Below are 279,162 nucleotides of genomic sequence, written 5' to 3'. Positions count from 1 at the left end.
ATAAATAAGAGAAATGTGTGTTAGAAAGTGAATTATTAGGGTAGCTTTCGGGACCATTTTATAAATTTAGCTCTCTTTCGGTGATGCATCATACAATTTGACAGGAGATGAAACGCTCAACACATTAATACAGCTTAGGAATTGAAATAGGATGTACTCTGCCTAAGACAGCACTTTTTTTACATGTTCTAATTATTAAATACATGGTAGTAAATACTGTTCTGAAATATTTTCCAATTTTCTATCACTGGACAATTCTTTCAGCATTAAATACACTTCAGACCCCTTATTAAGCCAGTAATTTCAAACGCATTCCCCTTTGCACTTCAATTTCGTAGTAAATGAATTGTAGATTAAAGGAATGTCAACATTCTTTTGGGGCTTGTATTTCATATCGCGGGACGGGAAGGGAGTGCCACGGATGGGATGGTCATGTTCAAATTGAGTAACTTCATCAACTTTCTCTTTCCATCAAAAGCAACTAAGGACGAGCTCGCACAGCGGGAACTCTAACCACTCGAAAGGACCCACTCACCCACACACATCCACACTTTTTACATGGCTTATTTAGCATAATTACAGTCCATTACCTGGTCACGCTGTCCCACTCGGCAGTTTCCTGCCCCCCGCCTCGTCCTCGAGGGTTAGGCAAATTGCCGGCAGGCAGGGTTTCGGCCAGAGGTGCCATATGTTGTCAACTGGAAGTGGCATGCTGACCAAAATGGCCAGCCGACTCCACCAACCCCTCCACCAGCGCCCCTGGGCGCACTTTTTTACGTTGGGAAAATGTAAATTTAATGAGAGAGTCGCAGCATTGCAACGGAGAAATATTTAGCAAACATTATTTACATCAAAGTGCGGCAACAGCTGCCACAAACAGCCACTGGAGAGTGAGGAGGCAATGGGATGGTTGCAAGCAAAACGCAGAGAGCGGAATTCAATATAGAGGTGTGCGAAATTAGTCACGAACAGAAGAATTATCACGAACAGAAGAATTAAATTTTTTGCTTATTTATTAATGTGTTTTTCCGTGCCCAAACAGCCCTTCGATTGCGCACAATAGCTCAATTGGCAGCCTGATATTTGCTCAAAGTCAACTGCGGTCAGTTGGTTCAAAGGGTCAAATGCTCACATCACTGGCCATTGTTCCAGTCAGAGTGTTGAAACGGGTAAAATTGGGAAGGCAAAACCAAAAGCAAAAGCTGGTCTAGCGTTTGACATTGGCTATGCTTTTTAGCCAGTTTAATTAAAATGCAAGTAGGCAATTTATATACACTTCGGGTGCCGCGCAGGACCAAAATAGAAAGGAAAACAAAGGGGGAAAATCGGTAGGAAAGCAGCGGAAAAACAGGGCAAACGAGGCATAGGAGGGGGACAACTGTGTGTGGCCATTAGGCCGGGTCTTTTTGATTTATGTTTTTACACGCTTAAATGAACTGTGGCTCCAGAGCTCTCTGCTCTCGGCTCTCGCCACTCGACCAATCCTCCCCATGGAAAATTTTTGCACATGAATGAGTTAAACTTTGCAAAGCGAATGAAAAACATAAAATAAAAATGGAAAGCTTGTTTAAAAGCAGAAAATATTTTTGCGCCAAAGATGGAAGCGATTAAAGATTCGTTTGCCATCCAATTTGCCCAATAATCCCATCGAATTGACCAGAAGAGAGGTTTAAAAGGGTTATGGTCGTTTTTAAAAGAAAATCTTATAACACATATTGCATTAAAATTGCAGTTCAGACTATTGTGTTAACAGAATAAACTCGATAAATTCATACAAATTTCCAGAACGTTTCTATTTTTAAGATCTACGACACCTGAATCGTTCAATCCGAAACGTTTAATCCGAAAAGCATAAACATTTCACTTAAAACATTCAACCTTTTTTTAAATTTGAAATAATGCAGACATTACCCATTTTAAATAGCCAAGCCATCCAAACGAAGTGAAATAGACGATTATTTATTCGACATTTTAGTGTTTTGTTTTTCTTTTCTTTTCACCCTCAGCACGCAACGGCTGCCTGACCTCTGACCTCCACCCACACCCAAATCGAATAGAAATCGATCGATTCAGGGGAGAAACGCAGCGAAACGAGCCAAAATGCATTGTCAAACTATCGAATTCTTAAATTGCAACTGACAATCAAGTCACGTGCAGCACACTGAACTAAGGCACGGAGAACACAAAAGAAGTGGTTGGTGGTGCATTTAGAAATGGGATTTTGGGGGATGTATTGACCTCCGAATAAAATTTTAGGAAGGGAGTCATTCTTGTTAAATAAAGATATTAAAGATCATTAAAAAATAGTTAAACACATTTTAATGAAGAATTCTTTAATTTGCTATCATTTTTAATCATTTTTTACGCAGGCCATTCTGCTATTAATTATAATACGGAATTACAAATTATATTACAGAAATTAAGGGAAAAGTATGCATGTGTTAGCTTTTTCGAGAAAGTAATGAAATTTGTATTTACCTCATCAACTTTGTTGATTTCGGGGCATTCAAAATAGGTTCGCTTGACCAAAAAGCAAACAAACAAACACGACACGAAGCCAACAGAGCGCAAAACACTTCCAAGGGCAGCGAAGCCACTTTCATTTTGCGGCTGAGTAAAGTTTCCAATTTGCACTGAGATATTTAAACTCTAATTAAAATGCAGAAACGCCGGTCCAGGAAGTAGGGGAAGCCAGCAGGCTGCACTCATTCTTATTTAGATAAACAACTTTAACTCAATTTGCAGCAGCTGCCCCGAAAAAATATTTACACAGGTCTAATTGAATTTTCAATTAAGACACGCTGCAAATGCCTGGCGAAAACTTAGGAAAAGGACGAAAAAAATCCAGAGAAAATGAAAACGAATCCCGAAGCTAGCCAAATGAGGCATACAACAAATATTAAGGATACGCCGTGTGCAACCGCAAAAGTGCCGAAAGAGAGAGAAGAAAAGAAGCGAGAAGGTAGAACCAGTAAAGGAAATCCATTAGCCAAAATGTGCAAATATGAAAGCAAGGATCTCCGGTTGCACAGGTACCTATTTGAGCCTAGGCGCAAATGAAACCAACGACATGCAAATAAACAAGTTCCCTACACATACTCCTGCCCAAAAAATATGTAGTATCAAAAAAATAGCCAAACAAAAAAGAATATGGGTGTAGAAAAATGAAAGCCCGACGAAGCAAAATGCGCCATCAACAGTCAGATTTGCATGTTACTGTTGGAGGGGCTTTCGTTGGGGGAGGGGGTCCCAGTAGGGGGCGGTGGTGAGCAGGGTGAAAGGCTTGAAGTGGAGTGGTGCGGCGGTGTTTCAGTGGTGCTGCTTAACATTTTCTAGCTAAAGGGAGAAAATTGCATAGCGTGGTTAAGATAAAAATGGGAAAATGTCAAAATGTTTTTTTGTCTCTTATTTGGCGAGGAAACGGAGGAACGAAAGAGAATAATAAGATATTGTCCTTGATGGCCATAAGACTATAAAAATAAAATGTCGTTTGTATGCATATTTTTATATTTATAATATTTTTCCCATCCTAGCTAATACTTGCACACTCCAATAAAAATTCAAATAATAGAATTTAAATAAATACAATATTTAAAATAAAAATTAGTATATCCTTACTAGCTTAGCTATAAAGTAGCTGGAAATGCAGCATCCTTTCAGCACACACACACGGGCTAGCCATAGAAGTTTACAAGTGCGAAATTGCATTTCATGAAAGTGTCCTTGGCTTTACTATGAGAACACACATTGGTTCTTTTTCTACGTTCGTATTTTGTTTGTTGTTGTTTAACTTTTTGTTGGAGGTGATTCACTCTTTTTTTCTGTGCAGCCTTAGTCGCCGCCAACGCTTTTTAAATTCACTTATTCAAATTTCTTTTAGGCGACCACACACACACAGACAGAGATGCCCACAAGCACGGTCGCAGGAAGAGGCACATGCATTGTTTGGTCGTGTCACGTGCATAACGAATTTGTTACCGAAATCTGTTTTTGATTTAGTGAACAGCTTGCACTTTTTCAGCGCTCCTTCCTTGCCAGCGTTTTTTGGGCTCTTCCATTTTTTGTGTTGATCTGAGAACTTGAAATAAATTGAATTTGTCACAATTCAGCCTGGAGGAGGCCCAAAAAGGTGGGCTATTATTGATGATTCGAGAACTGGAAGTTAGACTTTAGATTGGTTGTAAATACTTTGTAACAATATTTTATTATCTATATTATTTATCTATAACATTCAATCTGGATGTATGTATATAATTTAAATGTCTAAGCTTTGTATAATATTAATTACTATAAATTTGATGTAAATAAAATTAGATAATAAAATTAGATAGATAAAAAAAGGCTAGATAAATATATATTTTTGATCAGGATCACTTCAATTTGGCTAAAATCTTGGTAAGTACCATATCAAATGAAATATATATATTTCCTGTGAATAAAATAAGTTTTAATTAAGCCACTTTTAAGTCTACAGATAAATACATAATTTTAAGCTTTAAATTAACAATTCATTTTATTGAAGTGTAGTGATAATTCCTTTTCAGCCGGATCTGTGAAGAAAAACCTTGAAAAAATCTCTCTTCCTAATGGCTTGTCCAAAACTGCTTAACTCGTAATCAAAAGCTTTTGGACGAAAACTTTTTTCGCTTATATCAAATCAGCATTTCTCGGTGGTCTGATTAATGTGCTTGTGTCCAGAAATCAATCAATTCGTCGAACAAAGTTTGCCCACTCGTTTGCTTGGATTTTTATTGCCTACTCCGACGATCTGCGCCTTTAATTTCTGGCTTCTTCTCCCATTTTGCGCAGAGTGGAGTGTAAATGCGGCACGAGTGGACCTAATTAACACGTTCATACATCAATCATCTGGCCAGCGAAGGAAGAAGAGTTCAGCGATGCGGATTATTGTGCGTAAATTACTCAGCTGGTCCGGCAATTTGGCGATGGGTGGCGGCGATGGGTGGAAAAGAGGGTGGACACGTGACCTTTGCCCCGGGCTTTAAGCTCGCTTTAAGTTTTTTGCCAACGTCATTGTCGTGGTCTGTCATGTTAAGTTTCCTTCTGGCTTGAAAACTTGTTCCCATGCTAAACTGTCAGTTTGCATTTTGTTGCACGCAGAATTGGATGGTTTCAGGGGGTGGGGGGAGGCGCTTTCAAAGGGGGCGTCTAAATGGTAGGGGCGTGGCAGCGTGATGGGGTCAGCCCGAAGCTGCTGCTGCGTCGCTTATAAATGACATGACATCAAAGCGTAACAAGCGGCACTAAATCTAAACGATGCACGCACACATCAGAAGGATACACTTAAATCCTATTTTAAAACCTATTTTACATTTAAACTTAAATATTATATATACTAGAAAGGAAACAGTAAGGGCCTTTTTTGCACAAGAATTTTAAAAAGGTCTTATTTTTATTGTTTGTAGAAACCTATGTTAAAATATGTATCATTATCAGTAGTATCAGTAAACCTTCCAAACATATAATTAGTCTAGGACAACATTTTTTTTTAATTTTAGCAATTTAAAAATTTGGATTTGCGTACTGATATTTTCCAAGTGCAGACTTTCACACGAGCACAGGCGCACACTCGCAGACGGACAGCTGTCGAGCTGTTAAGTCTCCGGCGGACAGAAAGGATGAGTCCGCCGGGCTTATGGGCAAAAGGGGGTGTGGTCGAGCGAAGGTTTTGTGCGGCTGCTTTGGGTTTCGGCTTTAGTGGTTTGTTGTGTTTTTTTTCTTTCTTAAATTGGCGCGAAAAATTAACAAAATTGAAATCAAATTTTTCTCTCTCCCCAGGGAGTTTAATATTTTTTGTCACAGAAAATACAATAATAATTTTCAAATATTAAGTAAAAAATTAATATTTATCACAGCTCACATCAAAAATCTTAATTTTAACTCTCATTTGGCCGTAAAAATAAATAAAGAAACAAAAACAACGACGAGCGCTATTTGTCAGGTAAAAATTGATAATTAAACGCCATAAAATCAATAATAATATTTCTGCCAATAACCTTTTGCAAGCCAAACACAAATAATTCGTGTTTATATTTATTTTAGCATAAATTTAATGGGAAGCACTTGATGGTTTTCTCATATAAAGTGTCAGGCTCCTCTGTATCGTTTTCATCAGAGAGCTGCGCTAACAAACGTGGACCAGCATGACTGGAATTTTGGTTTGAAAAATTCTTTTGCAGCGAACAGAATGTTTGAAAACAAAAAGTGTAATAAAATGTGTTGGGAAAAAAGAGAAAACAAAACCATTCTATGACCTGGTCCAGTCAGACAGCAATGGTTTGTGTTGAAGAGAAAATCAAATATTGTAGAATAATTAAAGTATTTTCGAGTCTGTGCAAGTTGGTTTTTTGTATTCAATTGTTAGTTAAACCCTTTCAGAAGGCTTTTTTCGACATTGTATTGCCTTTCAAAGGGTTACATTTATTATTTTATTATCTGTACATGCATAGTTTGCAAAACAAGAACCATGCCTTTTTCGGAAAAAAAAGGTTACTTTACATTGCCATTTTTGGGAACAAATATAATTTAACTAAATAAAATCAAATCTTGAAAAAGAGTACTTCTTGAAGAAAATTATAAACGATGTTGACTGCAGTAATTTAGCTTCCGCATTCCTTCAAGTGAAAGTTTTAACGGGCAGTTCCGGTTCAAGTTGTGAATTATAACACCATTGTGGGACAGATATATATAAGGATGATGTATGCATTCTTGGGGCTGCAAACTTTTTCAACTGGGCAAAAAGTTGAGGCCGTGTTGAACCAAAGTAGTTTAGCCATGGGATTTTTGAAGTTCATGCAGCCAGGAAATGTTTACATATGCGCATAAAGATGCAGCTACATATTCCCACTTTTCTTTTTTAACATTTCGTGGGCGAAACTTTTTCGACTTCTATGGAAGATACCCAAGTGTCGGAGGCCAGAATAAAACTTTGTTTCATTTGTTATGCTCGTAAATTGTGGACTCTGAGGCCAAGAAAATCTCATTTGCGCTAAGTAGGCAGTTGACATTGCAGGAAAGCATATCTAGTAGGATATGTGTAATACAAAAATAAAGCTGTAGTCAACTCGACTTTCAAATACCTGTTACTTAGCTAGTGGGAGTGCAAGAAAGAAGATTTTAAATAGAGAAAGACAAAAATAATGAAATAAAAATAATCAAAGCTTGTTTTAATAGTGTTTAAGCACAAAGTCATCTTCAAAGTTTACTGCACACCTTAACACCGACCTAAAATCTGAATCTACTAGAGATGTTTCATAAACCACCATAAATATTCCTGATATCTCGACAATCGTACGGAGAGATGGACAGACATGCCCAAGTCGACTCGTTTAAAAAGTAATTTTTGATGAATTGCGTGGCAGTTTCCGCACTCAGAAATGTATTCACTTTATTTAATTTGTTTCTTAGCCTTGGTTAAGTTCATGGCTACATTTTAATAAGCAATTGTTTAATAAGCAATAGTTAATGAAATATGTATTCATAAATTTAATAAATATGCCGTGACTATCTCAAAATTTGTGTCAATTAATCAGTGGAATTAAATGAAAGCGGCGTAATGTGTTCATTTGGTAAATTTACTTTGACAGAAATAATTAGTAAACCTTTTCATGCATGCTGGTCACAAATGTATAAAAATGAGTGTCATTTTGAAACTGAGTTCAAAAAAAGTTTAAGTGGAAAGACAACGTTGAAAATGGCGCAATATTTTAGTATATGCCTACTAATAGCTATAGTGGGTAGTGCTCACGGATTTACGAGTAAGCCTTTAAAAAAAACAAATACTCAGCGCATTGGATTATTCTTTTTTGTAAATATATAAACAGAATACGGTCGCGACTGCCGGGATATTTCCTGTGCTCCTGGTCAGCAGTGCATTATATCCAGAGAGCCCTGTACAGGCTCAACTCAACTTGAAAACGCTAAATGCGGGAAGTATCCGACTTGTGTAAAGAAGGAGCAATACTCCTCTACTTCAGGTTCGTTTATTAATTCTACCAAATACAACAAGTATCTTTATCAAAGCGATGATCAAATAATTAATGTTATTTACATGTAATTATGTTCTATATTTTCTTGAAGGTGAATCCTTGAAGCGTGGGAAACGTCAGGCTAACCAGCAAGGATATGGAATGGGTGGCAGTGGAATGGGCCGGCCCAATGGAATGAATAGCGGCGGAAACGGTGGAAATGGAATGGGTGGTCAGTATGGAAACGGAATGGGTGGACAAAACGGAAATGGAATGGGTGCTCAGTATGGAAGCGGAATGGGTGGACAGAATGGAAATGGAATGGGAGGCAATGGAATGCGCGGGAACGGAATGGGACCAGGTGGAATGGGTGGTCGAGGCGGTAACGGCAATGGAATGGGACAAGGAGGAATGGGTGGTAACGGAATGGGCATGGGTGGTAACGGAATGGGTGGTAACGGAATGGGTGGTAACGGAATGGGCATGGGTGGTATGGGCGGAAATGGAATGGGTGGCAGGGGAGGATATGGAAACGGTATGGGTGGAAATGGCATGGGTCCAGGTGGAATGGGCGGTAACGGAATGGGTGGTAATAGAATGGGTCCAGGAGGAATGGGTGGTAATGGAATGGGGGGCCAGGGTGGCTATAACGGTCGGGGCGGACAAAACGGAATGGGTGGACCAAATGGAATGGGAGGTGGTCCAAACGGAATGGGTGGACCACCTGGTGGTCCAAACGGAATGGGATCAGGCAATAAAAATTGGGGGAATGGAAATAATGGCAATGGTAGCAACCGATATAGAGGCAATAACTCTAATCAAAACTACAGCACTACTTCTGCTACAACAACGGATGGCGGCTGGTAACCATAAAAATGAAACGAAGAAAATGGGAAATACGTTTCCATGATACACTTTTATTCACTTATATTATATTATATTCCTTCTTCTATGTAATAAATTGAATTATACACTTAACGAAATTTTAATTTTGTAATTGTACATATGTGTTAATTGAATTCTCATTACACCATCACATCAAACATTTAAATTGGCATTTTTCAGATTCCGTCGTAATTAGCTTTAAAAACAAAACAATTTTTAAATGAATAATAGGCTTGCTTGGTTCACCCTTAAACGCTTTAAATATTCATTGATTCCAATTTGTAGATAATTTGTGCGAAAATATTAAAATATTCATGCGTGCTTGAAAGATAATTATGTATTATTCGTGAAAAAGGAGTGACGAAGTTGGGGTTAAATTTCCACAGCTGCGGTAATTTAAGCAAACAAGTCACGCCAATCCTATAGGAAGGGGGCGCAGCTGCCTTTCTAATAGATTGCCTTATCCTTTAATTGATTACGAATAAAAACAAACAAAGAAAGACACAAAGTTGTACAGAAAAACAGGACCAAAGGACATTTTTCCGGTTCTTATCCTGACTACGTGCTCGCTCTTTGCCTGCGTGCATTTCCATATTTGTTTAGGCGAAGTAGGAAAAAAGGGTGACCTGCGTGGCCCTGACCTCCAGTTCGTGACAAAACCATTTTGAGTCCTGACCCACTCCAAAGTCCTTTCAGTTTTTTGTTTGACCAGGTGCACAAAAAAATCAACAAATTTAAAACTACATAAATCTTTATTAGCTTTTCCAGCTAGTTTGGTGGAAAAAAGAGAAAAGTTGAGAGGCAATCAATTAAACAATGTCACTTGCTGGCCACATTTGCAACACTATATTTACATGACAGAGACAGGGAGAAAAGAAAACTAAAGGAAAAGGGAAAGAATTGTGAAAAATTCAACTCCTAATGATGATACGCCCTATCTAAAAAAATGTCTGACCACTTTCTTTATGGCTTTTAACCCGTTGAAGTTCTTTAAACCGTTGTTACAAAACCAGTTTTGACAGTATTATATTTTTTTAAGTAAGGCAATTAAGGTATTTTTATGATACTACTTAACAGTATAATTACGTAAATTATAAACTAAATATTATTATTATATATAGCTAAAGAAAGTTGTAGGAATGTTCCTAAAGGTTGATACCTTATAAGCCTAATTCAGTTTAAAGCTTCAGAAGTCAGGCCATCCATTAATTCAATAAACCGCAGCAAAAGTGGTTTTAAACAGCTATGAGCTACGATGATTGATGTATCAATAAAGTGGCTACCAGAACCGCTCCTTACAGTATATACCCCATTTATTAAACCATCTAAGCTGCTTTGTTGTCTCCTCTCGAAAATCCATTGGCATTCAATTTTCAAGGGTACTGCCATGGGTTAACGTTGGCCATCGCCGGGCAATCCATTTATACCCCGGATGTGCTCGGTGTTCAGTGCTTGGTGCTCTGGGTGCCAGCGCTGGGCCATTTTATAATTTATCAAAATGAAAATTGATGCCCCAGCGAAGCAAGTGCAGCTCAATCCCCATTTTCCACGAAAGAACCCCATCCCTCTGGGATTTTCTTGCGTGCTGCACTTGCAACGTGAGATGACGGAATGAGGATTGTGTACGGAATGGAGAAGGGAGCGCAGCGGAGATGCCGCATGCCACACGAAATGCCATCGCAAATAGCGAAAATGCTTTCGCAAATATTTAGCCGAACTTTTTTAGCGACACGCGTTCAGGTCGAGGTCCATGTCTGGAAACTGGGCAGCTGCTTTAAGGCAGTTTTTTTTTTGACCAGTTTCATTTTTTTTTTTAATACCCTGTAGCAGTGTGGGTTTAATAGTTATTTTTAGAAGGGAAATACTGAAAAATGCTGCACAAAATTAAAGCCTTTGCGACGAACTTATAATTATTATATGAGAAATAACAACGACTCATCTTAAGATAACTGCTTTAATTACAACTTAAACGGACCACAACATTTAAACATAAGAATATATTCGGTAAATTATTCTAAAAACTCAAAGATATATATCGTTGTAAATTGGTAAGGGAATCTTGTCGCTTATATAGCTTCATTCGACGTTCGTCTGGCAAAATATATATGTTTGTATATATCTTTTTTCTTGCCCAGTAGCATTTATGCCAGTTAAGTTGTTGGCCAGTTCGTGACTGCTGGCGCTGGCGGCCTTTATTTGCGCTTGCATTTTCATTTGTGAGTGTAAATAGCATTAAAAATAATTTTCCGGCTTAAAAACGCTCCACACGAACGGAACAGCCAGAAGTGGCAAGGAAGGGAAGCGGAGAAAGTGGTATAAAGGAGGAAAGATAGGGAAGAAAGGGAGAGAGGAGAGCTGACAGCCGGACGGGCTTATGCACTTAATGAAATGTACACGGCAATTGTTACGGAGACCAAGCCGGAGACGGAGATGCCAGGAAGAACCGGACTCGAGTCCGGAGAAGATGGAAAAACGGACGGAGACAAAGATGCTGCGACCATCAATTGGAGCCAACTTAAATTTCACTTCGGCCATCACTTCTGGCCAAATGGCAAGTTCGCATTAAATGGCTTCACGGGGTTAAGGATGCTGCCAACGGGTTAAGCCATCCATGTTGTTTGTCCAATTTAAGTGTTTTTCGGTTTAAATGCACTTAAAAGCCTTGAGTTAAGGATCAACAATTAAATGTCTTCCAAATGGAAAGCTTTGCTGAAGGTGGGAAAATAATGGGCGCTTTTCTTAATGGCCAGTGCATTTAATAAAATTGTCAATATTGAAATAAATTCTCAAATGCTACGAAACAATTGTACAACTATAGTTTACATATTGACAAAGGCATGCTTAACCTGTCGTCTTATGACTCCCAGTCTCCTTATGAAATACTTGACCTTAAGGATTAATTTGTATTTACAATTTCAACATTACCTAACTTGTTTTCCTTTACTAATTTTCTTCTCCGAAAGTATTCGCAAATAAATCTAATTGAAATCTATTCAATGATAACATGGCCCCTATAAATATTCATGACACTTCACACAACCACCATCCGGTTTTGTGTTGTCCTTTCATTTGCGAAACGATTAGACCAAAGCTTAATAATAATAAAACTGAACTGCTACGGCATTTAATGGCTAAATTAAGCATTTTGCATAATTATTTCAAGTGCTTTTGCAGTTGTAATATTCGAGGAATTATCTTAAAGACCAGAAATCAGTTTTCTTCACAACTAGAATGACCAGAGGATAAAATCAGAATAAAAGCAATTGGCCGGAAGGAAAACTCTTCGGCTGCCTGGACTGTCAAAAGGAATTTTCAATCACGAAGCAAAATGCCAAAATAAGTTATTGGACAAACTTGTATCTGGATTTGGCCGAATGGTGATTACCGTCAGGGCATTGTGTAATTAAATATTCCTTACACCAGTGAAACTTCGGTGGCAAAGTAATAATAGATGGAGCAACTGAAGGTTATTGGGCTAATCATATCAGCATCCTAGCAATTAGCCTTCCCAATGATATTTGGAATTTTCCTAAAATTTTCTAATCAGCTTAGACAGGGCACAGTTAGGACTGGAATGACCGAAAATTATTAGAGACACTTTTTGTGATGAAGTAATTACAAAACCTTATCCTGTAGTTTGCAAAGGGAAATTCTGAGAAAAGTTCTTATTTTTTAAACTATTAGGCCGCATTTTTAATATGTTTTCTTTTATAATAGAAAGAAAATAAATCATTTACTCGGCTAGTGGAAGTGCGAACAAGAAATTGCAAAATATATGGTATATATCGATAGAAATTGGGAGAAGAAATAAAAAAAACTTTTAAAAATCTCAAATGTCTGGTTTGGAGTGGGCGTGTCAACATCAGGAAATTAACTTGCGCTGCGTCTTTCTCTGAAAACGGCATTCCAATCTAGCTTTTTTAGTTTCTGGTATCGAAGCGTTTATGCGGACAGACGGACATGGACAGATCGACACGGCTATTGATACTGATTAATAATGCATTTCCTTTATAGAATCAGAAACAGTTCCTTCTAATTTTAATAATTTTTAGCTAGCTACTAACTAGAGCTAATAACGGGAATACAAAGACGTTCATACGGACGGACAGACGCACAAACCGACGAACGGTGACATATGATTGGAAACGCTTCCATCTACCAGTTACACACTTCAACCAATCTACTATACCCGTTTACTTTACTTACAAGTGACGGGGTTAGATACATTCTGTTAACTTGAAATTTAAATATTTATAAAGCTCACAATAGTTTTAATCCCAAATCATTTTCTGTGTACAAGATTGTTCAAATAAACTTTAAAATTTTGAAGACCTCTACGTGGTGTAAATGATGGAATGATTTAGCGGGTCTCTTTCTTAGAAGTTCCACCACGCTTATCGGGGTTGGATTTACATATACGAGCAGGAGCCGACTTTTCGGTCGATGTTTTTCGTGAAGTCTCGTTGTCCTGTAGGGTATTTCTTTGAAACGGCATGACAGAAGGGTATGGGACCCGAGGCTCGCGGCTTGGTTCATCGTCGACGACCGATGGCAGGCGATGCAAGTGAGTTAAAGAGGCCAATTCCTCGGGCTCTTGTTTGCTGAAGAGCTCGGCCTTCAGTTTTTGGTAGCAATGATGGCTGGGGGAGAAACCTGGCTCGGGCTCAGAATGATCTGATAACCTTTCATCGGATTGACTGACAGAATATGAGGATTTGGTTTTTGTCAAGTTGCTCCCTTCGCCGTCGATTGTTTGATTACTTTCACTGCACGCCTCACAAGACTCCCCTACTCTTTCGCAGTGAATACTACTCTCCGCACTGGTCAAATCGGCAAACTCCTCGACTATAAGACGTCGAGCCAGTGGCACCGAATAGAACTCCTTGTAGTGCAATTTACGACGCCTCTCAAACTCCATCCTTCGCACTTTTTCCTCCACAGACTCGGGATAGTCTTCGTCCGCCGAGGATTCCTCCGAGTCTCCTTCGATGCCAAATGCCGGCATTTCAGACTTTGAAGTCAGTCGCAGCTTTTCGATCAGGGCAGTTGTATCCAACTCTTTTGGCAAATCGTCCTCAAAGACGAAGGGGGTCTTCGGTTCGTCGATGATCATGTGGCCGTAGTCCTTTCCAACTGGGTGGAACGTGGCCAGTATGTTGACCTCATCGAATTTGGCCGCCTTGAGGCTAAATTGCGCACTATTGTTCCCCGACTTTAGGATGCCCCTCACTTGGTCCCCGTCCATTCTTGTTTTGATCTTCGAAAGGGCTAGAACTAATTGCCGGACTAAAATATATTGGTGTAAGCGTGTGTGTCCTATATGGCTTGTAATATTTAACTGACAAGATACGTTGTTTTGTTAGTAAAGCTTAATGTCGAGGGCTCCTTTTCTAGGAATATTATTGTAGGAATTTATCAAACACAGATTTAAGTTTAAATATTATATAATATGACTATCTGTTGCCTATGTGTTGCCATATATTTAGTTTAAACCAGTTCGAGTTTGTTGCTAGGAAAGCACGCCTGGTTTAAATTGCTCATTACTTTTTTTATATTCTCTTTAAAATGCATTCTCTTGCATTTACATTTACATTTTACATTTGCTGTTTAAGTCCTGCTTGGTAGGGCTTCTTGCTCAATGTTTTCCTAGCATTATTCTATGGTGAAATTAACCACACATGTTTATTAATTAGAAATGGATTCCATGTCTCCGCATCCAGCACTAAGCAACCCCTAATCTCCGCTAATACCAAATCTATGAACAGACTGTGGACGTATTCACTTTCAAAATATCAAGTGGTTTTCCTGCTGCAATCCCAACGTAATCCCTATTGCCATTGCCACTGTTGTTTTTCTGTTGAGGACGTCAAGAACTCTATGTATTTGTGTGTGGATGAATGTACTCGGTACTCCAAACTCGATACTGCATACTCCGCGGGAGCAGTTTCCAATCGCAGCCATCGAAACCACAAAGTAAACTCATTTTGACGTGTTCAAAAGGGGGTTTGCCTGCTCGGTGGATGGAGCGAATGGGGATTTCGTTAAGCGGAGTCAGAGCAAGGCTTCATTATTGATGCGCCATAGTGGAGTTTTTGTTATTGATGTAAACATATTCATCACAAACATGTTACCTCCGATACGGAAGAAAACGTGGGAAATGGGAAAGTGGGGGCGGTAAATCAAGTGATGATAAGAGGCGTGGGGCAACCAATGCAGTTGTGGCAGTTGCAGTTGGCTCTGTGGCAGCTGCCACTTCAAAACACTTCACTGCACACCGTTTTTCCCGCTTTCCCCGGCTTTTCCAAAGGGAAAAGTGAGGGACTGCCGCATATGAAGAGGGGCTAGAGGTCACGGAGCACCGTATTGGGAATTGATTGCAGCACATTATTTCACAATTTTGCCAGCAAATAAACAAGCCTTTGCCATAGTACGTTCAGATACGAGCCCAGGCACTGTGAGAAAAAGTGGGTAAACATATAAGAGGCTTGAAACTATAAGCTACATTATTATATATTTTAGGTAAGCGCTTTTTAATTGGAAAGGAAATATAGTCCGCTTCCGTATATTTGGTGTTATTTGAAATAGGGATTATATAATTAGAAATGTACCGATCATTAACTGCATGATCACCTAGTTTTCTCGCTGTGTAGATCCCCTGATACGCTTGCACGCATATGACGAGCGGATGCTTATAAGCTCAGTGGATGCGACAAAACAGCAGTATAAAAGTGACGATGACGAGGAGATGTCCTCATTGCTCTTCTCCACTTGGTCCTCCATGCGATGATGACGTTCCGATGATGTGCACTGTTGCGAGGTGAAGACGATGATGATCATCAACATCACGGTGATGGAGATATAGGCGATGCCGGCAAACAGTCAACAACTGTTTTCCAGCTGCAGTTTTCCTGCCATGTTTGATTGCCTCTCTGCCGGAGACGAAATGCGATGTTGATGCGGCTAGGAAATTTTTCCTTCGATTTACGAAATTGCAGTTGGCCCGATTGCATTTCTTATGTGCATCAATCGCAACAATGTGCAGTGCCAGCAGGATGTGAGCATTGCGTATCCGCAACTGTGTATCTGTGTTTGAGTGGCTGCGTATCTGGGTATCTGAGTATCTCAGTATCCGCATCCGAAGCTGTGTCTGTGCAAATTCTACGTGCAACGCGCCCCATACATATGCGCATAAGTAACAGCTGTGAGGTGAGAAAATCGAACGGGGCCGAGAAGCCTTCCTTGCTTCCACATATCAACAGGATTTTATGGCAAAATCATAAATTTTCCTCGACTCTCTCGGCTCTTGTCTTCCGCTATGCAATGCAACATCCGTTTCCGCAAGACGTTGCATCGAAACACCCCACACATTTGGCATACAGTGGACTATGAAGAGGCAAGCCGTCTTTCGCCTTTTTTCCTTAACTGTAACTGTACAGTCAATCGTGGAACTACAGGGGACTTAAAACATAAAGATTTTTGCATTAGCAAATGGATTATTTTATTTAAAGTTTTTTATAGCGATTAAATGCGTGAAAAATATTTATCTTTAAGTTCTTACTACTTTTAAACTTTCTCACATATTTTTGAGTTACAAGCCATTAATAATTATCTTTTACTCTCAGTTCTTTTGGAAGATAACACTTAATCCCTTGTCGCATTCTCACATCTCCCCGAAAGATGACACGATCCTTTACCCGTCCATCGATGGGATCTACCACTGTGTTCCAATTGGAAGCGCAAACGGTTATGCATATTTATTAAAAACTGTCTGCTGCGATTAAAAGCCAATCAGACCAATTGCAAATTCCTTTTATTGGCCTACCACACCTCCCTCTTCATTCATTTCGGTCTCCATCTCCCAACACCCCCCCTCAACAGGCAGTACTTTATAAATATTTAAAATTTAATTTTTGCATTTCCACACACAGCCCAGTGCCTATCTCTTTTTCTCCCACTCAGTGTGCGTTTGAATGTTGGTTTTGCAGTTCAGGTCTTTGGACCTGTACAATTGTGGCATGTAAGGTATGCACAACTTGTGAAATTAACAAGTTGCGAAACATTTAATTTCTTAAATGTAGCTTAGCCTACGGACGATAAATTATTTACATTTACACTTGAGAGTAAACTCTTTTAAATAGTGATTCTTCGAAATTCCATATTGAACCTTACTAAATAACCGAAAACTACAAACTAAGACAGCCTAGAAAAGTGCATAGCGGGGAAATATATAGTCGTTATAGTAGTGTACATACCATTTTTTCAGAAAGATTAAAATGAGTATTCCCTCTACCCCTTTTCCGATCCAACTTACTACCTTTGCCTGCGTTGCAATCGAAGCGTGAAACGTTCCAAAAGGCAAACACGTTGAGCGCAAATGTACCGCGATTCCCTTTTGAGCCACCCACTGCTCCGCCCTACTGCACCACCTACTGCACCACCCTCCAAAGGACTCGCATCCAAGACCAAACCAATACCTGGATCACCTGCAATCCGGTTGTGTTTGCCTGCCTGCGAGTGTGTGTGTGTGAGCTGGCAGTTAGCTAGAGCTTGACAGCTTGGCAAACAGTTAAATAAAGTTGGCATCTCTATACCAAAATCCTCCCCTAGCCCACCCCTTTCCCCTTCGAGTGTGTTAGCCTGATTATTATACTCTACACATTGCAGAAAGTGTTTTTCATTTGGCTATCAAGTTTGTTTGGAATTCAATTTGACTTCAACTGAGAGGGGCCAACTCAAGAGAGAGTCTCCCAACTCAAAATATAAAGAAACTTTAAAAAATGTGCTTTAATTAAAAAAAAGATTAACGTTTTTAGTTTTGTTCTGGTTTTACATTATGATATAGGTAATTAAAATACGAGGTATTTATGAGAAAAAAACGAACTTTTTATTTCCTTTCTCGTGTACGTAGTGGACTTAGTATCTCCCATGTGCTAATTTCGACAACATTGATAAGTTTACCTAAATAGCTGTTTTTACATGGTTACCATGTCAAGTTAAGCTGAAATTCAATTAAAATGGTGTAAACAACATCACGGGAACCAACAGCATTTGATGAGCTAATGATCAATGAACTATATTGCAAAAAGTAAATTAATTAGCTTCAGCCAAAAAAGTTTAATTGACGTTATCTTTAAACAGTGTAAAAAGTTGGTATAGGCGGCAGCGAATAAAATAACTCTGAATTCATATTCATTTTATTTTGTAATATTTTTACACACATTCTACACGATCTCCTTTGGAACTGCACAACCAAGCTAATTATCAGCCACTTCTCTGTACTATTACAATTTCATGACAATGACACAATGGGGCAGCTAATGAATATGAATTACACGAGTTTCATTCCTTTGGCCCGTTGGCCCCTTTCCCTGAATTTGTTTGTCCAAGGAGCAAACATGAAGGCAGCGACAAGAGCAGCAACAAACGAAGACACAAACAAACAACAAGCCGAACAAGACAACTGCAAACAAACACTGAGCTGATTGTGCGACAAACAAAGAGGTGGATAGTCGCCCAGAAAGAGACGGTCAGAGACTTACCCACTTATGTGAGGCAGCAAAACTTATGCGACAAAGTTTCACCTACCCACCAAAGTCTGCTGTCCTTTTACATAAACTTCATGGTAGTTTCTGCGAGTTACTCTACTGTCTTTTCACCCGCCTCATACACTTTCGCGTTTTGTCCTCGAACCGAAGCAAACTTCATGGCGCAAAACTCACATAAATTACACGCGCACAAGCAGAAGTCACCAAATGTCAAATGCAGTAAAGGCAAAAAAATTGAACCAAAAATACGCGCAAAAAAAAATAAAACCTAAATTGCAGGCAAGCTGCAGATGCAAGGGAATATGCACACTGCACTTTAAGAAAATTACTTCAGAATAAGTGGAGATACGAAAAGAGCAATAAATTACATATAAACAACAGTTTAAAATACAACTTTGCGGAATTAAAAGTATGTATGTATTTTTAAAGGTATGCAGGTCAAAAAGGGTTAATTTTTTACAGCGATAACACTTAATTATATACCCTAATATAGCTAAGATTACCTAAGAAACCAAAATTGTACTATAATCTTTGAGCTAGTTCCTATTTAATTTAGAAGATTTTAAATGTTTCCGAAAGTAAAATTGGATTCATTTCATATTGTTTTTATTTTCTTACCAATTTCTCAAGGAATTCTTTTAAATAAAATATATATTTATTCCTCAAAATAGAGTCATCGCCATCCGCCAAGGTCCAGGCAAACTTTCTGCGAAAGGAAATGCGGCCAATTTGTTGACGCCGCACTTCTTCCCTTTTAGGAAACCCCCCCTTCCAACCATTTTCTGCTATCGCGGCCTTCAAACCTGACAGTCGCCGTGGGCGCTGCAAAAATGAATAGGAAAATGGCAGCAAGAAAAAAGGAAAACATGACCAAACGAAAAGCGAATCATCGCGCAACAATATAAAACGTTAACTATGATTTATGACGCAGGCAAGGGTTCCATCACGAAATTGCCCTCTTTTTGTTATGGAAAGTTACATTGTCGGCTAATTAAAATATTGGAAATATTTTTTTGCTGGGGTAACGATTATATGACTTACACAAAATATAAGAAAATGCACACAGGTAAACTAATTATATCGTTTATCATTGGAAGAAAGTGTTTTTAATGCATTTAACGTGTGTAATTTTTAGTGAATTTCATCTTATCAAATAAATATGTGTATATACGTATGTGTATATACGTAACTTGTAGAGTAAAAAGGTGAACTGGATTCTTTGAGCAGTATTTAACAGAAAGCGTTTCCAAACCAGTAAAGTATATTTATTCGATCTAGATTACTGGCCAGGTCGATATAACCATGTCCAAATTTTATGAAGTTTCTTTCTGAAGATTTCGATCGATATGCCAACCAAATTTTAAAATTTCTGCCTAGCATTCCCATTAGTTTAGTAACCCTTTGACCCTTGTTTTTTTTATTTATAAAGTGTTATAAATTAATATACACCAATTTTTATGCATAGACTGCAAGAGCAATCGGAAAATTAAAAAAAAACAAGAGAGAACGCTATAGTCGAGTTCCCCGACTATCTGATACCCGTTACTCAGCTAGTGGAAGTGCGAAGGAGAGTCTTCAACACTGACAGTTTTTGGCGGTTTGTGGGCGTTAGAGTGGGCGTGGCAACATGAACTGACAAGCTTGCGCTGTTTCTATGTCTCTGGAGTCTGTATGCCTAATCTCACTTTCTAGCTTTTGTAGTTCCTGAGATCTCAGCGTTCATACGGACGGACGGACAGACGGACATGGCCAGATCGACTCGGCTGTTGATCCTGATTAAGAATATATATACTTTATATGGTCGGAAACGCTTCCTTCTGCCTGTTACATACTTTTCAACGAATCTAGTATTCCCTTTTACTCTACGAGTAACAGGTATAAAAAGTGTTATTATTCGGCATTCCGATAAGGGTATATAAGCTCCGGCATGTCGAAGCTAGCCCTCTTAATGTTAAAGATGTCTTAATTTGTCAGCACGTTTTGATGTTTTCATGGAAATTCTTCTTAACACTATTAGTACTTGCATCCATTATTTCGATAATCGAAAGCTGTTATCCGATGGACTTGACCTCTCCATTTACTGTTATCCATTTGCCATCAAAATTAAAATCGTCAAGTTGATTGGTATTGGCAAAGAGGAAAGCAGCAGTAGATGCCTTCGATGCTCATCTCGAATGCCCATTTGTTGGTCCATGTAATGAAACACTCAGGAAGGAATGTGGTCGGAATGAATGGCCCAAAGTTACGGGTCTGTCTGAAATGAAAAATCATGCAAATGAGTTTAGAAGCAAAATGGCTAGCGGCCGAAAAGCAAACCAAACGAGATGGAGTGTTGGGCTTGGATGTTGAGATGCACTCGCGTATCTCTTTAAAAACCCCATTCACCCCTCAATGTTGGAAATAATAGTCTTGAAAAGGAGATTCAATAACAGTTTGCAAAAGCCTGTGGGTCGACACTTTAGATGCCCTTCATATTAATGAATATTATAATATTTTATTAAAGAATGTATTTGTGTTAAGCTTGCACTAATAATTTTTAAATGGCTTGAATTTCCTAAATTCATAATTCGGCACTGAATTAAGTTGAAACCGAAACACGTTACAAAGACCAAGAGTTAGCATAGATAAAGGTAAGGAGAGTAACATCATGAAGACGAGGAAATTGTGAGCAAAACACTGAAATGCTGGAACTGAAAATGTGGACTCAAATACGCTGCAACTGGGCGTGGAAATGCAATTTACTTACCACGGCACAAAGATTCGACCAATAACGGGGAAATGGTTGGTTAACTGACGAACTATCTCCGGCCAGATTTGCAGTCAGAATCCTTGCAGCAGATGCCTGCACTTCAACGGCTTTTTGGTAGTCAAACAGAAGCCCCGGGCTGATTTTCTTCCGTCTCCTCTATTTTCTCCACTGACTTCGCCTTCTTTCTTTGTCGAGGAAAGTTTAACAAGAGTTGGCCACAGCAATTGTAATTAAAACCAATGCAAAGTCAACGCTGATTAATATCCTTCTTAAAACAACAAATTTATTTAAATTTACTTTTTTGGGGGAATAACCTAGTCAAGTGCCTAAATCCCCGCGATTGAATCGCCTTGAATAAAAATTTTAAATATGTTAACAAACGCATAATATTATCTAGGAGTGACTTCAACTAGCTCAAAACATACATTTTGTGTAATATTAACTTGATAATTCCATGCACATTGTGAACTCGCTGTCTATAATTACAACGTGAAATGAACTGAAAACCGTATTTTTAATAGTGTGGTTGTATAAAGCTTTAACGGTTTCTAGATGTTTTTTTTTCCTGAATTATAACCACTTCACCAATCCCTGTTCCTACTTTTCATCCTGGCACCTCCCGTAACCCCGACTAACCTTATGGAATGACCAACTGGGGAGCTGCCATAATACAATTTATACGACAACACTTTAGTGCAAAGTTTATGCCCAGTGTTTACAACGTGCCATAAAAGCCGGACAATGCGTGGTCCAAAAGGGGGCGGTGAAAGTGTGGTGAAAGTGGGGTGAAAGAGGCGTGGGAGAGTGGTGAAAGGTGCGGATTTTGGAGGGGGTGAAATATAAGGTGGTTGGGCGCGTAACCAGTGCAGTTCGTTTAAGTGGTGCGGTTCGGAATAGGAGTTCATTGCCATGCTGGGTTAATTTTCTCTTCTCACCATCTTGCCATCTCATTCTGCAACACTTTCACCATCTCTTTCCTCCACCCCACTTTTGCCATTGATGCCCTCTTGTTTGTCGCCTGAAATTGGCAGCTACTAAAAAGGAAGTAATAAACTAACTCCAGCACACATTCTCTGTGGATTTTTGCGTCTAAATACGGTTATGGCTTATGGGCTATGGTCCACCCCAAATAATAACAAATATGGGGATTTTACAGCACCATCCCCGATTCCCGATTCCCGATCCCCGCCGACGCGTCGGTTTTAATGCCCCTGACAAGTGTGCGTTGTCATTGTGTGTGAATCGGGATTAAACTTCGTCTGGGGATTATTTAAACACATATAGTCCGTGCTGAAATAAACTGAACTGATTTTCAGTCTAGCCAAAAGTTAGACAGGCTATTAAATGTAAGCAAAAGTTGGCAAAGAGGATCATCAGGCTGCACTTTGGGATCAATTAATCTGTGTGCCAGTTATTAAGCAGAAGTGTTTTTTTTTATTCATATGAAATTTTAAAGTCAACAAACGGATTAAACTTGACAGAAACAACCTTTGCTACAAATTTATAAAATTAATGTAAAATGATTTCTATATTGTGATGAGTGGCCAAAACCATTTGAGGGATATTTGCTCTTAGAAGCTTCATCAGAAGTATGAGTATAAATGGAAATATATTTTGTATAAAACAAGTAAATAAGCTTATGGTTTTATACGCTTAAATATAGAGAAACAAACTTCTTCAAAAATTAAAGGCAAGATTTTTGTAAGGATTAAATTCAGAGTAAAATTTCAAACGGCTTCTAAAACTCACAGATCTGTTTGCTGGATACGAGTATCATTTTATAGTGATAAATGGGTGGTTTCCCCTCATTTCCACCCACATCAACTAAAGCTAATTGAGATGACAAACGCCGAACACATCGCTCCATCAGTGAGTCAGTGCAGCGAGTTAGAAAGTGCTCCTCTGCTTTTCCAATTTCTGGCTTTTCCTGCTTTTTGGCTTTTCGGTGCGCTGTCTTTGCTCGACTTGAGTTCCACATTTCGGGACCTCTTTTCCATTTTCTCGTCCAATGGCGGTTCGTGGTCGTCCTGAAAACTTCTTGAACGGAAACGGACTCCGAGGGAGTGGCAGACTCATCGCGAGTGACTCGATTTCCACTTGAGTAAACATTAACGTGCCGGACGCTCCATTGAAATTCAAGCGAGCAATTCATTTCCACTTAATTTTCAACGCTCTTTTTTCACCAAAGTTCTACTTTTTCTTTTTGTCTGGCAATTCCTTTCGGGCTGCCTGATTTTTGTCATTTCCCTTTTTGACTCGGTTGATTTTTTTGTAGCTTTTTCATGTTTTTTTACGAAATGCGTCGCAAATTAGTCTGAAGTGTCTCTCCAAAGGCAAATTTATGAAAACTTTGAGGGGCAAATCGTGTAATTTGTGGCACTTTGAGTGGTCAAATTGAAATCAATTAAATGTGGACCGGCACGTGTCACTTTTAAGATTTGATTAGCTTCCGTTTCGGTTAGCGTTTCGATTAAAATTAATGGCCTTCAAAGGGAAAACTCGTTTTCCACATTTTCCCGGAGCATAACATAAATTTCCCGCCCTCAATTAAGAACGTCTGGGGGCTAGAACGTATCAATTCTTTTGTTTGAGCAAACGATTACTCGAAGCATCTGTCGAATACATTTTCCCATTGAGCACTGTTTTTCTAGCTGATGTCCCAGAAATTGTTGGGCGACGAATAGCTAATTAAATTTCTTCTTTGAGGCCTGCGGCCAATTTGTTGCTTTGGTCTAATTGTCACCTGGCCGAGCCAATTGATTAATTGGAGTCTGAAAATTAGCAGGCCTAAAGCGACCACAGGCTCTTTCAGGCTCTTGGTTTGATTACATTTTCAATTTTCGGTGAAATTAACAAATCATTTGAGCGGCTCCTGAGGGCTGGTAATGGTTGGATAGTGGTTAAATGTTATTTTACATTTTATAAGACAGGGAAATCATTACTAAGTAAACGAAGGTGATTAGTAGCCCTAATGTTTGTCCACAAACTAGTTGCTTATATTGATATGGATTGTATTTCTGATGCCTTTAAGGGGCCATCCCCCATATTCATTTACAAACTTTGCTTTTCACGGAGTTATTTATATTTCGAATTTAGCAAATGTGTAAATCCTTTGTTGTTCCTTATAGTTAATAACATTTTCATCAACCTAATTATTTTCAAAGCTGGCAAGACTGAGCGAATTTCCACACTATATTTCGAGCTAACTTTTGACCACCAAAAATTTAGAAGGCAAAGGGGACAGGCATTTCCAAAAGCAGCCGGCACTTTGAAATGCTTCTGAAAATGGGCTCGAAAAACTTTTGATTTACTGTAGGTAAATGTTATTGTTGCCTGCCGCAGCTGCCACTGAAGTTCTGACGATGTTGCTGCTTTTGCTGTTGTTATTTAGCAAAACTTTTCACTGCAAGTTGAGTTAATTTGTATTCTCAACTCAATTGCAAAAGTTTAACCGAGCAAAAGATTTATAAAGTTTATATGCAATAACAAGTCAAAAGGCTTTGGCAGTGTGGAAAATCACTAGCAGTTGGAAAAGCGCCACCAGTAACTGCAGAATACGAGTTCCTGGCTAAAAACAATAAACAAAGATGACTAGCGTTGCCGATTCGGGCGCAATAAGTTTTCCCGCAATAGAGAAGCACATCAAAGGATCAAGCAAATTCGTGGAAAACACAACACACGTGGTGACCCACTGAATACTTATCACGTATTCACATTGTTGGTCTGAAAAATACCCGAGGAAAACCAGATTTTGTTGATCAAAAATAGAATGTTTAAAATATACGCTTTTAAAATATTTTATTTTTCAATAACTTGACTAAATATTAAAAATAACGACTCGAAAATAGACCGTGCAGCAAGTGAACAGTTCAGCTAGTACTACCCCAATTATTGTCTGCCAAAAGGCCAAGAAGCAACGAACAGAAAAGCTAGCAAAAGGACGACCAGCTGGAGGCATTTGCAATCAGCTTTTGATAAGCAGCAAATGGCCAGTCAAATGATGACGAGTCCGATTCCCATTTCCAATCGATGCTACTACTCCTCCGATCAGGACGACATAATAACCGAGCTCGATTGGAGGCAGAAAAAGTAGCAGACGATTCGCCGTCGGTTGACTTTTATGCCACCTACTGCACCCGAAGGACGATGCAAAATGAAGGAAAGGGAACGGGACGGCAGTGAAAGGCAGCAAAATTAGTTTGGCCTGCGGCTAAAAAGTCAATTTTCATAACAATTTCCGACTCTCATAATGAAGCTTCGGTTTTTGTTGTCGATTTTACTGCGCCAAAGGGGCAGCGAAATAGAAGGAAATGCGGCGGAAAAACAACCATGGAAAATGAAGTTCCGCTTTAGGTTCGATTATTCTGCATATCTCTTTAAACAGAACAACACGTAACATAATATGAGTCTTTTAAGGTATTATTATTCATTAACAGGATGCCCAAAAGTAATGGCTCCAGCTGAAAATATTTAATGATAATCTACGTAAAGCTCAAAAACAATAATATTGTTATTTGTACTCTAACTTTATATAAAATGATAACCGCGCCATGTGTTACAGTTTAAGCCAAAATCCTAGCTTTTCGCGATTTTGTTCCATGAATTATTTTCGAGTTCCTCATTTGTTTCGCCTATTATTCAAATAGAGGGGCGTGGCACTGAGCTCTCCTTGATTTACCGTGCAGCTGCGACTACTGCCACAAGGTTTTTCACGCTAGTTTTTCACTATTTACACACTTTTTTGTTTGTTACGCTGCCTTTATAAAATATGCATTTGCAGCATTATTAAAAATGGAAGGCGCATTGTTAGGGTTCCCGCTCGTGTAGGTGGCATTGAAACGGTGCAGAAAAGAAAAGTTTGCAGTTACAGTTTTGCTGGCGGCACACGCGGCGTATGGGTAATGTCGGCGCTGCATATGCATAAAAGATTTGGACCCGTTCGAAATTGCTGCAGCATTATTTCGCATACATTCCGTTGACATTTTTTAATCTACGTTGAAAGTTTTTGTATATATCCGCTCGCTCGTTGCCCCGTATACGAGTATATGTATTTATTTCTCCATTTGCATAAATCCCAATTGCATTGCACTTTTGCCTTCTTCGGTGTCTCAATGGCCAAATAAAATATCTTCGCTTTCGCCGCTCGGCTCTTAAGATGCTCAGCTGGCTGCACTTTAGCCCCAGCCAACAACTCCTTCTCTGGCTCTCAGGATTCATAAAATGTGTATGAAGCGTGCAAAATGTTTTAAATTTATTACAATAAGACGAGCTGGAGTCGCGTCTCTGGGTCGTGAAACGCAAATGCGACATAAAACGCTGAAAGATAAAGCAAACTTAGCCAAGAAGCACGGCGGAAATCCGGAATGAAAAGGAAATTCGAAATACCCTAAAATAAATAAGCTAATTCCTAATGTGCATACTGAATTGAATGAGCAAGTTTCCACTGTAAGCTACAAATTATATTTTTTATCTATGAAAGTAATATATTTCAAACTTTGTTTACCTTCTGAGCATTTTAAAATCGATGGACTGAGAGTTTAAATTTAGTTTAATAAATAAATGTAACAAATATGATGTCTACTGTACATTACCTCTCCCTGCCATACTGCACTCATCCCCTTCCATTTTACCTTTAAAAGGGTATTGAGAATTCATGAACGATGATAATATAAAATAAACTGAGGGCAGATAGCTATTCCGATTGGGTCTGGCCACTTTTTATGCGTTCCTTAAAGTGCGTCGCATAAAAATGACGACGCATGGAGGAATGTGTGTGTGCACAGGTGACCCCAACCGTTCCGCCATCCACCTTAACCCAACACGACCTTTTCCTCTCCTCTTCTTCGGTGCTGAATGCAATGCGAGACAACACTCGAGGCAAGTTGGGGAAAGTGGGCGTGGAGAGTGGGTGGTGGGTGGTGGGGTCACGTGAAGGTGGAAGCTGATACATGTCGCTTGTTCTGCGCTTATGGGCCAAAAGCGGAAGTGCGTGAGTGTGTTCACACACAGGTGTGTGTATGTACAGGGGTCACTAAAGACTAAAAAAATGTCATGATCATTTAAACAAGATAGCGAGAATGGACATTATCAGTACATGCTGATACTAAAAGTATTTTAACACTCTTTTGCAAAAAGTGTTTACGTAAGATTGCGCAAGCCTTAAACATATGTTTGCATAAGCTTAACTAATATTCAATTTTGAAGTCAACACATTTAACATTCATTTATTAATAATATGCATTAAGAACACTTCGAATAGTTCTCAATTCGAGAAATGACTGTTGCTCATGTTTCGGTTTCCATCGGGTTCTTTGTTTTATTTCTGCGTCTGTTCATCAGTGTCGAGTCCGCAAAGCCTCAACTTTCCATCTGCACGTTCCTCCCTTCAAACGCATTTATTACAATGCTTTTGGGCCACTTTTTTCCGGCCTTTTAACTGAAAAATTGCCACGGCGCATCGCCTGGCATGCAAAGCAGTCGTTTTCGGTTTTTTCTTCACTTAGCCATCCAGCTTTCTCCGGGTTCTTTGTTGTTGCCGCTGCTCCTGGCATTGTCAGTTGGCCACGCGCTCATCCTGACATGGCTCAAAAGTCGAGGGTTGGGTGTGGAGTGGTGTGGTGTGGGCATGGGTCGTGGTTCGTGGGTCCCGTCGCCGGCAGTGATGTGGTCTGCTTAGCAGCACAGGAATACCCATCGGAATGCCACAAATCAGCCCAACATTTCAATAAGACACCCTAAATGCTACGTAAAAATGACCTGCAATATTATTAAGAAACAAATTTTGGACGTATTATTCATGTATCGTGTCTTAAAACATATTGCCTTATTTTTTTAAATTAATTTGGCTTTAAGGTCAATCACAGAATCAGCTAGGTTTAATCCTAATCCCATTCTAGGGCATTTGTATGGCTCATCATCGAAGCGTGTCCGCTTGACCACTCACTTTCACTCTCGAATGCTCATTGAAGTGTGTTGAAAATCAATTAATGGCTTGTCTTGTTGCTCAAAGTTGGTTTTGGCCAGAGGGAAAGATTCACGCATGGCTTCGGATTGTGTCAAGTGCAAAACAAACAAAACTTCAGCCAGCAACCCAAAAGGGGCAAATCAATTTCCTCATCCTTCGGTGCTGTGATTTCCATTCACTTTGATAATGAGATCAAAACATCCAATATACGAATAGTTGATTCGGTTCAGGTTAGGTCAATATTTGCCTCGTTTTCAGCCACAGCACACAACACAATTTTTCATGCCGCATCGCTCGAATGGGCCTTGGACTCCTTTTCTTTTTAAATTTTTTTCGGAACGGACTTCTCAAACTCCTCTGGCACTGTTCTGTTGTTTGCCTTGGTTCACTGAGTAGCCGCAGAAATTTCATTAAGTTCATCTTGCTGCCAGTGTATGGATGACAAAGGGAATGGGTTAACTGGAAGCCAAAACGACCCCGAAAATATGCAAAACTGCAAAGGAGGGCGGAGTCTCGGGAAATATATTGTATCCCCGGGGAAGCCGAACTGCAGCTCTGTATAGTTGCAAGAAGGAGATGCCACACTGAGGGTAAAAAGTCAGATAAAATTATCTTCAAGAATTTTAGTTTGGAATGTTTTTGAAAAGATTAATAAACAGCGAAACATCAAATAAAACAAGAAAATGCAATGGAGCTTAAAGTACTCATAAGGTTTGGTACTGCAGGCCCAAAAAACTTACTGGGAAACTTTCTTTTTCTGTCCTTCGGGATCTTCCTCAAAATTCCTTGAATATCCCCAAGTCCGCCCAAGTGTCCCTGAAACTCGCGCGGCACTCATTAAACATGCCGAACCCGAAACGGATTCACAGCCGGAATCTGAATCCGGCTCTCAAATGCGGCCAACTGTTGCTGGAACTCAGCTGGGGACTTGCTGCAGTGACAGGTCGCACTTTTGGACCAATTATACGGTTTGTTAACACACAAAACAGGCAAAATGTAATTACACTTTCAGCTGGGAGCTGAGCAAGAAGGGCGTTGCCGCCTTTCGAAATCCGATTTAATATTGTTAACTGTGTGCAAAACTTTGTCGTTTCATTTTGGCAATTTCACTTGGAGCATTGAATGCACGCAACAAGATACGACTATGCAAATGTCGGAGACGTTTGGCAAATGCAAATTGCAATAGCAGCCCCTAGTAATGCAATTCCGCGAACTTCCCCTCAGGCATCCGAATGCCCCGACATAAAGCCGCTTTAATACCCTCCAACTAATGAGCCTACATTAAGGAAATTCGAGAGCGCAGCAATTTCGGAGGTGACACCTGCTGCTGATACACTGTGCAAATGGAAAGAAAAGTAAGTTATGATGCACACATTTTGAAACACAAGTATTGACTTCCCACACAGCTATAATTTTAATACTATCATCAGTTGTTTTTATTCAAAGAAATAAGGGAAATGTATATGTATTTTAATTTGATATTTTGAACCAGCTTTGTCTTAGAAAAGTCCCCAAATAAACCCAAAATATATAATTTATTATCGCTTCTTAAATGAAATTCACATATGTGATTTCGTGTAGCAGTCGAAGACAGCTTGGCGTAGGAGAGCATTGCAGTTTGTCACGTAATTTATTAAAATGCTATACACACATAAACGCAGGGGGCGTGGTCCCCCCTCGCTGGAGGGGGCGGAAGATTGAGCTTAGAGGGACAATTGGCGTAATCATCGTTATGCCATCGTCATAATCAGCGATGCCATTGTATATGCCTCGCCAGCAGCTCATTGATTTGCAATTATGGAACGTGCTACATTTGGTGAGGCGGTGCGGATATCGTCCCAATCCTTCCGATGGAAAGGGTTTCGCACCAATCCCCTCTCTTTGCGGTTTAATTTAAATCCGGATTGCGCATTATTGGGCAATAAAACCATTAAATTGGTCACTTTTGTTTAAGTGATCGAATTAAATTCGTTCAGCGGCTTTACAGGTGGTATAAATATTCTCCTTAATCTTCATAACTAGGATAGTAATTCAGTCTTTGATTTATTGAGCTTTCTTAAAAGTTAAATTCGGTAAACTAAGTTTTTAAGTTCTTACATCAAGCCTTATTGTTGTTAAGACTGATTTTTTACAAAATTTTATTAAAGTTATTACCCCAAAAACCTCAACTTTAATTCCATGAATTCGTTTTGCTTTCGGTGGCTTTTGTCGCCATATTACAATGCTTAATTTTATTGCTCGCTTTTATTGTTGTAATTTTGTGAAATCTTCGCCTGTTCTCAGCTTCTTTCACAGCTCCTGTTTTCTTATGTTAAAAAACTTTCGCAATTGTGTGCGACTTGCTATCTGCGACGCCATTGTTGTGTCTGTGTGTGCGGGTATAAAAATTAGCCTCATTTTGTTTGGCTTTTGTGCTCTTCTAACCATTTCAAGGAACGCGGGGGGCGGCCCTGCAGTAAATCAAAAGTTGAAAATTATAATAAAGTCACTTTTGCTGTTGCTATATCATGTGCCACCGCCCGAAAACCATTGCTGCCCGCCCATTCTATCCCCATCTGTCTCTGTTCAAGTTTTATCAAGTTCAGTTGCAGCAGAAGCCACAAAAAACTTATTTTCTCGTGCTGGTGTGGCTAATAAAAAGGCGAAACAATTTAGATTAACTGTAAATTGTGTTATTTTGTTTAGCCAGTGAGTGGATTTGTCGTCCTTGTTGCTGTAGCCGTTGGTAATGCTCGTTTGAGCTGGTAATTTGTGAATGCCCCGAGAAGTAGGCAACACTTTTGAAAGCCCTGCTAAAAAGGAAGTCTATACAAAAGCCCAGGCGGACTGTAAACGCTAAAAGTGAACTGGCAGATGGGCGTGGTGGCTACCACCAGCTGCCATTGGGATAAATTATGCTTGAATAATTATAAAAAACATGAACAAGCTAATTCTGAATGGGTCCAATACTAAACTTGAAGCTAAATGCACAGAGGCTTGCTACAGAAATGAGTAACAGATAATCACATTTGGCCACTATTTCATAATCAAGTTTACTCAAAATTGGTTCTACTTTTCGTCTATACTCCGAAATAAAATCCTACTAAAATACTTAAGGTACTTTTAAAAAGTACATATTAAGTATTTAAAATGATCAAAATGTCCATAGCCAACTTTATTATTTATCTTTGGCCCTCATTACCAAACTCTTTAACCGACCCTTTGTAGTTTTGCATTGGCAAATGGAGGACTTGACATCCGTAAATTTCTTGGGCTTCCTCCTCCGAGTCTCCGAATCGCTCGACCTGTGACATTTGACTTGCTTTCGGGGCTGGTTCTTTGTCTACGAAATCGGTTGAAATGGCCACTCAATGCGCTCTGTTAATTTTGCTCCACAAATGAAACTGGGACTCTGTGCAAGGGCTTAGGCCGAGCTATCAGTAAATGCGCTTGAATTATTTATAAAAGGCATATTCATGAGCACTGGCGCACTACCAGCAAGGTAAGTGGGTGACTGTGAATCCAAGGGATTCGGAATGAGAATGGAACCTAGGGAAACGGAAATGTTAACTAGTTTGAGCAGAAGCGAAGCTGCTTGACAATGGCATTAGAATGTCGAAAAGTTTTAGCCCGGCAACCGCTTACTCACTCAATTAGCACGGTCAGCTCTCCAGCTTTTTATGCAAATCTCTGTGGGCGGCAAAATTCGCAATGGGGGCGTGGCAATGAGAGCCATTAGATGGTACATCAACTGTACATTAACTTGTCTGTTTTTGTTTCATTAGCAAGGACAGCAAAGGGGAACACTTGGAAAAAAAGGCCTCTTAAATATTAATCTTCATTTCAATTTATTTATCTTTAATTAGCGTAGTTTCACTAAGCCCTTAACTAAAATAATTAACATTGAACATTCCGTTTAAATTACTGTTAAAATTTATAAATCAAAACATCCTAATTCAAAGAAAAAAGTTTTAAAAGTTTGTACATTTTAAAGTACAAAACTTCTTAAATTTAATTAAAAAATCTTATACATTTCCTTTCTTTTCCTCTTTCCTCTTTCCTAGTGTAGGTGACTTTGGAGGAATGGACTATATCCTGCGGCTTCTTAAGTCCCACGTCCTGGCAGCTTGACAGCGGCAGCCTCAGCTGAAGTTGCAACAGCAGGAGGCGACCACAAGCCTTTAACAATGGCCAGCAAGGACCAAAGGCGAAACCGAGGCAGAAATAATAGGGGACAAGGCGGAATTGAGAGAATGTTATTTGGCTTTTGCATATGAAACGAATGATGATGGCACTTTCTGTGGATTTGCCTGAATATCGAGTGCGTATGAAAGATGAAACGCACGAGGCAAAAAGGAGCAATAAAATAACAAGAAATATGGCCAATCGATTAATGGTGGTAGGTGCACCAAAAGTGCAAGGTAAACAAGCAATGAAAAGTATCTAAGGACGAAGAGCGTGGAAAGGTGGATCAACTTGCAATATACACAAGATATCCATAAATTAAATTCTTTAAGAGAAATCAATGATACATGTTATATTGAAGGACTCACGAATTACAGTTTATCATAGGAATGGGCCTAAAATAATGATGTAAGTTCACTAAGATTGCCTGTTTGATATCGATTATCGATTAACAATGAAAATGTAGCCAAATATAATTTGTTAATTAATTAAAACCCATGTGGCAAAATGACATTTCTAGCGCGCATCACTCAGTTTCCCCCGAATATCACCTCAATTTCCACACACCACCCACTCTTTGGCTTTGTGCGTGTGACATATGCAAATATGTGTTTATGCAACGCTACCTTGACTTCGCTTTTCCCACTCCGCAGCACTCCTATTTTCCTTCGAAGAGTTGTGCATCCACAAATCAGGTCACGAATACAAAACATTACATTTCTAAAGGGATTTAAAAACATATAGAGTCGTATAAATACTTATAATTAATAATTTAATTTATGGTCACAGGAAAACTTGTTCTGAACTTGATTTAGAAGGTTTTCTTAATAATTTTATATTTTTTGAACAACTACTATAATTTTGGCCCCTGCTATATATGTTTGTTATAATCAAATACACTTGCACATCGGCAAAGGGAGGACCATAAAAGTTAAGTAAATATATAAACACGATTCGGCTTACGCATGCCTGCCTGTCAGCCTCTTTATTATTGTTGGATGTTAAATGTTGTTGCTGGTGATGTTATTGATATACGTGTAAATATATATGTATGTACTCATTTCAATACATATCTGTGCCGCACACACGTAAATCAAAATGTTTGTAAGTTGAGTAAACAACATTGGAAATCAGTTATGTTTTACTGCATAATAAACTACCCAATAAATGACCCCGGTGACTTTTAACGCCAGTTCACTTTGTCCATAGCTTCGAAAAACGTGAATTTCGCTCCCATTTTTTTTTGCACTGTCCTTTTTTGTAATTTTTACGATAAATTGCGCGTGAATGATGCATAAATCAAACGGAGTTGAGGAATTTTATATACGAGCGTATATATGAGCTCTGTCAAATATATCGACCGAGTGAAAATTTACATAGCATCCGTTTTGGGTCCATCAAGCTATGATAAATATGTAGGTGCATGGTGATAGGAGGCGGCAGAAAAATATGCACATGCATTTTTAACAACGATTTAAGGATAAATTTCATGAAAATTGAGCTTGATAAATAAAAATATCAATTTGGATTGACGGAATTAAGGGATTTCATTTGAGAGACAACTCAGAGCGCTCTACATTTGAAGGCCAGTTCAAGAATAACATATCCCTCCTAAATGAATGTATTACACGGTTGTTTTGGGTCCAACATTAGTGTTTAATGTAATAAAGGGTTTTATTTAACAAAATCCGAACTATTTTTTAACATATTTACTTTTTATTTATGTCACATTAATTTAAATTGGTCCAAATTTGGGGATGTTATTCCGTCGGATCTATTCGCTCCCGATTTATATGAAAGTAGGCCAGAAAAAGCACGAAGACGGCCAGTCCGACGAGTCCGCACCAAAAGCCAAAGGATCCGCAGTTGAAGCCATCCCGGTATACCTCGCAAATGTCCCCGCCAACAATCAGATTCAGCTTATCCTTGACGCCAGGTGATCCAGCCATGGAATATTTTTCCGGTTCCCCAAATTAGAGCCACAAATTTTTAAATGTTCCAAAAGGCCGAGAGTAATTTGTGGGCCACAGGCTCCTGGGATTAGGATTGGGATATTCCGTGCCTCCTCGAAAAAGTACGCTAACCATGATGAATCATCATGGAGGGCAACAGGATATGCCTGCAACGTAATTGAATTTAGTGCTAATGATGGCATTGACGATAGCACATAATATTCGACATTAATTCAAGCAGACATTAATTGATTGATTATTTGATTGCATTATTGTCAATATCACAATTGCAATTTGGTCGCTCCGCTTCAACGGGTCGTCCTGTGTATCTGTATCCTTGATGTCAGTGGAGCCCGACACATTCGCGATATTGAATGTTTGTCGTCGGGCAACAACATTGATAATAATAATTTAGCACAATTTACACGATGACAGCCATAATTAATCGATGCAATTGTGCCTCCAAATAGCAGTCGAATGTATATCCTTCAAATGGGGCTTAAAAATTCGCTGTTAGGTCTAAAAAATCGCTTTAACCAGGCATGAGATCTTTTTTAAAATTATGAAATAACTCCTTAAATAGGTATTTTAGTTATCAATGTATTCGCAAGCCACCACAAATTCATTATAGTACAGATTTCACCTGTTTTCCATTCCTTTTCATGTTAATTCACTGGCTTCCCAGTAGCAGGTGAATATTTGACCTAAGAGCCAGATAAAACTTGCGTTTTGCTAAAGAAAAGACGAGGGAAATATTTAATTTACATTTAACTTTCTGCCGTCCCTTTCCACTTAGCAATTATGTGGCCCGAGGAGATTCTAAGCGAAATTTTGGCGCCCTGCAATTATACAAAAATTCCTCTTGGTCTCGTTTCTTTCTCGTATTGCATTATTCATGGGACGGGGCTAAGCAAATTAAAAGCCAGCTTCCCAGCCCAGCTGGCCAAATAATTGTTTGAAGTTCGCTCTTGGCCTGGCCTGTAATCTGCCGCAGTTTTGGCCACTAATTTCGCCCTGAGACAAAACCGCCTACCGAAAAGAGTACTCCGCAAGCACTAAGCTCAATTGAAATTACTTTTGGGATAGGGAGGCACTAAGGAAGCCTGCTCGAAATGCCGTACAGTAATTGAAATATTGGCAGCGAGCTCAACTCGTAAATTATGCACTCGAATCCAAGCATAAAAAAACGAAAAAATACTCACAACATTTCGCTGTGTAAACTAAAGATAGGGAAAGAGCCAACTTTTCCTGAGATTCCCTTTAATTTATAATTTATCAGTTTTGCCTTTGAAGCTGTTTTGGCTGCCCAACAAGAAAACTTTGATTGCGGTAATTAGCAAATTGTGCAACTCTCTCAAGGTCCACGCCCCCTTTTTCTTTTTCTACCTGGGAGGCAAGCAAATACAAGTGTAAAGTCTGAGTGAAAGTGTACATGTTTAACTGCATTACAACATTTAATTAGATACTTAACTAAAAGAAGCTACAGTTCCTATTGGCTTGGAAGTGTAGTATTTAAAAGTATGCTACAAATTACAAAAATTAGGTTTACAAAACCTTTATAATTGACTTGACTTTTATTTATTCTATCGTATTAATGTTGCCTTACATATTCCATATTATAGCTAAACTATCTTTCGAGTTACATTTTATTTTCGGTCGGGACATGGGAGTTCAACTAGAGTAGTGTGAAAAGGGTAGGCTGGGTAAACCAATTTGCTCAGGGTCTACATATCTGCCTGAATATATGTATATCGCACAATGAAATTGCCTATGTGGCAATATAGTTTCCTGCCATACAGGCAGGGAGCAGGGGGAGCATCAATTTTGTTCCCCTTTACCCGGGTTTTGTTATTCTTACTTCGAGGCTGCCACAATCCGATGCCCAACCCCTGCTGCTTTTTTGCCAGGTAAAAACCTAAGCTAAGCAAACATACAAAAAAGTGTTAGTATGCTCAACGCGACTTTCGCCACCACATAACCACATCTCCCACCCAGACGCATCGTTCTGGCCATCACAAAATGTCCTTTTAGTAAAGGACATATACACACAAGCGTATGTAAAAATTTTCGACGTGATGTAAATTTCTATTGAATGCTGAATGGGCAGAAAAACTAGCTTTAATGGTCTTTTGGGCAGCCAAAGCGAATGGGAGATCCGGAATATAGGATCCGGGACAAAAGACCAGGAACCGAAGGCCCATTCTGATGGTCGACATTTGAATGAATTGTCGTTGAAATCGGTTGACCAGGTGATACCGTGCGGTTGGGCACCCAAAACTCTTCTACATATGCCAACTGTTTGACAGCCTGATTATAAGCTGAATAATAATCAGGAATCAAACTGAAAGCTTGCAGTTTGAGATGAGGTCAAGAATGCGAGGATGGAATTTTAGAAAGAAATGTTTTCTGATTGTCTAGTATAATTTCAAATACCAAAACGCTTTTGTTGGGAGTGCCAATTTACAAGTTGACCACTTGGAAAGCTAATGCATATTTACTATAATTTAGAATAACTTTTTTTTCCATTTTAACTTTTCACTTAATGTACAGATATCCCACTGAAGCAATGGCCCATATAATTCTGTTTATTAATATTAATTGTTAAAATACACATAACAAACACACCAAAAATGGCATTCGTTTCTGAAACACTGTCATAATACCATTTAAAATAAGAGCATTAGGCATTCAACCAACTTAAATGGTGAACAAAAACACATGTCGGCAAATCTATCAATGCCAAAACAGACCAATCAATTTATCCGATTTTGCCGCCGACACTTTTCCCATTTCCATCACTCAAAAAGCACTTTAAACCATTTACGTTTTGTCATAATTGCAAATTCCGTTATCAGATCATCACGAATAAACACAGACACTGGCACACAGGAAACATGACCTTTATCAAATCAAACTTAATTCCCATGAAATACGCATCAGCTGCGTGCAACATCGTTGACCTTGCGCTTCATGCAAAGCAGCATAAAACTGAAAACCAGTGAAAATTCCACACAACAACAGCACGAATAAATCGAGGGATAGGGCAAGAAATAAAACACAGCGTGACATGTCATTATTGGGACTTTGACAGGCAAATTCCAAAATTCAAATATTCCAAATCGGGATCAGTGTCCGTGTGTATTTTGTGGAACTCGGGGAAAATATTTGAATATGTATGGTGAATTGTACTTTTGCATAATTTGGCATGTAAAACATTTACAACAACAATGCAAAGCGAGATGAAAAACGTGCTGTTGGGTCAGAGGGGAAAATTATGGAAATATTGCATCATGTGCCGCATGCCTGGAAAATTGTGCGGCTTTTCTATTTTGATTGCAGTTGATTGTTGTTTCGAACATAATACCCTGGTGATTGTGCCCCATCGCGCATCGAGTGTTTTCCCTCTTTTTCTGTAAAATAGAATTTCGAAGTGCATTAACTGAGGAGCGAATAAGTTGGCGGAAGTCAGGCGCTTTAAATAATATTTAAATTATTTAAATATTATATATTATTAAGGTATCAAGCATTTTGAACACTTCCTTGTATGCGATTGCCCTCGAATATCGGAGTGCAACGGGCTTTGCACGTACTTAGACATCTTGTATTCGGGCTGCATTATAATTATACACATTGTACACATGCATGAAAAGTAAGAAGTAATATCAAATATGGATTGCACTCATGCAGCAGTGGTTCGGTTTTTTACCTGCCCCACGGCGAGCTCGTTGTTTATGTTTTGGTGTCAGGGAGCAAAGTGCAGTCGCTTCTGTATGCAAATGTGCCAAGTTTAGAATGCGATTTCGAGTGTTTTGCCTGCTTGGGTAAAATGGCGTCCATAGCCATAAATCCAAGTAGTTGTCATTAAAGTAAGACTACAAATGTGTCTTACTGACGTGCATTGATTTTAAGAATTTTTAATAATAAAATTGACAAAATTGTATAGTTTTTGTGTTCCGTATATAGCTTTACGCATGTGAAACGCACCTTCAATGCCTTTTTACCTCAGCTTGTTGTCAGCTTGCTTACACATTTATCTTGTGCAAACATTTTGTTGTCATATTTATTTATCAACGAGCACCCGAATGCGGCAAACTTCTTTGGCGTCGTCTCAAAACAGCGTAACAAAATATAATTCCATTCTCCCCAAAATTTATGTCAGCTTAGATACATACATATGTACTGCTCATATAAGCAAATGTGGAAAATCGGTATGAAATCTCCGGAAAAGTATGTGCACTTCTTCACAAAATTGAAGACGAACATCTTGGCTTAAAGTTGTCTTCAGGCTTTTGTTTATTTCAATAAAAAAGCAATTTATAAAACCAGGTTCGCCTGATCTGCGACCCAAGTTCCCCTTCCCCACCACTCGCCCACCTGAGTTATGCAAATATCTTTGGCGCAACCGAAAAGTGCGTCTGTCATATGGGTCATAAAAGACACTTTTTATTGCTCATTCGACAATATGGCTGCACCCAGGGCTCGCCTTTTTTGATGCCAAATCTAAATAATTTGGCAATTTCGTGCTGATTTTATTACAAGCCACAAAAGGGCAGACATTAAAAGGTACCTTCAAGAAATAATAGCCAGCCAAGAACGCAAGTTCCTACGAAGCCTTGACATGCCGATAAGGTTTGATTAAAAATGTCCCATGTCATACATCGCGTATGAGCAATCTGTATCAAGTGCAGGGTAAACAAAAAGAACATTGTGGAAATTTGTTTAACAAAGGTTTTGGGCGCTGTCAAGAATACAGGATACATATAAAAAATAATAACGTTTTCTTATAGTTTTTAAGCAATGTGAATAAGAAAATATAAGCACAAAGGCGCAACTAATTTGTTAAATTAAATTTAAATTATTATGTTCTTCATGCTAATATTATACACACTCTCTTCACTCTTCATTAAAAACTAACCTTGGCTTATCCTCATTTAAGAGACATTAATAAACAAAGCTTTTTAAAATTTCCATTTTATAGAAGATAAAAATACGAGTACATTCTAGGAAGTCCTTCTCAAGTGACTTTTCATCCTACACTTCTTTTTTATTTTGTATCCAAAACTTTTCCCCATCCGACTGATTAAACTTTGCTACTGCACTTCACTGAAGTGCAAGACAAGACGGAAGAAGAACTGCATGCGGTTGACTTAATTGCAGACATAAATTTATGCCGATGGGCTACACGAATACCTGAGGCAAAATACTAAAACTTTTTTGGAAAAAAGAAATTTAAATATTATTTTTAGCAACTGCATCTTTGTAGTGGAAAACTGTTTAATTTGTATGCCGTTTAACTAGCAAGGTTCAAACAAATTGAATGCACAAAAGAACACTTTTCAATGATATTTCTTTTTAATTATAAAATAACTTTTAGACATGTTTTTTTGTTTTGTATAACAGGCTGGGCAGGAATAACAAGTGGCATTGTTACAGCACTCTGTATCTCTGTATCTGGTCGCAATTGATGGCCATGCCGTGTAATTAGCCACAAATTGTTTAGGCCCAGTTGAACAGGACACATTCGCAGAACGGAGAAGGGATACATACATGGAAACGGTGATAAAAGGGAGGAGGGAGGAGGGAGATGGGAGTCGGGAAATGACACGAATGGAGCGGAAACCGAAATTTGTGTGCGCAAAACCAAAAGATGACACAATTTTGGGTTCCACTAAAGTGCTTTGGCCTGGGCAAGTATTTTTCGAATCAGAGATGAGCAAGTGAGCTTAAATGATGTAAAAAATCGGAGAGTTAAAAAAAGGAATTCATTAAAAAGTATGTACTTTCTAAAATGGAAAATATAGAATACATAAATCACGATCACGAGTATTAGTTTATGTACTGAAATTTCGCTCACGTGGTCAACTCCAGAGTGCATGTTAATCCTCTTCCCACTTCTCACTTTGGCCCTCTGCCGTTTCAGCCGCATATCCACCGCCGCAATGAAGTAGGCTTGTCCTGGCAAATTAAAATAAAATTTCTCTCCCATTTTTATTTGGTCGGCTCTTTCTGGCTTAGTCTGACCAACAAAATAATTTTTGCGTGTGTGCTTGGGACTTGCAACTTGTCGCCGCAAAATGAATTGAACTTTTATGGCTAATGACGTTGCACGTTGCAAGCGGCATGCTGCATGGCACACGTGTCGTATAGGCAATTACATAACATTTTCCGGGGACTTGTCCAACTTGTAATGCAGAGCGCCATCCTATGTATGGCGTAGAGTGGAGAAAAAACAGAGAGTGGAAACACATTTTGAGTGGGAAATGTAGTAGGCACCAATGCGAAAATGTGGAATACGAAAACGTAATCCTTTTTTTTTAATACTTAAGTTTTTAAATTACACTATTTATTTAGGTATGAGCTATAGTTCAAATTACAGTTTAAACTGAAAAACAAAATTTACAATAATGAAAACAGCGCACCCTTTTCGAGCATAGAATTTGAACACCAATTTTTGCTATACTGTTCACGAAAGCCTTACGAGATTAAAATTTTGCACATGACTCTGATATAATATTAAATATAAAACAATTTTTGGTATCCAATGAAAATATTTTTGGTCTTCTGCTCTTGCTGGAAAGTGGAGGAAAAATTGCTAATAAATTGCATTGAAATGTTGCGCATACGCAACGTGGCACAAGCGAAAGACAAACAAGTTTGCTCTCCGGCCACATCCTTGCTTCCTTCGTCCTGTCTGTCTCTCTGTGTGCGTAACAGGTGCAGTGTGAACAGCAGAAGATGGAGAGGAGATAGAAACTGAGTTTTGTTGCCGTCTCGACTGCTGCTGCTTTTGCTGTTGATGCTGCCACAACTCAATTTATTTCAACATGTACTTTTGCAACAATGAATTTCACTTTAGTTGCTAATGGATTTCGCATAGAAGGAAGTCGGGCTACAGTAGTAGTAGCTGTACACTGGAAGAAAAAACATAATTTCCGAACAGATAGCATTTTTAAATTTAATTTAATTTTATTACCCCAAAACATAAATTACGATATAGATATTATACAATCCATTTTGAACTTATCTTTGGTATTTAGGTAAATAGAAAAACATGTCTTCAGAACATCTTAAAATTATTTTAAGGGAGCTCATTTTCCCCAGTGTTCTGTGTGGGTGTGTTGGCATCAGTAGTAGTGCCCGATTGCCTCCTCGTAAGGGTTGATTTTTTTCGGGTCAGCTGCTAAGGAACGACGTCGAGTCCTTGTCCTTTCGCTACTGTCTTCGGTGTCCTCGTGTCTGCGGTAATGCATTTTGTTTGCTCGGCTGCAGTAACGCACCCACAATGACAAATGAAAGTTGACGCACTGCCTTATTGAGACAAACGAGGAGGGGCAATAGAAAGGACGACGGGTACACATAGGTGCTGCCTCTTCTGCTCCGGCTATAATCATGCAAATTACCGAAAGGTTGCCACAAAATGAGCACTTTCCCAATCCTGTAGCAGAGTAATTAGAAATGCACCGAAGGAATAAGAATTGGAATGGTCCCAGAGGCAAGACTGCTTTCACCAATTTCTCGTCTATTTTTTCTTTTGCCTGCAGGAGAACACTTAATTAATTTTCTTTTAAATTACATTTGCCTGGACACTTGTATCAACATTGTCCTGCCATTGTCCTATCCACGACTGATGCTCATTTCGAAGCCGCCAGACCGGCATTCAATTCATTGTTGACTCGATAGAGTAAACTCAGCTCCAGCTCCTGTTTCTGGTCTTATTTCGTTGCTGAAACAGCAACAATTGCATTTGCATAGTCTGCCAGCACATTGTTCTTGCAGCTAAGGACACTTGGAGTTGTCTTAGTTTCTGTTTCAGGCTCCCTGCCATTTGCCCCAAAATTCAGTTAACAATTGCGTATTACATGGTTGGCAATTTCGATTGCGTCGGTGTGGGTTAAGCTAAGAAAGGATAATAAATTCAGCTGGAAAAATAAATGTTTTCCGAATTGCTGCAATAGGCTTTGGGGGACTTTAAATACAAGCCCGGTTCAATTCAGTTCAATTGAATCCATTAAGGAGAAAGGAAAGAAAACTAAAATCGAAGATATGCACGTATAGACTTTTATTACTTTAAAGAAATCTGGAGAACGTAAACAATGACTAAGTTTAGGTTCAGATCGATGGCCGCAGGTTTGTCATAGTAGGTTATAATTTCAAAGCTTAGTTCCGTAATTTGCACAATCATTAAACGTTTATAGTCCGCAATTAATTGAATCAATAGCACACTTACTGCAAAGCTCTCCCCTCCGCTGCATTTAATTTTCACCCATTTTGGGAGACAATTTCAGTGCATTTCACTGCGGGATATTCATCAGACCGCAGTTTCCGCTTGTTGCTCTCCAGGTGATTTCCCCTCCATTCCGGTCTCTTACCGTTGTTATTGTTGTTGTTGCTGTTGCTTGTGTGTGGCAGGAACCACTTTTGCTGTTGCTGTTACTGTAGTTGCTATTGCTATTGCTTTTGCTATTGCTGGTTGGTGGCGACTCCTTAGTTACACATGACATGTGTCAGGTGCAATCAAATACGGTTTCAAAGCTTAAACGCTTTTGGCGCAATGCGTGAGAATTTCAAACGGTTTTCCGTTGCCACAGGAGCAGCCATTGCCTCACGTGTCCCAAAATGTAGGCTCGCAGACCCATCTCCACGTGGATACTTCACCCCACCCCACTTCAATATTTACTTTTGTGGCATTGCTTACTAATTGAATTTATGTAGAAAATTTTGAAACAAAAGTTTGTTTGCCTCGACGGAAGCGAAATATACCGAAAAGAGGTTGGGATTTCGAAGAACAGGCACCACATGTGTGCGATTGAAATCAGTTTTGGCAGTCGCTGCCCTGCCATCCCTTGCGTTTCTCGTTTTCTCGCCACATTTTCACTGCTTTTCTTTGGGGTTTCCCTCTTCTACCGAGGACATTTTAAAACAATTTGCTCGCCTAATTTCGAGACATGTAAAGTTTTTTAATTGTGTACAAATTGGCAACAATTTCAAGGAAGCAAAACGAGAATACCACAGAGACAAACCTAGCTCGACCCTTAAATACTGAGTAATGTCTAACACATTAAAACATTTACTTAGATAAAGAAAATGAAAAATTAAAGAAAATCCTACATGGCCCATAGAATAATTGCTAAACGCCTTGGAAAAGAGAAAACCTAGTTATTTCCCTTATCTCATGTGTTTACATTTAGTTTTAAACGTGCATGGAAATCATACACCCCACAAATTTCCCATCGAAAGACGAGTCACCGAGAGACATCGGAAAGTCGTTGCCAAATTAGGCGTCACATGTTGCACTTCTCAGCGTGCCATAATTGCTTCTAATTAAAATGCGAAACCCGGCACGAAACTGAGCAGAAGTGCCAAGCATTCAATTCGAGGGAAAGTTTCCCAATTTGGCTGCACTTATTCGAGGGACTCATGTGACTTAATATAAATTTATGTTCAAGCGTTGCGACTGAGAAAAATACTAATTTGCACTTGGGAAATGTGAGAAATGTGTGGGTGAGAAAACCGCAAAGGGGAGGTATGTCCTTGTGTTAAATGGGATTTTTATGCAACACCAAGCTGACCACAGATGCTGCTCACACACACACACACTCCCCCTCAGATTGTGGCTTCAACACTCGACTCCTGAAGGATTCTATTGCCGTAAAGCTCATTATGGACCCGAGGAAATTGCATCTAACGCTTAATTAATGCTCGGCTTACAGCATGCGTCAACAGACATCAAAAGCATTATTTTCCGGCTGACATTGTTATGGTTCTTAGTTTCCACTGCACTTCATCCCACCACAAACCCTCCACTTTCCATGTTTACCCCACTTGCCAATTGTAAACACAGTCTAGAGTCAACTTCTGTGGCTTGACGTGTTTGCGAGTGCGTTAGATTAAGCTCGACTGAAGCTGGGAAAAGAGCAAAACAAATATGAACAGGGAGTTGGGTAACTGCAAAATAAATTGCAGTTTTGAAAGTGGAATAGTTCCCTAGTTGAAAATGAATTAGCATTACCAAGACCAATTCAATAAGGGAATCCGTACAACTGAATGGCGGAAGACCTACAAGGAAAGTAAATAAGAATAGTTTCGAGTTAATGGGTAATTTTCACATCGGAATATCATTTTAATATTTTAATATTATTATTAAAATGTTTACAACAATTAATTTACACAATTTAATTTGTAAGAAATCAGCAATATCTTTATCTTCAGACATAAAGTCAAATATTAAGCATATTACTAGTTCCTACATTACCGTATGGACTTAAGATTTATCCAAGTTAAAATGTCCTTGCAGTATCCTCATGCTGATGCTGATGATGATGACGATGACTTGGACTTGACTGCAGTGACTTGGCGATGGCTTCTGGGCCTCACTTCCACTTAAACTTAGCGGTGAAGTCGGCCTCGCAAGTGAAAACCCTATGGGCAGGGTGTTTTGGTGTTCTGTGGGGTGGGAAGGAACGCAGGGGTTTCATGTTAAGTGTGTCATTGAGGCAAGGGATTGGTCTGAAATGAGAGGACGAGTTGAACAGAGCATGTCCTTGCCGTCATATGAACTTTTAATTTACAGCTGCGCCTCCTTCTTTTTGCCTCCTTTTTTCTGCGTTGATTTAATTTATTATGCAAATGTTTGCGCATGCAAGACATCGAGTTGCTCTCGCTTGCCTTTTTTCATATCATCATAATTTAAGCTACCGAAAAAATGTAGACGAAGAATTTTTTGGTAATAGTCGACTGGAACGTATACTGCAAAATTTGCTAGCATAATTTTAATTTGAAAAAAATCTATTAAGCTGCCATGGCTGATTGAGACTATTTAAATTTGAATTTTAAATATTACGAAATTAACTTTCCAAAACAAACAAAATACATTTTCCAATTTTATTTTCATCAATTTTGTCAACATTTCTTTTGCTAGCTATATACCTCTTAAAAGGGAAACTCAAGCTGGCGCCTAAGTGAGCGCCACAACAAATGACGGCAATGTCAAAATTTTCTCACCTCTATTTTTCATCTCATTTAGAGAAGCCGTAAGACGAAGGCATGTTTGTGTGCTCACTTGTGTTTGTGTTCGGGTTTATCAGTCACATAATGCCAGCATGCTGACATCATAACTTATAACTTGATAAATAACTATATGTGTTATCCCTCTTATCCCTTTTTCGGCAGCTCCCTTTGCAGACAAATGACTTGACTGAAAGCAGGACCCTGAAAAAAAGGGGGTGGAAATGAGGGGGTGGAAAAATATTTATCCCTCTGTCAGAGTGTGTGTGTTAAGCTTATCCCCATATTTCTTTGTCTGGAGCGTTTTTCAGCTTTTTTGGCTGTTTGATATTCAGTTACGAGGCTTCATCATCTTTTATGCTCATTTGTTGATTCATCGTTCTCATCTTTAGTTACTTTAATTACTCGGATAATATTTTAGTTCAAAAATATATGCAAAATATTGAAAAACGTCTAGAGTAATTGAAAGTGTCGGTTTAATAAATGCAGTATTTCAGTTAAAGATAAATATTTCCTCAACCTATTTAACCAGCTCAGTTAAATTTTCCTGCGCTCGTTGATGCGTGGTGGAGAAGTTCAGAGCCAGACAACGTGACGTATGATCGTTGGCATGATATGTGACCACAATGAACTCAACCTTGCCTTTTCACCACCCACTCCAACCCCATCCCACAGCCTTTTTACTCGCTTTCCACCCTTCAGCGGCACATGCCACGAATGTGAATAAAGTTTGAAAAATATTTTACACATCAGCTTTGGACATGCCGAGCTAAAAACAGGTTGCACATGCAGTTAAAGTCCTCAGGCATCCTTCAACACAAACAAACGGCCAACACGTACACATCCTCTTGCTTGAACGTGTATGAGTGCTTCTACAGAATTCTATGTATTTCAAACTGAGTGCATTATATCAGTTTTATGTGGGCTAGTACCTCCAAATGGATACGATTAGCTTAATTCATGCGAAAGTAAAAAGTAATGTTTGATAGAAATAAGCTTTAAGCTGTACCAGACTAGCCAGCATCAGACAAAAAAGAATGAACAATACTGTATTTCTAATGCGAAAATAGTTCATTTGAGACCGAGTGAAAGTCTTCTGGTTGAGGTCTGGCAGCCAAGTTTAAATGAGTCCTGGGCCGAGATTTGACCTGGCCAACTTTTAATACGCCTGATATGAGGCACTTGGGCGGGAAACAGTGCACTGCACTGCATATTATAAAATATGCAGAAACATTAAAATGTTTTTTCACTACTCTCCGAGGGTAGTGGGAACTAATGAAATGAGTTAGTTATGCTCGGGGATTGTGCATTTTCAGAGCATTTTTCATAATTGCCCGTTTCAAAGGCAAATGAAAATTGCCAAACAACAGGAAAGTTTTCCCTTAACCCCAATGGATATTGCGATACTTTCAATAGAAGCAGTAAAAAGGGGGCGGCAAAATAAACAGTATTAAAAAGTTTCCATTCTAGTTCAGTCACTGGCTCGCTCTCTTTCTCTTAGTGGAATCCACTTAAATGTGTTTTCCAATTAAAAAACTTTTTTTCTACACTTGAAAATTCTGGAGCATGTGCGAAAATCTTTTATGCGAATTGCATTCGGCATAGGGCAACAGTCAGAGAAAGAGAGAAGGGGTGGCAAAAACGAAAAGTCTGCCACTGAAACCTAATGAAAAGTGATTACAAACATGATAGATAAATGCTGACTTGCCACAGCAGACCGAGACTTCTCGGTGCTCGCCTTCATTCAACACTCCATTTCGCCTGGACGTTTTCCACTCCAGTTCAGTTACTTGAGTAAAACATCTTTCGGCTTGGCATTTGCCACTAAATGGTCAAATAAACTTTTTGGCACTGCTATCGCTGTAATGAACTTCTTAAGAGCTTTTCCATTCTACTTCTACCTCTCCCTGTCATTGTCTTTGGCCCCTATCTGGCTTTAAACTTAATGAAAATCCATTAAAAAGTCCCACATTGTTGTGGCATCGCCCGGAATTATCTCACTTTCGTGAGTCTGCCTCTCTATCGCTTCTCCGATTCTCCCAGCATTTCTCCTCTCGGTGTCGCGCACGTGCTCAACGTGACGTATGCGTAATGTGCTTCTGCCTGACTTGAGTTGTGCGCTAGTGGTTTCTTTTGCCTTGCAGCGGGCCATTTGCCAGCCATCCACCGAAAACTGCAGCCAAATAAGCCAAATGGCTGTAAAAACAGATCAAAAAAACGAGAAGAGAGATTTACGAGTTGGTAGCGAATAATTTGAAGGCGTAAACGCTGAAAGTCAAAAGCAATATCCTCTTTTAAGTGAACTGATTAAAAATATGTTTAGATTTACAAACGTATCAAATGTAAGTCCATTTTGATTATAATTAATTATTCTTATTTATTGAGAGATCATTCTTAGAAACCTAATTTTAAGCCAAAGCCTAGAAATCTATGCTGTTTAAAATACCTTTATAGACACAAAGTTCTCTGCTTTGCTCAACGAAATTCCTGACCAAAGAAGTATAAAAAAAGCTTGAAACTCGGAAATGCTTCAAGTGAATTTATGCCCAAGTGCTTGAAAGGCAATACCACCATTTTTTTACGCACCATTTCAATATTTTTGAGCAAGCTTTAGAGGCTTTCAGTTACACACTAAAAACCTTTTGCACAGATTCAAGGATCAAAAACAAAGGGCGAATCATTCACTTTGAAGCTGCTGTAAGCACCCACAAGTGTCCTTTCGTTGGCCATTTCACCGGAATCGTTTTCCCTAGGTATAAGATTTAAATCAATGAAACACACATAAAACCAATATAAACTTTAAAGACCTAAAAATGTCAAATGCATTTGGTATGGTAACGTATGAAATATGAAATTGTTTTTCCCAGGACAAGATGATTGGAAAAAGGCAAACAAGCAGTCGTATGCTGTAATTCATTGAAAAAGGGACACTCAATGTTTTATATCTTGCAGTGAATTTAGTTCAATTTTAACTTTTGGGTCAATACATTGATAAATATTTCGTATTTTTCGAGTAAATATTGTCCAGATTTCCGAACAAGGTAAAAGCTGATATCGCATAAATTTTGTAAAGTTGTTGTTTAACTTTTGCAACAGCACTCTCAAGCGGCTTAAGGACTTTAAGAGAAGTACAAACTTCGAAATAGCAATCTCGTTTAGTTTGTGTCTTCTGGCCCTCGTAACGATGGCAAACATGCCACCTTGCCATCACTCCCCTATACTCAATCTCATTTTGGCATAATCGAAGCGCTTGCCAGATACTCGCATATCCCCTCCATCGCTCTGTCAATATTGATGCTGATGCATTGCCAAATACCGCTGAAGATGTCGCTAAACTGTTGCACTCAAGGTAATCGAGGGGCTGCTGGTTGCGAGGGGCTTGGGAGGTTCAGCGAGACAAGCGGAAATGACAAACAGTGCAGCGGACAAGGACACCAATGAAACTTGCATGCCAAAAGCATTCCCAAGCCAACATGGCGTCAAAGGACACTCCCCAAAATGGACTGAGACGTAGAATGGGCGAGGGCGCACGGTTTTTACCTTTTTAAAATAAAAAGACAATCTGGAAACCCTGAAAACTAACCTTAGCACCTTTATACATACATATATAATGACATGTTAACTCGACTTTACTTGTTTCCATAAATTCCGTAACAAAATACCCGAACATTTCTGTCAGTGCGCCCAGTCACCTGACACTTGGATCCTTTGCTGCTCAGTGTAGTTTCGCTTGGGCTGCGTAATCTGACCCCAAAGACATTGCCAAAGGGTAGCTCCGCCACAGCCTCATGGCGCCAACACCCCTCCCACTGCAAGGACACCCCGTTCGCGGAACCGCAGAATCTGCTCTTCCTTGGCTAACCTGAGACAGGTACAACACTCGCACCTGCAAACACAAAACACCCACGCTCAGTCATACAGGCACACAGGAGGCTCAAGAGTTTCAGGTAAATTTACTTTAATCACTGTTAAGTGCAAAGGGTGGGTGGGGATGGTTTTTGAGGTGGGGTGGCTGGAAGAGGGCAGCGAAGAGAGCAAAACACTTCAAAGAGCGGACTGGCTTTTGTGTTATGGTAATTACTGGTGTCACAGCAACAAGAACAACAACAGCCGCAGAAGCGAAAATTTCAAACAGAGAAAAAAAATGTTAACTGGGGTCTTAGTCCATTCTTAATATTTATATGCAAGAATGGCAACCTGGTCTTAAAATAAATTAAGTTGCACATACATTGTTTATCCCTAAAACCGATAGTATTGATCACTTTTGATAATTCAATTTGAAGTTAAAGGTCGCACTTATAGTAAGCATCAAACTATCTTTAATATATCTTTAATGACGCGAAAACATCCAATTTAGGTACACGTTAACTGAAATCAAGTGCGCAAAACAATCTTTCTGCAACTATAAAAAATTTGCCAACCAATATGGGTGAGTTTTAGCTCTGTGTACAGCAGCAAGAGCTATGGAAAAAGTCACAGCTTTGAGTGCACACTCGTATATCCTTTGAGCGGCTTCCTGCGTACCCATGCGACGCCCATACCTATCCCGGCAGCCCCTAAGCCATCCATCCTCACCTTAGCTCGAAATTAAAAACCAACAGTGGCCAAGGCCCAGTGGAAAGTGGAAAGTCTCAGTGCCCGCTTAACCTACAATAACAAGCAGTCTTGTTGACATTTTCCCCATAATTACCCGTGCGCAAAGTGAAGCCAAATTGTTGATTTTATTTTGCATTATGGCAGTCGTTTTTTTTTTGCATCGTCATCCCCATTTTAAATTATATGCCGGAGAGCTTACTGCAGTTCTTTGATAGCTAAAAGCTGCTGATACTTCATTCATTCTGTTTGTCAGAGAAGAATTTGATATTGGTTCGGGCTTGACAAGAGCTCCAGAATTTAACATAGATTCGGTTTTTTACATGAGTGGTGGATTAACATTTCTGTTGCAGGCTCGTAAAAGTGCCTGGAATATCTTGCCCCAAGAAGAGTTCATTCTGTGGAAGTAACAGGGGCTGTTAGCCTGTAAGCTAACAGTTAACAGCTAACAGAGGCTGTTGCCAAAGCTTCTCCTCTCCATCGGGCTTCTGTTAGGTGTCCTTCTGTTAATTTAGCAGATGCCCTTTAAAATCATGCTGTACCTCTTCATGTAAGGCCATTCTTATGACCTTTTAGCATTCAATTCCAAACTACTGATTATCCTCTTTTGAATAATTATTTTATTTAAGCCATTTAACCACAATTAATTACAAGCTTTTATTCAGCAGACAATGTTATTATACACTTTGTTTTCAATACTCGATATTATTTATGGAACTCAGGTCATTAAATCAATCACACATAATAATAGACACCTAAATTTGCAGTAATGTTAATTAATACTGTGTTGTAAAGTTTGCTTTTTTAGAAATTAAATGCATTGCTCTTTCTCCAAAAACTTGGATAATAATAGAATGTCATATACAATAGACTTAAATGGTTTAAGCCACTTTCTAAAGCAGCCGACGACTCTTGGTGTTAGCGGAAATGCATTTAAAAATTATACGAAAAGTCGGCAGTGAAGGTGGGTACGTGTGTGTTACGCACAAAAGCCCCGAACGGATCAGGAAAAAACAGTTGCGGGAGGTGGAGGAGCGACATGAGGGGTATCCAACCAAGGGTGGACCACCCGCTGCCGTATCCATATTTGCATAATGGCTGTGCTGTTTCAAAAACTTGCTAAACACTCTTGATAGACAAGATAAAACACTGTGCTCGCCATTTTTGCGCATAATTTATGTTGGGCGGAGCATTCTCGGCAGGACGTCGGAAGAAGAAGCTGTGCATTTTTCACCTTCTCCGTGGGCGGTTTTTTATGCGGGCGTTTGGGATTCCATCTCCATGCAATGATTTCACTTATTTTAATTAGTTCAACATTTTCCAGCTGTGAGATTTTTGCGGCTTACATGTTGAACTGCCGCATTGTGCACGGGTCCTCGGCATTAATTAAGTGTAAGCATTGTCGGGATAATCATTACCGTTTGCATATATTTCATACATGGGATTTCACATACTTGGTAGGTGACAATAGGCGTTATGTACTCAAGCATCTGGCATGGATATGAATAAATTAGTAGGTTATACTAAACTGATTAATTGAGCATAATAAATAAGCTTTATGCATACAAATAATATTTACTTTGTAATATTTCTGGGTTCTTAGTATTACATGTTTATTAAATTAGTTGCTCTATTAATCAAATAATTGTATATGCTTAATAAAAAACTGCTACCGTTTGAAATTATAAATAAAATCACATAAAACACCATTCAAAAAGCTGCAGCAATGGATACGCACAGCAATAACTTGCTATAAATTCGGTTATTTGCCTGTTCTATTTTATTCGGTATTATTCTGTGTCAAGTTCATTTCGCAGTCATGTTTCTATGCACGCCGAACAATGAAGGCGAGGGCATATTTATTTTGATTGAAAAATAAATTGAATTGATGAATTTATTATGAAAGCATAGACGGGCGACACAATGGCATTGGCAACGCTTCCTAGTCCTAGTCCTTATCATCCTACGCATTTTGCTGCCACTGCCAGGCATCTCCAATTTGGTGCAGTGAAAATTTACAATATTATTTCACCCCTCCAGCCAGGCCGAAACTCCTCCCTTTGACACTTGCACAAAGCAAACTTAAAATTTGATGATTTCTCCTTTGTCGCTGCTCTTGGCTCTATTCAAGCCGAAGTAAGGCCAATGAATATTTACTTTAAGCGCCTTGTACGGTGCTTTTTATATGCAGATTTGTGTTTACAAACCCTGCCAGCCGAATAAACATGCCTCTTGTACAACACGTGTAATTCCATCGAGTTTATTTGCCTAATCACAAATTCAATATGGCAAAGTGTATTGGAACAAATGCTAAGTGCTAAACATAATTTTTGGCAAAAATGTCTCCTTATGTTTATCGCATTAATGACAGAAGGTGTCGCCTTGGGTAATTGGTTTTCGAATTTGAAAGTAGGCCATTTTAAGAAGTGTTTTATAGGTCTGGTAAGTCTATAATTGACAACCATATTAAACCAATACTCAGAGAATTTTTATTAGCTGCGAATGCACCGACACCAACCTCCGCTATTATTGAATTTTTCGAATTTTATACTCTGGCATTCTGCATATATTGACCAACTCTATGCCCTGCAACTACTGCAAAATGTTGCAGTTCAAAAGGCTGCAACAGCTGCAACAATAATAACAATATCAAGTGCGTACTTTATGACTTCACCCGAACCAGTTGTTGACATTTTGTAGTCTGCACACTAACCAAGCAAGCTATAAATACATATAAAATTGTTTGCAAGGGAGTGATATTAAAAGTATCTGAATGAAATAAAAGAATATGCAAGTTTATAGCCAACGGCAGAAATACATACATATGTACTCTTAATTCTTTTTGGGATCGTTTTTTAATTTTTTTTAGGGGTCTTGTAAAAAGTCCTTTCATCTGCTAAATGTTGATAGTCACTTTTATTTCAGTTGAAGCATTTGTTTTTTAATGAATTTTCTGCTTGTTTCCTAGCCCTGTAAGTCTCTGATTTTGTCTCACTTTTGAGTAAATAATTGCTGCGGTTAAGTGAATTAAAATTGCTCCGGCCATTTTCGTATTTACAGAAGCGAAATAAAGTATTTGAAAATTGTGTTCTTCCGCTTTGTGTTTGCATTTTAAACTGTTAACTTTGATTCCTGAACTATGCTGAAGGAACTACAAAAATCCAGCAACAATGATGCAGCTAAAACGTGTTTGTAGTAATAACATTTGTGCTTCCTTTTTCTCCATTTGGCCAGACGGCTTTTGTTGCCTTTGCTGGTTGCAGCAGCATTGTTGATGTTGAATTTTGCAGGGAAAATGCGCTTAAAATCTTTACTTATGGTTTCCCAAGGCAAACACACAGACTGTGAAGGAGACAGTAAAAATCTCAGCAGGGGGAGTCTGAAAATCGTTATAGAGCGGTCGGGGCGTTGTTCAAAATGTGCAAAGGGTGGTGAACAAACACATATTGCGCATATGCCATGTTAACCGAAAGCTTGGCTCCATTGTCAACAGCTGCTTGCTGTCTTAGTCCTGGTCATGGCTGCCCTGATCCTCACTCTTCTTCCCTCTCTTTCTCCTGGCACTCACCCTCTCTGTCGCTCTGTGCGCTCCTCCATCTTTCCGTCTCTTTCGGTCCAAGTTTTTAATGACAAATGACATGAGCTGTGGACGGTCTCTGCTTCTCTATTAGACTCGAATCCAGATTACACTGTAAGCAATTAAAATTAGTTTTTATTACTTAAAATTATGTGATATATTTACGAAATTTGTAGTAAATAAATGTAAATTGAATTGAAATCTTGAAATCTTTCTTTTCATACATTTTGAAGTTTTTCTCAGTGTATAATCGTTCTGCACAGATTCTCCCATCTTTCTCTCCGTCACTGCTTGCATTGCTCTTTCCTGCTTCCATATGCATAGATGAATAACCTTGCCTCAACCCGCAAAAAATGTAATGAAACATAAGAGACAACAACAACAGCAGCAAGTTTAGAAGATGCCTTGTCCTGCATCCTTCAAGTGTGTGAGTGCGGTCCTGTGACAGTATGCATAAATTGTCTAGAGGAAGACAGCTGAGATTGATTTGCAGGCGACAGTTGCTAGTTGCTGCTGCTGCTAATGTTGATGTTTTCCTGACGTTGTTGTTGCTCCTGTTTTGCAGTTGCTAATGCTGCTACACAAGGAAAAACTACAGACTAATTTTCAATTCCAATTTCTAAAGTGGCGTAAAACAGTTTAACTAGTAATACTTTTATTTCAAATATTGTTTCAAATTGTTTTGTTTTCATTGTTTGCAAAAGTATTTATGTTTAACATAAAATTGACAACTACAAAATACATACTTTGCTTATTAAAATTTCGGCAACTTTATTTTAATGAAAAGAAGAAAAATAAAAAAATATAAAAAAATAAAAATATCGAATCACTATACAATAAATTTATACATTTTAAAAGTTTTTTTTACTGAAATTTCCCTCGAAGACAAGACATTCTTCATTCATTGTTCATTTAATTACTTCTTTTTTGCTGTGGTCCGCTTGTTGTTATTCTAGCACATTTCCCGCATCCCTTGACCAACATTGAAATTAGAAAATTTAAATTCACATGCTTTCCCTTGCCGCCTGAAAATGTTTTCATTTCATTTTATTCATTTTTCACTCAAGTTATTTTAAGCAACAAGAAACAAGCGAAACCGTAAAATAAAGGCGAAATTTGCATTTGCCAAGAAATTTCAATGGAATTTAACTTGGACAAGATATGAGAGAAAAATTGGAATAAAATTGATTAAATTGTTTGCAGTTTAGCCAGTAAATTCAATAGACACCCCAACCCGTTTGCCTTCACACTATCAGCCGGGGAAATTATTAAAAAACGATTTTGCGGCATGAGCTACGGGGCGGGGTTGTAAATAGGGCTCTTGCCACATCGTTGGTTTTTATGGTTTCGCGCACGCACAAAACTTTTGCGAAAACAGGCAGCACCAATAGCAAAAGGCGCAACCAGACCCACACCAAAGCCAGTTACTACCAGCAAACAACATCGGCAACTTTCTCTCTTCGAATGTTGCCAACTTAGGAACTAGGAAATGTTCATTATGTTCGGTAATCATTGGTAAAGCGGGCCATTTGCTGTGTAATAGACCTACGAAGTAGATTTTGATCTATGGAAATAGATTTTCAATAATATATTTTTATATTTAATGTACTATACTAAAAGCACTGCTACACTTCTGCTACACTAAAGTATACAAATTCATATAATATTATCTGCAAATAAGATCCTTGGATCTACAATTTTTCCTTAGGTTAAATCAGACTATCACGTTGCACCTGAACGACAGCAACATTCTGCACACCGGCTGCATTAGGGGCAGCAATTGCATTTGAGGTTTCTCCCATTATTCTGAAACACCAACAGAAAACTTTTAACCAAACTTTTGGAGTTGACCACCAGACAACTGCAAGTGTGGCATCTTTTGCCAATCACACTCAAAAAATACAAACACCCGCTCAAAATATTCGGGTGTCTGCAAGCACCCTGTTGTGCGCGCACCCGAATCAATGCGGCACTCTACGTCGCGGGTGCCGATCACACTCGCCACTCCCAACGAAGGGTAGAGAAGGCAAACATGCAGAAAAAGGCAAGTGCCTTTTTTCTCGGAAACACCCGGGTGTCTGGTAGACATTCGAGTGCCTGTGGTAAGTACTGAAGAACGAAATATATTATCCCCAAAATCTGTAGATTTATGCATTCTTTTTACAGAATTTTAACCAACACGAAATAGACATTTCTTTTTTATATCTTATATTATTTGCTTTGTTAAAATTTTTAATATTTAATTACCTTATTTAACTTTGTATGTATAATTTTTCTTTTTAAAATGATAAAAAAAAAACAAGCAAAAAAACACTAGAAATAGAATTATGTTAATTAAGTATAAATATTATTTAATAATATATATAATATATTATTTAATAATACATAAGTTGGTTTTTTGTTAAGACACTATATTCATCAAAACGCAAAAACATGTGCACGACCTTTTTCTTGGGTATTTCCATTCACTGCTTAATTTTTTGGACCGTGTCTCGCTTCCACCCATACAATTTTGATGCATACAGAAAAGTACATGCGGACGAAACTTGCTTGCGCGTCACTCACCCTAAACTTCTTTGGGTGTTTTTGTGCAAGTATAAAAAAACACCCAGGTGGCAAAACACCCGGGTGTTTGTCATTGCTAAAAATGGGATGTCTCCAAACACACGGGTGCGGAGACTCCCGGTGTTTAGCGGGTGCACTTAGGGTGCCGGTGGCTTGCTGCAGTTCTCTGGTGCCGATCACACTCGAAGAACAGAGAAGGCAAACAAACAGGCAGAAAAAGTGCCCAAAAAGGGATTAGTGGCAAATATACTTATTTATGTATGTCTCGTAAACACCCGGGTGTCTACTAGACACTCAAGTGTCTGTGGTAACGTAATTACTGAAAATTCAAATAGAATATGCCCAAAATCTGTAGATAGATGCCTTTTTTTTTGCTCTAATTTTACAAAAATTTAAACAACACGAAATATGCATTTATTTTTTATATATTATAATATTTGCTTTTTTACAATTTTTTATATTTGCTTCCCATATTTAAATTTATAAATGTATTATTTTTCTTTTTAAAATGATTAAAAGTACAAGCAGCAACAGAAGCCGCAGCCAAAAGTCAGAAAGTTGAGCGTCCCTCGCGTCCATTTCCCCTCAGGTACTTACCCTTTTCCTCAAGCTCTTTCCACGTCAGAGCTGACAGCTGGTTGTAGCTTCTGGAAAATAGCTAGCTCAGGCACTTCCTCCAATATTATTAATATCCTCTGCTGCCACATAAAATCATTGCACCACTCACTCACAATTAGTATTTAAAAAAAACATCGAAAAAGTTGTTTGCTTACGTAGGACTTAAGTAAGCATTATTAAGCATTATTAAGTATTTAGTATTATTTAGTATTAAGTATTTAGTATTATATAGTATTTAGTATTATTTAGTACTTTGTATTATTCATTATTTTCTTTTCATGTAACGTAATATCTTACTTATAATTTTATAATTTCACTTTGAATGCCAGCTAGAACAATAGAAATAGAATAGTCTTAATTAAGTATAAATATTATTTAATAATATACAAGATTGTTTTTTGTTAAGACAATGCACGACCTTTTTCTTGGGTTTTCCCTTTCACCCTTCATTTCTGAGACCGTCTCGATTCTACCCATACACATTTTATTAATACAGAAAAGTACCTGCGGCCGATCGTGGCTTGTGCGTCACACACCCTAAACTTTATTGCACAAGTAACAAAAAACACCCGGGTGGCAAAACACCATCCGGTGTTTAGCGAGTGCACTTAGAGTGCTGGTGGCTTGCTGCTGTTCTCTGTTGGCTACACCTTCCCAATTCATGTGGTGGTTAAAGCCTGAACAGACGAGCGAAAATGCAGGCGAGCCAAATCAGAGAAAGAAAATGTCTTTCATGAGGTGCAGGACTAACGAGAGGAGTGGAAAATAAACCCAGGCCGAGTGCAACATTAAGTGGCACATAATTGCTTAATCTCTGCGGCTCTTACACGACATTGTAATAATTTATTTGACAGCACCCGTCCCTTTTTGGGTAGTCCAGAGACACGAAAATTAAAACGAAAATTTTTCAGAGCCGAGACAACGACGACAACGTCAAGGCAAATTATGCAGTCAGCATGTCCCCGGGCAGGACTGTAAAAAGGGGTTAACAATACAACCATTTCCATTCCATTCCATTTTTTTTTTTGTTTTTTGTTTTCGGTGTGGGTCAGTAGAGAATTTATGGTTAGCCCAGGAGCGGTTACTAGACGGCATGAATCAAAACTGAGCTTTGGGGCCAGGTCTCCAGCCACCAAGGACTAGGGTTTGCAGTTCCCAATTCACATTTTTGTGCAGTTTTTCGGAGATAAAATAAACCGGATGAATTTAAGCATTGAGTTTACCAAGTTTGCCGAGTTCGCCAATGAGTACTAACGAGAAATTATCAATGCTCAAAAACGTATTGACCATATCAAGCACTTTCTGAAAGTTTGCTAAGCCATTGAGTGATGAATAAGTTTCTAATTAAATTATAGCTTGTTAATTAACCAAATGTGCCAGTTTCCAGCGACAGTGTTGAGTGTCAATTTTAGGACTTATCACTAATTACGTCTGCTTTTTTAAAGGGAAACAATAACACAAGTGCATGTGGAAGTGAGTCAATTTACACCTAATCAATGTAATATTGAAATGAAGTTGACACACACGGATGCACTGCACACACATTGACATAGAGGATACAGGATGTCTTTGGTTTGATGTTACTTCTGCTTATGGAAGTGCACTTGTGTGAGTTTGCGTGCTTTATAGTACAAATATGCTGCATAATTGCGGGCGCATTTGTAAGATTAATGGACTTTAATTAGAAAACGACCAAATAGGCAGCCGGAATCTTCGGCATTGGCGACCATAAATTTTGCATCTCATGATTGATTGATTAACCAATGCTTTATCATCATAATATTAAATAATCTGTATTTGGTGCCGAACATTTGGATTCCGGCCGTTTGGATTCCGGCTTGTGGTTTAAAGACAGCAAACCATTTAATTGGGTTGGTTTTGATATCGGTCGACTTGCTTTTGAGTTGTTTCCATTCCCCACGTACATTGCTCTTCCCTATTCCATCATTTAATTACAAAATCAAAAGCTGTCAACACATACACAACAGTGCAGCACTGTAAATATCTTTAAAATATATTTGATTACAATTTATATACAAATAATTTGCCAAGCAATAGAAAAACGTGATAGCTTTAATGACCAGATACCCTATAAGGGGTGGGAGCGCGAAAGTTCAACATTCTTTTTGGCATATCGATAAAAATGGCGGAGATCTCGCGTTAATACGGACGGACAGACGTACATGGCCAGATCGACTCGGCTATTCATTCGGATCAAAAATATATAGAATCAAATACTACAAGTAACCAGTAAAATTAATGTTACATTATTTGTAAATCTCAATTTGGGGTTTCACTTACTCTTTTGGCAGTGTAGACCCAACGACGATATTCTTTTAAACGAATTTTCCGATGCTCTGCGTGTGACAGGCGGCTGCCTTAGGCGTTTATCTGTGCAACATGATGATATCGCTTTTTTGCCTTTTCCCGCTTTTGACGAGGGCGTGGCACAAAAACCCACACACGCAAATTTACACACGCACACTTAGCAAGTGCCGACAGGAGTATAAAATATTCAACCAACGCTGCTGTTGCACTTTTGATATATCGTTTCGAGTATGTGTCGCGTTTATTTACCCAAACCAAACTTCCAACGGAGTCGGAAAAGTTTCGGAAACCCAACACAAAAATAAAAAAAGGCGAAAAAGTGGCTAAAAACCATGTTCATATTTTCAATATGATGTCATGTCAATAACAGTTGCCAGTATATTACCACTCACTGCCGCTTTTATATTTACCACCCACTTTTCCCACACACCAGTGCAGTGACTGCATACCTGAAAATATCAAAGGCACGGAGAAAAGGATGTATTAAGTTCCCAGGAGCTTAAAACGTGGATCCTCCTGCAATGCGCTTTCAATTGAGGGAATGTCTGCTGCAAGTTAGAAGCCAGGACGAGAACGAGGGGTATTTCTTTTAGCCTTGATGAGTTCGGGGAATTTTCCTTTGGGGATGAACGTGTTTGTTGCCTAATTATTGCGTTGATCTAGCTAAAAAAAATTACAGACTAACGCAGTCGTTAAATTTCCTCTTAAAATGGAATGGTACCTTAAAAAAAATATGTTTTCTATCTCTCCTATAGAATGGAAGTGCAAAGAAACACCTTTTTTGAGCCCAAGTCGACAATCAACAGAATTGGAAGAGAAAAATCCACCATCAGGAAGTGGGAAAAAAGTTGATCAAAAGCCGCCGGCTCGCTTACCGTTAGGACCTCCAATAGAGTTTTCCACTTTGCCGACGATTACTTGTTGTATTTTTCACGGACACCTCGTTTGCCAAAGAACCGCCGTTTGTGAGCCACAAAGTGAGAAACGCTACAAGCGCCAAATATTTCATGGGGGAAACTACAAACCCCAACGAGCACCAAAGAAAGGCAAAGTGAGGATTCAGTTGTGGGAACTTACATCGCTACAGTGGAAAAAAGAAGGAAGAACAAAAATGTATATGCAATTATTTCACTTGTGTTTTATTATCCTATCGAGTATATGATTAGTCAAATTCGTGGCACCTCGTTAATCAACATGTTCCTTAGTATAGCATTTGTATACTATTTCATGCTTTGATAGAAGTGTAGGCTTGTTTATTTGCATCGCCCAAACAGTTCGTTTCAAGAAGAGCAAACGGGAAAACTAGAGAAGCGGAGGATGCAAGATTTTCTTTTTTTGGACGGCAGCCAAAAGAAAAGCGCAACACAAATACGCATATCAAATTTCTTACCAGCGCAAACAGCAAACCGAGAAAAGTGTAGAGCCGAACCGAGAGAGAAAGTGTGTAAATGCAGGACATTTTGAAAAAATGGAGAAGCTCACACCAACACATACGAGTTGCATTTAAATGTGTTTGTGTGTCCGCACTCAAAGGACTTTTGACTTTGCGTCCAACTGAGCATATGAGCGTGATTTCTGCATTTGAGCTTTGCTGGGCATAAACGAAAGTGTGGCAAGGGGATTCAAAGGATGCACAGGACAGTCAAGCGTCCAGCTTGGATTCTCCCCACTTTCTCCGCTTTCCTCGGTCCTTGACTATGGCACTCTTTTCCGGGCAGTAGAAAAAAGCCTGCTGAAAATTCAAGCACTTCAGCTTACACAGAGAGAAAATGTCTTTGTTTGGTTCTTAGACTCTTCGTTTTGATGATGTAAGATCAATAATGATTTCAAAACGATTGCAAAAAATTACTTTCATTTAAGCATATTTTCAGATAAAGAGTTTTAGTTGCACCTATTTTAAATGATTTGGATCAGAACTGAATTTAGCAGTAAATACAATAAAAAGAATGATTAAAATGTTTAAATTGAATATCAGACAGTAAAGTAAAACGAAAAAGTAGTTGGAACACCTCTGATTCCAGGACGTGAGCGTTTGGTGTAGTTTTACACAAAGATTTACGTTCAAAATGTTGACACAAAGTGCGTCAAAGTGGAATTGCATTTCGTATGTAACTTGAGTATGCTCTTTTGTTAACACGATGACGATGCTGATGATTTGGGTGATGATGAAAAAGATGATGATGCTGGGGCACGCTCAGGCATTTTCCGCTTGTCAGCCTTTCCCAACGTCCCAAATTACGGGCATTTTTAACAAGGCATAACTCTGTGCCGCACACACAGTCGCCAAGTGGTTTTCCCTGGTTCTCAAAATACTTTTGATTGTTGCATCGGTCGGTGCAAATATCAAACGACATTTTTGCACTCAAAAGTGTTGAGAAAAAATTCAAAGAAATTCCAATTGTCCGAATGCCAAACGCATGCAAATTTCTTGGCAACAAAAATTATGAATACAATTTAACAAGTTTTAGGTGCACTGCGTTTAAACCAAAATGTTTATGAACTATTTATACCCGTTACTCGTAGAGTAAAAGGGTATACTAGATTCGTTGAAAAGTATGTAACAGGCAGAAGTAAGCGTTTCCGACCATATAAAGTATATATATTCTTGATCAGGATCAATAGTCGAGTCGATCTGGCCATGTCCGTCTGTCTGTCCGTATGAACGTCGAGATCTCAGGAACTACAAAAGCTAGAAAGTTGAGATTAAGCATACAGACTCCCAAGACATAGAAGCAGCGCAAGTTTGTCGAATCTCGCTGCCACTCCCACTCTAACGCCCACAAACCGCCCAAAACTGCCACTCCCACACTTTTGAAAAATGTTTTAATATTTTTTATTTTTGTATTGGTGTTGTCAATTTCTATCGATTTGTCACGCCCACTCTAACGCCGACAAACCGGCAAAAACTGTTAGTGTTGAAGACTCTCCTTCGCACTTTCACTAGCTGAGTAACGGGTATCAGATAGTCGGGGAACTCGACTATAGCGTTCTATCTTGTTTGATTTAAATTTCCGAAGTCTAATAATTATTTTAATTTGGTCAAAAATTTAAACAACTGTGGTAAAAAATGTAAAGATCCTTTTTTTAATTTAGTAATTTAAAATTTTGTTTAAATGCCTTAAGCCATTTGCAAATTGAAAGGCTCGAATTTTAGGATTTGGATTAGGTGAGGTTTATATTTTTTCTTACAAGACAATATTTACTCCTATTGCTTATTTAATTATTGGTTCGGTTAACAATGAACGTAATCTATATAAATACCATTCCCAACTCTCATTAAATACTTAAACATTCCGTGATAAATGCAGCCGTACTAATGCGCTGGTCTAGACTATCCTTCAAACTTAAGCCCAGAATTCTCCACTCACTCTCTCTCATCTTTCCACTTTCGTCCTTGTTTGTGCATTAACCCTTGGACTTAGCAGGCTCCTTTGGACACCTTGGAAGTTGTTACCTTTTTTCCTTTTGTGTGTGTATGTTTGTATAGTGGAGGCGACGTAATTACGGCAAACGGACGCCCAGGGGCACCGCCCCCTCCTATTGCACACCCACTCTTACATTTTTCAGCACTTAAGTGGCCTTAAACACCTGCTGATGCTGCAGGTTGTTGCAGGTGCAACATTGTTGCAGTTGTTGTCTGTGTCATGTCCTCTTTAGTTTCTGTCCTGTTTGTAGCAGCCATTAGTGCTGCACCCAAAAACTAAGCGAGGGTATTTTTTATATAAAATGTCTTAAGTCTTAAAAGTATTATTTAATATTCTATGATCTTGGTGAGCACTCTTTTAAATAAATTAGTAATAAGTATTTCATTACTTGTCAAATGAAAAGAGCTTGAAATCTTTGTTTGAAATTTTTAATGTGGATCAAATTTAGCTAGTAAAATGCTTAAGTGCATTCAATTTAGATTCTTAATACTCAGTTTGATGAATATTTGTTTCCAGTGCAGTTAAAATCCAATGCGAACTCTACGTGACCATAAATAAAATTGACAAATGTGGTTTGGGTTTTTTCTGGTTTCAGGTTGGTAATATTTCCTGAATTGCCAACCGCATTTCGTGCGAAATTCGCTAAATTAAGTTTGCTTTCGCTGACAAAAAATTGTTATGCAAATCGTGGAGTAGAATATTCTAGCAAATTATGTATTCTATATCGCGATTAGCTTAAGGCAAACTCAATTAGTTGAAATGCAAATCGCTCGAAAGGAGAACATCGAAATCAGAAAAGAAAAATCGAACAAGGATAATGATTGGATTATCATTTTCATTATCGTTCCTTTTTCGTTTTTAAGGGCGAGTGAGTGGAATTTTTGATTTCGCCGGCAGCCAGTTGTAAGTACATTCGATAATCGCACAGCTTTTGTTTAAAAGCTTACATAACATTTAATTTGATTGCTGCATACGCTCAGACGCTCAAACGACCATGAAAACATATTGAGCAGCAGCAACAAAGGGCAGCAATAGCCTCCATAAAAGCCGGGTTTATTAGCTTCCATACAAACACATTGGTAGTGGGAGTTTTCAGTGAGTGGAGCATCTGGGGAGGAACTGAGGCGGACGGAGGACCTCCGGCAATACAACAAACGGCAGGAAACAAAGTGGCCTAAAAGCACATCAGCCAACAGAAGCAGGCACTCGAACTGGCACTCGTTCAGGTGACAAAAGTTTCATGATTTAAAAACTCCTAAAGATGTTCGTAATAAAAATAATCTAGATGCTAGATTAGCGAAATACCGAAAATACATTTATTCTGCTCTATAAGAAAATAAACTCTAAAAATTCGTATCATATTATAATAGTAATAGTATATTATAAATATTAGTATAATATAGAAAATATTGGGTTTCCCAAATTTTGTGGTCTGTGCAACTATCCAACGCGTGAACGACAATCAAATACTTGCGCATACATACCCATACACATGCGTCACACACATACAGATAGGTATAAGCACATACAATTCAATTTCCTCAAAATGCCGTATTTATTATTTCCTCATTGCATTTGGCGATGACGTCGTCGGTGGAGTTGGTCCGTAAATCGTAACAGTTAAGCAACCGAGACGTTGGATCGGGGGGAATGGGGGTAACAGAGGGGAGCGCACAGGCACAGCTGGGGTCACAATATAAGCTACAAGAAATTGTTTTAGTTATTTATATTAAATACTTTTACTATTCGATAGAGAAAAATACCTGAAAAATCCGAATGTAAATTTGCAGAAGTAAAGCTAAAAAAGCTAAAAAATAAATAATATTTTAAAAAGCCCTTTACTTCGCCACCGAATCACCTCAACTGTATTTATGAAATTCGACAACATTGTTGGCATACAAAAGGCAACATCCGCGCAGGTAAGGAAGACAGACACTGTCTATGGGCGTGGTAAAGGGGGCAGAGGACGGGGTGACTGGCAGAAGGAAGATCCTGTGCGCAAGGCTTTCATGCTTTAAACAATGCGATAAAATGGTATTAGTCACGTTAAATTGAATTTATTTAAGCGCGCTTTTAGGCGCACCAACGGGCAAGGCTCTTTTAAGCTCCCTGTCTCGCTCTAGCTCCCTTCCGCTGCCTCTTTCCCACGCTATCCCTATGGCTTTGTGTGTGTGTGTGCTTGTTGTGTATTTGTATGCGAGAGTTAAGCCTCATTGTCAGCATATCCTTTGAGTGTTTTATGTTGCAGCAGAGCTTGCTGGCTTCAATTGCTACCTGAGCTTATCTCCCCGTGGTGCTATCTCCCTCTTCATGTAAGCCCCGCCCCTCTCACTCTTTCCACCTCTCTATTAAATACGAAAATTATGCAAATTATGCGGCCTTATTAGATTTATTTGTGGCTTTCAGAAATACCTGTGCATGTGTGAGCGCTGGCTTTTTCCACCGCTTTCCACTGTTTTAAGTAACTCCCACAGGCATATCATGTAGTGTTGGGGTAATGTGCGACAGAGAGCCCAAATAATAGGCGTGCTGGCCGACAGAGAGGGGTGACGGGGTGCGAATGAGACGGCGTGTGTTTGCTGGCTATTGGGGAGCCGGGAAATGATTTACGCGCTCCGACTGCGACGAACAACGCTTATGAGGCAGTGAATTATGACTGCCGGTGGCGGTGACATTCTTTTATGGGCGTGGCGGGGAGTGGGCGCAAAAGAGAGTTGGTAAACAAAAGAGTGTGGGCATTAACCAAAGAAGACTTTAACTATTTAATTCTTTCCCTTAAATGTATTTACAAAGAAATTGCCGAGTATGTCATACTTGTTTCTCGATTTATGAAGTAATATAATACATAGTTTAATATATACATTATATCCAATATATTTGTCTTTTTTTTAATAGCTTTGAGGCCTAAATTCTTACCCAGACAGACAAATGGCCGGACGGAATTCGAATTTTAAGCCCTGTAAACTTTTTGGCATTTTTTGACCTAAAAATGGGGTAACTTTAATACTATTCCCAGCTAAGTTTGGAATTTCTTGACTTCCACTCGCATCTATGCAAATAATTCTATCGGAATGTAAACAGCTCCGACAAAGGAACATCCCAGATGTAAATCCCACAAAAAAAATGTGTTGATCAAGTGCAAATGCCCAACACAGCCACTAAACCATTGCAACACATATGCACATGGCACATGTGCGTATTGGAGAGCGGAAAATGCAATTGAATGGGGGCGAAAAACGGAAACAACACTAAAAAAGGATTAAGCCTTGTTGTAATTGTTTTGGTCTGCATCGGCTTTTGTATTTGTCTCTTTCTGGTCAGCTCTTTCCCTCTCTATCTCTTGCAGACTGTTGGGAGGTCTGCTGCTCTTGCATAAATATTTAAAATTTAATTGAAATTGCGTTTGCTGTGAGCCATCGAGGGGGACTGTTGGATTTCGGGTTTTGGGGTTCGCTGAAGATCAAAAGACAAGCGTTTGGCAGTTGTGGAAATCAACGCCCGAGAGCTACTAATACACTGAGGGAAATAGGGCGGTTTTCCCTCCTCTGGAGTACCCGAATATGTAGAGACTGTCGAGGGGTTAATTTATGCCCTTATCGTGGAGCTTCTTTACTGGTGTCCGGACTCTTCCAAAGGCACACAGCACGATGGTTCTACAGTGAAAACTTTTAAGAAGAAACGTAAGAAACAAAAAACTGAATAAGACATCTTGATAATCAAAAAAACTCGATACACAAATTTTACTGACTGTGGTTTTCATTAAAACTTTTTATTTCCTATTGAGCTATGTATTTTCAAATCAGTAATATCTCATTAAATGAAAATACTTTTCGGTGTTTGCTGAAAAATACGTTTTCCGAATGCTTTAATTTACGCACTGCCAAGCTGAACCTTAACCGCCCAATGCGCTTCCTTTTCGGCAAATGGCAAAGGCAAACGAAGTCCTGCTTGCATTGTCCTGCGACACACAGTGCGTATGCGTTATACGGCTTGTTATTTATCTGCAGCCCATTGCTCTCGAGGCCATCGTTGCCATCGCAGGCACTCCGATGCCAATAAACTGGACCCAAAGAGACGGGAGCCATGATATCCAAATGGAGGTGGGGGCGTGGCTGGGCGGCGACCCTCAAGGGCGTTTAATTGAATGTACGTGACACGGCACGAGCCATGAATGGATCGGCATCGAATGGAATGCCGCCGTAGACACATTAACAGTGGCAGTGTGACCCACCTTGACATCGTTCCATTGTTGCTGCAGTGCAGGTTGCCCACTGCATTCTGCTGGTTGCCGCTGTGCATGTTGCATGTTGCATGTTGCTGCTGTGCCTGCTCCATCTGCCGGCCATAAATCAATGGAAATTACACTTGCCAATGCTCAGGCCACCTTTGCATTTTCTTCTCACCAGCTTTGCGTCGTCCCTCGATGCTTAACACATGCTTCTTCGGGAAGCTGGCGGCTTAACGAGATGATACTGGGCTGTAATTATGTTGCAGCTCGAGGAACTCATCAAAATTTTTGAAGTATATTGTAGATTTCTAATAACTATATATATAAATAAATATATATGTGTATATATAATTATATATTGTAAACTAATTTGAAAATTGCAAATGTAAAAATTTTTGGTTTTAATAAAAGGGACCATTTGGGAAGTCGACTGCCCTTCCTATGATAATTTTTAAACACAGCCCGCACAGTTTCGCCACATTCGCATTTTAATCACTCACTCAAAGAATGCTTGCAATGATATAATCTTTTCGGTGGCCCCTGTGCGTCCTTGGACTCCCTTTACATATGTGTGCATACTCGTATGCTGATGCAAATATGCTGTTGCTGCATGAGTTGTGCTCTTGTGTGTGCGAGTGCAATTCCCATGCATGTTCAACATGATTAATTTCTGTAATAACTCGATTGGAATCACGCGCCAGCAGCAACTTTTCCATCACGCATTCCACCAACATACCCACACACATACCCACTCACATACCAATCCAACGTTTACATTTGTATGCAGATATAGAGATATATGTGCATGTCCCTAGTGGCCATATCCACGTCCCGTTTTTCGACGGATACGTGAGGAGGATCGCAGGTCATGGTCATGACCATAGGGGATTCCACACGGATTACTGGGGAACCGATTTCCCTAGCTTTATCATTATAAAATAGGACACATTCCCAATTCAATGAGAACGTATGCTTTTCAAGAGCACTATAAGTAAATAAATAGGAATACCTAACAAAACTAACGGACTTAAAACAAATGAGTTTAAAATTCGAATTTTTATAAGCCCACCTAAGAAAGTTTCACAAACCATTTGACTATTTTGTAAATTACTATAGATCTATCATATATACTAATAAATAATTAACAAATACTTTTAACTTATACATCATCCCCAACTACGCTCCTGAAGAGTTGTGCACTCCTTTGCTCTACACTTTGCGGCATTTAGCATTTGACTGCAGTCCGTCGAGCGAGCAGGGGCGGTGGGGGTTTATTCCCAGGGGGGATTGGTCGCCCATGCTCTAGTTAAGTAATTTGCATCCACATCGAGAAGCCCCTTTTGCCAGGAATCAGCCTCCCACCCACCCATCATGCAGTTCAATAAGTTTTAATGCACTTAATTAATTCCCTGTGCGCTGGAGAGAGACGGAGAAATGGAGTGCGAAGGAGACGGCAACGTTTGCCAGTTCAAATTGGATTTGAAAAATATATTTTTGCTTTTGCTGGAGTTTGTCAACAACATTAGCATTCCTTGCACTCAGATCAACTCCACCACTCAGTCTGTTTACCTAATTTAAGTTATTCTAATTCAATTAGTTCATCGTCTAATTAATCGTATTCGTCAGGGTTGCCATCCTCCAATTTATATTTCTCTTCCTCGCTTTCAAGTCAAATGGAAAATGCAATTTAGCTGGGTAAATATGATGGAAAGGATGCATGTTGTAGATCCAGACGATTGCCGTATGTTTGTTCAGCGCGTAAAGCATTTGAAAAAGCAGTGGAGATGATTGAGGAATATGATAAGACCGTAATTACATTTCAGATACTATTTGTTTGAAATATAGTTGCTAGATAATCGGCGGTCCTGGGTAAGCCCTTTGATAATTGAATATACATACTAGCCAAATGGAAGTCAGTTGAACAAAACACGAAATAGGTTGAGGTATTTGTATTACTTTTTCATTTTTGTTTTCAAAAATGTAATTTTTGGTTTGTAACTCTTAGATTATCTTCTACAGTGTAGGTAGATCACAAGCCATCCGAAGTGATCAAGTTTATTGATGTTAAGGAACATTCATAAAGAACATAGGGACATTCCTATAAAACGTTCTTATTTGTATTGAAATTTGGTTATAATTTGGCCAAATTTGGCCCCGTTCACTAGAAGCTGGAAATGAATGTTGGCCTGTCATTGCCTTGTTTCCACCACAGACAGGAATGACCAGTGGCAAATAAGGGACGCGGATGAGTCTGGCCAAATCTCATCGTGCAATTCAATTCCCCGAGCTTTCGGCCCGGCTTTGCTTAAATTAAAAGCAAAGTCAGACTCGCCTGCGAGTACAAATTGCAGGAGAAGCGTTTATTTGTCATAGGATTTGGCCGACCAGCCAAGCAGCGACCAAAAGCGGGGAGTGGCAGGAAAAGCGGCAAAAGTACAGTAAAGGGGGAGAGACGGAGCGGCAGCAAAGCAACAATACAAACAGCGCATTGACAGGCGCACCGAAAGGAAGAACGCTAAAAAAGGTGACCCGCTGGGTGGCAGGTGGGTGGTGGTGGATGTTGGTGGATGTTGGTGGATGTTGGTGGGTCGGAAAACCCGATATCCCGCCATGGACACAGCGGTTAGCAGTGGCGATGACTTAACGGATTTTCAATCTCAGGCGCTGCACCCCCATTTCCACCGACATTTCTCCTCGTCTTTGCAGGACTCAGCGCAAGCTGAGGTTGGCCAACGGGTTCAGCAGGGTGTATAGGGTTAATCCACACTTGGTAACAGTTTTAGTTATACTTAGATATTATACTCAGATTTATAAATATTATTTTCACATTTCGGATGTAGTTCGACATCTCAGCTTTGGCACTTTTACGTTATAATTCTAAAAAAAAACAATTATTAGTGTTATTAAGGAACAATAAATAAGTTTGCTGTTCTCTGCTCCTCATTTTACAGGGTATTTCATAGCCTCACCATGGAATAAGCCTTGATTGGCCACCGCTACTGTAACGGTTACGGCTGCTGGCCACTTTGCAGCCGATATTTATATTTATTTTATTTTCCTTACTCCCAGGCGCCTCCCCTGGGCCCTGGCCAGTCCACCCTTTATGTTGTATTTACACTGGACAGCGCTTGTTTGTTTGTTTGTTTGTCTGCTCGTCTGTCGCTTTCTCTGTTTACTGGCAACTTTTACTACGGATGGGTGGAGAGATGGACAGAGGGCGCCGTCGGGGTGTTACATCCGCAATGCATTTCCTTGCGGAGTTAAAATAAATTGCGAATAGTAAAAACCACCAATAAATTGTCATTTCCGTAAGAGGGATATTACATTTTTTAAATTTATGAGCTCATGTGGACTTTTAACAGCAACCAAAAAAAAAAATACTAAAATAAAATAAAAACAGGGGAAAAAGAAAAACTCTGCGTAACCAATGCTTGCATGTCCAGAGTTTTCAGTGGCCCCGTAAAGTTAAATCGAAACGGATGTTGCCAAAAAATAATGGCCATAACTTTCAACCGTTTTCCGCTCGAACTTCAATTGGCGAAAACTTCAATCCGCCGAAATTCTAATTAACTGATAAACAAAAAGTTGTCTGCGTTACCAGCCCACCCGCCAGTCCTGCGACAGGCCTTTGGCCTCCAGGGAAAATGGAATTTTGTTCATATCTATTGACATTGTGCAAATAGCCAAAAAAGCTGCAGCAGACAGCGTGGATCAGACGCTGACAAAAGGACCGACAACATGGCGTATGTGTAATATGCAACAAACACACTCAACCACTGCAGAGCAGAAAAACCGACTGCAACCATAACAAATTATAATAAAGTTTATCGATTAATGTGTAAAACAAGAGGCAACCACTGACCATCTCTGCACCATTTTTCGCCCGCCCTCCGCAATTGAAAATGGCATAGTCATGTAATAATTTCCCATATGCTCTCCTCCCACATTTGACTTTCCAGGGCATACTCCCCTCCTCTGACCGAAAAGCGGTTTTCATGGCAAATTTATGTTTGACCAACATAATTTTTTTGCTTGGCAGGCAATCGATAATCGGGAAAAGGTCCCTTTAGATTTTTAATAATTTTGTATACAATGATGCGATGTCATTATTTAGACCGCATAAAATGTCGAATGTTCTTTATTAGTTATTTTATTGAAAGAAAATTTTAGAAAATAAGAAATTGTGCAATTTTAGCTTGCTTAATTAATTTATTTGTTAATTTTGACTTCGGCTTATTTAAACAAATAAAATGTTACCTGTTTCTAACATGGTAAACAATGTTTTTAATTTATATACAACTTTAATTCTGTAAGCAAAAAGCTATAACTATTTTAAATCTCTATATTTAAAATAAATTTAAATTTAAAGGGAAAAGGTATTTCGCTCACCTAGAAACATTTTACCTTTTCTGTTTTGTGTACTCTCTGCGGTTTTTGCAGCAATTTTCGTTTTGACATCTCTTTTATCCCCAAACCCACTTTTCCGCCTTTTTTTTCGATGCAAAACTCGTAGATTATTATTTGTACATTTACCAATGCAAGCCGTTTGTATTTGTGTGTGTGCAGGTTATTTGTGTGCGCTGAAGTTGTTGTTGTTTGTGTTATTGCCGTTGTGGGTTGGCAATTTGCATGTGGTTATGCGCAAATTTCATTGTTAAGCGCCGAAGCCAAAGCCATGCAAAGGGCAATTGCAGCAGCTCAGTTGAGTGCAGGTGTTCGCTCGCAGGACAAACAAACGGCTAAAAGGACTGACGGCAACAAAAAAAACGCCAGCATACGAAATTTGTCCCCGTCGAAGGACACATACCCTAATTTATACTAAAGTATAGTTTTTAACGCAAAGAAAGGGATTTAGAAACATTCAACCACACCTAAATAACATTCACACTTCTCGTAGGAGTCAAGTAAAAATGATCTTATAATCAAGTAATTATTATTATACCCGTTACTCGTAGAGTAAAAGGGTATACTAGATTCGTTGAAAAGTATGTAACAGGCAGAAGGAAGCGTTTCCGACCATATAAAGTATATATATTCTTGATCAGGATCAGTAGCCGAGTCGATCTGGCCATGTCCGTCTGTCCGTCCGTCTGTCTGTCCGTCTGTCCGTCTGTCCGTCTGTCCGTCTGTCCGTATGAACGTCGAGATCTCAGGAAGTACACAAGCTAGAAAGTTGAGATTAAGTATACAGACTCCAGGGACATAGACGCAGCGCAAGTTTGTCGATTCAGGTTGCCACGCCCACTCTTACGCCCACAAACCGCCCAAAACTGCCACGCCCACATTTTTGAAAAATGTTTTAATATTTTTTCATTTTTGTATTGGTCTTGTAAATTTCTATCGATTTGCAAAAAAACTTTTTGCCACGCCCACTCTAACGCCCACAAACCGCCCAAAGCTGCCACGCCCACACTTTTGAAAAATGTTTTGATATTTTTTCATTTTTGTATTGGTGTTGTAAATTTCTATCTATTTGCCAAAAAACTTTTGGCCACGCCCACTCTAACGCCCACAAACCGCCCCAAGCTGCCACGCCCACACTTTTGAAAAATGTTTTGATATTTTTTCAGTTTTGTATTAGTCTTGTAAATTTCTATCTATTTGCCAAAAAACTTTTGGCCACGCCCACTCTAACGCCCACAAACCGCCAAAAACTGTCCTTCGCACTTACACTAGCTGAGTAACGGGTATCATATAGTCGGGGAACTCGACTATAGCGTTCTCTCTTGTTTTTAAAAGTATAAAGTCGAAATATATTTTTGTGCATTTTTGTGTATTGTATCCAAGTAAATAAATTTTGTGTATTAATACATATTACGATACATATTTTATTAAATTAATTAACCTGTTTTTGACATAGCATGTAAATTTAAGCTCTGCAAAGGGGCAAATTCAGACACACAGTTTTGAACCAACTAAGCAGATAATAGCAAAAGGCAGAAGCATCGGAAAGCTAATGAAAATCGACCAGTTTTTTTTGCAATAAGCTGTGGCGACGAATCCGCACTTTCCCCATATTTATGATAAGTTTTCGGAGTTGCAGCTCCAGTTTCAGCTAAATCTCCATCCAAATCTCTCACCACTCGAAATATGAATATTCATTCTGTAATTTGTGCATTAGTGCTTGCTGTAGGTGTTTTTGTAGTACTAGCTGTTGGTATTGCAGCTGTGGTAATTAGGTGCTAATGTTTCCCGGATAGAGGGGGTGAGGGAGTGAGGGAAAGGACAGTATGCAATAGGAGAGGGAGATGGGCATGCAGTGCATGTAATTGGATGCGTCAGATTGCAAGCTAATTACAGGCAATGCAAATACAAATACCGGCAAACCGCCGAAACTCATCCGATTAAACCTCTACTTTCACCACCCCACCAACCACGGCCCCTTTCATAGCTTCAAGGCTGTTTATGGCTGTTCCTTTTTTTTGGAAGGTGTATATATTTATATCCAAACTAATAGCAGCTTATAAATCTGGACGCGCGCACCGCCTTAAGCCGAGGAATAAAAGCATAAAAGTTTTCACGATAAATTTCACAAACAAACACCTGAGATACATCATTAGATTAAACACAAAAGATACCACGCAATGAAGACAACACAAGGGGGAGCGCGGGAGGAGAAGGACACAAAGAGGTTGCCTCGAAAAATCAAAAGGGGGTGGAGATTAGCTTTTCCGTACAGTGGCTCATCGCTAAAAAAAAATTGTCAAAAATATTTATACATATATAATTTTTAAGGTTGAGTATTATAAGTTTCTTCTAATAATATGTAAAATAAATGATACTCGCATATTTTATTTTTATTTGTTCATGCTTTATATGTCTGAAAAACAGTTTACAAAACTAGTTTACTATATTATACATTTAATCACTATTATATGAAAAACTCCCAACCAGAGACTTCCCTGTAAATCCTCTACACCACCGATACAGTTCCTGCTTTGCCTTTTACAATCTTCCACTGCAACCTGGCAAGCTCATTAGTGAAAAACAAGAGAGAACGCTATAGTCGAGTTCCCCGACTATCTGATACCCGTTACTCAGCTAGTAGAAGTGCAGGTTTGTGGGCGTTAGAGTGGGCGTGGCAAAAAGTTTTTTGGCAAATCGATAGAAATTTATAAGACCAATAATAAAATGGAAAAATATCAAAACATTTTTCAAAAGTGTGGCCGTGACAGCTTTGGGCGGTTTGTGGGCGTTAGAGTGGGCGTGGCAAAAAGTGTTTTGGCAAATCGATAGAAATTTACAAGACCAATACAAAAATGAAAAGATATCAAAACATTTTTCAAAAGTGTGGGCGTAGCAGCTTTTGGCGGTTTGTGGGCGTTAGAGTGGGCGTGGCAAAAAGTTTTTTGGCAAATCGATAGAAATTTACAAGACCAATTCAAAAATGAAAAGATATCAAAACATTTTCAAAAGTGTGGGCGTGGCAGTTTTGGGCGGTTTGTGGGCGTTAGAGTGGGCGTGGCAACATGAATCGACAAACTTGCGCTGCGTCTATGTCTCTGGAGTCTGTATGCTTAATCCTAACTTTCTAGCTTTTGTAGTTCCTGAGATCACAGCGTTCATACGGACGGACAGACAGACGGACAGACGGACAGACGGACAGACGGACAGACGGACAGACGGACAGACGGACAGACGGACATGGTCATATCGACTCGGCTATTGGTCCTGATCAAGAATATATATACTTTATATGGTCGGAAACCCTTCCTTCTGCCTGTTACATACTTTTCAACGAATCTAGTATACCCTTTTACTCTACGAGTAACGGGTATAATTACTTTGCGGTGACTTATGTCATTTTGCATGAATTTGTCTTTGTGCTTTTGTTTCTCGCAGCTCCCGTGCTATTTTTGTTGGCTTTTACGCTGTGGCTGCTTTGCATTTGTGGCTTGCGGTTGGTCTTGGCAAAGAAATGGCTGGCCATGAATCATCATCTGCATCATTTGGCCGACAAAGACACCGAGAGACACTGAGACAACTGTGAGGGGCAAATCCTTTGCCGGATTTTAAAGACAGCCAATTTTCCCCTCGGTTACGTGCTGCAATTGCAAGGATGTCAAGCAATGCTTTGTGTGACTTTTGGCATGCAAATCATTGAACGAAATGCCAAACGCTCGGAGATTTTCCACTCACTTTTTTCAACCATAAAAAATGTACATTTAATGAAGCCCGTAAATACGCAGACACACGCGTCATGAAATATTATTAACGCTGATGTTGCTGCTGCGGCTGGTAATTAAAAAATTTCTCATACGTCACGTGAGCCAATCTCTCTTGTTTCAATGTTTTTTCATAAATGTTACGCATACGTTGCACCATGGGTGGCTGAAGTCAGCACTCAAATGTCAACAGTAAATGGTGAAATTTAATAAAACACAAATATGAGCAGCCACCAGAATGAAAAATTAAAAATTATAAAACACCCTGCGGACGCAGGCGAAAAAATTGTATTTATATTTCATCGGGCATTTAAACACTTTTACGGAGTGTCAAATCTTCCTGTTGAAGCTTTAAGCCGAGGGGGTTAAAATCGTGTGCAGATCAGATGAAAATCTCGTTAATTTGTTGCGCTAAACCGTTGTCTCCAGCGGACTTAATCGTCCTAATAACCTTGCAATTATAATGGAAGCGTAAACAAATGTCTTTCTGTTATATTTTTATAGAAATTAAAAATTAATTTGACTTAAATTTAATTACCTATTCTTTTACTGTCTTATTTAGCTAGTTTTTGGGTGTCCATATCAAATCAAATATTATCTTTACAGAACAGTTGATTGTTGCTGTAAACAAGTTAAAATGCAAATGCCATTACTCACTTATGTATAACTGACACAAATACAATAAAAAAACCCTCACGAAAAACGCAAATGTAATTCTGCAATAATTTTGGTTTGCGCAAAGCAAAACTCTGCAGTTGACATTTTTATACCCGTTACTCGTAGAGTAAAAGGGTATACTAGATTCGTTGAAAAGTATGTAACAGGCAGAAGGAAGGGTTTCCGACCATATAAAGTATATATATTCTTGATCAGGACCAATAGCCGAGTCGATATGACCATGTCCGTCTGTCCGTCTGTCCGTCTGTCCGTCTGTCCGTCTGTCCGTCTGTCTGTCCGTCCGTATGAACGCTGTGATCTCAGGAACTACAAAAGCTAGAAAGTTAGGATTAAGCATACAGACTCCAGAGACATAGACGCAGCGCAAGTTTGTCGATTCATGTTGCCACGCCCACTCTAACGCCCACAAACCGCCCAAAACTGCCACGCCCACACTTTTGAAAAATGTTTTGATATCTTTTCATTTTTGAATTGGTCTTGTAAATTTCTATCGATTTGCCAAAAAACTTTTTGCCACGCCCACTCTAACGCCCACAAACCGCCAAAAGCTGCTACGCCCACACTTTTGAAAAATGTTTTGATATCTTTTCATTTTTGTATTGGTCTTGTAAATTTCTATCGATTTGCCAAAACACTTTTTGCCACGCCCCCTCTAACGCCCACAAACCGCCCAAAACTGCCACGCCCACACTTTTGAAAAATGTTTTGATATTTTTTCATTTTTGTATTGGTCTTGTAAATTTCTATCGATTTGCCAAAAAACTTTTTGCCACGCCCCCTCTAACGCCCACAAACCGCCCAAAACTGCCACGCCCACACTTTTGGAAAATGTTTTGATATTTTTTCATTTTTGTATTATTCTTGTAAATTTCTATCGATTTGCCAAAAAACTTTTTGCCACGCCCACTCTAACGCCCACAATTCGCCAAAAGCTGCTACGCCCACACTTTTGAAAAATGTTTTGATATTTTTTCATTTTTGTATTGGTCTTGTAAATTTCTGTCGATTTGCCAAAAAACTTTTTAAATTTAAATGCTGAGTAACGGGTATCTAATAGTCGGGAAACTCGACTATAGCGTTCTTTCTTGTTGTGTTTGGGATCGGGTTAAATAAATTAAATTGTTACATGATAATAGCAGGAAAAAAAAACACAAATAAATTGAGATAGAGATAAAAGCAAGAATTGCCGGACCAAACGTTCCATCAATGAGGAATTTCAGTGTGTGCAAATTAAATTAAAATGCCAGTGCGCAAAAAGCTGGCAAAAGAAATGTATTTTCTTGTTAGTTTTTTTGCTGTTTTTTGATATGTGAGTGTGCGAGTGTGGTTACTGGTTTGGCCAGCAGATGGGTATGAAAAAATAGAGGAGCAGTACTGAAATGGGCAGAAGGAGTGGCAATAGTAGCCTCGGCACGCTTTATATTACTCACGCGCTTCGCTCCGCTTCTATTGAAGCAAAGGACGAAGGACGAGCTTTCCTTTTGCCACCGAAGCCCTTCCAGTGCAGTATTTTCATCAGCGCAGCGCGCACACCGCGTTGTCATTTATCAAAAAAGCTAAAGGAATATATTTGCATTCTGAAATATGGCATTTTTATTCATTGGTGTGTTGCATTTCGCAAAACGGCAACAACATCCAGCATCATCCTCCCTTCGTCCTTCCAGAATGAAAAAATTTCATATGAAATACGAATTCATAAGGCGAGAAATACGTGTGTGCCTGTGTTAGTTTGCGGTGAGCGTTGTGTACACGCCACGTTGCTCGCAATTTATTCAGACATTCACTCGCATATAACCACATAAGCACACACTCACACCCGCACACTCGTTACAACAACACACACCTAAACATACTTATACATTTACCTAATTCTCGCCGGAACGAAAGTTTTGCCCTAAGTGCATTGGCCAGTCCTTCGCAGAACTAATGACTGTCTGAGATGCGAACTCTGAACTCTTCTATGGCAACTAATTTGATGGCGTGATCTACAGCATAATTATAAAACATATTTACATGTATAAAAGATCTCCTACTTGGCATTTTCAACTGCCTTCCGTTTTCTTCGACCTTTCAATATACTACTTATTAAATATATTAAATAAAATGTATCTTTCTTACCCGTCCACGTTCTTTATTAGACATGAATGTTGTTTGTCATTTAGATAGTATTTTAACATAACTAAGATTTTTACTAACCATTTACTATATTAACGTAACATTTTGATTATTAATATAGATCTTCCCTGTCCTTTGACTTCCCAGCAAAGAAAACATTTGCCTTAACAAGTTGCTGAGCACAAGTTAACATTGGACAGCCAACTAGTTCAATGCTATTGTAAATGAAGCTGTTCCGCAAAATACTCCCCCAGCCACGCATAAAGACAGAAATGGCTGGCATAAAATACAAAGCTTAATGCTTTAATAAAATGCCTCATGGGCTTACATATTCGCACACATGTTATTCAATTGCCAGCAGGCAGAAGGAGATCCTCTGGCTACGCCAACAAATTAAGCATTGACTACAGCTACGACTACACTATCCTGCGACAGAGATGGATGCTGGACCGAAGAAAGGGACAGCGAACTGGAGCACATGGAGCACGGCCAGCGGCACTTGCAGCAGCACTTTAAGCACAGCTCGGGCTTAACACTCCAACCACTCGTCTGAGTTCTTCTTGCCCAGCTCCGACCCGTAACCACCTGCCAAAGTTACATTTTACTTGGCCAACAGTATATTCAGTGGCCATGCAATACCCAGTAGGCTAAAAGTATGCCACATAGTTATTTAAATACAGTTCAATGTAAATTCTTACTCAAATAAATAATTACAATAAAACGCTTTTTAATAAGCTTAATATTTAATTTTTAATATCCATAATAAATTGAGTAAATTTTAATATCCATATATATACGTATATATAACAAGAATAATAATTTTGTTAAAAATATCGAAGCGTTAAAGCAACCAGTATTTTTCCCCGTTTGGTACCCCCATTTTACTACTTTGTGCTTGTTCGTTTTCCCTTCTACTCTACTCTTTGCATCTGCCGGGCAATACTTTTTTCCGATGTTTGCTAATTAACCGAAACATGCGCTTCTTGTTGTTACGCCTTACTTTGCCACTTCCCTTTGCTCCGCCCACATGAGCAAGTGTTAGTGCGTGTCCTGAAATGTGCACATGTATGTGTGCGTGGCATTGATGAAATGCCTGGCCGAAATTCCAGCATCGGCCCTGTGTCTGTATTATTTTGCAATTAAGAATCTTCGCCTCAAAGCAACGCCCATATACTTTTAGCTTAACGAAGAACACAAAAAAAAAAAGCAGGGAAATCCAAAAGGAAGCAGCCATTTATTGGCTTAAAGGCTTTATAGCCGACTGGCATAACTCATTTCGCAGTCGTTCCTTTTTGTATATACTTTTGTCGGGCCAACACTTTAATTGCAAATTGCTCGTTGCGCATACGCCCCGTGTGTCCGCTGTTAATGAGCTGATAATGAATTTATTAAATTTACTACTCGTTTGCATTTTATAGTCCAGTCGATAGATAAATTAACTGTTCGTTTGCTTTTTTTGTGGCGTTTGCTACTATTGTAATGAGCCAGCGAAATTATTTATTTATTATTTATGCAGAGACGAGTCATGTAAATTAATCCGTGTGTTGGCTCATATTTCGCCATATATAGGATGTTAATTTATGCACTTTGTTTAATAACTTTAATGCTGCTATGAAGAAGGGAGCAACAAAACTGTGCGATCCATAAATCATTGCCATTTACACGAATGGACAACCCCCTGAACACAGATAAAAAAAAACGATACGTAAAGAGCTAAAACACTTACATAAAGCGGAATTTTCTATGCACTCTCCGCTGTTTTAAGTTAAATTTGTGTACCTACTATAAAGAGCGGGCATATACGTATATACATACGTATATACAATGGCAATAGCAATGAAACATAATTCTATGTAGGACTGTATATTATATTTTATTGCCCATCAATATACGCTAATCTACATCCTGGTTGTGGTTTTTCGGCTAGGCCATTCAAAATATAACATAAAATATGAACAGAGCATTTAATGAAATACAAATTATGAATTTTATATTGATTTATTTATACGCATATATATGTATAATATCTGCACACTTTTAACTTTTAATCCCCTGTATTTTACCCAACCCAAGCCCCTGCGTTTTGCCACAAAATTTGTAAGCATTTAATGCTAATTAATTTTAAATGCAATTAACTGCAGTGCTTGATTTGTTACTAACTCAATTTTTTATACAAATAACAACACTTACATATTTCAAATTATATTATAAATATATGCATTTTAATTGCCGTTTTATTTGGCTTAGCTTAAAGAGCAGTAATTAACGGCGTGATGTGCATTGATACTCTTTTTTCTGGCATCAAATTGCAGTTAAATTGTTGATTTTATTGGTTCGGTGAACTATGATGCGATGTTTGTGGCCAAATAGTTGTGGCATTTTATTTCGAATTGATACATTTGTCTATGCAAAGGTGAATCGAATTGTGAATTTATAACGCAATGGAGATATAGCTGCGTGTTATTTATTAATTCACCAGGAACATTAACCTCACTTCATTTTGTTTGTCACATTAAAATAAATTTATTTATTTATTTTTAACATCACATTATACATAATGCCTGTTTTGTATATTACATACAATAAATCAACCGTCAACAAATAAATTTTCAATGACGACTAGTGTTGTGGACAGCAATTTCCAAACCCCGCACAACCTGGATTACATCCTGCAAAAGCCTGTACAATGTTTGTAATTGTTGCTAGCATCCAAATAGAAATTAGGTGCCTTGTCATATTTCTGAAACTTAAAATGGAAGTGTTTTTTTGATAAGATACTCAATTTTTTAAAAAAATTCTGGTGGAATAATACAATTGGTACGGGAAAGTACGAAATGTGTCGTTAAACTGGATGTGTCGTTAATGGATTAGAAAACTTATCAGGCGTGGCATAGAACATTTCAATAATCTTAAGTACTCGATAGTAGCAAAGTAAAAAAAAACCCCAGAAGAAAACATTTAACTCATTTATTGTTTATTATTACAAAGGCATGATATGCTTGTCAATTTTACAACCTATAGGAAAATTACACCGGCTTGCTATGATTAAAACTATTGCAACAGTGCAAAGAAAACAAGAAGACCTTTTAATAGACCACATTTTTATATGTTAATGGTTGCAAAACTTCAAGTAAAAATGAAAAACATGTAGCAGGGTTAAAGTAGTTATGCATGGCACGATGAACAAATTGAGGACTTTTATAATGTAATCATGGCACGAAAAGCGTTTCAAATTGAATTCTCATATGGTTGAACTTTTTAAAAATCAATTTAAAATTAGCTATCGATAGGAAGATATTTTGATTGTTTAATGAAGTATTAGCGACTAGTTTGTTGACGTTGTAACCGAATTCAAAACGTGCACATTAGCAAATTGGCATAGTTATAGTTACACTTGATTTGCGACTGAATTTAAACCTTATGCCGTGGCTTTTTCAATCAGATTCTGCTGTTTTAGCGCAACTCACTTACAAAAGAGGCCGTTATGTCCATTGTTGGCCAAATATAGACAATGGGAAAATCCTCTTGTTCAAGGTATCAACCTTATCTGCAGCATAATAAGCAGCAGCCCATTCCAATTCGTTCTGCGTTTATTATTTATTTATTTAAAAATTTCCGCCTAGTCTCCGGTATGCTAGCCGCTCTATTCTGAGCCCTCTTTGTGGTCCAACCTTTTTAGCCACTTTCGTTTTAATGTAATCAAATGAACGTGCCTCGCATTATTCTGTTGCCAATAAATTTCACCAGGCAAATAGATGAGGATTGGATACCAGTCCCAAATGGTTGTTGGATACTACTTTTCGGGGGGGCGGGGCTTTCCACCCACGGGATTTTATCGTCCTGCATTGCGAATTGGTAGTGAGAATAATAGTAATACATACTAGTTCGGACCGGTAAAATAACTATCTTTGTTTTGATTAATAAAATTAAGTTCCGTTCAAAATATCCAAAGAAAATGTTAAAAGTCATATATTCCATTATCAACAATAATGCGAATACAATTGCAATTTTTAATAAACAACGGGTTCCTAATTGAAAACATATGAAATTAGTTAATATTTAATTTGATGTATTGGTAATTTTTCTTAACGACTTCGGCAAACTGTTCAATGCTTCATGTGCTTTTATAAATTTTAAACCCTTGTCATATAAAAACTAAAGTTCTCTTAAGCTCATATTTTCAGAATTATTTTTCTCAGTGAATATTCCCCCGACTCGTGGCCAACTCCCACGAACAATAACAATGAGCTGGCTTCGATTCTCAGTTGCTGTTGTGGAAACGCCTTTCCTTTTCGGCAACGTGTAAAATTGAAAAATTCTCTCAAGTAGCTGGCAACAGGGGAAGGAAAAGAAAACCGCAGGGTCCTCGAAAAGGTCAGGAGGTGGGGTGTAGTGGGCGGTAGGGTGCCCTGGGAGGAGGTGGTCGCCTCTTATATAATTGAAAGGGACAACACGTCGAGTCGAGGCTATTAGGTTCGCTTTCCTCGCCGCTGCTGCGCCCTTTATCATTGCTCTTGAGACTCGGCGGCTAATGGATTTCAGTTCCACTCCCTCCAGATACAGAGAGATATTGTATTTATGTATGTACTTTTTTAGTCTTATATTTATGTATTTATTTTCACTTACAGTCCAAGTACTCGAAACGGCAAAGTAAACAATACCAAACAACATTTCAATTCACATATCCGTAGAGCGGTTCAACGGCTTCCCCTAAAAGCACACCTCACTGCCCTCTAAACAGTTGTGAACTGGTCATGGGAAATATGCAAAATAGCTGAGAGGAAATATTTCTATTATTTATTAACTCACACTCCCTATTTGCATTCGTCTGTCCCTAACACCGATAAGGGAACTAAGAGAGGTGAAGGCACAATGAAGCGTGCAAAATGTGTTTAGAGGGAGTTTCCATTTTTATTTTTTGATTTTTCCTCTTATGTATATTTTTTATATTTTACACTTAGCCAGAGTCTGGAGACAGGATCAAGATGTATCCCTTTTGTGCCACCCGATACGCTATAGGCAATTTTGTGGGGCAACCAAAAACTTTTAGAGTTAAATTTAACGCTTACACATTCCGATTTTGCATTACTACAAATTATTAAGGATGAAAATTTGGGCCGGCAACAAAATATAGGAAACCATTATCAGGCCTTTCATCCAGCCAAGCAGTCGTATACGCAATATGAATTTTTTCCAAATCTTATATATTTAAATAATAAAATATTTAAAATTATCAAAACTTGGCTTAAAATGTAATATATATTTTAATTCCTTATTAAATGATAGCTTTTAGAAGTGGGTAACTTAATTAAATTAAATTATAATAAAATTATTTTTTAAATTCTTTCCCAACAATACAATTAAAATACATAATGTAAACTATATAATGTAAACTACATAATGTAAATCTAAAGTTTAAAATCTCTCCTTTTGGACGCTACAAAGTGTGCTAGAAAACGGAAATGCCGCGCACACGTACACACTCAAAGAAAAAGACTGAGAAGAAAGTAAGAGTGTGAGTGTGCAGCGACATTGTAGAGCAGCTTCCATTTTTGTGTTTAGAACTCTCAATTGAATCTTGATGCACGTGCCCTGGCACAGAGCCCAAATATAATTCCGGGGCGGACATTGCGATGGCATCGCATTCAGGGCATCCCCGGTCCCAAAGGATACAGGGTATTTTCTCCATGTCTTTGCCTCACGCATCCCAATTTATTGGGTGGAACAAGGGGACGGTGAAATGCCGAGGGGGCTGGCAGTAGCCCAATGGGTTTTTCTTGTTCTTGTTTCATTCATAATAATTTTTATTATGGGTCATTGGCCATTTGTTTAACGCTATCCACATGCGAAGAAAGGGTAGAAAGGGTGTTTTGGTGGTTAAGTGGGTACAGCCCAAAGGCTCAGGCCCATTTCATGCAGTCCATCTATTAGAGAAAATGTATCCTATCTTTGCTGTTCCTCAATGTTTTTTATTTTCTTTATTTTGCATATTTTCATATTATTTGTTTTATTTATGGGTCCATGACTCTGATAAATGGCCGCAACTTCATCCTTCGTCCTGCCCACCTATCAACGTGTTGATGTGATTTCTTTTCTTCACTGGATACCCCTGAAGTTTCTTCATGATGGTTTGCCAAATTCGCTACATGTCATAAAAGTGCCAAGAATATGAAACTCATAGAAATATGTTTTAATACCTTAAAACCAATAATCATTGACAATTAAGCAAATACCATAATACTACAAATTATTAATATATTCCACTTGGGTTGTTCTAGGAAACTTAATTATTAATGACATGTTTCTTGTTTTATTATTTTTGAAAAACAAGCATTAAGTAAAACTAAAACATAGAGTATCGCCAGTTGGAACCTGCTTATTCATACCGTTTTCCCACATTTTATCTACGTTTTTTTCCTCCGAAAATTATTTAAATTTCTTATGCGGGCCCTCGTACAAAAAGTGATTGACGGAATGGCACAGTATACGGGGAAGGGTGAGAAATTCATGTGGGTCGGCAGTAGCAAATTGATAGATGTGTCCGTCCGTCCGTCTGTCCGTCTGTCGAGGACCCCAAAGTGGCAGCTGCTCGTTGTCTACACAAGAATTATGACGGCTAATAACAGGACTAAGTGGTTGCTCTACGGTGTTCCATCAAAAATCGCATACAGCTGCTAACCGATAAATGCAATTGATTCGACAGTTGGTGATGGTTTTCGGCCATGGGATAATTCAAATATGAAAGTGCAGTACACAAATGAGTGAGCCATATGATTTATCGAGCTTGAAGCGATAGATGACTGTTTATATTTTGCTGTGTATTACTTTTGGTCAGACGCAATTAAATTGAGCTTGATGAAGCATCAGAGTGAGGGCCCCTTTTTATTAAATTTTTTTTTTTTGGTTGATTGTTTTGGGTGCAGATGTCAGGACATCCCGGTGTCGCTCCTCTCGCAGCCGAGATTCCACCCCTTTTGCATCCTGCCATGGTTCATCACGCTCGGCTACGTTTTCATTTTGGTTCAGTGTGCAGCGAAAAACTTTTCCCTATGACAAAGTTTGTATCTGCGGATGCTCCCATCCTAACGTCCTTTCGTTGCGAGTGTTTTATTTAATTTCCAGCACGCGGCCATTCGCAATTGCAATTCAAATTCACATTGCAACGGAATTTTCGAGGGGCGACGTGGGCGTTGTAATTGGGCGGCGTGGCGGAGTGTGGGCGTGGTTGGGGTTTTCGCTTACTAACTTCCTCCTCAATTTTCGGTCCATCAAAGCCACTGGCGGAGCTGAAATTAAATAGCTGTCCTGGTTTTTAGGAAAGCAGTTCGGTTTTTCGTTAAGCGTAGCGTCTAATAAATTACTTTATTGATTGATTGAGTTGAAGTGGTAAGGATAGTTAAGAAATACGAATGTTTCGGAAATGCCGAAAGAATTCCATTAAATAAAAAGTAATATCAAGCCATCTTAACTTAACTTTCATACAATTTTTTAAATACCCATTAATTTAAAGCCAATTTCGAAAAATGAAAAAAAAATAACGGCCAGATCGCCTCGGCATGCGGTGCTGATCAAGAACATGTATTTGCGTCATAGGATTGACAACGCTTTGTTTTATTACTTGTTTTAAGCCGGAAACGCTCCACGTTGGGCGCCACTTTTTTTGTACGTCAAGCACTCCAGTGCGTGCAGTGCTGATGTTAAACCATTCGGATTACCATTTATTTAGTAACAGATCAAACTAGTTGATTTTATCCCAAATAGTTAACCAACTTAATTTGGATATGTAATTATGGTAATATATTATCTGGCTCGCAAACGTTTTGCTTAACCAATTTGCAATTGTCTAGCTGAGCGACAGCCGGCAATTAAACATGGCAGTGCCACAGGCGTAAAAGCAAAATGAAAATTTTCCAAGGAAACTGGAGAGGATTGCTTAGCGGGAAGTTGTCAGCGCTTTGAAGCATTATCATCGTGTCTTGTCTTCTCCTGTGACAATTTCATTGAATGTCCGCAGTCAGCCCACAATCTGTTTGTCTATATATATACCTGATGATACTCCGCTTTTCGTATCCATTCCGGAAACTCCATGAGCATTTTCTCCGCTCCTTGCCCTGCAGTATGTGTCTGTGTGTGTGCGTTGGCAAATATGTCCTGCGTCTGTTTGCTCTTGTTGCGCTTTAATTTATGCCATCCAGCAGCAGTAGAAACAGCTCCTGTGGATGCACTCTACTGTTTTCCACCAGTTTTTTTCGTTTTCCCCTTAAAACCTTCCTCAGTTTGTCTGTTTGGTGAAGCGAAACCTATTTTCTTTGCAGCTGATTGCATTTTATAGCATTGCAACCTGTCAGGCTAACAGCTTCAAACTCTCGACTCCTTTGGCCCAGGAATTTTCAGCTACACAACACAACACCCGATCCCCCTTCTTTTTGGCCAGTATTGCCACCCGTGCTCTATGAATTTTTTAGCACCCCTCGCGTGCTGCGCTCAAGCTGAAAGAGCAAAAAAGATGCTAAAGACCAGGCGGGTCAGGCGGTAAAATAAATAAAAGTTTATTTAGCGTAAAACCTATAGTTTCGGTACACTTAACTAAAAATAAGATCAATCACATGCATATTCCTCATATATTTTCCAAATAAAATTCTTTAAGATTTATATATTTAACTAAAGAAATCCTAGAAATGGTAAAGCATTTTATGTATGACCCCGCTTTGTCTTTGAAACTCCTATGGCAGATAAAGGTAAACTAAAATGGCATCTATATAAAACATATTATTGCTATTTAACTGATTGGAAAATAAGCGCTAAATTAAATATGTTTACTTAATTATTCAGGTGAGACACAATCTTATTTTAATCCAATAACCAAATTTCCACATGCTTATTGTGTGCATCTAAGCGTTTATTTGAAATGTATACATGCTCACCTGGCTTCGGCAGACTTCGAATTTATTGGCCCAAATCGCGGTACAATTCGCGTGGCAGCTTTTCCGCTTTTAGCCATAATTTGGCTGCAATTGTTTTAGACCCGCGGCCACTTTTTCTGACACGAATTTCTATTCCTTTTTTACCCGTCACCCTCTGAATTCGCCCTCTTTGTGTGCCAAGTGCCGTTATGCGATTCAAGTTGCGTTTAATAGTTAATGCAAAGCTTTTAAGCATCCAACAGCAGTCAACAACAAGAGCAACATGGAAAAAAATACAAAAATAAATAAATGAAAAACGAGGAAAACCAGTGCAAGAAATGCAAAAGTCATGCGGGGAAACTCAAAGCTTCCCATACCCTTGAATTGGCATACAACGTGATTAAGTACGTGCGAAGAACCTTTTAATCCTTTCAATAAAATATGTTCATTTAGTTAAGCAGACCTAATAATAAAGTAGAAAATTCGAAAATTGTCTATATTAACAATGAGAAGCTTACACGTATTTAGGTGCATTGTAGTTTAAGCGTCTTTGTTTTGAGTTCAGTTCACTTCATTAAGTACAATAGTAAGTTGGCGCTCTTAATTTTTATTTCCGCGCCATACACTGCTAATACTTCTACGACTCTTTATAATGCCCATATACCCGCTTCTTTTCACCTTTTAACGCTCAACTGGCTCTAACTGTTGGAATTAAATTTTTAGGATTTTCAGTTTGCAGACTGGGAGTGGGAAATTCTCGTCCTTTTCACTGCAACAAGGCGAAACAAGTGCGGCATGTAATTACATTAGCTTTTATTTCTATTATGCGCTCATAACGTATTTTTTATTAATGCAGCATTCCATTAAAGAAAATAATGGCGAACAAAAAATAAAGGTGCTGCAAGCAGAATCTGGAGAGAAAATCGGAAAGAGGGCTTGGGTGGGTAATTAAAAATGATCGGAAAGTTGAGCCAACATAATGATGTGCTTAGTACAAGTAAAGAGCAGCTGCCCGGTTGCCAGTTCCGTGTCCATTGCCCAGTGAAAATGATTTGCTCATTGGGCAGAAGAGATGACGATGACCCAACAAGTTGTTGAGTGCTCAAGGACCTGTGCCAATATTTGGGTCAACAAGTCAGAGCTCACATCTGGAGTACACAAATGCAATAAAAAAGGGGGCAGCAACTAAAGGTGAGCATGGATAGATGACGTGCATTTCAACAACACATATTTACTATTGCAATCCCATACTTATTCAATGTAATTCATATTTGTACAACTTTAAAAGAAAAAATAAACACGTAGCGTTATTAAATAAATTTAAATGGCGCATATTTTCAGTCCAAATGAAGGCTTAACTAAGTTTACCCATCCCACACAAGGCTAAAAATAAATTTTAATGCTTAGCTTCTGTCCAATATCTCTATTATTGTAATGCACTGCGTCATACAGTTCAAATTAGTGCAACAACTTGACAATTGAATATGAAATGACGCCACGAAAACAATAACTTTAGCATTTAATTCATTTTTCATAACCCACAATATGCAGTCGCCCAACTGCCCAACTGCATCGAAACAAGAAAAAATCAAGGCTGAAAAACCACTAAAGAATATTTTAGCGGAATCTGCAATGGACCTACCATTATTATACACACAAAAAAATCAATTTCTTTTAATAGACAATATTCTCCCCTCACATTGATATTCAAAAAATTTTTTATAAACTGGGTGAAGTTTATTAAAAAAAAAGGAGGATGGCAATCCATCCTTTCTGAGTGTCGCCGGGTGGCCAGCCAATATTTTATTCATTTCATTTTGACATAAACTGTGAAGTGCGGTGATAGAAAGAATTGTGCAATTTTTAGTTATTGTAAACGATCGGCCAAGTGTGAAAATGGTTTTCAGTTCGACTTTGAGTTTATTAAAATTTCTTGTCCCTCGCATTTTACTATTGTTATGAAACGAAGTTTTGCAAACGAACGAGCGCGATAACAGAAATTTCAGATATTTCCCATGGATAATTAAAGAAAATGGTTGAAGCTGAAAATTGACTGCGAAATCGAAAAGTGGAAATGTTTAAAGCCCTCAGACTTTTGATCATCGATAAATTGGAAATTTAAAAAGTCTTAAGTCTAAAGAATCAAATATTGTATTTATTGGGAACAATTTGAAAGGTTGATATAGAACTATAAAGAAGTAAAAACTAACAAGTTACCTATATTAAAAGTTAATTATTGTTACTCATTGTTGTCATAGTTTGGCTATATGATATTTATATAATAGCTTTATATATGAAATATGAATAAAAGCATAAAAGTTGATGCTAATAAAAAAGTCAGATCAATTAAGAAACTTAACTCCCTTTAAGTTAATTTTGTACTAAAGACTCTTCCTAATCAGCCTTACTAACTAAATAAGCTGCTTTTTGAAAGACAGAGAAATCTAGGAAATTGGTATAAGAGGCGATGCTGTAGTTGGCAGCTTGAAACTTGGCCCAAAGCAACTTGGCCCGTCAAAAGTTTATGGCGAAGCGTCAATGCTATCGTCATTTTGCTTTGACTGCGCACATGATTATTACACGCGCTCACACACACTCTTTCACCCACACACATACATACGAACCGTTTATACCCACACACTGACAGATAAACACATGCAAACTTTGGGCCAAAAACTTGCCGCAAAAAGTTTTTAAGTAAGCGGAGGGAGGAAAGCCGTAAAGGGTACGAAAAAATTAAACTAAAAACCAAACTTTAACTTAATGAAAATGCAATATTTGCGAGGGTTGTGGGTGGCCAAACTTTTCCTGCCTGCTGGCAATTTATGCACCAACGTAGGCCAAGTCAAGAAAATCAAAAAGAAATCAAGTTTCACTGTTCGGTGTCCCTGATTTATACCATACACAATCAAAATCAGTAGTGTAGTAAGATTTTCAAAAGGCAAAAAATGTCAAATACTCTTGATTATGGCAGAAAAAAATAGATCGAACGAAGGACAGTACTTCCTTCAATTGAAAAACTTTATCGATTTAAGCCAAAATGAAGCCGATCGTGTGCATTCAGCTGTGGATGCAGCTGCCAAGCTCGGTAAGCCAAACAAAAAAAAGATACATTTTCAGGAGGGACAAAGATCTAAGATAACATTATCGGAAAATAAACGCAAAATGTCGAAAGCTTGTGAAGATTTTAAAAGAACTCTTAAAATTGCCAAAAAACCACAGAAGCAAAAGTTGCCAAGTAATTTAGAAACAAAGCATATTTCAGGAAAAAAATTTGATAAGGTCTCGCAGGCAGGAACTTCCGAAAAGCAGGATGAATCCCGAACCATAACTATCAATAAAGGAACACAACGTCGTCTGCGAACTGCCTTGAAATTGCTAGACCTCTTCGAGGGCAAATATAGCAGTGATAGCGAATGTTTGATGGATTCCGAGTCTTTACATGGTTCAGTCAAAAGAAGTACTCGACGATTGCAAGCTATGCAGGATCTCTCACCCAGGGATTTTCTCGGTCTTTGTAGGGATTGTCGAACACGGTGCAGAGGTTGTGGAAGACGTCCATCGGCAGTTCTTATGGCAAAACGTAGAAGATTTTAATAAGGAATATGGAGAATTGGATATGTCATATAAACAAAGATAAAACCGTACATGTCATGTCCTTGAGTTTGTTTTAAGTTTTTAACAAATAGATACATTTTCCTTACCAAGTAAGTATCTGGTTTTCACAATTATATCCTTTAGCCACCCAAAAGATCTGCGACACATTCGAAAAATAATTTTGCATCTTGTTCGTCCTCCGCAAACACACATATACTTTTTATGCGTCTCACAGCAATCAGTTTCTTTTTGCACAAGTCTAGGGGAGTTGGAAAAAAGGGCGCAGGGATAATCCAAATCTCATTACGCGCAAGTCGTACTTAAGATTAAAAATAATTATTTCAATTTCTGTGCCAGGCCATCGTCACGTAGTCGCACAGGTGAGCTGGAGGGCGGTAGGGGCGGTCTGAAAAAAGTGAAAATTCAATTAGAATGCGCCAACTTCATGTGAACAGGCAGCCAGGCGAGTCTAACTGTCTGGCTATGGAGACGGCGTCCCTCTGTCTGGCAGCCTTCCCAAAATGCAGTGGCGGCATGTTTTATTACAGGTGGGAGCTGAAGAGGGTGGATGATGGGGTGGAAAAGGAAAATGGGGCGAAAAGTGGGGCGGAGGGTAGGGGTGGTAGTGGAGCGGGAAGGCGGAGATCCACCATCGCGTAATCCTTTTGCCAGCCTGCGAGCAACCACAATAATTTGATTTTACTTTGCTTTAACTTCATGAAAAAGTTTCAAGTTTTTTTGCCACACACACACCTCTGCTTGCTGCTTCTGATAAACTTTTTAATTTTGCCGCTGAAACTCATTTAGCGCAACGAAAGTGCGAAACTGCGGTGGCATCAGAGGATGATACGTGTTTTAGGATCGTCTGCTGCATATTTAATGGTGTCTGTAGCCCCCACAAAAAGGCATTTTAAAGACCCTTTCCTACGCCTAGAAATATATATATATGTATATATATATTCTTTTTTGTATTATTTAAATTTCGCCTACACTGTGGCCCAAGGCGTAATGAAAGCCGGAAAATCAACTCAGTTGGAACTTTGGCCAAACAAATAGCATGAAATTGCTTCACGAACCGGATAAATACACAATCTACAAAAATTCATCTTCATTATGATGCCTGTTGGGGATAAATGGAGTGGGCTGAAATGCATTAACATAGGGCATAGCCAAGTGGATAATTCGGAGGCTTTGAAGCCACAAACAAATTAAAATTGTTATATACTTTCGGTATAAATAAAATTAAAGGATTTATGTTTTTCGCAAATATTTCAAATGATTTATTTATAGCTGAGACATTTATAAGTTTCTTTAGTGTAATTCAATGTAGGAGCTACATATATTCACTTAACTTTCTAATAGGGATTGGATTTTTAAATACTCATTGTAATATTTACTCGCTAACAAAACCAATAATTTATCACTTCGATTGGGCTTCTGCAGCATTTTTTTCTAAATTCATTTTGAATTAAAAAGAACGAATCTACATCAAACACTCTGAAATGTCATTTGGCAAAAGCTGTCGCCCTGATTGCATTTTCTAGTTTACTTTTGATTGCGTCTAACTTCAGTTCGTGGTAGTACTGAATTCCTGAATTCGGAACACAATAGCTGAAAAGCTATCCCTTGCCAAGGTAAAATATTTTCCGATTGCTGAAAACAATGAAATGCAATTTTTTCGCCCACAAAAAGAACAGCCAAACATTTCTACCCCTCGTCTTGCTCTTTCAAAAAGCAATTCTGTTTGATGCGGTGGTAAAAGTGTTTGAATTTGAATTAATAGGATTAGAACGAAATGACTTTCAATGGGGGTAAATAAATTAAAGTGCTTTTTGCCATTGAATTGAATGCAAATGTTGATTCTGTTTTGTTTCTCAAAAGGGCTATGAGCAAACGCACAAGAACACACAGAGCTGACACAGTTGATGTAGGAGCAATCAGATTAGTTGGCTAAAAAATATTTCCGCATGTAGCAGCAGCACTGGAAGTCATTTTAATTATCTCAATTCCCCAGGGCGCAGTTCAACTAATTGCCCTCTCCTGAGGCGTTATTCCAGCGGAGGGGTTGTGGAGTTGTTCGGATGTCACAATTAAACTATGGCCCCAGCCGAGGGACACCAAAAATTGCGCCCATAACACTGAAAGACATTTGAGACATTTATATTTTGAGTGACCAAATACATGAACGTTTATTACATATTCACATATGTGTACATATGTATGTACCTATTAAAAGCCACATGTATTATATATGTATAATCATATTTTCATAAACTGATGATTAAATTCTACTAATAAACATAACAGGAAAACTTATAAATTAATTGATTTAGTTAAGACTAAAATCGGAAAGATTTTTCTAAGTGCACCCTCTCACTTTTGGGACGCTTTGTTCCTTTGCCTTATCAGTGGCTGGAAATGGCAAAAACTGCCGGAGTACCCCTAATAGGAAACCACAAAAAAAGTCCTAACAAACTGAAGTTCAGAAGAAGGCGCGTGTTGTTTTGTCCTGGAAAAAATTAGGCATTCCGTGCGAAATGTAGATACGAGATAATCATTTTAATAAATTTCACAGTGATAAATGACTCAGAGCCACTCGATTCCCCAACTGTCTCTTGCCCAGGTCTCTTTATTTGTCCTGTGTCCTTGTTTCATGCCGTAGGCGTAAATTAGTAATAGGTGCTGCTTAGGTTACGTCCTGACTAGTTGATGAGACACAAATAGCTGAAAGTTTCAGATGTTTTTTCTACTAGCACAAAAGTGATAAACTATTCACTAACCATTACTAAATAATTCCAAAATTAAATTCTTTCATACAAAAGATTTACTATTATTAAAAAACTACTTTAGAAAGATAGATTTTTTTTAATATTGTTCTGCAGTTAACTTTCCAAACATTTCAATTACCGAAATGACTGCCATTGGAGCAGCTGCTAAACAGAACTGGCGGATGTGTCGAGTGTTTTTAATTTTCGCTTGAGCAGTTTTGATTCCGCTTACACCTCCCACCCTCCAAAAAGTCAATGGTTTGTTTGGCGCATTATGCAAATTATGAAACTACAAAAGAAAACTTTCAGGATTTTTACGCCATTTTTTGTTGCGCCACAGCTGTTGGCATTTTCTGCCAATTTTCGTCGAGCAGGAAAGCAAAATATTTCCCCCGATTAAAAGAAAATAGTTCTTACGTATGACAGTTTTCCTCTGCTTTTATTTGATATATATATAGTATTTGTATAATCCAAGACTTAGGTGTCTAGTACAATTCGATTCGTAGAAATGATGCAGCGCCGGTAGAAAATGTGTACCACAGTTAATCGTAGATCTACATCTAAGCTACATAATAAATATGCCATAATAATAATTCGATAAATATCTAAATATTTGGATGTTCATACATATATGATTCATACTTAAAACAGTATTCAATATGCAACTAATCGCTAGTCGTAATTTTGGCCCGATATTTCGCTCGTATGGGTGTGATAGGGAAATTGTAACAAAAAAACATGACGACAATTGTAGCACATGTATTATTAAATCTAAACAATTGCACAAAACAAAAACTCGCATAAATAATTTGTGACTTGTGTGATCTGATTCGATATATGTTGGATTGCTTTGTGCTCTTTGTATTTTGGTTTCTTTAAGTGTTCCTCGTAAGTGTTGTTGTGTATCTACATAAATGAACTACGAACCTAGAAAAATGAGTGAGATATATATATGTGTCAACAAATTATACATTTGGCATGTATTTTATGTAAGTTCGTATATGGCGGCCATTAGGAAACCCATTTCGCTAACTCATCCAGATATGAGCGGAATATCCTAGAGTACCGATTCAACATCCATGTCCTGCTTCCACCGATCCTAAGCCAATGGCGTTGGCGACAGTGTGGTACGTGTCGTTCTGGTGGGCGACTTCGTGGGCGTGGCGGCTCCACTGCTGTTGCCACTGCCGCAGCCACCATTTCCATGAAGCCGGAAAAGCTCACCCACCGTAATGGCCACTTGGACGGCACCTTTTCCCTCCAGCACGTCAGCAGCGCAGCAAATTAGATTCTACAAAAATAAGATTTACACAAATACATTAAGTTTTCATTGGGAGGTTAAGAAAAAATTTGGGAATCCTGCTTTGTTGTACACCTCCAGGCGTTTAATAAAGAAAAGTGTTATTATTTTATTCCTATTACGGAAGTCAGATATGTATATCAATGCAATCTATGAAATTATTTAAGTATCTCTGATTTAACGCTTTTACTATACTTAAATATATAAATATTGATTCCTGATTTACTGATTCTTGTTAAAGAATATGTTTGTGGTAAACTCAACAGTATTTTAAAATGTTTAAATTTAATTCGGTAAATTTAAAAATGTTTGCAAAAATTGCTTTTATTTATTAAATTTCTGGTACTCCACAGTTTTAGGCAACTGGATCAGGTATCAGTGAAATAATAATCTGCACCGATGGGTTGAGTCTTAGCTAAGACACAATGATTGTAAAACTGTAAACGTTTTGTTTTTGGTATATTTTTCGTATATTTTGCTCTTTCACTTGTATATATAGCGCTTATTTGACATTTTGTGCTTAAATTTAAAATGCAACGGGATTCATTTTCATTGGTTTGGAAGTATGTATATGCGTATGGAATATTCCACTGACAAATGTTGAAAAAAAGTTTTGGCTTTAATTCTTATTTTGGAGATTTCTTATATATTCTTTAGTATATGCATGTTAAATACGTGTTGTTCTTCTTAAAAATGTATGACTGATTACAGCTGCCTCAATGCTTTGTCTCCCTTTAATAATTTTGTTAGACTTCTGCAAATATAATATAGATATTTATTTTTTTTTTCTGATGTTGAATGTTTTTTAGAATTTGATTAGATTTCATTTTTCATCGTTTAAGTACATTAGTTTGCCTAAATTAATAAACTATTAATAATGTTAGGAATGTTGTAAGCACATTTTGAAGTTAGGTTGTGTGAACTGGGTTGCAAATAAAATAGATACAGAAATGCGTCGTTTGAAAAATTATTGCTTTTAGAAGGATAGATTATAATAGATCATTTGGGCAGACTAGACTGTCGCCGCTCTTCATTCAAAGGCACTGTTTTGGATTATTATTTATATTTACGTGGTCGTTCCAACATAAAAGTGTGCGCTTTTGAATTGATTCACAATAGAAAGTTACGTTTGGGTATGCACTTTTTAAATATTCACATATTTTGTTATTTTGACACAATTAATTTGTACATGAAAAGTACTTGCACGATGGAATAATTTTGAATGCTTTTCTAGCTCTATTATGTATTAAAAAATCATTTAAACACAACACGACTCACTTAATGCTGTGTACTTGACAAAATAAACTTCTCTCTAATTTCTCTCTGGTCAAAAGAATCCTTTTAAACGGGTAAATTGTTGGGCTATAGATTTATTTCTTCATATATAACTGCTACAACTATTTTGAGTGTCCCCGCTTCAAGTAAAACCTCACAGCTTCACCTTCCTCCAGTAGTTCCATTTTACACTTCCTACAAGAGTTTTCGCTGTCCATCAATCTGTAACAAGTGTGTTTCCTATTCTTTCATCGTAACCTTTTACCTGGTACATGTGTTTGTATATGGTATCGTTCCTATTTCTACAATAATTCATGTTCAATATGAATGGAACTTAAATCTATTTAGTTTCGTTGTAACTTAAGTCAATCACTTTAAACGGTTTGCAAAATTTAGTGAAATGAAGCGCATTGTTAATGTTTTTTCAGTTCAGCACGACTTGAGACGTGGTTAATCAAATGTAAATTTGGAATTTCTTTCTTTAATTCTAAATCCAATTTAGAGTTCAATAGCTTGTACATGAACTAGGAATATGCGGTTACTCGGGGGGTACTTATAAAACGGCTCTATTTTAATTATTTTCTACGGGTATGCACAATCGAAGTCGTTGAAAGATAGCTTTGCTTATAGTCGAGTTATATGTAGGTAATATAAAAATAAGTATGTATTTATGAAACGCTAAATAAAGTTACATATTAATAATATAAATATTATACAAATATTTAGTGCGGAGGTCTTTATAAAATCTGTTAAATTTAGAACAGTCTCTATTAGTTATCATAACGTATTTGTGGATGTTAGTTATATTCAGATGAATAATATAAATAGTTTTAAATAATAAAATTAATTTATAAAAAAACATGATAATTCTAGAAAGATTTTTTAAAAGGAACTTTAGGTTGAAACGCAAATAGAGCATTTGTAATTTATGGAACTTACATTTGAACTAATCAATGAGAATATATTTTATATATGATTGCGCACACCCTTAAATAATTATATAGAAATAGGAGCCAAATATTGATTTGAAGTCTTTACGTTTCCTCTCATTAAATGCCTCAAAGTTTTCTGCTTGTCTTTTGGGGAATTTCAATTTCTTAGGTTAAAAACTTGGTATAGACTTTTTCATAAATATGGGACGTAATCCTAAGCAGTAAACAAAAGCAGCCTCAAAAATTCACTACCCAATGAAAAAGCGCAAAAGCAGCTTTAACTCTATTGTTTTTAGATCTTAACTCTACTGGCAAACCAAGGCGTTATTGAAATGAAGCTGCACTATATAGACTAGCCAGGCAGCGGGAAAAATACCAGCCAGAGGAAGGTGGCGATGAAAACGCATGACAGGATCACTGTCAATGTGTGGGAGTCATGCTTTAATATTGAAGATCCAGCTTCGTTGGTTTTTGCTTTTATTTTCTGCTCAAGCTCAAGTCCCTTGGTTTTCTCCTTCGGTAAGTAGATGCTGAAGACCTCTAGCTTTCGTTTTCCGCTCTTTTGCTGCTCGAAGAACTCGATCCGCTTGCTGATGGCTTCCTTGGTTGCGTTTCCCAGTGCGGCTGCATCCTTCGAGTCCTCTGATTTTTGCTGGTGCGGTTCCTCTTGTTTTTCGTCTATTATTTGATAATGACCCGCCGGTCCTGCAGCGGCCACATCGTGCTCATTCTCCACAATCGTGTGCAACATTCTATTGTTATTATTGCCCTGGAAGTTATGCTGACCATGGGCACTGAGCAGATTGTGTTTTATTTTTTCATATGTTTTTTGCTTGGCCTTCAGCAGCATTTGACCCACTGTCGCTAGTTGCTGCTGGCGTTTGCCCATATCATCATCACGATCCTCAACCCCATCATCATTTTCAGCCCTTGGCTGGCCATTCTCATACAATACATGGTCTAGCTGCTGCTGTTGCTGCTGCAACTGCAACATCTGTTCTTGCTGTTGGCTGCAGGTAGTTGGCTCACTGAATTGCTCTTGCTCGAAGTGTTGCTGCTCCAGCTGAAGATGATGATGAAGCTGCTTATGATACGGATTTTCATCCATGGCAATCAGAGCGGACACTGTGCGCAGTAGGGCCAATGCATTGGGAACTCTATAAACATGGTTGCTGCTGCTGTTGCAATCGTCGCTGCATTGCATGTGGCTGCTGTCATTGCTGCTGCTGATGCTGCCATCATCTTGGACATACACATCAGCATCATAGTCATCGTCAGCACGTGGCAATTGTGGTTGTTGCGGTTCAATTTGTGGCACAACATCTTCACAGGAGCAAATCAACTCCTGCAACCAACACCAATAACAGATGCATCAGTTTCTTGTTTGTATTCTGGGGTAATTTTTGTGGGTGTATGTGTTTGTGTTGTGTGTCTTTGTGTGTGTGTTGGGGATCAAATACACTTAAATGTAAACTAAAATTGTCTAGGCCAAAAAGCGAATCGAAAGCACTCAGGATAATAAAGCATTCAACCAACGCCACCTTGAACCTTTAAGCTAAACATTAACTAGAACTACAGAACAAACAAATTCAGAGTACAGTGCATCTTGAGTAAATTAAAACAGAATTTTTATTACTTCCAGTCATTTTTAAGCCAGTTACTTCAATAAATTGTCAATAACAAGCCGAAGTTTGTTTATATACCCTCGCAGTAAAGATATTTTTAGAAAATTATGTGATGCATAAAAAAAGAGCATCTAAAACAACTTTCCTATTATTTTTAATTAATTTTTTTCCTATGACAAATTAACATTATATTTGTTTACTGTCAGAATCTATTTTATACTGAATAAGGACATTTTCTCATCAAAACCATCGATGTTACAGTTATTTTCATTTATTTGTATGGTAGTTACATATATGATATGCAATAGAAATACAACTCTAAAACTAAAATACTACTTCGCGTAGAAACTAACGCACGGACTTCTGATTCAAATAAATTTTCTTTTTGCAAGGGTATACAAGAATTTGTTAATAATAATTCATCTTAATATATTTCAAAGAGTCTCGTTTCAAAATGCACTATACTTCTATAATAAGGAAATCATATTTCTACACACCTCATCTACGCCAATGCGTCGACACGCCTCCAGAAAGTTATCCACATTCCGCCGGCACCTGGCCATTGTCAACTTATTCTGAAAAGCAGAAAACAAGAATGAAATAAAATGAAAATTGAAGAAAATTCCAAAACACTTACGACACCGGGAGATGGCACATGAATGCTGGCCACTGATCGCGGACGCACATAATTGGCCAAATGACACAGAATAACACCATCCGTCAAAGCAGAGGCTATATCCACAGGCAACGTCATCTTCAGACGCGTTTCAATTATCTATATAAGCAATGTGTTAACTATAGTCATAATTTTTTAAAAATTCCCTTCACACTTACAGTTCTTAACTGCGACATCAATTCGGTTTCTTCCCTTTGGCGATCAAACTCCCGACGCATGGTGAAGCTCAGCTTCTCCGCGGGGATGTCATGGTTCCAGGTAACCGAGCGATGTGTCTTTACTGTGCCCAGTTTTGTGGTGGAGCTGACTGGTGATTTGATGGTGGTGCTACTGGCGATTCCCACTGGGGGCACTCCTCCACCATTGGACGTATTAAATTTGCTTGTGCCATTCTTCATGGGACTCTGTGGCTTTACGTAGCCCAAACAATCCGATGAGTTTGCGGAGGGAATGCCGGTTGTGGATGCTGGCTTTATTTCTGTAATTCGAGAGGGAATCACCTTCTGGATGGGTTTCTTTGGTATAACAACATCATCGACTCCATTTCCGTTCGCGCTTCCATTTCCATTCCCATTGTGACCAATTTGGTTGCTATTTTGTTTCATGATAGACTTTGGCAATGTGTTCGAGGAAGATCCGTTTGAAATGCCCGTCGGTGAGGGAGAAAGATCTTCGTCGTCATTGGGACTGTGGTTGGCATTTGGATGCTTTTGCTTATAGACGCTGTTCTCCTGGTTCCGCTGCTGCTTCAGGGCCTCCTTGTACTCCCTTTTTTCAAAATGAAATGCATAAATTAAAAAAAAAACAATAAATTGATGAGAAAAATACTAGTTTACTCACTTGTAGGTCTGAATATTGCCCAGGCCTTTTCCGGATTTTCCATTAGCGTGGTGAACAGTTCGCTCCTGGTGGTCCAGCATTATGTCGTCGTCCTGATCTGGCGACGAGCCATTACTGGAGCTATTTGAGTGTGCATAGCTCAACTTGCAGGGCGAAGCTGTGGGACTCAGAGTGAGACTTTCATCCACAATGGTACTAGTGCTGGAGGTAAGGGATGCGTCCATTAGATCCGCTTGCGAATGAACCGCACTTGGCAGCGACCTGGGCAAAGTTGCAGCTGCCGAATTGGAAACGCAGTGCAGCGGTGAATCCGTTTTCGATTTAGCAGGAGCATCGTGCGACCAGCGCTTGTCCAAACCATCGCTTGTGTTATATCCCGAGTCGACTTGATGTCTCCGCTGGTTATTAGTGCTGCCAGTGGTGCTAGCTTCTAGGACATTGCCGCTGGAATTATGCCGTGGAGCTCTTCGCAATGTAGTGTATCCATCATAGTTTCCACCTGAGCGCGATCCCTTCTCGTCCTTGGTGGCCTGCGTTTCCAAAAACTTAAACACGTGCACCAGGCCTCGCATGCATAGCTACAAGGTATTAAGGAAGGGTAATTTAATATATGGTATTCGTGTTAAATATTCATGATATGAACTTACACTAGCTGGAGGCGAGGTCAGAGGATTGTTTTCTAGCTGGAGCTCTACCAAAGTGCTCATGTGACGAATCTCGAGAGGCAGGCTAGCGATCTTGTTGTTGCTCACGTCCAGTGAAATCAAACTCAAACAGGTAAGCTCCCTGGGCAGATACAGCAAGTGATTGCTCCTCAACGAAAGCGAACGCAGAGATCTAAGCTCCCCCAGACGAGCGGGTAGATTGGCCAACTGATTATACGAAGCATCCAGATCGGTCAGTGTCTGATCCAATCGACCCAGTTCATCTGGTAACGAAGACAATCGATTGTTGGAAACCAGCAGAACCTGAAGTGGCAGAAAACATATCTCCCGGGGCAGCGAGGACAACTGATTGCTGCGCAAGTCCAAATAGGTTAGCGATGAAAGCTGCTTCACCGATTCCGGAATGCTGCGAATCGTGTTGTGATACAGTAGCAGGGTCTCTAGGAAGGCAAACGTAGTCACTTCCTCGGGCAGCTCGGCGAATCTATTCCGGGAAAGATCTGTAAATGGAAGCAGAGGGCATACATACATACATTAATTTGGATCAAGTTGTTGGATGTTGAGTGAACCCGAACCCTTATTCCATTTGACACGCACTTCCATTTCCATTTGCACTCCACGCCACAGTGGAGCGCCTGACCTCAATCTGCCGGCAATTTGATTTGCCTCATTCCAGCCAACAGGAAGAGTAATGCAAGTAAGACCGCATTGCTCGACTTTTGAATGCCCTCTGTTCTTTTCGTGTTATTTATAAGATTTTATAGAATTACATCAAATAATAACTAATAACATAATAACTAGCATCGCAACGATTTACCCAACATGTTATGCAAAACTCTAATATTGCTGTCTTTGGGGAGAGTCGAAGACTTGGAAATCCCAGCATACCCTTTGTAATACCGGAGAGAATTCCAAAAAGTGGGCAAGTGCGTTTGGAGTGGGCAATTAATTTACTAAATGAATTTGCATGCAAAATGAGCGCAAACAGCACGAAAACTGCGGCTTTGTGGGGGAGTGGTTATGAATAAATCAACAAAAAAGAAGGAAAACCTAAAAAATACCGTGGCACACTGACAGGAGGTGAAATATACGTGTTGTAATTTTGTATTAAATATTTATTTTACAGAACTATTTTTTCTGTTTATTATGAGGTTTGTAGCATAAGTAAAATATAAATTGGAAACTATTAATTTAGAAGACAATGCGATCCAATCGTTTTGTCTGTGTAGCAAATCAAAGCAAACGTAATCAACGTTAAATTGCGTAATGAAACGAAATGAAAAATTGGGCAGATCGAAATAAGCGTTTACAGAAAAGTATTATTAATTGAAAGCTCTTTGTACTTGCAAATGACTAAGATTATCAAAAAGTATAATGCTTGCTATAGTGAGTATGCTTTTTTGAATTCCGTTTCTACTTATTGTAAGAAAAGAAACATTAACATTATAGAGATACTTAAAATATGTATTAACCAATGCACATAACAAATATATTGATATAATATATATATACTATGTGTATATTAATATACTCATATAATATTATAGGTATAACTGTTTCTCTATTGGAATATGATGATAATGTGCATGCTAGTGGATACCGTTGAACCCAACCAAGTGAAGGAGTGAAGTTTGGAACGGGGGTTCCATATTATCCGATATGCAACAGCCTGTTTAGAAGTTACTTCCAAGAATAGTCAGTTCGATAGGAAAATGAGATCAAACAAAGAAATGATTTTCAGCCAGCGGATGTATTCGACTTGGATCTCTGCCTTTCATTTAGAGCCAGATGAACAACACATTTTTTGATTTTACTTTTAATTACAATACTGCGTATACCAACAATATTTAAATGGTAGAAATCCAGTATGTTAAAATTTAAATAAGGTGTCTGCTGCTCTTCACCTTTTTCAAGTAGTTAGAGTGCTTGGCAAACAGTGCGTAAGTTGGTGAATTTTAATAGCCATATCGTAAAAATTAACGACTCGCGGACCAGTCTGGTACTTCCCCCCACCTTCCTTTAGGCGCATTTTACGCAACTTGCCAAAAACACAGTGAAAACCAGAAATGAGCAATTGCTGGGGCAACTAAAACTGGCTAGCCTGAGTAAGTGACTGATTGACTGACTAACTGACTGAATAACTGACTGCGGACTGGCGACAGCTGCGAATTTACGCACTGGGGAGTCGCTGAGACTAGACTTTGTAGACTATGCACATATATCTTCCTGCGAACAAAGCTGTTGAATGAATGGGAACTTGACTTCGGTAGCTTCTAGACAGTAACCTGCCACATGGAGAGCTCCTACTTCTGTTGCATACAATATGAGCTCACAGTGATGCAACGCTAAAAAGCGGCAGCAGTTCTACACTAACAGAAAAGGTAAACATGTGTCTTATGAAAGATTTACTTTACAAACAAAAAAATATAAATGATTCTCGACTAAAAAAGCAACGTATACTAACAGTAATAAACTACAAACTATATATCTTAGCATTTCTATAAAGATTGCAACATTTTTCACGAGTGCATAATCCTTTTTTTGTTGCATCCTGTTGAGTTGAATAAACCTTTGCCGGCCAATGACGTCGGGATGAGATGGCTTCGGTTGAAAAGTTGTTCGAGGATGCGGAAATTGGATTTCCCTGATGCGGAGGCATCAATTTAGGACAAAATGGGACCAGCACTTTGTACTTTGAACCTGCAGACCCGTGACGAAGATATTTTTTAACTCTACCGACACCTGCTCGATTCTGCTTTCACTGGCAGCTTTCCAAGAGTTTCCACTCTATTTCCCCGCTCATTCCCCCTTTTGTTGGCCCCCAGCTGGCTTTTGGCCAACTTCAACGCAATGCGACAGGCGAAAATGTGTTTTTTACGTCTCGCAAAATAAATCAAATTGTTTGACACGCCGAAAAAAATGCAAAGTGCCATCATTGTTTTGTTTGCGTCTTTTAATATTCGCGTTACTTTTTAATTTCCATTTTTATCCGACCGCCTGAGGCCCACCATAATGCCATAAATACTGCAAAAATTGTCCTCAAACCACGCAGGCATTTTATCCAGCCGAAAACTGGGTGCGCCTGGGGATTTGGAACAAACATGGATTCAAGCAACGCCCAAAGTCAACTTTGCCAACGAGCACGCACAGCCATGGAACAATTTGATGATGTTAGTGGAGCAGGAAACGTCTCGGTTATGACGCTCCTTGGAGGTAATAGATATTCAAACAATTGCATTTACATAAATTCCTCTAGAAAACTAAATAGCGCGTGGAATTTAAAAGTAACGTCAATTTAGTCATTTCTTATTTTAGACCACACGTAGAATTGGCCATTTTTGTAAATAAATATCTAAAAAAAACATTTGCAACATATATATTATTGCAATATATTTACAGTTTTACGATTGACCAGATTATGCCATAAATGGATAGATATGAAGATAAAGTTGCTATCTGTTTGATAAAGGCAATAGTATGATAGTCTTTATTAAAATATTTCAGAAAACTATCAATATCATCCTTAACAGTTTATATCCACACACACCCTGATAGTGAATAGGTGCAAACCACAAAAAAAAAAAATCATGTGGCAGACATTGAGTGGCATTTCCATTTCAATGGGCGTGGGCCCAAACCGGAAGAAGCAAAAAATTAAATTGATGGCACTCCAACGGTATTGGCAAATGGAGCTTTATATCGTTTTCCTCAGCTGTTGCCTTCTGCGTAACTTACTGTTGTAGCCATGTGGGCGGATTCTCCACCAGCACGAAATGGAGCTGGAGCTCGTTGCCCATGCCGTCGCTACTTTATTTGGCTCGCGGGGTATTTTATTTCGACTTTGCCAAATATGAATGTGGATGTGGAAGCCTCCACATGTCTGTACATTGATATTGACTGACCATTAGGAAAACGAAGGGGCACAAACGGGAACAGTGGATTCTATTGATGGATTTATTGAAATTAATTTGTCTGAGTGTTATTGCTAAATTGGTGTGCCTTAAGTGGGGCGATGAAAATATGAATCATTATGCAAAGGGCAGGAGAAAATTAATGGGAATTTTTAGAAGGCAAATGCTGTAGGGAGCCAACTATACATACATCCACGGCTGTATGTACATACTTACATGAATGGGAAACACACATAAATGCTGATAAGCCACCAAACCATTATTGGCATTCCTTAAACTATTTTTTATCGCATAACATTTTCCCAGAATGAAAATATGATCAATTCTTCCAGACTTAAAACCCCTAACGAGCCACTTAGCAATAAAGTTTTGTTTATTTACATTACACTCTCTGGAACTGTATTGAAAACCACTTGAGAAGCACTCTCATATATAGGGCAATGTCCCAACTAAATGCGCACATCAAACTAATCAAAATAAATAATATGGAAAATCGCGTTTGGGCCTTGCTCCGTCGATTGATTACTATTTGATATTGGAAGCTGGAAGCACTCAAAATACAGATACACACATGTATGTATATATATAAATACATACCGATTTTAATTCCCAAGACAAGCACACACGCCCACTTCCCTAGAAGTCTGTTCTACTTTGTTTACTGAAGACTCTGTAATTTCGCGTAGCATTTCTTCTTCATCGCCAGCCTGTTTTCCATGCTCATTTAATCACAAAGCAAACAGTGGAAATCTGTGTTGGCCAAGTGTAAACATCCAGGAAAACAAAAATTTAACAAATATTTGGAAGCAGCTATGTTTTCGTTGTTTTTTTCTTGGTGTTTTTTTCCAAATTCAAAGTGTAACAGCTGTGTTATCCTCAGTCACATATTTCCAATGCAAAAACAAACCAATGAACAAAAGGTTTTCCTTACAGTAGTACCTCCTCCGTAAAAGACTTCTTGAAGCTCAGATATGATAGTTTTTAGGCAAAATTTAACCACTCAATATGTAGATAAGGTTGGACTAAGCACAGGATTTTTGCGTGATTTCTTATAAAGTATTAACAATATGTGAGCTAATAATTCATTGCAGCGTGTGCCCACTGTAATGAGTTCTTGTAATCAGATCTATATTTTTGTTCTCTTAGATTCTCTTCTATGAGCGCGTGCTGTGCACAGCAATTAAGAAACTAGAAACAAGTGCCCGTCGCCTGTTAAATAATGCTTACATTTATAAATTAATGGAAATGACTCAATGCATAATACGCGTTTATCTGTGTCAAGTTTGTACTGCCCTCAATTTGCCAAGATATGTACGTATATATAAATATAAACATATATGTATGTACATATAGCTACATAAGTCGTTCAACTGCAGATAAGCAAGCGAGGAGACAAGCAAATTGCATTTATCGCTGAATTAATAATGTTATTTTTAACCCGCAATAAGAATGGGGTGCATTTAGAAATGGATATAATATGTATAAGGGGTACGTGATCCATATGCAATGGCCAGAAATTGTGTGTGTACATATGTAGTTCCTGCTCATTGAATAATTTGTTTACCAAAAAGCTGAAAGCAAGGCATTATAATAGTGTGGGAAAGTCCATACCATAATAATGCCACTATCTAAGTCTTCTTTATTTTGACACTATTCAACTCAATATTACAAAATATTTCTGTGGGAAGGTAGGTGGTTACCGAAGGTAGTGTGTTTTGTTCAATTGTCTGTAATGTATTAGTTTAATTTTCTTTGACATATCCATTTCTTAAGTATTTATTTCACAATCGACATTCTGGGGAAGTACTTTATCATGATAGCATCGCTAAGTCCAATGATTTTTTATGTTTTTCTTTCTGCATTGTGCATGCAAGCCATGAACCGTGCAGTTTGACAGCCACTGGAGATAAGCGACGTGCTGCGGCGGTCGCATTTCCTCTTTTGTCTGCTGCAGACGGAGAATAAATAGCAATAAAAGTACAAAAAACCAGACTAGCTGTCTTTTTATGCCCCATCATATTTACAATGCAAACAACAAATATACGCGTCGGATACACACGACAAAAGCATTTCCCCTCGCTCTATAAGTTTGCTGTTGTTTTGTTTGCCGGTACTTTGACTTCTCCAAACAGAAAAGATTTTTTGTTCTCGGTCACTTGGCAGACATTTCACTCAGTCTACGAAAGTATTCATGAAAAGTATTATGACTACAAGAAAATCCTCTACAAGGGTCTACTAAAAGGGTTTTTAAAAAATGTAATATTTAATTTTTATTAAAATTGGTAATACATATATGTATGTACGTACATATAATTTATAAAGTAATCTTTAAATTCTTGAAGTGTGGCTATAAAAAGTCTGATTGGGAACTGTTCGCCAGCTGCTGAAGAAAAGGAAACTATTTTGTTATATCAAGGACATTATTCTAAGATCTTTGGTTTTATTATATCCCTGTGAAACCACTTAGTGACGAAGGAAACCAGCAGTTATCTTCCGACAAACTAATCTAAAAGTAAAAAATAGTTTAATAAAGTTTGAGTTAAAGAGTAATCCAAAAACTCCCTGGCTATAAAAGATCATAGTGGACAGCACTTTCCTTAGCTGCTCGAATAAAGGAAGCAGCTGTCCACTTATGTGCTAAAGGACACCAAGAACGAGGTTTTTTGTACCAACTTCCTTGTTTATGGCTATAAAAAGTCCCAGTGAACAGCACTTTCGTCAGCTGCTGATTCCTAAGCCGGCGCCAATGTTGCGGTCTGCGCAGCTGCTGTTGCTGCTGCTGCAGAGAGTTGAAGTTGCTGCGGCATGTTGCTGCTTCTGTTGCTACCTTCTTGCATTTGCTTGCGCTTCTCTTCTCACAATTTCTGCTGAGGCCAGCTGCAATTTTGTACTCGTTTTTTGCTTTTTCCTTCTCGATGCAATTACTTTAAACAATTTCCTGCTGTTGATTTTTCGCTCTACTCGATTGACTCTTTCTTGTGCCGGCCTTTGTCTAGGTTTTGTTTATGGTTCTGTTTGATTTACGTGACACGCGTGTTAATTAAACGCCCCAAAGGAATGCAATGCGAAAAGTGGGGTGGGGTGTCCGCAACAACAAATGATTTTAGGAAATGCTGACAGGCGCCTGCCCATTCCACTTAACTCCATGCCATTTCGGGGGTTGCAAATGGCATGCGTGCAAATAAAGAAAGGAAAATGGTCGTGTATCCCCATTTTTCCTGTTTCTGTTCTTGTTTCTTTGACTTTCTTTTGCTTTAGAATCATCGATTTCTTGGAAACTCAAAACCCTTGTGGTTGCAAGCCATTAAGGCTAAGAGCCGTTGCCACCTCTTAAAGTCCACCGCCCCCACATGCAAAACCCTTCGCAGAGGGTGGCTTCATTGTTCTCGAAGAGGCAATTTGTAGAGGTTCTTTGCTAGGGTGTATTTACAAATATTTTCCCTAAAGATTTACCCTTAACGAGAGGTTCAACGTATCTCGATTTCCCCCTGTTTACCATTTTCCACATGTCCATTCACACCAAATCCAGCATTTTAATTAGTAATTAGTCACGCCTTCGCAGCCGATGACTCAATTGCTGGTGAGAAAACGCATGAAACTTATGAACGAAAAACCGGAAGCTCTGTGGCTCTCCATGTGGGGAAGGGTTTTCCAAAGAAGAAGGGATCGTTTCCCCATTTCGAACAGATAGCGCGTGACCATAAGTCACGGATTGTACAGCTTAATTCAAAAGCCAAGTCACGTAGTTGGAAAACGGGGAGCGGATTGGAAGGAAGTTAAAAATATAATTCCTAGGTTAGGAAGGGAAAAACAAAACTTTTTTTTTCAAATTCCTTTTAAAATATTTGTATATTTGATCTCTCTAGTTTAATTAAACACTGTTTATATCCTAATGTTCACTTTCACTACAAGATAAATATCGAAGTGCAGATTTCCATTCAGTTCACTTAATTGATTAATTTGTGTCTGCGTTAATCAAATTTAATCTTAATTGAATTAACTATAGACAAACTATACGTTTTGAAAATTTTCATTTGTTTATTTTTGTTAATTTTCAATTTTTGGATGATAAATAAAAGGCACGGGCTAAGTGGAATTTTTATTGAGTTCTTTCCCCATTCTATACCAAATTAGCTTTCAATTTATGACACAATTTATTTTTATCTCTCTGCCCAGGCAATTAATCTTCGCAGTCCAAAAATAAAAAATTCCCTTCTATTCCAGAAGTTTTCACCGAAAATACATCGAAGTACAGTGCGTCCTCTGAAAGGCGACATTTCTGGTTCATAATTTAACTCAGTCTTGATTATTACAAATTAATAATAACAACTATGTAGTTGGAATTTTCTTCGCGCAAGTAATTAAAACAAGAAACTAAAAGTATAGTATATAGTATTTCATAGTTTGTTTTGTTTATCATATAATAATGAACATTATCTTCGATCTGTGAAGGATGGTTAAGTGATAGGATATAGATAAATTGGCATATCTTGCTTTTTCAGCGATTAGAAAATGACAGCTAACCTTATCTACGTGTCCTTTCGCCTTTCACAGCGTTTACTGTATGTGTATACAACAAACACAAGTGAAAATCGATGAGAGACATGTCCCGTTGTGAGAACATCTGTTCGAGGGTAGCAGCAGCTGTGCGAGGGGGCGGGGTCCTGGGAGAGGGTGGACTTTTGGGTGGGTATTTCCCACTTACTATTTCTCTGCTGGTGCATATTTTTTGGCCCTAACAAAAACGAAAGTTGGTTGAACTTCGACGAAATTGCCGTGCCGGCTGTAGCGAAAATAAAAATACATAAGTAAGGATAACACGAATAGTGCAAAGTGGCGGAGAGCGAAAAAGGTGGTAATTATTGTCCTTGAGCGCAGTCCAAAAAAGGAGAGAATGGGAGAGCCGAAGAGAGAAATAGCAGCTGATGGGAGGACAGAAAAGGAGAAAAAGGATGAACCTCCGACGGCTGCTGCAAATTATTGATTTTCAAACAACAAAAGGAAAATTCGCCACTGCAACGGAGATGGAAAAACTTCGGTGGCTCACCGGCAACAGCAACACACCTCCTTTTCTTAAATGCCGCACCCTAAAGGTATACATATACGCCAATTTAATGAAATGATAATGATAATTTATCAGTACTTGTACTTTTTCTGACGTCAAAACAAAACTAATTTAAGAACTAGCAATGTCCTAAAGACCATTTCCAAACCTTTATTAATTGTTAAGTATTATGTATTACCAAACAACATTTCTGTTAGTATTTAGTAATAAAAATAATTTATGCAATTCTACATTATTAAATTTGATTCGTGAACTAAACAATTTAAGCCCTTGTGTCTGCGGCCATGGAACCTGCTTGTAAAACACCTTTTCTTTGTTCTCCCTTTCGAATACACGCTGTACAAAAGTAGTACCCACCTGCGATGACGGTGTCGGTGAGAGAGTACTTCGTTCCAGTCCTGGGAAAGTCCTTCAGCTTGCGATTGGTCAGGATCAGTTCACCGCTGAAGTGCGCCTCTTCCAGGATTCGTTCCAGGGAGCGCGTCAGCTGGGAGTGGCTGAGCAGGGCGGACGAGGTAGAGGAGGAGGTGTTGCCAGTGTTGCCTATTCCAGATCCAGATCCCGATCCCGCTCCAGATCCTGGAAACGAAGCCGACCCGCCGCCGATGGCGCTGCCAGCGGCGCTGCCGACGCCGACTGCTACGCTATGTAGGCGTTGGTAAACCGTTGCTGCCATTTCCCGTGTAGGCGTGGCGACACTTCTACACACTTGCACACACACACGCACGCGCTAAACTATCACACCGATAAGGAAACGCAGCAAAGTGCCGAAAGAAACCGAAACTAGAAACTAAATTCGCTCTATTGAAACACACGCATCTCGATTATTTTCCATTTAGTGTTCGTCTTCTTGGCTCATTGATAAGATTTCTCGGAATTGGCTTTTCCTTTTGCGGCTTCCTTCTTGCTTCCTCTTCTTTGCCTCCTCGCACACACGCGCACTCACACGCACAAACTCACGCAGCGTACGAGCGTCAAAGCACTGCGAAAATCGAAAAACAACTGAATCGGTTTATGCGATGCTACATGGGCAGCGCTGGAAACGTCGCTGTATGTTTAAAATCAGCGTGCATTTGAGCACTATCGATAAAATACCACAATGCGCCGATGACACGAGCGCTCCATTCCTATCGCAATTTGAAATATCAGCAATGATACTTTTTGTATGATATTACTTTAAATAAGTTATTTACTTATCATTTCATCACGTTAAAGTATTTTCACCTTAAAATTTAAGAAAATTAAACATTTTCCTGGTATGTTATAACCCACTTACACTTTTAATAGTTTTATTGACTTACCAAAGCAATTCAGATGGGTTTGAACAATTATGGCTCAGTTCCTACAGGGTGTTTTTGTAGGACCGCATTAGGCTGAAAATACCTCAGCAAAATATCGGCGCAACTATCGATTGGCGCACTGCATTGGGGCTGTACTCCCATCCCTAGCCCAGTGCAACAACAAAATTCCAACGCAACGCTAACGAAGTGCAAAAAAAAATCTAAAATTAGTGTATAAAAACGAAAATCGCGTATATTTCTAAATCGTTTTTGCCGTATAGTATGTATAGAACGCAAGCTCATCTAAGTACTGCGTGTGTGCGGTAAACACACATCAATAAGAGTGCGTTTTTGCGTCCCTTTCACCACCCTTCTCTCCTGCTTCCTCTTCTATAACTGTGTCAAATCAGCAACAACAATAAAATATAGAACAGTTCTAGAGCTGAAGCGCGCGTGTGTATGTGTGCGTGTGTGTGAAATGCACAAATTGATAAGCAATTTGATTTAATTTAATCAGATGAAAATCAGCGGAAGCCAAACACAGTTAAAAATAAAAAATTACTAATCCATATAAATAGAATACCCTTGAGTGATTTTGTTAGTCCCATACAATTAATTCAGCACATATTTTGGTTCCGCATTTTTGAAAATATAACGAAGTTCTGCCCAACAAGAGCAGCCACAAAAAGCGGTTTTGTTTGTTTTTCAAGCTCAACGAAAAAAAGAAAAAAAGAAATTCGCTCTCAATCAGCTGTTGTATAGCAGCCGCCTAAGTGCGAGTGAAACAGCTGTCTGCGCGCCAAAATAAAACAACAACACCAAAAGTGGCACAGTGGTTCAAAACCTTGCTAAAGTTAATAATCAATTTATTTTTGTAGCAAACAATATAAAATAAAGGAAATTAAGCGAATTATACAAAGATTTGTTAAGGTAAGTGATCAGCATTCAACTAATTCTAACAAAAATGGTTATTTTTCACATGTTTTTCCCCAAGTTTTTTAAATTGTTTACTTTTAATACGCGTGTGTCCAGATAAGTGAAGTATTTAGAATAAAGTGAAAAATGAGTGATGAAACGAGCGATTCGGGCGGGGCAAGTGCTCCTCTTCCATCGCCAGTTACTGCGGACCCGGAACAGGGAGCCACTGCCTCCAAATTACCGGGTCCCATCAGATCCAATATTCCCACGCCCGCTGCTTCTGCCACTGGAATCCCGCAGCCCAGCAAAATGAAGGCACCATCTAGTTTTGGATCGACGGGTTCCGTTTCCAAAATCGGAAGACCGTGTTGTAATCACACTACTCCCAAATCCGGTCCACCACCAAGAGGTAAGTTTCAGTCGTGCAACATTGCGAACCAGTTAGTAGTATGGCTCAAAGAAAATACATATGTATGTCATTACATATACGCATGACTAAGCGCGGAATTTTAAGAAGTTGTCAAAGGTCTGCATTATCCCTTGGCTTCCTAATTTAGTTATAACCAAGTCTACCAGTTAGATATGTCCATCATTTAGGGCGAGATGAGAATTTAACTATATTGGACACCAGTGGGTATTCAACAAGATCTCCTTTGGAATCATTGTCAACATCACATAAATATTAACATCTCAACTAAGTACATCAATTTCACAATTAAAGAAAAGGGTTTTTACCATTTTTATACGCGAAGAATACGAAAGCCTAAAAAGAGATTTACTTTGCGATAAAATCGCCTTAGAATATGTTTAACTAGTTACAAATAACCGATAATATTTTCACCAAGTGCTCATGAACGTTGATATTGAAAAACATGCCCAAAATGGAAATTGTGGCAAAACAGAAACCCAAACAGAATGGTGAGTTTAACATCGGACTGCATAATGCACTTTACTTCGACATTGAAAAGGGGTCATTCATAATATCTAGTTTACTCCACCTTCAATACCCGAGATTTGACTACTTTTGTATTTCCAACTTTGGCTCAAGCCAGTTGATCATCCACCCACATGGGCACCCACAAGATATAGATTGCTATATACTATAGGCGAATGCAATGATCTAATGAAAACGATGACAGACCCACTCACTTGCTAAAAATATACATACATATGCGCTGACCCCACCCATTTTGAGTGCACTTTTTGCACTACATTGAACTTTGCAATTATTTTAGGAATACACGGATAGATTTATGAAAATTATTCTGAAGGAGCGAAAACATTTATAACATCATCTTGAAATTCCCACCGTCAAGCGTTTCGTTTGGTAAACAAATTCAGTTCAGTTATCTCAATTATTTAATCGTTTAAAACACCAACGCGCAGGTCAAAAATAAACAAAGCAGATTGCCGCCCACTCTCAACTCTCGATCATAATTATAGAGCTGCCCCGAAAAGTGTTTTTTGGGAAGGAGAATTATGGCCAATTAGGCAAGTGCTGCTACCATTTAATTGATCCGCCCAATGCGGCTCATTTCAGGCACGTAACCACACCGCAGCAGTCAACATTCGACGACCCACTAGCCCATATAGCAAACGATCTTCCAAACGATCCATGGATCGATTGACGGGTTTTCTATTTCGCAGGCACACACGTTCCATATCTGATTGGCAGTCGCACCGCAACCGCAAAATCGTAGAAAGCCCCCTGCAATTTTACCCAAAAACGCAAAAATGTGTGTTGTAAGGTTACAGATAAAACTGAGTCACGAGGTGTTTTTAATTCGCACCGATCAAAATAGTTTACACGGGCCTTTGAGCACTGTTTTGGTTTTGATTGAGCTTTGTATTATACGGTTTTATAACTAGTTTGTAAATGGTATTACCAATTTGGCCCATTTAAAAATTAGTTTTAAAATCGTTCAGTGATGGTTTATTGCACATAATTATTGATCCTATTTAAGAAATTAAGTTGTTTGCAAAAGGTATTAAAGGAAAATCTAGTTGGGTTTCATAATAATAAAATAATTTCTTTCCCATTGCGTATATTACTTTTCCATGCCAAGTAGAAGTATATTTTATTTCGTATTACTTGAATTTTATGTGATTTATTATTAATACTATTGATGAAAACCAAGTGATGAGCAAGCTTAACAAAACTAGTTGGACAGTTGTATGCTCTTACTGATAGAGATTTTTCGCGCTGCTTTAAACCAAATCAGTTCCAATCTGAACGCATTGATCGGCTGCTAGATCAGCTTTCTAAAATCTCTCCAACCATTCTAAAAGACACTGTTTGACTATTTGCCAAGTCCCGTCATTTGCCCGGCAACACTCAATGCCAAAAGTCTGCGAAAATCTCGATCAGCTCGAAAGCTCGAGAAAACCTGCCGACCGGCCGGCAATCTTTCTCTACGTCGTTCCCTAATTGAATTTGTTCTGGCGATGACACAGAAAACATACTCAAAACGTATCTGCTAGTATGTTTGTGAGTTGAGATATTTTGAGGTGTTTTTGCGCTGCGCATTTGATGCCGGGTTCCGTTCTCAACTGATCTGATATGAGCATTGCGGTCGTGGAGCTCGTGGATGAGCTTATGTCACTTTTATTGGCTTCGATCGGAAACAAAAGTGGAGTGAGCTTCTCAGCCACCCATAAAACAGAAAGCTCATTTGTCTTCGCATTAAGATAGAATAGAAATCGCGTTCGAGATTGACGTCTAATGGATGAGCATCGTCTGGCGAGGCATTACTCCATTCGATTCTAGATTGAGCCCAGTTCGGTTTACATCACCGACTCTGTGGGAGAGTCAATATTGATGTTATGATTAACCACTTTTTGTCTTACTTATTTGACTTCACATCATTAAGTCGTTGAAATCTTTATAATTGAAGACACGTGTTGAATATTTATACCGAAAACGTCTCGGGTTTCAACCAACAGAAAAACAGTATCTTTTCCAAAAGGAATATATTTAAATTATGCGATTTAAAAGTCGTGTATTTTTCATTCTATTAAATACATGCTTATCTAATAACATTTTCTATTTAACTTTTCGTATATCTTAAGTGTATTTCTATGCGCTGTTTGTGCATTGTCTTAATAGCTGATTCACAGACAAATTTAAAAATAATGGATTCTGATTAACTGGCATTTAGCATCTGGATTCTGTATTACAATCTCGTCAAGCAATTGTTAATTTGTCTTACTACGTGGAAATTTAATAAGACTCAAGCCGTGTTTTAAACTTTACCAAGTGAATCGTATCTTTCAGCAGTCATTTAAATAAATACGAAAAACTGAATCAAATGAACACAAAAAGTCTAAATAACGTCTAATAATATAAAAAATAGTGTTCCTAATTTAATAAATATTTGATATTAGTATACACAGAAGATTCCCTGAAATTCTAAATAAAAAAATTACAAATAAGGAAATAAATTTTCGTTAAATGAAAATAAAAATGTTTAATCTTAACTTATTTTTTTAAAGTTATACCCCAAACCAACAAGGGATATCCTGATATATCAATCTCTTGACTTATCTTCATTATTTTTCTGCTTTTACTGCACTTTCGGATAAAGTGCTAGAAACCATTGAGCGATCGATCAATATAAAATCGAGAAAAAGGAAAATGCAATTGAAGCCATGTGGTAATTCTTTGATTGCTGGATTAACTCAGTTTGGGCGTCCGTGCAAAAGTCGAAAATAAAAACAATTTTTTACGGCTCTTATTTTACGCGACGTTTATTCAATAAAAACACTGAAAGTGTGGAGCTATTGCCACAGTGTCTGCTATTTAACACTGACCAACAAAGCTACGGAGCCGGATTGGCAATCGGCTTCGTTGCTCTCTCGCTGCGAAAAAAAGTTTCTCAAAGTTTGCGCTGGCTTCGCTTCGCGATTGGCTCTCGACGTTCAGTTACTTGAACGACTTTTCGCGTGGCGGACGTGTTTCAGACGCGGAATTGCAGCTCAGATGGCAACCAATTGAACTTGATCGGCTCTATACTATAGCTTATATAGTGAACACGCAAACGAAATTGAAAAATCCATAATAGAAGCCAACTTTAACAGAGAGTAATTTGTTGTTATTCAACTCACATAAGGTGATTTGGCGTGCCAGGAAACTTACAAATGTTAATATTTAAATTCGAAACCGCAATTAAAATATAAGGCTTTCAAAAAAGAACTGTAAAGGCAAAAGTTTTGTAAACCTCTTCTTCCGTCCTTGTCGATGCCTTAAAAGGATGCGAGTTTACTTTAGTGCAAGATATTTTCGGAAACTTTTGTTTTTCATATTTCAGGCGACAGCCTTTGACCTTGGCTTGGTCTGGTTGATAACCAATTGTTAATCAAATTTATTCTTTTGTTCCTATGTGAAACTATGTTTTGGCTTTCAAAACACTGGCCTCATAAATATTTATTTAATTTTGTGTCTTAACCAAACCCAGAATTTTTCATTTTTTTGTTTAATTTGGTTTTATTGAATTTAAAGATAAGATACGGCGTTAGTTGATATCTCTCCTTTAAATTATAACATGTTTAAGTGCTTATCACTTAGCCAATTTTTTTGGGCTTGGCTCATTTCTGTCTACTCAATTTAAGGGGGGGGTAGGGTTTTGAAGGGAGAAAAAAACAGGTTTTTACAGGTTTTTTTTTGGGCGTACGGTAAAAGTAAATTTATTTCTGATTATTGTAGATTAAAGAGTAGTATTTGAACTATATTCTGTGAAATATTGGTTGAAAAATATTGAAAATTGACCGAATGGCAGCAATTCTTCGCAGGCGCCTCAGAAAAAATACATTTTGCGGTGCACGTCATACCTCAGCACTGGATAATCTGATATGAAATACCCAAAGTTTTTCCATCAATTTTTATGTCCCTCTAGGTATCCCTGTCGAGTTTTTCCATTTATTATAATTTTTGAACTTTTTACAAAACTTGAAAGTGAAAATACCGATTTTTGGCCAAAGTTCATGACTATTGTTGTTAATAATAAAAAAATTAAAATCAAAAACGAAAAAATCTCGACAGGGTTACCTCATAAATTATGTAAGGAAATACTGTAAAAAATTTGAGAACGATCGGTTGAATAGATTTTGAGATACAGAGTGCACCGACTCAAAAAACATCGATTTGAGAAAAACGTGTTTAAAGTTTTTGTTGCTGTCTTCCCCGCTGAGGGATTACTCAGGTAGTCGTTCAAGACCCGCCTACTTCCAAAGCTATATCTTTGTGAGTTTTGCTCCGATTGACTTCCTATTTACAGACAACAATCTTGAGTTACTATACTTTCATAATATGCAATTAAAAAAAATCACTTTTTTTGAACCCTCAAAACCCTACCCCCCCCTTAATGGTTGCTATGTTTCGGCAAACGAAAAAGGCCAATCAATTGCTAACCGAAATTACTTGACTTTTACAGCAGTATCACTTCTTTTTTTTTGTAGCTCTAGACTATATTTTGCAGGAAAAACGTGGTTAATTTAAATATAATTAAGGTAGCAAGAAGTTATTTGTAGCGCATTAAAACTAACAGCAAGAGAGCTAGAGTAAAGATATTGTAGGAATGTGCTTTAAAAACTATTTGTTTATTTGTTTTTCTAGAAGCAACGTTTTTTCCAGAAATATGAAAATAATAGAAGAAACGATTTTAAATGCTAGGTTTTGCTTTTGGCATTTGCCCCTATACATATGTACTTTTGGCCCTTTCCATTAGCCATTGTGGATGTACAGAGAACGAAGCTAATTACGGATTTTCCGTTGGCGTCCGCTCGTTCCTGTTTACAAGTACTTACATAAGTAAATTGACGCACAAAAAATTGTAAATGGGCTAAGCACGTGTCCCCAACCTCTCTCTCATTGAAATGTCGGCTAAATCGCCAAGATAACCTTAAGGCATTCTATATCTCCGATATCTACGATAAACTCTAAGCGACAACAAAAGTTTATTTGCCGAAACAGCAATAACAAAGTTCGGTTGCGGATTGTATTGAAAATTTGCGGTTAACCGCTAATTAGATATACAAATTTGCTATTGCTGATTCGTATTTTGACTGAAAGAGACACAAGCGCTGATCGGTCTAAAAATACGTACATATACATATATGCCAAATGGAATGACTTTCACAGCAGCAATATTTGCATATTGCCTAAGACTTTGATTTTTAGTGCAATTCCGTTTTTGTTATATTTGTTTGTGGTTTTGGGGCTCGACGTTGACGTCTTATTGCCAAATCAACTTAGCTTCCACTGGCAGGCAACATATGCAAATTTCAATTTTTGTATTTAGTTGTCTGCAGCTAACTTTCTTTCCGTTTTGCGGCTTTCTTTTCACTGCCACGTTCCGTTCGCATAACGCACATTTTGTCTGTCAATTGTCTAAACATTTTTGACCAGGCCAACTCAAGTTCTTTCATTCGCCTTGGCATTGTTATTGTTAACTGGTATTTTATCAGCTGTTATTATTATTTTGGTTTCGTTTGGACCGGCGCAGCAATGGCCTTTTTTTTTGCTGATAAGGAGAACTTATTTTGAGAACTTATTTTGGGTTTCATTCTCACTTCCATTCTCCCTGTGACATTGCTAGCCCGAAACTCTACAACTTTTGCTGTTGCCACGCTATCTTTGAATTAGAACTGAGCGTGAGATCCGCACATTATTTCGCTAGGTAGTGAAATAATTACTCATTTTGGATGCTGATTACTTCTAAAATAACAGAGAATCGGAATGCAAGATGTCTTGATAAAAGGAGAATTTAATCTAAAATCTTATAAGCAAATATAGAATTTTAATGAACTTACCGTATCTGAAGAGATTTTACTTTAGAATGAAAAGGTCTTGAAAATGAGTTTCTGGATATGTAAAAATTATGTATATACATATACGGAGGTATATATTTGTATGCTTAATAGTTATTATTAATAATTAATATTTATGGGTAAATATTGATAGTAAATAAGGCATTTTACAGTTTGAAACGTAGAAGCTGATTAATAAGTGAGTTTACAAAAGCTCGAGGCTACTGCTGCTTACACAAATGGAATAAAAAAAACAGGCTGACTTTGTATTTAGAACCAGACATTCACATAAAGATTACACAATCCACCTGTAAAAACTTGTGGGCGTGTGGGAGCGATGTTATAGAGCCTTTTGAAGGCATCACCTTGACAGACTGATCATCCCATCTGTCCAACTGAGATACATACCCATATACTTCACACCAAGTTCCAAACACATTCTATATACCTCTGTATATTTGCTGTGGATCCCGCCACCGGCAATAATGATCTGTCGTCATTCCACTCAATTTAGTCGGTTTGTTTACACAATTTTATTGTTGCCGTTGGCGTTTGTTATATTTGATTTATATTTATATATGTTTTTAAAGCTCCTCAATGAGCTCAGCTTGGTATTTGTTCTAGAATTGTTGCCATAGACAGGGCAACTTTTCGTGGGTGGTTTATGTGGCGTATGAGTAATGCGCGTTGCTGTTTGATCACGTATACGCACCTTTGCACCCTGCTAGTTTGCATTGTACTTTGTATGACACTCATTTAAGAGCATTTAATTGCGGTAAATGTTCCCCGCCTTACTGCGTTTCACACGCCTTGAAAATGATTTTTATTTATTGTTTCGCCTGTTTTCTTTGCTTTTCCGCCGGCGGCACCTTTTACTTTTTTTCACTGACTTCCCCGGCAATTAAATTACAGTTTCTTTGACTAAACACAAATCGGTAATGAAAAGAGAAAAAATGAAAAAGGTGTAACCACCTTTGGTTAATTAATTTTTATGGTCCGCACCCGGTTTTTTTTTCGATTATGAAATGATATTTCAGTTTGCACCTGTTTAGCTTGAAAATCTTTTCAAATGATTTATTGTCAAAACTGAGTGAACCAAGTCTTTCTCTGGATTTTCGTGTAAACAAACCTATTATTGCCTCCATTTCTATTCCGCTCTTTTTTTTTTTTGTTAGCTTAGTTTTGTCCAGCTTATTTGTTTGGTTTCATTGTGAAGGTACTTTTCTGCTTCTAATAAATTTTCGTAAGCTTAATAGAAGTGCTCATTAAGAAAAGTTAATGGATCCTAGAATATAGTAAATTACTTCATTAAAAAAGAAAAGGAAACTAAAAAATAAATTTCATACTTTTTATACAAGAAATACATTTACCTCTTTAGTACTTTTCTGGTTTAATCAAGTACCAGCCAAGTTCAGCTCAAATGCTTAACAAATAAAATTTAAACAACAATTTTAATCACTTTTTCTCATTTTTGTGGTCATTTTCAGTGTTCTCCATGTTTGTCCATTGTTTTGCTTACACTTCAATGCTTTTAATTATTTCGTATGCAATAAAAGAACAGCAAAAGCAAAAGTCAAATAAATTAACACGTCACTTACACAATTCTCGGACCGAACACTTAAAGTCTCGCTTGGAATAGCCTCAAGTGCTAAGTTAAAATGTTCAACAGAAATGCGTACTTTAATATATTTTTTGTAGTAAACGATTTAACGAGTACTGCTCAAGAGCCTTAAATGTATAAATGAGGTTTGAAGAAGTAGGAGAAAACGCTTTCCTATCAACAGACCTTCATGATAAAGACTTAAAAGCCTAAGAATTATTGATAATTTATTTCTACCCAAAGTATAAACAAAATACTAATTAGATGTTTAAATAAATAATTCAATAGCAACTCCACGATAATTAAAACTTTAGTGGCTCCCATTTCAGATGATGGATGATGAACTCTTCTTTAATTATGACATTAATGTCCATTTTGAACTTTTAAATACAGTTATAAACTGCGACACACACACCCACTTGTTAAAGTCTCCGATCGAGCCATCCATCCAAAAAAAAATTCCAATTGCAATTATGTGTGGGTTGCAAAACCATCATATTTTATGGCAACTGACCAAATACAAACCAATTTACTTTCAGCATTCTTTGCGGTGGCTTTTTAGCCATAAGTTTCTGAAGAGTCTCTTTCATAATTTGAAAAAGCAAACAAACAATAATTAAGTTGTTTTTGCTGCCTATCTCAAAATCTTAAACACACGCGCCCGTTGGAATATTAATTATTCACAAATAAAACATAAAAACACTCAAGTTGCAACTCACCTCGTTAGGTTGTTAATTATGGGTATGGTAAATAAAATTTTTGATTGCAGGTGGAAAAGTCAAATGTCAATTTGAGTTTGAAATTCTGTTTTCTTTCGTTTTTTGTAGGTCATTAAGGGGTGTCTGGTTTCATTCTCTTAAATAAACTTGTTTTTTTAGATTTTGATGGATTGCTTTAGGTAATATGCAAATGTACATATGTTGCCTAAACGTCTTGAAGATGTGTTTCCAAAGGGGAATTCTATAAGATCAATTTTATAGTCTTTGTGTATTGTGGATCAGGGGATTGTGGATATATGTACATATACTATATACGTTTAAAATACATTTATAAAAAATCAATTTTAGCTATTCATATTCTCGTGTGAAACTAACCAAATTTTAAATTCGGCACAATAAAAGGAGTAGCAGTTCCTTAACAGAGTTAAAAATGTTGTACATAACTGCAGACATTTGAGTCTGCGGAAACGGTTTGCAAAGCTGCCTATAAGTTTTATTTCCTTGAAGCCATTCCAAGAAAACCTTCACCGAACACTCTCCCAGTTATCTAATCTCTTTAAAATGAAATAAGACTCTTTTTGGGGTGGGGAGGTTGATCTGCCGGAGCGACCCATAGCTAATTGCCACTTTGCACTTTACATTTTCTTTTGCCTTTTATTTTAAACATATTTTGTTTGCTGAGCTTTCTGGGCCCGTTACCATGGCCTGAATTCGCTTGGTTTAGCCCCCAGCCCTTAGCTGTAATTATAATTTAATTTTAAGCTAATATGTTTTGTGCTGTTTAATTTGCCATGCTCACTTTGCGTTCCTGGCGCTTGTTTCCTTTTTTTCCGTTTTTCATTTTATTTTTAGAAACCGCCAGCATGAGTCGTGAAAGCGATGACAATTTAAGTTCGATCAATTCGGCTTATACAGGTAAATATGTTTTTACGTTTCACTTATATTTGGACTGATGCATTCAATTGTTATTTTAAATTGGCTTCTTTTCAATGCGTTTCATTTAATCTCGTCCCATGACATAATTAATTTATAATTAATTTTCAATTAATTGCTTGTTAATGTGGGCGAAATTAACACATCTGTTTTAACACTTTTTTGGGCATAACATTGTTCGTTTCGGAATTTAATGATATTAATTTGCAATGCATAACGACGTCTTAACCATATCGTTGAATATTACGCCGCTATTAATTCATTGACATATTAAGATAGAAGGTCAGAACTTATCAACAATAGGTAAAGGTTCCAAAATAATCTAAACAAATAAAAACATATCAAGAATTAAAATTTTTTAAAAAACTGAAACTACAGTTATCTGAAGAAATTAATTATCCACTTTTACGCGAAATAGATCTGAAGATATAGTTTCTATAAATAAGAAAGTTAAACCGAAATTCATAAATGGAACTGTATACATATTGAATATTATCAGACATGTTTACGTTTACCGACCTAGAAATCATTTCCATTTAATTGAGAATTCGAATACCTCAATGTAATTTTTGTTAACCCTGAAAAACACACTGTTCCTTCCTCCCCTCACTTTTGGTTCAGTGATCTCCCAACGAACAACAGGCATTCCATTGTCTATCTACTTATCTATTTGTGTATGCAATATTTTCCCTCATATAGGAAAAATGTCAAGTCTAGTTCCCAGATTGTATCTATCTACCAATCAAAGACCTATCAAAGTCAACCGTAATCAGTCATAATTTGAATCGTTTTTTACCTTAGCCGTAGGGCAACTTCATTAGGCTAAAAACGTCTTTAAAGTCGCAATGTTCATTGAAATGTTCATTCAACTGTCTGCCCTTCTGCCACATGTGTTTTTGTATTGTTTCGCATTCGAAACACGTTCTAAACTTAAACAAATTTTAATTGTAATGCGAAATACGCGACTCGAACAGACGCCCAACCGGATTTTTTTTGGGTATTTACTATATAGCATACATCTATAATTTATAATATATGGGACACGCCTTTACGCGATCAGCCCGATCAGGTCACGTAAGCATCTTCATCTGAAAAACCAGTTTTCTATTTGGTGAAATTCTAGTTTGTCGCACAAAGATTCCTGTTGAAAACATTTAGCAGTTTAAGTAATGGCAAATAAATATTCAGATATATGCATTGTCGATGCAATTATTGTGTGCCCAGAACAATGAGCAAATTAAAATCGATTGAGATAAAAAATGCTAGATCAGGAACAGTGGCCATATTTTAAAGCGAATGTATAACTATTGGGAAACACTAATTCAAGATGCCCGGAAATACAAAGATACAATCAGGGCTTGTAAGTAAATAACTTTAAGCCACACCCCTGAGTAAAAGTTGTATTTATAACCGTGCTATATTTACCAAGATTGATTCCCTCATTAAAAGCTTCACTGTAACCACCCGTGCAGTTCAGTTGAAATATTGGTTCAGCCCACAGTGATCAGGACTTAGAGATCGGCAATCAGCAGCTAAAAATCAGTTTTCGTCGCCATTTCCCACAAACACTCGCACATGGATTTGCATCTAACATGCCGAAAAGTCATGTAAATTATACGCAGTAAATTATTGTGGGGTTGTGAAAAACTACTCGACATGTGGGTAGCCAAAGCTGCAGGTTTAAAAGACAGGGTAATACACTGATAAATATATTTAGGATTGGGAAAAAATAGAATCCAATTATCTTATGAAAGTATCCTTCATTTATAGCAGAATCTATATATTGTGTATATCTATAATTGTGTGGTTCACAATTCACAAAAGGATTAACAGACTTTTTCGCCGTGTAGAAACCCACATTAAAACGGTTTACGAATCGCTTAGAACTGCATTGCAGCCTACACAGGGAGATAGAAACGATGAGGAGGAGTCGGGAAGGTGGTTCACAAAGCTGCACAGTTTAGTTTAATTAAATGTTGGTTAATCATCTCAAAAGATAATGTGCTATTGACATGGCCAGCACTGTTGGCTCTGTTCGCTGATTTATCGCCGGTTAGCGCGCGATCGATCCGCCATAAATGGCTGGCGAAATATTTGTTTTCGATTTCGACGTATCTCCCTGGCTGCTTCATTTTGGCCAGAATCGTGGGCAAAGTGGGTCGTAGCCGGGCCGGGTTGGCTTTTGGCCAAGTCAAGTCAACTATCGACGGCGCCACACTCCACTTGGCGTTGGCCTGGTGAGCGGTGCTCTTTGATGATTCATCTGTCAGATACATGAGTTCATTAGCAGCACTGACGCTGAATGTCAACTGCAAGGAAATTGTTTGTCATCTATGTGCGTGCGTATTTTTAGAATGACGACTTTTCACAGTTAAATGCTGCAAATTAAGTGAGGCGGGGGAAAGGTGTTTCAATTAGCGAAGGTAAAGTCAAGTCGGATTTATTGCCTGGCATTGGCAGCTTTTTCATTACATAAATACCACTACATAAAATACTAGTAACCGATATGAATACAGAACAAAAAAACTAGTGATTAGTGAAAGTTTGCAAAATAATTGTTTTTTTTTAAATTTATTTGAAAAAATTGGGAACCACTCACAAAAATACACCTACAAACTGTTACAACGCCCAATTGTGATAATTAAAAAAAGTTGTTACGAGCATGTAGGATACAGAAAATAAATTGCTACCGTCATGATGTATAATAGCAAATAATAACAAATTGTCTTGCACGATCGACGAACGGTAGCGAACGCCAGCATATATGTATCTGCCAGATACAATATACTCGCAATTGAACCTTGAAGCCGGCTGGTCTGGCCAACTCATGTCATGTCACGGCTGGGCCAACGCAATCGGTTGATTAGCCAAAAGCAGTGGTCCCCGAGATATGAAGCCGGTCGAAAGCATCTTCAACACACTCGTACTTAAGAGGAGCATGTCTGGCGTAAATTACAAATGAAGAAAAATTAAAAAAGAAACGGGGAAAATAAGCGCAATTTGAACTGGCAAAACACAATTAACTACATGACGTAGACCCGCTGAGGTTTTCATATCCCACAACTGAAAATGGCGCTAGTGCTAAAGAGAGTGCTAGTGTAGAGAGAGCCAATTTTAAAAACCTAACTTTCATGTTTTTAGTTCGTCAGCAGTTTTTTTTTTCCTGTGCATCAAAGAGTAAGCGGATACCGAAATCGTGGAATTGATAAATTGAAATCTTTTCTCGATCTCCTTCCTTTCGGCAGCATATCTTTTGTCCGCTGCAATTGTGCTTTTAAATCTGCAGCTGTCTGTCATTCAATGGCTTTGAAAACGTTACCAAACTGTCGACAATTTAATTGATTTATGCTTTTATAACTCTTTCTCGTGGAGTTTTGGCAAAAGTGTGAATGGATTTTGAAAGTTGCAGTTAAAAGAGACAATACATTACACACCAATATCAATAAGCATTGGACACACACAATTTTGTGAAAGAATGTTACAATGGTTTACTGATGCATAAATTGATTTTATAGCATGTAATTAAAAAAAAACGTAAAAGGTACTTTTTTGCATGTGTTGTTTTTATAACATCTATACGGCAAACCAGGAGAAATTTTATAAGCGTTTTTCATTAAAATCATATAGCAAGCACACGCCAAACTCTTTCTCAATCCATACTTATAGATACATACATACATATATTTTGAGCTTAATAACATCTCAAATTACCGTTCGCTGTTTTCTGTGCTGGCATCTAACCTTTACCACAACTGCTTGCGGCCAAGATCTTATTAAAGACAAGAAACCTTAGCACACAAGCTGCCGAAAAACTTTCACAACCCAAAAGAGCAAATTGGGACTAACACAAATGCGCTAATTTTTAACCAATACCAATATAATATATATACATATGTATATAAACAAAATACATATATAACAATGAGGGAAATGTCAGGAAAACTTGCTGCACAGCTTGCTCACTTAACACCCACAACAGAAAAACACAGCGAAATGCTAAACAATTGCAAATGCATTTTATGGAAATTCGGGGCGACTTCGTGTATATATGTACATCTGTATATCTACAAACCCGTCCTGTCTATAGATCTCTATCAAGAGACTGTCATGCGCTTTACGCGATCTTCACTCTCACCCACATCCGACTGGGATCGCTTTTCGCCCGCTCGACGCTCGCAAAAATCGGAGGCTGGAAGTCGCTCATCTTGTAAGTTCTTGGCCACCATCGCCATTGTGCCAGCCGCATGTATCTTTAAATGGTATTTCGTATCTGTATCTGTATCTTTTCTGTTTGTCTGTTTTGCTTTCGTTACTGCTTGTTGTTTCCCAACGCCAAGATGATTATTATCTAGAAGCCACTGGGCGGCGTCGCAGCTCAGGTAAGCATTCGCTACGATTGTGGGTGGACATAAATGAAACGCAAATGTATCTTTGAGTTATCCACAGGATTTTGAATGGGAAAACCATGTGTGGTAAACCATTGTTGACGTTTTTTTTGTATTTTTTTTAACATGTACTGAAAATACTTTTGGTTGCTGTATCTTGTAGCTGCAGAGCGTGTCTAGTTCCAACCATTTGCGCAGGTGGCTGGCGTTTTTGTATCTATGCATCTAGGCCAGTTGCTCGCTCCTTAAACGGTCATTCTGCAGAAACGTTAGGAGCGCAAATTTATGGCCAAACTGTCAAAATAATTCCCATGCAGATGACATATGTATATCTCGGCATCTTCGGTAGCCCCAAGTATTGTCAGATCAACAAGGCCTAATGAGCCACTACAAACGTGTTTAATGTTACCTCTCACTGTGGGCGTAATTGCGCCTCTAATGAGCCAGTGCTGTGACAATATTTACACTGAATTAACGTATCAAGTCAAGGTCTTTATGGGGTTAACTATGTGCACTTTATTTTATTTTATAGTTGCCAAATTAAATTGGCCACGTTTGTGGACTAACGAATTTGGGGCAAAATCGTTACGGTTTTAATGTTAATCAAATTGATGAGGAAACGTAATCCATAAAAAAACATGAAAAATTATTAAAATAAATGGGGAAAACTTTGAACAAGATTGGCGTAACTTATTATTTCTTGGGTTTATGTTAATTTTAGTGAAGGGATTTGATTATTTCTGTTTATTTTCAATGCCACCAGAAATATATATTCATATAATAGGTTACCATCAATTTATTTATTTAAAAAAGTAAAAATAAATATAATGGTACCGGATTTATTATAACCAGTTGTTTTAATTTTTATTTTAAACGTAAAACGTGATATGCCATATTTTTTAGTAATGCAGCAAAAACCTATTCATAAATTCAACAGTTAGCATAATAATTTCACATTTAAAAGAAAATGCCAATATATTTTATATGAACTTATCTGTAATGTCACTGAAATGCAGTTTGAAGTCCAGTTCATTTTTAACAACGGCAATGGAAAATTATGAGCAAGTTGCCATATCTAATAGATGTGGGTGGATGCAGTCAACAGCAAAATTAAATTAACTGGCACGACAGCCAAACTTGGCAAAATGTTGTTATGACTTCACTGAGCTGGATGCAATTTTTATTTAGCTTTATAATCCGCTTGTTTCCTGTAATTTTCCACTTAATGGTTTTCCCCCAGACACATTAAATATAAATGGGTATTTAAAAGTGAAATCGGAGGGATTTCATTGCCACTTTTAACATAGATGTGGAATATTGAACAGCTTGCAAATGTCAAGTTTACACTGCTGAAATCCGTCTAAATAATTTATATTCATTATGCGGGGGATCGTTCTCAATGGTTTTCCATTGAGCAGGCGATATGCAAATATGCCAAATGACATCATACCCAAGTGGAACCCAGATAAAGAATGAACTGTATTGGAGAGATAAATGAAAACGCAGTCTAGCCAATTTTAGCATTGTTTTTAGACAGTATTATGATTGATGACCCAACGGGTTATACTAATGGACCCCCCAACTTGATATTATTATTGCTTTCCCATCGGACAGATCACAACAGCGCCGTGCTGACAGCAAACACAGAGCAGTTCATCATTGGCCAGCGGGTTTGGCTGGGTGGCCTTCGCCCCGGACAGATTGCCTACATTGGAGAGACACACTTTGCACCCGGCGAATGGGCGGGTGTTGTTCTGGACGAACCTAATGGTGAGGATGGGCTCTATATTATCTCTCTCAAAAGACCTTATTAGAAGTCAATGCTTTTTCTAGGTAAAAACGATGGCTGTGTGTCGGGCAAAAGGTACTTTCAGTGCGAGCCGAAACGAGGCATTTTCTCACGCCTCACTCGTCTTACCACATATCCCATGTCCGGAGCCCAGACGCCGACCTCTCCATTGGCCAAAAACTCCCCGGACAGATCGCGCACGGTTTCCCCTACTGCGAGTGTTCGCAGCTCGATGCTTCGCAGTCCCGGCATTGGAGGCAGTAAGTTATTTGATTTACGAATAGGATAAAGCTGAAACTTTACAAAAACCTGTGGATCTCTAGAAAATGGAATGGCTGTGGGTGATCGTGTGATTGTGTCCTCTGGATTTGGCAGTCGACCTGGTATCTTACGCTATTTGGGAGAGACACAGTTTGCTCCCGGCAACTGGTGCGGTGTGGAATTGGATGAGCCTAGCGGCAAAAACGATGGAGCTGTGGATGATATAAGGTATACCCATAAAAAGTGACAGGAGATCCACGAGCTTACCAACCCCCATTGCAGATACTTTGAGTGCAAGCCCAAGTACGGGGTGTTTGTACCTATTGCGAAGGTTTCGCTGTCGCCGTCGTCCAAGAAAACGCGACTTTCGAGGACCGGATCAAGGGAGTCGCTCACCTCGATTGGCACCATGAACAGCATCGCCACCACGGCTACGTCGCGCATGCGCATGAATGCTCAGGTATAAGCGGTGACCTCGAAAGGATCACCCTCACCGCCCACTTCTCCCACAGAAAGAACACCCACAGTACCTTAAAAAACACACACACAAATACCGTTAAAAGTTCTGGTTCTGTTCTCTGTTTATTTCTATATTTTACCCATTAACCTACTTGTTAATTTATTTCGAGCCCTGCTACTAACGCGTTCCAATTCTAATCGCAAAATCCCTTCCGTTCCTAGCAGCGCAAGTCGAGCACGCCCGTTAAGCCAATTTTAGCGACGCCGAAAAGCCAATTTTCCATGCAGGTATGCTAACTGTTCTACAAGATCCACAAATAAATTGTATGGTATTCGCTGTTGGTTTTTCCTTTTCGCCGTAGTCGCTGTTAGCAAACCCAGCCCATTAACGTTAAAATTTATGGTTTGGCTATTACGTATTACCTATAACCTATTGCAAATTAGGCTATAAAATGTATAAAGGTTTTGACGTTAATGGATCTATGCAATGCCTTCTTCTGTATAAATGTGGTCTAACCCTTAGATAGTAAGCGTATAACTAACATAAGACACTAACCTACACAGAACACAACACTAAAGACACATCCCCAAGCAAAAAACCCCACCAATACAAACTATGTAAATTAATAATAAATGTATGCCTATGAAGTCTAAATGCATTTTATACCATGTGTTTGAGTTGGTTTATATATATCACAATGTACAATAAAAATATTTAAATACTTCCTGCACGCTTTCGCTGTTCAAGTGTTGATCGTTCAATGTTTTTGTTAAATTTGCTTTTTTTTGCATGTGTGTTCGCTGTCGCCGGTAAAAGGTAAAGTTACGACAAAGTAATGAGTGTTTTTGCTACCAGCCGCACCCTATATACCTGTACATACACCCACACTATATATGTATCCGATTCTGTATCTATATTCTCCTGTATCTCTCCTTCTTGTATCGTTATTTGTGTGCCCAGGCATCTCATAAAAGCTTGCTTTGTCCTCTCTGTGCTCTGTTTATTTTTTGGTCGATCGATCGACTTTGTAGGATCTGCTGCGCGAGAAGCAACAACATGTGGAGCAGCTGATGGTGGAGCGCGACCTGGACCGCGAGGATGCCCAGAACCAGGCGCTGCAGCTGCAGAAGAACATCAACGAGGTAATTATTTTCACCGATACCATGTACGCTCCGCTGCCCTATGCGGATAGATCGCGACCCTATCGACCCGCCAAGAAGCCGAGGGTTAAGGTTCCACAGCAACAACACGTCTGGGTGCCCACCACCCTCAGCAGCAGCATTACCACCAGTACTAGACCAACCATATCAGCAGCCGCATGCAACAGACAGCCTCTGCAGCAGCAGCAACAGATATTGCAGCAGCAACAGCCACATCTGCATCAGCAGCAGGCCAAGCCAAAGAAAGTTTGGTTTTGCGATAAAAAGAAACTCTTTCCACTTGGCTGATTCGAGTGTCGGGCCCAGTCAATGTTTGCGCAGTCATTTGTGCAGTTTCGGTTTCAATTAATTGTGTTTTGTTTTCGTTTGATTTTATTTTTGCATTGCACCCGCGCTGGCTGTTTACAAAACAAACATACACAACCATTTTCACTTTTTCTTGATTTTTCACAGATGTTTTTATGATTTTGCCCATTGTCGTGTGTTTATTTGTTGTTGATTTAACTGAAACTCATCTAATTTTTCGCACGTTTTGTTTTTTGTTTTGTTCCTTAACCACAGTGAAGATACAACTCATCTCCAATTGTCAGTCATTTTCCCAAACTGATTCATCAAATTAACTTGGAACGCTGAGAAGAGTACAAATTTCATAGGTTTAACTAGGCATAAAAGGTTTTGGGGGTTCAACAGCATATAACTCGGTCAAAATTCGTCTAACATTGGGTTAAGGTTATTGCTGAAGTGTATACAACCTAAATTGATTTTACATCAACTTGTATGCATACATTTTATAATTAATATTCTTGCATTTTGTGCTGGCGCAATATTTTTTTTTACCAATAACTTGCATCCGCGAAGATTGAATGTGCTTAAGATAACATTTTGTTTTATTTTCCATCCAAAGGAAATTTTTATGAGTCCATCTCAGTGCAGATACACCGATTTTACACCTACATTTTCATGTACGCAATCTGAAAATTACAGCAAGAAAAACGCAAAATACTTCTTGTTAATTATTTGCATTGTTTGTTAGCACTTTTGCACTGTTAGCTTACCCACACAGTGCTTCTGAAAAAAAATCTGGCACCCAAATATACCCTATTATGGCTAAAAGTTCCCTATATAAATGTGCTTTTCGCAACAGCTTTTGGGGTTTCTCTAGAATACGACTGTCTTGGATGATGGAGTTTTGTGCTTTCTGTTTGGTTTTGATTTCAATAAATTGTTTGTGTTTATATTTATATGCGGATACGTGTTAGACTTTTCTATTTGTCGAGCGCACTTTGAGTTTGAGTGTTAAATTAGCAACAAAATTATCACCTGAAATCCCAGGTCCACGCCACACCAAATCCATATTTCCTTACCCTTCTCATCCACTGAGCTCCATCCTTTTTAACGCAAAACCAAAAAGATAATCTGACTACCAATTTGACCAAAATTAAGCTGGCCCTTTGGAATTGAAATTCTGTTTGCACAAGACTATTTTTGTATGATTCTTATAGCAAATACTGATCGAAGCGGATCGCTGGAGACGCCTGATAGCGAGACATAGCATAAAGGTATCCGATCTGCGACGCGAGTTCCGCGGCTGGTCCGGAAAACACGAGAGTCACTGCATCCTGCACAGTGTCCTGACACCGCTGCGCATCAAGTAGAAATCCGGAAGAGAGGGATGGGACCACAGTGCTCAAAACTATTCGATTCGATGATTTTTGAATTAACTTTCTTCGCACCGAGAAAGGAACCACTGAAGACAAAGTTGAAGTCTGCACAGCGTTTTAAGCTGATACAACCAAATAAAGAATTAAAGATCTTTAAAATAATGAAAAAAGGAAACCCTAAAAACCGAAAGCCAAGCAAAAAACCAAAATGAATAAAATAAACTTAAATGGTTTAATTGCCGAAAAAATATAAAAACGAAATTAAAAAGTAAAAATCGGATAGTGGAAAAGTTGACTGACAATTTTCGATTGTTTTGACGAAAGCGAATTTTTCTTGCTGTTGGTTTAGTTATTACGATATATACGAAATACACTTAAATACTATCTACATATATAAAGAAAAATACATTAACAATATGCAAATCATTTTTATAATCTTCAAATGCTGTTTTATTTATGGTCTAAACATGAGTGCTAATCTCCTTTCCTATTTCTTTGACCCTTCGATCCTCAGCTGAAAGCAAGAATCGTTGAATTGGAGTCGGCACTGGGCGATGAACGAAAGAAAACTGAAGAGTTGCAGTTCTCCATAGACGAAGCCCAGTTTTGTGGCGATGAAATGAATGTAAGGCCGAACAGAAGTCGCGTGTGGAAATGTACATTGTTTTGTAATAGGTAGCGTAAGAGCTTTGTGAAATTGAAAAGTGGGTTTCAGATATCCTTACAAGTTAACTATATTCGCTCTTATTTCGTTATCTAGTTTGTTATATTTGGTAATGCTGAATGTCGTTAATCTCTTTCTTAAATTCTGAAATCATTAAGAGACGTAAGGCTCATAACACAGTTTTTATATATAAGTTTTGTAACATTTTTTTAAATATTATAAGCTGTAAACTAAGCTCATCAAGCTTATTGCGTTACCTGAATCCAAAAGTATGCTATATAAAAATTGGCAAACGAACTCTACTAGGTAAAAATGATTGGTGGCGGCTAAACATTACGCCACCCACTCAAAGATCGTAGATAATACAATAGAATATGACAAACTATGCAAAATAAAAATTGAAATATAGTCTCCAATAATAATATTGTCTTTTACGGTAATTAAGTGGAATAGGTCATATATCTTCAGGGGAAATAAATGAATAGAGCTAGCTAATGTGCATTTCCATACTACACTAAAAACCCCTACTAATAGCATAATTCCTGTATAATAGGCTCAGTCCCAGGTGTACAAGGAAAAGATCCATGATCTGGAGTCAAAAATCACACAACTGGTGTCAGGTAAGAAAGAACAATTATGTTTTAATTTCATGTTTCAATTTCATGCGAAAAATGCGTAATACTCGTACCTTCCTTGGTGCATCCTCCTTAGCTACGCCAAGTCTACAAAGTATACCACCTCCCGCTCCGCCCTCAGATGATATGACGTTGAAGGAGGAAATTGTCAAGTTGCAGGAAAAGATGGGCATTCAGCAGAAGGAGATTGAATCGCGGATTGCGGAACAGCTGGAAGAGGAGCAGCGATTGAGGGAAAATGTGAAATACCTACAGGAACAGAACGCCACTCTACAGACGGAGTTGGTGTCCAAAGATGAGGCCCTGGAGAAATTCTCCCTCTCGGAGTGTGGTATCGAGAATCTCCGGAGGGAACTTGCACTTCTCAAGGAGGAAAACGAAAAGCAAGCTGAGGAGGCTCAGGCTGATTTCACCCGAAAACTGGCCGAGAAATCCGAAGAGGTGTTAAGAGTAACCTCTGAACTGCAGAGCTTGAAAGCAGCAACCGATACCCTGGAAAGCGAAAGGGTTAACAAAACCGATGAATGCGACATTCTTCAAACCGAAGTCCGAATGCGGGATGAGCAAATCAAAGAGCTTGCCCAACAACTTGATGAGGTTACCACACAACTCAATGTACAAAAAGCGGATAGTTCCGCTCTGGATGATATGCTTCGGTTGCAAAAGGAAGGCACTGAAGAAAAGTCGACTCTTTTAGAGAAAACCGAAAAGGAGCTAGTTCAAATCAAAGAAGAAGCTTCGAAAAACCAACACGAAAAAGAACAACTTGAAAAACAGTTATCAGAGTTAAAGCAATTGGCAGAACAGGAAAAACTAGTCAGGGAAAAGACTGAAACTGAAGTCAATCAAATAGCATTAGAAAAAAAAACCGTAGAACAGCAATTGGCATTAAAACAAAACGAACTTGAGGAATTCCAAAAGAAACAGTCAGAAACAGAAGTTTATCTTCGGGAAATCAAAGATATTAATACCCAGAAGGATTTAGAATTAGTTGAATCTGGTGAGTCCCTTAAAAAAATTCAACAGCAATTAGAGGAGAAAACGCAAGCCCATGAAAAACTGCACGCTGATTGGGAAGAGCTAAAGAAAAATCAAGAGACGATCATAAAGCAAAAGGAACAGGAGCTACAGCAAATCGAAAGCAAGTCTGCTGAATCCGAAGGTTCTTTAAAGGCCGTACAAGTTCAACTAGAGCAACTTCAGAAACAGGCCACCGCATCTGGAGAAGAGGGATCCAAAACTGTAGCAAAATTGCACGATGAGATTAGCCAGCTTAATTCCCAGGCTGAAGAAACTCAGTCTGATTTAAGATCTACGCAATCGAACTTGGAAGCTAAAACCAAACAATTGGAGTCTGCAAATGGCAGCCTAATAGAGGAAGCCAAGAAGTCCGCCAATCTGCTGGAACAGATCATCAAACTTAAATCTGAAGTGGAGGAGACGCAGGCAGCACTCAGCTCATGTCATACGGATGTGGAATCCAAAACTAAGCAACTTGAGGCCGCAAATGCAGCTTTGGAAAAGGTCAACAAGGTAAGTCTGTGCTATAAACAAAGATATTATATATCTTATACTCCTTTGATTAAACAGGACTACGCGGAATCCCGAGCGGAGGCTTCTCATCTGCAGGATCAGGTGAAGGAAATCACCGATACGCTGCATGCTGAGCTTCAAGCTGAACGTTCGTCCTCCAGCGCTCTCCACACTAAGTTGTCCAGGTTCTCGGATGAATTAGCTACCGGTCAAAAGGAACTGACGAGCAAGGCCGATGCTTGGAGCCAGGAGATGCTGCAAAAAGGGAAAGAGCTGCAGGAGCTGCGACAGCAACTTCAAGATAGTCAAGACTCGCAAACAAAGCTGAAAGCAGAGGGAGAACGGAAAGAAAAGGCTTTCGAAGAATCTAATAAGAATCTTCAAGAAGAAGTCACTAAGGCCAAGATGGAGAATCTAGAGTTAAGCACTAGCACACAGGCGACCATAAAAGACCTGCAGGAGCGTTTGGAAATCAACAATGTGGAGCTTCAGCACAAGGAAAAAATGGCTTCCGAAGATGCGCAAAAAATTGCCGACCTTAAGACCCTTGTGGAAGCCATCCAGGTGGCTAATGCCAATATATCAGCTACCAATGCGGAGCTCTCCACCGTATTGGAGGTTCTTCAGGCGGAGAAAAGCGAAACGAATCACATATTCGAGCTCTTTGAAATGGAAGCGGATATGAATTCAGAGCGGCTGATTGAAAAAGTTACTGGGATGAAGGAGGAACTAAAGGAAACCCATCAGCAACTGGATGAGCGACAAAAAATGTTCGAGGAGCTCGAAGAGGAATTCAAGCAAGCTCAGCAAAGTGAACAAAATTTGCAACAGGAGTCTCTGACTTCTAAGGAGCAACTTACTGAATTACGACAGTCTGTGCAAGAACTTCAAGATTCAGTAAAGCAAAAGGAAGAACTTGTCCAGAACCTGGAAGAAAAGCTGAGGGAAACCAGTTCCATCATAGAAGGCCAAAGCACTTCCTCTCAGGAAGTACAAGTAAAGCTAGAAGAAGCTCAAAGGATTGAAAAGATGCTACTTGAAGAGGGTACCAAATTGAACGACCAACTGCTGCAGCAGCAAAAGACCCATGTCGAACTGTCTGAATCCCTTAGGGAAAAAGAAGAACTTGTACAGAACCTAGAGACAAAATTAAAAGAAAGCAGTGTTCAGTTGGAAAGCCAAACTTCTTGCTCAAAGGAAACCCAAGATAAATTGCTGGAGTCACAGCAGAAGGAGAAAAACTTGCAGGAAGAGGCTGCTAAATTATCCGGTGAGCTGCAGCAAGTACAAGACGCCAATGGAGAAATAAAGGATTCGTTAGTAAAAGTGGAGGAACTAGTTAAGGTGTTGGAGGATAAACTCCAAGCAGCCACCTCCCAGTTAGAGTCCCAGCAAGCGGAAAATAGGGAACTCCAGGAGTTGCTAGTGAAATCTCAAGAGAAAGAGGGAAATTTACAAGGAGAATCTCTGGCAGTCACAGAGAAACTACATCAACTGGAGCAAGCAAATGGGGAGCTTCAGGAGTCTCTAGGTAAAAAGGAGAACAGTCTTAAGGAACTTGAGGGGAAACTTCGAGAAAGTGGTGCTTTATTACAAAGTCATCTGAAAAGCCACAACGAACTTCAGGATAAGTTAGAAGTGGCCCAGCAAAAGGAGAGGCTTCTTCAAGAGGAAACATCTAAGTTGGCGGAGCAACTGAGCCAATTAAAGCAGGCTAATGAGGAGCTCCAGAAATCCCTTCAGCAAAAACAGTCACTTTTAGAAAAGGGTAATGAATTCGACACCCAGCTGGCAGAATATCAGAAAGTTATCGACGAAATGGATGATGCTTCCTCCGTTAAAGCTAAGCTGCTGGAACAGCTTCAAAGTAGAGTTGTGGAACTGGAGGCCGCACTTCATCAAGCCAACGAGTCCCAAAAGACTGCTTATTTGGAAACTAAGGAACTGAGGCGCAAGCTAGAGTCGCTGGAACTGGAGAAGTCCAGGGAGATTTTGAGCCTTAAGTCTCAGATGAATGGAGCGAGCAGTCGGTCCGAAAAGGGAGATGAACTAGAGGTGGGTTTCTTTCTTTAAAGAAAATATTAAATATTTTGTAAATAATGGGCTTTGCTCATTTCTAGTCGCTGGACACCGAAACCAGTCTTGCCAAAATCAACTTCCTGAACTCAATTATTGCTGACATGCAGCAGAAAAATGATGCACTCAAGGCTAAGGTGCAGACCCTTGAAACCTTGCCAATGGATTTCACCAAGTGAGTTTCTTTCTTTTCTTTAAGGATGCGGTTTGTTTAAGCAATTCCGTTTTTAACTCTGTAAAGATAAAGGTGTATTTATTAAAATTAATGTCTGAAATTTAGTATCTAAGTATCGCAATAATGGATTTTGTGGAATGTGACTTGAAATTATATTTGTTATTTATATGCTATATTTAAGACCTCATGCCTTCGATGTCCTGACCAAGCGCAAGCCGGCTCCCAGACTTTTCTGCGACATCTGCGATGAGTTTGATCAGCACGAGACAGAAGACTGTCCAATCCAGGCTAGCGATGATCGGGACTACTCCCCACCGCCTTCCGAGTCCAATAACAACGAGAAGGAACGGAAGCTGCCGGCACCCAGGAAATACTGTGATTCCTGCGAGGGTAAATACAATTAAATATGCTATACAATATCTAAGTTGACCGACATCTAACAATTGTCAATTGCAGTTTTTGGCCACGATACTAGCGAATGTGCCGATGATGAAACCTATTAGCTCTAGTTAAATTCTAAATTATTATTTCCATTTTACTTTGTTTTAGACTCTATAGCATAACCATGTTTTGCAATATCCATCAGATGAGATAACTTTTACCTCAGCAGCGCTTCACTCAATCACACAAAGAACATTCTCTATTTCAAATTGTGATCTTGCGTTATGCACACATTCATGGATAGTAGTCTATTTTAAATTGTTTTATTTATTGATACGATTCGTGGCAAACTCACAATCGATTGTTTTCGTAATTTTTGAGTGTAAACATAGTGTAAAAAATAAAATCAAGAACGTGGAAAAAGAACCGTACATCATTTTATTGGGTATTCATAAGACTAAGGATTTTATTGGTAATTTTATGATTAATCGCCGCCCTCCTTCTTCTCCTTGATGGCGTCCTGGAATGAGAGGAGTATGGATATAAGAAATTATTATTAAAGGGATATTTCTGGGACAGATGGTATGTAATACTTTGAAACGCTCTTCGAAGAGGGATAATTCTGCTAGAAGATCGGTTATGGCATTCATGAAGGCTTCTTGCGGAGAGTAATCGGCCGTAGTCTGGATGCGGATAACGAACTTGTGCTCCAGAGGATGGGGAACCTTGTAGCCGGCAAACAAGACATTGGGGTCCTTCAGCAGTTGGCTGCAGAGAATGCAAATTTAATTTGTAATCAGCAGGGCTTATGCAGCAACATACTTGCGGATCATGTTTCCCAGAGTGTGATCCTCTTTGTTTATGGTGAATATAGCCGCATTGGTCACTTTGGTGTCCAATTCCTTGATTATTCTGCAGATGCGCCAAAACAAACACAAATACGGGTTACAGGTGGTCAATTGGGGAGGTCCGTTATGTGTACTCACTTTTTCTCGCCCTCATAGAGCAGAAATGACTCGAAGGTCGGAGGTGCGTTCATTTTGATGCCTTATTTTTCGTTAGTTAAAGCAAATATAAAAATTGTTTATTAAAATCAGCAGCACGCTCAGCCAAATTCTCCGGCACAGTGTTGAACAACGTCCAAGTGCAAGGCACGCTGGAGAAGCTATGTATTTCTAGCTAAAAGTAGCTAGAAACCCATAGCTAATTCTTTTGGCATACTACATCTCATTCTTAACATACGCAATTTATAAATTAAATATAACTTGTTTTTAAAAATTGTAATTGAAAATAATTGAGTTTGATATGTTTTATGGCCTTTCAAAACACGGCTGTTCCCTGCAACTCAACCACTTCTTGCTACTAACATTTCAGTCGATAGCTATCGCATAATCAAGCTGTTGTTGGCCATCCCTAATATTAGGTGGTTGAATTATTTGCAATTTTCATCCAATCGCGCCAAACGCTGCGCATTCCGCCACTTTCGAGAAACTGACACGAAGTCAAGCTAAAAATTCCTTGTAAAACTGTTGAGATGAGCGAGTTGAATGCCACAGATGGTGCCCACGAGGTCGACGAGGCCAATCCACTGGAGCAGTCGACCATTACGATGCTGGATGTCCTGGAACAGGAAAAGGAGCTGGAGGACGAATACGCCGCAGTGCTGGGCGCCTCCGATGAGAAGTCCTGCACTTACGGCAAGGGCGCCATTGGCCGGCAGGCCCTGTATTCCTGCCTTACCTGCTGCCCCGAGGCTCGCGAGGATCTGGACAAGGCCGCAGGAGTCTGCTTGGCCTGCTCCTACCGCTGTCACGAGCACCACGAACTGGTGGAGCTCTATACCAAGCGGAATTTCCGCTGCGATTGTCCCACCCAGCGTCTGGGCAAGTGCTCCCTCAACCCACAAGTCGAGGGCGTTCAACCGCGCAACGTGGGCAATCTGTATAACCAGAACTTCCAGGGGCTGTACTGCAAGTGCAAGCGACCCTATCCCGATCCCGATCGCACCGTTGAGGAGGTAATGCTGCAGTGCGCCATCTGCGAGGACTGGTTTCACTTGCCGCACATGAAAGCGCCCGGTGCCAGCGAGAAGTGGCTGGATGTCTGCAGCGAAATGATCTGCGATGGCTGCATGGATGCCAAACCCTTCCTGAAGGACTACACTGGACTAGCACTGCAGCAAGCCAAGCCGGAGGCTGAGGATAACCAGCTGAAGAACGAACTGGACCGCAGCATCTGCGATATCATGAAAGTTCCTGAAGGTGAATCTCAACCTGGAGAGGGCGAACCCAGCCAGAAGCGCGCCAAATTGGAGGACTGTCGTAGGCCCAGACCGCCCAAGGAGCACCAGGGTGAGTAAATTGAAATATTACCCAAATATATATATGCTCAAAAAAACAACATTTTTATGCAATAGCAAACTTAATACATGAAGAGTAAGTCAAAGTTCTTTTTGCCATCGCCCAAATAAAGGAAACCATGCTTGTGGGAGTTGATTTTGTGAAAGAATGTCATGCCCAACCAAAGGCACGACTTGATTATCACCAAACCCTCGTTTCGTTGCATATTCAGGGCAAAATCCTGACACAGTGGTATAACACAATCAATGGTGTCCAGAAAGTCAATAGCATAGTTATAGTCGCTCCTCTTGGCCAAATTGACTTTGAGATCATTGCGGGGCAAGCGATAAAGCTGGTAATAAGATTGGTTGTCGATCTGCAAGTCATTCAGTCCACGAAACATCTGGTTGGGTATAACACGGCCATCAGTCATCTTGTAAAAGGCTCCGCGTGGACAAATGGCACACTCCTCTGTTATTATAAACACAATGGCTGCCAGCCTTTCCTCCTCCTTCAGCTTGACCACTTCAGGGCGGCTGATACCAGCCACCTGGTTACCGACAATGTCAAAAGTGGGGTCCTGCGTGGGTTGGATATAAAGCCATTATAACCGTATTTTGCACTATCAACTCACCAGCTTAACGTAGCTCATGAGGCTGGGATCTCCTATAAATGGCTCCCTGGCCAATATAGTCGCCTGAAAGATCTTGGGGCTCTGCACAAACGGCAGCAACTGCCACTGGAACTGGTCCACACTGTAGAAATACTTCCGATCCTTCAGGCAGTCATTGGTGTAGCCGAAGGCAATGTAGTAATCGTTCTTGGTGGCCGTAATGCGACCCCAAAGATACATGCCCGTAAAGCGGTTGTCATTTTGCAGCGCGATCAGCGAGTTTTCAATCAAGATGCGCTGCTCCGGCGAAAGCTTCATGCCACAGTACATTAGGCAATCGAGGCCTTCAGTGAAGAACTCTAAATTCATGACGAATGGGTTTTAGAAATTTAAATGTGATGTGTTTAAATAATTTGTGGATTCCAGTGCTACGAACATTTGAAAGAAATCTCAGAACCACAAAAATTAGTAGACAAATTTGATGGATTAATGAATTGTTGATTACATGGCATGCATAAACTCGGCACAAACTCTTTAAACTGCCAATTTCACTCATTTAATATTCTCTGCCCTTCCTCATTTAAGGAGCCGCTTTCTGGACTAATGACTGGCGAAAATCACTCTGCCAGTGCTCAGAATGCCTGTCGCTTTATAAGGAACTCGCAGTGGAGTTTCTACTGGACGCCGAGGACTCGGCGAAGACGTACGAAGAGCGCGGCATGAAGCGAGCGGAAGAGAATTCCAGCTATGAGCAAGGAATCCGGGCACTGGCCTCCATTGACCGGACACAGCAAATCGATGCTATTACCGAGTACAACCGCATGAAGGACAAGCTAAAGGAATACCTGCAGGCATTCGCCGCCAGCAAGAAGGTAGTGACAGAGGAGGATATCAATCGGTTCTTTGCCGGCATGCGCAATGAGAATAATGCCAACCTGGGTCAGCCTTATTTCTGTCGCTAAACAGTTACCACTCTAAATCATTATAGTATTACCCACATTCCCCTATGAAAGAGAAACATACATACACACATCATGTAAATTCTTAAGTTATTTTTTATTTAAACAGTAATCATTTTTAATTTACTTGTGTTAGGATCAAAAAGTCGTAACAAGGCATCGGGCAATGAGATTCGCATTTCCCTCTATCTGCTAAATATCAAAACAAATTTATGTACATTGCAGTAAAGTAGATCTATGTATATAAGACAGGTTCTCTCTTGAAGTTCATCTTGGATTGAGACCGTTTTACATAGCTCTAATTGGTTATTTTGCGGTATATTTTATGAATATATGTACACTGGTATTTAGCAAAGTCGTTATTCATTGGGGTTTTTTAAGTCCCAAGAAGTTGAGATCTTCCTCAATGCCGCGTATAAGTTCGTCGGTGTCGATGGGTGCCATGTCTATGCTGCTAGTAATTAGATCACTGAACGATTGGGGCTCATCTACCAGAGGTGGCTGCTTCTGTGGCGTCTGTAGCTGATTTTGCTGGTTGACCTGCGTTTCATCGTGGGTGTGGCCCACATTTTGAATGGTTTCTGGACATTGAGGCGGGAACTGCAGAGTCTGTTCAATACGAAAATTTCCTTGTGGCGGTAAGCTTATGGCACCTAATTTTCGACTTAAGATGTCATTGTTATTGTTATTAGCTAGTGTGTTGTTATTGTTGAATGGAGTCATGGAGCCACCACTGAACTTGGTAGTACTACCGTCATTTAATATAAAACCAGGATTATCCGGCCGGTATAGATAGTTATTGCTCTGTCCGATTTGATTGGTTTGCATGTTATCCACTGCGCCGTTGGACTGAGGTGATGCGAAATTCCCATAGAAATGATTTGGCAGCGGCACGATTTGCATCGGCAGACTGCTATTCACCATATTGTTGTTGGACATAGGCGATGCGAAATTGGATGTCACTGATGGACACCGGCTGTCAAAATTCGGAAATCCATTCTCAATCTTGATAGGCTGCTCAAACTTGGGACTAATGCTCGGAAAGATCAAAGGCATACCAGGCGACACCTCTGTTTGCAGTGCTGTGGTCACATTTTGTGAAGTGGGATACTGGCCTAGAAAATAAATAAAACAGTGTTAGCCGTGTGTTTGCAGTATTAACGAGAAGAGCTCTTAAAAACGGGAAAGCATTAACACAATTAAGGCAAAACTGAAGTGAAACTAAAGCGATTTTCGAAAACAACAAAAGGACAACAGCAAGCCACAACATCAACTTGCCTTGGCAGTATCAACTTACATTATTTGATGTCCAACTTTGGTGGCAAAAATGGAGTTTGATGACAACTAGACAAAAATTGAAGGGGTATACACATTTTCGGTTGTCCGAAAAGGGTATTTAAAGATACCCTTGCCTTTTAAACCATTTGCATATTTATTTAATTTTATTTAAGATTTGTGATCTAATTGATAACTAAAAAATAATTATAAAAAATAAAAGTGACAGCAAAAGTTTTTAAAAGTTTACATATAATATTATAAAATACATTCGGCGGACAAAAATATTCGCTATAAATGATTGAAACATTAAACTCTATGTATGTATGTATGTAAATAAACCACCTCGTTACTAGATTTCGTTACAGGCAAGGGTATTTTCCAATTTCAACAAATTACAAAATAGTTCAATGCCACGACTTTTACGAAAATCTTTTATTCATCAATGTTGAATACAATAATAATGGGTGAATCAAACATATTTCTATTCGAACGACCTATGTATATTAATAAACGGTTCTTCAACTACAAAGTAACATTTCGCAAGAATTCTGAGTCGACAACAACTTTATCCATTGGTCCACAAGTTATAAAATCCTGTACTATCCATAGTGCATTTTCAGCAAACATTTTTGCTAATGAATATAATCAATATAACCATCGAGAAATGAGTTTGTGTGTTTTTGTGTGGTAAATGTGTTTTTTTAGGAACTGCATAGATGAAGGGCTTCTATGAAGGAACCCAGTCCCGGCACCATTATAATTACGGAAAATTATTGGAAACTTACTGGAGGGTTTAACCAGCTTGGATGGATAGATATTGGAATAGAAATCGGTGGTTTCGAGACTGCGCTTTAGGCTTTCAACTGTTTTTTGGGCAATTCGGCGGTTGTGCATGGTAAGGAGCTCTACAAAGATATTCAAATTTTAGGGCGATTAGAAAAAATACATGTACATGTACAATTTAATTGATCCTATTGAGCGTTCTTAGGGATTCTAATCTGGAAAGGTCTGTAAGCATTATATCATATATATTTGTTTTTGTAATTAATACTGAAAAAGAAGACGACAAGAAAAGTTAAGTTTGCTGGTGCAGTTGTGTGTTTTCTTGCCTTGCGCTAATGCTAGGGTTTCGGTTAACTGATTTGATTCCGCTTCAGAACTGTAATTTTTAAAGAAATCTTAGTTCCGCAAAGGTAGATGTAACTGTAGTTGTAAACTATTCAAGATCTTCATTTACTTTTTCAACATTACTTTACTTTATCTCGTTATCCCATTGTGTCCTCAAATTAGTTATCCGTAACCCTATTCTTCTACTCCAATCCATTTGCCTCCGCCAAGCGCCGTGCTATTTCATCCGCACTGAGAAAATCGGTTGAATCCACTCCGCCGACTGCCGCACCACCTGCTGCTCCACCTTCGCCGCACTCCCCTCCATATGGTGGCTCCGGGCTTTTGCTGGTGTACAGAGCAAAGTGTTCCGCCTCAAAGAGATCCACACTGGGATCCAGCACCACACCGTAGGCTCCCTCGCACAGATTCTTGATGCTCTGCCTGTCGGCAATGGCTATCAATTCCATATTGCCGTCACTAATGGGAATATCCGCCAGTTGCAGAGTGCTCAGAGTCTTCCTGTCCAGGGGTCGCCCGTAACTAAGGGTGCTGGCATTCGAATAGCTCTCCGGTCGTAGCAAACTGTTCTCGCTATCGCCTCCTTTCAGTGGTATGTGGATAACATCTGCATCCAGATGGGCAGGTCTTTTTCCCGATACACTGCTTGAACTACGACCGACTGGCTTGCCATTTCTACCCTCGCTTTTTCCCAGTGGCTGCATTGATCTCGTGGAGCTTCGATTGGGATCTCCCAGAGAAAAGTGCGCAACGCTCGGTTCCCTACTGCCGGTGGGGGTCGTGGCCTTCGATCCGCCTGGTAGCTGTTTATTGGGACTGCCCCCGGGCGTCAGAGACTCCTCGTCATCCGCCTTGCTCCTTCGGCGGGAGAAGAATCTCGAGAAGAATCCCTGACGCTTCTTAGGCGACGCACTTGGCGTTGGTTGCCTTTTTGTGGGACTTTGATCAGGGGTCCGCATTATAATTATGGGCGAAGGTGTAGTTCTATTGGAGCTTAGGCTGCCGTTTCGCGATCGGCTTACTGATATGGAATCACTGACAGCACTCAGATCCTGGGAGTTTCTTTGCGGTTTCGGTGGCAAGGGGGGTAGTCTGTGATCGGAAACTGGGGAAGGAGTTCTGGGTGGCAATGGCAGGGGCGGTGAAGAGGGTGGTGTGGCTGGTGTCTGAGCAGCGTTCACTTTTATCCTGGGAGCTGGTGGGTTTGTCAGGACCACCAATTCTGCATCATCTAGCTGACCAAACGGATTGGTGAGTGGATAAGTCGGGGCTGCCTGCTTGCTTTCTTTGGGCAATCCTATATCTATGGGATTTTTAAAGGCGATTTGCAGACTCGTGTATGTGGCTGTCTCGTCGAAGTTTTCATCCAAATCCATAGAGGCCTGAGCACTGGCTGAGACCATTTCCGGTTCCTTTTCATTTTCGGGCAGCTCTTTCACGGCGGGATTCTCGAGGGTATCCCTGCGGGAACCATTGGCCAAAAGACCGTGGGCTTCCTCGTCCAATTGGTTCGTTATGGTCGTATTGGCAGTCAAGCTGCTGACATTGGTAAAAGCTGTTTGGGCCGTGCTGTTCGACAGGGATTGCGTGTCACCGTTCTCCACCGTCAGGCTATCCGTTCTTTCGAACTCGCTGCTCTTCATCCACTCGGTGATTGTTTCCACATTGGACAGAGGTCGCGATTGCAGCTGCGGATGCTGCAGAATCTCTTCCATGGGCGTGGATGTCTGGGTGCAGTCGTCGGCCAGTTGAGGCAACAATTGCGGCACTTCCAGCTCTATTTCCATGTCCGGTTCGTTATCGTTATCCGTGTACTCGGTGACAGTGCCACCATCCATTTCGTGCGATTCACCCCTCTGACGCATTTGCATCTTCTTGACGGCTATCTCGAATTCGTTGAGAGTTTCCGAACTCTGTTGGTCATCGGATGAAACCGTGTTATTATCCTCCTCCAGATCCATCGGTGGGCATGAGTATTTCGTGGCCGTGGTTTCGCTGTCGAGGGAAAGGATCTGCTGGAACACATCCAGCTCCTGGCGGCGTTTCAACTTTCGCTGTAGCCGGGCAAAGGTTACTGTACCTGGATTTGGGAAGTACTCGAACAGCAGTGGGGAACTCGTCGCTCCGTCCGAGGGTCTTACAAGCTTCAGATTCACCTGTAAGGGAAAAAGGTGGAGAATATATATTGCGTACTAAAATTAATAAAAGAGGTTAAAAGAAGTACGTATTGATATAGGGCAAAAAACGTTATATAATATAAAACATCGCGAACTGGACTATTTTATTCATTAATTGGACATTTTAAATTTCTGCTTGGCATGCACATGGCATTCTAGTCATATGAGCATGTTGATAAATGACATAAGCTTTAATAAAGTATAAAAATGATTACAGCTTGACTTTAGCATTATTTGTATTCCCAATATGTAACAAATCAATAAAACTGAACTTACATAAACACTTTTTGTGATCTCGGTGTTCCTGTAGCGCGGCGTCTTGAAAGCTATGGCCATCTGCCTGAACACGTCCGTGGATTTGAACTCGGCTTTGGCGATCCACGTCTCCCGCCCATCCTCGTCCGTCTCATAGAAATGCACCTCGATGTCGTCCTTGGTAATGTTATCGCACAGCATGATGATGTCGTCCCCGCCGTTCGCAGTGGCTGCGCAACTGCACAGCCGGATGATGGTCAGCTCGTAGCTCTTGCCGTAAATAGGGGAGGATACGATGGGCTTGAGGGGCACTTTCTTCTTATCCACTGTGATGAAGGCCTGGAAGCAGAGGCGCAGCTCATACCGATTGATCTTGTCGACATGGTCCATGTGATCGAATTTGGCTGGGCGAAAAAAGAAACAAAGGGGTTACTTATCAAGGTGTACACAAATTTTTAAGTTGGAGTTTCAGGAGGAATCATATTGTTCTTATTGCTAAGCTTTCTAAAATGTGTTTGAATAACATGACAATCAGCAGACTCACCATTAAAGGGATCGATTTCTTTCCTCTGCCTCACCGCCAGCGACTCGAACATATCCGGCTTCTTGACGCACTGTATGCCCACTTTTTGGAGCACCAGCCGCCGCTCCTCTGGCTGCAATATCTTCTGGTAGACGCCCGACTTACAGGCATCAGCCTCCTCCTTGCTGACCAGCCAGTGGGGATGTTGACGATAGGGCATCTCGCTCGTCACACAGGATACTATAATGATGACCTTTCCGTGGTAGTTCAGCACTTCGACGGTGGGAAAGGTCTTGCAATTTAATTTGGAGTTTTTGCCCGGAATCGAGCCGGCGGTGCGACCCTCGCATTTGTAGCGAAAACGAATTATATTGCCCGTCGGCTGCTCCACGATGCGCAGTTGGGGATCACCTTCTTTCGGTTCGAGCAGGTTTCGTGGAGTAAGCGACATTTGCGGCATTACGGGCATTACCGGCAGGGAAAACGACGGCGATATCATGTTATGTGAAGCACCGCCTCTGCCAACTGCTCCTGCTACATTGCTTTCTCCAATGGCGCCACCATTCTCACCATTAATAATTTCCTCTGAGGAAGGTAAGTGTAAAGCAGAAATCAATAAGTCAGAGTGCCAGAAACAATTTAGCTTAGTTTAAGAAGGAGAACTGGAGAAAAGAAAGCTCGAATCGCCCTTCAAGATTAAATAAAGTGCCTTTGCATACCAATTTCCTTAGACAACCAGGTAACAACCCTTCTTGGGAAAGTATACACAAATTTTCCTTCATTCACAAGAATTACATTCTTTTAAGCATTGGCATACATTTATGATTTTTAAATTCATTTCCTATCATAAATACTATAAGTATGTAATGTTTATGGCTTTTCTTTTACCAGAATGTGTTATGAATATTGAAGATTCCCACAAATCCATAGTGTTTCCAAAAATGTACTTTTGCAAGGTTTATTCGTCTTTCCAACAAAACATAATTCACCCTGCTAAATCGAAATAGAGAAGTGGAATTGTGGGTAATTTGTATCCATCAGATACTCATGTATGAGGGGCATTAGGCTGCCATTGTTCATTGAGGAAGGGTGATGGCTCGAAGGCTTCCTCCTTCCAATTCGGTTCAACTTTGTTTTTGCCAGATGTCGACTATGCGATGACGAGGTCTGACGTCAAAACTTGCGCAGCTATTTGCCAGAATTATTATGCCACTTTTTCCGATATTTGTTGTTGCTGCTGGCGTTTTATTCCGATGGCAACAGCAACACCAAGAGCAATAACAATGTTCAATTAGGCACTAAAAATTCCCCACAAATCTGATATTTTCTAGATGGGCTAATTAGGCGCATTGTCGATTGACTTATGCCCACAGATTATTCATTACCCAGAGCTCTTTCTCTTTTTTTTTTTAACCAGGATGGTCATTAAGAGGGCTCGAAATGGGAATAGGGTAATATTACCTGGGGTTAGTATGTGGCATCAATTTATGGATGTTTGTACATACCTAAATCGCCAAAAGCCTCCTCAGACATTGGATTACACTGTTGATTGCCTGAAAATTAAAGCAAGGATAGAATGTCATTAATTTTTCGCGTTAAGCTGGTGTACAATGATCGATTATTTTAGTCTATTTTCATATATAGATAGCACTTGCGGTATGTTGGTTCTGTGTCAATTCTCTTTGATGGATTTTCAATTTGACGTATTCTATCATCGATTATGTTTTACAATGGACTATGAGCATAAAAATTCTTTTTAACCCCATAATACATATATACAGCATCACATTTAAGATATCACATATGTAAGGCATAAATCATAATTTAGTGAAAAGTATCCAAATTGTGTCAATTATATTTTCAACCATTTCCACCTTAAAGAGAGAGACCTTTAGCTGTGACGCCTAGATTATGTCGCTAATCTTTGTTCCGTTCATTCCACTTGTATTAAGTAGGTACTTATAGTTTATTGAGGTGGGAGAACTCCCAAAACTTTTGCAAGAAGTCGAAGTACAGTGGGATTTTCAAAATCAATCCATGATCTGATTTATTGGGCAGAAACCCCCCATTTCCATCGTCAAAGTTGTATTATCTTTGTGATTTTTCTTTTCCAAAATGTGTCCGATAAGGAAATCTAGTAAAGGTGTTACTGGGGAATCTTTTACTTTTTGATAGGGTTATTAGTAGGTATACACGTCTACTTCAAGGAAAACTAGTATAGTCATTTAAGTTTTGTGTTCCATTTTTCAATTTAGCCAATTTCGCTATCGATTTGAAAAAAAAAATTGTATTTATTTTATAACAATAAGCCGTCTTCTTATCGAAATACTTTTATTTACATTACTTATTGCATAAAAACAAAAAATAATATTGATATTATTTTTTTTAGTTTTAAAGATAAACTAATATAAACAGTTGTAAACAGTTGTTCTTGGCTAGCACACTGCCTTTTTTGTTCTTCTTTCCCAATAAAGCAGTCAAACATATGCTTTACCACCAACGATTTCCCTTAGCCTTCGTCCTTCTTTTATGTAGGTATGTGTTTAGATAACAGCTACTGCGGCATCGATCAAGGTTATCGCGGTTGGTTGCTTGTTGGGGATAATAACAATGTCGGTGTAATGTGTATTTAATAGCCGTAGACTATAAAAAGGACAAACAAGTCATTTTCTCAGACAAATTTTCCCAATTTCGCTATACTTTCCGGCACTGCAGTCAACATATGTCGAGAGTATTTTGCATTTTCTGCACATTACTCAACTTTTCAACAAAAGAAGAGCACACACTTGATCACTGAGAGATAAAATCCAGCAAGAAGTCATCACCTGAGACAGCCTTTTTGTCTAAATGCCAAACGTTGGCGACAAACACACTGCACGAAGAAGCTTTTCTCCTTTTAAGAGGATATGCACAAGTTTTTAAGCAATTTAACTTCTTTTTAATGGTATCGCTTAAATAAAATTGATAACCAATTTAGAAACCTAGTATGTAACAACTTTGTAATTTGTTGTTATTAGGGTTTTGGTAAAAGAAATTTAGAGTACTTTTTTTTGAGTGTAGGCACCAATACAACAGCTCACAGAGCCATTCGCACACACGTGGGGGCTTGAAAAATTTGCATATGTTAATTATACCCGTTACTCGTAGAGTAAAAGGGTATACTATATTCGTTGACAAGTATGTAACAGGCAGAAGGAAGAGTTTACGACCATATAAAGTATATATAATCTTGATCAGGATCAATAGTCGAGTCGATCTGGCCGTCTGTCCGTCCGAATGAACGCTGAGATCTCAAGAACTACAAAAGCTAAGATGTTGAGATTAGGCATACAAACTCCAGAGACATAGACGCAGCTCAAGTTTATCGATTCATGTTGCCACGCCCACTCTAACGCCCACAAACCGCCCAAAACTGCCACGCCCACACTTTTGAAAAATGTTTTAATATTTTTTTATTTTTGTATTGGTCCTGTAAATTTCTATCGATTTGCCAAAAAACTTTTTGCCACGCCCACAAACCGCCCGAAGCTGCCACGCCCACACTTTTGAGAAATGTTTAGATATTTTTTCATTTTTGTATTAGTCTTGTAAATTTCTATCGATGTTTAGATATTTTTTCATTTTTGTATTAGTCTTGTAAATTTCTATCGATATGCCATAAAACTTTTTGCCACGCCTACTCTAACGCCCACAAACCGCCAAAAACTGTCAGTGTTGAAGACTCTCCTTCGCACTTCTACTAGCTGAGTAACGGGTATCAGATAGTCGGGGTACTCGACTATAGCGTTCTCTCTTGTTTTGTTTACATTTATAGCCTTGCAAAAACAATTTGTCCGTCACTGGATTTGTCTTTGTTGTTGCTGTCATTGTGTTTTTTCCAGTTTTTTTTTTCTGTTTTGGTTCTTTTGCAATTCACACCACTCGCCTACACTCACACTTCCCCACTGAGGGCATGTCCTCCGGATTTGTTTACGAACCACACGGCGCTTTATACGTCCGCCTCTGTACCCCCCAAAAAAAAAACGCACTTCTCCTCGTCAGGACAACCAACCCCGCACCCCTTTGACGTATGTCGAACATCTAAGCTGAGTAATAAGCAAATGTGGCCACAAAAAAAGTAATATTGAGCGTTATAAAATAAGGTAAAGCTAATTTGCAGATTATTTTAAGTGTGGTATGTACAAAACCACTTTCCTCTATTCTGTGAAGGATTTTGTAAATTCTAAGTAAAGAGCTTAGATCCTAAAGAATTATATTTATTATTTACTTATTTTAGAAAAATTGTACTCCTACTCTGTTCTCTGAATTTTAGAACACAAATTATTTAATACAAGTTTTTTTAAATATTTTTAATTTTGGTGTCGCATCTTTTTTTAAGTGTAGAAGACGACGTGGGCAAATGACATCAGGAAACTTTTAAGTATTTGGCGGTAGCTGCGGCTTAACTGCCACCGACAGCAGCAGCATCGCTTCTCCCCAACTCGCTAATCTCTCTTACACACAGCATTATACACACCACCATACAATGGGCAAAAGGACGAGCATTAGGGATGTCCTGGCGATGGGGTGGAGGGGGTCATTTCAGCGGCACCGTTTAAATTTTTATGCAAAAGGGGTAGCAAAAAGTTAAAACGTATCGATTGTCCTGCTTATGGGCATAAATAATAAAGAAACTCAAGTGTGACTCACGCAGTATGAACGAAAAATTGGCTTTTCCAAGTAACGTTAAATACATCTAATATAGGGAATATAGTAAAACAAGGAGTAGTTTCTTTCACATGCTCAACATAACAATCATGAGCAATATATCCCTTCCCAAAACGTAATCCTCACAGTCATGAGTGGCCTGAGGAACACTTTCCTAAAATAGCAAAATAGGCTAATGGAGAAGCTAATTGACTTAGATCCGGCGCAAAGGATATATGTGTATATAGATTTTTAAGTATGTCAATTAGTCCTTCAGCGAACGTATTGTCCGAAAGCGGTTTGTTGTCGTGGAGATTAGAATATTGGTGTTCTATTTTAATGGAAAGATTTAAAAAACAAGAGAGAACGTTATAGTCGAGTTCCCCGACTATCTGATACCCGTTACTCAGGGAAGGAGAATTTTTTACACTGACAGTTTTTGGCGGTTTCCGGTCGTTATATATATACACATTTTTCAAAAGTGTCGGTGCTGCAGTTTTTGGAGGTTTGTAGCACATTATTTGTTCTTATTCCATTCTTAAGCAATTTTCCTACAATTTTAATGTTTTGCTTCAAGCAATTCCGGATTTGTTTTTTAGATTTCATTAAGCGCTATAAGCGCAAAAAGCTTTTCAAAGAGCCTAATTGCTTGGTTCATCTCCCAAGGTCCTGCCACTCCTCAGGGCCTTCGCCCACCATTTTTCTTGCCTAGCTTCGAGTTACTTCCTCTGCCGGAGCTCTTCAATTTGGGAAAATCTTAAGCTGAATAATACTTTAAGACAGACCAGGCTACCGACTCTCAACGAGAAAAAGAAAAACCGCCACGCACAAATTTAATTCGCATTTATGTGGGCTCAAGTGAGGTGGGCGGGGCTGAATGGAGGGTTGGAAAAATTCTGGTGGCATAAATCAGAGCTACAAATTGATGCATAAATAAAGCAAACAGGAAAGGATGTCGCCAGGCGAATAAAATGTGAGCAAGGTAAAAGAAAAATGTTAATTAAATGTTGTCAAAAATAGACGGCATCGGGAATGAAGATGTCGGTTTTGAGTTACGATAGAGTCGCTGGATCGTCTCTGTATACTGGAAAGTAATGATGGCGATGTGACACACACACATACGAGTATTTCAGTAGCTAGAACCTTGTCACGGGCCCAATCGATTGGAAAATCGCGTTCTGAACCGAAAATAAACACAGCTAAATAGGAGAATATAATGGGAATGGGAGGTGGAATTTGATGAGATGGGATGGCTACAATCCCAAACCTCGCACACACACTTCACGCCGATGTCCTAATCACACCCAGTCACACACACAAAATTCAACATCAAACACAGACAACTGGCCCCAATCCATCCCCACAATCTTCCATTTGGCACCTCAAGTGCGCAGGCTGACATGTGTGCGTGCCTAGTCCTGCCGGTGTCCTGAGTGCCTTGCATTATATTCGGTATGTGCACAAAAAATTAAATTCAAATAAAAAGTCGAAAAAGAAAAAACGAAAACGAAAACGTCTCCCAGGCCCGGAAAAATCAATATGCACTGCAAATTATGATTTTCCTCTAGTTCTTTGACTGTGTCCTTCAGTGGGCCATGCCCCCGCTGTCATTTGCAGGAAATCCATTTGGCTTTCTGCTGTATGCACGGCATATATAAATAACTAATGTTTGTTTACTCCTAGATCCGAAGTTTGCAGAGGTCACAATCGATTGAATTTGTTGCTAATACAAGCAACATTTTGGTTGGCTATGCTACTTATATGGCAGTCGGTCAGGTGTAAAAAAATTTTGACTAAGAAGCGTGCAAATCCTATTTGATATAAATCAGAAATTGAACATCAAGTTTTACTAAGTTTACTAGTTTTATGTTCTGTTAAATGCTGCCCCTTTAACGCACTTAAACAATTAAACTTTTTTAAATTTATATGATTTTGCAGAACTTCCGCGAAAATTGTTTTTGTAATATATTTAAAGGTATTTGGTTTAACAAAATGGAGTACTGAGAAAATCCTGTCCTTATTCTGATAGCTCACACATTTTTATACACATATTTTTATACCCGTTACTCGTAGAGTAAAAGGGTATACTAGATTCGTTGAAAAGTATGTAACAGGCAGAAGGAAGCGTTTCCGACCATATAAAGTATATACATATATTCTTGATCAGGATCAGTAGCCGAGTCGATTTGGCCATGTCCGTCTGTCCGTCCGTCTGTCCGTCCGTATGAACGTCGAGATCTCAGGAACTACAAAAGCTAGAAAGTTGAGATTAAGCATACAGACTCCAGGGACATAGACACAGCGCAAGTTTGTCGATTCATGTTGCCACGCCCACTCTAACGCCCACAAACCGCCCAAAACTGCCACGTCCACACTTTTGAAAAATGTTTCGATATTTTTTCATTTTTGTATTATTATTGTAAATTTCTAACGATTTGCCAAAAAACTTTTTGCCACGCCCTCTCTAACGCCCACAAACCGCCCAAAGCTGCCACGCCCACACTTTTGAAAAATGTTTTGATATTTTTTCATTTTTGTATTAGTCTTGTAAATTTCTATCGATTTGCCAAAAAACTTTTTGCCACGCCCAATCTAACGCCCACAAAACCGCCAAAAACTGTATGTGCTGAAGACTCTCGCACTTCGAATAGCTGAGTAACGGGTATCAGATAGTCGGGGAACTCGACTATAGCGTTCTCTCTTGTTATTTATGTAGTTTGCACAGTCAGCAGCTCAAATCGTTTAGTACAGAGCTTTGAATGGGACTAGAATTAGTTTATATTAGTAAAATAAAAAAAACAAAACAAACTACGGCCGTGGGAGTTTTGTGCGGTTTGTGGGCATATGAGTGACAAAAAATGTTTGATATGCCGATAGAAATTAACAAGACAAATAATAAAATCAAAAACAAATTCCGGATACGTCCTTTATTAATAGGGCGAATGGTTGCTTAAATTGTTGGCTATTTAAACTAATGCTTAAACTGTTTGCTATTTTAACTATTGTGCGTTGTGTTACTTAAAAGTAAATAAAAAGTATTATGCATAAAACTAATTATGGTAAAGAGTAATTAACTCGGTTACATCTAGCTTTGCAGTCAAAAGTTAAATTGTACAGCCAAAATGAAATCGATTTTCATTGCCTTTCAAGCAAATCAAAGAAAACATTTTTTCACTCAAGTAAATAATGCCCGAGCCCCCAAAAAATATTCCCAGAATACCAAGCCAGACCACATCGCCCCATTTCCATTCTAATGGCCAAGACAAATCGTTCGTACGTACATTCGCTTTCAGCCCAGAAAAACGACCGACACGCGATGGCCGAAAATTGGAGGAAACCGCAGCATTTAATTATTTTGCTATAAAACTTTTCGCTATTCAATCAATTCAGATTTGGTACAACATGGCGTATGCGTAATGGGATTCAGATATTTTTTTCCTTCCATTGTTTGTGAAATTTGTTGGTGGTGTGAATTGTTTGTAGAACTTGGGTTTTGGTTGGGGATGTAAGTGTGAATGACAGATCCGTTTAAAGTTTAGTTGGTTTTTGTTCATGCGGAAAATAGAAAAAAATATATAATGTACGAGTATATTACTTATTCTTACGTTGGGCTATCAGAGAGACTAGAATATTAAGCCAATTTGGGAATTTTTACTTGGTGATTAAATTTTAAGCCTTATCAGTTAATTGGATTAAGTTCGAAACAAAAAAGTATAAAAGTATACATTTTTTGAATAAAGATTTAAAATGCAAACATTTTTAATCAGACTTAGCAACATATATTTAACCCTCGCTACCCAGAGACCGACCTTTCTGAAAATTTCTTAATTGTGTTCAGATAAGACTTGCACCACAAACACACCCTACACACAAATGTGAGTACAGCCTGTGACCTTCCTTCTGCCGCTGGCATTTAATTTACAATAACTTTCAATTGGAAACAAGTCTGCTTAATACAATTGGCAAAGTTATAGCTATAAGCAAGACTGCGACTATATAGTATGTAAGCAATCGCACACACATGGACCAAAAGGTGTGAAAAGTGAAGATTTTGTTTGTGTTTTATTTTCTACAATTACCGAAAACAATTCCGCTGCCGTTGGCATCGGTTCATCGCCCAATACAAGTTAGATAGCTGCTGGCTGGGCGCAGATAAATCGATATTTAGGTAAGTTTTGACCATGACTGTTCCATTTCATTCTATTTTTATGGATTCCGAACCGCCCAACTGGCCGAATGTGTGCGTGCGGATAAGGCAAAAGTCTTTAAGACTTTATGGCATTTCGTGTCTATCGATTGCAGTTCCAGTTCCACGTTCAGGTTGTATATTCCTTTGATTACAAATGAAATAAACGAAATCTTCCAGATGCCACCGCAAATTTTTATAAACTTTTTCCGTGCCGATTTCAGTTGTAAAAATATTTACAATTTGTTAATATAAATATTATCATTTGCCTAGATTCTTTTTCGCCCATTGAATTCCTCTATTTTTGGCTCCTTTTGAAAAGATTTTCTCATGTGAAAATTAATTAAAAAGGAACTGGCTGCCCTTCTTCTTACTTTTTTCAGATGTATATAATAAAATAACTTAAAGTATAAAGAAAGCAACCCAAGCAAGCTTGGGCTACAATTTCCATGCGATAAACGGTATATTGTTTATAGTTGAAAATATTCAGGAGGAAATGGATTCTCTGGGGTGCAGTTCCGGCATATTTTATGAGCCAAGTACGAAGTCTGAACCAGTATGTTAATGATTTTTCGTAAACGACTAATCAAACAAGAAAGCAACACTCGGATTACTAGCAAATACCATACCGAGTGTTATTCTCTTTTAATAAATCGCAGTCAATCGCCTTCATTGTTTTGAGATTTATTTACATAAATATTATACGTCTGTTAAGTTGAAAAAGTGCAACTACACTAGCAGAAATATATTTTTATATTATACTATATTATATTTGCTGATAAGCAAAAACTAACAATATTATCAGTTCATAATGGAACAAACAAGCAAAAAAAAAACGTTTTCAAATAATTTTACAAAGTCTACATTTAATATATTTACATAGATATAGCTATGCATATAATCTTTTGTGTGTTAAGGTTCAAAACAAACCGGAAGTATATGAAATAAACCAAATTTAATTATATAATTTCCATGTAGTTTTTATCAACAGAGCTACAAAAAATATATTTCAAAAACAAGAGAGAACGCTATAGTCGAGTTCCCCGACTATCTGATACCCGTTACTCAAGTGCGAAGGAGTGTCTTCAACTCTGACAGTTTTTGGCGGTTTGTGGGCGTTGGAGTGGGCGTGGCAAAATTTTTTTTGGAAATTGATAGAAATTTACAAGACTAATACAAAAATGAAAAAATATCAAAAAATTTTTCAAAAGCGTGGGCGTGTCAGTTTTGGGCGGTTTGTGGGCGTTAGAGTGGGCGTGGCAACATGAATCGACAAACTTGCGCTGCTTCTATGTCTCTGGAGTCTGTATGCTTAATCTCACCTTTCTAGCTTTTGTAGTTCCTGAGATCTCGACGTTCATACGGACGGACAGACGGACGGACAGACGGACAGACGGACGGACAGACGGACATGGCCAGATCGACTCGGCTATTGATCCTGATCAAGAATATATATACTTTATATGGTCGGAAACGCTTCCTTCTGCCTGTTACATACTTTTCAACGAATCTAGTATACCCTTTTACTCTACGAGTAACGGGTATAATAATGACTTGTCTGTCTACGTACAGCGCAGTCCAGTGAACCCGATCGCATCCCTTTTTTACTTCACTATTAATAAATTAAATTTTCATTGCACGTGGCTCTAGATAAGTAAATGCCCGCATTAAAAATTGTGTATTTACATAAAATTTATGGGATTAAAATTTATGAATTCCGCGAAGTGGCTGGCAGGTAGTTTTTTTGCAGTGTCATTGCAATCGAACTTGATTCGGGAAGCTGTCTGTTCCTAAGTTTCTAAAGACGGCTTGCGGACCGGGGTCTTTACAAACAAACTGCGCCTTAAACTAGCTGGCTTTACTTTCAGAAAATTTATTATAGCTAACCTTTTGTGGTGTAGTAGGTTTGCTGCAAAACAATTTTATTAATTTTTCCTTATTTTTATTGAGTGGAATTCTTGATCCGAATGCACTGGGTCAGGCAGAAATCGACTGATCTCTTCGTTGTGTCGACACGAGTAATTGATTAAATTTGTCTTTTATGATTGACAGGTTTTCGGTTTGTTTGTCGGACTTGTCGCGCGCGACTCACGAAAGGCGCGCCAAAAATGGTAAAAAAAATTAAAAACAAAAACAAAAGTTGCTCCAGCAAATGCCGTTTTTGCTCAGTTCATGTATATTGGTTTTGAGGTTTGTTTAATTTTTGTTATTGACACTGCAGCCGCCTGCTTAGAGCGGACATTGATTTATACACACATGTGTAGTTCACGTTGTAGTTGTCGTGCTGCGTATCATTAACCAATACACTTGCATCTATATAGTCGCGTGCGGCTTGCACAATATGCGCAATATGCGTTATGTATATATATTTATATGAATGCCGTGTGCTCAAGTCGGCGGTTAACGTCCGTCGGCGGCCAAGTTCAGATTGGAACTGAGCGGTCCGCCTCACACTCGGCTGCAAGAGAGCTTCGATTGCTCAGGTTCCATTCTCAGCTGTTCGCTCTCTGCGATCGCCTGCACTCGGTGCGGATACTTAATACGTATTACGTATACTTGATACGTATACTTGATAAAAAGGTACTGCTGCTGATATGATGGTAGTGGATCGCAACTGATGGGGGTTCCAATATTTGTGCTTATGTTCAGCCCTGCTTCACTTTTCCTTTATTTATTTTCATTTCCGTTGTGCGTACTCAACGTTTCGTTCTCTCCAATATTTTTGTTCAAGTGCGTTCCTATGACGCCATTGAGCAGAAAAAATGGTTATAGATTTTTAAGTGGATTTGGAAAAGTGATGAGATTTTTATAACACTCTGCAGGTGTTCCAATTTCGATTTTAGGCTATAAATAAACATTGATTCCTTTAAGAATGGTGTGTTTTTTGCTGAAAATGAAACTTTATTGTTATGAATGGTTTGGAAATATCATAAAAATTCGGAATCCATGAGATGTTATTTCACATGAACTCTTTAATCATTAAAAATTCGTTTAAATAATGTACAGGTTTCTGGACAAATAGATGTGAGGAACAAATAGATCAGATGTGAGGAAAATCGTTTCTTTTTGTGATTCATTCGCGATTCTAGAATGAAAAGTCACAACATTTTTCATAAACTTTTGGCCAGATGCATAACAATAGATCCATTTATTTCATATAGGTATGACAGCTGAATATTTTTATTGATTTTCCCAGGAATTGACAGACCTGAAACGAGCTCGACCCTCGGCAAATGTAAATTATAAAATCCATACAACGGACCGAAAAAAGATTCGCCAACGTCTAAGGTCAAACTGAGTTATTAACTCAATTTTTGGCTTCTGTTCCATAGACAGATTTTAGTCATTTAAATAAACACAAGTGCAGACCAAACACGTAGGGGAAAAATATTTGCAGTTAACATTGCCAATCGGGTGGAAATATTTCGTTATTGTTGTGCATGAATGAAAATAGTATAATTTATTTCTGCTAGCCCACGAATTTTTATTTAGCTAAATACACAGTTTTCATGCAGCGTTGCAAATCTGCGGACATAATGCATTTTGCGAGCCAATTTCCTGGCTACAATTTAATTCTATATAGGATTGCAACAAAACCAAAAACAGCTTAGGACTAAATAAAAATGCAATCAATAGACAACAAAACTATTTCAGCTCTGGTTTTTGCGAGGTTTTGAGTAAGAAAAATAAATACTGGCTTCTTGAAATAAAATAAGAATATATGCATTCAACTTAATATATACTAATAAGAAGGGTTATTCAAAAATATAGCTGATAAATGTGTGATATATAAATGTGATATATGTTGTAATTTGTTTAGGGACTACTGTAAAAGTATTTCAGCTGCGATCGGATCCATATCCATACATGTATGCCAAATGTACCATTACGTAGCAGCCACTTTCAGTAAACATATCAGACGTCACAGAAATCTCAAACTCTTTATCAGGTCCCCCGAAGAAGAGAAGAAAAAAGGGGGTAGTCAAAGACTCTACCACCGCCCAAGTGATTCCCCCTGCAATTCTGGCACATGTGCGATTCAAGGTCGCGCGCGTGAGCGGGAAAGAGAGTGAGAGAGAGCGAGGTAGAGAGACTGCAGAAAAAACAAAGCCAAGCCCCAAAGAAATCGGTTGGTGGATGGGTGAGAAGGGGCGAAGGGGGCTTAACGGTGGAGCGCATAGTTGAGCAACCACTTGTTGTTGCTGCCGCTTTTATTGCTCCTCTTCAGCCAGCACCAGTTTAAGGCCACCATATGCGCTGAGAAAAACAAATAGCACTTATATCTTAACGAAAGACATTAAATGATTTTTGATACTACATGGCCTATCAAATCAGGTATATTACTTTATTGTTTAATTTACTGGCTAACATTTTATTGAAGTAATTTACCAAAATAAAAAAGATCACGCTAAATTTGTACATGAATTTTTTTTTATAATTAAATATTTTTTCACAGATGCTTGAAGCATGTAAAAACTTCTTACATATACATAAAATAATGTGTTATAAAATGAATAGTGTTTGAATTAATACTTTAAATTTAAATATCGAGTAATCCAAGCTTAGCACTCTTCAATTATTTAAACAAAATAAAAATCGAATTTAACGATAACCTTTTTGTCAGTGATTGAACTAAGTCGAAAGGTCTTCGCCGCCCTCAAAAGAGGGAAGAAAACAAAGCGCGTAGTGCATTAACATTCAAGACATTCGGCGAGGAATAATGATGATAAGCAAAGAAGCGGATGAAGGGGCGGCGTATCAATAACAAAAAACAGAAAATTTACCAACGAACTCGAAATGTTTGACTAGCAGAAAAACTATGATTAAAAACGACTCAGCCTAGACGCCGAGTTCAGATGCTCTTTGACAACCAGCATAGCCCAGAGTGATATTAATATATGCTAGTAAACTGAGTGTAGCAATTACTTGATCCCAAATTTCAGCGATGAAATAAGCGCCATTTTTAATAGGTTAAATTTATATACTTTTACTAAGCGACGAAGATTTGTCAACTTGTGGTTAATATAATTGCGATAAGGAAAAAAGCTACATATATAAAACCACACAAAAATGTAATCGCTAAGTCTAATCCTAAAATGCCATTTATACTTAATTTCAATCAATTATCTGCTGCTTTTTTTGTGACTTTTTTTTTTTTTAATATATTATTACCATTTCCAAATAATAAATGTCATCTAAGTCAAATAGTTAATGTGTAATGTCTTCCTTTTAAAAGCAGGTTTTTGAATAGCTTGGCATAAAGAAAACACCCTACGAATTTGCAAAACTTTGGCGTGGTATACAAGAAGACCGTTAAGGTAAAACAAAAACCTGTCCGTCTGCCTTGTCTTGGCTTTTGGCTTTGCAGCACTTGATTGGCTTTTGGATTCCCCGAATCGTGGATGAATCATCGCCTCACCTATATACGTATACGTAATTTCTGCGGCTCAGCAAACACAATTGTACCGCTCTCTCACAATCACTTTCAATTGGGGTCTTTTATCGTTTTTATGTGCATTTGTGTGTGTTTTGTTGTTTGCCCATGCGGAAATCTGCTGAGAGAAAAGCGCTGGGAGAGCTCTACCGAGATCATCAGCTCCGGAGAGTGGGAAATTTCGACCGGGAGGCAAGGCTGCCATTCCAGTTACCATACAGCATTACATAAGCGGTAACTGCAGTAGTTTATAAGGCGTTGGAGTTCCGCATGCAATGTGCAGATGTTGTTACCGATAATGGGTATACTGTTTTTTACATGTGCAAATACGTTAAAAAAAATTCGAAACAAAAAATGTGTTTGTGTTTTTATGTTACGAAAATAGTAAATGCTTTACGGATCAATGTTCATAAATTTTATTTTATGTTATTTTTTTAAAAGGTCATATCTTTTTTATAGCATTTCACCAACTGGTTTCGTTTCACAAATTTCTCCCTGTGCACACATCTTTTTGGTGACCATATCAAGGTTGTCTGATCCTAAGTCTCGAACGCACCGACTCCATAATTTCACAAGTTATGGTAACGCAAACACAATTGGAAATAGACACAACTTTTACGTTGTCTTAATCTTCTAAGGAATAAAGAACGACATAATTTTCAGAAAAACTACAACTCAGAGCGCAAGCACTGTGGACTGGACGAGGATTATATTGGCATTTTACACTAAATCAGAAACTGAAATCGAATCCTCAATTGCAACAGCGTTTGCTAAGTTTTACTGAATTTGCTGTTGTGCGCGGCTGTTTAATTTTTCCGGTCCAGGAATGTGCATTTATTGTTCAAAGGTCAGCTTTGTGGCAAAAGTCGTTCGTTCACATTCTAAATTTCGAAATAAACCATTTTTAAATGCCCTTTATTTTCTAAAAAATTATTCTATCTTCAATAGACTGCTAATTAACAAAAATGGCATTGATCATGGCATAACATGACATGGCATAGCACACTTAATGAGAAACAGGTGTAAAAATCATTTACTTTGTTCATTTTTAAATGTTGAGTACCAGATCTAAAACCGGTAGAACATAAAAAATTCACGTTAGTATTATCTATTTATAGGATAATCTGATTGCGAAAATTACAACTGCAACTGAAACGTTTTACTTTTTCACCCCTACTAATGCATTACTTTCCTAGAATTAAACAACGAGAATTCTCGGAAATAGAGGCGCGCGCCGGTTTGATAAAATTGATTCCAGTTAACACGTCAGTATCTAGATATGGGCTTTAATAGTATTCCAGACCGAACCGCAAAACAGGTCACCAGAAAATGACGCTGATTTGGTAACCGATCGACTGATGATTTAATTTGCGTAATTAAGTAACGTTTTCCCCAAGACGTCAGCACCTGGGAACTGAGATCAAAAATGAGTAAGATCCCAGGAGACCTGTTTAGGCTTTAATAGATCTGTTGGGATAAACCCAATTTCATTGATGTTCTGGCTTAGGCGAATACGCTCTTAATTATTTATAAACAAAACGGAATTTTGTAATCGCACAGCGCTATATTATTTATAGACACAACTCACCTAAATCAAAATTTCCAGCCGTGGCAATAATGCAATATGCTTTGTTTGATTTTCGATATTTATTTGATGCTTTCGAATTTTATGTTCGATTGGAATATTTCGTAGTCACAAACACGTTCACACAGATATGTACATACATACATACACTTTTAGCACTTTTAAATGAGATTTTTCAGCTGAATTTATTTAGATTAATTATTTAATGATTTTGTATTTCGCTTTTAATTGGACGTTACTTTTTCGAAATCGTAATTTTTGGTCGTACTTTTTCAGGTGAATTTGTTGAGCAGGCGAAGAACCGTTTGCCAGCAGCGACGAACAGTTAATGAAGCCGCCGACGCCTTGGCCACCACGCAGAGTAGTCTTTCACCCACCACCCACCTCCTGCACATCCACCATCCCACCACCCAGCCACCCCCAAAGCCAAAAACAACAGCGTACCAAGTTGTCGTAGGGCCGAAAGCTTGTTCTGCCTGCGCACACACCGCCGCAGTGGTGAGTTTTTGGGATAAAGCTCTGTGTGGTGAACTCGGTTCGAACGCACATTTGGCGCCCAACGCAGCGGAAACTGCGGCCGCAAAATGGGAAAATGAGACGCAAAATGGGAAAATGAGCCGCAAATGGGAAGTCGGAAGCCGCTACCACATCATTTTCCTTACAATGTGTGAGAACCAAACCGGATGTGCCGTCCAAGTGGTCGGGGACTTCTCAGCAGGATATCGTTTGCCTTTGAACACAATGCTCACTTGCTGGTTCGAAATTTGAGCTGTGACGTTACATATATATGCTCATACTTATGTGCTTATATAGTAAACAACTTTTGTACCTATGCCTACAATTTATTTTTCCTAATGTAATAAGAATATATACATAGTTCAATTATTTTCCTCGTGCATCGGATTTGTATTCACTAAGTAGTATATTACCAAATTGCGTAATTCTTAGTGAAAATAAAGAAAATAATAAGACACGTAAAACTTGTGATCCAGGCAAAACCTAATATTGTAACTAGCAACTTTAAGTAGGCACCTCCTTTGACTTCATTGGATGCTTCGTGTGCTTCTATAGCTTAAATTCAGTTTTCTTATAGATTTCTGTTCGTCTTGAGCAATAAACAAAAGTTCTTGTCAGTTTCATTATTTCCTAACAAGTTTGAAAATTATTTTTATTCAGTATGTTGCCGAAAAGTCCACGAATTCGCCAAGGCAAACAGACTGGTTTGACCAGAATCCCTCAGAAGGGGTCGCCCAGAACCGTTTACTGCAAATCTCTGTTTTCTGGGCAGGCAAAAAAGCGGCCCATATTGGGACAGCGGAACTTGAAAAAGGAGAATGCGTAAGTTAACAAATTTATGATTTACGCCTTTTTGCGTTTTCATTGTGCAGGCCCCTTTTAGCTTAGCAGACAAAAACAAGCAACAGTTGCAAGAAATTCCCGATGCGGTGCTACTGACACCCTCTTCCTCGGACAACTCCTTAACCACCACAGTGTCTAGTTCTGGCCAATCCAACTATTCGGAGATGCCAAAGGCTAGTCTGCTCCGAGAGCCCACCTCCTTGACCCCCTACTTGACCCTCAAGCGTCAGCAGACCTCGACCTTGATCAATTTTCGGGTGCGCAAATCGCTTTCCCAAATGGATTTCAAAGAGGCGCGTCGCACGGGAAACTATCAGTTGGTGGCCCATGTGGGATCGCCCAGGAAATCTGTTCAGCCGAAGTCGCAGGGAGTGGATAGTGACTCGGGGTTGGAGGCCAAGATGGCCAGATTGGTGCTGCAGGACAATGCCCTAATTGAAGGACAGATGAGCTTTGTGGTTGGTCCAGATCAGGATGCCCGAGTGGCCAGCTTGAGAATCTTTAACACCATTATGCTGCACGCTTGGCGCAGGAGGCGAGAGGAGGTCCGTCAGCTTACCGATCAGGTGGAGGACTACAAAAAAAGTGTATGATAATAAAAGTTTCCTATATGTAAATCCTTATACTAAGCCCGTGATCCCTCAGTTCGTTAAAAATCGCAATCAATTGCACGTCTACAATTCCCTCTTTTCCGTGGAGAAACGTCGCAACGAAACCTTAAATGATCAGCTAAGGCAGTCCTATCGTGAAAATGCTCAAACGAAACTCTCATACGAAGAACTTAGTGTAGTGCTAGTGCAGATCAGAACCGAAAAGGAGAAGCTTGCCGAAGAGCTGGCAACCAAGGACCGAGATATTGCAAATCTCCAGGAAATGCAGCAGCACCTGAAAAGCGAACTCTTCCAGGTGCATTGCCAACAGCGGGAGGATCTTGAGCAGTTGACCCGCTTGCAACGCGAGTACCAGGCGAGCCAATCCGCTCAGGATGAACTGGTCCGCCAATTGGATCTACTCCGAATCGATCTAACCATTAAGCGAGACTTTATTGACCAGTTACGCGAAAATGTGGCCAAACTGCAGAATCTCAAGCGGGGATCTGAGGAGCAGTTCAGGTGAGGAAATCATACATCCGAATGGCACTCCATAATGACCTAACAATCGAATCCATTAGCAAACTGTTTGAACAAACGGTAAAACTTGAGCAAGCAATTAAGGAGAAGGAGGAGCAACTGGTCACCATCCAGAATTGCTTGGCTGCCACTTTGGGGCAAAGGATTCGCCAATGCTTCGCCCAAAGTCAGGCCTATCAGCATGCCACCTATCGCATGCTGCACTTCGTAGCCCACTATATGCTACCAGGTACACCGCCACCTGGACCTCCGCTTCCAGGGGCGATAAGCAGGCTAAAGGGTTTTTTCTTACGGGGGTCGCAACATGAGTTGGACGATGTAGATGGTTTTAAGGATCTGGAGGAGGTCGATAAAGGTCAAGAACAAGATAAATTCACCTAAAAGTTACTTTTATTCTGTTGTTTACAGTTAGTATTTTTTGTTTTGGATTTTTCATATTTTTCTTTATGATTTATACATTTATAAATCATTGTTGACTGTATTGTTCTAAATACGAAATAACTATCAATTAATCCATATTGCGCACAGCCCTAATTAAAGCCAAAATTTAAAGCATTTATTTTATTACATTACGTAAACGATAAGTGAACCCTAACAGTGGCTCGATTTGTGTCATTTGAAATCCAGTTGCTATTGAATACATAATCGCCTTCCGGCAACGGAACATATTTGGTGAACTGTTGGTGTATAAAGTGGGTGGGCAGCTTATCCACAACCAGATCATGCTGAAAAATATCTCAGAAATGGTACATGATCGACATTAGATATGAATAAGCTTACATTGTAGGGACAGGAATGGTTGATGTTTGAATAGGGCTTAAACAAGGAAAAGAGAAATGAAATCATGCTATTTCCGGTATCTGCTACCATCTTACAACCGTCAAAAGTTATATTTTGGTTAATGGGCGATAGGCCATTTGATCGCTTGCGTAATGCCAGATTCACCTAAAAAAAAATACTAGTTTATTAAAAAGCTGTAGATACAATAATGTTTATCTTGCACCGTAAATTGATGTATTGGTATCTTATGGAGCCGGACCTTGAGTGATAAGTATTTGTAAGTGCGATTCGCAGCTTTCAGAAAGCAATATTCAAAATCACAGAATTGTTCGTCTGCAGAAGTACATTTTATATTGGTAAATTCGATACGACGACTTTCCAGCTTAAAAGCAATGCAATTAGGGAAGCATTTGCAATATGAATTGTACTTACCAAATGCATTTTATAAAACATCAAAAATATCACACCTGCTACCGCAGTATACTGTAAGGTCATCTTAGCTTATGATTCCGATTTAACAACAGCGTTGATACGAGTTTAGACAGAACTGAAGCAGAACACTTTGCTAAAAGCCATTAACTACTCATTATTTCAAGGGCTCATTAAAATTCAATTATATGCATGGCATCATTACTAGCAGATAAACATTTATAACAGTATTGTTTTTGCCCACCAAAAAAAATTGATTTCCAACAAGATCTATAAATTGTTTTACTTTCTGCTAAAACGATTAATTTATTCATATTTAAAAAACCTTACTTCCTACAAAAACACATTACATTTCGCCTTAAGACTAGTTATTACAGCACTAAACAATCATTTAGACGACGACCAGGTCGGTTAGGTTTAATTCTACAACACTATCATATCATCATCCTACTGCCTTCCCCGTTTTTGCTCTGTTTGCATTGGATTCGTTTTTAAGAAGGTATTACGTGGATATGGAAAGGTTTGATATCTGCAGATCTTCCGAGTTGAGGCGCAACATCTGCTGATCCTCTGAGTTTATGTGGACCAATTGCCCGCTATCGAAGCTGAGCAGATTGCTGAGCGTTGGCCCATTATTATCCGCTTGGTTGCCAGCGGTATTATTATTGTTATTAAGGTTGGCATTGCCGTTGTTGGGATTGTTGTTGCTGGGCGCATTGTTGTCGTACTGCTGTTGCTGCTGCTGCTGCTGCTGAAGCTGCTGCTGCTGATGGAGCGTGTGCTGATTGTGCTGTAAGATGACAGGTTTGAGGTTTAGAAATAGCCTTTTCCGCAAGAAATTCAATAGATGCATATTTAATTTCTAAGTATTTCAAAGTAGATATCTTGCTTAACCCACCAGATGATTTGTAGTCAGGTTCCAGTGCAGATTGTTGCCGTTGCTAGGACCTCCGCCCGATGTCAGCAGGTTGTGCATGGTGAAGGGATTGTTGAGATTGCTGAGATTATTGCCGTTGCCATTGGCAGGTGCTGCTCCTGTCGCACTTGCTGCCGCTGCTGCAACAGCTGCCGCCGAGAATTTACTTTCCCAACTGTTGCCTCCGGGATTACCAAAGGGATTGGCATGAAATTGCAAGGACTGTTGCTGTTGCTGTTGCTGCTGTTGGTGTTGCTGTTGGTGCTGATGCTGCTGCTGCTGCTGCTGGGCAAGGACCTGTTGGGCAAACGGATTGTAGTTGCTCCCCAGATCAGTTGCTCCGTATTGCTGTTGTTGTTGTTGCTGCTGCTGTTGCTGCTGTGGGTGGTTGGGCGACATCAGTTGCTGCTGGCCATTGGTGGGCGTCCCCGCGGAGGCTATGTTGTAGGGCGAGGGCGTACTGTTGTGGTTGTAGTTGCTCGATGGCGACAGCGGCTGGGGCGAGGGGGTGAGCTCAGGAGGCGCTCGATAGGTAAGCCCAAAGGGCTGTGGCGAGGTATCTGCAAGACGAAGCAAGCAGCATTTAATATACTTGTATATAAAACAGACGAAACAAGGTAAAGGAGGTACAAGTAGGGAATATTATGTTTATTGACGTTTGAACTACGGTTTTTTAGTCGCACTATTGCACTCAACTCACCTCTTGGTTCCGTTTTAATGGGCGGTATGTTTTGTGTATTCCAGCAATTCATGTTAGTTTGTCCTACAATAAAACAAGCATTCAAAGTTAGCAAATAGCAAATTAAAAATAAAGTTCAAATCGAACAGGACAAGTAAAGCAACGAATAAACAGTACATGCAAACAGATAAAAGACAAAAACAGGAGGCAATCTCAAAAACCAAGTAGTTTTCAGAATCGTTAATGCGGCATACAAATCAAAAACTCTGCCAGTCATGCATATAAATTTTTAAAATAAAACAGAAAAGCCAAAAACCGAAATAAACTGTTTCGAATTTTGATAAAAACTTACTCAGAACTGTAAACACTTCTTCGAAGTAAGTAATCCTAGAGCAAAACTTACTTCAACCTTTAAACAGTTCCTTTTTGATAAAAAAAAAACCTTTTTTTTATTTTATTTATAAATTTTGTTTTTTTTTCTGTTTTATTAAGCTACAATATTTTATACAAAATATTTTTACCAAATTTGTAGTTTTCCGTATATAAAAATATCAAATATTCTTCGCATGTATAACGAGTAGAAAAGCGACAAAAATTTCATATTGATTTTGAATCAATTTCTCTTTCTTCACTATAATTTCGACTATTCGTGTAAATCAATATATAAATATAGCGGGGACATTCTTCCCTTTACGTAGATTTCGTGGTGTTTTGGGTGAGTGGATTTGTGCATTGATTGAGTGCTTTCCAATAGTTTCTAAGAGTCTATTCGAGTAATACGTCATCTGAGGCGATGATTTGGTATGTAGTCTTTGGTATACCAAAAAAACATCAAATATATGATGATTTGACTAGGTAGGATTCAGTAGATGACTAGCATCTCAAAACAAAGTATATACCCAAGTGGATCCGAATGGAACGCATGGGAAAAAGTCTACTCAAAGTAGAGACAGACGCAATAGAGGATAGAGAAGACCGACACCAGTTTAGGAAAAATTTCAACAGTCAACTTACTGCCATCCTGGTGGTCATTCTGCAACTGCTGTTTCTGCTGCTGCTGGAGCAGCAGGTGCATGGGATCACCGCCAGTCTTCTGACGTTTCCGCCTCAAGTGCGCTGGATCTATAAAACAAAATATACACACCGTGTTGTAGGTACATGTGATCGAGTTTTAAGTTTCAATTTAAACAAAATATTCGATTCCATTGGAAAATCTTACACTACTCTGAAAACTGAGTGATTTCGCTTAAATACAATAGTTAGGTTGGCCCCTTTTAAATGGGCCACCTGGACAACAAACAAATTATTGGGTTTGACCCATTTCTCTGGGGTCTTTTGCCTGGTATCACTTACAAATTATTTGGGGATACTTTTAGCACAATTTTCAATTATACAACAAATACAAATTCATAAAGGTTCTGAAGACATTACGCTCCAGCCGGCCTTACAACAAGTGGACAATTTGTGGTGCCAGAGTTTATGGAAATACAATATTTCGAGAAATACAATACAATTTCCACTGGCTTGAAGCCGACGTGCTTCGTTATTGAGTTTCGTTAGAGGATTTTCCTCGGTTCGTTTGCCTATAAAGAATATAAACAATCAAATCAACAAATCTATATGCCATTTGCAGCAGTCAATCGCTTGGCCACCTCATCCGGCGTTAGGATCTCGCCAGCATCCACGGGAGCATAGTAGGCGGAGGTCTCATCAAATTCACTGGCCGCCGCAAGTGGCGGAATACTCGTGTACAGGGCAAAGTGCTCGGCCTCGGTTAGGTCGATATTGGGGTCCAGTTGGACATTGAAGTGGCCTTCGATGGAGCTGACCAAGTTGTGCAGACTTTGTCGATCCGCAATGGCAACCAGTTCCATTCCGCCCTCGCTAATTGGTATGTCCGCCAACTGTAGGGCAGAGGCAGTGCGTCTATCCAATCCTGCTCCCACCGAAACGGTGCTAGATTGGGAGTAGCCCTCTGTTCGCTGCTGCTGAGGCAAACTATTGGCACTGTCACCCTTCAGCGGTATGTGCACCACATCAGCATTTAGGTATGTGGGTCTCTTTCCGGAAACACTGCTCACACTTCTGCCCACTGGCTTGACCAGCTTTGATCCTGGTTTCTTGGCCTTGACAGGACTTGATTTTGCAGGCGCTGGATTCGAGATGAACGGAGCTGCTGACTTGGAGGAGCGCAGAGATGCCCTCATCGGGTCCTGCATGTTAAAGTGACCTATACTCGGCTCCCTGCTATTTACTTTGGAATCGATTAGGGAACTGTTCTCCTGCCCCTGGGCCAGATCTGGTTTGCTCTTGCGTCGCGAAAAAAGTTTCGAAAAGAATCCCGGTTTCTTCTGCCTAGGCAGACTATTAAAGTTCGGGTTCTTTGGAGCGGGAGGGAGTCTTTTGTTTAGCGGAGACTCTCCTGCAGATGGCCTGGCCTGAACCGTATTAGCCTCGATTGAACGATTCTCGGCATTGCTGTCCTGCTTTCGAATTCTTTTCGGTGGCAATGGCGGCAACTTCTCCTCTTCTGGTGGAAATGGAACTGTTAGAATTGCCGGCGGAACTGGAGGAATTGGTCGCAATGGAGTCTCCGGCTTACGGGCCTGTGAGTTCACCTCAACGGGATCGTAATGCTGATGGGCATCTTCGGGAGCGCATTGCGACATGGGGGGAGTTGGGGGCATTATGTCTTCCATGGGTATAAGAACGGGATTCTTAAAGGCAATCTGCAAGCTTGTGTAGGTGGCAGCGTCATCGAAGCTGTCCTCCACCTGCAGCGGAGCACGACCCTCAAAACCAGCCAACTCATTTTGTATGGTATTCTTGTACGTATCCCTCTGCACTTTGAAGTCCGTGTATATTTCATCCAGTTCAGCCACGGTCTCAAGGAGTTCGTCAAGGGTCTTATCTGTCTTAGATATCTCACGGGCGGAGTCCAAAACATCTGCCTCAGCAGTGGGACTGGGCTCATGGACTTGCTGTTCAATCTCGCTGGACTTCATCCACTCGGTGATCTTATCGTTGGCCGTCAAAGGACGTGGCTCCAAATGCTGACCCAAATCCAGTTTCTCCAGTTCCCGTACCTTCTCATCGATTATCGTGTCAATCTCTTTTTCCTGCTCGGATCGCAGGCGATGGGCCTCGGCTTCTGCCTGAACATCCGCCGCCTCCATGTCTTCGGGAATATGATCAGAGGCGTGATCGGGCAAATTATCTAAAGCCTGATCGAAAGATTGCTGCTCTGGTAGTTCGTGATCCTGCTGCATCGGTTCCTCCAGCTGAAAAGATTGCTCCTGTTGTTGTTGCTGTAAATATTGTTCCTGCTGACATGATTGCTCTTGTGCGTATTGCTCCTGCTGCACTGACGGCTCTTGGACAAGAGGTGGCTCCGATTGCTGAGATACCTCTTGATTAAAGTCCATTTCCAAAGGTATCTCACGTTGGACCTCTAATTTCGGTGTATCCAAATCGATAACCTCAATCGTTGGCGCCTGCACTTCCCGTCTGGCGTCCAACCTGAGGATCTGCTGAAATAGATCTTCGTCGGGCTTCCGCTTGAGGTGCCGATGAAGATTCCAGAATGTATGTTTACCTGAGTCCATTGGCACGTACTCGAAGGGCAGTGCCTCGCTGGTAACTCCATCCGAGGGACGTCGCAGTTGGATAAAGACCTAATGAATCATATTTTATTTTGAGTGCTGCTCTGAACCGTACTTGATTATCATTTCCTCACCTTGGCGGGCTCTGTGATCTCCAGGGTATGATAGCGCGGCGTCTTAAAGGTAATGGCAGTCTGCTTGTGGACATCGGTGTGCTGAAAGTCACCAAAGGCCTCCCAAACACTCTGGCCATTCTTCTCCTCGAAGAATCGCACGGCAATGTCCTCCTTGGCCACCTTCTCGCAGAGCAGGATGATCTGGGTATTGCCAAGGACAGTGGCCGAGCAGCTGCACAACCGGCAGATGACAAGGTCGGACATGGCCTTCTTATCGAAGATAGGCTCGGAAACCACCGGCGGCAAAGGCGAGGTGAATCGACCCTTCTGCTCACTCTCCATGAATACTTGAAAGCACAATCGCACCGAATTCAGATCAATGCTCGAGGGCTGGAAACGATGCGAAAAGCCAGCTGAAGGTAGCAAATGGGAATTGTGAGACTTAAAGAGCAATAATATTTGCTTAACAAGACTTACTCTTAAACGGATCCACACGGATCTCCTCGCGCGCCTTCAGCGCCGCCTCAATGTCCTTCTTTTTGACACACTGGATACCCAAATTGCTAAACACTGCTCGCATTGTCTCACTATTAATCTCTAGTGTGCAGACGCCCTTCTTGCAGCCCTCCTTGCCAACTAAATTGTGGGGATGGGGACTGAAATGAAAGGTATTTTTAATACCATACATTGAAGTGTTCTAGTGCACTTTGTTTTAGGCTTTTTATATATCCAACTCACCGATATGGCGTGTCCTTGGTGACACAGGAGACGACAACAACGGCGCGTCCCTTGTAACCCACAATCTCGATTGTCGGATAGGTCTTGTTCTCCGGCGTAGAGTTCACACCCGGAATGGATCCCGCCGAGCGTCCCTCGCATTCGTAGCGGAACCGCAGAGCCTTTCCCGCCGGTTGCTCAGTGATCTTTACGTAGGGTTTCTTCCGCACATTTTTCGTGGACTGTGACAGTTGCTGCTGCTGCTGGGCGGGCAGTCCGTTGTAGTTGAGGCTCTGTTGGCCGTCAGCCGCTGGAAGCTGCCCAGAAGCGGCTCCGTTGTTCTGATTGGGAAACATTACGTGTCCAAAATATTAACTGAAATTAAATAAAAGGAGCATACGTTAAGAAGAGCTTCGAAATATTTATTTATAAATATTTATACATATTTTTGTATACTCCTTACTAAAAGAGTGAAAGGGTATACTAGATTGTAAAGTGTAAGATGTAGATCTTGATTAGGATCCCTTGCCAAATTGAACTAGCCATGTCCGTACGTATGAACGTCAAGAACTTGGGATGCCAATTTCCATGGGTATTTCACTTCAACTAGCTAAGTAACGGGTATCTGGTTGTCAATGAATTCGACTATAGCTTTCTCTCTAGTTATGCCCATTACTCGTAGGGTATACTAAATTCGTTAAAAAGTACGAAACAGACGGAAGGAAGCGGTTCCGACCATATAAAGTATATATATTCTTGACCAGGATCAATAGCCGAGTCGATCTGGCCACGAACGTCGTATTTCTCCTTCGCATTTCCACCAGCTGAGTAATGGGTATCAGATAGTCGGGGATCTTGACTAAAGCTCTCTCTTGTTTTTAGATAAGAAATATAACTTTAATCCCTATAGACTTTCTTAATTTTTACAATACGAGAAAAGCTTGCATAGAAACATGTGTGTGTTCCATTCCAATATCTCACACACTACACATTTCTTATAGGATCAACCAAATTGTTCATTTCAGAAACAAACAATATTTTTACTGCATTTATTGCGGATGAAATTTTGTTAATATTTGTTTTTCGTAATGCATATTGCTTTTGTGTCGCTATAATGCTCTAGAATAGTATCATTCGTTACATTTTCCGTTCATCTGATTTCATGTTACGGCCAATGGCAAACGAGACACAATTCCTTGGCAAGCAAATCGAAGGCCCCCAGACACGCCAAACGATGACGACGCTGATCGAAAATAAAGCCTCGAAGACTCGTGCAATGATCTGCTATATAAGAAAGATTCTCCTGACCACTGGCTATGACTAACCGAACCGTAACACGTCTGGCAGAAAACGAAAAAGGTGGAAAACTCTCCCGCAGACCCAATATTTCTGCGTGGGTGGTCGATTTTGGTGCGATAGACAGCATTAATTACACTTTTTAGGGGCCATTAGGAAAATTGTATATTTTCATAATTCTCATCGGCATCTGATGCATTTGCAGTGGGTGCGTTTTTCAATCGGTTCTTTTTTCTTTTGGCCGGGTCCGGCCCCAGTCTGGTCCGGTGTAGTCCGGCTAAAGCTCCGGACGACTTGTTTAAAAATAACATTTTGCGTAACACGGCCACAAAGCGACAAAAACTCTGCCTCCCATATATCAGGTGGTATATATAGGTGCCCCATGTACATAAATATACATACATAGATTGCCTCGCAGACTGGCCTCCCCGGAGCTGGTAAGCGTTATAGTTTGTTTTATTTTTCGCGACATTGGAGCAATTTAAACAAAACATTTTATGTTATCAATGATGGCGCGGAGCATTGTCAACGACTCCGTTGCCGATCATCCCAATACGCACTAAGATCTACTAGATATACATGAATATGAAGACTAAGTGGCTATGTGACCTCAGTTGCTTCTCTGATCGTGTCTAGACATTGGTCTGCCGTGGGCCAAAGACGTCAATGGCTAAAAAAAACTAATGCCCATGCATTGGTCCGAACCAAACCTAGCTGGTTTGTTGGGGTAAAAAAAAAGGGAAGCCAGGAAACGTGTGCCAATTCTGTTGATATACGCTAATTTAAGGAAAATTATATACCTTACAGGAAAATTATATACCTTACAGGAAAACATATTTTTAAGAAATTTGAGCACCTAGGCTGGTGCTAAATTAATGCAATAAAACAAATTTTGGTTTATCCTTTATAAGCCACATCGTCATCAAAACGAAAGTAATAGACTCATTAAAAGTTTAATCTCTTATCTTATATGCATACAAAAAAAAAACCTAGTCGTGGCAGTGATTATTTTAATAAATATCACAACGTTTTTGTTGCGATTAAGCTTTATGTCCTCATATGTATATGTATGTGTTACTTGTATCCTTTTAAGTAAGTGTAGTTTTTCATGGAAATTTCTATAAGACTTATTCTTTCCTTAACATTTGTTTTGAGTTATCAAAGTAACGGGTGTTTTTTTTAGAGGTATAGAACTTTAAGTTGGCATTACTGTTCAAGATGGCGACCGATTTAACAGCTGTCAAGTGATTTATTCTCAGTTTGGTTTGGCAATTCGTCATGCGTGCTTACAAAATCCAACTCGTGCAAGAATTGAAACCAAACGATCATCAAGCAAGGCGTAGATTCGTCGAATGGGCCCAAAACGAGATTGCTGTTGTTCCCGATTTTTCATAAGCCTCCAAGATCTTGTGATTTAACACCGCTAGACTACTTTTTGTGGGGCTATGTAAAGTCATTGGTCTATGCGGATAAGCCACAAACGCTAAACCATTTGGAAGACAACATTCGCCGTGTTATTGCCGATATACGGCCAAATATTGGAAAAAGTCATTGCAAATTGGACGTCCAGATTGGACTACATCCGAGCCAGCCGTGGCGGTCATATGCCAGAAATCATATTTAAAATGTAATGCCACAAGATTATCTTTCATGTCAATAAAATTCATGTCAATCGAATAATCCATCGTTGTTTTATTGCAATTTAAAGTTCTATACCTCTAAAAAAAACACCCTATATATACATATGTATGTATACCATTCACATCTGTTTTATTTCTAGAGGCATTTCGATCAAAGATTCGCAGCTGCCAAACGCTTTTTGTGCGTCAACTAGAAATATTTTCCTTATAAATCAAGTCCAATGGGACAATGATGAAAATTAAATTAAAGACATAAAAAATCAATGGACTCAGCAGAACGATAACCTTTATAGCTTCAGATATATAATAAATCAAAAGACTTTTCCCACGTGCCGATATTTCTCCATTATTTTAAAGAAATTTGGTTTGGCTTGAAAATCAATTGGTGAGGACACAAACCAATCAGCGTGCACAATATTGGGAAAGAATTACGTCATAAAATAATTTAGGTTTCGGCGAATATGAAAAGCTAGTTGGCCAAAAGCCAACAAATGTAATACATATGCAAGTCGGTTCATGTATATATTACACATACGTATTTATCTTTATTTAATTTATGAGAATTGAGCGATTGATCACCTTTCAGTTATCACGGCCAAACTTTTGTGCGAAAAGTTCACCACACAGATAAAATAGAAAATTTTCGGATATTCAATAGGTTTTATTATTTATTACTTATAATGTTAAGATGTTTTTTTATTATACGATCCGTCTTTATGTTTCTAGCTTTGGTCTTAAACTGGGCTCCTATATATTCGTATCTATAGGTGTTACCGAGAAAAATGTTTTTGTAGAGCCGAACACACGCGAAAACCGTCCTGACTTCTCGCCAAATGTCTGAACACTGAACAGAAAAAATCTCTTTGAGAAGAAACACAGAATTCTTTATGCACGTTTGCCTAGCAAAAGTTTTGTTGTCGAGCTTTCTGCTATTTTTATTTTCACTAATATTTTAAAAATGTATTTTCTTAACATTTTTGGCTTGTGAGCACGCGTATGTACGTATGTACTCGTACATTTGTATCTGTCATGAATTTATTGCTTTGCTTGCAAGGAATTTTCTCTTTCGGCGAGCAAGTTGTCCCAATTTTTGGGGAACAAAATGTTGACTTCCTTTACTTTAATGTTCGATGTCAATAATCGATGTTTTGCTGGCAATTGCGTAAACAAGTAGAAATAATAATGTTAACAAAAATTGTTACTTTATATTACAATGTTAAAATTTCATGCTTATATTGGCCCGGGTGATGTATTCATGCGATCAAAATTAAAACCAACCAATATTGGATAATCATGTATTCCATCGAAAATTGCACTTATGTTTGTCGCTATTCACACTTTACAATGTGTTGACCCCAACGAAAATGAGTCACCTTTCATTGAGGGAAAAAACCGAATCGTACTAAATGCGCCTAATCTAAGCGAAAGATGCAAAGGTATCTAAACATTAACATAAACTGCATGAACAGGGGATTGTTTGTTTTTGCAGTGAATATAAACAAATTATTCAAGTACATTTGCTGTAGGCATATGGTTATAGGCTATGGGATATATTGGCATTTCCGTTTCAATATCTACGGCAAAAAAGAAAGAAAAGTCGCCACTTGTCACCGTTCAATCTGCCTTGAGCACTTGGCGCCAGTTCAGAAAGCTCTCTAATGAGTTTGTAATACCCAATTATACGATCTATGCTGGGCAGAGGATATATAAGATATATGTACATATGCCTCTGCCAGAATGAATGGATGCATTATATTCGTACCAAGAGATTTTTGAAAACAAAATATCTCGATTTTGATGGGCCACAATTTCCACGAAGCACAATGAGTCACAAAACAAATTTCATGCTATGTACACATATGTATATACTAAAATATGCCAGGAATTTGCTCGTGTGCCACCCACAGTTGGCAAAAATCATTCACTAACTACGTGACTTTCTCATTGAGGACGTATGGAATCGAACAAGAATAGGTCAGTTACCCTGAAAATTAAATCATATAGGTTGAGCATATCATAATACCGGAAATTCCCATAGTTTCGGTCTATTAACCAATTGAACATGTCATTCAAAGGTTAAAAAGAATAAAACTGCTAGCAATTTAAATGCAATACGAGTTGACGCCCTTTTAAAGTTTTGTTTTATTCGCTGCTATGTATGTTGAGATTAGAACCATTTGCAATCAAACAAATTTGCCACTGTTTATTCCCGTCAGACAGAACCTGCAGAGCGGCGGTATTTAGTCTGTAGTGCTCAGGTGTGAACGAAAATAAAATCCGAACAAAACTCAAAGATAACCAAAAATAAGATTAGAATATAAAAATACAACTGAATGACGATAACCTGAGCCTGTATCGATAGTTTGTTTAAGTGTTGTGCAGGGGGGATATATTGGAATTTCTAATCGTTTTGCCCTTCATTTGCTCAGAACAATCAACACGATAATTTCAGAAGAAAAAAGCCTATGCTCTCAAGCTTAAGCCACTCGTTTGGCGATAACTACTTTTGGCGAAAAATATAAAAGTCAAGTAAACAAAATAAAACGAAAACATTTCGTATCGATCATTTAACATGCTAATTTTATGCAATTTCCAATAGCTAAGACACACAGAAAAAAGTTCTTTTGGCGCCAGCACCACAAATTAAGATTAAGATCAACATCAAAGCATCAATAGCAGCCAAAAATTCCTCTGTGAAACGGGTTCCGCAAAATTAAAAAAAAAAAAAAAAACTCCAGACAGTCAAATGGTTTTTAACGATCGTTGGCGTCAAGCAATTTACAGCTTAAATAAAAATAAATAACCGATATGCTGACAAATCGGTGGAACTAGTTGCCAAAAGAAAAGTTATGCCTGAAAACAAGTAGTCCCTTATCCTTATATTCCACGCAAAAATATGTTTATTTAATAAGCTGATAGGGGATTATTGTGCACATGTGACTTCCGGCAAAAATGCAGATATCTTATCCGTATCTCCAATTATAACGGTCACGCTTTCTTATCGAGTGGTTTAAATAATACTTGCCCAAAATAGAATCCCTATTGATTGATGGATGATTTGCATAGAGGGCCTTACCCAGCGCCAGATCGTATCCATCATGACTCGGATTTAGCATACGGGGAAACTACCAGTAGATATACGGAATATCATCTATTGACTTGGCCTTAGATCTCTGTTAGCACACAAATCTCGACTCGAGCTTTGTAAATCGCCGATGACTTGCTGGAAACGATTTCAGCGATTTTAGCGCTTCGTTTTTTTTTGTCCCTCTGGTATTATGAGTCAGCACCCGGTTTGCATTTATCTTGGCTGCAGTTTTCGGGATTACACCGTATTAGCTAAAAGTCTCTTTTTATAATTACCTGCGAGTTAATCCATCGACCACTGAACACTCATGACAACTTCGGTTTCTATTTTCTTTTTACATATATGGCCAACACAAGACGCACAATAACGTAACCTTGTTCTTAAAAAATTGTACTTTCAATCGACCAGTTTGCTGCGACAAACAAAATAACATCGAACCGCAAGGGAAATTTGAAAAGTATAAATAAAAATAACAGAATGTTGCGCTCACACGACCGAAGGCGCATCGAGGCGATCTTAGAATGAAACAATTGAAAACCTCTCCGGCGTATTTGAGTGGCCGCAAAAATAAATAAATACAAGGGGCAAAAGCTTTTCCACGAGCCCCACCCCCTCGGACCGCCAGCCCCTCACCGCTCACGTGCTCGTAAGAAACTTTCATTTATGGCGACGTCGAAAAGCCACTGCGACTGCGCTGCCATGTACACAGGTGTTTCGGTTGTATTATTTAAGTTTATCGTTTGCATTCATCGTAGATTATTTAATACGCAGGTGGGTAATTGCAGCCCAAAAAACTCAAAAAAGAACTGCGGTTACACTGCAAAGGATGTTCTATAAGTTTTTGGGAAATCTAAACTTTTAATTGTCATGCAGAAATTGTGAGCAACTACAAGTTGAACTGACATTAAACCCTAACCCTAGCCTCGTTAAATTAAGTTTTTCCAGGAATGTTTTACATACTCGTATGTATTTACATAGTAAAAAAAATAACGCTTTAGTCGAGCTCCCCGACTACCAGATAGTGCGAACGTGAAGTTTTCTAACTTTTTATCATCACTAAAAATTTACCCAAAATAATAAAATAAATAAATAATGTTAAAAATAATAAAATTAAAAACAATTTAACCATTTTTCACAAGTGTGGGCGTAGCAGTTTTGGCGTAAGAGTGGGCGTGGCAACATAAATGCGCTGCGTCTATATCTCTGGAATCTACATATGTACATGCTTAATCTTAACATTCTAGCTTCTACAGTTCCTGAAATCGAGGCGTTCATACGGACAAACGGACAGACGACTATGGCCAGATCGACTCGGCTAGTGATCCTGATTATATACACTGATCCTGATGAAAATATACACTTAATAGACTCGAAACCGCTTCCTTCTACTTGATAGATACTCTTCAACAAATCTAGTAACCCTTTTACCCTACGAGTAAGGGGTATAACCACTAAAATTGAAAACAAGAAAGAACGCTATAGTCGAGTTCCCCGACTATCTGATACCCGTTACTCAGCTAGTGAAAGTGCGAAGGAGAGTCTTCAACACTGACAGTTTTTGGCGGTTTGTGGGCGTTAGAGTGGGCGTGGCAAAAAGTTTTCTTGCAAGTCGATAGAAATTTACAAAACTGATACAAAAATGAAAAAATATCAAAACATTTTTCAAAACTGTGGGCGTGGCAGCTTTGGGCGGTTTGTGGGCGCTAGAGTGGGCGTGGCAAAAAGTTTTTTAACAAATCGATAGAAATTTACAAGACTAATACAAATATGAAAAAATATCAAAACATTTTTCAAAAGTGTGGGCGTGGCAGTTTTGTGCGGTTTGTGGGCGTTAGAGTGGGCGTGGCAGCATGATTCGACAAACTTGCGCTGCGTCTATGTCCCTGGAGTCTGTATGCCTAATCTCAACTTTCTAGCTTTTGTAGTTCCTGAGATCTCGACGTTCATACGGACAGACAGACGGACAGACGGACAGACGGACGGACGGACAGACGGACAGACGGACAGACGGACGGACAGACGGACATGGCCAGATCGACTCGGCTATTGATCCTGATTAAGAATATATATACTTTATATGGTCGGAAACGCTTCCTTCTGCCTGTTACATACTTTTCAACGAATCTAGTATACCCTTTTACTCTACGAGTAACGGGTATAAATATGTATCCAGCAAAGTGACCAAGTCTTGGTTTATCAAACCTTAAATGTGTGAATAATGGTTGATAAATCACAACGTTATTGCTGTTGTCCCGAAACGATAATATCCCAATGACTCAAGAAGGTTATATTTTGTTTAACAAAAGATGAATTTCTTTGTAAAGATATTTTGCGACGTTTAAAGCAATAGTTGTGTACAAACATACATATGTATGTGCATTACAAACTCAAATATCAAGACCCTTTTGAAGAACCCAGCCATTAGGATTTTCCACCGCACTTAATTAATCCGTGCTATCAAAGTTCAGAATCAATAAATAAAGCTAGGCTCTAGAAGGGGGGGACTCACCTAAGTCAAGGAGTGATCTGAAAACTTGCTATATGCATTGATCACTGGGTTTGTTAAGTAAATCGGACACCTGAAATTCAACACGAACCAATTAGTACACTTTTATTTGCATTATTTGTTTAAATTGTATTCTTTTAATTGGAAACATAGTCAGATGCAAAGCGAGCTAAATAACCAAATTATTTATAGTTGAGAAATATGGCGCTTTTTTCATGTTAATGTTAACACGCACACACACACGCACGGTTTGGAACCGGTTTATTTATTATTTTTTATATATCAAATATTTGCCTTCTCTCTCTCACTTTCTCTCTTTCTGACTCTTTTTATTTTATTCTTTTTAACTTTTGCGCGCGCACAACGCGGGTGCGATAATATCGATAATAACGACAAAAACAACGGATGGGGGAGAACAGTTCGAACAGAAACTAATGAAAAGTTAAGAAATCGAAGACCGAAGAAAGAGAGAGTGAGCAAAGAGCGCGAGAGAGACGTGACGTCGATTTCTTCTAGGGAATTCCGGGCTTTATGCATCACATAAGCATCGACTGAATACTACTTTTGTTTTTGTTTTTCGATTTATTCGACTACTATTATTTTATAATTTAGGGTATTCTGTTATCGCGCTCTGGCACCCATTTTCTTTGGTGATTCTTGCGATGTCTGTGGTTAATGTGTGGATGTGCCGTGTAATCTAATCGGTGAAACATTCAGTTTTTATCGAAATTATCAATACGTGCGCCCGAGTTTTTTTTTTCGTTTTTTGTTTCGTTATATTTGTGGGTCTCTTTTTGTCACTCGTAATACGAAAAAGCAAGTGAAACTTGCTTAGAGCTCAATTGAATTTATGCGTTTTTATGCAGCTCTTTTACTCTGATACGTTTTATTTTTATCTACTGGTATTTCAACCTGCCTTCGAACTCTAGCAGATCAAAAGAGAGCGAGAGCTTAAAGCACAGCGAAAAAAGGTAAATAAGGCACAATTGGAGGTGGAGATAAAATCCCCGCACCACACGCACAACCAACCGATCTCGACGCCTGCGATTTAAACACTAACTGAAAAAACTGCCCTCCAACAAGAAACGGAGGAGCCAAACTTTTAATAACGTATGCGCCACTGAAAAATACCGCAAAAGTGGCCTATCGCGGAGCTTTCAACGGAGTTAAGTCGGCACCCGTCGGCCACAAGCTCTGCTCTTCGCAGACTCGACTTAAGCTCAGAAGAGAGAAAATCCGAAGAGTGCGAGATCAGCATGTGCTGAGTCACGTACAATCGAAGTTTTCCACTTGCGACTTACAGCTTAACGATGCCTACATCTTCCACAAATCCGAGTTTCGAGGAATACGCGATGATTCCATTAAGACGAAACAATATACATCGATATATAAATACATATACATATAGAAATACATATATAAATACGTACATATTTAAATACAAATGCATTTATCTGACTGAAACCGTTTTATCGGTATGCAGACCATTTGTTTCTATCTAAAGTTTTTAAAAATGTCTCACCGCTTCAATCTAGAACATGTACTGTATTGAAGGAGTGCTTAGCAAATTGAATGCATCACCTCTTCATGGAAGCTTCTTAGTGGGATCTCAAAAGAAGCAGAACACGAGGAAAGTATAAATTATACGTTTAATACGTTTCATTATACGAGTAACGGGTAACTCGTAGAGTAAAAGGGTATACTAGATTCGTTGAAAAGTATGTAACAGGCAGAAGGAAGCGTTTCCGACCATATAAAGTATATGTATGTATATATTGTTGATCAGACTCCAGAGACATAGACGCAGCGCAAGTTTGTCGATTCATGTTGCCACGCCCACTCTAACGCCCACAAACCGCCCAAAACTGCCACGCCCACACTTTTGAAAAATGTTTTGATATTTTTTCATTTTTGTATTAGTCTTGTAATTTTCTATCGATTTACCGAAAAACTTTTTGCCACGCCCACTCTAACGCCCACAAACCGCCCAAAGCTGCTAATCCCACACTTTTGAAAAATGTTTTGATATTTTTTCATTTTTGTATTGGTCTTGTAAAATTCTATCGATTTGCCAAAAAACTTTCTGCCACGCCCACTATAACGCCTACAAACCGCCAAAAACTGTGTTTAAGACTCTCCTTCTCCCTTCCACTAGCTGAGTAACGGGTATCAGATAGTCGGGGAACTCGACTTTAGCGTTCTCTCTTGTTTTAATTTCGATTAAATAGTGAATTCCGAAAACATTAATAATAGTTTATGTAACTATTTGAGGAGTACGACAAAATCCACCAAGAAGAATACTTATACTATATATAGAATTTGTATTTCCAAAATAAGCTTTATTTAAATAGGCAAAAAACTGTTTACTAGTCGTTTTTTTCTTCAAATTAAATAAATTTACAAAAAGTTAAATAATGGTTTATTAATTATGAAAATATGAACACCTAACTGTCATAGTCGAGCTTATTTTCTCAGTGTATTTCAGTAGTGACTCATCTCCATGAGCGACCGCTTCCGAAAAGCTTTTTCAGCTTTTATGAATGAAACAGCATGGAGCACTTACTATCTGTGTGTGTGGCTGGGACCCATCCATTTTTGACCCCCTTCCACCCATGAGGTTGTTCTGAATCAGCGTACGATTCCTGGAAAAGGATAATATCCTGCGCCGGCATTTGTTGTGGCATTAATTTCCACTCTGGCAGAGTCTCAATGCCGTGACTCACTGGCTTCGTGCTTAGCATTCCGGAGCAGCTTTCACTTTCCGGGCGGAGGACCTCTGACATTCAAGATGGCCTGTTCCGTGAAATTTGATAATATTTCTGATTCACCTTCTCGTAATATGGGGTCAATACTGTTGATAATTGAATGTATCATTAAAAGACGTCAAAAGTTAGACAAGGATTTGTCTGTTTGGGTTTTCCTCGTAATTAAAACAAATTATTAAAAATAAATGATGTATACAAAATGCTTTCAACACATTCTTTGGAAAACGAAATATTATCAGTAAGAAATATGCGTACGTTTATAATATGGCAGATATGGATTTGGATGGCATTTTTTTTGTGTATTAAAAAAACGAACTGAAACGTATTACGGTAAACACAAACGTCTTGAATTATATGCTTTTAACACTTTAATTTTTTTTTTTTAATTGGATAGTCGGTGACACAAAATCTACATGTTTAAAAAGTTTAGCCCAATTCTACCTCTACCTACAAAAAAAAGGACTTTCCGGCATTATCGTAAATCGTTATCAAAAGCCACACGGGCACGAAGGTCATTCAGCCTGTTAAACATACATAAGTGCACATGAGCTAAGCACGAATAAATAAGAATTATGTCAAATGTTAGTATTGAAATTCCACATCAATTGCCATCGCCACCCGTTGAATTGGTGTGGGAATCGCGGGACTAAGTCAACTCGCAATGTCTTGATGGCACGAACGTAGAACAACAACCCGGTTAATGGAGTCCAGACATCGATCAAACAATGGTGAAAAAGCTCCCACACTCTCAAAGCCAGCAACCAATTGCAGCGGGTTTTCCATGAAAATCACGCGATATTCGTCCAGTCCCGCGAGGTAATTTTTAATGGATCCTGCCCCCTTATAAGCTGACACGTGCTAGGGCAGTCATTTTCATGTGCATGTGTACCCTGTGTATATGTACGGCATTATTGATTTTTCCGGTTGTCGGACTTTCGCCTTAAACTCTTTGAACTTCCTGTGGCACGTGTCCTTGACAGCGGTAGGGCAACTAACCCGACAATGTTGTCGGTACTCCATTCAATGTGAAGGCGACAGTGAAGTTGGTATTTACCTCCATAGCTATGTACATAGTACATGCAGAGTCACTTTAACTTGCTAGAATTGTGCTACGATTCGTCTGCATGTAAGCCCATTCACTGTACGGCTAACCACGCCTCTGCCCCAAGGACCTTGCACATGTTGTGGCGGCCAGCTCGTCCGGTATTTCAGTTAATGATTTGCATAAGCAAATCGAAGACTTAAAAAGAGCCACGACCGAATCACAGAACTTGGTAAATAATAATTTTAAAAAACATTCAAAAACAATACGTATATGTTGAATCAAAAATGTATTGATAACGGCACAGTTGTAGGTCATCTGTGCAAATACTTCATTTAAATACTCTTGACTAATCTAACTTATCTGCCTCGATTCATAAGTTATTTGACTCATAATTCCTATTTTTTAAATCCATTAATATTTTTACTTAAATAATAAAAGTAACAAGCTTTCCAATTATTTAGTTTAATAAATAAATAAAATAATGTAGTAGGGGGTATTTTAAGGACAGTATTGCATTTCGACACAGTATGCCAACCAGAAAGTCCTTGAGAACCATTCGAGTGTGCGTGCAAATCGTCAGTTAACCCCTGATGTCCTTGTCCGATTCCTCGTATTTGTTGCGAAAAAACGAAGACAAGCAAAAGATTTAACTTTTGTAAACTGAGGTAGCGTTGTTTAAAACTTCATAATATTTTCAGTCTTTTTCTAAATTGCCAAAATATTCAGTAGGGAATGTAAGGCCAATCTTTGTATATTTTATAATTTGCTATAGCAAACGCAAACGCTATACAAAAAATTTAAGTTTTTTTAACACTTTAATATACAACTGCGTTAATGGATAGGCAGGGTGTTTACAGTAGCTCTTGGTCAATAGCGGAAGCCTCAGACGATCAGCAACAGATGATGGTATCCACACCGCAACTGTGCACCCACAGGAAAACGGTTGCCAGCCTGAAGGTATTCACCATGGTAATGTTGCACTCGTGGCGCCAACGGCGAAAGGAGGTTCGTGAACTCCAAGATATGGTGCAACGCCTTCAGTATAACGTTAGTATTGGCGGTTTTATCAATTTTGTATGCTAATTATAGAATAATCTTACCACTTTCCAGTCTATGAAGACCAAAAATCAACTGCACGTATATGGCACTTTGGTGCGAGTGGAGGAAAAGAGGAACAGGGAACTTCAAATCAAGTTGAAGCAATCAACGATGAGCATTGACCAAGTAAAGTCCTCCTGCGAATCTCTCGTGAACTCCGTCCGTGACCTTACAACGGAGAAAATTCGATTACAAACCGATTTGGACCAGCGCTCACAGGAGGTAAGTTAGATTAATCCATAACACAACAAGGAAGTATTCCTTTATTTTGTGGGGTACTTTTTTTTAGGAAAATTCTTCCACTATTCCACTACAATTTAATAATGATGTGTGTATATTATTATATAAAATTCATATAAATATTCCTTTTTTTATAGTACGATGACCTGGAGAAGATGTCTAACAACACAAAACGACTGCTCTCTACCGCCTACATGGAACAATCCTACCTGCAAAAGCAACTGATCTCGGAGCAGCGTATCAGGCGGAAACTGCAGGAGGAAAAGGAGCAGCTCATCCAGGAAGTGGTGCTGGCGGAGAGCAGAGAAGCCAAGTACCGCCAGGTAAGGGACTGGTACCAGCATCAACTGGATGAAAAGAAGGAGAGCATTCATATCATGAGAAGGAGAACGGCTTTGCTGGAGGAGAAACTTCGTGACATCAAAGAGTAAGATAAATAGTGCTCATTACGATTACGTTGTTCTAAAAATTTATGTCTTATCGTAACATCCACTATTTCTGCCTAGTTGTATGTATATTCAACTAACAATGAAGTAAATTAGTTCATTTGTCTTGCTTATAAGGCCACTGAAGTTTGACAAATACAATTTGTTCATCAGCTTTAGATTGCTTTTATTATTTATTGAATCAATTAGTCCTCTATGACTATGCACTCCTATAATTAAAAGGCAGTGTGTTCTCTTTAATCCAATAAAAGAACTTGGACACTTCAGTATATGTTGCCGGAATGTTGCCCTGGGCGCACCCAATGCCAAAGTTTACTATACCAGCCTGCTCGTAGATACCGGAGTTTTCCTCTCCGGTTTCACAGAACAGGGCCGATCCTCCATCCCCGGTGCAGGAATCGCGGCCGATCTCTCCTCCGGCGCAAATGATGTTTTCCGGGAGCCGATAGTTTACGCCCAACCTGGTTGTCCTCAATTGTTTTTCGCAGATGGCACGGTTTACTATGGGCACCTCAACTGCCTTCAGAACGCTCGAAGATGTTTGATCCTCGAATTTCATTTTTCCCCAACCGGCCACCGTGCAACGCCGTCCTTCAAACGATTTACTTGGTGAAGCTAAACAAATAGTTCTAATGTGGTCACTTAGTTTGAAGGGCGATTTTAGGAAGAGAAGCGCCAAGTTGTTGGCACCTGTTGAGAAAATAAATCCTTCATGGATAACTCTCCTTTCCACTTCGCGCTGCTCAGACACAAATGACTCTTGATCGGAATTCAAGTCCCAGTCGCCGGCCCTGACCAAAAGGCTGTTTTTGACTTCCACCAACCTGTGAGCTACTGTTAGAACGATATCTGGTGCAATAAGGGATCCGCCAGCCAAGTACTGTCCTTTGTGGAAAAGAGCAACCGCCCAGGGATACTGTGCTGGTCGTGCTTGGTCCAAGGTAACTCCTTCTGTAATTTGCAAGCCATTTGGGTTGCTCATGCCGCAATCTGTAGACAATGACTGTAGATTTCCAACGTTGGTTGTAGGATACCCTCCGTAGTGGTTGTTTCCTAGTCCTTGTGACGCAACTGGAAGATTTGTGTTGGTTACTGGTGTTTGTGCACCTGGGAAAAAGTTGTTTGGCGTGTAAGCACTGGGGCGATTTTCCACTTCCGTAGAGGGTTTAACATTGGTTGTTGAATGTCCACCGTAGTGGTGGATTCCTAGTCCTTGTGACGCAATCGGAAGATTTGTGCTGGTTACTGGTGTTTGTCCTCCTTGGATAAAGTGGTTTGCTCTGTTATCATTGGGTCGATTTTCTGCTTGCTTCCAGGGTTTATCATTTATTAAAACCTGTTCTCCTTGGTTAAATGAGTTTCTGGTGTTAATATTTGGTCGATTCTCGGCGGGTCCGCGTGAAGTCGATGGTTGTTTATGATTTATATGTGCTACTGCCTCATTATCTTTGGGGCCATTTGGTTTAATTGAAATCGGACTACCAGGCTTTTGCACTTCATAAAAATTCTGCAGATAGTCAACTGTTGTTTACAATTAATCTTAAAGAAAAACATTTCATTAGCTTACCTCTAGCAAAACTGCACAACAAACTTGATTAGATCCGCAATTACTTGAGCGGTAATCAAAAATTGGTTCCTCATGCAAACAAAGGTTTTTAAAAACGCAGAAATGCCTACAGGCATTGCCCATAAGGACGCTTGCTAAGAGTAGAGTTCCGATTGACCAGCAATGCCCCATGCTTGCAACAGAAAATGGACTGAATGGCAAGCTGTGGGTTTCATTATATTTATATGCTGATTGCTAAAGCTTATCAGCCGTCAAAGATGTATTCGTATTATGTGGTTTTTTCCAAAGAAACGAGAGAGAACTGTAACTCAAGTCCCTCGACTTTCAGATTCCCGTTTCCTAACGAGGGAGAAAATTTTTAAATATCTATTAAAATACGCAAGAAGTGTATAAAATAAAAATATTTAAAATTATGACCGTCTTTGGCGGTTAGGGAACGTTAGAGGGGTCATATCAATAGAAATTGGCAAGCCAAACAAATAATATTAAAAAGTATCAAAACATTTCTGGAGGGACAATTTTCACATGTCCCATATGTAAAATCTGGAAACTTGTATAGTTCCCGCGATCCCACCGTTGATACGGACTGACGTACGCACATGGCCAAATTGATTCCGCTAGTAATTCTTATAAGGTTTATATTCCCATGTTCTTTATAGGATCTAATAAGCTTCCTTCTAGCTGTAATATTCTTTTCAACTTATCTAGTATACCCTTTTACTCTGCGTTAAACGGGTGTAAAACATAATACAATTGCATTATATCAAACCAGCTTTTGTATTTTACAATAAGAGGAAAAATACAAATATATAAAAAGAAATAATAATCTAAAATATATACACATGTATATAAATAATTTTGAGCTCAGGGTGCATTCCTTATCGCTGAGTGAAATTCCTATTTCTTTTTTGGTTTTTATTTCGGGATTCGGGAGAGGCGTATCGAGGTGTTGATGTGGACTTATTATTTATTTATTTATATATTTATATTATATTTTATATATAAATATTTATATTATATTTATTTATTATTTATTTTAATTTTTATACCCGTTACTCGTAGAGTAAAAGGGTATACTAGATTCGTTGAAAAGTATGTAACAGGCAGGAGGAAGCGTTTCCGACCATATAAAGTATATATATTCTTGATCAGGATCAATAGCCGAGTCGATCTGTCCGTCTGTCCGTCCGTCTGTCCGTCTGTCTGTCCGTATGAACGTCGAGATCTCAGGAACTATAAAAGCTAGAAAGTTGAGATAAGCATACAGACTCTTAAGACATAGAAGCAGCGCAAGTTTGTCGATTCATGTTGCCACGCTCACTCTGACGCCCACATACCGCCCAAAACTGCCACGCCCACACTTTTAAAAAATGTTTTAATTTTTTTTCATTTTTGTATTGGTCTTCTAAATTTCTATCGATTTGCAAAAAAACTTTTTGCCATGCCCACTCTAACGCCCACAAACCACTGTCAGTGTTGAAAACTCTCTCCCGCACTTCCACTAGCTGAGTAACGGGTATCAGATAGTCGGGGAACTCGACTATAGCGTTCTCTCTTGTTTTCTGTAAATACTTGAAGGTTTATAAAAACATCGAGCGATATGGTCGAGTGCCACCACTAAGATAAGGGGTATAATTTAATTTTTATACCAGTTACTCGTAGAGGTAAAAGTGTATACTAGATTCGTTGAAAAGTAAGCGTTTGCGAACATATAAAGTATAAGTATATACTCTTGGAGTCAAACTGGGCATGCCCGTCTGTCCTTATGAACGTCGAGATCTCAGGAACTACAAAAGCTAGAATGTTGAGATTAGGCATGCAGACTCTAGAGCCATAGACGCAGCGCAAGTTTTTTGACCCATGTTGCCACACCCACAAACCGCCCAAAACTTTCAGACCCACACTTCTGGAAAATGTTCAGATATTTTTGTATATTTATACATAAGCTGGTCTTATAGCCTTAGGCAAAGAGTATCAGCCTTTGATCAATCCAACTTTTGAACATTGCCACATTTGTATAGGTTCCCGGGATGTCGTTTAATCCACACTCCATGCCCCAGACTACGATCCCAACCTGTACATAGGCATGTGGAGTCTCTCCTCCGAGGGGGCAGAACAATGCAGAACCTCCACTGCCAAAGCAGATATCCCGGTCCCGTTCACCTCCAGCGCAAATCAGGCTCTGAGCAAGATGAAAGTTTCTGCCCATTTTGTTTTTTTTTAACTGATCCTCGCATGTCGCCCTGTCCACAATGGGTAACTCAACTTGCCTCATGATTCCCGCAAGGTTTCGTTGCTGGGAGCTCTCCTTTTCCCAACCGACTGCCGTGCAGCGACGTCCCTCGAACGACGTTTGCGGGTTTGGTAGCGAAATAACTCCAATGTGGTCCTTTAATTCGAACGACGTTTTTACGAAAATAAGCGCCAAGTCATTGGCACCTGTCTCATAAACGAATCCTTCATGTCTCAAAAGCCTCTCCACATTGCGCTCCTCATGTTGAAAGATTTCATTTGTGGAGTTCATGTCAAACTCGCCGGCCCTAACAACAATTTCATTAGCGACTATGTTCAGCATGATGTGAGCTGCTGTTAGGACCACTTTTGGGTGAATAAGGGATCCACCCGCCCAGTAAACTCCTTTGTAAATGATGGCTACCACCCAGGGATATTGACCAGGCTTTGGCTGCTTATCGTGTCCATCATCATTTGTTTTAGGCTCGAAGTCTTTTGGGGGCAATGCTTCCATTGAAACATTGTTTTGGGGGGATGCTTTGGGTGGCCAATACATAACGGGTATGCTAGCTTCTATGGAAGTATTGTTTTGGGGAGCAGTTGGGACCAATACAGTGGGTGGCCCATACGTATTCGGAATATTAGCTTTTAAGGGAATATTGTCCGGTGCCTCCTCTTCCGAGGATGATGACTGAAAAAAGGTAAAAATGTAAGCTATAACAAATCCAGAAGTATAATTTAAAACAACTTACTGTAGGATCAAAACCTGGTTGCCGAATCGTTTCTACTGAGTTATTAGGATCCTGCGAAAAATCAAATATTAAGTCGAAATCTGCGCTGGGTGGCCAATACGTAATGGGTACTCCCTCCTTTTCAGACTTAGAATTCGGTTCTCCATGCGCTCCTACTGGGCTATGCACCCCTACGGTAACGTCACAACAGACTTGATTGTATTGGCACACATTTACATTTTTTCGGATTAAGCACTGGTTCATGGGAACACAGATTCCTGTGGGAACATTGTTCCGGGGGGCAGATGGGGCCACTGCAGCAATAGGTATGTCAGCTTTCGTGGGAATATTGTTTTGCTGAGCAAATGATGCTTTGGGTGGCCAATACGTAATGGGTACTCCCTCCTCTTCAGACTTAGAATTCGGTTCTCCATGCGCTCCTACTGGGCTATGCACCCCTACGGTAACGTCACAATAGACTTCATTGTTTTTGCACACTGTTATTTTTTTCAGGATTAAACAGCCTTCCATGGGAACACAATGCTTGCAAGCTTCGTTTAAAAGAACGCAGACTAAAAGAATGGCTGCTGAAGCAACGATCGATTTCATGCTTGTTCGGGATGATTAAATAGACTGAGACTGAGGCTTTCCAATGGTTTTGTACACCATATAACGGAAGTCTTATCAGGAAAAAAAATTATAAGTAAAATTGAATTTTTTGATAATTCCGAAAAGATTTTAGCATAGCTCGATCTCGTTTTTTTTTTTAAACGCTTGGAAAACGAGAATCCTATAGTCATGTTCCCCGACTATCTGATACCTGTTAGTCAGCTGGTGATAGTGCGAAGGAGAAATTTAAACTTTGACAGTTTTTGGACATTAGAGTGGGCGCGGCAAAAAGTTATTTGGCAAATCGATAGAAATATACAAGACTGTGGCTATATTGGTTAACAATTGCATTGTATCCTAATCATATTGGGTATTTGGATCAATGATTTTTGTGCTTATTATGTACATTTGTCTTATTTTTAGAATTTATGGTATAATTCTGTTTTTTGGAGAAAAAGTAAGATTTTTTGTATGTTATCTGGGTCTAATGCTTGCTAATAAGCTTTATAGGGTTATTGTTAAATATGGCTTGTTTTTTTGTATGATGGATGGGCACGAGTGAAATATATGGCTTATTGAAATATCACCTTGGCAAAACGGACATTTTGGTATAGAATTTGGGCTTATGTAGTGTTGGTGAGTTATTATACCCATTACTCGTAGAGTAAAAGGGTATTCTAGATTCGTTGAAAAGTATGTAACAGGCAGAAGGAAGCGTTTCCGACGATTAATAGCCGAGTCGATCTGTTTGTCCGTATGAACGTCGAGATCTCAGGAACTATAAAAGCTAGAAATTTGAGATTAAGCATGCAGACTCCAGAGACATATTAGTCTTGTATATTTCTATCGGGTTGCCAAAAAAGATTTAGCCACGCCCACTCTACCGCCCACAAACTGCCAAATACTGTTAGTGTTTCAATTTCTCCCTCGCACTTCCACTAGGGTATCAGATAGTCGGAACTCGACAATAGCACTCTCTCTCTTGTTTTCATTTTGGTAGCGTATTGTTTTAAAAGTGATCTAATTCTGCTGATAAGGAGTCGAAACAGATAATGAATTTGGTTTTTGGTTTTTCGTAAGTTCAATTGCTTCTAGGGTAGCGATTGTTTCTGAGGTGAATATGGGGCAGTATGCCGTATTTCAAAATGCTTGTTTCCGTTGGGATGGCGAATGTTATTGTGGAGTTAATTTTTGAACCGTCAGTGAATACACATTTCGGTATGATTCTGATGATGTTTTTTGTTTTTCATGGGTTCGGAGTGATGTGTCTATTAGATTGAGTAAATCGTTTTTATGGAGCTTTTCTAGCTTAATCCAGCTTAATCTTAACTTTCTAGCTTCTATAGTTTCTGAAATCGAGGCGTTCATACGGATATTTGGCCAGATCGACTCGACTAGTGATCGGCTATTTATATGGTTGAAAACGCTTCCTTCTGCCGGTTACTTACTTTTTAACGAATTTTGTATATCCTTTTACTGTACGAGTAACGGGTATAAACATATATTTTACGAATATGATTTTTAAAAAAATATTTTATAATAATCAAAGCGCAAATAAATGTTAATTTTTATACCCACGTTTCTTTGTCTAAAAGGGTGTACTAGATTCATGGTAAAGTGTGTAAAAGGACTCATGTATCCGATCCTATAAATTATATACGTCGGCTAATAATACCTTAAAAGTTAAGACTCATAATAATATTTACCCGAAATTCCCATAAAAAGCCGATTTACTGCATTAACTTTTACTAAATCATAATTAAAACGAGTCATTACTAACAGAGTAAATTTTTTGTGAGCAACACATATACAATTTACGAAACATATTATTTTCAAACAAAACTTGAATTTTATGGTTTACATATTCTTATTCACTTTCGTACTTAAGTCGAACTGGAGAATTGGATCAATTGCGTGAGAGTGCTCAAGAAATGTCAAACGAAATCACGGAGTTGCGCCAGGAGATCAACCAATCTCGCACCAGCTTCTTCAGCGTCCTGAGGGATTCCAGTAGTCGTCAAAGACTCAAACGTCTCCAAGGCCATATGATTAGCTCTTTTCAAGAAAACGAAACGTGGACCAAACTTCGACGATGTACCTTCAACTTGATGTATTTGATCTGTTTGTATCTGCTGCCCGGAATGCCCGTCAATCATCATAAAAAATAAAGCAAGTTGACTTTCTATAAAAATATTTTAGACACTTACCAAATGAATGGAATCCCCCAGGAATCATTTTGGGAAAGGGTTGCGCGACCACTGCTTTGGTTACGCTGGATTCATTTGGGTTGCAATTGTTCTAATTGTTTATAGTTATATTTAGTACCATGAAATGGTTGTTGGTTAGTATGGTTGTAGTGTTAGACAAAAACTTGCCATTAGACTATATAGTCATTGCAATTAGGTCTTGGAGCGTTACCTGGCTGTAACTGAAGAAAACCAGATAGAAACAAGAGAGAAATCAATCGGCAAAATTGTTCAAGGCATTGTAACAGGCAGAAGGAAGCGTTTCCGACCATATAAAGGATATATATTCTTGATCAGGATCAATAGCCGATTCGATCTGGCCATGTCCGTCTGTCCGTCCGTATGAACGCTGAGATCTCAGGAACTACAAAAGCTAGAAAGTTGAGATTAAGCATACAGACTCCAGAGACATAGAAGCAACGCAAGTTTGTCGATTCATGTTGCCACGCCCACTCTAACGCCCACAAAGCTGCCACGCCCACACTTTTGAAAAATGTTTTTTTTATTTTTTATTGTTTCTATTTCTTCATTTGCTAAACTTTTGCCACGCCCACTCTAACGCCCACAAACCGCCCAAAGCTGCCACGCCCACACTTTTGAAAAATGTTTTGATATTTTTTCATTTTTGTATTAGTCTTGAAAATTTCTATCGATTTGACAAAAAACTTTTTGCCACGCCCACTCTTACGCCCACAAACCGCCAAAAACTGTCAGTGTTGAAGACTCTCCTTCGCACTTCCACTAGCTGAGTAACGGGTATCAGATAGTCGGGGAACTCGACTATAGCGTTCTCTCTTGTTTTTTATTAGTATTGTAAATTTTTTTTGATTTGCCAAAAAGCTTTTTGCCCCGCCCACTCTAACGCCCGTAAGCCGAAAAAAAAGGAATACGATTGTAAAAATAATATTAAAAAAAATCTAAACTCATATTTGCTAGTTTGTTTATTTTCACATATTTTGCAATGAGTATTTTGTATAATTTATATTTATTTCTGGTCTATCCCTTGCACACTCGGTTGCACTTTTCATATGTTCACAGTTACCACATGCAAAGTTAGTGCAGTTTGCCGGCATTTTATCATAAAACTTACATTAAATATCTTTCAAATCTTAAATTCAATTGCTTTACTATTACAATCTTTCTTAATCTTTCTTTCGTGAAATAGAAAACTATTTGCTTTGCTGCCACTTCGTTTCTGGCTATCAATAATCTCTAATTGAAGTACTCTAGTCTCGAGTTTATTTTATGATTTATGTAGTACGCATATTGGCTATCAATACTTTGGCTTGTTGGATCGATGTATGAGTTGAATGTGATCTCGGACTTTTGGTTGGACACGAAACTTAAAGTGAGTTGTTTCATTCGTTCGTTATTGGTTCAGTGAGTTGCGTAAATAGACTTTGTATTTTGTATTTGTTCGCAAAAAGGGACGGTTAAAATTACAATAAAATCATTTGAAATATGTATGCAATTTGTTTTTTTCGCTTGTTTATCATTCGAAATATCTACTGACTTCAATCTGTGTATAAATATATTTACAATTAATTAGAGGCCTTCTCCTCATTGTTCTGGCACGTTGCATAATTTTTAGGCAACTCCAAAGAGTTAATATGTGAATACATGAATGGACGTTGTGTGTATTAGTATGTGTGTCTGTGTTTATTTAAATATAAATTCAATTTAATGGCTCGGTAATTTACACAATATACGATCTTGTATATATAAATTTCATGTAGAATATCGATCTTTTCCGATTGACAACGAAAACATCGAGAACCCAAATAGAAGCAACCAGGTTTGTAGGTCTTAGGCTTTTTTGGGGTGGATTAATTTAAAAACACTACAGAAAGTGCTCTGACTGATACCTCTACCTTTTATGTTCAATTAGCTACTATAATAATATTCTTTAAACTTTAACGCTATTCTTATGTTGGTTAAGCTGCTGGTAATCATCATAGTTATTTATTTCTGAAATAAACATATAAATTTTTATACCATGTTTGACTTAAGCAAAAATAAAGGTTAGGAATTTTACAGTAAGACAAAAACCTGCGTCCATTACGTTATTATGAACAGGAGAACATCCTCCTGTTTTCCAAACTTTTAGGCATTGATTTATAATATTTCTTTTTAAACAACACTTGAACAATAATATGGGGACGGGAATCCGCCCTAAAATATAAAAATAAAATGAAACTAAAGTGTTTACATGATTTATTTTGTTGTGTTGCAATTTATTAATTGTATTAAATAATAATGCACAAATCATACGTTTTGTTTGCAATTAATATAACTAAATAAAACACAAAAACTTCGTTTTTCTCAATTGCAAATTATAATTAATTTCCTACAATTTTTCATTTCATGGCGACCAAATGCCGCTCAATAAATACAAAAATCTTCATCATCATTCAGAATCGTCTTTGAGACGTAGCCTGGTGCTACTCTAGGTTCAATGGCTGCAAGCCATGGCTAATATACATTTCGAACAAAAACTGATCTCTCGATTTTTACGTACACCTTTGTTGGCCACTTAGCTTCAACTGGACCTTGGAAAAATACTTTAGGGGATCGGGCTGGCCAATTAATGCATCTTTCAGTTGTTAATATCAATACCTTATGTATCATTTTAGTTTGTCAATTTATTCGCTTGCGCACAGCGTTGTTAACAAAAATCAAAAAATCATAAAGTTAACCAAACTTAGATCAAACCAATCAGACGTCCTCATGACAAGCACGCCATTGGTGTATAGAAAAATACAATGCGTTACGTTATTATTTAATCTTCCTTAACGTTTTCATTTTTTAATTAAATTAATTGGACGTTTAAGTAACTAACCGTTAATAACCGTTTGTTTCTCCCTTGCCTAACACAAAACTTTCGTCTAACTAAACTTTCAATAAATACAAGTACAATACAAACATAGTTATAGTAGTTGGATAGAGCTGGGATATAGCTTCGTTCTCGAATACGTTTGCAATATATCATGTGATTTTGGGAATCTCTCTATTCCGCAGGAACTCCAACGATTTTACAACTTAAGCAAAGTATAAACCAAAGCCAGAAGTTTACGCTGCACGCTGATCTTATGTTAGAATGGGTTGGCGTTACTGCTTGCTGGATTCCTGCTCGAAGGCCTTGTGCTGAAGGAGGACTTGCCGCTCGTGCCACGCTGGGCGGGCATCGGCCGACGGACATGACGCATTTCGCTGTTGGGAGTGAATATAGGATATTTGTTAGTTGTTAATTGGAAACATACATTTAATCAATTAAGCTGAATCAAATTAAAATAACGGTTTCTCATGAGGTTAGGCGGATTCCAGCAGCAGGTTAGCAGGCGGGCGTGCATGCAACAAAATTTCTGCCACTTGCAGGGGCTTACCAATTGCTGGGTTCTTAAGGAAGTTTCAGGGGGAAAACAGGGATATTGGGAGCCCTTATCAAGAAAAGAATGAATGTGTTTTTGCTTGTGACTGCGAGTGGTGATGCAGCTGACATTTAACGACCCAAGTGCACCCACCGGTCCATTTCCATCTCCTCGAGTCGCTGAGTGAGTGCCAGCTTCTGCTGGACAGCCAAGCGCAACAGCTGGTTTAGAGTCTTTTTCTCCTCCTCTGCTGCTTCCAACTGGCGGTTGAGATCATCCACCTGGGTCACATACTCCTCGCATCGAGCGGCGAACATGGCACGCAGGCCTAAACAATTGTGAATCATTATAAGCATATATGAATCATGTCGCATAGAAAACTATCTTTCAGATACTTACTTGAGAAAGTGGCTGCATCCTCCTTAAGAAGCCTGAGCTCATTACGTAGCTTGGACATGGTGTCGCTGACAATGGTCTTCTCGGTCTCGTACTTCGACTTGAGATTGGTCAGGGCCACCTCAGCGGTTTGCTTGTTTGACTTGAGCACGTTGCGCAGAGTTCCAATCTGTTCGCGCTTCACGGACAGCAGGCTCTTCAACTTGACTATCTGCTCCTGCAGTTCTTCCATCTCCTCTGTGTTGACCTTCTCCAGAGCTGGAATATATTTTATTTAATGGAAATTTCGATGGCTTTAAGGCAACCACATACCATCGCCACCCTCAGAGCGGATTTTGTGTTTATTCAAATCAATGGTATGCTCAACAGCCGTCTTAAGATACTTGATCTGATCGCTGACTGTATCCACATACTTCTTAATTTCCACGGAATCCGCCAAGCCTTGAAGATCCTCCACGATTTGGGGCTTGGCAATAAAAACATCCGATTTGAATTGCGACTGGATGGCAGTCAAGGAATCGTTCTCGAAACTAAAATGGTTAAAAAAAAAAGGAGTTCAACAATAAGTCACAATGAAAATTGATACGTTTGATACAATTTATATTACCTCATGTCATCGGTCTTATGATCGAGCAGAACACGCGTTGGTGTTTCTCCGTTGACTGTGCAAACTAGGTGATACAACTGCGCCAAATCGTCGCTTAACGCCACCAGAGTACTGCGAGCTGAGCCCAGACTTTGGCCAGCGTTTTGAGAGATGTGCGTAAGCGTTTGAACATCGCTCTGCAGGTCCAGTGACTTTTGCTCCGTGGCAAGAAGCTTGTTCTTAAGGTTGGTCACCTCGTTGCGCAGCGTTGTGGTGGCGTCCGTGTAGTTGAGTCCCTTCTGAAGTTCGGCAATGTCAGTCTTAAGGCCATCGATCTCCTTGGCGGAAAGCGTAAACCAGTTGGCATACTGCGAGATTAAAACTCGCAGCTGCTGCTCTAGTTCATCCTTCTTCTGGTCACCTTCCTTGCCCTGTTCCTTCACATCGATTTGCTTCTTTAGCTGAACTAGAGCATCGACATGGGCTGCAAGAAGGGCCAGTCGAGACATAAAGTTCTGCAGCTCGTTTTGTGATTTGTCAAGACTCGTCTGAGCTTCCCTTAAATTGGCCGTCAGATGAGTCTTCTCACTCTCCATACTTTCCAACTGCTTCTCCAGTTTCTTTAGTTCGTTCAGATGAATCTCCGAGAACAGATCGCATTTGGTGCCATCGGGAGATTTCAGTTCGGTGCTCAGATCAGCCTCCAGACGCTTTAGAGCTAGATTTTCCTCCTCACCGTCCGAGTTGTTGCTGGCGTTGTCTTCCATGTTGCTGCGTATGCTGTAGGCGAGGTTGCTGATGTGGTACATAGACTCACGGTTCAAGTGACCATCCAGTTCCTTCTTCAATGCATATTTCGCCTCCCGTTCACCCTTTTAGATAGCCAAATAGAGTTAAATATTTTGAAGAATTGGTAAAATGTTAACAAGAGTTTTTGGAAGGAGCAAATATTTACCTGCAAGGCCTCTAGAGCTTCCTCCATTTGCTTCTCGGCAATCTTCTTTAGATTGGCGAGCTCGTCGACCTGTTGATTCAAAAGCTCAACTTCTTCGGTGAGACGACGGATCTCGTGTTTGGCACCTTCAAACTCCACCTAAGAAATTGAAACAAATTGTCAATAGAAATTTGTAACAAATCCTTGTATTTTGTCTGTACCTGTGAGCTGCGCAGGCTGGAGACCTGCTTTTGCAGCGATATGTTCTCCTCCTCCAGCTCCGAGTATTCGCTGAGCATTCGCGTCTCCCGAAACTTAAGGTCCTTCAGCTCGGACTTGAGGCGTAGACGATCCGCCTCGCTGTCGCTCTTGTCTCGGCCAAAATCCGAGTTCTCCTGCAGCATCCTATCGCGCTCGTTTCGAACCCTTTCCAACTCATGGCGCAGTTGTTTAAGCTCGTTCTCCAGATCAAAGATTTGGAGGTTGAGCGATGTCTCTCTAGCTGCGGACTCGTTCAGCAGAGCGTCCTCCTGCTCGATGCCCGTCTTGTTGGTCACTTTTTGTGAGGTTTGAAACTTGGTCAGCGCCTGGAAAAATCACAAATAGAGGAAGGTGGTCTATGTGAGTAACTGTGCGGAAAGCAAAGTAATCATAAGAGTTTCCTGCCTGCCCACCGAATACCGGCGATTTTATTGCAGTCATTTGCATGTCCCACAGCACAAGGGTGAAATTTGGGGGCGTTGGCCACTGGGGAAGCGCTTCAGTCTGCCTGCATTCTACATTTCACTACGCTGTGTTATTATATTCCCTATCTGAGTTCAGAAGATACCCCAACAAATAGTACACAAAGTACTATAAATACATTTTCTTATCAATTATGGAATGAAATGATTTTTTTTTTTGGTTGCGGCATCTGAATGTTTGCAAGGCCAACGTTCACTATTTATCCTTCGTTCAGATATCCCAGTAGTCCAGATGCGCCACTGGGAATAGGAGGATGCGTTAGCCCGCAATTATTGGATTTTGTTAATTGCGACTGTCTCGCTGTTGGTCGTGTTATAACCGCCCAAGAGCACATAAAGGTTAACGGCTACCAGGGACACACCCAGGATTAAAAGCCAGCCGAGGTAAACACGAATACAGAATGTTTATGGGGCCGGACCAAGCCCTTAACTGGGCGCTGGAGACCCTGTCCATATGGACGGTCGGGCGTAGTGAAGTGGTTCGAGGGGGTACATAATCCTGCGGCGGCTTTAATTGAAATCTCAACCCCTAACGACGCCACTCGTACGGATTTTATTTTGAATGGCGTCCATTTGGAGTACGTGCTTCGCAAGTTCCACCATCATCAGCATCATCATCATCGTCATCAAAATTGTGCGCAAACGAAGGTTTCAAGTGGCACGAGTGGAATGACCACGATTCACGGATTTGGCCAAACGGAAACTGCATCAAGTCCTGGGAAAAACTTTCCTTTGGCGTAACTCTCTTAAATGCCGTGTAATTAGCAGGCGGCAAACAAATGAGTCTCAGTTTCCACGTCGCATCCTTAACCCCTTCAAGAGCTACCGAGCTCCCAGATCCCATCTCTCCTTCCCCTCCTTCATTACCCACCATAACCCCTTCCCTTCTTTCGGTTCTATCTTTTTCTAGCCATATAATTATCGTTGTGCGACGTCAGTCGCCGTTCTTGTTTTTGCAATCTCAATTTGACAATCACACGCCCACAAAGTAAACCCAAAAAACCCCGCATTCAACCCACTTTGAGCCAAGTGCATTTCGTTAATTAGTGTAATCCGAAGAGGAGGAAGAGTGTGGCCACTGGAAAGCAGAGAAGCGGAGAAGCGGATGGGCTGTACTACCAGAGAAAGCAAACAAAAGGCCAAGGCGGGTCCAAAGCCTCGGATGGAATTTCAGCTGCCTAAAGCTGTCACACATTCATGCAACTAAATTGCAAGGCGCCTCTTCTGTTAGAAAGAGACGGGCAAAAAGGGCTAGAGGGAGACGGGAAGAGGCAGTGTGAGATAATAATGGAACAAAGGCTCTACACTAGAGACGGCGTATCTCAGATCTCTTATCTGAACTATTCAGTTATAATCCGACTTAAATTAACTCGAGTTTGTTTATAGGTTGAGTGATTGACAAAGTGGTAAAACAAAGAATCTTAGGAATACGAAATAATTTCGTAATAAAACAAACATTTTACTTTATTTCCTATACTTTTATATTCATAATCTCCAATGTGCCCTGTTCGCTGGTGCTTTCAAACATATTGCTAACGATTAAATTGATATAAGCGTCTGCCTAATTTCTTACAGTGCCCTAGTTTCTTCAGTGACGCCATCTATCGGACACAAGCCGCAAACAAATGACGGCATAAACTTTATGCAAATTAGAAAAGATTTTTAATTAACTTGCGTAAATATTAACACAGTTCACAGAGGCCAGACAAGAGCAGAGCAACCTCCTGCCCTCCACTTAGCCAACCCCCTTCCTGAGCACCCTGCCCCACCTTGCATCTGGTGGATAGCTGCACAGTGGTGCTGTGGTTGTGGTTTCGATTAGAGTAAAGGAGGACTAAGTAGCCTATGTACACGCATACCAAATACTGTATACTTCGGGCTGTTAAAAAATCAGCGATATTAAAAAAATAAAGAATTATTTTTTGGAAATTTCAAAAAATGCATTTAAAATATGCGTTTCTACAGTTTTCATAAAAACCACTTTGCCTTTACCAACAATTAACACGGATAAGTTTTCCCTGTGCATGTGCAGATATGGATGGACTCCCCGCAGCAGAAAAAGCAGCTGTTGCCATCAGTTCTCCGGATGACTGCAATGGAACTCCTCCTGGTCGGGAGCACTAAAAATAGAGCAGATTGCCCACATTATGGCGGCGATGAGCTGAATTTTGGTGCGCAATGTGTGTGTTGTGAGGGAGAGCACTTAGGTGGCAGAACCACAGTACAAACAACAACAGCATCAACGACGTCGAGGGGCGAGACTATAACAATTTCCTCCTGGTCACAAATGTGGGTGGTTTGGGCTGGATTATCCCCAATGCTGATAAAGTATGCCATGAATGACTGAACAGATTGTGCCGAGCGAGGGCGAGGGCGATGCCACGCCCATTTCGTTAAATGGCAGATTCACTCTCATGGAACGCAGGCGAATTTAAATGCGAAACAGCCTGCAAATGCAGTAATAACCGCGTGCACAGAGGAAAAAACATAACTAATAATTAGATAGCTTTACTAAATAAAACCAAGAATATGCTTCCTCCTCCTTGAAACAAAATAAATGAAATGAGTTCATCGTGACAGTAGATTTGCAAAGGAAAAATAATTTTAACAAGTAAAAACCTTAGCTCAATGACTTCCACTTTTAAAATTGTCCTATTTTCTCGCAGTGAACCCCTTTTGGAGGATGTGCGCAATTTTAAGCACAACGCACATGCAAACAACAAGAGCCCAAAAAAGAATAGGAAATGGAATATGTGAGAACGGCGCATTTGTGGCCATCATGTCAATGCACGAGCTTGACACTCGGTCTGAATTTGAAATGTCGCCTAAATCGACAAAAGAAACGGCGGCCGGAAAAACGACGAAAACTGCAAGCGGGAAAATGGGAAAACCTGTATGCGTGCAAATGCTGATGCTGCGGAAATTTTGTAGCCTCCCAACCGCCACAATGGGACTCAAATTAAGCTCTTAACGAAATGGGAATGCCCGAACATTGTGGTTTTACGGGTTGAAAAACAAAGAATACCTTTTGAATTTTGCACTAACAGGATGCAAAGGAAATCTAGTTAAAAGCAACCGCACCCGCGAGTGTGCTAACAATGAAACTGGATTTTTAAACGAGGTTTAATGCCGCACGGCCCAGATATTTTTTAAAAAGTTGATCATGTTAAAAATGTGCTGTAGAAATTGATACATATGTACATCCATGTGTCATATTCTTTTGCACCGTTTTCCTGTTTGTATATTCCCCCCAAAAAAAGAAAGCAAAGAAACTTAATATTTAAACAGAGAAATATCATTAAGTAAATAATAAATGATGATGCACGTAACAAGATAGAGCTGGAGGAATACTTTGAGATTCTTAACATTAATTAAAAACAAGAGAGAACGCTATAGTCGAGTTCCCCGACTATCTGATACCCGTTACTCAGCTAGTGGAAGGGAGAAGGAAAGTCTTAAACACAATTTTTGGCGGTTTGTAGGCGTTATAGTGGGCGTGGCAAAAAGTTTTTTGGCAAATTGATAGAAATTTTCAAGACTAATACAAAAATGAAAAAATATCAAAACATTTTTCAAAAGTGTGGGCGTGGCAGCTTTTGGCGGTTTGTGGGCGTTAGAGTGGGCGTGGCAAAAAGTTTTTTAGCAAATCGATACAAATTTACAAGACTAATACAAAAATGAAAAAATATCGAAACATTTTTCAAAAGTGTGGGCGAGGCAGTTTCGGGCGGTTTGTGGGCGTTAGAGTGGGCGTGGCAACATGAATCGACAAACTTGCGCTGCTTCTATGTTTCTGGAGTCTGTATGCTTAATCTCAACTTTCTAGCTTTTGTAGTTCCTGAGATCTCAGCGTTCATACGGACGGACAGACGGACATGGCCAGATCGAATCGGCTATTGATCCTGATCAAGAATATATATACTTTATATGGTCGGAAACGCTTCCTTCTGCCTGTTACATACTTTTCAACGAATCTAGTATACCCTTTTACTCTACGAGTAACGGGTATAATAAGCAGCACTCAGAGGTAACCGGCTGAAATATTCCACAAAAAAGTACACTGGCTGTGTAATAATGCGCTGCAAACATCATCAGGAAATGCGAAATGGACGCAGCGGGCCATGGGAAATTCTTTAAGGAGGAACGAGGAACTATAAAAAGGAATAATAGCCATTTGCTCCTGCTGCGAGTATCCGTGCCTGTGCTGCATCATATACAGTGCAAATATAAAGTACGTATGTATATGCTGGGCAAATAACTCAAGCTCAACTCATTTAAGAGCCAATAGTCAGCTCAGCGCTTTCCAGGACGTGTTGATGGCGGCGGTTCATCCTTTTGCGAGCTCATTGCATCTGGCAGTGCTCCAATTCCCCAGAGACCCTTTGGCTGGGGCCAAAAAGTTTACGCAAATAAATTGCAGCGTCATTATGCAGCAGGACGAGAATACTACGCTGGAAAACTGCAATTGTCACTACAGTTTTTCCCTTGCATCCGTGCCCAGATTTTCGCTCGTCATCATCATCATGGTCGTCGACGTCGTCGTCATCAGAAAAGTACAAGTCTGTGTGTGCCGTTACATTTTCATTGCTGGCAATTCATTGGGGAAAATAGGAGGAGGAGCCATTGCGGAAAAGCGGGCGGAGATGGCCTCAGTTGGCGGGAAATACAACACTTTTTTCCTACTCATTTCCCTGCAGTCAGGCCAGACAGCGACGGAAACATGTTTTGTCAGTGCTAAAGCGGCGCATTTAACCCTTGCCAGCCCGAGTGCCGGTCCTCTTAACCCATCCACGGCCCCGGCAGCCATTGTGGCTGTTGCAGTTTCTCCTCTCTGGGAGTTGCCGCTCCTCCGACTGCCAGTTTGATTGCCATAGAATTGCAATTTGCGCCAAAAGAACAGAGCATCAGTGTCAAATCATTATACATTTTTTCTGCTCATTCCCACTCCTTTTTCTCTCAGCTCTGAGCTCTGACTTTGATGTTGCTGGTGCTATTCTAATTGTTATTGTCTAGCTTGGATTTGGAAAGGATAAGCATTTGGCAGGACTCGGAGGACCGTAAATTAAGGAAGCATTTGGCAAAGTGTTGGAGGGTTTAGATAACTGCTTTGATTATCGTGAAGCAAAACCGTTTGCTTCTGCTGTTTGCTTCTGTTTTCAACATTTTGAGCGGCAAGATTAGGACTGGTATTAAATTTATAATAATCTTCAGAAATGAAATCAAATTTTTAAGAGTTTTCAGAAAACTTTTAAAAATTTCCCCCCTAACCTCGGTGCACGGGGATCTCCGCCGAAAACAAAAACCTGAACAAATAATGTCATTAATTATTAAATTTGTGTTAAAAACTTTTTGGGGCGGAAAGTAGCAAAGTCAGGCAGCCGCAGAATGCCAAACTACGCTGCACTCTGGAATGTGACCACCGGACGACGGGATGTCCTTGGTGGTGGCGCGATGTGAGCCATGATGTATGGCCACCACCCGCACCCAAACCCAAACCCACTCAAATGTGGCACAAGCAGAACATCGCCCATATACGGGGCGTACATGTGTTATTTTCACTGCGTTCGTCGTTCGTTTTATGGCCCTTGTTTCGGAGCCTTTTAATTGCCGCAGTTACAATCGCCCGAACAACAACGTGTTTTTCCGCCCCATCCACATCCACAGCCGCATCCGCATTGCATTGCGGCACTAACTCTCTGATTCAGCTAACTGAATAAATTGCCAAATGTGGCTGACAGTTTCAACCGCCCGACGTCCCGAAAACTGGGTAAATATTTGTATTGCGGTCCTGCAGTTGCAGTTGCCAATTTGCAGTCACAGTAAAGGCACGAGAATTAGCACTTTCTTTATTGGACTTATCCCCGATTTAATTACATTTTTCCAGTTAAATAAGCTGATCAAGGGTTCAAAGATTCCCAATGCAAATATATAATATTTAATATTATACGAACATATTTAATTAAACAATAATGATAAATTATAGAAGCTGGCATCTACAACACACCTGAAAACTAGACTTTTAAAATGTATCCCATTTGCTTTACAATCAATCTCAAAAGTACATTTAAGATACCATCTTAACTACCTAGCAAGCCTTTTTGGAATTAGCCCTCTAGCCTGACTTAGGAATAATCGAAATTCTATTGCATTAAAACGCAGTCGATGGGAAAATTTTTCGTGCCTGGGGCTCTTTGAAAAATACCCTGTTAATTTCAGTAAGCTAATTTCCAACCGAAGACGGAAACTGCCCTCCTTCGCTGCCGTCCGTCCCCACTGATTTATGTCACTTCATGCTGGGGTCGCCCACGGCAGATATCTTGATTGCAAGTGGAAATATGTCCCCCGTCTCCACAAAGCCTGCCCACCACACCACACCCCTTCTTACACTGTTTGTGGGGACACAAAATGCCCGCAGTGACGTCCTAGTCGCCGTTGCGCAAATTTTTTGTAATTTTTAAGCATCTATTAAAATGGTTGTGTGTGCGGGTAGTGGGTGAGTGGGTGTAGGGTTCTTTTGGCCTCGCACTCTTTTTCTGTTCTCGTAAAAGTTCAGTTGAGTTCAAATCCAACAAGCTGGAAACTATCAAGCCTCGTACAAGTGCACCGCCACCTGTCCAACAATTAATTGGCAGGCTTTTTGTTCCGAGCGCATAGAAATGCATGAATATACATACATACGTATTACGCACATATTTCCATTTATAAAAGGTAAAAAGGTGTTGCCGGCTAGATTGTGTGTGTGTGTTTGTGTGTGCAGGTGTTAACGCCCTCGTCGGATTTTAATTTCAGCTAACTTTCAGCCCCTTGGGTTAATGGAACTTTAACTGCACTGCTAGCTACTGGGGGATACCAAGGATATGCACTTAATGTATTAATGTATTAACATACCCAAAGAAAATAAATATATAAAATGTGATACGTTGTCATACCCTATCTGATATTTTTGAATTTTTTTATTAGTATGGTAATTTTCTCTTGATTTGGCACGCCCATTTTAACGCCCACAAACCGCCAAAAACTGTCAGTTTTGAAATTTCTCCCTCGCACTGCCATTAGCTGAGTAACGGGTAACAGATAGTCGGAGAACTCGACTACAGAGTTCTCTCTTGTTTTTATTTGCGTAATACAATAAATATGCGTGTACTTGTTCCGATCTTTGTTTAAGCAGTTGTATTTACTGTATGCTTTGATTAAAAAGAATTCAACCCCTTGTTTTTTTTATCCTTCTCCGACGAAATCGGCTCACACCAACGTTTTCTTTGGTAACAAGCAAAACAAAGCAACAAGAAGATTGGGACAACAGTCGGAAAAGCCAAAGCACGAAATGATAATAGACGGCAGAATGATTATGGACTGCTTCCCCATTTTGATTTTTACCGAGGAAACGACACAACTTTCTCTTCCCTTTGGCAATGCAGTTTGAGCCCAGAACTGTGGAAATTCCAGAGGAAATGCCAGGCGAAGGCGAGGACTAATTGGAAAGGAAGGGTGGTAAAAAAACGATGCGATGGGTGAGCAGGTGGAAATGAGGCGCATGGGGCACTAAATAAAGGTGCAAAATTAAATGCCAAGAGTAGATTGGCCGTGTTGCAATCGGCCAACTAAAAGCTGAGGGGGCCCAAAGCTTTGGGCCCAAACAATGTTTTGTTTATCCGACCGACAAATTGAGCGAGATCAGTGGAGGCAAGAGAAAGATAATGAAAAACATCATTATGATTAAATAATTCTAGCTGGTAAATGCATATTAAATGAAATATATATACTTTATGAATGGGAAACGCTCCCTTCTAGCTTTTTCATAATCTAATCTATTTAGTTGTGTTTAAAGTTGTTAAATTTCTTCATTTTTTGGTCAGCAAAACACACGACATCGCAGGGGGTTGAACATTTTGAAATCTGGTTTGTACCTTAAAGCACGGACTTGAATAGTTCGTTCAATCTCTAGACTGAGTCACCGCCCTAACGGGGTTCCACTGTATGTGTGGGTATACAAACAGCACGTGACCATATGGCCAGTTTCCGACTACACGATCAGAGAGCGGATCCCAATTATTTCTGCTAGACCAGACAACGGACTGCACAGAGCGACAGAGTCGCTGGAAGAGAGTCAAACTAGCCAACAGGTGAGCGAGTTAGTTTGCCAGCAAGACAAATTGATGGCCGTTGTGGAAAGGTTTGCTCTGTCTATGTAGGTGTGCGCCCGAAGGTGTGTGAGTACGAGTGTGGGCTAGTTGGGCGATAAGAGTCGACTGCTTGGAAACAGATTAAAAAACCTGCAACAGTGGAGCGAATTGGGGGGCACTACAAGCCATCGAGGCATTGAATTAAAGGTCTAGAAATGGCGAGTTTGTGGCCTCTACCATCCCTGCAGCAAACTCACCTCCTGTGTTATGTCAAGCTCGTGGCGCGTGTTGTCGTAAAGCGTCTCCAGTTCCTCGCACTTCTGCTGCAGGGCGGACTTCTCCTCCAGCAGGGACAGTCCGTACTGGGCGGACTGGGCGCTGGCGGAGGACACCTGGTCGAGTTCGCGCGTGAGGCGCTCCACCTCCATTTGCAGGTCCTGCACGGATTGGCCCGGCGATAGGCCGTTGTCCACGTTGCTGGAGCTGGACATGGTGATGATGGATGGATGGTATCCTTAGTGGCCGGGGAAGGGTGGTGTTGGTGGTGGACGGTACAGCTGCCCGTGGGCGTGGCAGGTGATTCTCCTCGTTGTTGCTGATATTGCTTCTATCCTGGGCGGAATCTTGTTTATACAATTTTATGTTTTGGAGGGAAATCGATAAAAGTCGATTTGTTTATGCCGCACTTTTTTGTTGTATTTCAGTGCTTTTTTGTTAATTTTTTTTATCGAAACCCCGCACTCACACAATACCACTCGCGGTGTGCTTTTTGCGTGTGTGTGCGTGCGTTTCACCTTTTCTCTTTTCCGTGTGAATGCGAATGTGTGTGTGTGTGGAATGAAATCTGTGTGGGTTTTCTCCTCTCTTCTCCTCTCGCCGCGCTAAATTAGTAAATTAAACAGCGCTTAATGGCCAATTAACCGTGCGCTTTTAACGGCAAATAATTCTGCACTATATATGTTCGTCACACACACACACCAGCGCACTGCCACACGCACACATTGGCACCAGAAACTGAAACGCAGCGCAGGAAGTTGTTTCAATTAACTCGAAAAGAAACAGCCGAAATGACATCACACAATTTCCCCTTTCCTTTCGTTCGCTAGCGAAGTGGGAGTTTTTCCCATTTTCCCTGCGCTTTCCCCGTTCGCTGCTCTTTACGTAGTCTCGTTATCCGTTGCACAATTGCGGCGTAGACGGCTGCGGTATATTAGGCTTAATCGTCCGGTCGTCAATGGAGGCGAAATTTTCAAGCAAGTGCAAAAACAAAATTTTGTCCGCAATCACGTCGATTCTTGGCAATGTTTGTGACGGAATTTCAGTGCGACCGCAGGCGAAACTTTCGATAACGCCAGGTTTGGGGAAAAGCGTTAAAAATTCCTTTAGTTCGGACTCGAACCTCGTGTGAAACAAAATAAGGGTTTCCACTATTTTTAAGAAGGGATTTCTTTTATAGCTTGCAAGAAGAATTTTAACAATTTTTTATACGAGGTTATCCATAATCAACCGTTTGTGTCTAAATCTTAATTCGAAGCATAGTTTCCAAACTGGGAGACCATTTTCCCAAACAGAACGATAACACCATTAGAATGATATACGATATTCGATACACGTCTCACGACTATCGGGCCCTCAAGCACTTCGATATTGAATTCACACTCACATTTCGCCTAATCACATTTACTTTTCAACTTGGTCGTTCGAAATCGAACAAGCAGAAATATAACGAGCAGAGCCAACATGCCGGACGCAGTGCAGCAGAGTTTCGTGCGTAGCTTCATCGACTACCTGAAGAAGCAGGTGGACGTGATGTCTCCGGACCAGAGCGAAAGCATCGAGGTGGCGATCCAGTGCCTGCAAGCGGCCTTTGACTTGGGCGATGATGTGGAGGCGGTGCCGGATGCGGATGGCCAGGAGCAGGCCACCACACAGAGCAGCACTGCGAGTGCACCCGACGGCGATGCGGTGGCTAGCGGCAGCGCCGGCGTCGCCCCCAATAACAACATCGACATGTTCGAACTCTTCCAGTCGCTGTACACCGAGCGCAATCCGGAATCCCTGGCCCTGGCCGACTCCATCAAGAACGAGGGCAACCGGCTGATGAAGGAGAGCAAGTACAATGAGGCCCTGCTGCAGTACAACCGGGCCATTGCCTTCGATCCCAAAAATCCGATCTTCTACTGCAACCGGGCTGCGGCCCACATCCGGCTGGGTGATAATGAACGCGCCGTGACCGATTGCAAGTCCGCTCTGGTCTACAACAACAACTACAGTAAGGCGTACTGCCGCCTGGGCGTGGCCTACTCCAACATGGGCAAGTTTGCGGAGGCGGAGCAGGCCTACAGCAAGGCCATCGAGCTGGAACCGGACAATGAGGTCTACAAGAGCAACATGGAGGAAGCCAGAAACGCCAGGAATCAGATGCCTCCGTTGTCGCGAATAAGGGACGACCTAAACTCCATGCTGGCCCATCCCTTGGTAAGGAATTCGTTCAGTAACGCTGGGCTCGACGTGGAGCAGCTGCAGTCGATGATCCAGAACCCGATGGTTATGAATATCATTGGCCAGCAGTTCGCCAACATGGACCAGATGCCGTCCTTGCCCAATGACATGCAGCAGATGGTCCATAGCATCGCCAGCCAACTGGCGGCCGGTCAGCAAGCGGGCGGTGCTCCCAATCCGAATGCCAATTCTGGCAATGAACAGCAGCCGGGCAATCAACCTCCACCGAGCATCTAGGGGGCTGGACATCCCCAGGATCGGCGACACACAGATTAAGTTTTAAAGCTGAAACTATAAATGTATTTTTAATGTTTAAAAGGCTTCTATTAACGCATATTTACATATATATTTTTATTAATGGTAATAAATAAATGCATAGAATACGCCGAGAGGCCTTGACGATGCAAATTGTCGCTGTTGTAATCGAATTTTCAATGGATATTAAAAGCAAATGGGTTGCTGCATATTCCTTGAGGGATTGATGCTTAGTTTTATTTCATTTTTTCTAGTTCCCTTTACGGGGGGTCTTCCCCGTCGTTAAGAAAATAAACAAGTATCCGCAAGTGCATGTAATTTAATGTTGCTTTTATTGAATTCAAGAAATGTATGCTTTCTATGTGGCTTCTTGCTGAGTTGCATCTCTAAGTGGTACAATTGTTAATTTGATTACATGTTAAATAAAAACTAATAGGTTTAAAACAAATGTGGATTCTCCGAACAATATGTCGTTTGAAAATCATTTTCTTCAAATCGGTCAACTCGTTTTTCCGCCGACTTGAAACTATGTTTTATATATAGATATTGCGATGTTGAATAACTGGTTATCTTTATAATCTTATATTTATGCGTTTGACAGAATTGAAAGTAGAAACTGGAGCGTGATATAAATTCAAAACAATGCCAGCGCCTTTTTTGGGAAATGCATGAAAAAAAGGCGTGGGGTGATTTGAAAAATTTAACACTTATTTTAGCCAAAACAATTTTTCACGAAAAAAATAAAAGCAATGCGTGAGTGTGTGAGAAAAATGGATGTAAAAATGCTGTATTTACTTTTCGTGAGAATAAGTTTCGCTGAAAGGAGACAAAAGGGAGAAAGTTAATTGAAAATTGCATGCAATACTCACCATTTTCTGGGCAAAGTATATTCTTTTATTTCCTTTAAAATGCTCAATTGCTTGGTTGCAGCATCGTTTCAGTTTTGTTTATTCTGCACGAATCCAATATCTGGTAATTTTTTGTATGTCTTCGGACTAGGGACAAACCATTCAAGTGAAGAGTTCTTTGCTGCTTTTCTGCGTCTATATTCTTTACTTAGTATTTGTTGAATCGCCTGTTTCTGTAGCCTCCACCGCCGCCTCCGCCACCACCACCACCACCGCGTTGTCTCGTGCGATTGTTGTTTCCGTAGTTCTGGTTCACCTTGTTTGAGTATTTTCCGGATGGCGGCGAGTAGAACTTCTGATCATTGGATGCTCGCGCCTTCTTCTCCGGCTCCTGATCCTTTTCCTTCCCGTTTGCAGCGGCTTTTTCCCCAAAAGTGATGGGTGCATGTCGCTTGCCAAGCTTGCTCTGAGCGTACAAAAAGATTTCGTTTTTTATCATGTTAGGTGGTAAAAATAAAGTATGTACTTACATTTTTTGGTACAATCCAGGAGAGCACAATATCATGCTTGAATATGGGCGGCGAATGAAATAGATCCCGGATCAATACGTTGATGTTTGATGTCGTCTTTAGTGCCGTTTGCTTCAGTTGATTCTCCTCCGTTTTAAGCTCCTCTCCGGTCTTGCCCTTGAGCGCCTCCTCCAGCTTCTTAATATAACTGGAAGAAGGCAAGTATTATCGGTATAATAAATTAAAGATAAAGAACGGCTTTTTGTGGGAACCTACCCCTGTGTTCCCCTTGCTAGATATTGCAATCTAGCTCGAAAGTCTTTTAGCTTTTCCGCATCCTCGACGAAACTTAAACTATTTGGATGATTCTTTCCCAGTGTGTGCAATGCGTACAGTAAGCACTCGGCGTGCGAAAACTGAAACGAGGGCGGGGTATCTCCCAGATCCTCGTCGCTCAGCTTCGGCAAAGGCATGTATTCCTGGAAAACAAAATATACATGAAGTTCTCTTGTTTCTCGATTTACCAAGTACCAAAATACTCACCAGTAATACATGATAGACTGCATTTATGCGTTCGCTGGCATTGTCCAGCTTGTCTGTGTTGGTTATCATCTCGGCGAATACCTTTAGTAATCTAAGTTGAATTTGATCTTGCGACACTGCGGTGGCGATCATGTTCCAGGTCTTGATGGGCAACAGTTTATCGCAAACGTGAGCTACAAAGGCCGTGGATTTGATGGTTTTCTATATAAACGGCAATAGATTTGATTTAGAAGATCGCCAAAGTTGCAAATTTATGTGCAGCTATTAAAAAATTACCGAAAAGTAAGGCGCCGCAGCCGTGGCACACTGAATAAATCGCTCCACCACCTCATCGTCTACAGCAATGATATCCGTGTCTGTGTTATTAAGCTCCGCCTGCTCCGTGGCCAGTTTGACGAGCTCAGCGTGTCCTGTAATAGTGCTTCCCAGTTTTGTGGCTCCCAGAATTGTCATGCACAGATGGAACTCATCTGCGGTAACATCCTGCAGAGCCTTTTTGATCTCCTCCACGATGAAGTCCTCGATTTCCTTGGTAATAACTGTGGGGCCCATGGTCAGCAGCTTGGTGGCAATGAACTTGAGGCAGCGCTCCCTTGTCGTTTCATCCCCGGTTGCGATTTGTTGAAACAATCCGGTGATGGAGCTCTTGGTGTCCAGTTTTATGATGGCCAGGAGAGAGTTGTTGACCTGCTGCAGCTCCGTGGGATCGTCCAGGATTAACAGCTGGGCCAGAGTATCTCCCACTCGGATGGTGGCATCTGCGTTTCCCTGACACAGTTTCGGCAGATCTTTGATGGCCTGGCGGCGGATCTAAATGGATAAAAGGTTAGTTTGGGTTTCTGCTAAAGTGTTGTTTCCTTCTAAATAAGTAAGGGAAGATAGATAGATACTGGCTGTGTGTAAATATATGCCATACATTTGCATTTCATCAAACACGGTTTTTCCACTTGCAAGACTAATTCCAAGCCCAGTGTATCATCTGTGTAGCTTCATAGACACCCACCTGTGTGTCGTCATCCTCGCACAAGTCAAACTGCGCGTCGATGGCTGTGTCGGCCAGATCTGGAAAGTGTTTGAAGAAGTTTCCAATGAACTGCGATGCCAGGCGCTTCTCCTTCGACGTTCCTTTCACGGCCTTAAGTATCTCCGTATATTCATCCACATGCTGCAAGAAGGCGAAATAAAGCGTACATATGTATGTACATATATCATATACCGTTTTTTTGCGGCACGTTTTGCAATGGCGGCTTACTTCGGATATTTTTTCGCCCGCCTCGGACAGAATCTCGTAGCATTTGTACAGTCGCTCTATGTTGTCCATCTTCTTGGCCGATAAACACTGTATTTGCGGGGTTTTTAAGCGTCTGTAGTTAACTTTACACCGTTTTTGAATTAGATAAACTGAGTGACAGCGTTTTTCTCTTAGTTTTTCACGTTGCAAACAAAATGGTGAGCGAGATAATGTGACCAGAGCACCGGAGAGCAAAAATCCTATTACTACCGTTGTTCTGAATCCATATCGATAATCGATTATAAGAAAATGTAGAACTACCGATATTCAGAAAGAACTATTTTCAAAAGATGTAATTCGAAATGATTTATTTTTACTGAATTCACCTCTATTTTAAAGAAAAATAATTATAAATATTCTTTTTTTAATACGAAACGCTTTTAAAGCACTGCAGTTCTATTCATTGATATTGCATTAGCAAAAAATGACTATTGATAATTTAACCAAATGACAATAGCCAAAATTCCAAATTTCTACAACTTGACTTAATTTAGTTCGAGGAACTAAATCAATTCAATTCGGTTCCAGTGCGTTGATTGAACTGCTTGTTTTGAATGTATCCATGTAGATTTATATTATAACCACATTCGAACTCTTACATACATAGTTCTAGGTACAAAATACATTAGGTATTTATGGAATTGCCTTCAAGGCCTGTTCAAAATACTCCACCATCATGGGGTAAACTTCGTCGTACTGCTGAATATTCTTCCGCCTGGCATTGTCCCGATACCGCTGCAGTGCACCGGAGATCAGCTCCAGTTTCTCCCGTTCAGCCGTGTGCCCATCCAGCCATTCAATCAGACGTTCGTTGGACCAGTTGGCCGTGGTGTGTGGCGACTGCAGATCCGCTCCAGCGTGTCCAAAGAGCAGCAGCAGCACTATATAACTGGGTACTAGAGAGTCCTCCCCGATTGTCTGCTTCACCAGCTCCTCGGCCGTTTGAACGATCAGCAAGGACATGGCTCTTAGCAGACGCGAGGGCTTGCCCAGCTCGGCGAGATTAGGGCAAAGCGGTTTCAGAGCCTGCTCCATGTGCTGGCAGTCTTGCTTCAAACGCTGCCTTCCGGAGGAGCTCAGAGGTCGCAGAATGCACACGTTGTGCAGGAACAGCTCTATGCAACGTTTGGCCAGTTCGTGTCCACACTTTTTTGTCATCAGCTTGTCATCGAACAGGGCGATGTGATGCGACCAGGATCGGTTGACAAACTCCTAATAGTTTTATTGAGACACATGACTAGCACAGTACCAAATTCAAGACTTCACCCACCTGCAGTTCCTTCATGTACATCGACGGACCTGTGGTAGACATCCTCTCCGAGTTCAATCCGGGCTCCCTGTGCATACTCAATACAATGATGCTAATCGTGGTAATAATCGACTCCATTATCTGCTGTAGAATGGTGCCGATCAGCAAATCAGCCTGTTCCAAGGATCGGGATATAATATTCCTGGCTGTTCCCGGTGTCTTTTCAAATTGCACTTGAAGATCAGTAAGCATGCGACGCACTGAATCCTTATAGTAATAAAGAACATTCGCCAGCTGAGTGTTTTGCTGCTGCTGCAGGTTGGGCAGATCCACGACCTGCTTAGAATCCGCTCCCAGCTTGATTTGAGCCTCTAGTTTTGTGCACAATTCTTTTCCGCAGGCTGCAAAAACATTTGCTATGGCATTCGTGAGATGGGAGTCGATCAAAGCAGCACTGAGCTCTGCTGAAGCTACACGAATGAAATTGTCAACAGTTTCGTTGCCGGGTAAATCAACTCCCGCTAGACAGGCTTTAAAGTTGGCAGCACACTTGCTGACGTAGCCCACTTCCAGGGGAGCAAATAGCTCGTTGTCAAACTGAAACTCGCCATGCAGACGCTGCTCCAAGCCACGAGCGGAGGTAAGGAGCTTCGAGAGTCCCTCCTGAAGGGTCTGGGTGACATGTTGGGGGCATTCGTCAAAGGATTTCCGCAGGAGCTGCTGCACCTGCTGCCAAAAACGCTGCGGAATGCACTGATCAGATAATTCTGATGTATAACCAAACTGGTTGATCTGCTCGAGAGCCGTTTTAAGCAGCTTGATTTGCGTGCAAGTCTCAAAAAGTTCATCATAAAGCAGCCAGTGAAGAGATTTCCAGAACTTGGCCCGGAAGTTTTGAGTAGTTGTCAACTGAGGAGTTTTTCCCGGTCCCCTCGAGGGACCTGGTTTGCTCACGCTATGCGTCGGCGACTTGTTCAGCACAGATATATCGTTGCCAGCAAAGCACTCTTTAAGAGATTGCTCCATGTCGGCAATAAAGGTAGCCAATAGGTTCTCCAGCGATTTTTCGAGCGTATTAAAATTCATAAAGATCTGAGGAATAGGAACTGTAAAGTATATGCTTGAAAAATGTTTGTTATATCCACCTTCAAAGCATTAACGACTTGATTTTCATTGCGCTCCTGGAGCCCAGTAACCAACTGCATCTGCGTGAGGTTTCTTATCTTCTGAGCAGAGCTGATCACATAAGCTCGCTCCTGCTGGATAAAATCAATGTCCTTCAGCTCCTTGTCCTCGATAAGTTGGCCCAACTCAAAGTGGATTTCGGCCAGGCGTAAGACATCCTTGGTCCCTTTTAGTTTGGCCGTGAGGTTCAGTAATGTGCCCGCCGAGCGTAGCAGGTGACTGACATCGTGCAGACGCCCTAGCACTTGCGTTTGGTTCTCCACCTGCTGGTACTGCGTGTCCACCTGGTTCTTCAGCCGGTGTCCAGTTTCCCTGACCCGCTGCACATCCTCGGAAAGCGCATTTAGGGCCGCATCGAAGCGTCCTGCGTGAGTGGCCTGCTGCAGTAGAGCTCCGTGCTTGTCCCGCACTTGCTGGTGCAGCTCCTCCTTTGTGTTTTGCAGTTGTTTTGACAACTCCTGGATTTGCTGGCCAATGGTCAGGTGAGACATGGATGCGGTGTAGTCGTCATCATCTGAAGCAGCGGCGTTTGAGGACTTTGTTGCTCCCGGGTCTCCAGTCACCATGGTGCAATAAGGTTCAATCTATGGTAATTCGAATTAAAAGCTTGTACTACACTTTTATTTCCATTAGTTGCAGCGACTTTACATATTACAAACAAACTGTTTTTCCACGCAACCAAAAGCGGACTGTAATCGATAACGCGGTAACGATTTTTGCAGGGTTTTTAACTAAACATATAAAAGGTATATATGGTTTGAAAGTATAATAAGCTAGTATTTAAATAACAATTTTAAAACCTAACTGCGTACTTTAATCTGAACTTTGTACGCCTGTTGCAATTGTTCTGTTTTGATCCCCCACTACGCCCTTGAATTGAACTTATCGATAATTTGGGTCAGCTGTTGCTCAGTTTGTTTGGTGTAAATAATTGGATGCGGAGAAAAACTTATTATTGTTGCCATAAGTTTTCTAGTCTTGCACTTTAGCACATTTCTCATGTCGGACGACATCAAGAAGTATTTAGATGGCCTGCTGCAAAAGTAAACATTCCACAAGAAAGGCTTTTCTGCTGCAATTTACTTATCATTTTTCCCCAAAGGGTCAGCGGGCTGTACGTTATTCAGATTACGGATCGCGACGGAGTGCCCCTCCTGCGGGTCAGCCAGGAGAAGAGCGTGGACTTCGCCCTGATGCCCTCGTTCATACCTACATTCACTACCGCCTGCGATCAGGCCAGCAAACTGGGATTGGGCAGGAACAAGACCATCATCTCCATGTACTCAAATTACCAAGTGGTGCAGATGAACAAGCTGCCGCTCATCCTGACCTTTGTGGGCGCGGAGAACTGTAACACGGGACACATTCTCGCTCTGGAGCACCAGGTGGATGGCTATTTGGAGGACATAAAACAGGCCGTCACCGAGGCCTGAATTTAGTCTACACTGTAATATGCATACTTTTAATATTTACTAAATGTTTATACTTTATTGAGAACTGAATGAGTTTTTGAAAATCTTAGGAACTAGTCTAAAACACCATTGTACAATTCCGGGAATTTATTTCATATTATTCGAAGGGTGATCTGAAAAATTAACAAAATTCCGAGTCGCCCGGCTTGGTCACAACTAGTTGTTGCCAAGTGTGTTCATTCAATTAAATTTCTTTAGTGTCTCCCTTATAAAATAGTTTTACTACACCTTGAAAATTGTCTTTGTATCAAGGATCAGGAAAGTACAGGGTAACCTATAATACTTATATGTTTGAGCTCAAGGAAACCGTCTTTATCCGAATCATGCATCCCATTGTTTAAATTGCTCAGCGTCCATTCCAACATTTTCCTTTATTGATGTGCTTCGCTATTCTCTTTAAAAAATACTAGGTGTTTACACTTTATTCAGAATGAAACTTGATGTACTTTTTGCTTAAATGCATATACTGAGTTAATTTGCTAAACTTCTTGATGGTTTTCCTGCTGCAGTTTGGGAATGATCTCGACAAAATTGATATTCTCCTTTAAAACTAAAATACAATCCCCAAAACTCTGGTCATGCCAAGCATACACATTTCTCTCTGGCTCATCCCCGATTGTTCAACTTTTCAGAGTTCGTCGTGCAGATTCTCCGACTCAGACTGGAAAGCTTCGCTGTCGCAGGCCGCGGGAGTTTCGAATTCAAAGTAGTATTCACAGCGGTTGGGTTCGCTGACGGCAGTGATCTTGGGTTCCAGAGCACAACTGATGTTGATGATGGCCGAACGGTTTGGGCCATTCCAGCAGGCAGCTCCATTGGTGTACTGTTGCTGGGAATACTGCTTGGGCTCTCCACTCCATTTATCCCAGCGACCTAGCGTGGTTTCAGGCCCACCACTCCTTGACTTTTGTGAAGCCCGATCGAAGGGACAGAGAGTGTACACATACTCCCGATCTTCAAAATTGTAGCACTGGCCATCGTGCACAGCCCACTCCTCAGTCAGGCCGTAGCCCTTGTTGTTCTGGTCGTCAATCTCGCTAACCTCTTGCTGGATCTCGCGCAGGCTGCGCTCCACTTCCTCAAGAGCATTGCGTGCCTCATTGGCCTGCTGGATCAAACGCTGGGTCTCCGGATCGTAGTTCGGTGGCGTGACTTCTTCCGCATCCGGAGAGGCTTCGCCTACACCCACATCGGGTTCCTCATCGTCATACTGATCCTCCTCACCCTCTTCGTCGGCTTCAATATCATCATCGCCGGCGAGCTCAGCTTGTTCTGGAATAAAAGAATATTCTTATCTCTGCTTTACAAGCTAAACTATTTTCACTCATCATTACCTTCGCTTGGCTTTGGTGGAGTGGGCTGGATCGCTTCGGTGGTGACCTCTGCCTGCTGGCCAACTTCCTCCGGCTGCGGCGGCTGGAACAGACCCTCAGCCAGCATTTGCAGAGGCTTAATCCGTGGCCAGGCCAGCGTTACAAAAGCATCTAGATCCACCCTTTCGCGCTCGTCCAGGAAGTACTTGGCCTCCTCCACAGTGACCACGCCGTTGCGATCTCTGTCCAGATTCATGTCGACCATCAGTTCGGTGACTTCAACGAAGCCATCTTTGTTGGTGTCATAGCGCACGAAGGTAAGAGAAGCCTCTTGGCGCATCTGCTGCGGTTCCCGCTCCGCCTGAGCAGTATCAGCATCAACCTCCCGCTGTTGTTCCTTAAAGATTTCAATGGCCTCTGCCTCCTGAGCCTCAGCGGTTTGCTTGAGTTGCTCTTTTTCGGCGCGCAGAAGTTCCTGCTCCTTGCGTCGTTGGTCCAGCTCAAGGCGGCGCGCCTCCCGCTCGGCCTTCATCTGCTTGCCACGGGAAATCATCTCCAGACGCCGCTCAGCTCCACGCTTATGCAGCTCCGCTGCATTCCGCCTTTGGACAGCAGCTGCTGCCCCGAGTTCCAAACAGGTATTGGGGCAACCGACCACCTGCGACTCGTCGCTGCCATCGCAGCAGTCACAGATGCCATCCTGCACCTGGGAACTAGGTATATTCACCGGCTGGTGACCCTTGTTCAGACAATGGAACTGGCCCTGTGGACAAGCCGAAGTGCCCGGCTCATCGCTGCCATCCGCACAGTCGCAGTAGTCGTCGTTGATCTGGGAGAAGGGTATGCTCCGGCTGCCATCCAAGCAGGTCCAGCTGTTCTCGCCCGCCCGTGGTTGGTACAGTGAAGCCTTGGCCAGTGAGACACCCAGTGGACGTGGAACCTCGCCGGCAGAGCCACCGTTCAGGGCCACCAGGGCCAGCACGAGCGGCACCAGCACCAACTGGCTCAGTTGCAAGCTTTGCATTTCGGCTGTGCTTAGTACTACTCCTAATTAATCTTCTATTTGAGATGCCTCCCGAGTGCTGTAAATCTTACGTGGAATTTGCTTTGTTTTTTTACAAATCGTAAAATGCCGGTGCAGCACTATCGATGGCAATGGAGACGACTATCGATAACAGCAGCCAGTGGCGGGCTTTGAACAGGCTGAAGGTGATTAGTTTGTTTGACCAGCACGGTAAAATTGTTTAGTGTATTTTAAATTAATTATAATCCAATGACGTCTTACGTATTTTGGTATGATGCAAAATGCCTTTCGATGGGTTAAGAACTACATGCACTGTTAACCCATATTCTATTCAGCAATGTGGCAACGCTGCCAAATCAGCTGCCGGTTTGTTATTTAACAAAAGTAGAGGACCAAAGAGCCCATGAAATAATGGAGTTCCTGACTAAAGTGTGGGCCAAAGAGGCAACTACGCCGGTAGCAATAGAAGCAGTCACCGGCGCAGCCCAGAAAAACGCAACACCAAAGGCGGAAAAAGCGTCTGCCAGCACGGAACCCACCGATGAAACCACCACTGCTCAGAAGGATTGGGGCTATGACCTTTATCCGGAGCGGAGGGGTGAAACCTTCAAGCCCAAGTGGACACGGGTCTTGTTCGGAATGGAGGGGCAGGAGAACATCGATCGCTTTAAGTGCGAGGAGAATGTCTACTGGTGTGTCAAAAATGGTCCGCTGGTGAAACTGATGATGGGAGCCCTGAAAAGTTCCGGTTGTCCCATCGATCTGCGCCGACACATCTCCTGCGAAGTGTGCGACCCCACGGTCACCGGCGGCTACGATCCCAAGCTCAACCAGATCGTGGTCTGCCAGAATATGGCCAAGAATAAGAGCATGGTCCATGGAGTGCTTACCCACGAAATGATTCACATGTTCGACTACTGCAATAACGACATGGACTTCCGAAACGTGGACCACCTAGCCTGCACGGAAATCAGGGCAGCCAACCTGGCGCATTGCTCCTTTTTGAGCGCAATGTTCCAAGGAGATGCCTCGCCCTTTAATGTCAAGGAAGCGCATCAGGTGGGTTCCATACGTTGACCTTTTTCGAGCTTAAACATATAGCTTTATTAATTTCAGAACTGCGTCAAGTCCAAAGCCTTGGCGTCAGTGCTCGCTGTGCGCAATGTGTCCAAAGCAGATGCCATCGCTGCTGTGGAACGAGTTTTCCCCAAATGCTATGCAGACTTGGAGCCCATTGGGCGGAGAATCCGGCGCAACTCCACGGACCAGCAGAAGGCTTACATGGAGGCACCCATGTATGGCTATGATGTGTATTAAATTGTTTTATATGGCTTTTCTTTTTTAAGTACCTTCACATTGTTTAATAAAACTTTGCTCTGGGCATTTTGAATGTCACGCTGCCAGACAGTTTTATATTTAAACCTAATCGCTTGGTTATTTATTAAATTATGTACGATTAGCCATGAAATGTACCAAGTTCATAAGATAAATTCAATTAGTCCTAATCGCACTAGATCGTATATAAAAAAGACTGCTGAGACTGATGCATTTAGTGTAAAGTCTAAAAGCAGAAGAAACAAAGGCATGGAGGATTGTGAAATTATTGGAATGATATTCGAAATGATTGGGGACCTGCTGTTTGGCAGTAAGTTGGAGGATTTAGGAGAAGTGGAGCTGGATAAGTAGTATACAAAACTGACATTTTAGCCAATTTATAAATAAATAAAAGGAACGCACCTAAAAATCTGTTTTTTTGCAGGTGATACCTCATCAGATGATGACTATGATTCGTCAAGCACCTAGATTATTATAATCCGCAAGCCTAATATAAGTAATCAAGTGCATTAATCCACTAATATATACAAAATACAATTAACCTTCAAAATAAAGCTATAAATACTAAACAAAATTGTGAAGCTACCAAAGTACAACCTACAATATGGACTGCTGTGAGCTGCCGGAAATATTTTTGAGCTTCCTCAACGACCTCTTCTTCTCAGATATAAGTAATGAATTTGTAATATTACCAAATAGAGCTGTAATCGTATTATTTATTGTTTATAAAGCCGATGAGGAGTACTTTGGCGATTATAACGACAACTACAATTGAAATAGACCAGCGATCGTGAGCAAATAAAGTTGATATGAGCATTTACCTTTAAAAGCTTTTCAATAGGCATACACTCGTGTATTTTCTGTATTTGACCCAAATCATGCAATCATTTCTGATTCGAATTAAGTCCGAATTGGTTGAGCGTTTTTGTCATGGCTCATTAAAGGGATCTGGTTCAAAACAGCTCTGGGGCCGCAATGCCATTATACTTGGTTACAAAACGTTGACAACACCGGATCAAAAATGTTTTGGGATCTACTCGGTGGAATTTTTGAGTTTATTTTCGGGCTCTTGTTTCCTAGTAAGTTTTTTTTATATTATACCTATACCTTTATAGCTGTTTTTGTTGCCAGGTTCCGGTAGTGGGGACGAACCAGACTCCGAGGAGGTGGAAACCACTTGATGGCCTACATGGGCTAACATATTATTTTTTCAATTTTAAGATTTCCATGTTTTTGCTTTATTACATCTACGTAAAATTTGTATATTAAACAAGAATTGCTTCAACAGCTACTATCTCTTAATAGTATTCATTATAGGTGAGGAGTATTTACAGTGCGCACTCGTTACAATCATTTCCACAAGTTAATGAGCCTAAAAAAGTTTGAATTGCTTTTTCAGCTCCATTTTCTTCCATTTGGGCAGCTCGTCAAATTCATAAAAAGACATTTTAAACACTGACACAAAATCATCGTGCGTGAGATGAACCTGCGGGTGGAAGACACTTTTAAAAACAGATACGGAAATAGATGTTTAGTTAAACCCACCTCCCTTTTTAGGGGATTTATTTCTGGTGGAAGCATATCCATCTCCTGGATGAGCACCGTTAATGGATACTTTTTGTGACCATCGAAGTCCTTCTGTCTGTTGTTAAGGATCTGAGCTGATCCTTCGCTTGCGAGGCTACAGGTGCTGGGCACTTCATTCCCCAGATCCTTTCGCATTTTCTCGTAGGAAAAAAAGTTCTAAATATAACCAAAATAATTAGGTTTGCATATGAAATCTTAAAAACCGTTTTTATGGAAAATTCCGAATATTATATTCTATTTACCTTGCCGTAATCGTTCTGCCAGGACTCGAAGAATCCCTTGAAAACATTTGGCTCCTGAAACTGCCTGACCACGGCTAACGCTGTCGCTGATCTTCGTCCGAATGGAGCATTCTGCACATAACTTTGGGCAATGGCTGTGTAGCGTTCCTGGTTTGGAGCCTGTGATCCCAGCCAGACGTAGGTGAGGCTGCCAGTGTCCAGAATATAGGTGCAATCGGAACTGAGATCCTGCTGATCGAATCCGAGAATCTCCTCGTATCTCAGCGAACTCTGTTGCCACCAGACCAAAAATAGTTGGACAGGAGGTCTCGGCTTACTCGGAACACTGGTGTTTAAGTAACAATTATTGCTGAGAGTCGGTGAAATGTTTCCACCGTTGGAGCTGCCATTGCACATGCTTCCGGCGCCACTGCTGCTGCTGGTGCTGCTAGAACACGAGTTCCCATTTCCGTTGATCACTAGAGTTTGGTTGAAGTACATAGCGACCGATTGCCAGAACTCCTTGCTTTCTTTGCCCTCGAGGACCAGAGAGTTTTCCCCCAGTAGTGCGCCCACCGATTTGGCCATCTCGCGGGCGTCTCCCGTGCTACTTTGCCCGCACCACACCCAAACATGATTCGTTTTGATCACATAGCAATCTTTGGAGCTGATCGATGACAGATGTGTCTCCTCCACAGCCTTAGCATTGTAGCTAGCATCGCCGTAAACTTTCAGCAGAAAGGTATCCAGCAAGACGTTAGAGCTTCCATTGTAAGGCATCTCGCTCCGCTGACCGCGCATGATAATAAGTTTTCCGTCAAAGATCTGAAGGAAGTGCGGTGGCTCATCGAACTCATAGAGCTGTACAAACATTCCAGGCTCTTTGAGAGCATCAAAACTGGCCTTGGCGAACTTGTCCGCCCGGGAAATAGATTCCGCAGAGGCCTCCGAACCATTCCACTGGTAGATGATTGTTTTAATGCCAACGGAGGCCAGATCCGCGGGAACAACAGTAGCGCACTGAAAGTTATTGCCAGAAAAGTGAATTTTAATTTTGTAAACGCTACTTGAGCTTATTCTTACCTGCACACTGTACTTGACCACGAAACTGGCATTGGTGGTGAATACAACCGTTTTTGAGATGGGTACCTCTTGCACCTGATCTCCAAAAACACGGTGGATTATTCTTTCACCCCTGCCATCATCAACGAGCTGTGTATCAGCAGCCATTTTAGGGCGTTCACATAAGGAATGGGCATCTAGTTTTCCAAACTTTGTGGATACTGGTTTGTGTCCCCTGGTGTTTTCCTGCCAAACATTTAACCAGTTGGCGAAGAGGCGCTTAAACTCCACCGGTTCGTGACCCTCCAAAACTCGCACCACCAACGTATTATCCGGATACTTTTTCTTTTTAACAAAAGCCCTTCCATTTCCCATGGCAGAAAGGGCATCTGCTTGTGGTGCTTGAGCTCCTACCCACATCCAAATGCTCTGGCCGTAATTGTCCAGTAAATAGACTCCATGGGCATCGCTTAGATCATCTTTTGCCGGCATGCCCACATCCAATTGATCCAGGTGCAGCCTTCCTCGTTGATTGCACTTATAGATGCGGAATTTATTGCTGTTGTAGTCGGCGTATTCGCTGACCAGGTGGCTGGCCTGACAGACCATCCGTTTCTTGAGCGGAAGTAGGGAGTTCCACAGCTCCTTGCTCTCCTGGGACATGGCCTGCTCATATCCATCATCGACTATAGTGATTGGCGATCCACTGCAGTGCTTTTGGACCCAGCCAAGGGCACTTCGTCGTTCGATTCCCGAACTGGAGCGGCCTATCCATACGTAGGTAAGGGTTTCCGTTTGAAGGACCATTATGTAATCCGAGTTGAAGTGAGACCAATCGATGGTGGCCACCTCAATGGATCGCAGCCACTTGCGGGCGTACAGTTGAAAAAGGCGTGGCCTCTTGGGCGAGTTTATAAGAGCACCCGATCGAACACTGAAACGGAATTATTTGTTTATTATTATTTTTATTCCCATCTGCCGGAAAGCCGTAACTCACTCGTAACCCTTCTTGAAATAAGAAAGGAATCTCGCACTCTCCAGATTTTGGGTCTCCCGGTAAATAGAGGATATGTTTCCCAGATACGAGTCCAGCTCCTGAATTTTATGGACCACATTGGATCGATTCTGCTCGCTAACATTCTTCCCCAACCAGTAGTGGATGTATCGCTCAAGAAGCACATTCGGCTTCTGTTCGCGTGTCTGTGAACATGAATATTCGTTTTAAAGTTGGTTAAACAAGCCAATTAAACTACTTACGATGGTTTCGTGGTTGGCATAATGTCCCGACAAACTTGCTGCGTAGATAATGTATGCGCAGCCATCGTAGAAGGTTCCGTAATGTGATCTTGGGACTGCCTCCAAGCGATCTTCGTCTATCTTCCAAAGTGCGAAGGTGATCGCATGTTTAGCCACCTTCCGAAATGTGGCATCCACCTTTAAGTCCGGAATGGTGTTGGGACGGACCTCCTTTAAGTAAATAAATGTTAAAGATTTTTAGATTGTAGATCCCTTAATTGATTGATTTTTGTATCATCTATGGAGTTACGTTTTTTTGCCTTATAGTTGAATTTTAAATTAAAGGACCTCCTTTAAGTAAATAAATATTTTACATTTTTAGATTGTAGATCCCTAAATTGAATGATTTTTGTATCATCTTTGGTGTTTCCTATTTTGCCTTATAGTTGAATTTAAAATCACATTTCTGTTTCATGTTAAAACTACTGAGAAAGACACTCCTTTTCTTGGCTACTTCTCTTTCTGAGCTTGAGGTTTTGCAGTTCAGGTTGAAGGCAAGCAATCGCATAAGTCAGGTTTATTAAACGAAATTTCAGGCGCAATTACCATTTGGTGCTCCTGTTTTCTCTGCCAGGTGACAATGCCACAAGCAAGTTGTTTGAACAGCACTTGGCACGACATTAAACACCTTTCAAACGATCGCCAATTGTTGCTGTCATGAGACACTTTTCACAACCCCAAGGATGAACGCAAAAGCTGAGAAAAAATTGCTCAAAATTAGCGAAAGAAAAATAAAAACCAGAAACTCGAACCCGTCTGCAGAAGTGCTCTGCATCCGACTGGAGGCGCAAGTGATAGTGAAAACCAAAAGTGAACAGGGGCGGGCGTGAACCACATCTAACCACATCACGTTGGTGGTGCAGCCAGTTTTTGTTGGTCGCCGTCGAACATTATGTTTTTATTTATTTATGAAACGCAGCAAAGTGGAAAGTGGTTGGCAGCCATTGGGTGCCTATACGCTTACAATAGACACAGATGCACTGCATCTTCATCTTCATCTAGCTCTCGATCTGTATTTCGATCTCCATTTCGATCTCGGCTAGCGGTTTGGGGTCATTAGGCTGCCTTTGGCTAATTAATGTTTTGACTTCGAAGTCTGGAGTCTGCAGTCTGGAGCCGATTCATTTGGACGCTACATAGCTACATGATTACATAGTGGCGTGCTCAGTGACCAAAAACAAGTTCATGCTTCGCCGGGCAACGTTTGCTACTCCCACAAAATGACATTTCATAGAAATTACAATAATAATGACTGCCTTTTTCTGGGCCTGCTCATAAATAAGCAATGCATAAAATGCGCTGCACACCACATAACACAAAGGCATTTTAATTGTCGCCGGCGAATGGTGAAATAACTCGGATTACTTTAACTGGGCGCTTGGGTTAACCAGGTTTTCCAGCTCTCTGGCTCCATGATTGATTGATCTTCACTGCTGACAGCTAAACTACATTTGTCATGCTCTCGCACAAAAAATGTAAAAAAGTGCCACCAGTAAATTTTCTCTGCCGACCGCTTGGCAAATTATAACATTTTTTCCACACTTGGTTTTTATAGAAGACTTTCACAGCCGCCAATTAGCAACAATAATCTAAGCGAAAGCTGATCGCCGAAATGTTCTAAATAGGGTGCCGAATGCCAAAAATAATTTCAGATACCCATCTATTTTGGGTACAGATTGGCGCTCAGCTCCAACGACAGCTATTGTGTTCAATTTTTACTTTCCTTGCGGTACAGCTATTAACTTGATGGATGATGCTCAAAAGTTTAATTGCAGGCCATCGATTGCTTTAGACGCTCGAGGAAGCACATTACTTTTACTACACAAACTAAGTTCGAAAATCTGAAAAAATGTGAAGTTTTATTTTGAAGCTTTAAGGAAGAACTGATTGCATGTAAATAAAGAAAAATTAATAAACTTTCTTTTGTGTGTGTTATGTGTTACATGTGTTATATACATATGTGGTTTAGAATAAGCCTAATAGAAACTAAAATAAATGGCCGCAAATGATATTACAATACTTGTCCAATTATATCGAATAAAAGACTGTCAATTTCCTTGGGAAAATCTTTATTAATTTTCCGCCTAATTATTGTGTCAACAAATCTTTTACAAGACCTGGGCAAACACCATCGTCAGGCACAAAATGGATTGTAATTGATAAACAAATAATGGCCAGCTCGTAATTAACAGCTGAAACTTGCTAAATAAACTTGTACAAGATACAGGTAAATATAGGAGAGCTGATGGGAGAGATTCGAGACTCGAAATATGCATAATGAAAAGCCTGTAGTTACCGTTTCTTTTGGTGACAGCGATAGCTCCATGTGCGCGGATGTATCTGTATCTGAAAGATACTGCTAAGCTGTCTTGAACTAGTTTTGTTTCTCTCAAAACCGATGGCAATTCCGATGGAAGCCGGCAGCAGCGCGGCTCAAAGTGAAATCCTTGCGAGTTTTCGTTTTCCCAGCGCTTTTGAACAGCGAACGTGGCCACACACTCACTTCATACACACGCGCAGCAGATTAATAGCGAACCGATGGATCAAAATACCAGAACAAATTTTGAATGGGTGTTGATATCCCAAAAAACTTATCCGAAATAAAGCCGAAACTGAAAGTTAAGCCAAATGTTAGCCTGGATTCTATCCGATTCGATTCGATTTGATACGGTTCGTATTCGGTTTTCAGGCACTCGCGGTTCGCGTTCTTTTTCCCCTTTTTCCCGTTTTCCCGAGTCTCTGGCGAAGCGTCTTTGCCAGCAGAAAGCCAACTGCAGACTGGTCGCCACGAAATGCCGCGCTCCAAGTTTATGGCCAGGCCAGCTCCGGAGTATCGCAGTATAGCAGTATAGCAGTATAGTAGTATCGGGCCAATAGCTTCGAGCCAAAAGAGCAAGTGGGAAGCACCAGCGACTGTGTGACTCAGAAATGAATGAAAATTATCAGTTAGATTGTCGGTTTTCCTCTCCAACCTTTCAGTTTCCAACCGAACTGGCTGAGAAAAGCAGAAAGCGCAGCGCACTTTGTTGCGGTTTCTTTGCCGTTTCTTTAACTTGGCCTGGGCTGTGCTCTTGCTCTTGGGCCAATGAAACATGGCTTAGGGCTAGAGGCCAAGGGGAAGTGGTGGCAACAGGGTCTTAACAAAATCTTACGGGGTGTTTGCTAATTCCTTCTATTAGCTCTCTGCGGGTTAACATTTGCTTAAATGAGGGAGTTTGGCTAGTTCCATCAGCTAAAGGCAGGCGTTTCGTATCAATAGATTATTTTGGTTTGCAATTGGGAATTGAATTTAATAATCATAAGTGAAATTGCTAAGTTTTTTTTCAGAAACAAATTCATAGTCAAATTTAATCTGTTGGCATTTCTAAGAACTCGAATTTTAAATTACAAATACAATGGACCAAAGGAAACTTATGCAATGTGAACTAACCGAACTTCAAACGCGCATTAAACTACTTAGACCCAGCAACTTTCGATGCCCCACGAAAAGAGTATCACTGCCCCTGCACAGTGGACTCCACTTCGTCATTTGGTATCCAGAAACCGACTTGTTCCCCGTTGACTCCACACTTTCCGCTGCACTCACATTCTCCACAGGCAATGAAGCACAAACAGAGGAGCTCGACGATGGGGGAAGTACTTATGTCCATATCGGTGTTGTATACTCCATCGATTTGCATCTCTCGGGTTTCCTACGGCTTTTGTCAACCGAGCTGACGCGCTCGACTGGCTTGAGTCCTCACTTTTATGATTTATGTATGGAGAGTGGCAGACGGTCATTTGACGGCGATCATTAACACGGCTGGAGGGTAATTTTGGGGATCGGATTTTGGGGATCGAGCATGGGGGGTACAAGCTGCGCGGAAGAAAAGCGTTTAAATTATTTTGGGGTAACAATTTGGGAGCGATTTGTTTAGCAATTCGGAGCCGAGTTTCGACTCAATTAAGTCGAAAATGTCTTGTGTATGACTCTGTAATGAGTCCAAATGGTTTTCCAGTGTGTTTCAAAGCGTGAAAGACACTAATGGGTCTGGCCCAGAGAACCGTGTATCTTTGTATCTTTGTATCTCTGTATCTGCGTATCCACGTATCCGCATCTTGGCAAGACAATGCGATGCCTTTCAAAAACCAAAAACACAAAAACACAACTCTCTTTGCTGGCCATGTTTCATGTTTCCATGATGTTTTTCCCCAACTCTGGCCAACTCAAAACTCTGACAAGTTCAATCAACCGTTGAGGTTGAGGCGTGAACTGGGGAAATAGCGAAAACATAACTAAAAAATGAAAGCAATTGTATATGAAAATGTAAATGGCAAATGTAAATGCAAAGCATTTTTTCCAGCTGAAAATGTGCGACTTTTAGCATGATGGAAAATGCAATTTGCGATTTATGATAATTACACACGTCAACCCGCAAGAAGACAAACGACCAGGCCAATTGACTTTTCCTTTTAAGCCGAAAAAAGGCAGCAAACTATTTGATTGTTTGCCTCTCTTTGTTGCCAAACACATTAAGACCATTTTGTGGCCACACGCGACATTTACGTAAAGTCTGGAAAAGCGTCTGAAAAGCGCCACAATAATGCAACATCGACTGGTGGCATTTTCATTTTCCGCAACTGCCAACGGGAAACTGCCAGCCGGCAATGTACCGCTTTTGTATCTTAGTTTTTCTCTTATTGTTTTTCCTCCGTTTTACCCTAGCGGTGATTGTGCCAATGGATCTTTGCTCTTTTCCAGCCTTTTCATTAGCCAATTCTGAAGATGGCCAAGGAATGGCAATCATGCCGCTGTCAGTGGCTTCTTGATCTTCGAGCTGAAAGCAGACCACATTAATTGCCAACCGCTCCAGCTCCAGATCCAGACGCAGGTCCAGCTTCAGGTCCAGACCAAGCCCCACCCGACTCGTCTCAATGGGAACCTCCTGGCAGTTTGAGCCATGATCGATGCATTGGAAAGTAAAGGTGGGATAGAAATAGTATACCAGTATAGAATACCATTCTCGACGAAGAACTTTTACGAGACATTTTAAATATATACTCAACAGTTGATAAAGATATACCAAACTCGTAAAAATGCAGAACTATATTACGAATTTAATATAACGTGGAAATAACAAGTTTGCCGATAATTAAACAATATAAAGTTGTGGCACTACAAGTTTCAGCATCGAAAATCTTAAGCCAATAGTTTTATGCTTCTAATTACGAAGTGATTAGTTTTATGATTAAAGATTTCAAACAAAACTGCAAATTGAAATTTAATTTAAAAACAACATATACAAAATGAAAATATATGTCCAGGAAGAAAAGAGCATTGCATCTACGTTTTTTTAATTGCACTTTTTGCCACCTGTAGCCGTTTTTAAAGCCAAACACGTCGACAGATCAGTTGGCAAAAGCCGAATATTAATAACAACAACAGGTGTTTGGCTGGCAGTGCTTTTGATTAGGCATTAATAAATGGTTAATTAGCTGTGATAGGCGGGCACAAAGCTGGAGACCACAAATCACAATGGTTTTGAAAGGCGTTCGATCTTTAGATTGAAAATCGAATTGGATTTTCTACAGCCGCAGTCGATTTGCCGCACTTTTCACAAAGTAGCTACTGCAGATGTTATTTTCCAGTTTTTCTGTGGTTTTCGCTTCCCCTCTTTGTTTGCTACTCGGAGCAACAATTTGGTATTGTCGGCTTCCCACGCCAAAACAAAAAAAAGCAATAAACGAAAAGCTAAAGTGTGGGTGAATTAAGCACGAAGAGTTCAAAAATAATTTCTTCATTGAAATCGTAGGAAGTGAAGAGTTGGACAAAAATTGCGTTGGAAGCTGAGCACTTGGAAGCAATAAGCAAGTAATCCCTGCCTAACGGTTACTTAACTGTTACTCCACATGCAATTAACCCGGAGTTAAAAACTGAATAATGCAAATACAACCAGATTCGGTTTCGGTTCGGGTTCAGTTCAGCTGCGCAAATGCTGAGATAATCTATTAAAAACAAAGGAAAACACTCGGACTACACGCAGCTGTGCTGCAATAACTTTCTAACTAAGGGGTCATTCGTCTTAATTATCACACGGGTTGGGAAATGCGTTTGCTCGGAAATTCATTAGGCAGGCCCTTAAAAGACAGCCGGGCTATAATCAAACGCTCCTCTGCCCAGCACTCTCCAGCGGCCAAGACCAAGATCCAAACAAATCCAAATTAGTGGGGGAAAAGCCATAAAAACATAAAGAAAGCTGCGGATGGGCTGGGCCACGAGTTGCGTAGAAATTCTTCCCACCTTTATGGGTTGTTTGGCTTTTTATGCAGATGCTGGTTGAGATTCATTGGCTTCGTGCTGGTGCGTAGTTCGTAGTTCTCCCAAGATCTCGTTTCACATCACGACATTTAATCACCGGAAGCTATCTTCAAGCATCGCCAGAAGCCGCCTAATTACGCATAATCTCTTTTGGGGTCACCACATCTCGGGGTCTCCAGCTGGGCGCCAAAGTCCATTTTCGTTGTGCACTTCATTAGTTTTGGTTAGAGTCCATTCAAATTGGTTTACCATTTCCCGTGTTACGTTTTCTTTGTCTGGAGTTGGCCATTTAGACACGTCTCTTGTGTGCTGCCTGTCTTCCAGAGATATGGTAAATTGGAAAGTAATGATGATACTTTGTGTGCTCTGATTCATCTGTTTGTCCCAGCTCACTTTTATTCTTGGAACAGTAGCGATATTGCAATTAATTGATGAGCAGATGCAAGGTCGAGAGTAGTGAGCTCTTATCAGAGAAATGACCTTGATACATTTGATAACACCTATGGCACGTTGATATAGGGAAACTGGGTGATCTCAATTACACTATTGGAAAACAATCATACGACAAATTAAAATGACTTTTATGCATAATAAGATGTCTGTGAGTGATCATTATTTCGGGACAAAAGGACATTTTCCATCTAAGCTCGTTAAAGTTATAATTTTGCCTAAATTCACCTATTGAATTACCACTGTACTTCAACTTAGCTCGAAATATCCTTTATACGTACATACATGTATGTATGTATGTTCATGCACATGTTTGTACATATGTACATATATGTAGATTTGATTAGGTAACTTATCTCATCGATTTCAGCGTCAGTTGCAGCAAATGCATCTCGTCAGCGCTGATTTCTTGCCGCACAAACGCTCAATTAATTACTTTGCACCATATATGTGTGGCAACACCTAATTAATTCGCACTCACCTGCTTGAAGAAATTAAACGGCGGCATTTTGCGGTCCAATTTACGGCTGCTGCAATGCAAATTAAAGTGTATTCGCTGATTTTCCTCTGGTGCAGCCGCAATTGTGGTTGCAACTCCAAAACTAAACAATCTAATTAACTTTTTCGCACTTCGCGGACTATTTGTTGTGTTTATGGCTGTCACCTTTTGGCATTCGCTTTGTTTGGCCGCCTTTCCTGCAAATCGCTTTCGCGCGCTTCTTCGCGCAATTTACCGTTAGTGGGAAAAGAGAGCGCCACACAAGTGATAACGCGTTTTTTGGCACTGTTATTTTTTTGCGCACTTTCCAAACAAATTAACCCGAATTAACGCCAAAAACGCCTCAAAGGCGGAAGCTAAAAAAAGGATATATTCGTGCAATCCGGTCGCTGATCGGTGCCTTTGACTTAAGTCTAACTTAACCCGTGAAAAGTCGGCTGGCGACTGAACGTGAACTGAACTTCAATTGTAGCGCTCCGATCGTAGTTACATACATACATAAGTAAATACATATACATGTATGTTTTTATGTACAATGGTGTGTTTCTCTGCCGACGCTGGTGAATGTGACCCTTTCGAGTTCCACTTTGACCATGGCCAACATTTTCGAAGGGTATACTCGACAATTACAAGACTTCGCATACCAACTGACTGAGGAAAAGTTAGATAATTATAACGGTCGGGCATAAGTTGCAAATTCAAGATGTGCAAAGTGCAATGTACATTCACGTCTTACAAAAGGATGTAAAAAGTTATTAGCACTAAATAGAAGGTTAGATACGAAATTCCATAATTAATTGAAATATAACTAACATGTATAAACTTACTTGTGAATGCAATAAGTTGTTTGACTTTATAATCCAAAGAATAAGAATGCTCCATAGTAAAACATGTGATGAAAGATGGTTCTTTAAAAAACGGAGTACAAACAGTATCAAATAAATCCCAAGTAGCTCCTTAGTATGTGAGTTTAACAATCGAATAAACCAGTTACAGGGTATCAAATGTTAGTTAGCGTTCCCAGCATTCAGGTGGACAGGTTCCGCGCTCCGCTGCTCGCTTGTGTCAGAATGCCGGCCACCTAGTATCACCTGGTCATAGTATTTGGCTACTCCAAAGCCATTGCCCCACCATCATAGTCGAAGCCGTGAACACCGAGGGTTCCCAGAACTCCCCGATGGCTTTTGTTATTCTAGTCTTTTATTGTCGTGCCACTCGCGATCCCGGAGAGGTGTCGTTAACAATGCGGATGTGTACATGTGAGCCATGACGTCACTCTTTGGCGGGGGCGCCCTGGAAGTCGGCATCGTCACTCTCCTCGTCTCCCTGCTGCAGGAGCAGGAGACACTGGCGCACTTTTAGCCTGGCTTGGGCTATGTCGCGCTGCAGGCGCTCCTTGGGAGCCCTTAGGCCCGCCATCGTGGTCGCCAGATTGGAGCGCATTTCCCCCAGGACGTTGAGCAGTTCGGCGTACTTGTCCACTATGTTGGCGTTCTCATCGATATCTGAAAAGTGTGGAATCTTGAGGATAAGACTATAGTTGTATACACTCAGCAAAGGTAGAACTTCATTCTTAAAATACATTTTAATAACTTAAAAACTCGCTTCCATTCTTAATTTCCTTACTTGTAGATGTGCCATACAGATCGAAGTCAAGGCCAGGGGCACCAGCACTGCCCCCTCCCTTTGACGCGGACATCATTTGCAGCTGGGCCTGCATGTACTTGGTGTACTCCAGTTTGGCCATAACCTCCTTATACTCATTGGCGTAGGCAAGTGCGGCGCTGTTTGGCTGCTGCCTGTTGCGCTGCATCATCGCTGGATTCGCAGTGGAGCCACTACCTGCAGAGGCACCTCCATTCACTCTCGTTATCTCCACGCGCGGCACATGCTGCTTGATTGTCGTCTCCTGGTCGGTGGCCATTGCAGGCTCATCGTCCGCCTTGGAGCGCGTTGGCACGGCCGTGACGGTAATGTCACTGTACTTGGAACGGAAGGATTCAATGTCCAGGTAGTCCATGTCGGCAATGGAATCTCTCACGACGATTGGAGGTTGATGATGGGCCATTCTGAAATGACAGTAGGGTTCTGACAGGGCTACTTTACGAATAGTCAATATTTCATGACAGCTCAGTGCTGCAAACTTTCTTAGGGCAGGAAAGTATTTCATTTATTCCTGGCAATTGATTTCCATCCCTGACCAAATGTACTCATATTTCTATAACTTGCGGCACAAGTGAAAGGCTCGGTTAAGTTATTAAGCAGGTAGAGCAGTAAGATAGAGCAGCAAGAGGAGCACTGCGTACCCCCCCCTGGTATTTTGGTGATCGTTTTGCCTTTGCCCCCCCCCTAAGATCTTTCCCTTTTGCTCTTTCTTTTGGGCTATCGCATGACCAAGTGGGTAATTACGAGCGGCAAAACAAAACACGTTTGTAAACAGTTCATTCTGCTGGCGTTGTCCAGTCGCCCGTTCTTCCCGCGGGTTCCACTGCTTCGGTCGCCGGAAGCCGCTCAAGCGTGCTTCCCGTTCTGCGCAGACGCATTCCCCTTGGTCACCCCAATTTTTTGCCATGACTCATGAGTATTCAAATAACGGAGGCGGATCTGATCTGATCGTCGTGGTTGTTATACTTGTTTCACATGCAAATTTTGACCAGAACTTTGTCCAGAATTTCGGTTTTAACAATCTTCAGCTGGTGCTAATAACAATTTAGTGATCTAGACTCTGCTTAATAGCTAGTTAATTGCTGCTCTGGTGCTGGGAGCGAATGATCGCCTCCAGGCTGCGTTCCGTCTGCTCGCCACACTCGAAGCGATGGTAGTCAACGATCTCGCAGTTGTGTTCCTGCAAAGCCTCGCCCACCGTCTTGTCCGCATCGAGCAGATACTCCTGGTGAATCAGGCACGTCTCGTCGTCCTTGTTCTCCGCTGGCTTGTCCTTGGCATACTCGCCGATCTTCGACGGCTTCATGCCAACGATCTGCTGGCAGATGCTCTTGTGGAACTCAAAGTCCAGCAGATTGTGCGTGGATCGGTAGGCTACGATCGCTCCGTATTTGCCCACCTGAGTGATGCCTTCCGTGGTGCCCACATTGGTGGGTGCCGGATGGGCGTAACCAACCAGTCTCAGGTCGTTGTTGACCTTAAAGCACAGGGCCCGTCGGATGGTGGCATTCTCTCCGATGGCGCCGATCAGCAGGGCCAGGTGATCGCCCAGTGTGCGCCCCTCCTCCGTGCGCAAGTTTTTGAGGGCGTCCGCATCGAAGCCAAGCTGCAAAGGATATACAAATTCGTTCATTAGCAACTTCGTTCTCTTAGCGATGGTTCCTGAATTTAGCCACATAATGCGCGCATTATCTGTAGATCCACTCTCACCTTCCACAGATCTCCATCAAAGTCCGTCAAGTCCGTGTAGTGCAGGCACATGCAGGCGACGTGGTCTACGAACCGCTTGAAGGTATCGTTCCTGGCCACGAAATCCGTCTCGCAGTTCAGCTCCACCATGGCGCCCCGATTGCCGCGGATGAGGACTCCGATCAGACCTTGGGCAGTGGCTCGATCTGCGACCTTGGTGGCCTTGGACCAGCCGAGCGTCTGGGCCTGCTCATGGAGCCACTTTTCAGCCTGCAAGGTGAGGTGATTAGACGGGGTGATATGACCATAAAGGAGTTTGTAAGCGGTGCAGCTATATAATTGAATGCTCGTTGCCCCGCTTACAAAAGAAACATTAGCCAACTACGCACCAATCCGACGTCGTTGTTGTGCTTCTCCAGGGCTTTCTTGCAATTGGCGAAGGTGTATCCGGTCTTCTTCCTCAAGGCCGCCAGGGCACTCTTCTCCAGCCCTCCGGATGCGCCAGATCCGGCGTAAAGTTGCCTCGTGGAGTGAAGCGCGCGGGTAAATATCTTTTGAAGCAGCATTTCTCCAGCCGAAGTTTACTGTGTAGCCAAAATGATTTGGGGTTCTAGCGTGAGTTGTGTGTGGATTGAACTGTTGCTCTTTGCCTGCTGCCAAGGGCAACTCGCCGGCTTGTTTGTTTTTCCGTTTTCCGACTTGTCGCTATGTAGTTGCCCGGAAAATCAATTCATTCTAAACAACGGAAAACCCTGTCTGTGACTTGCATCTGATTTCCACTCCTTCGTATGCTCGGATTGAGTCAGTTGAATTAATCGCGTAGCGGCGCGAGTTAAACCAAACCGTGTGGTAAGTGTTGGTTGGTTATTTTCCGTAGTTTGTGTGTGTTCAAATCGAGCAGATAATTTGAAAATTGGAAATTTTGTCAATTTTCCGTGTTGCACAATTCGGGTGTTAGGGATGGCAAAAGAGCCGGTAAGGCGCGTGTGTGCGAGTCAGCTGTTCGCGTGCTATCGATAGTCGTGCTCTATCGGTTGCCACATGACGTTTAGTGAATGCCACAACCCATTACCGGTTACAACCGATTCGAAACGGCTTGAAACCAAATGTTTAAAACGTTTAAGTAAATTCCCGAATTTCTTATTGTAGTGTTGTGCCTTAATAATTATTTTGAGTTTTAATTGGACAAATGTATCAAAAGAGGTACCCGATACAATTGCATTAAGTTTCAAAAATAATTATGTTTCGAAAATTGAAAACACTTTTCGTTTCTCCAGTCACATTTTGATTCCAACTTTCAAGCGATTTCAGGCTCCAGCATGCAGGGCCGACAAAACCCGAATCGGGAGTTCAGCATACCCAGCTTCACGTCCATATGCGGTGGTCGCCGCCTATGCGAGAAGTCCAAGATGCTGTACACCCGACCCAAGCCGGATGTGCTGCAGAGCATCCTGCAGTCGAAGGCCAATCCGGAGTACAAGTCGCGACGCCTGTGGTACGAACTGAATATGCCGGAGTGCGCTAGCTCCCTGCTGGACGGAAAGATGAAGTCCGACCTGCCGGACAACATACTCTGCGCGAAGAAGGAGCAGAAGAAGCGCCAGAAGAAGCGGGAGAGCGGCGTGGCCAAAGCCAACTACATGACCATGCGCCTGGAGCGGGAGCACTTCCGGCGCAAGCTGGTGGATCTCATCCTCCACATGGACGACGACCAGGATCCCGAGCTGGCCGCCCAGTGCGCCGTGCCCTTTCCCGACCAGGAGGAGCGCGAGATCCTGCGATACTACTACTACATTAAGCACGGAATCGACACCATTCACGTGTCGCCGTTGAGCAAGAAGATCCTCAAGAGGTGCGCCCCATTGAACTCCTCCAAAAGTATCTGATTTATTTGTGTGATTTCTATCCGCAGGATAACTGATCTTGTACCGCCGCTGCTCTACAAATGGCAGACGGCCCTCAACGAAAACATAGCCGAGGTCCGGGCGGACTACGTGTTCGCCATGAAGAAGGCCGTGGTGGACTTCGTCCTGCGGCACACGGTCCTCGATCGTCTGACCAAGGAGGGAATGGGTGGCAAGTTCGACACCGCCGAGCGGAGGGAGGTGCAATCCATGACGAACTTTTGGCGATATCGGTGAGTTATTATGGACATTATTATGAGAGCTATTATATAAGATTACAGCGCCTTGGATTTTAACAGGGGGTCTGATTCTAATTAGAAAATTTATCAGTTAATATGTAGTTTCGTACAAATGGAAGAGTTTATTTGTGCAGGCAACGTATTGAAAAGTTCTTAGCGCAAATTAGGTTTTTATCATTTTTCGTAAGCTCACAACAAAAATACTTTTTCGATGAAAATGAGGCTTTAGTGCAGATAACATTGGAACTTTTGTTAAGCTAAATGGATTTTGAGAGGGAAACACAGAATGCCCTAATTGATATTGAAATGCATGAGTTCTTATGTTCGACAAAGTTTTAAACCAATGCAAGTGAAGTGCAAAATTAAAGTTAGAAGCTTCCCGGCGAGTGGGAAATTCAAATTTTTTAATTAAAATAAATTACACCCGCACCAAGTGCCAAGTAAATTGTGCGCATTGTAAAGAGGAGGCAGGCAGGCGGGCAAAAAATGGGTAAAAGAAAAAGTTGCCATAATTGAATGCGAGTGTTGTGTGTTCTGCGTTGTGTGTTGTGCGTTGTGTGTACTTCCCCGTAACCGCCAGCTTCGCATTTGGCACAAAAAGCGTGCAATTGACATGCAATTACACCCAACCAAACGAAAATTACACCCGGGCCAGGATCACGCCCCCACATATGGACTTTTGTATTCACGGATGCCTTGGCTTTATTGCGGATTAAAAACCCGATGCGAATTTCGCGAAATGAATTGCTCTTTGAGTCCACCGCGCGCGAAATCTTATGAAAATAACTGACAAAGTCGCCAGGCAAAGGGAAAAAAACGGTGGGAATGGCGTTAAGAAAATAAGGAAAATAACGAAAGTCGTGCGACATTATTAAAAGCTTCTTGCGATTGGGGGGAAAACGCGAGAAATCGCTTTGCGGCGTGCCAAAAACTTTTTAACCGCACTTTTTCAACTACAATGCCGCGGAAATGGAACCGTGGAAGGGGCTGCGTGGTTGTGCGACGTGGAAATGGAAGCTCCAGAAAGTTAAGTCCTCCTGTGTATTGGTTTGACATTTGATGAGCAACAGCTCAGCTCCAGCAGCTGGAGGAGAATGGGGCCCAGAGACTCCGCTCGACAGAAATTGCAAAAAGGATATGCTTAAATATGAATTGTACTTGTTTGGGGCACAAAAGGGGATGCGATTTTGGGGCCCATCATCTCGCATTGTACGCTTATTAGCGATGGCTTGCTGTCTATTGTGGAAACATCCAACAACTTGGGTTATCTGTTTGTCTGCTTGAAATTTGAACAATGGACCTATTAGCGGTCATGATTGGTCTTCACTTTTAATTTATCGCGGAAGTTATCACTTTATAGTATGATGAACACTCTTTGAACATATAAAAATGTTCTTGTTTAAAGCGTTTATTTATTAGCAGAAGTGATGCAAGCATATTCATTGTTCCTTCTTCGTTAAATCTCTCGTGCGACTCCAACCAACTTTTTTTGGTTCCGAAGTGGGTCAAAGGACCATCGATGTACAGGTCCGCGTGAGGTTTGCTAATTTATTGCTTTCGAGCATTTGGCATCATTAAGAAGGGGCCTCTGGATGCCTTTTGTGATTCGGTGGTTGGGTGGTTGCCCGCTGGCTGCTCCTGTGGGTGCTCCTTTGGGTGCCCCTGTGGCTGGGCGGTTGCGGTTCCCTGCACTGTTTAATGGGCTGTGACGGAATAGCTGGAGTGAAAAGTTTCCCTTGCTCTCGAGATAATTTGCATAAAAAAACGGTACTAACTGTGGTCGCCATCGCCTCACCGGCTCATCTACATTCCCATACCATCCAATTTATCCCGCAGCTACGACGAGAACCGCAACGTTCTGATGAAGACGCTCTTTTGCATACATCGAAGTGTGGCCAGCATCTTGGAGCTGTGGAGCATGAAATATAAGGATAAGTCCCTTATCGACAGCAAGGAGTTGGCCAAAGTCGAGAGCCCCTTTTCATTATTCACGTTTGTGGTAAGATTTTATTGGCACTATCCAGTAATTCATTTAACTTGTTATTTTTTGTTCGTACGATGTTTAAAGTTTTATTAACATGTATAGAACGGATTCCATGCTTCATATATAATATATATCTGCGTATTTTGCTCTTTATCAGTATTTGTGTGGTTCCCACATCGACAATGGAAAGACTTTGCTGGAGGAGAGCTGGTATGGTGAGATCCACTCGTCCTTGTTGAAGGCCAGTAAACGAGGACAGTTGCCGGACATTCGGCGTTTTACTCTGGTTAAACGATTCTTTAACTGCGTGGCCGCTTTGATGACTCAGCAACTGGAGGACATATGCATCAGGAGTCTGAAGGAGTACGCCGACTTTATATGCGATTATGGGGTGAGAATTGTGAATAGTGAATGAATCATAAAATAATACAACAAGTACCCCACCTAGCACTCAAATCCTGGGTTCGAGATTTCTGTGATGCTGGCCGACGAGGACACGATCCAATTCAATCCCAGCTTCTCAAAGGTCCAGAGTGAGCTGCTCCGTGTCATCGATTCGATCATGCTGAGTATTCAAATGCTGCCCCGCATCGAGAGCAAGCTATATACCGACCTGATCGTGTCAAAAAAGATCTTCCTCACACCCACAGTTCCCGACAGCATCGTTCAGGAGACGAAGAACCGGATATGCGCCATGTTAGAGGAGCAGCGCATCGGTCCAGAGCTGCGACTGCAGGACTTTGATCCCTTCATCGATTTGATCAATGGAAGCGATGCAGAGCGGGTGGGTAACTTTATGGAAAGCGATGCCACCTTCGAACAGTATGCGGAGATGGTGTACGAGTACAAGGAGAAGGAGGATCGCATTGCCAGGGAGGTGTGGGCTGTCATCCGGATGGGCTTCTACGAGTTTCACAGGGACAAGTTCATCACTCACCTGGAAAGCTTGTGCAGGCAGTTGCAGTTGGACTTGCTGGCTAGGATGGTGACCGATCAGCAGGCGAGGATCACTCGATTGGGCAAGGAGTACGATGCTATTGCTAAGAAGGCGTTAACTGTGCCCAAGGACACGGCGGAGTTGATGCAACTAAAGGCCTATGTGGTCCATGCCGAAGAGAATCTAGTGCCAGAGATGGAGGCCAGACTGAAAGTGAATATGAGCGAAATTCTGTGGCTGATGGATCACACCTTGTATTCCCCCTTGGAGATCAAGAACAACAGTAACTCCTTTCAGTGGTATCTGAAGCTTCCGTCCATTTTCGAGCAACATCGCGCGATCATTGCCGAAAAGGTGATCGAGTACCAGGAGCTCCTCAAGAAGCGCATCGAGCTCTTCCGACGCGAGCTGCAAAATTACTACGAACAGGTGCAAACCTACGACACGTGGGGCGACATTAAGCAGCTTTCTAGGTACAAGAAGCGGGCTGGGGTGCTGGATCAGCGATTAGTACAGGCCATGGAGACAATTGATCAGATTAACGAGGAGGAAACGTCTTACGGCTGGGATCTATCCCAATATCCCATGAGAAAGAAAGCCCATGACCAGCTTAAGCCGTATAAAACACTATTCGATGCAGGACAGGACTTCATGGACAAGTGGGACCTGTGGATGCATTCGCAAGTGGGCTCCTTCGACCCCGATGAGATCGATGGCGATGTGTCCAACTTGTATCGCATCATCCAGAAACTAGACAAACAGATGGGCGATCATCCTATTACGATGCAGCTAATCCAGGATGTCAAGGCCCAAATCGAAGCCTTCCGCGAGCACATGCCCATCATCAATACGCTGGGCAATCCGGGAATGAAGGCTCGTCATTGGGAGCTGGTCTCCGAGATTATTGGGTTCCCCATTAAGGTGTCGCCCGAACTGACGCTGGAGAAGATTATCGAGTACCAGCTGGACGAGTATGTGCCCAAATTCGAGGCTATCTCGGAGAGCGCCACCAAGGAGAACAATCTGGAGAGGGCGATGGCCAAGATGGTCAACGAGTGGGAAGGTGTAGAGTTCTCCATTTCCCCGTACAGGTGAGTAATCTGCTTTCTCATTTCTGTTTTGGGGGGATATGGCCTATAATTGAAATGCCTCCCGCAGGGATTCCGGCACATTCAAGCTGGCTGCCGTGGATGACATCCAAATACTGCTGGACGATCAAATCATCAAGACGCAGACGATGAAGAGCTCACCCTACATCAAGCCCTTCGAGGCGGACATTATGTGAGTCAATCGATTTAGGTGTTAGGTGGCTTTGACGTGTGCCAGAAAAGTTTATATACTTATATGCAATGGGTTTTCAGAACTGGTAGAACAGCAGCTCCCTTTAAATCATTTTGCTATTTCTTAAAAAAAGACTTCCCATTCATTTGTTTAGCACGCAGAGTAATAAGCATTCGTGTTATTTCGTATTTTTCTTCACCTCTTTGTTGAGCCGTCAATGTCAGCGGCAGACAAGTCACACGTCGCTAATCCTTGTTGTCCTTTTGCAGCAAGTGGGAGGCCAAGCTCATGCTGCTCCAGGAGATCCTGGACGAGTGGCTGCGTGTGCAGGCCACCTGGATGTACCTGGAGCCCATCTTCAGCAGCCCTGATATACAGCAGCAGATGCCTGAGGAGGGCCGGCGGTTCAGTGCCGTGGATAAGGTAAGTTTGGCATTGGTTTTAAAGTGGAGTAAGTATCTTAATTTGGTTTCGGTCTATGTACTTTTAGGGTATAATATTTAAATAATAAAAACGTATCTTTATTGCAGATATGGAAAGAACTAATGAAGCAAGTGGCGCAGGACCCCAAAGTCATGGTGGTGGTGCAAATCGACAAGATGAATGACAAGCTCAAGAAGGCGTACAGTCTGCTGGAGGTCATCCAGAAGGGTCTGAACGCCTACCTGGAGAAGAAACGCCTCTATTTCCCGAGATTCTTCTTCCTCTCTAACGACGAACTTTTGGAGATACTATCGGAGACAAAGGATCCGACTCGTGTCCAGATACACTTGAAGAAATGTTTCGAAGGCATCGCCACGCTGAACTTCACCGAGGAGCTGGACGTGACTGCGATGCGATCCTCCGAACGCGAGGAAGTCGTTTTGGTGGATGTGATCTCGACCTCCAAGGCACGCGGCCAGGTTGAGAAGTGGCTGCTGGAGCTAGAGATCGATATGAAGAAGAGCGTTCACCACAAGGTAGCCGAAGCCTTCTACAGCTACTTGAAGATGTTGCGGCACATTTGGGTGCTGACCTGGCCTGGCCAGTGCGTCCAGTCCATCTCGCTTACATACTGGACTCTGGAAATCACCGAGTGCTTCGAGAGCGAGGAGCCTAAGGAGAATCTGGCCAAGTATCTGCAGAAATGCGTCTTGCAGATCAACAAGATTGTGGATTTGGTGCGTGGTGACCTTAATACCCAGAATCGTATCACTTTAGGTGCCCTGGTGGTGTTGGATGTCCATGCTCGTGATGTCCTGGCCGAAATTGTGGCTAACCAAGTGGAAGACCTGCAAGACTTCCAGTGGCTATGCCAGCTGCGGTACTATTGGGAGGATAATAATCTAGATACGAGGATGATAAACTGCTCCTTGCCGTATGGCTATGAATATCTGGGGAACACCACGCGGCTGGTGGTTACTCCCCTCACAGATCGTTGCTATCGTACCCTGTTCGCTGCCTTGAATCTGCATTTGGGTGGTGCTCCTGAAGGTCCTGCCGGCACTGGCAAAACCGAGACCACAAAGGATCTGGCCAAGGCTGTTGCCAAGCAGTGTGTAGTATTTAATTGCTCGGATGGATTGGATTACCTCGCTTTGGGTAAGTTCTTTAAGGGACTGGCTTCTTGCGGCGCGTGGTCCTGCTTTGACGAGTTCAATCGAATCGATCTGGAGGTGCTGTCGGTGGTGGCACAACAGATTTTGACCATTCAGCGTGGCATCAACTCGGGCAGTCCCACGTTGGTCTTGGAGGGCACCACTTTGACACTGGATCCTACTTGTGCTGTGTTCATCACCATGAATCCTGGATACGCCGGACGTTCTGAGTTGCCTGATAACCTCAAGGTAGGACTTTAGAACTCAGCTTATCTCTTTTATATAATGGAAACATTCTGGCATTTTAGGCCCTCTTCCGTTCGGTGGCGATGATGGTGCCGGATTATGCCCTGATCTCGGAGATTGAGCTGTACTCTTATGGTTTCCTGACCGCCAAACCACTGTCCGTTAAGATTGTGGCCACCTATCGACTGTGCTCGGAGCAGTTGAGCACACAGTGTCACTACGATTACGGCATGAGAGCTGTAAAGTCGGTGCTGAAAGCAGCCGGTGCCCTGAAACTTCGCTATAGGGATGAGAACGAGGACATCCTGGTGTTGCGCTCCATCAAGGATGTGAATTTGCCCAAGTTCCTCAACCAGGACATTCCACTGTTCCAGGGCATCACCTCCGATCTGTTTCCTGGAACCGTTTTGCCGGAAGCCGACTACGTTCTATTTAATAAGTGCACACAGCAGGCTTGTGAAAGGCAAAATAAGCAGTGCACTCCATTTGTGCTGGAGAAGGTGCAACAGGTGCGTATCCTTTAAAGATCTTTCGATTTTGGAAAGTAACAATACTTCTCGTATCCTTTCAGTTGTATGAGATGATAGTGGTGCGCCATGGTCTTATGTTGGTGGGTTATCCATTTGGGGGCAAGTCAACCACATATCGCGTCCTAGCAGATGCCTTAGAGTGTATGGAGAAAACGGTTCGTTAGTACTTGCTATTTGATTTTGGGAGGTATTTAACATTTTATTTCTGTCACAAGGATGGCTCCGAAAACAAAGCTATTTACACGGTGATAAATCCAAAGGCCATTACAATGGGTCAGCTTTACGGTCAATTCGATGCCGTTTCCCACGAGTGGAGTGATGGAATCCTGGCGGTAAACTATCGCATCTTTGCTGTGTCAGATTCGCCAGATCGGAAGTGGCTAATTTTCGATGGGCCAGTGGACGCGATTTGGATCGAAAACATGAATACCGTGCTGGATGACAATAAGAAATTGTGTCTGATGTCCGGCGAGATTATCCAGCTATCAAATACCACAAACTTGGTGTTTGAACCCATGGACCTGGAGGTGGCCTCACCAGCCACGGTCTCTCGCTGTGGAATGATCTATTTGGAGCCCAGTTCATTGGGTTGGGAGCCCTTGGTGGCCTCTTGGAAGAACACTCTTCCCCCGGCTTTCCACACGGTCAGCAAGCAACTGATATCGATGCTAATCTCTCGATTTTGTCCTATTCTCCTGTTTATCCTGCGAAAAAGTCTGAAGGAAATTGCACCAACGTCGGATGCTAATCTGATGGTCAGCTTAATGAACTTCTTTGAGTGCTTTATAGATGACTTTCGGGATGAGAAGTATGTGGCTAATGTTTCCGACTTGGATTTTAGGGCCCAAACCGAGGGAATATTCCTTTTCTCTTGCATTTGGTCACTGGGCGGTTCATTGGATGCGGACAGCAGGGAGAAGTTTAATATAATATTTAGGGCACTGATGGAGAAGACATTCCCACAAAGCCTATACGACACCTATGGAGTAACCGAGGATCTTTATGTGGAGACCTTGGCGAAGCCATTTATATTCCCTATTCCCAAACAAGGCTCAGTGTTCGATTATAGGTATATAAAAGAGGGAAAAGGCAAATGGAAACCATGGCAGGATGATGTCAACTCCGCTCCACCCATTCCTCGAGATATACCGGTCAATCAGATCATCATCCAGACCAACGAAAGTGTCCGCATCGGAGCTGTTTTAGATTTGCTAAATCGCCATGGAAAGCCCATAATGTTGGTGGGTCCAACCGGAACGGGCAAAAGTGTCTATGTGATCGATTATATGCTCAAGAAGATGGACTTGTCCATTTACAAGCCCCTGCTGATCAGCTTTTCCGCCCAGACGTCCGCCAATCAAACCCAGGACATCATTATGTCTAAGCTGGACAAGCGTCGCAAAGGCGTCTTTGGTCCACCCCTCAACAGCCGCTTTGTCATCTTCGTGGACGATGTCTCGATGCCGCTGAAGGAGAACTACGGAGCCCAGCCGCCAATTGAACTCTTGCGAATGATGCTCGATCACATGATGTGGTACGATCGCAAGAACATCGTGCCCATGAAGCTAATCGACTTGCAAATGATCGTGGCCATGGGACCTCCATCGACGGGAAACACGGTGACTCCTCGTTTCCAACGCTTCTTCAACGTGATATCCATTGATGATTTCAACAACGATATATTGAATACCATCTTCGGTAAGATTGTGCTGTGGCATCTGGACACGAGGTAAGATGTTTGACGATTATTGTCTGTCCGATTAATAGTACATTTCAAGCTTCGGTGTCCGAAGTACTCACTTTAAAGTACACTTGATAATCCATTTTCCCAAACTCAACCAACCCAGGGGCTTTTCTAAGGAGTTCGATCCTTGCATTGACGAGATCGTAGGCGCCACCCTGACCATATACAACGACGCCAAACTGAATCTGCTTCCCACCCCGGCCAAATCCCACTATCTCTTCAATCTGCGCGACTTCTCGAGGGTGATCCAGGGTGTCCTGCTGTCCGTTCCTGAGGCAACTGAAGATGTCAACTCCATGAGGCGACTGTGGGTGCACGAGGTGTTGAGGGTGTATGGGGATCGATTGGTTGAAGATGCCGATCGCAGCTGGCTGTTTGAGAATATCTGCAGCACGGTGAAATCTTCCTTCAATACGGACCCCTCCCGCCTCTTCAGCCGTCTTGTGGAGAAGGACAAATCCCTGCAGGAGTCCGATTTCCGTCAGTTGATCTACTGTGACTTTACCAATCCCAAGGCGGACACTAAGAACTATGTGGAGGTGCAGGACCTGGAGGAGTTGCGCCGTGTGGTGGAGGCATATCTGGTGGAGTACAACAACATGTCGAAGAAGCCCATGAATCTGGTGCTTTTCCGTTTCGCCATCGAGCATTTGTCGCGCATATGCCGCATCATAAAGCAGCCGAGGAGTCATGCTCTACTCATCGGGGTTGGAGGCTCCGGGCGCCAGAGCTTGACTCGATTGGCTTCGCATATATGCGACTATGAGCTGTTCCAGGTGGAAATCACGCGATTGTATGGGCCGTACGAGTACCACGAGGACATCAAGGCGATCCTACGCAAAATTGGGGCATCCGAGATGCACGGCGTTTTCCTCTTTACGGACGTCCAGGTGGGGAACCGCAATTGGCATATCCGACTGTGTCCTGGGCTCTCCTTGGTCTCGCTAACTCTTCTAGACTCTTTCAGATCAAAGACGAATCCTTCCTGGAGGACATTAGCAATTTACTGAACTCCGGTGAGGTGCCCAATCTCTTCTCCAATGAGGAGAAGATCGAGGTGCAGGAGAAGATGGCCCAAATCGACAAGCAGAGAGATAAGGCCGTACAGACGGATGGCAGTCCCGTGGCCTTGTTCAACTTTTTTGTCACGGTGGGGTCTTCTGAACAATTTTCATAGCTCATACAACAAATTTAAATCTGCATCCCCTATTGACCCCGCCATTTGCTTATTTAATCAAGTTTCAAAGTTAAATAGTTGTTCAATTATGATCTCTGTTGTTATTGCTAATGCGAAAACTAGCATAATAATAGCAGCAATTCATTCAGCTTTCCATAATAACTATCACAGACTAATAAGTTATAATTTTCCTGCTAATTACTACTAATTACTTACTAATTCGCACCACAGACTTGTAAGGATCAGCTTCATATTGTGTTGGCCATGTCCCCCATTGGAGATGCGTTGCGGAACCGCATCCGCAAATTCCCCTCGATCGTCAATTGCTGTACGATTGATTGGTTCCAGTCCTGGCCGGAGGATGCACTTCTGGCCGTCTCGACACGCTTCCTGGCCAACGAGGATCTCACCGCCCTAGAGCGTCGCACAGCCATTGACATGTGCATGGAGTTCCACACCTCAACTCAAGAGCTTTCCGCAAAGTTTTTCTCACGGCTGCATCGGTACAACTACGTAACCCCCACTTCGTATCTAGAGTTGATCCAGACCTTTAAGTCACTGCTCGGCCAAAAGAGAAAGTGAGTGTAAATGTGGAGGGGTATCTTATGTTTGATACTACATTCTATTCATATATTCATATATTCATATATTCGTTATTGTCGATCAATTTTATTCATGAAATTCATATTTGCTTTAGCAACATTACAACTAATCGGAATCGCTACTTGACCGGCATTTCCCAGCTAGACATAGCTGCCCAGCAAGTCGCTGTGATGCAGGAGCAACTGATCGCCCTGGAGCCCAAGTTGAAGGAAGCCTCAGAGATCGTGGCTGAACAGGTGGCCAAGGTGACAGCCGACAGCAAGCTGGCGGAGGAGCAGCGGGAAATTGTGAAGCTCGATGAGAGTGCGGCCAAGGAACAGGCGGCTGTAGCCCAAGAGATTAAGGACGAATGCGACGCCAAGCTGGGAGAAGCGCTGCCCATCTTGGAATCTGCGTTGGCCGCTCTAAATACTCTAACCACAGCGGATATAGCGGTGGTCAAGACCATGAAGAGTCCTCCAATTGGTGTGAGGATCGTCATGGAGGCGGTTTGCATCCTGAAGGACGTCAAGCCCGACAAGGTGCCGAATCCGAGTGGCTTGGGCACTGTGGAGGATTACTGGGGACCCTCGAAGCGTGTACTGAGCGACATGAAGTTCCTGGACAGTCTGCTCAATTTCGACAAGGATAACATTCCGGTCGAGGTGATGAAGAAGTTGGCGCAACGCATACTCAGCAATGAGGCCTTTGATCCCGACAAGATTAAGAGCGCGTCCACTGCTTGCGAAGGTCTGTGCCGTTGGGTAATTGCGCTGACTAAGTACGATGTTGTGGCCAAGATTGTGGCGCCCAAGAAATTGGCCTTGGCCGAGGCCGAGGCCACCTATAATGCGGCCATGAAGACGCTCAACGAGAAACTGGCCATGTTGGCCAAAGTGGAGGCCAACCTGGCCGCCATCCAGAAGATTCTGGACGAGCAGCTGCGGCAATATGGGTGAGTCCAAGATACATAGATCAGTTGTGAGTAAACCCTATGGCATACTCCTTGCAGAATTTTGCTGGCGGAGCACGAGGCTTGCACCAAAAAGCTACAGCGGGCACAGGAGCTCATCTCTGGCTTGGGAGGCGAGAGAACCCGATGGTCTGAGACGGCCAAGATGCTGCAGGCGAGCTTTAAGAGTGTAACCGGCGACGTGCTCATCTCATCTGGCGTGGTTTCGTATCTGGGCCCCTTCACCATCGACTTTCGGTTGGATCAGATTCGCAAGTGGGTGACCAAGTGCCTTAATTTCGGAGTAACATGCACACCTGATTTTCAATTGGCGGTCGTCCTGGGAGAACCGGTCGAAATCCGATTCTGGAACATATGCGGTCTGCCGACGGATGCGTTCTCCATCGAGAGTGCCATTATGATGAAGTGAGTATAAACCGTTCTATACTTTATATTCAGGGCTTGAAATTTAGGTTCATTAATCATATTGAGTAACTGACAAAGCGAGTTTGCTTTAGTATATACTCGTATGTGTATTTAAAAATCTGTACTTAAATGTATATCCATGTGCCACTTTAACCACAAGCCATGGCAACAGCTGGCACTGGCCCCTTGGAAAATCCCCCGTGGTGATCGCTAAGCCAGCTATCGCATCAATTAAACAACCTGACACGGTAATTATAGTCCTGCCTCGCCCGTCAGCGGCACGGAAGTTCCGAGTCCACGCCACGGCTTCTGTGTTTCTCCGTTTTCTAATTACAAACATGAAACGTTAGAATTCACGCGTATTAGGAAAATTAAAGATACGCCTCGTGCGGACGCGGGTGGAGGATGTGGGAACGGCACCGGATGCTGCACAGGACCGCGAACTGGAACGCAGTCGGGATTGGGGAGGATTCGGGATTCGGGATTCGGGAATGGGAATGAAAACAGTAGCTGGGGGTAGGTGTTTAGGCGGAAAGGGGGAGGGATGCATGCGCGCATTAAGCAGCGTACCCGCATGTGGCTAAAAGGACTCGTTGCCAGGACACGCCATCTCGGTGGTGGCTGCTGTGCCAGCCAAAGGTACAAAGGGCACCATAAACCGAGATGTGGTGCACTGGAAAAAGCGATGATCTATTTTATTCAATTATATTATAAAGCATTAGCACAATTATTGGGACAAAAACAGCGACTCTGATTTAAAATTATATTAATTATATTTTTCTTCATCTTAAACATTTTTAAGTAGGTAAACTGCTTTATTCTAGTCAATAGAACAGTTCAGTATGCAATTGTATTTTTAATTTAATTTTTCCCCTTTATTATCAATTATCCAAAGTCCTTTTTTCTCCGTGTGAAACGGAGAGGGAGGCTGGCAGGCGAAATTTTCATGTTTGATGCGTGTATTACGCATCTGGTGGGTTTCTCGGAGGTCAGGGAACGGGCCACATGCCACTCCACGACGCTCCATGCCACTCCAAGTCGATTTAATAAAGGAAATTCCTGGCCGCTATCCACGAAAGTGTTCAAAGTAATTTGGAGCATGCCCGAAAATACCTGAGGGTCCCCTGGTTTTCCGGGAGGGAGAGGCATCTGCGGGCAGGAGGGTAACTCCAGCATCCAGAATCCAGAATCGCCCTGTATAAGCAATTGATTAATGTGCGCCCAGAGCGGATTAGGTTTAATTTCTAAACAGCAGGAGGGGTTGCTGCGATGCGATGCGATGGCTTCCTACGATTGCACATCCTTGGGGATTTGCTCTCTAGTTTCTGGGCCTTTGTCTAGTCTATCCTGGGCTGTCTATATAGACGAATTTGTATTTGCACTTGGCAAATATCCGGAGGGCCACGCTGCTGGCTGGAAGGCTGTTGTCCTTACTATTAACATTCATTTGCCTAATATTTCGGGTGACACGTAGCACATATGGTGACCTCCGCACCATTCTCGTTTGTTTCTAGCCTCGTAAAAGCCGATGGCTTTGTATTGGGTATCAGGTGTGCATGTTTTCCATTTCGGCCAGCGGGTTTTTGGGATACTGTGAAATTTGAGGGCCGTGCCGTGCCTTTGATTAAATAATGTTAATTTGAAAAAGGCAAAACAATTTGTAGACGTGGCAGCGTTTTGGGCCCTTTTGGGGCTTGAATTTTAAGTAGTGGCAAGGAGTTTTGGGCGGGTATGTTTTACATTAAATAGTTGCAAATAAGATGAATGAAATCGTATTTGAGGTTGACTGATTCTAGTACTTCTATGCAAGTAAAAGTAAACAATTAAGCTTAGTATAAAGTTGATTCTCCTTGAATACGAATGAATATAAGACAATACGTGCGATTTTATTGAGATAGTTGATCGCTAAAGGGTTTGCGCTTTTCATTTTGTCACCAACTCCCCATTGAAATCCCCAAACTCCATTTACCAGATTCTCAACCGGCTTACAATGCAAGTTGTGTTGCATTTTTAACAGTATTCCAACTATTTGCCGGAAAATGTTCGCTTTTATTTCGAGACAAAAACTTGTATCTGTTCCAATCCCAGCTCTTTATTCCTCCATGGTGATGCGCTTTGAACTTTAACCGGGTATTCACATGGACTGACTACCACCCAGTTCCCAGCCTCTATGGCGCTTCTATTGTATTCCGTGTCCTGGCTGGCACATTGCATAGGGTTTTCGGCTGGACTGCGCGGTTGAAAAAATTGTTGGGGCTTTTATTTTTGCTTTTGGATTTTTGGATACATGTGCCGACTGTGGCGACGGCGAAGGCATATTGGTCTTTTGTTTTTCCATCAAATATTTTTCATTCATCAAGTTTTCAATTTACAAAAATGTTCATTCATTCGCACGAGCAATTTGTATTCGGTGTGAATTTGTCATGTGTTGGCTGCTCCTGCTGCAACATTTGGCTGTTTTTCTCGCTTTCTCTATTTTCCTTGTGTCCCGATTTCCACTTCCATGTATTTTTCCACTCTGGCTGTGAGTTATCGCATCAGTTAAATATATATGTATGTATGTATGTATATGCAGTACCCGGCACACCCAACAGCCGCAATCGAAGTGTACATAAATGTATATTTATGAATCAGGGGCTCAGTCTGGGAAATTGATGAACTTTGCACACTATCTGAAATTTTGTTATGATACCACTCAGTTCAGCATGACTGTGAAAAGGTTATTCGGCATTTTAGTTTATTTTTAAATAATCTGTAACTGATAAGTGGAAAAAGAGGAGACCCCTTTTCCCTGGGTCCCTGCCTAAAGTCCTTTGTGATATAGTTCTGTTTGTGGCTTAACGTTTGCATGATGTATTGGCATGATTGAAGCCAGAGGTTTGGCTCCCATTTCAAACCCACAAAGAGAGCAGAAAATATATATTTCTATAGCATTATTTACGCTAATGAATTATTGACGTAAATATTGAATGTGTATTTCTGCGGTATTTTCTTTTTTAATATTCCAACAACAACTAACTGATGAGTTTGTTGCGGTGGCCCGTTGGTGCTGCATTTTGTTTACTTTGTGTCGTTTAAAGTACAAATGATAAGCGAGTTTTTTGAAATGATTTTCAGAAATGCCCGACGTTGGCCCCTAATGATTGACCCACAAGGACAGGCCAACAAATGGATCAAGAACTATGAAAAGAACAACAAACTCTGCGTGATTCGGCTCAACCAAGCGGATTACACCCGTGTCATGGAGAATGCCATCCAATTCGGTCTGCCCGTGCTCCTGGAAAACATTGGCGAGGAATTGGATCCCGTCTTGGAGTCAGTGCTCCAAAAGACACTTTTTAAACAGGGCGGTGCCCTCTGCATAAAACTGGGCGACTCTGTAATTGAGTATAATCATAACTTTAAGTCAGTACCATCCTTAATTGATGGAAACTGAAGTTTATACCGATTAAATTGCTTTGTTACAGATTTTATATGACAACCAAACTGAGGAATCCACACTATCTGCCCGAGGTGGCCGTCAAGGTTACCCTGCTGAACTTTATGATCACCACCCAAGGACTACAGGATCAATTGTTGGGTATAACGGTGGCTAGGGAGCGACCTGATTTGGAGGCGGAGAAGAACAACCTTATAGTGCAGGGAGCCGAAAACAAACGGATGCTGAAGGAGACTGAAGACCAGATTCTGGAAGTTCTCTCATCGGCCGAGAATATTCTAGAGGACGAGACTGCCGTTCAGATTCTGAGCTCAGCCAAGGCATTGGCGAATGATATAAGTGAAAAGCAGGTCGTCACAGAGGCCACCGAAAAGCAGATCGATATCGCCCGATTAAGTTACGTGCCTATAGCCGAGCACTCAACTATATTGTTCTTCACTATAGGTGGGCATTTTGCTTTCTTTTGGTCCATTTTGTTTGGCTAGTTAACTGATAATTTGGCTTGTCCGCTATTAAAACCATTTATCTGCAGTGGAACTGGCCAACATCGATCCCATGTACCAGTACAGTCTGGTTTGGTTCGTCAACCTGTACATGTCATCCATCGACAATACGGAGAAAGTGGACGACATAGCGGCGCGTCTGTTGGATCTGCGAAATCACTTCACCTACAGCCTCTATGTCAACATTTGTCGCAGTCTCTTCGAGCGTGTGAGTGCCCATTGGACTAACGCAATTATCGTCAAACGCCGGTCCGATTATTCGTCCGCTGTCCAGTATCCTGGACCTTTAGCCTCGTTAGTCCCGTAATTGTGCATAATCTGATAATGTGACATTTGAAGCGTGGTCCTTTGCGTTTCATTTGCTTTGTGGCTGTGCATCCTGCTCAGCTTGACTTGACTTCACTGCTTTTAAATAATATTTAAGCATTACTGCTCCACAACTACACGGTACTGTGATGCCACTTCAGCGAACAATGGAGTTTAAGCAGTTGTCGTAGCTGAAAACTGAGTGGATACTGTGGATAGCCTTCATAAAATCCTTAAGCAAAATTATTTGTATATTCTCACTTATGAATAAAAGCATTCTCAACTTTAAATAGGGAATGAACAGTGTCCAGCGATATCACCAGCTTAAAATTAGTTTTTGCTTCTTGTACAACGTGTGGACTCTTCTTTTCGCTTCGTTTAAAGCCACTGTGCAGCTGCTTGAATAATGTTATTACATTGCTGGTGCAATCAAAGGATGTACCTAGCCAAAGGAAGCTAGGCAAAAAGGAAATAATAATCCAAACAAGTTTTAGCTAGCTTTATGCTGTTTTCAGTCAATTATGCCATGGCCTTTGCCCGTCCCTTGCCTTCGCCTCCTGTGGTGACCCTTTCATCAGGTAACCTTTGATCCCCAGTTGTTAATTTTCTTGCGCTCAAAATGAAACCAAGTGAATTGCTATCGCAGCTTGGCTTGGAAATGCTTTGATTTTGGCGGGCAACCCATTTAATGTGAAAGTGAGCCTCTAAGCCCTGACCCTGAAAGACCCCAATCACATTACATAGCTTCTTGTCCCTTACTTCTTGTACAATTGTACACTCACAGATATCTATCAGCACTTTTGACTTGCTCGAAATTCTATCATTATAAGGTAGATTTAGACACCATTTTAAAAAAGTAGTTTTATTATTGTATTATTGTAGCTAGTTTCCGAGTGTAATCAATTGTTTTCAATTTCGAACAGGATAAGCTGCTGTTTTCGCTCATATTGAACATCAACATGATGAAGCACGACAATCGGATTGACAATGCCGAATGGATGTTTCTGCTGACTGGAGGCGTTGGATTGGAGAATCCGTTTAAGAATCCATCTACCTGGCTGGGCGTCCAGAATTGGGATGAGCTCTGTCGCCTGACTAATTTGCCCAATTTTAAGGGCCTACGCGAGGACTTTAATGACAATGCGGCTCAATGGAAGCCTTTCTTTGATTCGAAGACGCCACAGGACAATAAGGACATACCAAAGTCCTGGGAAAAGCGAGTGAGCATATTTCAGAAACTTTTGCTCCTCCGCGTCTTTCGGCCGGATAAACTGGTTCCGGCTGTGTTAAATTTTGTAAACGGAGAACTGGGTGAGCGATTTGTGGATCCGCCTCAGTTCGATTTGATGGCTTCGTTTGCTGACTCCCACTGCTGTGTGCCCTTGATATTCATCCTGACCCCTGGCTCGGATCCGACGGCCACACTTCTGAAGTTTGCCGAGGATCAGGGCTTCGGCACGAATCGATTGTTTTCGCTGTCCTTGGGTCAGGGTCAGGGTCCCATTGCCATGAAGATGATAGACGAAGGCGTCAAAATGGGTAATTGGGTGGTGCTGCAGAACTGCCATCTGGCAGCTAGCTTCATGCCCTTGCTGGAGAAGATCTGTGAGAACCTCCTGCCAGATGCAACGCATCCAGACTTCAGGCTGTGGCTCACCTCCTATCCGGCGGATCATTTTCCGGTTGTGGTCCTGCAGAATGGCATTAAGATGACCAATGAGCCGCCAAAGGGTCTGCGATCCAACATTCTGCGATCCATGATAAGTGATCCGATCAGCGATCCGGAGTGGTATGAGTCCTGCACTCAGCCAAGGATCTTCAAGCAGCTGATATACTCGCTGTGCTTCTTCCATGCGGTTATTCAGGAAAGGCGATACTTTGGCCCGATCGGCTGGAACATTCCCTACGAGTTCAACGAAACTGACCTCAGGATATCCCTGATGCAGTTGAGGATGTTCCTCAACCAATACGAGACTGTTAACTATGATGCATTGCGATATTTGACGGGCGAGTGCAATTACGGAGGACGGGTTACGGATGACTGGGATCGGCGCACTCTTAAAACCATTCTAGATAAGTATTATTGTCCCGCGGTTATTGATTTAGAGAAGCCGTACTATCTGGATGAAACGGGTCTGTACTATGTGCCGGTGTTTAAGGAGGTGGACTTGTATCTAAACTTCACGAGAGACCTGCCACAGATCTCGTCTCCTGCCATATTTGGATTCCATGCCAACGCGGATATCATGAAGGACCAAAAGGAGACAGACATGCTACTTTCGCACACTCTGCTCACGCAGGTGAGTACAACTTTGGTGGTGGAGAAAAATAACTACAGCTTGAGTAGATTTTGTAATTGTGGTTCTGATTGGTAAAAATTCTTGCTTCGTATTTGCCTGCTTTGCTATAAAAGGAACGTTGGGTAAGTCATTTTAGAGTTGTCTTAAACGAAAACACATAATAATTGATACGGTTTTGTTGTCACACTCTACACAGGACCTGTATGATCGACGCGTAAGTGCTGGCTAGTCCTTAATGCTTTAACATTTGAAACAGCTACTTTAATATCCTCTTGTTTGACACGCCGCGCCTTAGAAATTGGAGAAAAAACAAAGAGTCTATGCAGAAACGCTTAGTAAACGCTTTCCAGAAAACCTTTCCCTACCCACTTATCCCACTTGTCCTCCCTTCCTTGCCCTGTACCAAATGCCCCTGAAGGACACTAGTGCCACCTCGGATGACAGCGGTGGTTCGAAGGCACTAACTCCTGAAGAGGTTGTCACTAATGTGGCCACCGATATCCTGGAGAAGTTGCCAAAGCTATTCGACCGAGATGCGGCCCTGCTAAAATATCCAACTCGCTACCACCAAAGCATGAACACGGTGCTCGTCCAGGAGATGGTGCGCTTCAATGTCCTACTGAACACGATCCGAACCAGCCTTATCACGCTGCGAAAGGGAATCAAGGGTGAGTTATTTACTATACTTTTGCAGCGGCATATTACTTTCGGTCAGAAGTTTGCAACGCAGTGGGGAAGACTATTGACCATTTAAAGTATATCGATTGACATGAATTTTATTGACATGAAAGATAATCTTGTGGCATTACATTTTAAATATGATTTCTGGCATATGACCGCCACGGCTGGCTCGGATGTAGTCCAATCTGGACGTCCAATTTGCAATGACTTTTTCCAACATTTGGCCGTATATCGGCAATAACACGGCGAATGTTGTCTTCCAAATGGTTTAGCGTTTGTGGCTTATCCGCATAGACCAATGACTTTACATAGCCCCACAAAAAGTAGTCTAGCGGTGTTAAATCACAAGATCTTGGAGGCTTATGAAAAATCGGGAACAACAGCAATCTCGTTTTGGGCCCATTCGACGAATCTACGCCTTGCTTGATGATCGTTTGGTTTCAATTCTTGCACGAGTTGGATTTTGTAAGCACGCATGACGAATTGCCAAACCAAACTGAGAATAAATCACTTGACAGCTGTTAAATCGGTCGCCATCTTGAACAGTAATGCCAACTTAAAGTTCTATACCTCTAAAAAAATAAATTCTTTATCAGTACAAGTATCTAAGTCGATATGGCCATGTCCGTCTGTGCGTATGAACGTACTGATCTCGAACTCTTAGCACGTGCAATTTTGTTTCAGATGGTTGTTACGCCACCAACAACGCCCACAAACCGCCCACAACTGTATCGCCAGCACTTTTACTAGCTAGGTAATCGGTATCTGATAGTCGAGGAACTCAATTATATATTCTTCTATATTACCCTCTCTTCTTTTCATTTTCAACCTGAAACGTAGAGGTCATCATCGTTCCTACAAATCTATTTCAGATAAATCACCATATAATTACTTCAAACTAAATCGAAGATCTAATTTATTTTGTTAATCTGTCAGATGATTCACTATTAAGTTTTTTTTTTTTTCGTCATGTTTAGTTTTTATTAAATTTTTCTACAATATCAATTGTGTTCTTCACGGGTCTTTGCTTGTTTGAATGGCAGGACCTGCGTCATGGGGCTTAAGGAGCCAATATACCTTTCCTTAACTTCATATTGATCGTTTATTTTTTAGTTTTTGCCTTCTTAGAAGAATGAGTTCCTTTGACAGATTTAATCAGACTCGAATTTTTTACTCCCGAAGAACGTACGGGTGGGATGAAGGACAACGAGTCCTCCGACCAGGGCAAAAGTTCGAGTTCCGGTCCGGCTTCGGGATTCACTCCGATATCGGAATCCGGTCCGGCTTGGGGCTCGAGATTGAATTCAACTGTCGAGTGCATTTCCCTCTCCGTTTCCTTCTGTTGGTCTAAATCGTTTGTGGCTGTATCGCTGGATATTATGACACTAGAAGCCAAGGAAACGGGTATCAAGTTCGGAGAAGTCGATTCGTTAACGGGGTTAAATTCAACTGGAGTGGAGACTATAGGTTCCGCATCACCAGGAGATGGGATGGTTGATGAATCCAATGGCTTGAAGTTGTCTTCTTGCGCTCTTTCAACGTGGGATGGAGATGCTTCTGAAATCCGCGGCCTTAAGTCTATTGCCGACTGGGTTTTATGAAACAATGCTTTCGGTGACTCAATACTAGTCACTGTATTCCCAGAAAGCTTCTTTTCTAGTGGATGTTTTACCACATCAATAATAGGATTTCTTTCGTCCTCACTGGGAAGCACTACTCTATAGCCCCTTCCTACAAACGAGCCCAAATTAGAGGCGTGCGAAACATCGAGAGTGCTTCTAAGACTGAACAAATCACTTGGTGTGGTGATTGGGATCGGTATGGGATTGATTACTTGAGACCTTATAAATATATCGCTGGCAGATGGCAGGTCACCCTCTAGGGGCTTATCAAAGTTTTCTAAATTTCTTGTAATATTCTCAACTCTGTTTTTCTTTAATATGTTTAGCATCTGTTTTTTTTCAAATTCTGACCCTGGCAGTGAGGTATCATATTCGATATTAAAATTCTCCTTTTCGCGGATATTGTCCATGTAATGGATGTAATTATGAGAGACAGTCTGACAGAGTTCTATTAAATCGGAAGGCTTGACGGCTGGAAGATTTTCCATCTTGTCAAAGATGCCTGCGAACACGTCGTCGAATAGATCGTTATAGTTTTCGATTACAATACGCTCATTTATTTGAAGCCAACGATCGCCGGGAACTGCCCGTCGGATGACCTTTCTAATAATGGCATAAGCTTCTTGCCAGGAAGTTCGTTGAGGGGCTTCACTTTCGCTGTCCGTGGACATGAGATACAAATCGTTGTCGATTAGGCGATCTATGAGGTCACTCGTTAATGTAGCTCCTATGTCGAACGGATCCAGGTCATTCCACACCTTTGGGAAAATAACATCATCTACTACGTACTGCGCGATCAGGGAATTCTCGTAGAGCTGCAGAATCTTGTTCATATTGGGCGAAATCATGTCATTCAACATTACCCGTAAAGGAACATAGGTGAGGGGGTTCTGGATCAACTTGAAGCTCTCCAGCCATCTCAATATATCCGTATCGATCTGCTTCGCCAATTCACTCACTGTCTCGCCAGCAAGGTCCTCTGCCATATTGTACATATCAGAGCTCAGCATGCTAGCGAAGTACTTATTGGAGATCTCATTGTGGACCACATTGCAATGCTGGAACAGCTCCTCGTACAACAGTCTCATTTCGTTCTCCTTCTGTCGCAGTCCAGCTTCAGCGGCCTCGCGTCTCCAGCGCTCCTTTTGGGCCATAATCGAGAAAAAGTGAAGCCTTCGCAGCTCCGAGAGACGAGTCATCTCCTCCGATAGAAACTGCATCACCCAGCCCACGTAGGTGCCCTCATATATGTTCAACATGTGCTCCATTTCCTCGCGCTTCCTGTCGTTCTTCAAATGCAATAGCATTGTGTCTGACATTTGGTTCGTCGCCGGCTTGGAGTGATGTGTAAAAGTACCAAAATTATCGGGATCACTCCCTTTATCGTAAAGGTCAGTTAGATAGGCCAGGGTCATTAGGGATGCCGCTCTACCTAGTTCTGGTTTTCTCCGCTTAACAAGACATTTTGGTTCTTCTTTCTCCGTATTGGCCTGTGTTCTAAGGCCCTTCAAAGACTCGAAGAGCTTTTGCAGATTGTCTTCCTTACAGAAGTTGCGCTCGTACTCCTGGTCATACTTTTTGGGCTTGGACCAATCCTTAAGCTTTCTAAACGGACATTTGAGGTCGGTAATGTTGACCCGTTTCTCTAAATTGTCGATCCTCATGTCGAACGCATTTTGTGCTGTTTTGGACACAAAGTTGCGACGCGCCGGATCAACCCCGTATCTTGAGAGCGGAGCGTAAAACTCGGAGCACGGAGATCCCAACGAATACATGGGACTTTGCTTCTCCCACCTTCGCGGATTCCTATTGACTTGGTACTCCAGTCGACGCATTCCCCGCTGGAACTCGATCTCGTTCTTTCGCAAACCCGCCTGGCGTCGCTGCTCGATTCGCTCGCAAGCTTTTTCAATTCGTGACTTTGAGGCGGCGTGCATCTCTTTCTCCCTCTTGTCAAACATTTTAATCACGATCTGGAGACGCATCATCTGGCACTCTTGAATGTCCTCCTCGCGCTGTATCCACTCCTCCCACTCAAAGGCTTCCAGTATCTCCTTGTACTCCGTTTTTATGGCCACTTTCCTAGCCTCTTGAAGCAGTCTTTTGAAGTGGATCTTTACGGAATTACTAAAAGCCCATCGTTTCCTGGCGCGGCTTAGGACCTCGACATCATGGAGTCCTGGTCGATTTGCTTCTGGGAAAATAGACGGCAGAGAAAAGAGCTCCAAAGTTTTTACACCGTCTGGTTCTAAGATCTCAGGCAAATAACTCATTGTCTGCGCAGAGGATTCCCTGAAAATATCATTCAATTATATTAACTTATAAATTTATCTTGCAGCTTACCTGTAAAGCGTCTGTGTGATCTTACTCTTAAACGGACGCGTGTCCTCGTCCTTAGCAAAGAAATCACATTTGTTCCTTAAATCCTTTTTCTTGACTACCCTGGGGCTCATCTTGACCTCATGGGTGTTCACACTCGTATCTTGTTCGGTAAGAAATCGGTGTCCCGGCGCTTTGAACTGACACTCGCTGTCGGTGCGAGGCAACTTCCCAGCAAATCGCTGTGCTGGGTCATTAGCACCTAGGAAATGGAACATCTAATTATTAAAAGTTCAGAAATGCTTTTTTTAACTCTGCATACCTCCTACGATCCGTACATCGGACGAGCTGGTAATCAGACAAGATGTAAGGCCATGTTCAGTCAGATTTTCAGATTTGGAAGTGTTCATTTTCCGTTTGATATTAACCTCTTTGTGTCTCGATGATTTTAGAGATGTAGATGATATGTCCTTGTGATGAATCCTAAACTTAACCTGCTTTTCGAGTCCCGTATTGTTTTTGGACATTGCGTTTTTTTTAGTTTTTTTTGTTTGTATTAATGTGTTTTAAGTGTGGGTTTTGATGGGTGTTGTGTCAGCAAATGGGTTTCATATTTAATTAATTTCGAGTTCCAATTTCAGTGGGCTACTAAGTTAAATCTTTCATATTAGGCATATCTTCTCTGACAAGTACATTTTACAATACATTTTATTAAAAAAACAAATAATAATGAAACCAACTGAACTTTGAAATACTTTCTTTTCACCAACAGGTTTGGTTGTAATGTCTGCCGCTGTTGAGGCCGTTTACAAGTCCGTCCTGATAGCCAAAATACCTGCAATGTGGGCTGGAAAATCGTACCCCAGTCTAAAGCCATTGGGCAGTTATGTGAACGATTTTCTGCGTCGCCTTGAGTTTCTGCAGGTGAGCGATATGGAAAGTATGCAATGATAGAATCACAAAGAGCAAGTTTTAACTTTATTTTTAGCACTGGTATGATAATGGAGCTCCTTCCACCTTTTGGCTTTCTGGATTTTTTTTCACTCAGGCCTTCTTAACGGGTGCCCAACAGAATTACGCGCGGAAGTATGTCATATCCATAGATCTTTTGGCCTTCGACTATGAAGTTCTTTCGGTGGAAGAGTCGCAAAGGCAGGGACTATCGGGCCCCGAGGATGGTGTCTTTGTATATGGCATTTTCCTAGAAGGTGCACGTTGGGATCGCACTGGAAAGTATCTAGCCGAGTCCCGGCCAAGGGAACTGTTTGATACGATGCCATTAATTTGGCTAAAGCCACTCAAGCGCGTGGATCTACCCGAGCGTCATAACTATCTGTGTCCAATGTACAAGACTGCAGAACGGCGAGGAGTATTGTCCACCACAGGACATAGTACCAACTTTGTGGTGGCCATGTTGCTACTCTGCAATCCCAATACACCAGTCTCGCACTGGATTATTCGCGGCACAGCCTTGTTGTGTCAGCTGAGTTTCTAGGGATTGCACATTTATTCGATTAAACTATATTTTTAGGGTCTGCTCGAGGCTCAGGAGGCGTCACCTTCAAAACAATTACTCAAGAACATGCGAGCTAAATAAATATATTTTACCACAATTTATTCGTATTACGTTTAATAATACATTTTTTTATGTATGCGTATGAAAGTAACGAGAAATTAAAATCTGGAATTCGAACATTCATCTGAATTTGAAGACCTGCGATTCTTTGGTGGAATACACAATTACCTCTTCTGCCACATCGGTATGCTCCTCCTCAAGCTCTTCGGTATTTATGGTTTCTAAGTCATCAGATTTGCTTAGGGATTTACTTCTCAATTCCTCTTGTTCTAGTTCTTCAGCTTCGACTTTTTCCGGCTCTACTTCTTGTTCAAAATTGTTGGCATTAACTTCCTCGTCTCTACTCTCAGCGCCTCCACTCTCAGCGTCATTCTCATCTTCTGCTAATTGCGCAAGCTGCATCGTCGAAGATCCGCGGAGTTCGTTTAGATTGTTGTCGTACTCGGCAAGATCGACAACACTTTTAATGGAATATAGGTCGGGGTCAGCCACTGGAGATAGGAAGTTAAGGAATTTCGAGCTTTGGAGCACTTCGTTCTTTATGTAGTCGTCAAATAGTTCGGCATCATTTTCAGTCAACTTCACTTTCTCCCCACTTTTCTCCAACTTTTTGGTTACCTTATCTTCTTTAATTTTTTTAATGAGAGACAGAAATTGCATTCGTAGAAGATTGGCATTTTCAAATGAATCCGATTGAGAAGACCCCAACCGCCCCTCAGGCACTCTATTCGGAATCTCGTGGGCAAAGAAAGCATATGATTTACTTGCACAAAGCTGCAAGAGATCGGTGCCCCGTACTGGTTCCGGATTTTCAATGCCAAATAGAATATTGGCAAACACCTCGTCAAAGAGGCTGTTGAAGGTTTCGCTGGCAATCCTCTCGTTTTCCTCCTTCCAGCGTCTGCCCGGAACGGCTTGGCGAATAAGCTTGCGTATTAAGGCATGGGACTCCTTCCAGGAAACTGCATGTCCACTATCGCTTTCGCTATCCGATGAGAACAACAACAGATCGTTGTCGATGAGGCGATCAATGAGATCGCTGGTCAAAGTGCTGGCAATGTCGAATGGCTCGAGTTCCTGCCACAAGTTGTAAAAGATCACGTCCTCCACAATGTACTGGACAATCATGGAAGTCTCGTAGCGGCGCAGCGTTGCGCCCATATCCGGAGATACCATGTCCTGCAGCATGAGGCGCAGTGGGGTGAAATTGAGTGGATTCTGGATCAGCTTGAAGGACTCCAGCCACCTCTCTATGTCGGCATCAATTTGCTTAGCAAGCTCGGTAATAGTTTCCGCAGTCTCCTCCTCTACCATATGGCCCACATCGGTGGTCAGTATGGTGTCGGCATATTTCTCAGCAATCTCACTGTGGATGGCATTCGTATGCTGGAACATCTCCTCGTAGAGCATCCTCATGCAGTTCTCCTTCTGCCTCAATCCAGCTTCGGCTGCTTCACGGCGCCAGCGTTCCTTTTGGGCCAGAATGCAGAAGAAGTGCAGCTTGCGCTGCTCCCTCAATCGTTGCATTTCATCCGCAAGGAACTGCATGATCGTGCCAATATAACTGCCTTCGTATGAGCATATCAGTGTCTCCAAATCCTCTCGCCTGATGACGGAGCCCCTCACCGACTTCTCAGCTTTTGGTGGCAGCAGTTTTTTTAATTTCTTGCTTTGACGGAAGCCCTCGGGAAGTTCCACAAAGCGCGATTTGCGAGTTTGCCAATTGTAGTTGCGGAAGGATTCGCCGGAACTAGTACTAGAAGTTCGATGCTCAATTCGCAGTCGTGTTTTCAGGCACTGCGGTGGTTCCTTTGCCAAGTCCGCCTGCGTTCGCAACGTCTTCAAGGACTCGTACAGCCTCTGTAGATTTCCGTCATTGCAGAAGTTGCGCTCATACTCTCTGTCGTACTCCTTGGGCTTGGACCATTCCTTCAGCTTGCTGAAGGGGCACTGCACATTGCGCATATTCACCCGCTTTTCCAGTTCATCGATCCTCATGTCGAATGCCTTGCGTTCAGTGTGAGACTCAAAGCATCGTCTGGCTGGATCAACGCCATGCCTTAACAGGGGGCCGTAGAACTCGGAGCATGGTGATCCAAGAGCCTGCATGGGGCTCTGCTTCTCCCACTTTCGAGCGGTTTTGGCCAACTGAATATAGTTGCGTCGCATTCCCCGCTGGTACTCAATTTCGTTCTTGCGCAGACCATCCTGCCGCCGCTTTTCGATTTGCTCTACGGACTTTTCGATTCGAGCCTTGGAGGCGGTGTGCATGGCCTTCTCTCGTTTGTCAAACATCTTGATCACGATTTCCAGTCGCATCATCTGGCACTCCTGTATGTCCTCCTCTCGCTGGATCCACTGCTCCCACTCGAAGGCTTCCAAAATCTCCTTGTACTGCGTGTTTATAGACACTTTCCTCGCCTCACGAAGAAGTCGTTTAAAGTTATCCTTCAGTGCCTTACTGAATTTCCATCGCTTACGGGCCCGCTCCAGAAACTCCACCTCATGCAATCCTGGTGGCTTGTCGCCTGGCAGCAACTTGGCCAGAGTATAAAGCTCAAGAGTTTCCGATTTGTCTTGGCTCAGGATTTGTGGTAAAAAAGCCAGAGTCTGCGCAGAGGATTCCCTAAATAAGACAAGCTGGTATTAAGTGGGTTCAGTGATCTTTCCCTTCTTTATCCTACCTATAGAGGGTTTGTGTGGCCTCATCCTTGAATGGTCGATCGTCCACATATTTCGGAAAGAAGTCGCACTTGTTCTTCAACTCCTTTCTTAGAGGCTTCGAGTTCAGCTTGACTTCCTGGGTGGTAAAATCGGAATGGGGCTTTTGCAGAAAAAATATTCCGGGCTCCTTGAACTGGCACTCGCTGTCGGTCCTAGGTAATTTACCGACATTCCGCGCCGCTGGATTATTGGCACCTGGGCATTTTCAATTATAATCGTATTTACTAAAACAATGATCTTATTCAGGATAAACCCACCGGCCACTAATCGTGAGTCTTGGCATTTGCTGTCTGTTCGCTGGACTTTTTCCACAGTACTCTCTGTTGGGTTGTTGGCTCCTGGAAAAACGGAAAACCGATATTTTAAACTTAATAAAACACTATATTCCCGAGTAAACCCACCGCTCGATAATCGGGTATCCGAGGACCTGGTAATCAAACAGGACGTCAGGCCCTGCCCAATATTCTGCTCGTTTTCCTTAGTTTTGGCCGAGTCCCCAATGCTCCGCTGTTTGCCATGGGTAAATGTGACGCGTTTTTTTTGCCTCAAAGTGTCCTCCTTTTTCACCGAAGGTGGCTTTAGTACTGTCGTCGAACTAATGGGCATGAGCTCCCTGTTTTCGCGTATGAACTGCAGGATTCTTTCCCTCCTCAATCGATTTTCCTTTGCCGAGGGCATTTTTAGCTTACGTTGTGTTTAAATTCCGTCCTAATATCTTTTTGGTTTTTGTGCGTTCCTAGTGTTTTTGTTAGAAGTGTGCTTAGTTTTTAGTTATGTAAGTGGCCTACTAAGTTAACTTCCCAACTAGCTCGCTATTATGCCCAGGCCCTATTGGATTGTGGGTAAGTCGGTCAATCCGGAGCCAATATTATTCGCCAGGCAACCAGTTAGCTGCTAGGGAGTCACGTTGTTTGTTTGCCAATCGATAGGCGGCGCATAAAAACTAGTTATAAAGTCGAAAATCAAAACGCCATCTAACCTTAATTAGTAATCATATTAAGGCTAAGATACACGTATTGTCAAAAATATTTATTTAAAATATACATTAAGTAGATAGCTTTTATACAAATTTCAGAAAACAAAACTTCTTATTATTATAAGCTATAGTTTCTTGTTTTCCTCTTCTTTTTCTGTAAAATACATAACTTTTTCTATTATGTTTTCCTCTAGGTTTTCCTGGGATGAAGATCGACTCTTACAATCTGGAAGCCATGGCCAAGCATCGTCTTCGACGTCGGATTCTATTTCGATGAACTTTGAATCAAGAGAATTTGGGGGAGATCCTTTGTAGGTTTTATCTGGTTCAAGACTACTTTTTCTTTCAAGGCTAAACCACGCATTTTTGCTTATCTTCGTACCAGGAACAAAACTGAGATCAGATTGAATTTCCGGTAGTGGTTGCCAAAAGCATCGTTTGTCGCTGATACGGTTTTCACCATTTCTTGACGAAGCTTCGAACTTGTGCAAAATTTCATCAAAAACAATATCTAGCAGGTCATTATAGTTTTCATAAACGATGCGTTCGGCTTCTTCCTTCCAACGTCTGCCGGGAACCGATTGTCGAATAAGTTTTCTAATAATGGCATGAGCTTCGCACCACGAAGTGTTCTGGGTCGTTTCGCTTTCACTGTCAGAGGAGAACAAATACAGATCGTTGTCGATGAGGCGATCGATTAGGTCGCTAGTCAGCGTGCTGGATATGTCATAGGGTTCTAGTGCCTTCCAAATTCTGTCAAAGACCACATCTTCCACTATGTACCGCACAATCATGCTGATCTCATATCGCTGCAGAGCGGCATTTAGATCCGGACAGACCATATCGTGCAGCATTAGTCGAAGTGGAATATAGTTGAGTGGATTTTGTATGAGCTTGAAGCTCTCCAGCCATCGTTCTATGTCTACATCAATTTGTCTGGCTAATTCTGTGACTTCTTCCGCTGCCTCGTTGGCAGCCATGTAGCCCAGATCGGTGGTCAGAATACTGTGCACATAGTGATCACTGATATCGGTGTTGACAGAATTCGTATACTGGAACATCTCCTCGTAGAGCATCCTAATGCTGTTCTCCTTTTGCCTCAAACCCGCCTCGGCCGCTTCACGTTGCCAGCGTTGCTTATCGACCAATAGTGAGAAGAAGTGCAGCCGGCGTTGCTCCTTTAAGCGATTCATTTCTTCGCTGAGGAACTGCATCATAAAACCAATTAAACTGCCTTCGTAGGCCAAAAGCATATTTTTCAGGTCGTTCTTCTGTACGTCCCTGGCAATTTTTTGGGGGTGCTCGTTATTTAGCTGATCTTTCTGCCTCTTGAGATGCTGCTTAATAGCTTCCTTTTGTGTGAGCTTTTCCGAAAACCGTGCAGTGTACATGTTCCTCTCGTACAGATAGCTGTACCTATTTAGTGGCATCAGTGACCTCCTGCCTCGTCTGTCTGATTTTTGTGTAAATATTACTTTAAGGCACTGGGGCTTAGGCTTCTGGTCTTCAGGTGTGACTCTCAGCGTTTTTAGCAAACGGTGGAGCTCCTCCAGATGGTGCTCATCGCAGAATCGGTTCTCTATCTCAGTAATACGTTGCTTGGGCTGGGACCATTGCTTCAGTTTGCCGAATGGACACTCAATTATCTTCATATTTATTTGTTTCTCAAGCTCGTCAACTCTCATATTGAAAGCGCGTGTTTTGGTGGTCGAGGTGAAATTTCGACGTTCTGGATCCACTCCGTATCTCATGGGTGGAGCGTAGAAATCGGAGCAAGGAGATCCCAGGGAGTGCATCGGTGTCAGCTTCTGCCACTTAATCGAGGTTTTGGCCAACTGCTTGCTAATACGGCGCATGCCGCGCTGGTACTCGATTTCATTCTTTCGCAATGCCTCCTTACGACGCTTCTCGATCAGTTCGCATCCACGTTCCATACGCGTTTTGGACGCGGCATGCATTTCCCGCTCCCTTTTGTCGAACATCTTGATCACGATCTCTAGTCGCATCATCTGGCACTCCTGGATCCGTTCCTCCCGCTCTATCCAGTGCTCCCATTCGAAGGCCTCCGCCATGGTTGCGTACTGATTAATGTCAAGTTTCTTGCAATCAAGCCGTTGCTGCTTCAGGTTTGTCTTCACTGCATCCAGAAATTTATGCCGTCTACGAGCTCGCTCGAAAAATTCCACCTCGTACAGACCAGGAGGCTTGTTGCCCGGCAGAACTGAGGGCAGGGTAAACAGCTCTAGGGTACGGGCTTCATCTCTATTGTAGATTTCTGGCAAATAGGCCAAGGTCTGCGCGGAGGATTCCCTAAGGATTGGTCTGGTTAATACCCGCCTTTACTGTATTTCAATTCTGTTACCTATATAGGGTCTGAGTGGTTTCATCCTTGAATGGCGAGGGGTCCACATAATTCGGAAAGAAATCGCATTTGTTCCTCAATTCCATTCGTTTCGCCTTGGTGGACTTTAGGAAAACTTCTTGGCAGCTGATGTTTGCACTACGTCCTTTTAGAAAAAATACACCCGGTGCATTAAATTGGCATTCTTCATCTACGCGCGGCAGCTTTCCAGTTATTCGTGCAAAGGGATTATTCTCGCCTTAGAAATTACAAATTTGCTAGCTTATAAAAATACATTTTGCCGAAAAAGTGCAACTCACCGGCGGCCAATCGCTGGTCCTGTAAAGGAGTTGCAATTACGCATGATTTGAGATTCTTTTTCGAAGTTCCTATCTTATTTTGAGGGGGTTTCTTTTGAATCGCAGGAGTTTTTTCCCTTGGGACATCCACAGGGAGGGACTCTCGGTTTTCTTCAAGAAATTTTAGTATCCGTTCCCTTCGTTCCTCCGCTAAAGCCTTTTTCTTGCCCAGCTTGCGTTCTCGCATTTTCAATGTGCATATTTTGTTGAAAGTTGAGTATCGGAAGTTGATTTTTCATTGATGAGTAGTTTGCATAGCCTTCTGTTGTTCACAATCTTTGAATTCATTAATTACGAATTGTGTTTACCATTTTCGAACCTAAAATTTAAATTAATTGAAACACATAATCACGTTGGACGGCAGTCAGACTAATCTGCTGGGGTTGACATTTTTAAAGTTTTTATACCCGTTACTCGTAGAGTAAAAGGGTATACTAGATTCGTAGAAAAGTATGTAACAGGCAGAAGGAAGCGTTTCCGACCATATAAAGTATTTATATTCTTGATCGGGATCAATAGCCGAGTCGCCATGTCCGTCTGTCCGTCCGTCTGTCCGTCCGTCCGTCCGTCCGTCCGTCCGTCCGTCCGTCTGTCCGTCCGTCTGTCCGTCCGTCTGTCCGTCCGTCTGTCTGTCCGTCTGTCCGTCCGTCTGTCCGTCCGTCTGTCTGTCCGTATGAACGCTGAGATCTCAGAAACTTCAAAAGCTAGAAAGTTGAGATAAGGCATACAGACTTCAGAGTAATAGACGCAGCGCAAGTTTATCGATTCATGTTGCCACGCCCACTTTAACGCCCACAAAGCTGCCACGCCCACACTTTAAAAAATGTTTTGATATTTTTTCATTTTTGTATTAGCCTTGTAAATTTCTATCGATTTGCCAAAAAAAAGGCATTGGGAAAAATTGGAACGTATGGAGTCGCTGGTTGCGAGTTAGCCTTTTTTTATGATATACTATATTTATACCCGTTACTCGTAGAGTAAAAGCAGATAATATTATAATGTCCTTTGTAAAAGGGTATGCTAGATTCGTTGAAAAGTATGTAACAGGCAGAAGGAAGCGTTTCCGACCACATAAAATATATATATTCTTGATCAGGATCAATAGCCGAGTCGTTCTTGCCGGTTTGGGCGGTTTGTGGGCGTTGGAATAAGCGTGGCAAAAAGTTTTTTTGCATATCGATAGAAATTTACAAGACCAATACAAAAATGAAAAAATATCAATTGGCATTCTTCATCTACGCGCGGCTCCTTTCCAGTTATTCGTGCAAAGGGACGGTTTGTGGGCGTTAGAGTGGGCGTGGCAATATGAATCGACAAACTTGCACTGCGACGATGTCCCTGGAGTCTTAGTCTTAACTTTCTAGCTTTTGTAGTTCCTGAGATCTCGACGTTCATACGGACGAACAAACGGGGGGACAGACGGAAGGACAAACGGACATGGCCAGATCGACTCGACTATTGATCCTGATCAAGAATATATATACTTTATGCGGTCGGAAACGCTTCCTTCTGCCTGTTACATACTGTTCAACGAATCTAGTATAACCTTTTACTCTACGAGAATCGGGCTTAAAGACTATCTTGCCACACTCGATCAAAGGCTTCTTTAACGATTAGGAAAATAGCAGAGCTGTACTAAACAGTATACCCTTTTTTGGTTGAGCGTTGGCAACTCTGCTATCAATTCCGTAGGACCCTGAAGCATTACCGAAGTGCAATTTTTGGATTAGAAGACAGACTTTTTCCGGACTTACGTGAGGAATGGGCTCTACATCAGGGCATGGATTATGAATCTTGCTTTTGAATTTTTGCTAAGCACGTTTGAGGAACTTTTAAAAATAAAACACACATAATTTCTACGTTTTTTGGAAAAAGTGTACACTTATTTTGCCACCACTTCCTTTCCCGACCACTGCTCTCGTTAAAAAAGGAATTCATTGTTATGAAAGCCATATAATTATTATTTTTGTTTTATTTTGCATGGAAGAGCCTACCCATAATCGGATTAACTCATCAATATCAATTTGAGTCATTGAAATAGTCCGAAAATTTCCTCTCGGTCTAAAGAAATATCCGGGCTTAGAATGTGAGGCAATTGTGAGATGTGTACAAATGACCCCAAATGGGTGCCTTTCCTAAAATCTGACCCACCACCTCGACAGGACGTTAATCATTTATTATCCGACATGTCTGTGATTATTTAGCTTTTTGTCTTGGCCCGGCTATAACTCATTTTCTTTGCAGGCTTTAAATTTTTGAAGTCATTGAAAATGGTTCTTGGATCGTCTGATTTTCCCCCGGCGAGGGCGCAACTAATTTTGTGTAATAATTTATGAGCGAAGTTTGCTCGGGGCTTGGGTAGAAGGAAATGCTTTTCGATAAGAAGTGCTTTTGACGATTAAGCGCAACACTCGAGCAAGTTGTGAGGCGTAAATTGTTGTTTTTTCAGTCCCAGCTCGAGGGCTTTAAACATTGAGGGTTCTTTTGTGGGCAATTTAGGACTGTTCTTGTTTGGAAAAAGTTTCTTGAAAAGGCGAAATTTGGGGAGCACCTATTTGGGGAACGCTTGAAAACTTGACCCATTTTGACAGCTTTGCAGATTGCCAACTTTTAATTGGCATTAATTTTTATCAACTCCGGAACCGATGCCTAACGGTGCAATTGCGAACTCATGTTCGAGCTTAGCGGGCACATTAATTATCGCTTGAAAGCCTCATCTCCGTCCAATTTCAGCTTCCCGCTTGCACTTTGCCATTAATTACCTCTGCTAAGCATTTGGCCCATTTATCAGACTCCCCTCCGTCCTGATTTTGCTGCTCGGTAAAGGGTATCACGGCGCTATTCGCTGCCTGCGTCACCCCATCAAAAGTAATGATCCTAATTAGGCAACAGCTTTTTCGGCAAACACTTGAGCCGATTAGAACCAATGTTTGAATTTGCCAACCCGTTCGCCTCTCCTTTTGCATCACTCGTATTGTAATAGGGTTTTCACAGTCAAGTACATCTACGTCAACTGTAAAAAATGTATTGATGACCAATAACAGTTCTAAGTACATAACTACTTAAGTACACATTTGTTTGTATAATTGCATTTAAAAGATTGGCCAAACAAGCTGTTAAAAAGGAACTCAACTTAACGGTACGACTAAAAATTTGGTTGATTTACTTGTTTCGTGTATCATAAGAAACAAAGTCAAACCCACCAGATCGCATTTTAACACAATTTAGAATAATATTGGACCTCAGTTTAATGAAAAACAATTATTATGATCTTCAATAATATTTTAATAATCGCATAGTCTAGAATATGTAATATAGTAATGTTGGCCAGAGGGCTTTAAGTTATAATACAAGGTATCAGCCAATATATTATGTCCAATCAGTGACTTAAGGTAAAAACAAAAATAAATAAATGAGCTAATTTTTCTAGAATCAACTAGAGAGAACGCTATAGTCGAGTTCCCCGACTATGTGATACCCGTTACTCAGCTAGTGGGCTTTAGAGTGGGCGTGGCAAAAAGTTTTTTGACAAATCGATAGAAATTTACAAGACCAATACAAAAATAAAAAAATATCAAAACATTTTTCAAAAGTGTGGGCGTGGCAGTTTTGGGCGGTTTGTGGTCGTTAGAGTGGGCGTGGCCACATGAATCGACAAACTTGCGCTGCGCCTATGTCTCTGGAGTCTTAGTCGTAACTTTCTAGCTTTTGTAGTTCCTGAGATCTCAGCGTTCATACGGACGGACAGACAGACGGACACGGCCATATCGACTCGGCTATTGATCCTGATAAAGAATATATATACTTTATACGGTCGGAAACGCTTCCTTCTGCCTGTTACATACTTTTCAACGAATCTAGTATACCCTTTTACTCTAAGAGTAACGGGTATAAAAATATAACTTTTTTTAATGTATACCCAATATTATTACACTTTTAAGTATTCCTTTTATTGAACAGAAATCTCCCAGAGTTTCTATGTAATAGCCTTTGAAAAAGAGGAGCAGGAGCTATGTATCATGGGTTTCCCTTGTGCGCTTACGCTTCTTATCGAACTTTTTTTCAAAGTTCATTAAAACCCCTGCAATCTCTGGCTAACTAAAATTAGTTCTACGCTTGCTTTTCTCCATTTTGTTTGCTTCTGGAAAGGAGGTGCTTTTCTATTTTCATTTTCCAAATAATGCGTATTTATGAGTAAACAATGAAATTATATTTACTCTTGCTGTGTCAATATTTGCATGCAATTAATTTTCCCATCCTCGGCGGCAGCAGCATAAGCATGGTGGCCACCAGCCATCATAAACCATGACGAGCAGTGAAAAATCAAAACCAAACGAAGCATGGAGCGAGGGCAAAGTGCCGTAACGTGTGCAGAGAGCCGCACTCTTCCGGGATCCTGGAAAATGCCAACCCACCACTCACACCCTTGCCCTCGCCCACACCCACATACACACCCACACCCACACCCGCAATGTCCTTGCTCCTGGGTCTGCCGCAATTTACTTTAAAAGTATTGCTAACGAAGGAATCGAAGACGAGTGGCTTGGCATCGACTTTGTTTTTGGTTTTTTGTTGTTTCTGTTATTTTCGTATCCCGACGCTGATGATGGGCGATGATAACGAGATGCTCCGCTAAAGTTTGCCAAGCTTGTGGCGTCTCTTCCTTTGGCGCATCCTTTGTGGCGGGTCCGGAAAGTTCGGGCTAATGCCAGCCACATTTTGCTTTCCCTTAAAAAACTTCGTTTGCATGCTTTCGACTTTTTTAATTAAATCTTCGGGCAGAAGACAAATAGAATTGGCCAAAGTGCGCCTGAATATTGGGAAATGGTGGCAGAAACCACCACCACCCCAACCAGCCAGAACCAAGGAAACAGTTAACTCCTCCCAAAAATTAAGCCATTAAACTATATCCAACTCGTTTCGCTTAATGGCCAGGCCGTTTAAATTTACAGGCCTCGTCGGAAAATAACAACAAGAAAAGGGAACTCAGGGATTCGCTTGGCTTCATTTTGGGTTATCAAAAATATTTTCAGGCACTTAAATTAATTTATAGCTCAATGGGCTCCCCTTAAAAGTCTAAATATCAATATATTTCCCTTTGATAGAGGCTTCTTATCAGAAGCGCAACAATGGGAGTTTCAATATCCATCAAATTTACTCCAGAATTTCTGTTCATAGAGGTGGATAATTATATGTTTATGAAAGCCCGGCAGCATTTTGATGGGAATTCCGTTTAAACTTCATTAATTTCAATTTAATTTGAACTTTAAGCAAGGTTACATCCGCCCAATGTAAAGCTGCCCTTGACTACACCCCTGTTTTTGCCTAAATTAATGTTCTCAGCGCAAAAAAATGTAAATCAATATTTATTGTAATGCCCGTTGCCTGTGGATGCCCCCAGCTTAATGGGTATTTCGATAATAAGTTGTAGTACACAGAAACGATATTTGCAAGTAGTGAAATATGGGACACCTAAATTATAGAAAAGTAAGGAAAATGAAATAATAAACAATAGCACAGTTTTTATTCATTTTGAATATCAAACTCTGAAAATATGCTGTTTAAATACACAGTTTATGTTATCACAGGAAAGGGATTCAAACTTAAGGGTATACAATTTTCGACCATATCCGGTTACCCCTACATATTTCCTTATATTGTGGTTTTTTGGGATGTTGGCTTTTGTGGTGTTTTGCCCTTCGCGCGTATGTCGTAAAATTTATGACTCGAAATGTTTTGGCATTACTTTCGGGCGGTTTATCTGCGGCCATGTAGCACTCGGAAAGGTGGGCGTCTCGTTAGGCGTGGCATCTGGTGGGGCCAACCCCTTCCTTGCTTTTTATTCTCGATATGGGGCAGGCATAAAAAACAGCAACCATATTTATATATGAAAATTTGTTTAGATTTATGCACAGAAATTTGCATTTTTTATGCTCGTGCTGCTGCTCTGAATTGTTTTGGGTATAAAAGGGATTTGGATTTGAGTATTCCATCGGCCATATTGTCGGTGTGCCATTTATCAACTACTTCGCTTTGCCGGCAACTTTTTGGGGCCAAACATAAAATTGCACTCATGCAGGCAGTGGCAGTGGCAGTGGCAGTGGCAGCGGCAGCGAAGCAACCAATCTAACCATAACCAACCAGCCATAACCAAAGCCCAGCCAAGTGCATGTGGGCTGCTCCCCCTAATCCCAGATCCTTTTTCGTCCTTTTGGCGAAAAACTATTCTCGCATTCGAAGCGCACATCTTGAGTTGCTTGGCTGGGTATTTGTGTGTTTTTCGGCCGGGGAGAATAGTTGGCGGCAACTTCCCAACCCCAAAGGCTGAAGACCACATAAATTGCTTTAGCACCAAAGGGATTTGTGTCAAAATCAGACCGAAACAGTCAGCTCAAAGACAAGAAGCCTTCACTCCCCTTATCCGGAGTGCTGTCTATAAGAAAAAGTGCCTATGGATGTTATGTTATGATGAAGTTGCTATTCCCTTCTTGGGGCTTGGCAGATTTTAGAGTAGACTAAAATACCCCTGAGATTGTAATAGTCCCATTGAAATATATAATGTGGCAAAGTAGTTTTTAATAAACTTAAGAAAAGTGTTCTGTTGAATTTTCTATTGTAAATCTAACCTCCCATTTACGCCACCTCAAAAAATTTCAAAAGATCGAAGTTATGTGGGAAATTATGACAATTTGTTATTCAAACCGTAGTAAGTTACAGTAGGAAATGTCGTTAGTCAATCAAGGGTTGTTTCAAACCAAATTTTTTGTACTGAGCATAACGATAATTTTCCGAGGTCGCAATCGTAAATAAATCCTTCAACCAAAACATGTTCGTTCACCTTATTTTGGCCAACTCACCCAACATCATTTGAAATGTATGAGACCCTCGCTAATGGCATCTCCGAAAAAGGGAATTCATGGCAAAGTTTTGCCTTAATTTTAAGCACTTGCTGTTGCTACTCCTGCCAGAAAGTTTTTCCACTTCAATGGGCGAAGGCAGAAGTGCGGCACACACATATGTGCGAATATCCTGGATGAACATATATGTTCATATATATACATACGTATACGTATATAGGGCTTTGCGGCTGTGTACGCCCTAGCAAATCAGCTTACAACTTAAATTGAGGCACTTTCGTTTAGCTTCACTTTGCATGGTTGGTTCATTGCCGCATATCCTTGAGTGGTTCGGAGGCCTTTTTGGCAAAGGCGGCAGGATGTGGAGATGTGAAGTTGTGGAGTTGAAAGGAAGCAAACAAACCGCCGGTGGCACAATTTAGTTCCTCAGGGAAAAGCTGAAGTTTTCCCCTTGTTGTTGCCTTTCTTTTTTCTATGTTTGGGGAAGAGAACTTTTCACTTGCTCTATTTACCAGGATATTTCCTCTGACCACCTCATGTGTACATGTGTGTATAAGTATTAGAAATAAATCAAGGGATTTTTGGGATTTCGGTTTTTGCTCCGCTTCGTTTCATTCGTTGCTTTCTGTATGCCCTTTCCATCGCTTTTCCGACCAGATCTCAGGTTTTTCCCAGCGGGGTATTAGTTTGGAAAATTGTTTTGACCACCGCAGGCCTAAGCAATATTTTGCTGTGTTTTTCTTAGGTGGTCATTGCTGTTACACAAATACTATGCAATTGGAGTCGCTTTTTCTTGGAATGACAAAAACACTTGTTTACCCAACAATTAAATGAAAGTTGGCTTTACATTTTCACAGTTGCCTCTTTCAACTAATACTTCAATTGGTGCGTGATAGTGGTTCATTATTGTTCATATTGCTGCCACTTTTTAAATCTATTATATTATCTAAATATATAGACTCTTTGGCCTCTTGGAGCAAATTGAATAGAAACAAATTCGGCAATGACTAGCTTCTGTTGGTAACTAATTATGTTTAATTAAACATAACAATTTGATTAGGTTTTAATGTGCTCAACTTAATTTGGGAAAAACACATGCTTCCCCAGCAAAGTGCATCTCAACTGACTAAACTTATTATCCAGAATGAAATTTCTCAGCACATCAGCCATTTCCGAATTGTGAACCACCAGTGCATTACACTAATTACAGGACACGAAATGGGGAAATAAAGGACAAGCAAACTGAGCTGTGTAAACTATCGAAGTGATTTGATCCGATCGTATGTGACTTTGGTGTTTAGTGTTAATTAAAGCAACATTTCGTGCCACTTTGCCCCTCTTGCTTAATCAACCGAAAAGCTAGGAGAACAGAACCAAACCAGAGTTTCTGTGCATTATTGATAATTTGCTGAATGTCAAGGCATGTCTAATTAGCGGATGTGGGGATGTGGTGGGGCTCTGCAGCTTGTCTTTGATGTTTGCGAAATGTTCTTTGACAAATGTGGTTAATTAAATGTACTCACATGTAACAAGGATTATTTCAAACAGTTCGAATCGTCGTCTCTGCAGCTTGTGTGAATGAGCAGAAACATTTTTGTTTGTTTTAAATGATTTCAGCAAAAACAAAGTGTGCCAGATACCCGCAGAAAAAATAGCTTTGTTCAAACTTATGAAATTAATGAAAAACAGAAGCATTTCAATGGTTACCATTGCACAGGACATTGCTGGTACTTTGGAGCGTGAAATTCTATATGGGAAAGGGATAATAGCTCACATCTCAATATGAATTTTTGACAGTACTTTTTGCCGGAGGGCGTGGTCGGAGAGCATGTATTACAAATTGAAATCTAATAGGCGAAATATTTAGTCAGGATGAACAATGGTTAGCTGCACCCAAATTAATAAGTTGGTAATTAAATCCGTTTCTGACCAACACATAGCAACGAACGATGCGTCGATTGCCAACGATGCGTATGCGCAATAAGTGTGCTGAAATGCTTTTTCATTGACAAGAACAACTATTTTATAAACTTATAAATATAATCACTACGGAATGTGAATGAATGTAAATGAAGGTTTAAATATTGAGCTATTTCGATTAGTGGTTTTTCAATTGCATGAAATTGCGCAGCCAAATGGAATAGATGGAAAAATCGAATTTAATTCACTTGACTTAGTCAACCGAAAATGCCGAAAATGAAGTCATATGTTTCGGTTCCCACCTATTGAACCCATTTGCAGCCCCTCGTCATGGAAATTAAGCCCTCCCTCCCATGGATGAAATCAAATTAAATGAAAATTTTTAGCTATGCCTCGCTCGCTTCCAATGCCAGCAGACAAACGAAATGGAATAAATCAAATATATCCGTGGACCATCGTCCACTCGACCAGAGCCGCCAAATGCTGTTCAAATCAAACGGACTGTCGGCCAGCATTTGACATTTAATTAAATAAGAGTCGCAGTTGGTCCTGGTGAATTGAGGGTATACTCGTACATATATATATATATATATAAATATATATATATTTCGATCAGCGGCGGGAAGAGTAAGTGCATAACTTTTCCACCTACATTTTGGAGCATGTTGGTCCTTTTGGTTTATTTGCTCAACTTTTTTCATTTATTTCCCATGCTGGTCACAGCTGCGTGAGTGCGCACTTCCTTGGTAATATTTTGCCTTTTCCCCCGCTTTTTTCTCTCCTCTCCGGTTGCTTGTGCTTTGTGACAGCTCATAAAATGTGAGCGACACGCATTAAAAGTGTATGCCCCTCAGTGTGGCGAGGGTGTTCCAAGGATGTGACACTGAGGAATGGCCTTTGGGGGACTCCTGGTCCAGGGCTGCCGCTCCCGGCTGGGGCTATATTATGATGAGCCTGCAAAGAGCAATATGAAAATGAGGAAAAGCAGTGCACACTGGGGCCGCGGGCCTCGAGTACAAAAAGGTCCTGGTCTCAGCGAAAGATATGTCCTAATAATCAGAAAGCCTGGCGTACGCACTAATGCCGCCTGTAAAAGCGGATTGAGTACACTAAATAGTCCAGGCATTTATTTAATTGAAATCTGTGCCGGGGCCCCCATTTAATGTTTGCTCATGTATCACGGCGACCTAGCGGGAATATTAAATTTGCACAGGATTATCTAAATATGGCAGCAGGAGGAAAAATACAAGGATGACCTTAAAGCGATGCCGAGAATTTAACATAACAATTACATGCAATTTCGAACTGTACGCACTCATTTCCACCATTTTCCGCCATTTCCGAGCATCCGGACTTTATTTTATATTAATTATCGCTTTATTGAAAGACGGGATTTTTGGTGTTTTATTTTTATTTCATGTACATTTGTATAGCATGTCCTGGCAGCCATTTTGTGCGCAATTAAATTGCGTAAGCGTTTATTGCTCCCGGGCGTATATGGATTTTATTCGTGTATTATGCTTTCAACGAATTTATTTGTATTTTTAATTGGTTTCGTTGCTGTTGGATTTGTACTTTGTGTTTTTATTTCGGCCTCATAATGAGACGGTTGCCATGCAGCATTAATGAGCATTGCGCCCACACTCCGATTAAGAAGGGAATTTTCACCCAGCCATCCGACCAAGAACTGGTTTAAATGAAGTGTTGCTTCATTAAATATGAAAATTAATGCAATTTATTTTGATTAAATATTCATTCCGTTGCATTTCCTAAAAGTTATCCAATACTCGGGTGCACCCATGTATAAACATATTATCCATTAAGTCGGCAATCAAATGGGAAGTTTGATTTGCTTACGCAAGCGGAAAGACATTTGCGTTAAGAGCGTTAAAAATATTTGATGTAGGTGTACAATGTACATATAAAAATCGAGCAGCTATTAATATGGCTGAAGTTAAATTCTTTCGCGTATACATTTAAAAATATTCTACAAATGCCCAACGATGCTTAATCTATTCATAAAAAAGTTCTTGAAAAATATAAATATTTTTTCTATTACGTTTATTAGTTTTATTAATTCATCGTAACGCAGAGCATAGGCAGTGCTCTTCATTCAAAAAGAATTCTCCCTTCCCGTTTCGGTGCCTTTTTTGTATCTAAATGTATGCAAAAACTTTCAATGAAATAACTTTGTCATGTAAATTTTTGGGTACCATCAGAATTGACTTTTCACCATTTTTTGTGACACATTAATCAAAGGCCAGCGCGGTGGGCAAAGCCCTGAAT

General features: G+C 40.6%; 33 protein-coding genes and 2 long non-coding RNA genes across 64 annotated transcripts; 13 read left to right on the top strand and 22 right to left on the bottom strand.

Annotated features, from left to right (window-relative positions):
• The first annotated feature begins 7,711 nt into the window (after window positions 1-7,711).
• On the top strand, window positions 7,712-8,852 carry LOC120446676 (glycine-rich cell wall structural protein 1.8). Its single transcript, XM_039627750.1, has 3 exons — window positions 7,712-7,775; window positions 7,842-7,994; window positions 8,098-8,852. The coding sequence occupies exons 1-3, from the start codon at window positions 7,712-7,714 to the stop codon at window positions 8,850-8,852; spliced, it is 972 nt and encodes a 323-aa protein (XP_039483684.1).
• Window positions 8,853-13,112: 4,260 nt separating this feature from the next.
• Window positions 13,113-14,244, bottom strand: LOC120446818 (protein phosphatase inhibitor 2). The gene has a single exon (XM_039627996.2). It carries the CDS (start codon window positions 14,113-14,115, stop codon window positions 13,231-13,233), a length of 885 nt encoding a protein of 294 aa, XP_039483930.1. The 5' UTR covers window positions 14,116-14,244; the 3' UTR covers window positions 13,113-13,230.
• Window positions 14,245-33,988: 19,744 nt separating this feature from the next.
• On the bottom strand, window positions 33,989-34,339 carry LOC120445883. Its single transcript, XM_039626529.2, has one exon. The coding sequence runs from the start codon at window positions 34,239-34,241 to the stop codon at window positions 34,053-34,055; it is 189 nt and encodes a 62-aa protein (XP_039482463.1). The 5' UTR covers window positions 34,242-34,339; the 3' UTR covers window positions 33,989-34,052.
• A 7,997-nt stretch (window positions 34,340-42,336) lies between these two features.
• On the bottom strand, window positions 42,337-43,220 carry LOC120445936. The gene has a single exon (XM_039626600.2). It carries the CDS (start codon window positions 42,743-42,745, stop codon window positions 42,536-42,538), a length of 210 nt encoding a protein of 69 aa, XP_039482534.1. The 5' UTR covers window positions 42,746-43,220; the 3' UTR covers window positions 42,337-42,535.
• Window positions 43,221-80,038: 36,818 nt separating this feature from the next.
• LOC120446843 lies at window positions 80,039-80,706 on the bottom strand. The gene is made up of 2 exons (XR_005615896.1): window positions 80,353-80,706; window positions 80,039-80,286 (listed from the first exon to the last, which is right to left on the bottom strand). It is a non-coding gene; the product is annotated as an uncharacterized LOC120446843 (long non-coding RNA).
• Window positions 80,707-89,309: 8,603 nt separating this feature from the next.
• Window positions 89,310-90,101, top strand: LOC120444812. Of its 3 annotated transcripts, none has more exons than XM_044005828.1 (2): window positions 89,310-89,531; window positions 89,709-90,101. In XM_044005828.1, exons 1-2 carry the CDS (start codon window positions 89,411-89,413, stop codon window positions 90,038-90,040), a joined length of 453 nt encoding a protein of 150 aa, XP_043861763.1. In that variant the 5' UTR covers window positions 89,310-89,410; the 3' UTR covers window positions 90,041-90,101. The 3 variants fall into 3 exon arrangements, with proteins under 3 accessions (XP_043861763.1, XP_043861764.1, XP_039480694.2); XM_044005829.1 differs by having other exon boundaries at window positions 89,392-89,531; window positions 89,699-90,101; XM_039624760.2 differs by having other exon boundaries at window positions 89,469-89,531; window positions 89,735-90,101.
• Window positions 90,102-93,221: 3,120 nt separating this feature from the next.
• LOC120444950 (leucine-rich repeat and calponin homology domain-containing protein) lies at window positions 93,222-110,120 on the bottom strand. Of its 2 annotated transcripts, XM_039624956.2 has the most exons (8): window positions 109,455-110,120; window positions 100,104-100,621; window positions 99,457-100,034; window positions 98,775-99,384; window positions 98,578-98,715; window positions 98,438-98,515; window positions 96,692-97,660; window positions 93,222-94,099 (listed from the first exon to the last, which is right to left on the bottom strand). In XM_039624956.2, exons 1-8 carry the CDS (start codon window positions 109,771-109,773, stop codon window positions 93,908-93,910), a joined length of 3,402 nt encoding a protein of 1,133 aa, XP_039480890.1. In that variant the 5' UTR covers window positions 109,774-110,120; the 3' UTR covers window positions 93,222-93,907. The 2 variants fall into 2 exon arrangements, with proteins under 2 accessions (XP_039480890.1, XP_039480889.1); XM_039624955.2 differs by lacking the exon at window positions 96,692-97,660 and having other exon boundaries at window positions 109,455-110,116.
• Window positions 110,121-110,565: 445 nt separating this feature from the next.
• On the top strand, window positions 110,566-136,957 carry LOC120444615 (restin homolog). Of its 17 annotated transcripts, none has more exons than XM_039624400.2 (18): window positions 110,566-111,307; window positions 111,372-111,704; window positions 121,271-121,333; window positions 125,439-125,558; window positions 125,689-125,730; window positions 127,351-127,506; window positions 127,570-127,785; window positions 127,849-128,014; window positions 128,069-128,246; window positions 128,471-128,533; window positions 129,278-129,388; window positions 131,582-131,692; window positions 132,285-132,351; window positions 132,443-133,899; window positions 133,957-135,954; window positions 136,020-136,150; window positions 136,332-136,540; window positions 136,607-136,957. In XM_039624400.2, exons 2-18 carry the CDS (start codon window positions 111,440-111,442, stop codon window positions 136,651-136,653), a joined length of 5,400 nt encoding a protein of 1,799 aa, XP_039480334.1. In that variant the 5' UTR covers window positions 110,566-111,307; window positions 111,372-111,439; the 3' UTR covers window positions 136,654-136,957. The 17 variants fall into 17 exon arrangements, with proteins under 17 accessions (XP_039480334.1, XP_039480335.1, XP_039480333.1 ...); XM_039624401.2 differs by having other exon boundaries at window positions 128,468-128,533; window positions 132,488-133,899; XM_039624399.2 differs by having other exon boundaries at window positions 128,468-128,533.
• Window positions 136,947-137,674, bottom strand: LOC120444621 (DNA-directed RNA polymerase II subunit RPB11). Its single transcript, XM_039624424.2, has 4 exons — window positions 137,518-137,674; window positions 137,354-137,443; window positions 137,125-137,299; window positions 136,947-137,051 (listed from the first exon to the last, which is right to left on the bottom strand). Exons 1-4 carry the CDS (start codon window positions 137,568-137,570, stop codon window positions 137,016-137,018), a joined length of 354 nt encoding a protein of 117 aa, XP_039480358.1. The 5' UTR covers window positions 137,571-137,674; the 3' UTR covers window positions 136,947-137,015.
• A 249-nt stretch (window positions 137,675-137,923) lies between these two features.
• Window positions 137,924-140,792, top strand: LOC120444619 (putative E3 ubiquitin-protein ligase UBR7). Its single transcript, XM_039624421.2, has 2 exons — window positions 137,924-138,882; window positions 140,069-140,792. Exons 1-2 carry the CDS (start codon window positions 138,066-138,068, stop codon window positions 140,443-140,445), a joined length of 1,194 nt encoding a protein of 397 aa, XP_039480355.1. The 5' UTR covers window positions 137,924-138,065; the 3' UTR covers window positions 140,446-140,792.
• Window positions 138,915-139,944, bottom strand: LOC120444620 (radial spoke head protein 9 homolog). Its single transcript, XM_039624422.2, has 2 exons — window positions 139,505-139,944; window positions 138,915-139,450 (listed from the first exon to the last, which is right to left on the bottom strand). Exons 1-2 carry the CDS (start codon window positions 139,850-139,852, stop codon window positions 138,953-138,955), a joined length of 846 nt encoding a protein of 281 aa, XP_039480356.1. The 5' UTR covers window positions 139,853-139,944; the 3' UTR covers window positions 138,915-138,952.
• LOC120444618 (dorsal-related immunity factor Dif) lies at window positions 140,521-161,977 on the bottom strand. 3 transcript variants are annotated; one of them, XM_039624420.1, is made up of 7 exons: window positions 156,563-157,096; window positions 147,309-147,356; window positions 145,825-146,388; window positions 145,302-145,684; window positions 144,929-145,004; window positions 142,506-142,625; window positions 140,521-141,557 (listed from the first exon to the last, which is right to left on the bottom strand). In XM_039624420.1, exons 2-7 carry the CDS (start codon window positions 147,334-147,336, stop codon window positions 140,806-140,808), a joined length of 1,923 nt encoding a protein of 640 aa, XP_039480354.1. In that variant the 5' UTR covers window positions 147,337-147,356; window positions 156,563-157,096; the 3' UTR covers window positions 140,521-140,805. The 3 variants fall into 3 exon arrangements, with proteins under 3 accessions (XP_039480354.1, XP_039480353.1, XP_039480352.1); XM_039624419.1 differs by lacking the exons at window positions 140,521-141,557; window positions 156,563-157,096 and adding an exon at window positions 161,698-161,977 and having other exon boundaries at window positions 142,487-145,004; XM_039624418.1 differs by lacking the exon at window positions 140,521-141,557 and having other exon boundaries at window positions 142,487-145,004.
• A 794-nt stretch (window positions 161,978-162,771) lies between these two features.
• LOC120446781 lies at window positions 162,772-164,740 on the top strand. The gene is made up of 4 exons (XM_039627927.1): window positions 162,772-163,032; window positions 163,094-163,640; window positions 163,699-164,165; window positions 164,225-164,740. The coding sequence occupies exons 1-4, from the start codon at window positions 162,872-162,874 to the stop codon at window positions 164,562-164,564; spliced, it is 1,515 nt and encodes a 504-aa protein (XP_039483861.1). The 5' UTR covers window positions 162,772-162,871; the 3' UTR covers window positions 164,565-164,740.
• On the bottom strand, window positions 164,732-165,458 carry LOC120444807. Its single transcript, XM_039624754.1, has 4 exons — window positions 165,396-165,458; window positions 165,187-165,345; window positions 164,964-165,128; window positions 164,732-164,908 (listed from the first exon to the last, which is right to left on the bottom strand). Exons 1-4 carry the CDS (start codon window positions 165,456-165,458, stop codon window positions 164,753-164,755), a joined length of 543 nt encoding a protein of 180 aa, XP_039480688.1. The 3' UTR covers window positions 164,732-164,752.
• A 205-nt stretch (window positions 165,459-165,663) lies between these two features.
• Window positions 165,664-181,016, bottom strand: LOC120444708 (embryonic polarity protein dorsal). 5 transcript variants are annotated; one of them, XM_039624585.2, is made up of 10 exons: window positions 180,869-181,006; window positions 179,956-180,025; window positions 171,444-171,797; window positions 171,183-171,361; window positions 170,724-171,118; window positions 170,583-170,661; window positions 168,002-168,109; window positions 167,009-167,071; window positions 166,291-166,868; window positions 165,664-166,182 (listed from the first exon to the last, which is right to left on the bottom strand). In XM_039624585.2, the coding sequence occupies exons 3-10, from the start codon at window positions 171,776-171,778 to the stop codon at window positions 165,895-165,897; spliced, it is 2,025 nt and encodes a 674-aa protein (XP_039480519.1). In that variant the 5' UTR covers window positions 171,779-171,797; window positions 179,956-180,025; window positions 180,869-181,006; the 3' UTR covers window positions 165,664-165,894. The 5 variants fall into 5 exon arrangements, with proteins under 5 accessions (XP_039480519.1, XP_039480515.1, XP_039480516.1 ...); XM_039624581.2 differs by lacking the exons at window positions 165,664-166,182; window positions 166,291-166,868; window positions 167,009-167,071 and having other exon boundaries at window positions 167,967-170,661; window positions 180,869-181,016; XM_039624582.2 differs by lacking the exons at window positions 165,664-166,182; window positions 166,291-166,868; window positions 167,009-167,071 and having other exon boundaries at window positions 167,967-170,661; window positions 180,975-180,998.
• A 3,445-nt stretch (window positions 181,017-184,461) lies between these two features.
• LOC120446454 (cingulin) lies at window positions 184,462-192,878 on the top strand. Its single transcript, XM_039627449.2, has 4 exons — window positions 184,462-184,809; window positions 184,873-185,082; window positions 185,238-185,527; window positions 192,574-192,878. Exons 1-4 carry the CDS (start codon window positions 184,597-184,599, stop codon window positions 192,851-192,853), a joined length of 993 nt encoding a protein of 330 aa, XP_039483383.1. The 5' UTR covers window positions 184,462-184,596; the 3' UTR covers window positions 192,854-192,878.
• Window positions 185,696-187,287, bottom strand: LOC120446453 (phenoloxidase-activating factor 2). The gene is made up of 2 exons (XM_039627448.1): window positions 187,114-187,287; window positions 185,696-187,053 (listed from the first exon to the last, which is right to left on the bottom strand). The coding sequence occupies exons 1-2, from the start codon at window positions 187,282-187,284 to the stop codon at window positions 185,746-185,748; spliced, it is 1,479 nt and encodes a 492-aa protein (XP_039483382.1). The 5' UTR covers window positions 187,285-187,287; the 3' UTR covers window positions 185,696-185,745.
• On the bottom strand, window positions 189,074-189,881 carry LOC120444733 (phenoloxidase-activating factor 2). The gene has a single exon (XM_039624660.1). It carries the CDS (start codon window positions 189,857-189,859, stop codon window positions 189,074-189,076), a length of 786 nt encoding a protein of 261 aa, XP_039480594.1. The 5' UTR covers window positions 189,860-189,881.
• Window positions 192,879-195,553: 2,675 nt separating the features above from the next.
• On the bottom strand, window positions 195,554-208,408 carry LOC120445122 (protein bicaudal D). Its single transcript, XM_039625269.1, has 8 exons — window positions 207,339-208,408; window positions 198,437-198,802; window positions 198,237-198,374; window positions 197,303-198,153; window positions 197,008-197,225; window positions 196,699-196,953; window positions 196,453-196,627; window positions 195,554-196,141 (listed from the first exon to the last, which is right to left on the bottom strand). The coding sequence occupies exons 1-8, from the start codon at window positions 207,570-207,572 to the stop codon at window positions 196,024-196,026; spliced, it is 2,355 nt and encodes a 784-aa protein (XP_039481203.1). The 5' UTR covers window positions 207,573-208,408; the 3' UTR covers window positions 195,554-196,023.
• A 295-nt stretch (window positions 208,409-208,703) lies between these two features.
• On the top strand, window positions 208,704-209,991 carry LOC120445224 (small glutamine-rich tetratricopeptide repeat-containing protein beta). Its single transcript, XM_039625480.2, has one exon. It carries the CDS (start codon window positions 208,822-208,824, stop codon window positions 209,818-209,820), a length of 999 nt encoding a protein of 332 aa, XP_039481414.1. The 5' UTR covers window positions 208,704-208,821; the 3' UTR covers window positions 209,821-209,991.
• A 154-nt stretch (window positions 209,992-210,145) lies between these two features.
• Window positions 210,146-213,205, bottom strand: LOC120445223 (apoptosis inhibitor 5 homolog). 2 transcript variants are annotated; one of them, XM_039625479.2, is made up of 8 exons: window positions 212,991-213,205; window positions 212,742-212,903; window positions 212,015-212,548; window positions 211,739-211,939; window positions 211,472-211,674; window positions 211,217-211,403; window positions 210,895-211,152; window positions 210,146-210,833 (listed from the first exon to the last, which is right to left on the bottom strand). In XM_039625479.2, the coding sequence occupies exons 1-7, from the start codon at window positions 213,057-213,059 to the stop codon at window positions 210,895-210,897; spliced, it is 1,614 nt and encodes a 537-aa protein (XP_039481413.1). In that variant the 5' UTR covers window positions 213,060-213,205; the 3' UTR covers window positions 210,146-210,833. The 2 variants fall into 2 exon arrangements, with proteins under 2 accessions (XP_039481413.1, XP_039481412.1); XM_039625478.2 differs by having other exon boundaries at window positions 210,146-211,152.
• A 372-nt stretch (window positions 213,206-213,577) lies between these two features.
• Window positions 213,578-216,243, bottom strand: LOC120444472 (conserved oligomeric Golgi complex subunit 5). Of its 2 annotated transcripts, XM_039624150.1 has the most exons (4): window positions 216,112-216,243; window positions 215,424-216,047; window positions 214,300-215,370; window positions 213,578-214,241 (listed from the first exon to the last, which is right to left on the bottom strand). In XM_039624150.1, the coding sequence occupies exons 2-4, from the start codon at window positions 216,027-216,029 to the stop codon at window positions 213,663-213,665; spliced, it is 2,256 nt and encodes a 751-aa protein (XP_039480084.1). In that variant the 5' UTR covers window positions 216,030-216,047; window positions 216,112-216,243; the 3' UTR covers window positions 213,578-213,662. The 2 variants fall into 2 exon arrangements, with proteins under 2 accessions (XP_039480084.1, XP_039480083.1); XM_039624149.1 differs by having other exon boundaries at window positions 215,424-216,154.
• A 103-nt stretch (window positions 216,244-216,346) lies between these two features.
• LOC120444475 (ragulator complex protein LAMTOR3 homolog) lies at window positions 216,347-216,960 on the top strand. The gene is made up of 2 exons (XM_039624154.1): window positions 216,347-216,506; window positions 216,566-216,960. Exons 1-2 carry the CDS (start codon window positions 216,463-216,465, stop codon window positions 216,894-216,896), a joined length of 375 nt encoding a protein of 124 aa, XP_039480088.1. The 5' UTR covers window positions 216,347-216,462; the 3' UTR covers window positions 216,897-216,960.
• Window positions 216,961-217,325: 365 nt separating this feature from the next.
• Window positions 217,326-219,399, bottom strand: LOC120444473 (glucosidase 2 subunit beta). The gene is made up of 2 exons (XM_039624151.2): window positions 218,270-219,399; window positions 217,326-218,207 (listed from the first exon to the last, which is right to left on the bottom strand). The coding sequence occupies exons 1-2, from the start codon at window positions 219,270-219,272 to the stop codon at window positions 217,564-217,566; spliced, it is 1,647 nt and encodes a 548-aa protein (XP_039480085.1). The 5' UTR covers window positions 219,273-219,399; the 3' UTR covers window positions 217,326-217,563.
• Window positions 219,400-219,618: 219 nt separating this feature from the next.
• Window positions 219,619-220,693, top strand: LOC120444474 (mitochondrial inner membrane protease ATP23 homolog). The gene is made up of 2 exons (XM_039624153.2): window positions 219,619-220,331; window positions 220,389-220,693. The coding sequence occupies exons 1-2, from the start codon at window positions 219,684-219,686 to the stop codon at window positions 220,587-220,589; spliced, it is 849 nt and encodes a 282-aa protein (XP_039480087.1). The 5' UTR covers window positions 219,619-219,683; the 3' UTR covers window positions 220,590-220,693.
• On the top strand, window positions 220,662-221,427 carry LOC120444476. Its single transcript, XM_039624155.2, has 2 exons — window positions 220,662-220,917; window positions 221,032-221,427. The coding sequence occupies exons 1-2, from the start codon at window positions 220,662-220,664 to the stop codon at window positions 221,073-221,075; spliced, it is 300 nt and encodes a 99-aa protein (XP_039480089.1). The 3' UTR covers window positions 221,076-221,427.
• On the top strand, window positions 221,190-221,427 carry LOC120444477. The gene is made up of 2 exons (XM_039624156.1): window positions 221,190-221,278; window positions 221,339-221,427. Exons 1-2 carry the CDS (start codon window positions 221,212-221,214, stop codon window positions 221,380-221,382), a joined length of 111 nt encoding a protein of 36 aa, XP_039480090.1. The 5' UTR covers window positions 221,190-221,211; the 3' UTR covers window positions 221,383-221,427.
• A 146-nt stretch (window positions 221,428-221,573) lies between these two features.
• Window positions 221,574-221,898, top strand: LOC120444806. Its single transcript, XR_005615712.1, has 2 exons — window positions 221,574-221,686; window positions 221,739-221,898. It is a non-coding gene; the product is annotated as an uncharacterized LOC120444806 (long non-coding RNA).
• Window positions 221,822-232,516, bottom strand: LOC120444803 (villin-like protein quail). 2 transcript variants are annotated; one of them, XM_039624751.2, is made up of 7 exons: window positions 232,003-232,516; window positions 224,735-224,944; window positions 224,475-224,677; window positions 223,499-224,411; window positions 222,437-223,435; window positions 222,153-222,350; window positions 221,822-222,093 (listed from the first exon to the last, which is right to left on the bottom strand). In XM_039624751.2, the coding sequence occupies exons 1-7, from the start codon at window positions 232,027-232,029 to the stop codon at window positions 221,980-221,982; spliced, it is 2,664 nt and encodes an 887-aa protein (XP_039480685.1). In that variant the 5' UTR covers window positions 232,030-232,516; the 3' UTR covers window positions 221,822-221,979. The 2 variants fall into 2 exon arrangements, with proteins under 2 accessions (XP_039480685.1, XP_039480684.1); XM_039624750.2 differs by lacking the exon at window positions 232,003-232,516 and adding an exon at window positions 227,070-227,379.
• Window positions 232,517-232,911: 395 nt separating this feature from the next.
• On the bottom strand, window positions 232,912-234,492 carry LOC120444805. Its single transcript, XM_039624753.1, has 2 exons — window positions 233,647-234,492; window positions 232,912-233,525 (listed from the first exon to the last, which is right to left on the bottom strand). Exons 1-2 carry the CDS (start codon window positions 234,188-234,190, stop codon window positions 233,293-233,295), a joined length of 777 nt encoding a protein of 258 aa, XP_039480687.1. The 5' UTR covers window positions 234,191-234,492; the 3' UTR covers window positions 232,912-233,292.
• A 131-nt stretch (window positions 234,493-234,623) lies between these two features.
• LOC120444804 (elongation factor Ts, mitochondrial) lies at window positions 234,624-236,352 on the bottom strand. The gene is made up of 3 exons (XM_039624752.2): window positions 235,764-236,352; window positions 235,396-235,644; window positions 234,624-235,291 (listed from the first exon to the last, which is right to left on the bottom strand). The coding sequence occupies exons 1-3, from the start codon at window positions 235,938-235,940 to the stop codon at window positions 234,761-234,763; spliced, it is 957 nt and encodes a 318-aa protein (XP_039480686.1). The 5' UTR covers window positions 235,941-236,352; the 3' UTR covers window positions 234,624-234,760.
• A 310-nt stretch (window positions 236,353-236,662) lies between these two features.
• LOC120444589 (dynein axonemal heavy chain 7) lies at window positions 236,663-261,623 on the top strand. Its single transcript, XM_039624358.2, has 23 exons — window positions 236,663-237,226; window positions 237,287-237,511; window positions 239,354-239,516; window positions 239,659-239,892; window positions 239,950-241,529; window positions 241,597-241,719; window positions 241,989-242,142; window positions 242,250-243,545; window positions 243,605-244,051; window positions 244,114-244,227; window positions 244,288-245,801; window positions 245,920-246,706; window positions 246,784-246,966; window positions 247,225-247,571; window positions 247,691-248,530; window positions 248,588-248,953; window positions 252,071-252,358; window positions 252,421-252,836; window positions 252,925-253,103; window positions 254,125-255,501; window positions 255,920-256,169; window positions 260,896-261,047; window positions 261,112-261,623. Exons 1-23 carry the CDS (start codon window positions 236,694-236,696, stop codon window positions 261,616-261,618), a joined length of 12,075 nt encoding a protein of 4,024 aa, XP_039480292.1. The 5' UTR covers window positions 236,663-236,693; the 3' UTR covers window positions 261,619-261,623.
• LOC120444590 lies at window positions 257,145-260,762 on the bottom strand. Of its 2 annotated transcripts, XM_039624359.2 has the most exons (3): window positions 260,446-260,762; window positions 260,148-260,385; window positions 257,146-260,096 (listed from the first exon to the last, which is right to left on the bottom strand). In XM_039624359.2, the coding sequence occupies exons 1-3, from the start codon at window positions 260,648-260,650 to the stop codon at window positions 257,285-257,287; spliced, it is 3,255 nt and encodes a 1,084-aa protein (XP_039480293.1). In that variant the 5' UTR covers window positions 260,651-260,762; the 3' UTR covers window positions 257,146-257,284. The 2 variants fall into 2 exon arrangements, with proteins under 2 accessions (XP_039480294.1, XP_039480293.1); XM_039624360.2 differs by lacking the exon at window positions 260,446-260,762 and having other exon boundaries at window positions 257,145-260,096; window positions 260,173-260,276.
• Window positions 261,624-261,721: 98 nt separating the features above from the next.
• Window positions 261,722-265,214, bottom strand: LOC120444591. The gene is made up of 4 exons (XM_039624362.1): window positions 264,825-265,214; window positions 264,681-264,761; window positions 264,384-264,618; window positions 261,722-264,325 (listed from the first exon to the last, which is right to left on the bottom strand). The coding sequence occupies exons 1-4, from the start codon at window positions 265,099-265,101 to the stop codon at window positions 261,820-261,822; spliced, it is 3,099 nt and encodes a 1,032-aa protein (XP_039480296.1). The 5' UTR covers window positions 265,102-265,214; the 3' UTR covers window positions 261,722-261,819.
• Window positions 265,215-265,485: 271 nt separating this feature from the next.
• On the bottom strand, window positions 265,486-268,418 carry LOC120446706 (cilia- and flagella-associated protein 91). Its single transcript, XM_039627807.1, has 3 exons — window positions 268,061-268,418; window positions 267,762-267,999; window positions 265,486-267,709 (listed from the first exon to the last, which is right to left on the bottom strand). The coding sequence occupies exons 1-3, from the start codon at window positions 268,284-268,286 to the stop codon at window positions 265,525-265,527; spliced, it is 2,649 nt and encodes an 882-aa protein (XP_039483741.1). The 5' UTR covers window positions 268,287-268,418; the 3' UTR covers window positions 265,486-265,524.
• Window positions 268,419-279,162: the final 10,744 nt, after the last annotated feature.

Source organism: Drosophila santomea, chromosome 2R, assembly GCF_016746245.2.
Source record: "Drosophila santomea strain STO CAGO 1482 chromosome 2R, Prin_Dsan_1.1, whole genome shotgun sequence".
NCBI classification, from domain to species: Eukaryota; Metazoa; Arthropoda; class Insecta; order Diptera; family Drosophilidae; genus Drosophila; species Drosophila santomea.
The sequence above is the reverse complement of the archived record's forward strand: the minus strand, read 5'-3'. Positions and strand labels throughout refer to the sequence as shown.

Coding starts and splice junctions, on each gene's coding strand:
- LOC120446676 (XM_039627750.1), top strand. CDS start 7,712: ATGGCGCAATATTTTAGTATATGCCTACTAATAGCTATAGTGGGTAGT. Junction 7,776..7,841: donor TAGTGCTCACGGATTTACGA/GTAAGCCTTTAA, acceptor ATATATAAACAG/AATACGGTCGCGACTGCCGG. Junction 7,995..8,097: donor GCAATACTCCTCTACTTCAG/GTTCGTTTATTA, acceptor ATTTTCTTGAAG/GTGAATCCTTGAAGCGTGGG.
- LOC120446781 (XM_039627927.1), top strand. CDS start 162,872: ATGTTGCCGAAAAGTCCACGAATTCGCCAAGGCAAACAGACTGGTTTG. Junction 163,033..163,093: donor AACTTGAAAAAGGAGAATGC/GTAAGTTAACAA, acceptor GGCCCCTTTTAG/CTTAGCAGACAAAAACAAGC. Junction 164,166..164,224: donor GGATCTGAGGAGCAGTTCAG/GTGAGGAAATCA, acceptor CGAATCCATTAG/CAAACTGTTTGAACAAACGG.
- LOC120445223 (XM_039625478.2), bottom strand. CDS start 213,059: ATGGACAACATAGAGCGACTGTACAAATGCTACGAGATTCTGTCCGAG. Junction 211,940..212,014: donor CTGCGGCGCCTTACTTTTCG/GTAATTTTTTAA, acceptor CCGTTTATATAG/AAAACCATCAAATCCACGGC. Junction 211,153..211,216: donor CCTGGATTGTACCAAAAAAT/GTAAGTACATAC, acceptor TTGTACGCTCAG/AGCAAGCTTGGCAAGCGACA.
- LOC120444477 (XM_039624156.1), top strand. CDS start 221,212: ATGGACTGCTGTGAGCTGCCGGAAATATTTTTGAGCTTCCTCAACGAC. Junction 221,279..221,338: donor CCTCTTCTTCTCAGATATAA/GTAATGAATTTG, acceptor TTGTTTATAAAG/CCGATGAGGAGTACTTTGGC.
- LOC120444620 (XM_039624422.2), bottom strand. CDS start 139,852: ATGAATTTAGAGTTCTTCACTGAAGGCCTCGATTGCCTAATGTACTGT. Junction 139,451..139,504: donor TCATGAGCTACGTTAAGCTG/GTGAGTTGATAG, acceptor CAACCCACGCAG/GACCCCACTTTTGACATTGT.
- LOC120445936 (XM_039626600.2), bottom strand. CDS start 42,745: ATGTCATGTGTAACTAAGGAGTCGCCACCAACCAGCAATAGCAAAAGC.
- LOC120445883 (XM_039626529.2), bottom strand. CDS start 34,241: ATGGCTGGATCACCTGGCGTCAAGGATAAGCTGAATCTGATTGTTGGC.
- LOC120445224 (XM_039625480.2), top strand. CDS start 208,822: ATGCCGGACGCAGTGCAGCAGAGTTTCGTGCGTAGCTTCATCGACTAC.
- LOC120444618 (XM_039624419.1), bottom strand. CDS start 147,336: ATGTCTGAGGAGGCTTTTGGCGATTTAG. Junction 145,685..145,824: donor AGAAATCGATCCCTTTAATG/GTGAGTCTGCTG, acceptor TTTTTCGCCCAG/CCAAATTCGATCACATGGAC. Junction 145,005..145,301: donor AGATCACAAAAAGTGTTTAT/GTAAGTTCAGTT, acceptor TTTCCCTTACAG/GTGAATCTGAAGCTTGTAAG.
- LOC120444708 (XM_039624581.2), bottom strand. CDS start 171,778: ATGTTTCCCAATCAGAACAACGGAGCCGCTTCTGGGCAGCTTCCAGCG. Junction 171,362..171,443: donor ACCAAGGACACGCCATATCG/GTGAGTTGGATA, acceptor CTTTCATTTCAG/TCCCCATCCCCACAATTTAG. Junction 171,119..171,182: donor CCGTGTGGATCCGTTTAAGA/GTAAGTCTTGTT, acceptor TGCTACCTTCAG/CTGGCTTTTCGCATCGTTTC.
- LOC120446706 (XM_039627807.1), bottom strand. CDS start 268,286: ATGCGAGAACGCAAGCTGGGCAAGAAAAAGGCTTTAGCGGAGGAACGA. Junction 268,000..268,060: donor GGACCAGCGATTGGCCGCCG/GTGAGTTGCACT, acceptor GTAATTTCTAAG/GCGAGAATAATCCCTTTGCA. Junction 267,710..267,761: donor ACCACTCAGACCCTATATAG/GTAACAGAATTG, acceptor ACCAATCCTTAG/GGAATCCTCCGCGCAGACCT.
- LOC120444473 (XM_039624151.2), bottom strand. CDS start 219,272: ATGCAAAGCTTGCAACTGAGCCAGTTGGTGCTGGTGCCGCTCGTGCTG. Junction 218,208..218,269: donor TCCACCAAAGCCAAGCGAAG/GTAATGATGAGT, acceptor CTTTTATTCCAG/AACAAGCTGAGCTCGCCGGC.
- LOC120444589 (XM_039624358.2), top strand. CDS start 236,694: ATGCAGGGCCGACAAAACCCGAATCGGGAGTTCAGCATACCCAGCTTC. Junction 246,707..246,783: donor TCCTCTTTACGGACGTCCAG/GTGGGGAACCGC, acceptor AGACTCTTTCAG/ATCAAAGACGAATCCTTCCT. Junction 248,954..252,070: donor GAGAGTGCCATTATGATGAA/GTGAGTATAAAC, acceptor AATGATTTTCAG/AAATGCCCGACGTTGGCCCC.
- LOC120444476 (XM_039624155.2), top strand. CDS start 220,662: ATGTCACGCTGCCAGACAGTTTTATATTTAAACCTAATCGCTTGGTTA. Junction 220,918..221,031: donor TGGGGACCTGCTGTTTGGCA/GTAAGTTGGAGG, acceptor GTTTTTTTGCAG/GTGATACCTCATCAGATGAT.
- LOC120444474 (XM_039624153.2), top strand. CDS start 219,684: ATGGAGTTCCTGACTAAAGTGTGGGCCAAAGAGGCAACTACGCCGGTA. Junction 220,332..220,388: donor ATGTCAAGGAAGCGCATCAG/GTGGGTTCCATA, acceptor TATTAATTTCAG/AACTGCGTCAAGTCCAAAGC.
- LOC120444621 (XM_039624424.2), bottom strand. CDS start 137,570: ATGAACGCACCTCCGACCTTCGAGTCATTTCTGCTCTATGAGGGCGAG. Junction 137,444..137,517: donor CTCTATGAGGGCGAGAAAAA/GTGAGTACACAT, acceptor GCGCATCTGCAG/AATAATCAAGGAATTGGACA. Junction 137,300..137,353: donor CTGGGAAACATGATCCGCAA/GTATGTTGCTGC, acceptor CATTCTCTGCAG/CCAACTGCTGAAGGACCCCA.
- LOC120444475 (XM_039624154.1), top strand. CDS start 216,463: ATGTCGGACGACATCAAGAAGTATTTAGATGGCCTGCTGCAAAA. Junction 216,507..216,565: donor TTAGATGGCCTGCTGCAAAA/GTAAACATTCCA, acceptor TTTTCCCCAAAG/GGTCAGCGGGCTGTACGTTA.
- LOC120444472 (XM_039624150.1), bottom strand. CDS start 216,029: ATGGTGACTGGAGACCCGGGAGCAACAAAGTCCTCAAACGCCGCTGCT. Junction 215,371..215,423: donor AAGTCGTTAATGCTTTGAAG/GTGGATATAACA, acceptor CCTATTCCTCAG/ATCTTTATGAATTTTAATAC. Junction 214,242..214,299: donor TGTACATGAAGGAACTGCAG/GTGGGTGAAGTC, acceptor TAAAACTATTAG/GAGTTTGTCAACCGATCCTG.
- LOC120444619 (XM_039624421.2), top strand. CDS start 138,066: ATGAGCGAGTTGAATGCCACAGATGGTGCCCACGAGGTCGACGAGGCC. Junction 138,883..140,068: donor ACCGCCCAAGGAGCACCAGG/GTGAGTAAATTG, acceptor TCCTCATTTAAG/GAGCCGCTTTCTGGACTAAT.
- LOC120444805 (XM_039624753.1), bottom strand. CDS start 234,190: ATGAAATACTTTCCTGCCCTAAGAAAGTTTGCAGCACTGAGCTGTCAT. Junction 233,526..233,646: donor TCTGTATGGCACATCTACAA/GTAAGGAAATTA, acceptor CACACTTTTCAG/ATATCGATGAGAACGCCAAC.
- LOC120444812 (XM_044005828.1), top strand. CDS start 89,411: ATGGCAGAAAAAAATAGATCGAACGAAGGACAGTACTTCCTTCAATTG. Junction 89,532..89,708: donor GGATGCAGCTGCCAAGCTCG/GTAAGCCAAACA, acceptor AGCATATTTCAG/GAAAAAAATTTGATAAGGTC.
- LOC120446453 (XM_039627448.1), bottom strand. CDS start 187,284: ATGGGGCATTGCTGGTCAATCGGAACTCTACTCTTAGCAAGCGTCCTT. Junction 187,054..187,113: donor GTTGTGCAGTTTTGCTAGAG/GTAAGCTAATGA, acceptor GACTATCTGCAG/AATTTTTATGAAGTGCAAAA.
- LOC120444590 (XM_039624359.2), bottom strand. CDS start 260,650: ATGTCCAAAAACAATACGGGACTCGAAAAGCAGGTTAAGTTTAGGATT. Junction 260,386..260,445: donor CGATGTACGGATCGTAGGAG/GTATGCAGAGTT, acceptor TCCATTTCCTAG/GTGCTAATGACCCAGCACAG. Junction 260,097..260,147: donor ATCACACAGACGCTTTACAG/GTAAGCTGCAAG, acceptor TGATATTTTCAG/GGAATCCTCTGCGCAGACAA.
- LOC120445122 (XM_039625269.1), bottom strand. CDS start 207,572: ATGTCCAGCTCCAGCAACGTGGACAACGGCCTATCGCCGGGCCAATCC. Junction 198,803..207,338: donor AGCTTGACATAACACAGGAG/GTGAGTTTGCTG, acceptor TGATTTTTCCAG/GCGCTGACCAAGTTTCAAAC. Junction 196,142..196,452: donor GAGGAGATGGAAATGGACCG/GTGGGTGCACTT, acceptor CACTCCCAACAG/CGAAATGCGTCATGTCCGTC.
- LOC120444950 (XM_039624956.2), bottom strand. CDS start 109,773: ATGGCAGCAACGGTTTACCAACGCCTACATAGCGTAGCAGTCGGCGTC. Junction 100,622..109,454: donor CACCGACACCGTCATCGCAG/GTGGGTACTACT, acceptor TTCCATTTACAG/ATCTTTCCCGGAATAGATTC. Junction 98,516..98,577: donor ATGTGCCATCTCCCGGTGTC/GTAAGTGTTTTG, acceptor TCTGCTTTTCAG/AATAAGTTGACAATGGCCAG.
- LOC120444733 (XM_039624660.1), bottom strand. CDS start 189,859: ATGGAAGCATTGCCCCCAAAAGACTTCGAGCCTAAAACAAATGATGAT.
- LOC120444803 (XM_039624750.2), bottom strand. CDS start 227,099: ATGGAGCTATCGCTGTCACCAAAAGAAACG. Junction 224,945..227,069: donor CGCTGTCACCAAAAGAAACG/GTAACTACAGGC, acceptor ATTTACTTAAAG/GAGGTCCGTCCCAACACCAT. Junction 222,094..222,152: donor TAAATCCCCTAAAAAGGGAG/GTGGGTTTAACT, acceptor TTCCACCCGCAG/GTTCATCTCACGCACGATGA.
- LOC120446818 (XM_039627996.2), bottom strand. CDS start 14,115: ATGGACGGGGACCAAGTGAGGGGCATCCTAAAGTCGGGGAACAATAGT.
- LOC120444807 (XM_039624754.1), bottom strand. CDS start 165,458: ATGACCTTACAGTATACTGCGGTAGCAGGTGTGATATTTTTGATGTTT. Junction 165,346..165,395: donor TGTTTTATAAAATGCATTTG/GTAAGTACAATT, acceptor ATTGCTTTTAAG/CTGGAAAGTCGTCGTATCGA. Junction 164,909..164,963: donor ACCATTCCTGTCCCTACAAT/GTAAGCTTATTC, acceptor GATATTTTTCAG/CATGATCTGGTTGTGGATAA.
- LOC120446454 (XM_039627449.2), top strand. CDS start 184,597: ATGGATAGGCAGGGTGTTTACAGTAGCTCTTGGTCAATAGCGGAAGCC. Junction 184,810..184,872: donor TGCAACGCCTTCAGTATAAC/GTTAGTATTGGC, acceptor ACCACTTTCCAG/TCTATGAAGACCAAAAATCA. Junction 185,528..192,573: donor AAACTTCGTGACATCAAAGA/GTAAGATAAATA, acceptor TTCGTACTTAAG/TCGAACTGGAGAATTGGATC.
- LOC120444804 (XM_039624752.2), bottom strand. CDS start 235,940: ATGCTGCTTCAAAAGATATTTACCCGCGCGCTTCACTCCACGAGGCAA. Junction 235,645..235,763: donor ACAACAACGACGTCGGATTG/GTGCGTAGTTGG, acceptor CTCACCTTGCAG/GCTGAAAAGTGGCTCCATGA. Junction 235,292..235,395: donor TTGATGGAGATCTGTGGAAG/GTGAGAGTGGAT, acceptor TATCCTTTGCAG/CTTGGCTTCGATGCGGACGC.
- LOC120444591 (XM_039624362.1), bottom strand. CDS start 265,101: ATGCCCTCGGCAAAGGAAAATCGATTGAGGAGGGAAAGAATCCTGCAG. Junction 264,762..264,824: donor GGATACCCGATTATCGAGCG/GTGGGTTTACTC, acceptor CCGTTTTTCCAG/GAGCCAACAACCCAACAGAG. Junction 264,326..264,383: donor GCCACACAAACCCTCTATAG/GTAGGATAAAGA, acceptor TGTCTTATTTAG/GGAATCCTCTGCGCAGACTC.
- LOC120444615 (XM_039624399.2), top strand. CDS start 111,440: ATGAGTGATGAAACGAGCGATTCGGGCGGGGCAAGTGCTCCTCTTCCA. Junction 111,705..121,270: donor ATCCGGTCCACCACCAAGAG/GTAAGTTTCAGT, acceptor TTTTATTTTTAG/AAACCGCCAGCATGAGTCGT. Junction 127,507..127,569: donor TGTTCTGGACGAACCTAATG/GTGAGGATGGGC, acceptor TGCTTTTTCTAG/GTAAAAACGATGGCTGTGTG.